We start from the raw sequence: 272934 nt of genomic DNA, 5'->3' as shown, positions 1-272934 counted from the left end.
TCGATCATCTGTGCTGAGATATCAATTAAAATAACTCCTTAGTGGGCAAATCCGTATTTGTGAATACAATTTTCGACACACTCAAAATGTTGTATGTGGATTAATAAAAAATATCAATATTTTTTTTGTTTTTTATACTTCACACAATGATCATAAAAATATATTAAACATAAAATAGTTTTAAACAAAAATTATTAGAAATAAGGATAAAATAAGACTACCATTCTTGAAAAAAAACTGAGTCACAAATTTGTTTTATGTATAAGGGTTTGAAAATGTATGATGAGATGCCTGAATATATGAAAAATGAAAATATTCTGAAAGAATTTAAAAATAAAAGGTTTTTTTTTAGTTTAGGGTAAATATATTTTTATTGATGATGTAAATTAAGTGTAATTAATAGTTTATATAAGCTAACATAAGAAATTTAAGAAATGTTAAAAAAAAAAAAAAATGCTAATTTTATTATACTGGTAGCATGGTTTTCAATTCAATCTCACAATTGTATCAGAAACATGAGTTATGTATTCATCATCCAGTATTATTTTCCAACGGGATGAAGTTACCCATTCATTGGCATTTTCCGCATAGATCATAGGTCGGCAAAGTGTGGCATGGGAGCCGAATTCGGAACTTTGACCTTTTAAGTGTGGACCCATCACAAATATCCGCGGAAAGGTTCTTCGACTCAATTTATTCATTCGAATAATATTCTTGAAGCATGAACCTTGTTAAAGAAAAATATAGAAATCGTATTTTTGATGAGAAACGTGCTAAAAATAATGACATATCAACCTGACTCGATCAAACTTTCAAAGGAGATGCAAAGACGTTATTCGCAATTAGTTGTGTACTTTATGCATACATTATTTTCTAAAGATCAATTAATAAAATCCTTATTAGGTGGGAGATCAAGTTTTATTGAGTGTAATAAAATAATAAATAATACTAATAATAATATAATTGAATTAATACAGGTCTTATTTTAGAAGAATGTGTGGAAAATCGTTGTATGATGGAATTAATAACGAAGACATAAGAACATTTTGAGTGCGTCCAAATACTTGTTCACAAATTTACTAAGTATTTGGACACACTCAAAATGTTGTAAATAAATTATATGGTAAAATTATAAGCTTAAATAATAAAAATGAAAATGGTATTATCTGGCGTTTCTCATGTGTGTGATTATAATCCAGGATTCGGAACTCACATACTTATAAAAGAGTTTCTGCTCAATAAAAAGCTTCTTTTCATCTCAATGTTTCAAAATTGGTTCATTTATATACAGAACTTCCTAGAATTTGAATAGTGTGGTTGTCAATAATGGGTAGAATTGGTGAATGTTACACGTGTGTAAAGTGTTCTATTAAACCAGCCTATGACGATCGTCAGCCCCGTAAATCCCTAGACTTCCATATTCTTCTTCATCTTTGATGAAATCTAAGACCATATAAGACCATAAAGAACTTTTCTTAATCTTTTCTATTATCTCTAGTTCAGCCTTATATTTCTTTCTAATATCTTCATTGCTAATTCCGCATTACAAATATTTTCTACACATTCACCTAAATTTATATCTTTATTAATTATTACGGGTACATTCAATAAAACTTGACTTCATTAAAAACTCCGTTTATATGATGCGGTGCCTTATGCACCATCGGGTGCGGATGAGACGTTTGAAGAAGAATAATGTGCATATTTAACTCTTTTGCTGATAGGTTTGCCGACCACTGGCACACATAGACGGATGGTACTTTAAAGTGCAAAAGTGCTGCATATGAGTAGTTGAGCCCTTAACTAAATATAAGAGCGACGTGAATGTGTGCACAGTTGGCGCGTTGCTTATCTTATTTGAATACTTTCTTCCTCCTTGTGTGCGATGAATGCAAACACGCGCTGTTTGGCTGAGGTCACTGTACGAATTCCAACCAACAATGGGACTGAATGTATCTCAGGTGTATCAGAGATATGATGCAATTGACTAATTTTTAAACACCAAATAGGGTCATTCCCCAGTAACTTCCGTGTAAAACCTTTTTATATTAGGATTATGCATAAGTAACGTCAAATTTTACATAGACTGTGACATATTTTTTTCGCCAACCGTGTTAACTTATATTCTTAATGGCTTCTTTGTGTCATATAAAGGAGGGTTTCTTCTAACTTTTTTTTTAGTTTACCGTTAGTGGTTGAGCTTTACGGAGCCCTTGTGAATTTTTAAAATGTCAGAGAAAAGAGTACACATTCGACGCTCTTACTTTTTGAATTCGATAAAGGCCACAATGTAACTGAGGCGACCAAAAACATACGTAATGTGTACGGCAGTGGTGCTTTCGATGTTCGAAGCAGTCAACGATGGTTAGCTAAATTCAGATCTGGAAATTATCAACAGCTGTATATATATATAGATATATATATATATATACAATATATATATATATATATATATATATATATATATATATATATATATATATATATATATATATATATATATATATATATATATATATATATATATATATATATATAAATATACAATATATATATATATATATATATATATATATATATATATATATATATATATATATATATATATATTTATATATATATATATATATATATATATATATATATATATATATATATATATATATATATATATATATATATATATATATATATATATATATATATATATATATATATATATATATATATATATATATATATATATATATACATATATATATATATATATATATAAACATATATATATACATATATATATATATATATATATATATACATATATATATATATATATATATATATATATATATATATATATATATATATATATATATATATATATGTATATATATATATATATATATATATATATATATATATATATATATATATATATATATATATATATATATATATATATATAGATATATATACGGTGTTTTGTCGGGAAAGGGACGATATCGAGATATTGAATTACATCTGGACTGATGGATCAATGTATTACGGACCTTTTGATTAGTCTACGTGTGAAGGATACCCATTATTTTTACGTTGTAAGGATTTTTCATAGTTCCCTAATGGAATCGCCATTCTCTTCGCAACGATATTGGGTTTCCAATTAGAGTTTCATTGTTGTATCACAAGAAGAAAACACGTCTCAACTTGGAGTGACGTCATTCGGCCACAAAAATGTAATAAGCTTCAGACAAACTACAATTACAGTAAGGATCTTGTAAGATATATATATGTATATATATATATATATATATATATATATATATATATATATATATATATATATATATATATATATATATATATATATATATATATATATATATATATATATATATATATATATATATATATATATATATATATATATATATATATATATATATAGATATATATACGGTGTTTTGTCGGGAAAGGGACGATATCGAGATATTGAATTACATCTGGACTGATGGATCAATGTATTACGGACCTTTTGATTAGTCTACGTGTGAAGGATACCCATTATTTTTACGTTGTAAGGATTTTTCATAGTTCCCTAATGGAATCGCCATTCTCTTCGCAACGATATTGGGTTTCCAATTAGAGTTTCATTGTTGTATCACAAGAAGAAAACACGTCTCAACTTGGAGTGACGTCATTCGGCCATAAAAATGTAATAAGCTTCAGACAAACTACAATTACAGTAAGGATCTTGTTCATGTTTTAATCAAGAAATAAAATAATCGTATTATTTGATACGATTTAAGCATTTACAATGTGGAACGGCATGATGGTTATTTTAAATTAAACACTTATATAAGTAATACTATTTATTTAGTTTTATTACATTACACACGACTAGTTTTAAAAATTTACTGTTGTTTTCATCGATATTACTATCTACAACATTTTTAGTGTGTCCAAATACTTGTTCACAAATCTGGATTATCTCCAATTACAGGAGTCACTTTCATATTATTTTTTAACATCTCATCAAAGATGAAAAAGAATATGGAAGTCTTCCATATTCTTCTTCATCTTTATTGAGATGCTAAAAAATAATATGAAAGTGACTCCTGTAATTGGAGATAATCCAGATTTTGTGAACAAGTATTTGGACACACTCAAAATGTTGTAAATAAATTGTCTGGTCAAATTATAAGCTTAAATAATAAAAATGATAACGGTATTTTCTGGCGTTTCTCATGTGTGTGATTATAATCCAGGATTCGGACCTCACATACTAATATAAGAGTTTCTGCTTAGTAAAAAGCTTCTTTACATCTCACCAATAGATGTCTCTAGTGAAGTTCTAGTGATTCAAGAATAAGGTTTCTAAATTGGTTCATACATATAGAACTTCCAATCATTTGAGTAGTGTGGTTGTCAATAATGGGTAAAATTGGTGAATGTTACACGTGTGTAAAGTGATCACTTAAACCAGCCTATGACGGTCGTCAGCCCCGTAAATGCCCAGACTTCTATATTCTTCTTCATCTTTGATGAGATGTTAAAAAATAATATGATATTACTATCTCTGTTCTCATTACAAAAAGTTGATTTTCGCTCGTTAGTTTTTGTCACCTGCTGATAAAAACCACTTTAGTTTTCGAAACTAGTGGTGTGTAATGAAATAAAACTCAAAAAGTGGTATTTTGGTAGTGTTTAATTTTTAAAATAATGAAATATGCTATTATGATTTTACATACGTATTTAGGATTCTTCATTCAGTACATTACCATCTAAAGAATTACAATTAAAGATCATATTTAAACTACTACATCATTTTATTTTAAAAACTTATAAAATACAATGTCCACTAATAGAGTGTCGTGATTAGCGTGTTTGGTTGCCGTGCTGGAGGTCTCAGGATTGATTTCCAGGGTGATCAAAAAAGTGATTTTTCACTCTAATTATCATGGACTGGTACGTGTAGCAGTGCCTGTTGCACCATTTGGAGCATATAAGTATTAATAAAAAAATATTACAAAACATTGATTTTAATCATTACAACATTTTTTTGAAGTTTAAAATAAAATTTTATATTAAATATGTGTTAACATTAATCAACTCTATATATATGTGTTTTAATGATTAAAGAAAATTCTTGTTTTTTACCACTTGAGTTTTATTATAGACTACATGTTTCAGAAGTTAAACTTCCATCATTCAGGTCTGTATAATAACTGAATATGATATAATTCATCATTGGATGATGGAAGTTTAACTTCTGAAACATGTAGTCTATAATAAAACTCAAGTGGTAAAAAACAAGTGTTTTCTTTAATCATTGTAACACGTCGTACCACAAAGTTAATGCCGAAACAATAAATAAAAGAAATGTGTATTATTTTTTGTGTAGTTAAATATGCAGATGCCTTTCTTTAACAACGCTTATTAATTTGTACCGTAATAAAACATTATTGAGTCGAATGTGTTTTATTTTTAATGCATACGAACATGTGATGTGCGCATTCCCAATTAGATGGAGCAATGAAAACAATCATGTGTTTCGTTATTTTTGGATTACTTCATCAAAACGCATACTCGGTTTTGGGTCGTCATCATTCCTGACTATAGCATCACTAATAAGTGCAATTAATGTACATACATTTCGACGTAATAAAGTCTCACTTTACTGCGTGTGGTATAAGTTCATTTTAAAGCCATACTTGCAGAAATTTAGCGTTAAGTTTTGATATATTTTTCGATTGAAAGATCATCGTAATCGATAGTTAGACAATAATTGAAAGTGAAATTTCAAAAACGCGTCACGTTTACTAGGCACATTTCGTTACATGAGAGAGAAGACAGACATAACGTATAGAGAAGGAGAAAGAGATCTTTACATTCCGACGCCACGGGAATGGAGCAAAAGTGAGCGAACAATAGAATAAGATAGTGTCATCCTTGCGCGCATTGTAGATGTACACATGTCAGACGCTATATATTAACAGTTGAGGCGCAAGTTATATTTAACATTGTGTTTTGTGATATTTTACGTTTTTTCTCTTTTTGTTGAAAATATCGATTTACGTACATGTGACATGTTTCAGTTGGAGAAAAAAGAAGAATAATGCTTTAAATAACGTTAACACTTTCTAATTGTATCGTAATGTATCGTTGTGTTTACTTCTGTAAAGCCCTCTTTCTCATTCATTCTATGTTGTATTTTTCTTCTCTCTCATGTAACGAAATTTGCCTTATAATCGTGAGGCAAAATTGAAATTTCACTATCAATTCTTGTCCAATTATCGACTAACAAATTTCTGCCCGAGAACATCATTAAAAGTTCTTTGAGTTTAATAGTTTTATCAGTATTTGTCTATGAAAGGTGAAAGTCCTCACTGAAACGAGGCATAAAGTCAGAGAGCGCCTTTGGCGTCCAAAAATGTCCCTAGATAAAACTCTCGTATTTATTTATCCTTTGAAATTGTTATGCACCGACGATCTTTTTATTTGCAGTCCTCAATATGAAATCGGGAGAGATCTCGTCTTTCAAGATCCTTCTGAGAAAAACAAGTTGACTATTACATACAATAATAGTAATTATTTGATTCACTCATATTTATTTTTTAACAAAAATGTTAGTAATATTAGTATATTAGCACTCATCGAGATTTTTATATCTACCAGTTTCGAGACGTACCCGTCTCTTCGTCAGGACAATCATTACCACAGCCTGCAAACAATACTACCCTTCACTACCATGGCACTATTTACAAACTTTTTATGACATAAAATAAAATGGAAAATAACTCCTATAATTGGAGATAATCCAGATTTGTGAACAAGTATTTGTACACACTCAAAATGTTGTAAAATAAATTATCTGGTCAAATTATAAACTAAAATAATAAAAAAGAAAATGATATTTTTTGGCGTTTCTCATGCATGTGATTATAATCCAGGATTCGGAACTCACATATTAATATAAGAGTTTTTGCTTTAAAAAAAGCATCATTTCATCTCACCAATAGTTGTCTCTAGTAAAGTTCTAGTGATTCAAGAACAACGTTTCGAAATTGATTCATATATATAGAACTTCCAAGAATTTGAGTAGTGTGGTTGTCAATAATGGATAGAATTGGTGAATGTTACACGTGTGTAAAGTGATCACTTAAACTAGCCTATGACGGTCGTCAGCCCCGTAAATGCCCAGACTTCCATATTCTTCTTCATCTTTGATGAGATATCATAAAATAATATGAAATCAATTTTCTTTTGACAAAAAAAGTATGTGTAAGGTTTTGTTTTATGGGTTCTGGATATTATGGTTCTATATATGTTTCCATAATGTGTGATAATTGTGATTTGTATGCTTTGCTGAGAGGCGCTTTTTGTGATATGTGAGAGTCATGTTTAAATACATATGTAAGGATTGTTTTAGCGTATAGTTCTTTGACCGTTATAAGTCTCGGTGAAAGTCCGTTTCGGAATTTTCAGCATTATATTTACTATTGATTTTTTTATGTAATAAAACATGTCTTTCACTTATTCTGACATTCATCTTATTAGGGTATTGGGGTTGACAAAAATCCAACCAGACAGCCTTCCAACCACCCTTCACAATATTTTGTAGGAACAGGTAGCAAGAAGCACCAAAATCTAATTTCATTTCTCTGTTGTAGCACCCCTAAATAATACAGTTTTTTTTTATTTCAGAAATATATTCATTATTTTATTCACGTGACAGAACAGGTTCACATTGAAGAATTTAATATACTGGACTCTAGAGGTGTCATATTTATTTTTATAAAATGCGATTTTTTTGTTTATTCTCTCAATTATCCGAATTTTTCCAAAAAATTTTCAATTTCCGTCCTTTTTAAATTTTAATAAAATGTACTTTATTTATTTTCTTACATACCTATACACTTAAATGCACACTTTTTACGCGTGTAATTTAAAAGATCCCTTTTCAGTATTTTTTTTTTCATTTTGTTGTTTTATTTTAGGTATTATATATCCATTTTTAATAAACATTTAATGGTAAATTCCATTCTTTCTTAAAATCTGTTGTGACACGTGTTGCGATGCACTATGCATCATTTTCATATTAGTTTGGTTATGATACTGAATGCATTAAAACACGTCAAAATAGATTTTAATAAATATTAGTATTAATTTTTTAAAAATCATCAACTGATTTTGTAGTCACTCTGTTGTAATATCTATCCATTTTAATTAATTTTTACTTGATAATTACCGCTATTTATTTTTAAAAACTATTTTGATTGTGTTCCGTTATTTGAAAATGATGCGGATGCACCGAAACACGTCGGCTGTCAAATTTAAAACACAGTAAGGGACATTTTTTTTTGTAGTACGTTTTTTTTGCATTTATGGACTAAGTACACAAGTCTACTTAGTCCAAAAATGCAAAAAAAAACGTACTACCTAAAAAATTTCCCTTACTGTGTTTTAAATTTGGACAGCCGAAGTGTGACAACAGATTTTAATAAATAGTTGTATTGACTAAATAAAATTTAATTTAAAAAAAATGTAGACTAGCTTACTATATAATGAAATGATAGCTTGTCATTTGAATTAAATTTACGTCCGGAATCGTCTGTATTTACGTTCTCAAATTGTTACAATCGCGTAGAAAACTTTTTCCTACTTTGTTTTATCAGACATGTTTTTATATCTCGGACAGGAAGCACCCAGCAGCTTTCGGTATCCATCAATGTCGAGAGAATAGTTGTCTAGCGGTATTCATTCATCGTACGGGACACGGAAATAGCGTCTATTTGGATGTTTAACCCATCCGCGTAACATTTTTTTTAAATATGTAAACAAATATACTAATTGAATGTTTCCCCGAAATCAAAATATCAATTAAATTTTAGTAATTGATATTTTAATTTAGTAGTAGGACTGTTACTTAAATTTAATTGAATTTTTACTTTCGGGGATATTTTTTATATTTTTCCAATTTATGTTCCTAAAATTTCAGCACAGTAGGTTTTTTTGTGTGTTCTCCATTTTACGCTTGCGCGTATACTTACTGTCTTTGGATGATTCCATTAGTTGTTATTTGGGGTTGCTATGCAATGAATAATAAAAAGAACATTTAGGATTTTTAGGGAGTGTATGGAAGTTTTTGGTGAGAGTATTTTAATGTTTTAGAATTAAAATAAATCCTGATGATGATAAGGCTGTAAAATAAAACTCATTGAAGTGGTTCAAGTGTTTAATTTTAATAAAATACTCAAAATGTTGTTAAAATATTGTTAGTCGCTAAGATACGGCGGCCGGTATGCCGATGGGTTGAGGCGAGACAAATAGCGCCGGCGATCACACGTAAACACAAATTGAACCGGATTAGTTCGGAAATAATCTGACACAGATTCCGTCTCCTGCACCGATGCGGGAGTTACCCCAGCCCAGTGGGCCACTGCTAGCGCTGGCCGGCCGGACTAATTCTCCTCTTCCCGGATCACTTTCTTGGCGATGGACTGAATACGCCCTCGCTGGCCGTAAAATACAACTTTTTTTCAATTTTGAGTCGACGGAGCGAAAACATTGACCGTTTTTCGGGGATCCGATTCTAAATTTACCCGTGCTTGACTCATTTTTGGTCAATTTTATGTACTTTCTTGAATGTTTTTCGCAGGTGCTTTGTGGAAAATTTTATAAACTTTAAAAAATCAAACAACTTTATTTTAATTTCATTAATTGAGTCACAAGGTTTTACTTACTAAATACCATTATTGTACATAATATAATGTAATATTGTATATAATATAAAATAATATAATACAGAAGTAGTATTTACTAAGTAAAACATTAATTAAAAACTTTATTTTAACAACTTTTTACTGGTACCTCAGACCCTCCCCAAAATGTTGTGAATAAAATAATCTGGTCAAATTAAAAGTTGCATAAAGATGAAAAATCACACTTTCAGGCGTCTCCCAGTATGTTGAATAATCCAATCAGGACCTTGCATACGACTAAAAAAATATTTTAACTCAACCATAGATGGCACCAATGAACTTACACATAAAGCTTCATGAGATCAAAAGCGTGCTGATATATGCATGAGTTCCAAAAAATGTGTAGTGTGGTTGTCAAGGGTAGAATGGTGAATCCTACACGTGTATAAAATTACCATTTAAACCAGCCTTTGACGCGTCGTAAGCTCTGCAAATAGCCAGACTTACTACTTTTTTTCTTTTTGTTCTTTGTGGTATAATCTATCCATTTTTATTTATTTAAATTTTACTTAGTAAATACCACTATTTCTTAAAATCTATTATAACACGTATTTCGATGCATTTTGGCGGTGTTTGAAAAAGTTACGGAATGCACCTAAGCACGTGTCACCATGTATTTTAAGAAATAGTGGTATTTTCTAAGTAAATCTTAAATTCACAACATTTTGAGTGTGTCCAAATACTTGTTCACAAATAATAAATTATCTGGTCAAAGTATAAGCTTAAATAAATAAAAATGATATTTTCTGGCGTTTCTCATGTGTGTGATTATAATCCAGGATTCGGACCTCACATAGTAATAAAAGAGTTTTTGCTCTATAAAAAGTCTCTTTTCATCTCACCAATAGATGTCTCTAGTAAAGTTCTAGTGATTTAAGAAAAAAATTTCAAAATTGGTTCACATATCGCGCACTCCTTTCAAGAACGTCATAAATCAAAAAACTTGATTTTTCAGGAGAACGTTTTTATAGTTTAAAAAGAAATCACAATTTATTAAAAATGAACATCAAGCCACTTATTGAACTTTTTACTGTGCAACAGATCTTTTTAGGTAAAACCTGAAGGTTTTTTCTCCATTTGAAAAATATTTAGTATAATTAAAAAAATAATTAAACAATAGCTTTTCATCAAAATGCAAAAACAACATTTTCTGCCCTGTACCGGGTAAATATTAAGTTAAAAATATGCCGCTTTTGCTGTTATATAGTACATTTTCTGGGCATTCCGAAAACACGTACAACTCAAAATTCACGATTTTTGATTTATGACGTTCTTGAAAGGAGTGAGCGATATATAGAACTTCCAAGAATTTGAGTAATGTAGTTGTCAAAAATAGGTACAATTGGTGAATGTATCACGTGTGTAAAGTGATCACTTAAACCAGCCTATGACGGTCGTCAGCCTTGCAAATGCCATGACTTCCATTTTCTTCTTCATCTTTGATGAGATGTCAAAAAATAATAATAAATCTTAAATTGACTATTTGTATTCATGAATATTGGGATGTAACAACAATAAGGTAAGAAAAATAAAATAATTGACCGTTATTTGACCCTGACTGGTGGGCGCTTTGCTCCAGGCTTGCTTTGATGTTAGGGGGCCCTTTCATGGTCCCTAAGTATCGTAAAATTAGCACTAAAAAGTAATTAATATCTCTGCAGCGCGGAACCCACTTAAACAACACTTAAGTAATCACTGTAATCAGCGACAAGCGACATGAACTCTGAAATACGCCAGTCAGCATAACATACGGATCTGTGTACACTTATGTACTCGGGGTGGCAGTGTGACAATGTCTTAATACTTAATAGATTTAGTCATATAATGATACAATGCGGGCGACAAAATAAGATAACTGGTCAATCAATTTGATACGCAATGTAAATCCTCGACGTAACAGGAATTTAAAATTACCTTACGATGCATACAGGACATATCGCTCACTCCTTTCAACAACGTCATATATCAAAAATCGTCAAGTTTCAGTTGTGGTGTTTTAGTAATGCCCAGTAAATGTACTATATCCTAGCAAAAGAGGCATATTTTTAACTTAATATTTACCCGCTACAGGGCAGACAGTGTTGTTTTTGCATTTTGAAGAAAAGATGTTGTTTAATTATTTTTTTGAATATCCTAAATATTTTTCAAATGTAAAAAAAAACATTCAGGTTTTACCTAAAAAGATCTGTTGCATAGAAAAAAGTTCAATAGGTGACTTTATATTTATTTTTAATACATTTTATTATGTTTTTAAACTTTAAAAACAACCTTCTGTGAATAAGTATTTGTACACACTCAAAATGTTATGATTTTCGTTCGTGAATGTTCGTTTTTCACTTTTCAAATGTCACACTTCACCGTAATTACAATGAAGTGATTGTGGTATGATCCTTTATTTCCCCGAGTAATAATCTAAACATGATTTTGAAATTTATAAAAACATTGGTTGTTTATTATGAAGGCCAGTGTTCCTCAACCTTTTTATTGCCGCGGACCAGTCAATTTTCGACCATTTTACCGCGGCCAGCTCAAGGGGGAACTTGATTGTTTAAGTTTAAGATTGTTTTGATTGAATAATTTTAATTAAAGCATGCCTTCAAAATAAAATGCAGTTACAACAAAAAAAATAATAAATTCTAAGTGATTTAACTTTTGAATTCACTACAACGCTAACTGTACTATCGGGCAGACGGAATGGGGGCGGCTGCAGGCGTTTGAGATGTGGTGCTACGGGTTATCTCAGATATGCAATAAATAAATAAATTTCAAGAAGAAGAACTCTAAATGAATGAGGACCATGACCTTGTTTGTTTGCAACAAGACGGTTATATCTATGGATAATAGTAGACAATGACACCTGAAGTGTGAAACATTAAAAGCATTGTTAACTTTGTGGTATGGTAATATAAAGCTCTCATTATCATTCATCGTTCACTTTGTGTAACATCAAGTGAACGATAAATGATAAGGAGAGCGTTGTGTTGTTTATGTCCAGTTTATTCCGTTGTTTTGTTTTGATTGCTGTCACTGCCTCAAAAAAATAGGATGTCGGAAATAGCAATAGGGATTTGATAGTTCTATGGTGGCACTCTCAGGGTATTCCACCATAATTTTAATTTCATTATACCTTAGTCACAAAAAAAAGCGCTGAGAGTGTCAGCAATGAAGACTCTAAGAAGCATATCTGGCTAAAGTCTACGACACAGGAACGCGAGATCGAAGATGTATTTAGTTAGGTGGGAAGGCAACGAAGGAGACAAAGGTATACGCATGTGAGGATAATGGAACCATCCACACTACCCCCTCCCCCGTATTGCACCGCACGGCCAACCACAAGGTAGATTACTCCCTAACAGAAGACCACCAAAGAGATGGTCTCATGGCTGGGAATCGACATCGCAGGAGGCTAATCCCTCTTAAAAACAGCCCACAAGGCCTAAACTAAACAGAATAAGAAGAAGAAGATAAATACTTTAAGAATTGTTGTCTCCGTTGGCATTTGCAATCTCCAGCAGTTGATCTTTTTCTTGCACAGATATGCTAGATTCGCCTGGTTTGTTGGCAAACGAGTCACGGATCCATTTCTCATAAGTTCGTGGGTCTTTTGTGGATAGAAAGCGCTCGTTTTAGCGCTCTTTTAAAATCAAAGACCTACCAGGGCCTAAGGCGACCCGGTACCAGTTGATATGCAATTCCCGTGCTGCCCGACAGTTGGGGACCACTGATGCAGGCGAATCTGACAGTGAATGGCAGCTTATGCTATGTAATTACGGAGTCATTTTCTTCATCAATCCTAACGTACATACCTGTTTGTGCTATATTAAACAGCTGTATTAAATTCCATTTTAAATCGTCTTGTGAGTTCTAAAAAAATATTTAATCCATTACATTTTCCTTATCAAAGAAATTAGAAATTAGTCACGGGAATTCAAACCGGTCAGAAGAAATTGGTGCGCGTCTGTATCGTAATGGTAGTGAGCGTGATTAGTTCACAAAAGTGAGATTCAAGGTTGGAACAATTCCGCCTGTACTGTTATTGCGTTTGAATGATAAATGTTCAAATAGTTAAAAATATAAATATTTGTAGTGAAATTATCATAATTAATAATAACATATGGCAATTTTCAGTTTAAGTCTTATTTGGTAAACACCACTATTTCTTCAAATTCCGCAATTTTAAAACACCGTTTAATGGATTTTAAGAAATTGATTAAATTTTAATAAAAAATGCGTAGTAATTCCCACAAAGCGACTGTCGAATCAATCAATGAATCAATCAATATATGGCAAATTTATGTAGCGCAATTTTAAAGAAATATCGTATAATATCGGCTACTCATGCTTAAAATCGTTGTGTGCAGAAAAGGCACTATAACCTTTTTAAATCGTAATCAAAGATACAGTGTTGAACAAATATGATAAAAATAATAAAATCATTATTTAAAGCTATTGAAGCTTAAACAAAAGCGAGAGCTTAAACTTAAGCGAAAGCCTAAACTTAATCTATAATATTTCGAACAAAACGCAAAAGTCTTAAAAAATCGGAGGGATTATTTATTGTATTTAAGTTTTGTACTAAATTTCTCAGTGTAAAACTGTTGTTAATATAATAAAACAACATTTTTTTATTAAAAGCATCCATTCTTAAACAAATATTGTAAGAATTTTACCCCTTTGATATACGATAGATGTTTCAAAGTCCAAAGTCAGATTTTTAGCACACAATTTTTTTATACCGGACTTATTCTAAACTAAACTTTATATATCAGGAACTAAATCTATTATTTTTTAGTTGATAGTACAAAAAGCTTCGTTTTAAGTTTATAATAATTTTGAATGGTTTCGAAACAAACAGCTTCTTCGTTAATACCAATCGGGAAAAAGCTGTTTGATTCGGAACCGATCTACATTACAATTAAACTAAGGAAAATTGTTGAGTGATTTTATTACGAAGGTATTTTTTTTAACTACAATATAGTTCTAAAGTATCTATTTTTGGACGGAGCCCACGAATGTTGTCATTCTTTCGAAGATCCTGAATAGATATGTTATAGACATATTCATCTACCATAAAAATGCAGTCTTGTTGTACGCCTCTAGAATTCAAATAGTAAATTTTAAAAGTAATAAAATTTGTGGTGATTTGTATGCGGTCATCTTTCGTGGGCCACCTAACTTTTGCTCAACGATCACAGATAAAAATAAAGTATTTGGATGATAGATGCACAGTGGATACGGTCAGAATAATAAATTCGCTGGCAAACAATTACAATCGTTGTTTGTGCCTCGCAGAATATCAACGGTTCTCATCTCTGCATGAAGAATGCGAATCATTTGAATAATTTTATACTTGGGAATAGAAGGACCGACTTTGTAAGAATTGGAGAATATTTATGTAGATTGAAGTGCAACTGCAGTAGACTGCTTCTTCATTCTTTGAGCTTTATTCTCAAGTGGCTAGGTTAATTGGCCGTGAATTACATAAAGGAAAGGTGATATAATGGAATACGGTTGGCGATAAGGGTGAGGGACATAAATGCTTTATGTTAAGGAAATACAGTAGGATGTTAAATGAAAACATCAATAATAAATCACTAGGCATTACGTACTAGTACTACTAATTGGACGAGAAATGGGAGTAAAATTTCAAGGATGAGTCACGATTAGATTAAGAGAGAAAAGACATAATGTAGTGAGAAGGAGAAAAGATATATTTATTCCTACTCCACGGGAGTGAAGCGAGAAAGAGAACGTCGTTTATATACACAACGATACAAAGCGATATTTATCATTTATTTTATGTATTTCATTTATTTATTTATTCAGTTAGCTTATATTACATTAAATACAAATTATTATTAACACTCACATAATTTACATCATATACATATATTTACATTCTTGCAGTACACAAAACACAATATTTTTTTCTGATCCTTTTCATTCTTCATACATTTTTAAACCTCATACATTTTATACATGCTATCACAAACCATGAATTACACAAGTTGAAGCACCAATCAATAATTATCGGTAGGTAATAAGACTATTTCTATTTGTATGTAAGGTTAAAATATGGACTAAATTAATATATTTGAGCCCCGCCTAAAAACTTGATTTTCCATTTTTAATTAATCCTTATTTAATTATTTAATTAATCCGTATTTTTTAAACAATTATTTATATTAATTTGGATCAGTTAAAATTTTGATTAGTTATTGGGGCCTGAATTCGATTACCAAGGGGGCTATAATAGTAACTTTTTACACAACGTGTATATATTTCATATTCCCCAAAGGTCACTCATATTGCAGGCGCCTCGTTAATCTCCATGCGTCATATAAAATAATTGTCTATCAAAATTTGATTAATAAGGTTGTCAATCATGGATAGAAAGAGGGTTATTATATAGTGTGAGGTCTGTAAATACTCATATTCTCATCCATACACACCTATTCGTCTATGTCAAATTATCGATTTTATCTTTATATTTTTCTGATGTGAAATTTAGCGGGCGATTCTATAATCGGTAATTGGACGAGAATCGAGGGTGAAATTTCAAGGACGCGTGACGTTTATTAGGGGTATTTCGCTACACGAGAGAGAAGAAATATATAACGTTGACAGAAGGAATAAGAGACTTTTACATTTAAATGTTTTTTTACCGGTAACTAACTTTGTCTGCGAAAAATAAGAAACCCAATGAGTCAACGACAAAATTAAATTAATGCTTTTTTCTCGTTATCTCGAAAATATGGAATCATTCGATCATTTATTCTGTATCTCTCACTCTAAATCATTTTTAATTTTTTTTTTCACTGTATCACATCTACGGTACTGCATGAGAATTTTTTGTACACATATGTATTTACTTTATTTATTGTTTCGGCATAAACTTTGTAGTAAGACATTTTTTTTAACATCGAATTACTGAAATGTTTTTTTTTAGCAATAGTAAATACATACAATGATTAATGAAAACACTTGTTTTTTACCACTTGAGTTTTATTATAGACTCCATGTTTCAAAAGTTAAACTTCCATCATTCAGGTCTGTATAATAACTAAAATATAAAATATAAAATTGTTATATAAATAAGGAGAGGGGAAAGTAAGGGGAAGGGGTTAGTCAAGGGGTGGAGTTTGAAAACAAAGGAAAAATGTAAAGCAAAGGTGAAGAATTTTGAAACAATATATTATTTAATAAATTGTTATTAAAATTAAGGTTTTCTTGGATTTCTAAATTTTCAAGATAATTCATCATTTGGCCTAATTATGAATTATTATGATAATTCATAATAATTCAAGTGGTAAAAAACAAGTGTTTTCTTTAATCATTGTATGTATTTACTATTGTTAAAAAAAAACATTTCAGTTATTCAATGTTAAAAAAATAGATAAAAATCTCTGATTATTGTAATGAATACCACATTCTGTTTTTTTATATACATTAACAAATATTTGTGATTTTTATATTACTCTTTTTTAATTTCTTTTATTTATATCGTATTCTTGATATTTAAAATGAAATGGATATTCACACCTTTGTACCTTAGTGTGATGTTTAAGTGCTACGTTTATATAATATCGTATCGTATAAGTACCTTACCCAATCCTATATTTACATTTTCAAGAGAAGCGCAAGAACGACGCGAACATTGTTTTTTTCCAGAAATCGTCATTTGCATTCGTAATTTTTGCGATAGTTTAATATTGTAGGGTAAAATAAATAATTAAATTTGTTTTTTCCTACTAACTTCCTTCGTAATTTAGTGAAGCTTTTAATACGATTATAGTTATGTCGAAATGCAAAATAATTTGTTATATATAATTATATCGTGAATATTAAATTTGTTCACTGTGTACTGAAAATCGAGAAGTGGGGAATGACGTGCACTGAAGTGCAATTCGCTAAGTTCAAATAAGTTACACCATCGAGAAAACGATGATTCCTACTTGAGATGCCAAAGTTCGTAAACATTGTCTATAGCGTTTTATTTTATGACAGCTGCAATCAAGGAGCCTGAAAGTGAATGCATTATAAATATATATATATATATATATATATATATATATATATATATATATATATATATATATATATATATATATATATATATATATATATATATATATATATATATATATATATATATATATATATATATATATATATATATATATATATATATATATATATATATATATATATATATATATATATATATATATTTATATATATATATATATATATATATATATATATATATATATATATATATATATATATATATATATATATATATATATATATATTTATATATATATAAATATATATATATATATATATATATATATATATATATACATATATATATTTAAAAATATATGTTTATATTTATTATTTTTTGACATCTCGTCAAAGATGAAGAAGAAAATGGTAGTCTGGGTATTTACGGGGCTGACGACTGTCATGGGCTGGTTTAAGTGATAACGTTACACACGTGTTACATTCACAAATTCTACCCCTTATTCCAGACTTCCATATTATTCTTTATATTCGATGGGATATTATGAAATGTGACGCGTTCTTGAATTTCACTCTCAGTTATCGATTTAGGATCAGCACCCTGAAAAGCTACCCTTCAAACAGCATGTCTGTTTGTTGAAAAAGTTGAGATATTTATTTTGTGAAATATCGGCAATCCAACTTAATTTACAACATTTTGAGTGTGTCCAAATACTTGTTCACAAAATCTGGATTATCCCAAATTACAGGAGTTATTTTCATATTATTTAAATAATATAAAAATAACTCCAGTAGTTGGAGTGATTTTCATCCAGATTTTGTGAACAAGTATTTGGACACTCAAAATGTTGTAAATAAATTATCTGGTCAAATTATAAGCTTTAAAAACATGAAAATGGTATTTTCTGGCGTCTCTCGTGTGTGTGATTATAATCCAGGATTCGGACCTCACATACTAATATAAGAGTTTCTGCTTAGTATAAAGCTTCTTTACATCTCACCAATAGATGTCTCTAGTGAAGTTCTAGTGATTCAAGAACAAGGTTTCTAAATTGGTTCATATATATAGAACTTCCAAGAATTTGAGTAGTGTGGTTGTCAATATTGGGTAGAATTGGTGAATGTTACACGTGTATAAAGTGATCACTTAATGAGTGATAAAAAGCCTAAGACGGTCGTCAGCCCCGTAAATGCCAAGACTTCCATATTCTTCTTCATCTTTGATGAGATGTCAAAAAATAATATCCAACTTAATTTCTTCTAGAGAAATGTTTGTAACTCGGCCTGCGTAAAAGGGATTAATACGTTTGAGATTTCCAGAAACCTTTTAAAACATTGCTTCGTGATGAAAATCCTATACAGAACAATGAACATTCGCCGCCTTAACTAGAATGGAAAATTTTTAATTAATATTGAAAATGAACAGACATCAAAATTAATTAAATTTCATCGTTATATCTTGCAAAGAAAAAATAAATCGTTGTTTTGAAGGACTCTCTCCTCCGTGAAAGCATCAGTCGCTAGAGCCTGATTAGTTTTCCGTTTCACTGAAAACCTATTCAGCAAAATTAATTTAACTATTCTTTTATGAAATGATTTGCGATGCGATGTGGGCGTACGAACAATTATCGACAAATAAATTTGAACGGGTTAACTAATATATATTTTGTTATTTGTAGTGTGAATGCTCCCTACATCCGAGCAGGTATTTTATATATACCTAGTGAGGATAGAGCTTGTGTAATTTTTTTATCCTGTTATTTAAATAGAGTTTTTTTTATTTTTCGTTATTGCTAAGAGAATTCATCATAAACATTTGGAGTGTGTTGCGAAATCTCGGTTACTCCACTTATTTTTTTATTTTTTTTTATTTATTTCAAAACATATTACATACATATGTCACATATACATATAATATTCCCGAGAGTAATTTCTATTTCTCATTTTGGGACATGTGATTAAGATTAACAAGACTGGAACACAAATAATAAATTAACAAAAAAAAAAATTTTTAAATAACCAAAACTAATACTAATACATGGCAAAATATAAAAACAATAAACAGTTAGTTTTAATTTTAATATCTCAACATATGTATGTTAGATGAAGAAGAGTATGGTAGTAAGACTATACAGGACTCCCAACCTGTCATATCTTAGTTTAAGTGGTGCCTGCTAAATAACTGAATAAAAAGCTTGCTCAATTCAAACAAAAGTGTTGCCGAGAATTTAGATAGAAGTGGTCAGGTCAGGAGTGGAAATAATCGGCGGATTTGAATGAGCGGATGCGTAAATGTGGAAGAGGCAAAAATAATTTGCAAAGACATGTTGGCGTAGAATTCTATACTCTCTGACTACCCTTTCGGGAAGCATATTTGTGTATATTTATGGATCAAAAATATTTGTGTATATTTATGTGTCACAATAGATTTTAAGAAATATATCAAGTAAAGTAAAATTAAAATTAAAAATGGATAAATATGTCCGAATTAATCTGTGAAAAAATTAAATGCCAGAAATATTGATTTCCATCTTTATTTGTATGAAAACGATACATGTTTCATCTCAAGCCGAGACACCTGTGACAAAGTTCAGCTTTAAAATGTCTTAATGATTAAAGAAAACACTTCGTTTTTTACCACTTGAGTTTTATTATAGACTACATGTTTCAGAAGTTAAACTTCCATCATTCAGGTCTGTATAATAACTAAAATATAAAATATAAAATTGTTCTATAAATAAGGAGAGGGGAAAGTAAGGGGAATTTGCAAATCATATAATAGATACTAATCACTCATTTCACTCTCATAAATTAAAATAATTACACCTTGTTCCATATAAAGGCCAAATTATGAATTATCTTGAAAATTTAGAAATCCAAAAAAACCTGAATTCTAATGATAATTTATTAAATAATATATTGTTTCAAAATTCTTCACCATTGCTTTCCATTTTTCCTTTGTTTTTAAACTCCGTCCCTTGACTAACCCCTTCCCCTTACTTTCCCCTCTCCTTATTTATAGAACTATTTTATATTTTAGCTATTATATAGACCTGAATGATGGAAGTTTAACTTCTGAAACATGTAGTCTATAATAAAACTCAAGTGGTAAAAAACGAAGTGTTTTCTTTAATCATTGTAACATGTCTTACCACAAAGTTAATGCCGAAACAATAAATTGAAATGTCTTATTAAAAATGTTATTAATGGATACTCCTTGTTAGCGATTATTGGCTTCGCTAAATGAAGTCATTGGTAATCCTTATAACAAGATCCTCTCCAAGAAAGGACGCGAGCAGAATTCTCAAGTGACCCTCTCGAGCTCTGACTGGGGAAATCTGATCTTTACGGAAACAAAAAAAAACGGAAAACGCGAGCGCAATCTGGTCTAGAGGTGAGTTCCGTTGGATATTACACAAGAATCAATAATACTCGAATTAAACTTATCCTAGACAAGAGGTAATAAAGGTCTACTCCGCTGTATCATCTTACTACAGGCGTAATAAGATGACAAGTCAAGTCTTGAAGAAATAAATTTTAAAATTTGACTGGAGGCACGTACTAGCTTCAAACCTCCCACGAATGGATCATTCTCATGATGTGTTATTATCAATACATTAGTATGAAAAATCACAAGACTGTCGGTAACATTCTTATTGAAATCTACAGAGAAGTAAGGGAGATATTAATGTTTGAAAATTAGATATTTTAATTAAACGAAAAATGACACCGCCATACGCCATCAAGTTTTACGTCATCGTGTGTGTTATGGATCGTATCCCTTTATGCATCTCCTTTATAGAGCTGTAATAGTAGTAGTGTGGATTCGTTACTGTAACGTCATTCGTTACCAACTAACGAAAACAACGTTTTTACGAAGGCGAATTTTGCAAAAGAAAATGATTAATGAAAATATTGATTTTACCGGCTGTTTCTCGAGTCTTACACAATCTTTTATATTTCGACATGTTGATTATTAAAAATTAAACCCTATTCTCAACATTTTGATTGCGTCCAAATACTTGTTCACAAATCTGGATTATCTCCAATTTTATGGGTTGTTTTTATATATTTTTTGGCATCCCAACACAGATGGAGAAGAATATGGTCTGGGCATTTACGGGGCTGACGACCGGCATAGGCTATGTTATTATGTTATATGTGCTATTCAAGCATTTTGTTTCGAATTTGACTCAATCATGGGTTGAATTGGTGAATGTTACACGTGTGTAAAGTGATCACTTAAATTGGCCTATGTCGGTCGTAAGCCCCGTAAATGCCCAGACTTCCATTTTCTTCATCATTTATATTGAAATGTAAAAAAATCGATTTTTTATGTATTTGGCATTATCTTTGTCTTTTTTTGCTCTTTTTCCAACTGCATTCGCCTCATAATTTTGTTTTACCATTCTTTACCCACTCATTTTCTACACGCCTCTCTTGATTTTATCGACAATGCTTATCTCAGCTTTGCAATACTTCCTTATTTCACTGTTATGCATCGATTTGCCGCACATTCGTGTGAGGGATATCAATTCGATTGCATTCAGTCTACTTTCGTCCTTTTATTGCCAATTTTATGCTTCATTTCAATACATTATTGGAACCGGGACTCCGTTGTGTACTACCAGTTTAGTTTTCGCTGATAGCTTTTTATTTGCCATAAATGATTTCAATGCAAGCTGTGGCCAGCGTAATGTGATTTACTCAATAATGTACAAACGGATCGGATTCTTTAACAAACATAATCCATATAAACGTCCAAGGTAACGGAGAAATTGATTTATGTTTCCTGCCATCGATAGTTCAAAGCCCTAACTTCTTGTTTTGGTTCGAACCAGTGATTCTCAACTGCGAGCGAAGCCAGGTTTTAGTAAGGAGCCTATAAATCTTTTTTTTTTAATTCTAGTGAATATCTTATTTAAGTTATTGTTTCAACAAAAAGTTGTATTTAAATACGCTCCTTTTAATATCTACTGATACGTATAAATATTTTTATGGCGATTGGTAGCGCCTGTTCTATTGAGCGTTGAACAGCAATACAGGCAAATACTAAAAAATTCTCATGGCGGAGAGTGCTTCTTGATAACTGTTAAAATATTGTATTCCCACTGGGATTGTGAAATGAAACATTAAATATGATTTGTCACCTTATTATTACTTTTTTATTTAACCAGGTTGAGCCAAAGTAACGCGTGACTTGGTACGACCAGGATATTAAAAATGTCTTCCTTCTAAATAGTCTTCCTTCGTTGTTTAATGGTCAGCACGCTTGACTACCGTTTTGGAGGTCCCGAATTCGATTCCCAGGGGGGGGGGGTTAAATAAATATGAGTAATTTTTTCATTATAATATTTATTCAATATTACCCTGAACTGGTAGGTACCTGAAGCTGAGGGCTTATCACCTTTCTGTAATGTGTTAACGATCAAGGTAATACTGCGTTTATATGATGCAGTGCCTTATGCACCATTGGGGTGTGGGGTGTGGATAAGGTTTTGGAGAAGAAGAGAAGATGGGCCAAGAGGGAAGAGAAATTTATTTTTTATAATGTTTAAAGAACGGATACAGCATTTACACAATTGCTTATTATAAATTATAGAAAACGTTCCACATTGACAAGTACAAAAAGCCAATACATATCAGAAAGTAAGAACTCGATTTAAAATATTATTACAATGAAACCAGTAAAATTATCAAAAGTAAAATAAAACTAGTAAAGAGATAATAGTTTGTATTAATAACTTGACAAATTAATATCTCACTGATGTTTAATTCACAAAAATCTCGCTAGGTATCACACTGCATCTGAATGAGCGCATACATATTAAATACGTACAATTTCCAAATTATTTCAACATAGGTGGAAGGTTAACTTAACAAACTTCTTCGAACTGATCACTAACTCATAATAATTTATAAAATGATGACTTAAAAAATAACAGGTTGAGAAACACAGGTTATGCCGTCATAAAAACATCGAACAAAGATGGTTTTTATTTATATTTATGTGCATGCTTCATAATATTATTAATATGCGTTACGTTCAATGGACGTATTGTGGTAAAAAAAGTTTTTATAGAAAAATAGTTTTATTTTTCACGGATATATGAAAACGCGCAAGTTATCAAATGTAACGTTGTGTCTAAATCGGTGAATAACTTTAGGTGTCAATTTGAAGGTGTCTTAACCTGATATGAAATATCTATCATTTCTCTTTATTTGAGAGAAGATGGAAGTCTTAGCATGTGAACCAATTTGGAATGAATCTCACCTATGTTCAATCGGAGTAAGCTAAATAGATGCTTCAACAAGTTGTCAACTGATGGCGCTACAAGCAGCTATATTTACAAATGTATCGAAAATGTACCAATATGTCTAAGGTTCTGAGACTATTGTATATATATACTGGTTAAAGAATTAATGCAGAAAGGATGTTCAATAATAGGCATTATGGTAAGTGTATAAAGTGATCGCTTAAGCCAGCCAAATACTTCCTCAGACTTCCATTTTCTCTCGTGCAAAGAGTAACGATAAATATTTCAAAACAATATAATCCATGATTCGGATCTCACATACCTACGATAGATGTCTCTAAAGCAGTTCTAGTGATTCAAGAACAATGTTTAAAATTGGTTTACGTATATAGAACTTCCAAAAATTTGAGTGGTGTGGTTGTCAATAATGGGTAGAATTGTTGAATGCTACACGTGTGTAAAGTGATCACTTAAATCAGCCTATGACGGTCGTCAGGCCCGTAAATGCCCAGACTATCGTATTCTTCTTCATCTTTGATAAGATGTCAAAAATATATATGAAAATGACTTCTGTAATTGGAGATAATCCAGATTTTGTGAACAAATATTTTGACACACTCAAAATGTTGTGAATTTCATACCAAGTTGAGATACATAAATTGACATCTCATTCGTAGGGTGAATAATCTAGTTTCTGAAATAATAAATAATCATTATTATTTTTATTTATTTAGATCTGTAAACGTGATAATATTCGTAATATTAATAATCACAAAATGTATTTGAGGCATGTTTCGATTAACGATTCGTTCGGTCAGTTCAATTTTAGAGATGGGTAGGATTCAGTCATTCAAAAGATCCGCATCCGTTTATCTGTATCACCGTGATCCGATTATAAAAAGTGTATCAATTGAACGAGACATTTTTTTGGTTATTATGTTATGTGTACCCAGCAGTATGGCAGTAAATTGTTGTGTATGAATGTTCAAACAACGTAACGGTGAGATATTAAAAAAGAAAATATAATTGTAATTTTAATTATTGTATATTTAGCGCCATTTTCGTAAAATACTAAACCAAGGGTGTGATTGAATTGGGGAAAACAAGATTGTGGAAATGATTTAACAAACAAATGCGTTTTTTTCTTAATATCATCTCACTCTCACTGTTTGTAACTACTGGTGAGAAAGCACTCCATGCCATCGGTCCCGCATTATCAAAGACACGCTAGCCAAATTTAGTGCGCTGATAGCGAATTGGTAAAATCACTTTACCAATAGCAGTCACTGTAGCTAATTAAAGTGTGAGACGTCTATCAACCAATTCGTCTAGAATACACAGTTCTTTTAGGTAATCTGAAGCCGTATTATGTACCATTTTATACTTTCGAGAAAGCGTAACCAGTGCAGTTAGTGAAGTAGTGGGATCATTTGACTGAATTTAGAGATTCCAAAAATCGCTCTCGGTGCAGCGTTGAACACTGATTACAATCGAGTCATTTTACTGTTTGAATACAGTTTTTTTTTGGTTTGCAAAATAGTGGAGATTCTAAATGTTTGTGAATGAGATCACTTAAAAAATTGGATCCGTTCTTTCGAATAGTTCATATGAACGGATCATCAAGATCCGTTCATGTACGAACGACCCATCCGCGTCTAGTTAAATCAACCGACGCGTGATGGAGCCGATGCACTGTGATTTTTAAGCGTTCTTTGGTCCTTATCACTTCTTGCGTCAGCGAGGGTGTCATTGAGATCCGAATCTCAGTTTCTCAGTCTACTTGTCTCACTCTATGAGGGATTCTAAGCAGTCGGGGGATGGAATAGCCTTTGATGCGAAATTTGGCTGAAATAAAACTGAAGCCTCCGGCAACACTGTTTGCTGAATGGGTACTGGCGCATGCAAAGACGGAAACCAATTCCCTTCAGCAGGTCGTGCTCAGTGACGAAAAGCTTATTGACTGTATTATTTATTGTCAATGAACTTTTATCCATAGAAATATGTCAAAGAGAAAATAGTTATAAGCATTGGATTTTTATATATATATTTTATATATATACATATATATATATATATATATATATATATATATATATATATATATATATATATATATATATATATATATATATATATATATACATATATATATATATGTATATATATATATATATATATATATATATATATATATATATATATATATATATATATATATATATATATATATATATATATATATATATATACATATATATATATATATATATATATATATATATATATATATATATATCCTTTCAAGAACGTCATAAATCAAAATTCGTCAATTTTCAGTTGGGCATGTTTTCGGAATGCCCAGAAAATTTACTATATCCCAGCAGAAGCGGCATATTTTTAACGTAATATTTACCCGGCACAGTGCAGAAAGTGTTGTATTTGCATTTTGAAGAAAAGGTATTGTTTATCTATTTTTTTAAATAAACTAAATATTTTTTAAATGGAGAAAAAACCTTCAGGTTTTACTTAAAAAGATCTGTTGCGCAGTAAAAAGTTCAGTAAGTGGCTTGATATTTATTTTTAATATATTGTATTATATTTTTAAACTTTAAAAACGTTCTCCTGAAAAATTGAGTTTTTTGATTTATGACGTTCTTGAAAGAAGTGAGCGATATGTATATCACAATATATATAATATGAGAAGATGCATGAATGTGGAAGAGGCGAAAAATATTTACAAAGACAGAGTGGTATGGCGTTCTATTCTCTCTGCCTACCCCTGCTAGTTTTTTTATTCTGTTACTTAATAATTTTATAAGAGAATTTCATAAAATGTGCCCTCGGCACGAAAACTCATTGAAGGCACATTATTGTATTTTTTTATTTGTAATTGCGTAGAGGTATATGTGTATACATATGATGAAATAAATAAATATTTAGAAATAGTGAAAAAGTTAGCGTGTTTAGTTACCGTGCTGGAGGTCACGAGTTCGATCTCCACGGGGGGGGTGAAAATAGCTGTTAGTGATTTTACAGTCTAATATTTATTTAATATTACCCTGAAGCGTTCTTGCCTTCATGTAAGTAACGATCAAGATTACACTGCATCAATACAATGCAGTGTCCTATGCACCATTGGTTGCGGATAAGGGTTAGAATAGGAATATTTATTTAGTTTTACCTTGGACGTAAGAATGATCACATATATAGTTAACGATCAACATAACATTGCATCAATTGGATGCAGTGCCCTATGAACCAATGTGTACGCATCAGGATGAGAAGAAGAAATTTGCATTAACTGCAATATAAATCGTACAGACGACAAAAAATTATCTGCATGTAATTCTGCATAATCTTATATAAAACTAATAATGCGTGCGATGAATATTTTGTGTAATAGTTAGTGCTATGGTAGTTGCTTGCACGCTGTTGTAGTAACTGTCCTGACGAAGAGACGGGTACGTCTCGAAACCGGCAGGATAAAGTATCAGTAAGTGGTTTTGTACTAACATAACCCAGCACTTTGTTAATCAGATAAGTATTTCACAACTATTTTTTTAAAATTTAATATTCAATGAATCCCTTTCATCTTGAACGAGATGATTGCACATTATAGTCCCATAATATATTTAAAATGAAACTGGTTCACATAATGCGTTCGTAAACAAGTTCCCCCATATCTTCCTTTGATCTGTTTGTTCGCTTGAACTGCAAAATATTATTTATAAAGATATTTTGTATGCGGCGGTCAATTTATGCATACGTACGTACCTAAATTAGTTTAATGCAGCGGTCGGCAAACTTTAAGCAAAGAGCCAAAAATGCACATTAAAACGATTAAAGAATTTCTTCGTCTACAATATTTTGAGTGTGTCCAAATACTTGTTCACAAAATCTGGATTATCTCCAATTACAGGAGTTATTTTCATATTATTTTTTGACATCTCATCAAAGATGAAGAAGAATATGGAAGTCTAGGCATTTACGGGGCTGACGACCGTCATAGGCTGGTTTGAGTGATCACTTTACACACGTGTAACATTCATAAATTCTATTCATTTTTGACAACCACACTAGTCAAATTTTTGGAAGTTCTATATATATGAACCAATTTAGAAACCTTGTTCTTGGATCACTAGAACTTTACTAGAGACATCTATTGGTGAGATGTAAAAAAGCTTTTTACTAAGCAGAAACTCTTACATTAGTATGTAAGGTCCGAATCTTTGATTATAATCACACACATGAAAAACGCCAGAAAAAACAATTTTCATTTTTAAAAAATGAAAATGAACAAAATAAACAAGGTTTTTAAATTGGTTCATATATATAGAACTTCCAAGAATTTGAGTAGTGTGGTTGTCAATAATGGGTAGAATTTGTGAATGTTACACATGTGTAAAGTGATCACTTAAACCAGCCTATAACGGTCGTCAGCCCCGTAAATGCCCAGACTTTCATACTCTTCTTCATCTTTGATGAGATGTCAAAAAATAATAACTTCTTCATAGAAAAATGTGTTTCCAATTCTCTTTAAATTCTTATCCGCACTGGTGCATAGGGCACTGTATCGTATAAACGCATCTTATCTTGATCGTTCACACATAAAGGAAAGATGATCAGCCCTCCGCTTCAGGTACAAGACCATAATAGTAATATTGAATAAAAGTTAGAGTGAAAAAATCACTCATATTTATTTCATATCCCCCCTCTGCGAATCGAACACGGGACCTCCAGAACGGTAGCCGAGTGGACAAGATTTCCAATTCTAGTACACCTTTAATAAAAGATTTATTTCACACAAAATAGTGATTTTATTGAATGACAAAAAAAAATGCATCTCGACATAGATGAAAAAATGGAGATCTGGGTTTTTAAAGGTTTTTGTCGTAGGCTGGTTAAGTGATCAATTAACACACGTGCACCGACTATAATTTCTATCCATGATTGACATCCATACTACTCAACTTTTTGGAACTCCTAGATATATTGATCAATCTCGTGACACAGTCAATACATATGACTTCACAATAGCCATCTATGTTGGATTGAGGAAAGTTTTTATTGAGCAGGAACTCTTGTTAAGAGCAGAGACTTAAGCTGAGTATTGTGGTTGCGAATCATGGATATATTTGGTGAATGTTGCACGTGTGCAAAGTGATCACTTGTGACCAGATTATGACAGCTCATTAACCCTGTAAACACCCAGACTTCATCTATGTTGAAATGTAAAAAAATGTAAAAAAAAAAACACCTAAGTGGAATTAATCCACATCTGTGCGCAATTATTTAGACACATTCGAAAAGTTATATATATTTTTTAAAGTCAGATATCCAAAAGAAGATTGCGAATAATGTCCTTGTATATACTGTGAAAGTTTAATCAAGTCCAGTACGTATGTCTTTTACATAATTGAATTTAATTGTTTTTTTTTTTATTATTTACAAAAATACTTAAATTTCATACTATTTCTGTGAGCCTAAGCGGCTCATTATTAGAAATGCGCATAAAATTGTGGTAGAGTGGATTAGAACCGATAACTCTGACTCAAGAATCAGCGATACTATTTTAACCCGGCTTTATTCTGAGATCTCTCATTCTACATCTCCAGATCTCGGATTTCTCCAGATCTCGGAAGACGATTTCTTGTTTGTTTTTAATGATGTTCATACCTCAAAAAGATGTTCGCTTGAATACGTAGAGTAGAAGATTCTCCCGCGGATGTTTGTTTGTGAGCAGCACTTCAAGACAAAGGCTGCACGCGGCTCCGGAGCCATACTTTGCCGACCTGTGGCTTATGGGGATCTAATGTGTTGAACAATGAACGTCGTGCACACATCGCCTGTCACGTCCTACTGCTCTCACAATAAATGTGAATGTGAATCGAAGGATTTTTTTAATGTGCAAGGTCTAGGTCATGCATGCTTCACAGGATGCGGCGCATTAGTGATGCAAAGCGAGCAATGAGTAAAATGCATAAAAAAAGAAAACACAAAAACATTGAAGAAATAAGAAATCTGCTAAAACAACTATTATCCAAATAAAAAGGATACTAAATAGTTCTAGACATGAGTGATTGAATTAAAAAACCGTAACAATTAACACTACTTTAAAATAAGTCGTAATTTAATTTGATTTTTTGATTAACTTAATTTTGATTACCGTTTATGAAATTTAATTATAACGTTAACTACTATTAAAAACCTGTCTTGTTATAATGAAAATTAAATTTCAAAAAGAAAGTTATTCATTTCTGTAATGCATATATATATATATATATATATATATATATATATATATATATATATATATATATATATATATATATATATATATATATATATATATATATATATGTATATATATATATATATATATATATATATATATATATATGTGTAAACTAAATTTAGAAACACTTATATAAATTTAGATCCACTCCCTTAGTAGACTGGTAGGCCCTTCAGTAGACTGATCACCCTCCCCCCATACAGATATCACCAACATTAAATTGACTCCACACCCTAGAAGACTTGCGGCTCTTTCGTTATTTCGTTATTGTCCGGTGCATGTACTTAAATTTACCCCCCTCAATCAGGATGTCAGGATTGTAAAGTAACCCTTACAAAAGCTTGAAGGTTATTATAAGCAAAACAATGTTCCTTCTGGCCCTGAAATTTCCTAAAAGAGACACACATACTCGTATTTTTATAAATATTGATTATATATATATATATATATATATATATATATATATATATATATATATATATATATATATATATATATATATATATATATAAACAAATATATATATATATATATATATATATATATATATATATATATATATATATATATATATATATATATATATATATATATATATATATATGTATATATATATATATATATATATATATATATATATATATATATATATATATATATATATATATATATATATATGAGAGAGAGACATTTGTAGATACACATATTAATTTAAGCAAAGAGAAGAACTCCAAGGATTACCAAATGGATCGATCTTTGATATATTTATCAAATTAGATGCAAAATTTTGTTTAAAAAATAGATTACTGTTTATGAAATTTAATTTAAATGTTATCTTAACTACCATTAAAAACCTGGCTTGAAATATTGAACAAAATTTCAATACAGGGGTTTATTCGTTTCTGTAATGCAGCCACGAAATTTATTACACGCCTACAAAACTGTGAAATAATACCCCGGATTATATGGAGTACCTTAGGTGAGAGCGAGAAAGTACTGAATCGAGAGTGTCACTTGAAGACTAGTACATACTTCCCACTTGATAAAAATCTAATAATTTCACAAGCAATTAAAAAGGGTACATTAAAAACAGTACATCTAAATAAATTCTATGATGTAATTACTAAACATTTCTACGACTTGTCTCGATTTCCTTTGAAACTGGACGCCGCACGGCGTCTGGAGTCGCCCCACTATTGAATTTATTTCGTCCTTTATTTTGAAATAAATTCGCGAGGGAGGTACATATCTAAGGGAGGTACATACCTAGAAACGCCCATACGTAAGAAATTCATCGCAAAATTAGCTGACAAATTGTGCACATTCGAGCACACACTTTAGGCAGTATTAAGGGCACACACTCTAGGCGAGCTAACTTTAATTTAACTAACTAACTAACTAACTAACTAACTAACCATCACGCCGCTTCTCCGCAGGGGTAGGCAGAGAGAATAGGGCGCCACACCACTCTGTCCTTGCAAATATTCTTCGCCTCTTCCACGTTCATGCATCTCCTCAAACATACCCGCCGATTGCTACGACTCCTAACCTGACCACTTTCAAGTATTTGGCATACCTGATCGTGCCATGTTTTTCTCGGTCTTCCTCTGCTTCTTTTCCCACTTTAATTTTTATCCACTTTAATTTAACTTTCTCACTTTAATTAATTTAATTTTTAATTTAATTTTTTTTAAATTTAATTTTCCCACTTTAATTTAACTTTAATTTCTGACACAAATATCAAAACTGGTAATTATTTTTAATAATAATTTATATTTGAAGTTCTTAGGCGTCGATTCGATAAATAATCGATAATTTGACGAGAATCGAAACCAAAAATTTCAAGGACCAAATAATATTGCTTACGGCTATAACGTGCTTCTAGACAGCAGAACAAAATTGCGAAATACCACCTTTTAGAAATTGGTGCTGGCTCATTTTTTTCTTTTCCATTTAACCGGATGGCAACAGCAATGTATGGCTGGGAATAGCTAGAACAATATTTTACATAATACAAATTATTTAAGAAATATTTCAAAACGATATATGATGAATGTTTGAATACTGACATAAGGAAAAAATGCAAGTCTGAAATAGGCATTATCAATGAAATAAATAAAGGTGTGTTGAGATGGTAACAGAAACAGAAAAATACCGAGGAAAACTTGGCATGATTAAGTATGTAAAATATTTGGGCATGGTCAGGTTAGGAGTCAGAATAATCTGCGGGTATGGATGAGGAGATGAAGTGATGTGGAAGAGGTGAAGATTGTATGAAAAGGCAGATTGGTGTGTCGTTCTATTCTCTCTGCCTACTCCTGCGAAGAAGTGGCGTGATTTTTTTTCCCGACTAAGTTTAAGGTGACAAATAATGAAATCATAAAATTCAATTTTTTTTTTCCAACACGACTTATTAAAATTTTTGTATTGTTAACTTTGTTGTATGGTAATGTAACACATTCCTTATCATTCATCATTCACTTCGTGTAATACCATATTTTTAAGTGGTATTACACAATGTGAACGATAAATGATAAGGGGAGTGTTGAAATTTTTGTATTTTTTCGTATTTCTAAATAAATGCAGGGCTGAAGTATGTGAATGAAAGTATGGGCGTCCCAAATGTTGCCTAGAGTTTGCTCCTGCCCTAGGGATGACGTATGTCATACGTCTTCTAGAAGACTGCAAAATGTCGAATTCGTTATCATTAGTCATTCATCGGAAACGTACTTTAAATAACTAATAAATTGCCACTAAACGAAGTGCATCGATTGGTATCCAAATAAAATTTGAACGACATAACATTGATTTCTGTCCAACAAACATGAATAATTTGATCGTTACAAAACCAAGTATCTGACACATTCAATATTTCTTTTTTTTAAACTTCTCTTCTAAGATGAAGAAGAATATTAATGTATGATACCTGCCTACCCCTGCGGGGAAGCGGCGTGGTGGTTATTTAGTCAAATAACTTTGTCGTATGAATGAAGAAATGAGTGAAGATTTAATAGTCAAACAAATTTATTAGGCGAATGTTTGGTAGTAGAGGCAGAAGATGACCGAGGAAAACTTATTACGAAATCAAATATTTTAAATACTTGGGCGTGGTCAAGTCAGGGGGAATGTATGAGAAAATACATGAATGTGGAAGAGGCGCAAATTGTCTGCAAAGGTATATTGGTGTGGTGTTCTATTCTATCTAACTACCCCTAAAGCGAAGTGGCGTGATGGATAGTAAGTTTTTTTAGTAACTTCATATCCTATGTAAAGTCACAAATAAAATCATATAAAAAACATTTTACTTACAGACGACGGCGAATCCAACAAGGTTAGTGTCCCTTATTGTGATAAAAGTTATAGGAAATTTTATTTTCCACGAGTTTTCTTATAAGCAATTATACACTAATGTTGAAAATAAACGAAATAATAAAATTATAATACAATGATAATGTAATAATTTAATTTCACCCGTATATTTCAAATAGACTTTAGAGTAAAACATAGTTTGATTTTTACTCAAAACTTACACATAAGAAAACTTCTTCTAACACTTAATATGAATAGCTACAAGTGTGAAAAATACTTATTTTGTAAATTTTAGCAGGCTCGACAGTAAATTTTTATTAATTTTATAATATAATCTTTTTACGGAAAATATTGAAAAATATTTATGTATTATTTTTAAAAACATTTTTTGCTACTTGTTCAAAATATCCTAGACTCCTGTTTCCTGGCCCATCCTAAGTAAAAAAAATACATTTGTTCCTACCCCTAAGCGAGCGAGATGTTATAAGAAAACAATGAGTTAGAAGAGAGCAAAAATAATTTTACAATTTCTACGTTTAATATACGTTGGTAAAATCCATGATACTCGGGCGAATATAGTTTCTACGTGGTAAACGTAAATGTGAAAATTGCTTGGCGTGAATTGGATCCGCCTCTAATATTGTGTAAGTGTGTGTAAGTGTACGATACGTATTCGATATACGTAAACGAACGTTTACTAGTGTGATGTAAAGTTTTAGCCGTTCAAGCCTTCGTAGAATTTCCCGTGAACGTAAACCAAAGTTGAACTTAGGATATGTTCCAAGCAAGATTCTTCCGTTATAATTACATTTAAGTATGTAATAACAAAATTTAAAGAACAGGGTTAAATAAAGGAAAATAAATATAATTTATATTTGAAGCATTAACTTTGTGATTTTCCATTTTATAATTAAAATTTAACTTTGTTTTAAAATCACTATAAATATTTTATTTTAACTTAATTATCATGTCTGTCGGTTTCGAAGCTAACCGCTTCTTTATCAAGACTGATTAATACTATGACACAATTCAAAATATTTTGGCCATTAGGCAAAAAAACTTGGGTAGATCTCAAGTGGCTTTATTTTTTGTGTTGAATAGCAGTCACAGTCAAAACGGATCAGGGATGTTGGAAACATATTTAAAAACGGACTTTTAAAAAAATCGTTTTATGTGTACTTATTACATTAAATTATTATTAATTGCGTTAAGTAATCTAATTTAAGTCCTCTGTTGCATGTGTGTAATATATTTACACCCTTATTTTTATGAATTTTGTTAAGTAGATAGTGTTTTGGTATTAATCTGTCTTGATACAGAAGCGGTTAGCTTCGAAACCGGTAGACATTCTATGTAATTAAGTTATAATAAAATATTTATTGTGATTTTAAAATAAAGATACATTTTAATTAGAAAATAAATATTCATGAACACATTTCGGTAAGCCTCAACTTAAACTTATTCAAATATTGCACTTTAAAACCTAGTTTAAAAATTTGGTTGAGGATTATTTTTACCAAATCGAGAAAAATATTTCAAAGAAAAAAAGCAACCCATGTATAAAGTCAAGGCCAACTAGATATCACTCTAAAAAAATATATTTACAAATTTTGATTTTCGACACAAGTACTCCTTAGTACCCTAGAAGTGTCCCTTCAAAGGTTCTCACCCTTCGGGTGTCCGATCCCTAGCACCCCTCAATTTTACCTTTTTTTCCACAAAAACGGTTTGAGTTAAATCAACTGTCAAAGGGAAAAACATATCATTAAATACGTTTTGAAATATACTTTGATGTCAATACATACAAAGAACTCTTTTTGAATTTATTTGTATTTTTTGAGATGGTTTGGACATGTGAACCGAATGAGTGAAGAAAGAAAAGTGGGACATATTTATAAGGTGAATGTGGTTGGTAATAGAAAAGAAGGAAGGCCGTGGAAAATTGGCGTAATCAAGTAATTCAAACAATTGTACGTGGGCAGGTCAGGAGTCAGAATAATTGGCGGGTATGTATGAGAAAAGACATTAATATAAGAAGGGTGAAGATTGTTTGCAAATACAGATTGGTTTGGCGTTCTATTCTCTCTGCGTACCCCTGCGGAAAGTTGCGTGATGGTTTTCAAACATCGCGTACTGTTATTTTTTGACATCTCATCAAAGATGAAGAACAATATGGAAGAACAATATGAAAACGATGCGCAATGCGTCGAAACACGTGTTACAATAGATGTTAAGAAATAGTGGTATTTACCAGGTAAAACTTAAATTAAAAATGACAGATATTAGGTACCAAGTGACCGTCGAATCAATTAATGAAAATCTTATATACTTGTGTGTCTTATCAAAGAATACCGCTTTGTAGATTGAATAGTGATCTTTTTTTCTCTTACAGTTTTATTTTAACTTTAAACATAAGAAAATAAAACACAGACAGGGACACATTTATATGGGTGGAGGGAGCGGACTCCAAGGTGGGTACTTAGGGATAAAAATCAAAACTTTTAATTATTCCGAGATTTGACCTAAAATATGCTTGGACTTACAGCTCGTCTTCGATCTATAATTACCTACGGTTTGTGTTTGGACATTTTCAAGGAGAAAAACGATTTTATTAAATCGTACATTTGTCAGGAATTATTAAAAATATTTTAATGAATTATAAAAATCAGCATAGATAAATAAAAGTAACGAATGGTGGAGCATATTCAAAATTAAACTTACTGGCGTTGAAAATTTCGTCAATCGTAACGAAACGGGTTGCGTTTCCATTGATTTTTAGCAAACGGAATACAGAGTGATATTTTATTAGATTTTTATTAATTTTTAACTTGATGGGAGTAAGATAAAGGGTATTTAGTTCGTATTGTATTTTTCTTTACAAAGTCAAAAATTAACATAATTTTTGAAAACGCATGTTAATTAGTCTACTAGTTTACCATATCTATATTTTATAAATTCTTCCAGTTTTTTTTATGTTATTTTCATGAAACCAAATGCATTTATGGGCATTCACGTTGTAAAACTTCGTAATTACTTGTGTTTCCATCAAACCAAATATGCACGCGGAAAGTTGCGTGATGGTTTTCAAACATCGTGTACTGTTATTTTTTGACATGTCATCAAAGATGAAAAACAATATATTTGGTATGCATATTTGGGTATTTACGTTGTATAACTTCGTAATGACTTATGTTTTCGTTAAACCATCTGTATTTTCATTAGGTATATAACTTCGTTATTACTTATTTTTTCATTAAATTAAATGCATATTTAGGTATTAACGTTGTTAAACTTCGTAATTACTTATGTTTTGTTAAACCATCAGCATCTTTAGGCATTTACATTAGGTATATAACTTCGTAATTACTTATTTTTTCATTGAACCAAATGCATATTTGGGTATTAACGGCGTATAACTTCGTAATTACTTATGTTTTCAATAAACCATCTAATCTTTAGGCATTCACATTAGGTATATAACTTCGTAATCACTTATTTTTTTACTAAACCGAGTGCATATTTGGGTATTTATGTTGTAGAAGTTATTATTTTTTGACATCTCATCAAAGACGAAGAAGAATATGGAAGTCTGGGCATTTGCGGGGCTGACGACCGTCATAGGCTGGTTTAAGTGATCACTTTACACACGTGTTACATTCACCAATTCTAAATTCAATTCTATTAGAATTGGTGAATATTACACGTGTGTAAAGTGATCACTTAAACCAGCCTATGACGGTCGTCAGCCCCGTAAATGCCCAGACTTCCATATTCTTCTTCATCTTTGATGAGATGTCAAAAAATAATATGAAAATAACTCCTGTAATTGGAGATAATCCAGATTTTGTGAACAAGTATTTGGACACACTCAAAATGTTGTATAACTTCGTCATTACTTATGTTTTCAATAAACCAACTGCATCTTTAGGCATTTACATTAAATAACTTCGTAATTACTTATGCTTTCGTTCAACTAATTGCATCTTTGGACATTTATTTACATTGTATAACTTCGTAAAAATTATTAAAGGAAACAATTGTTTTTATACCACTTGAGATTATTTATGACTACTAGTTTTGGAAGCTAAGCTTTCATCTTCAGGTCTGAATAATAACTAAAATATAAAATAAAATACTGTTCTATAAATAAGGAGAGGGGTAAGTTAGGGGGAAGGGGGGTTACTCAAGGGGGCGGAGTTTGAAAAAAAGGAAAAATGGAAAGCAAAGGTGAACAATATATTATTTATTAAATTATTATTAGAATTCAGGTTTTTTTGGATATCCTCATTTTCTAAATTATTCACAATTTGGCCTTTATGTGGTACAAGGTGTAATAATTTTAATTTATGAGAGTGGAATGAGTGATTTGTATCTATTATGTGATTTGCAAATTCCTAAAAATAATTATTAACAAGACCCCTACGATGTTCTTTCATTCTAATCATTAAATTTCTCGCGGTTTGGTCTATATACCTTTTATCGCAATCTCCATTACATTAATTAATTTATTTTTTAGTTATTATTCAGACCTGGAGATGGAAGTTTACCTTTCGAAACTAGTAGTCTTAAATAAACTCAAGACGTATAAAAAACAAGTGTTTTCCTAATCATTTTAACATATCTTACCACAAAGCAAATGCCTAAACAATAAATACAATATATTCTGTTATAATTTCATTTTTAATTACGTTAAAAAAAGTTTTTGCTGACCATCAAAATCTTTTAATTCAATAATTATAATAAACAATAGCATATAAATGTGAAATAACAAAAGGTCTAGTTGAAAAAATATATTATTTCTATTAGTTTTCCTATGTAATGCCTCCGTAGTGTAATTGGTCACGACGCTCGGTTACCGTTTGGAGGTCCCGGGTTCGATTCCCAGGGGGGATTCCCGATTTTAAAATAAATTTAAGTGAATTTTTCACTGTAATATTTATTCAATACTACCCTGGAGTGGTACCTGAAGCGGAGGGCTGATCACCTTTCCTTCATGTGTTAACGATCAATATAACACTGCGTTTATATGACGCAGTGCCCTACGCACCATAGGGGTGCGGATAAGGGTTTGAAAAGTTCTCCTATGTTTGTATGGGCTTTCTCGTATTGAACCCCAAATGTAATCTCCCGTCACATTCTCATTGTTACTGCCCTTGTTAAAGTCTTTCAAAGTCCATCGCATATTGGTGACAACATTTTTGTTACTTCTCTTGAGAAGTAATTATTGAACAACAAATACAAAACAAACAATGGTACCCATGGCATGTTTTTTGCTATTCTTTCATTAAATTTCAGCTGCTAAAAAATAAATTGTTTATAACATTATTGAATTTGGAGTAAGGTCCTTAAATTATATTGCTAATACCCAAATTAACCAGCTGCCCGACATATATATAATAAAACCCATTCGGAGATCCAAAATAAATGATCTGAGAAGGTACTTTATGGAAAGATATATATGTAGTGATTAGTCTTATTTCATTATTTTGTTTTTACTTTATGTTTTTCATATTTTCTCATTTGTTATATTTTCTCATTTTTTATATTTTCTCATTTGTTTATTTTAAATATGCTTTCTTACCTTGTGTTTTCTCATTTATTTCTTTTAAATATGCTTCTTGTGCCTATTTATTACACCTGTTTATTGTTTTTATATTTTGCCATGTATTTGTATTAGTTTTGGTTATTTAAAAAAAAACTTTTATCTTACTTTATTATTTGTGTTCCAGTCTTGTTAACCTTAATGCCATGTCCCAAAATGAGAAATAGAAAGTACTCAACGGGAATATTATATGTATATATGACTTATAAGACAATAGGGTTTCATGCTTCAAATAATAGAGGGCACGATCGAGGGAATAAATGCCAGAGAACGCCCACGCCGCGAATACCTAAGCCACTTACACGAAGACATGGGCTGCTCGACGTATGAGGAGCTGAAGAGGACTTCCGAAAATAGGCGAGAGTGGCGAAAGAGATGTCATCTTTTGCTACAGATCAATCCGCAGTATTGAGACCAAAGAGGATGTTTTGAAATAAATAAAAATAAATAAAATAAACAAAAAAATGAAAACACTGAAAAATTGTTATTTGTAACAATATTTTATTGTTGCTGGAGAATGTATGTCCTCATGTCAGGAGAAAAATTATTGACTGGGTTACCATGGCAAACAATTTTGAAACAAATCAACAAACATTCAAGGAGAACTTGTCTATTTTTTTTCTATTTTTTTCATAGAGGATGTGTTCTCTAGATGAAATTATGGTAGAATAGAAATTTGTTAGTGTTAAAATGTATGCTTGTGTCATTGAAAGAAAGATTCCCGAAGGTATGATTTTATAGTATAAAAATAAAACAAAGCGATTGAGATACTTGGAAAATTATTTATTATTTAGTAATCTACATACAATTGTGTCTCTAAGTGCTACAATAGTTTGTGTATTACAGGAAAACAAAGTAGAATGTTAAACTTAGCAGTATACTTGTAGTACTTGCTGCATTATTTATCACACCAGAATTTGCAATATCACATTTACCACACTTATACTCCCTTGCCATTACTTTAAAACCGAATGGAAGTCTACTTTCAGATAACTCAGCCAGAGTTCTCAAATATTTAGTTTTTCTTCTTGTGATCAAAAGGCCCGTACATGGTGAACGCACTTGTCTGGGACTTGTAATTCTTTCCAAACAATTGATCCAACTGTTTGAACATATTAACCAATTCTCGTTTTCGCATAATGCAAGTGTTAGAGCGAATGTAAAGTTGACCAATACATAGTTGACCAAGATATTAAACAGTTTTGAGAGTATTGCTGCGGACAGATCATTTTGAAGTCTTCATATTTTACATCCCTCGTCCAAGGCGTTATACTAGAATCTGAAAAACATAATTGGAATCAATCAGTAATGATAATTAATTATTTGTTTGGTTGGCATTAATAGAATTATATCTATTGGATATAATTCTATTAAACTAATTAAACTGTTGGAGCATTGTGTGTTAGAGAGTATTAACACTAGACACTCCACATTTAGGTCAGCTTCTGAGTCAAGTAGAGGAAAAGTCTGTGAAGCAGTTCGGGGACCAAGCCTTTGCAGGCCATACTGCCTGGAACCATTTTCTTATTATACTGAGGATAATCCAGAATCCCAACTGCTTTCGGTCCTTCCATCCATTAGATATAATAAAAATTGAGATATTTTTTTAAATTCAAAACCCTTTTCCTTTGAGCATTATGCCTCCTTTTTCTGTGGAGTGTAATTTATGAATTACATTTAGATTAAAATTAAGTTAATACATAATATATGGCAAATTAGTCAAATACAAACCATCCTTGAGAGATATTTCGTAAAATATGCACTATATGAATTAGCCGAACACCATAAAAGGTGCATAGGGCATTGTATAGAACAACGAGGTGATACATTGATCGCAAGTCGAAAGATACATTTTGCGCTTCAGGGTTGGAGGCAAATGTGGACTAAGCGGACGGAAAAAAAAACAAACTCATCATTCAAATTGCTAGTTGCTTTAAAAACAAACTTAAAATACAATTTAGTATATATTGAAATAAGCACTACTCGCCTAGTATGTTGATTTTTCAAAACAGAAAAATTTTCAAAGATTTTTCAAGTCAAGAAGTGAATATTTAGCATTTTTCAAAATCTAGGACAATATATTCTTAAAATCATAAGCATTCATATTGGATTCGGTTGTAAAAATGTGTACATATTAAGCGTATTTATGAAATAAAACATTTTTATCTGTTTGTACTTGATTGTTTTCTTGTTTACAATTAAAATTCAACATTATTTATACAGCAGACCGTTTCTGGCAGATGACAAATGACATTTCTCGCCATAGATACATGAGACACATTGACAGACCAGACATAGACGTTGTTCTCAATATTGTTTTAGGTAGGTACTAAGGTAGTACTTACATACGTTATGTATACGTATTATTTTCTGGAAATGTTACATCATGTACACTACACGGAATTTTACCGTCCGGCAGTCCGGTTTGAAAAATAAAAGAGACTACGACAATTTAGCGTGATCGAATTTACGCGCAACGTGTTCACGCACCGATCAAGAGTACCGATCCGAAGAAAGATGAACAAAAGCACAAGCCAATCCGAGCCAATCATCGTTTTAAAACGCTAACTGACGTGCCGGACGATAAAATTCCGTCAAAAAAATCAATCATCGTTTTATCACGCTAACTGAAGTGTTTAAAATTCCGTGTAGTGCACAAACGCCCTAAGGTTTTTTACTTGAAAAAATGAACATGGGACACCTGTAGATATATAGACACATTCTCACAAGTGATATTCAACGTCAGGGGGACTCGACATGTCAATATATGAATATAATCCAAGGTATTCCTTTTAAGGGGTGTTGGGACATCTCATGACTCACCAAAAAATTAAAATACCACCTCAGTAAAAGTGCCTTGGTTTTCGAGATATTTCCACTTTTATGAATTTCCCTAGAATCTACCCCTTAGATCCGTTTTCTGAGTGCCACTTTTTAAAATTTTCATATTTTAGGATTCTAAGTTATGTTTCACAATCAAACACAAAATAGTTTAATTTAGCATAAACATTTTTCACTTTACTAAACTTCTTTACATCGTAATTCCCAATAAATGAAATACATAATTTTACAATAAGCTCATTTTGCATTAAAAAAGCAATATCTTTTTTTCTAAAATAAAATATACTAAATGTTTTACCGTTTTTAAAATGACATTAATTGAACAAACTTTTTAAATAGCTTGCCAGGTTAGCATCTTATATTTTTTTCAGGGTGAAGAGTCAAAGTCACCTAATTTTAAAATCATTGACCGGGAATTAATATTTTTTTCCGCCAAGGCAAGCCAGTATTAGTAATATTTTGAACTGTGATTAACAGGAAAGTTATTCAGTATTATGAAACTCAAAAAACTGATCTAAGGCAACCAATGTTCGGGAAATTCATGAAAGTGGAAATATCTGGAAAACTAAGGCTCTTTGAGTGAGGCTGATTGGCGGACTGAAAGAGCATTTATATCGGCGGATCATGTTCCAAACCTCCGAAAGAGGTGTATCTCAGGATAAAGAGCAACAAACCTTTTTCCAACCCTGTCTCTTTTTACTTCTCAAGAGATGCTTTGTTATACCCTCCACTTGTTTGAAAATTAAGAAATTTTCGATGCTCATGTTTCTTGAATAATTTTCAACCAGTTTTTTTCTTTTCAGGATGGCCTCTGAACATTCCTTATCACACCATGGGGCTGGGGGAGGTTTTACTCAGTTGCTTTTTGTTTTTATAGGAATACATGTGTTAGCTACACCTTTTGTGTTGTTGTTACCTTGTTATTTTGTAGGATCAGCCACCTTGAACGACCACAGACCAACTTATTTATTTATTTGTCGTAACGTAACACGTTACGATTCGAGCATTCGTATAGTTAGTACAGCGAGCCGAGCTTGTTCCGAGTACTTCAACCGATTTTAGATTCTCGCCACAAATGTTACGTTATGACGAAATGCTCCTCTCAGTCCTCACCTTAACGCTTCGATCTACTACAACTGCTATAGGTAAAGTGATCTTACCAGCGCACTAAATTTGGCAATTGTGCCTTTGCTGTTGCGGGTTGATGGCGGGGAATGCTCTTCCTTGCAGTAGTTGGAAACAGTGAGAGTGAGATGATCTTTAGAAAACTAAAAAAGCATTTGTTTGCTAAATCATTTCCACTATCTCCTTTTCCCCAATTCAATCACAGTGAAGCACCTTTCAGGTAGTATTTTACGAAAATCGCGTTGTATAAATTATACACATTTATTATTATTATTACAAATCACTATCCCAATTTGCCGACCTTTCTGATGGCATGAATAGTTGAATGACCAAATCTAAGCTTCAGTGCCAGTTCTTCAACATGGGATAAAATTATGACTAACGAAATATAACTTTAAGTTTTGTACTGCCATTTCTAGGTGGAACTGCATTTTAACAACTTTGTAATTTATTCTATGAAAATAACCAATTGCTGTGATAAAATATTCTTTTACCTTTTTTTCAAACTATTGGTATTATAGTATGAATAATTTTAAAGTAAGAGTAATGGCTTTCTAATAAAAACCCCTTAGGGCCTCTGATGACTCTGTTTTTAACAAAGTAGAACATTGTATTCGACAAATTGTTAACTGAACAAATTAGGCAAATAGGATTTTGGTGGATTATTGGCCATGTCGCCAAAAATTCACCCCTGAAGAGATGTATGTTTAAGTCATTTTGCAAAAACATATATTTTCGTGGAGGCAATGTGGTCACGCTATTAATTCCACATAGTTTCAGCTGCAAGAATGTTGTATTCCGCGACATTTTTGCGTACAACCAATAGCAATTAGTTATTTTTATAGTGTTAAAGTTATATTCAAAATATGTGGGTTGATATTATTTTTCCTCAATCACATCAATTCTGAGGGAAAAGTCTAACTCTGCTTTTTCATGCAGGAACTATTAAATATTCATTTATTAAAACATTAACTGTGATAGGACAAAATAAATTAACAAAAAAATTGAGAAAAAACTTTATTAAATTTATTAAATTTTTAAACATATTTAAATTAAATAAAATGATATGCATAAATTTGGGAAAACAAAACAAAAATAATAAATATTGCTTATTTTACAACATCACAGGACTAGTTAACAGTGATGAACATATCCGTTGTATTACTTTAAGAATTAATTTGCACTTAAGTTTCATAGCTATATTTATCTTTTTTCTTACTCCTAGTGGTGGATTACTAAACTACGAATAAGAACTCAATTAATTTTACATACACGTATCTCCGGTAAACCTTGGCCGTTATCTTTGTGTACTATCGGATAATTATATCTTAAGTACAATTTACACTGCACATATGCTACATCCTATGTACGCCAAGTGCTTACTGTCTCTGAGCCCCTATGTACACTGTATCCACCACTGTTTGTTCCCCTCTCCACCTTTCGAACCCAGAAACCGAGACCTTGCTTTCAGCTAAGCATTATTGTTGCGGATGCACCGGCGTGTGGTCTCTAAAAGGACCTTTTCTTATTTAGTAATATTATGTTATTACATATGTAAAAACCACCTTGCGCTAGTATCCAATAAAGAAACTTGGAGCATCATAACCTTCAGGATTTAGGACCCCCGAGAGCGACAATGTGGAGAAGACACGCCCAGCCCCTATTTACAGTTAGTCAGTGCACGGCACAAATATTATTAGCAATAAAATACTTCAACTCAATTCAAAACCATTTCCCGAAGTTAACGGTAAATCAACTTCACCTTGTGAAGCTAGACGCAAATGAATTTTGATAGTTACACTACCATTACAAAAATTAGGAAATAGAAATGAGAATTGTAAGCAGTATTCTACCCCCCTTAACAAATAATCGATTTTGTTTTCGGGGGTGGCTACCAGCCCAGTTTATAGTACCAATGTACTAACGCAGTCCTGAAAGGAACCATTTATTTCAAAGAAAAAATGCTGAATTAAGTATGTTGGAAGGGAAATCGCCAGCTGTGTTTGCTACGGGAGTTGTTTCCCAAGTGAACACCATAGTTTGCTGCTGTCCTCTTTATTTATATGGTGGCAAACTAAGTGAAGGGAAGCAGCTCTAGAGCCGCTGAAAACATGCGGTTTCCACCCGAAATAATGTATAGAACTTGTGTTTTAAATATCAAAGGGTAAGTAAATAATTAAAATGAAAATTTTTACACAATATTTGTTTTCTAGATACTTAATTTGTAAGATTGAAAAAAAATGGTAATTAAATAATTGTTTCCTAACCCTCTTTATCATTTATCATTCACTCTGTGTAATACCACTTAAAAACACTACTTCATGACTACCGGTTTTGGAATAGCAATTCCATTATCAGGATTGGATCAACTGTATTGCTTCTGAACTGTTTCTTTATTGCTGATAGTCAAGAGCCATTCGATTTTTCTTATGAACTCGCGGACTCCCAACCCGTAACTGCATCTTAGCAGGCCTCAAACTCTTCCTGCTGACCCAGTGTTGTAAAAATCCAAGTGAAGACAATCAGAGTAACCACTGCTGGAATGTCAGATCAGAACAACAGGAGACGGGTTCCATCATTTTTAATACTACATTAAACACGGCATTATAGAATATCACATTGGTAGGCTATAAAAGTTTTTGAGTGCATCACAAATGCAATCTAATCACAGCAATGATTAGACAAATACTGGTTATTTGGAGGGCAAACCAGCCCTGTTCAGCTGGGCCAGTTGGTTGGCTAGGCTTTCTTGCTTCACTCTTCTCGTTAAACCTAAACTGCGCGTGGCTCCGTAAGTTTTCAGGAAATGCTCACTGTCAATCTCTCCGGCTAAAAACTGTTTGGCGATGTTCTCTGCATCCTTATCAGCTTCGGAAGCCAAGGTAAGTAACGACTCCTGATACAAAAATTCACCATAAAACTGAGGACTAGTTTAAGAGTACCCTCGTACTGTTTTAGTTTATGAGCATATATATGGAGAAAACAACATTAAAAATAGAAATTTACTAAAAAATGCTTACCACAATTGCTTTTGGCGTATAAGCTTGAGTGAGTTTTTTATGTTCAAAATATTTTTCTTCAAATTTTTTTTTAAAATGTGATATTTTGTCTCTTTGACTTTTGAGACCTTCTTTCAACTGAATAATTTCATTTTCCTTGCTCAAATTATCTTCTGAAAGTAATAAAATTATGCATGATGTGTTAGAAATAATAATAATAAAAAAAACACCCAGGAACCAAATTTGTCTTTATAAATAGAGAAGACCTGGCTCGGAAGTATGGCAAGCACCTTCATTGCATTTCTGATTCATATCAGAAAGCACTGAAGGTGTTGATCAATTATTGCTTGCTTTTAGAAAGAGCTAGCTCAAATATGTTTGGGAAGCGCTGAATTGAAACAATACGGTTAATGTACATATCCATTCTGTTGAATAAATTCCGGGACAGGGTAATTTATAAGGCCTGTGTAAATGATTTTTCATTTTTTTCCGCTAAGTTAGCACAACCGTACTCTATATTAACAGAAAGTTTGAGTGGGATTTCCATTTAGTTTGTTGACAGCAGACAAAAACATTGATTTTACTCGAGTACATATGTATTGCAATTTTTAATAAGAAGACAGAAATTAAACAAAGAATTTGTCTTAAATTTTGTATTGCCAATGAAATTTCAGGGTACAAAGGCGTTGAAAATGTTGCAGAAAACCTTCAGTGACTGAACTATATCAAGAACAAGAGCATTTGAGTTGTGCAATGCGTTCCAAGAGCCTGTTTTAAGGAAATTTAATAAATTTGGAATGTAATCCGTGCCAGCAAAATGGTGCCCTAAAGAAATCAGCGCTAAGCGGGGTCTATTTTCTACAAATATAAATGACAATGGTATAGCAAAATGACACATATTCTTGCACTAATGTCTGTTATTTTTGTATGCAGTGTTCAATTGTCGCTTTTTAATATACAAAAACTAATGGGTTTCAAATGACAAAACAGTATTGAAGTACATATATAAACTTATTGGAAATGCACACACCTTACACACGACCGAAACGATGTAAACAGGTTGGGATTTGACACATCATATATGCAACCGTATAGATATTAGAAAACCATAGAGTAAAAGGTTACATTTTTCGGTTCCTTCATGAATCACTAACCGCGCTGTTAAAACAGCGTAAATAGGGGTGGCGTTAAGCATGGTATTACTGTGCATATAAACAATACAAACTAACATAATTAATTAGCTAAGATTTTTTGGATATTGAATATAATAAATTAATAAAATGGCTCACTCCTTTCAAGAACGTCATAAATCAAAAACTGTCATTTTTCAGTTGTGCATGTTTTAGGAATGCCCAGTAAATGTAATATATCCCAGCAAAAGCGGCATATTTTTAACTTAATACTTACCCGCTACAGGGCAGAAAATGTTGTTTTTGCATTTTTAAGAAAAAGTACTGTTTAGTTATAATTTAATATTTTTCAACAATGAAATAATTAAAATCTGAAGGAGAAAAAACCTTCAGGTTTTACCTAAAAAGATCTGTTGCGCGGTAAAAAGTTTAATAAGTGGCTCGATATTTATTTTCAATACATGTATTATACTTTTAAACTTTAAAAACGTTATCCTGAAAAATCAAGTTTTCTGATTTTTGATGTTCTTGAAGTGAGAGTATTCTACTTGACATACCCGCTAGTATTTTAATATCCTCCATAAGACTGTTCAAGTTCGTTTCCATTTCGAGAGCGGCAGGTGTAGACTCGATGAATTTGTCCATATAATCAGGGTATTTATATAAAAGTTCAATTTCTTCATTGGACAGGGCATCCAGTCCAGGAACAGTTGAGGAAGTGGATAGTTCTGAAATATAATATCAAATCATGAGACAACTAATAGTTTGATACACATTTAGAGTTGAATGGTAAAACTCACTATTACTGCAGGTCGGAGTGCATTGTGAGGCCGATCCTTCATTATCTGTTTCTGCTGGACAAACTATTTGCGGTAATGAATGTTTGAAGTCTCGGATAATTGCTTGGACTACTCTGCCCAAATCTGAATGCATTGTAAACTGTACAAAAACAGTAGTTCAGTAACATATTACATTACAGAAATAATGGGTTTTCACATGGTGGGTATGGTGTAATACAATGTAAAAAAATATATATAATGGTGTATAGATTGCTTATAAAAATCAATTTAGTAATAAAATTAATGACTATTTTAATTGTTTGCAAATATTTCATTACAGATTTCCTAATTTGCAGGTTTAAAATAAAAATGATGTTACTTATCGCTATGACTATTTCCTTGGTAAGTAATGCAAGCAGTCAAATCACACAGAAATTGTTGAATTTATTCTTGCATTGTGATCACTTGTTATAAAATGGTTTCCAAGTTTATTAGGAAGGTATAAACCTTCAAGGAATGGCTATTGTACCTTGTATTAGCGTTCTTACTGGCAGCAAGTCTGCTGAGTAGTAAGTGTATACGAGAGATGTAGCGTCGTGTTATTTCCAAGAGCGCAGTATAATTACACCAAAGGAAAAATAATATTGTTAAGTACATTTTTAATATTAATTTACATTTTTTGTTACTCAACCCGAGTATCCGAGAAGAAATACCTATAAGTTATTTATGTTTAGAATTGAATACATACATTTATTAGACCAGGAGCTCCGGTGATATCTCTTGTATTACTCTGTATCCAGGGATGAATTACCATAGGATTGACGCGTAATATTGGCTTTTCATTTGGAAAATCTTGGCCCAGTATAACTTCAATACAGATTTTGTTGTTTCCAGAAATAAATTCAATTTCATATTCACAGTTCTCTTTTTTTTCTACAACACTAAAATGAAAAATTTTACGTCAATATTTCATTTAACACGTTATACGCCATGGGTGCTCCCCATTGTGATGGTGACCTTCCTGTGTTGGACCACAGCACATGGGGGGCACCAGTGACCTCAATCAAGAGCTATATTCAGAATGCTTTAACTATGGAACCCATCGTCAAATAAAAAAATTAAATAAACTAAATATATTATATTATAAATATGTAAATTACTTAAGTTTTTTTTGTGAATTTCAAAATTGACTGTCAATAGGATTTTCGTAAAATGTTTTTTGTGTTTTGTTTCATAAAATAGACATAAATACAATAGTTGTATTTGTTTTGATATAATTTTATGGCAAATTATTGAGTTTTTCTTATGTGTTGGGCATGGGGAACCAACATATCCGACATATAAAAATTGAAGAAGATGATTCTGTGTTAACCGCATTGTAGGTGTTTATCAATTTATACAGCGCACGTCTGACAGTTCAGAAAATAAAGTCAAAATAAGGTGTAGAGTGTCAGCCACCGGTGGCTGACAAGGTGCAATTGGTTTACCTTGTATCAGGCACCGGTGACTAACGTGTCAGTCAACGTGTACTTGTGTCAGGCATAATCCATGTGACCCGTATCCACAATGAAATTAAATTAACTGAACAATGAATTGAATATGTGAGGATACAAATTAAAACAGTTAACAGTAATTACTGTAATTATAATAAAGTATGTAGTACAATAAAGCACAAGTACAATAAACCTGTTATTTTACATTAGTTTCTTACAGTTGATAGTAAAATTACATAACAAGTTATGTTTAAGGAGTTAAAACATTACTTTTTCTTTAATTCCTTGTCCCCACTAAAGCCCACTCTACAAGCTCATACAAAAATAAGGCTTCCATTTATATATGTCAATGTAACGATAGAATAAGTATTGACAATGCCAGTCATAATATACTTACCAGTCATTGAAGATTTTCAATGTATCGATTTGGCGCTTCCTATCCCTCGATTCCATTGCAAAACTATTCCAAACCATTGTTTCTAGTAAATGCTCTTTGACGCTGATAACTTATTATATGTATGAAGAATACTTTTTTAAAGAAAATCGTTATTAAAACGTTCAAGCAGGATGATACTAGAATCCGGATATTCACGTAAACATATTACAATGGAGATTTAGTATGTAAAAATTGCTTAACACTTAACACAGCTTTCGGTGAGGTCATATTTGAAGATTATAATTCGCTGACAGAAAGACCGCCAGAACCAAAGACTATATACTAGCCAGAACCAACCACAGACTAAAGAAGAATTCATATTTAACTTACCCAACCTGATCCAGCCCGACTTTTTTTATTACCTAACATCCAAGTGACTGATATTTAACTCAATACGGCTTATTCTTTTTAACTCAATATCGAAATCTATCTCAATACCGCTTTTATACTTAGGTTTCAACTTTATAAGTTTTATAGCGTATACCTTCTCGTGAGTTGATTTATTTACGAGTAGGTATATAAGCTAAAAATAATTTACTTTTTAATAACGTAATATCTTAATTTCATTTATTTATCCAGTTTTCAGGTCCTGCTAGGCAATATAATTTTTTTTAATGTCCTTAATGTCCTCAGGCAATATAATGTTTTAATGTCCTCAGGCAATATGATTTTTTTGACAGTCTTAACTCTGTTCTCCCATTCACATTTGCCAAATGCTCTCTATCAAATATTCATTCGCTCCACATGTCCAAATAACCAGAAAGAGCCCCTTTCCTATTCATTCCAACCATTTTTAATTCTGTCCTGCATTCCTTTACAATATGAATACAATATCCTTTCATTTTGAATTTTGTCAAACATCGATTTTCATTTTACATATTCGTTATTCAAAATTTAAAACAAAAATATGCATTGAATGTTTCAACATCGTAAATGACTAACATTATTGATGTTCACCCTTTTAAAAAAGTTGATAAATTTCTGTTCAAAGTTTACTCTTTAAAGTTTGTTTAAGTTTGTTAATTGTTTTATTTATTTGGTCGCATTTTCATAAAAAATATCTTAAAATTATTTATGGTAACTTGCTTCAGCAAAAATAATCAAATTAATTTTATGAAAACTTATTTAAATTTATACCATTCTGGTCAAATGTTTTTATCCCTTCTTTATTTTATTTTAGGCTCAAAATAAATCTTAACCTTCCCCTCTCGGTAATATGTATTTACTACAAATCGACTTTAAAAATGAGAATATCAATATAAAATATAATAGATACAGGCTCAGAATTTTTGCATTCTTCCGTGATATAATTATGTAAATTATGTTGGAGCGACAGAAATAAATAATTTGTGAAAAAATTAGGAATAAAATCACTAATTCACAAACTTTCGGTGTGTGCGCGTGTGGCGTGCTTTGTAAGTATACGCGCCTTATGTCTTTACCCCGCCAGCCGCCAGTAATTTGCAAATTGTCTGACGTAGCATTCGTGTCACTACGCTAGCTATTGCGGCTACTTGCAATGTTTTTTTTTTTAGGTAATTACCAAAGCTAAAATGTAAAAATTGTTACATTTCAACTTTGACTATGGTCAATAAAAGCAACATTTGGAAATATTCTTATTTTTCCTGTTTTTAAACCACATTATCATATGGTGTACAAAATACATATCACCGGTGCATGCGGAAGTTTTTTAGCACAGTAAGGGAAGGGTTAAGAAATGTATAGATAGGTACCTAAAAAAAAAGTTTTTGGAGCGATCTACTTGGTCTATGGTAATTTTTCATTATTGTTTATTGTCGCTGGTAATTACGTAAGTTCGTGGGAAGTCGGCTGAGAGAATTGCATTTCGAGAATTATAGCCGATAAGCCATAAAAACTTATCCAAAATGAGTGCCTGGAGACAAGCTGGATTAAAGTAAGAGAGTAAAATTATTTTAATTTTAAATAAAATATTTATAGTTGATTCATTATTCTAAAATTATAGATGCACTTTGCATTAGTGATTTTATAAAATTTTCCATGTATTAAAATCAAGGAGGTCGATACTTTTTAATTATAAATTATTTAACTTTTAGTAGATGTTTCCTTAATAAATTTTAGTCGTGAAATTCGAATTCTAGAATTGAGTTCTAACTTATAATAAACTAAACTAAAATGTCTACTTTTGTCACATTCACGGTTTGACATTGTAAAAATTAACCTATTATACAGAGCTATTTTAACATTATTAAATCGGTAAGTAAAAGTTACCGAGACCCAAGTAAAAATTAAACTTTATGTAGGATTATGTAACTACCTTCAATAACAAAATCTTAAGTATTAGTACATTGTCATACATTATAAAAGAAAAATCTTTCTAGTTTTTTCATCAAATCATTATGATAACTGATGTCTTGATAACTTTTCACAAATTAGCCCTTTCATGGTTTAACTCCTATTTTCAGACTGGTAGATATTATTCAAAAACGAAACAAGGAAAACCGGCGTACGCATTGAATAATTGTATTACAGGGTTTACATTTGTTGCAAAATCACGGTAAATTGGTATTTTAAAGTATAGGGTTAAGTAGATAGTACGGGGAGCAGGGCTGTATGCAGTGTTACTCAGTTCTCGTAATAATCTCAGTGTCAGAGTTGGATATCACAGTTGCAGATGACAAGCATTAAATAGTCAAATAAAGAATAGTGTGGTTGTCAATAATGGGTAGAATTGGTGAATGTTACACGTGTGTAAAGTGATCACTCAAACCAGCCTATGACGGTCGTAAGCCCCGTAAATGCCCAGACTTCCATATTCTTCTTCATCTTTGATGAGATGTCAAAAAATAATAGAGAAATTTGCGATGATCTATTGTTGAAAATATTTATTGTTCTTTGGGTTTGTTTTCAGAAGTTAAATGGAACAGCCTCTCCATTCCAAGTCCACAGTCTAGCATTGCACGTCCGTGACAACCTCTTTGTTCACACTACTGTCCTTCGTTCGTGATTTAGAGTAGGCAATAAATAGGCTTAGCATTTTGTATCAAAAGTATTGAGTTTTCCATTTTTTCACAGATGTTACAAGCTGCAGTCGTTGTTACTCTGCCTTGTTCGGTATCCAGTCTGTTCTTGATATTCGGAGCATTGCTGCGGTTTCATGAATCTACATCAATTTCCAGTGTTATATATAATAAAAAAAATAATGCAGTAAAATACTAAATCTAAGATTCTATTGAATATTATAACAAAATTAATAAAACGTGATCTCTTTTATATTTGTCCGTATTTTATGTTTTGCTTAAAAAAAACTTGTATAATTGCATTTATTTGATCTCCATTTGTTTTTTTAATATTGCGAATTCTTCACTGCGAATTTTAATGTAATTTTTCTTTCATTGTGATGCGACATACTCAATAAAAAAAGTTAGATTTTCTTTTTGTTTAGGGTGCTGTTAATCCGTATTTATGATAGTTGATGCTTTGGAAAATATTGAAAATGATGAGACCTGATTCCAGTAACACTGCACATGGGATTTTATATGTAGCTCGGTACTGAAGTTGAAAATTAGACGCTATAATACGTTTCTTTGAGATTCTGTACGTAGTTTTTTTTAAGATAAGGTAATTATTTGTAAATATACAATAACAGGTCTTAAGCTTAATAAATTACAATCACATCCATAGTGTAGTATTGACTAGTTTAACTTCCGTGCATGAAATCCCAGGTTCGATTCCTGAGCAAGTCAACATCAATATAAAATCTTTTTTCGCTCTTGATATTCACGATTTACTATATTTAATTAGTATTTAAAGCATATTAATTTTCAAAATTAATTTTTACAATTTTTGATGGTTAAATTATTACTATTTTATTTTCTTCTGTAAAGTAATCCCAAATAGATTTGACCAAAGATTAAATTGATGATGTTAAAATGGAAATTTGTACACAATCACTTTCAATGGTTGCAACCATTCCCGGCATATTTCTTTATACTGTGGTTTTTTTCTAGCTACATTAACTACTCCACAATCGCTGCCAAGATCCTGCGTCGTTCCCTGAAGGCCGACTTGAAGACGGATGCCGCCCGTCGGGATGATACTCACATCAGATTCACCAAGTGGGAGGCAGGCCAACCTATAAGTAAGTATCCCTTGAATAAATGAGCAATTTGCCTTCAGTTTTATTTGTGATGTCATCTCATTGATTTCGGTTAACTCGGAAACATCATACCTAGGACACCATTTGGAGACAAAATGATTTGATGTTTCAATACTTTTATTAAATCTGAATAAATCTTTATCTCCATGTAAAGTCAATTAAGACTTGTGATATTTTCTTACAAAATAAAATATTTTTGTAGGGTTTTGAAATAATTTTCAATATTGTGCTATGTTTAAAATATACTATCATTGAATACTATTATATCTTTAAAAACGTTAAGGTCTAACTCATGTTGTATGAAAATATATCTTTTCTATTATTTTTATTCTTTTATTTGATACATGTATTATTCTATTTCAGCTCAGTCTAAGTAGAAAAGTTGTAAGTGTGTATAAATGTGAGTATAAGAGTAAAAGCATGTTGAGTATTAACATGTTTTGTCTCAATTTAAAATTGCCTGCCGTGTGTCAGTAATAATAGGCTTTACATTTGAATATGTAGTAATTATATTCAACGTAACATAGTAGGAACTGCCTAAAATTATAAAAAAGATATAATGGCTAAATTAAATCTTGCGCCTCTTGATGTAAATTATAATACTGCTTAAGCTACTGTTTTGACTCATCTGGATATTATTGATGGTCAAACGAATCACCTACCTATTATCTGTTGTTAATTTTACTTATTTATTGTTATAAAGGATACTGTGGCCTTAGCTGACAATATTATTATTCATTTATCCTATTACATTTTCTCTGTGGTGCGGGAGTCCATAAACTGCCTCCTGGCTCTTCTCTCGGCTCCCAGCTCCCCTGCATCCTCCCAAATCAGGCTTGCATCCCGAAAGTCAGACCAGAACTGCCGACAAATTGTCAATAGTGGATGTCGTTCTTTCAACATAAAAAAATCAAATAAACAATGTTTTAACAGTAATCAGGCTTACATTTTGATCGCTAATGCATGGTGTGTTTTGAGCAGATACCAGGGATAGAAAAAACAGTTTTATTAATTTTAAACAAATTGTTTTTGACATGTTTTTTCATTTTTGTTGTTTTAAATCAATATTCCTATACAATTTTGTGTCCCTGTTTTTGAACATTTTTCAAATGAATAAACACTTAGTTTGAATTTTAAATTAACCGGCAGGAGAAGCACAAAAGGGGAATACCGTCATATAGAGCGACCTAATGAAATATTATGTGAAATATTATATGGTGTTTGCGGACAACATTTTCCCTTAAATAAATTTACAGAATTTTTAAATTTTTATATAAAAAACTATTCATGTTCACCATTATTTTTAATTAAAAAAAAATTATTAAGATATGTGCATGGACTATCGGAATAGTCTGATTACTTGGTAGGTAGGTCTTCGGTTCTTCTCCGGCCTAAAGGAAGGGTTAATTCACAACCCCATCAAATACTAAAATATGTGAACTTGTCAGATTAATTACCAAATATTTTATAATCAAAATAAGTTGATTACAATGAAAGCTTGTTTCCTCCCTAAATAATAACAAACCTTGTTTTTTTTTTTGTATTTTGGATCAGAACATGTTTAGAAGCATTATTAACCTGTATTTTTCTTTTCTAGAAAATGCACCTTCCTTGAACTGAACATCAAAGGACTAGAAGAACTACTTCACTGCACAAAAATAAAATAAAAACATACAAGCAATGTAAAATAACCATTATTCTTTCTTTTAAATATAATATATAATAGTCAAATGATGTATTTTATTCCATAATTTTCCTGCTCCACCTTCATTCATTACTTTTACTCCCATAAATATTTAATAAACCGAGTATTCAAGAAGTTTATTTTTGAGAAAAAAAGAAGTTTGCGGATATTGTAAATACCCCTTTGAATATCCTGGCTATCTATATAGCACTATTTTCGTAAAATAAAACCTTAAGGCCAAGTATTCGTTAAATCGCAACATTGTTTTCTCTAAATCCAGGTAACATTTTATGTTTAAATGATTTTTTTTAAGCATGGTTTTTTCATTGAGAAATAAGTTTTTCTCTGAAATAATTATAAAGTTTTGAAAAGAAAAGAGTTATTGAAAGGTAAGGAATTAAAAAATATATGTAAAAATATTTTTCCATATATATTCTTTAAAAAAAATATATCATACCACATTATTTTTAATTTGAGCGTGAGCACATGACCAGCCTTAGGCATGGCTTAACGCATTCCGATTTGAGCGCTTGAGATCTAAGCCTTAAAGTTGCTTTATTGTGATATTTTGAGTGACGTTCTTCTATCTATTGTGGACCTCCAGGAAATTGGACGTGAGACCTCCAGGGTAAAAGTTAAATGCGATAATCCCTGCATGATGGAAATGGATAAATTATATTATATATATCGTGGGTATACTGGCAAAAAACATTAACTTGATAGTATGAAATTTTGTCTTAATGATGCATAGTATAAAGATTTCAACGTTCTATAAACTGGCAAAATTCACTAAGTAGTTTGAAATGTCATATTTATGTGGTTTTACAAATAAATTCAACTTAGCGGGTATTTTATTCAGGCCAAAATAATTAAAGCACAGGGATTTTAAAGTTAAGGTTTTTTGCCAGTATATCCACGATACATGTAGGTAAATCAAATATGTGTAAACGGGGTATAACATTTAATGCAGAAACGGATATAAGCATCAGCAGGGCTGGATCAATACTTTAGTGGTTGACTGATTTGTATCATTTTATTTGCCCAAAGCACCTTTAATAAAATATTAGTAAATGAATAAGGGGTTGGTTTTCTTTCTGGTTTACAGCATCGGGCGTATGAAGACACAGAGAGATGACAAATGATGACAGATCAGCACACATTTATTACCTGTAGAAATTAATATTTTATTAAAATTTTCACAGCTGAGGGAATGTAACTACACATGGGTTATTCGTTAAATTGCATGAGAAAGTTTATTGGTTTCCTTCATAATACCATCTTAGGCAGAAAAAGATTTGAAAATTACTATCTTAGATTTTTAACCTAATAAATAATCATTTATGTTTGAAAATGATGCGGAATGCATCGAAACACGTGTCACAAAAGATGTTAAGGAACAGTTGTATTTACTCCCTCTCTCTGGTCTCAATACTGCAGATTGGTCTGCAGCAACAGATGACATCTCCTTCGCCATCCTCCTCTATTTCCCGAAACCCTCTTCAGCTCCTCATACGTGGAGCAGCGCATGTCTTTGTATAATTCGCTTAGGTATTCGCGGCGTGGGCGTCCTCTGGCGCTTATTCCCTCGATCGTCCCCTCTATTATTTTGTGCAGGAAACCCTCTTGTCTTAGCACGTGGCCGTTCTATTCGACGTATTTCTACTAAGTATAACTCAAAGATTATATACTAGTAGTATAACTTAAATTAAAAACAGATAAGTTCATCAAGTCACTTTACATGGAATCATTTACTGTGACATCTTTGTATTTTACGTTCAACATCAGTAAAAAACATGTTTGAATCTTGTGTATTAATTTCTAAAAGTATGTATAGATGGCAATAATTTGTTTTTTAAAGTAAGAATAAAATTTTCATTGTAGAAAAGTAATACTTCGTTGTTTCCAACACATTTCGACCAATTAATCTCCCCTACATACCTGTAGCACCACATCTCAAACGCCTCCAGCTGCCACCGTTCTTCCTGCTCGATAGTACACGTTTCTCTACCATACAGTAGTACTAGATTAAAACTCAAACTAGAGTTTTAATCTAGGTTTTGTCTTGTTTTTAAACAAGAAAAACGTTAATAAAATCGGGTTAAAATTTTTTAGATTTCTTATTTTATCCGGCTGATTATTTGTGATTTCACAAGTGTTTGTTAATTAATAGCTCCCAACTCATGCTCGAGTATATCGACGTGCCCTACGTAAAGTGGTCTAACTACATTTTTGTCAATTTTGAGATATTCGGTGTATATTATCAACTGACCGTTATCTACAAATGTAAACAAACAAAAAAAATATATTGAATAAATTACGCCTTGTTTTCAGGAGTACAAGACGCTATCTACATTGAATTTTCTAAATGAACTGAACTCCTAAAACGCTAACTAATTAATTTTGACAAAGCATAAAGTTTTAAAACGATTTAATAGGTACTTTATTTTATCGTGTTTTTGAATGAACAATACTAGTTTAGAATTTCAGATAAAACCGTTAATTAATAAAAAAAAATATGTTGAAAAAAATCTTCTAAGCTCTTTCCTGTAAAGTAACAGATTTGCAGATAGAGTACTTTATGTAGGGGCAATCGATATTGTCTTCAGCATGTGGGGTTGGAGTTGGCATGTTGCTGAACATACCAATCTTGGACCTACACACTCTGTGTCCACGTCATTTCTGTTGTACCGGTACCACACGCAGAGACCTTGTGTTCACGGAGCTTTTCCATCCATCTCTGTCTCTAGCCCGCGACTCCCAGTCACCATCAATCCCCGTCAACCTCAATAACCTCGTATATGTGAATGACTTGATGTAACCGTTCTGTTAAATTCTCAAATAAAGTTAAATAAAATTATTACGCAATATTCTTCGGCTTCTTCCGACGGTATTGCCTTTCATGAAGTCGCTTCACGTAGAATAGTCAAGTAGAAAACATGTGTTTTTTCCTACCAGAGGTCTGCGAGGTGAGGGCGCCCCCTTCCCAAGGTCTCCAGCAGTTTGGTCAGCTGTTAGTCCCCTTCAAGAGAGAGACGCATACCCATCCGCCTCAACGAGGTGGCTCACAGTACTTCACAGAATGTATCAACCCTTTGGTTACCAAAATCCGATATATCGGCTTTCAGTACCGAATCTGATGTCATGATTTAAAAAAGTATCAGATACATTTTGGACAGTATATCAGTCTTGTGATATTAAATAAATATACGAGTACAATATGACCTAATAATTTATAAGCGTCTCAACTTGATATGACATATCTAGCATTCCTCTTTTATATAAAAGATGGAAGTGCTTACGACCAGGCATTTGGCTGGCTTAACCGATCACTTTATAGAGCTGTGTAACGTTCACCATTTTCCATTATTGAACATTTATCTTAGATCCTACCGCATACGGGTAAGGTTTTTAATACATTCATGACTTATCGACGATTTTTACGCCATCAGTTTAGCAATTTGTGAAGTATTAAGCTATTACTAAGTTTATTCCTTTTAAATATAGCTGAGCTTCATCCGAATAATTTAACCTATATTTTTAGAAGACATCCTGAAATAACATTTCAATTTCAATCATACATGTTACATATCAAGTTGAGATTCTTATATATGTACAAATATAAATAATAATAATAATTTACAACATTTTGAGTGTGTCCAAATACTTGTTCACAAATCTGGATTATCTTAAATTATATCTCTATTTTTCATATTACTTTTTGACATCTCAACAAAGATAAAGAAGAATATGGAAGTCTGAGAGGTAAAGTGATCACTTAAATGCATGTTTTTTTTTTAATTAAAAAAAATCCCTGACAACAATAACTAAATGTCAAGAAAGTACTCCCAGCGCCATCTAGTTATAAACGGCTGACTTAATTCTAACGCCTAGGTGAGTGATGAATATGCAACAGTGTGAATTATAACAATTCCAGGCGACTAAAGGATGTTTCAACTGATGTGAAATTGTTGTTGCAGAATTGCAACGGTATGCATTTAAGGGAACCAGAACAGCCCCATACCCAGACTTCCATATTCTTCTTCACCTATGTTGAGATATCAAATAATAATAATAATAATAAATATATAAAACCCTTATCCGCACCCAAATGGTGCATAGGGCACTGTCATATAAACGCAGTGTTATCTTGATCGTTTATACATGAAGGAAAGGTGATCAGCCTTCCGCTTCAGGTACCAGTCCATGGTAATTTTGATTAAATATTACAGTGAAAAAATCACTAATATTTTTTTTACCCCCCTTGGGAATCGAACCCGGAACCTCCAGAACGGTAGCCGAGCGTGCTGACCATTACACTACGGAGGCGGACAAAAATAAAATAATAATAATAATAAAATCAATAATAATAATAATAAATGACATCTCATCCGTAAGGTGAATAATCTACTATCCGATATAATATAATAATATTCATATTGTTTTATATTGTATTAAGTGTTGCCAAGTCTCCATTGAACTATACGGGGTGACTACGTAACAATGTTTCAAAGCGGATAGGCTGGTTAGACGGGGAGGTAAAGTTAATAAAGGGGTGGTAATAGGAGGAGGATACACCCTTTTCCCTCTCTTGTACGGCTTCGAGACGATTCTAGACAGGTAAGTATTAAGGCTTGTCGAATTTGATATTTATATTTTAGTACATATTTTCTTGCTATAAATAAAGATAAAATAAAGAGTTTCAGCATTCGTGGAAGTCTGGGTGCTGATATCAATAGGAAGAAGAAAGGCAATCGAGATGGTATAGGCCAGGCATGGGGAACCTGCGGCCTTAAGGCCGCATGCGGCCTTTGACTAATGCCAATTTTTTAAAAATAAAACACAGATTACCGATTTGTAAGTGAAAGCGATTACAAGTTGTATTGAGATATAAATAAAATATTTAATTTAAGGGGGGGTGTCAAAGTTTTCTTTACTGCGGCCTCAAGTTGAATCAGATAAGTGAATGTGGCCTTTTGAAAAAGTAAGGTTCCCCATGCCTGGTATAGGCCATGAGAATGAAATATTTCACACTTTTCACTATCAGTACACTTCTAGAAAGTAAAGTAATGTAAGTTTGTTAGTACAATGAACCTCTATCTATCGTTTTAAAAGGGACCTATTGAAATAAACTATGATTGCGGGAAAAAAATGAATGCGGGGTTAAGAGGTCAATACACAACGAGATATGATCGAGTAAAGATACCGTCCTTCTAATCTGCATCACTATTGGTAGGTTAAAAATCTAAGAAAAATACAGGTAAATAAATGTATTTGTTAAAAAATACAAAGCAGAACAGAACCAAAAAATATAGTAAATAATCTGTGATCGACATATTTTTTTTCTTTTCTGTAAGTCAACAGTATATTTTCGGTTTTGCAAATATATTTTTTTCGGCATCAGTTATTGAATATGCGTAGTAGAAAGTTTTTAATATTTTAAAGAGTGTAGTTGCTTCTTAAAATGAAAGTGCAGGCAGCGGCTCGTCTTCGCCAGTATCGACTTCTTCTGCTGCATACGTCAACCATGCGTCACACAAGCTTTCGATAGTTTACGAATACTGTCGTTGAATGTAAAAAAAAATAGAAAATTGAGAAGAATGTAAAAAATCAGACGAAATATATCAAATATGCAGCGTAATTTAAACGATGGCGATAGGTAACGATCGATGCTATCTATTTTCATGTTAAATGAATTGGGGGTAGAAAAAATAGACGACACATCCGGGAAAATGATTATTCGAGGAACGCTAGATAGAGGTTTCACAGTAAAATAGAAACATACGTTTTATACCTCCTCCCTTAACGAGTACGAGGGCGCGCGGTACCAATGAACCTATCTAGGTCCGGCACTGTTTCGTGTCTAGGGGATGGTCCGCCCACTTCCCCATTTTCATACATCCCCAACCCCCTGCTGTCAACTTAATTTGGGCCGCAACGATTTATTTTCCCGTATGTAGACATCGGAGACAATTTTATTTCTACTGTAAAATAATTATAAAATAACAATATGACCATGATTTTTTTTATTTCAGACACTGGATTATTCACGCTACGGGTGAGATATTATATCGGGGCAGGTCAAATAAATACTTCACTAATTTTTCAACTGGTGGCGTGACAATCAGCCATACTTCTAAACGTATTGAAAACCGTACCTACATGTGGAAGGTTCCGAGACCATATATACAGGTCTCAAATATTAATGCAATATGGATGTTGAATATCGGGCGATATGGTGACTTTACACAAGTGTATAAAGTGATCGCTTAAGCCAGCCAAATGCCAGGCCGTAAGCTTTGGGATACTAAGACTTCCATCTTCTTTAATACAAAAAAGGAACAGTGATGGGATATTTTTTTTTCCAGAACTTGTTCGCCCTTTAGGTACTACCCAACCCCCCCTATAAAAAATAGTTTATCAAAAACATTTATTCATTTTTTTACTCTGCACATAAACAAAACATTCACATAACAACTGAGATTGCTCCAATTATAATAATATAATTATAATGCGGACCAAGTAAACTGAGCGTGCTCCGATACATGATCTCAATCGGAATATTGTGCGACAACAAAGGGTTAATGACCGGTTCGGAGATCTGTAAAACTTTTAGGCACCGGTTCTAGCGAGCCGGTGAGAACCGGCTGATTCCCACCACTGAAGAGGGATGATAGACGTTTCATATCAAGTTCAGACGCCCATAAATTATTTAGTAATTTTGTACTCGTATATTTGTTTTAAACATATCCAGTGATATTAAATCACTGGACTAACATCTAAAACGCAGGACAGATAACTATGCCTTTTCGCAAGTAAAGAAAAAGATAGATGCGATGCAGATTACGATATAATTATGTGAAATAGGCAAATAATTTTTATGCTTATTCCCTGAAATTGGTAAATTATTTTAATGGATATATATGATAACAAGACTTTTGGATATCCTTTTTTGTTTGGAATGCGTAGGAAATTACTGGAATGCATAGGAATTACTGGAAATCTGTACTGAAACATGTTTAATTTAGCAACGTACACAATTTATCGAATTGGGTTAAATGTGAATCGTAATTAATATTATAATGCATTCGTTAAAAATCCATCCAAATTGTTCCTCAAGCAAACATTATATGACCATTTCGCTACGTGCGATTTGAAGTTAACTGCTGCGCCGTATACCGATAATTGTAGTAGGGGAGGCGGCGTCGCGGCGCCGACGCTTTTCGGAACTTTCCGCCAAACGCCGAGAGCGCCGCGCCAGCGTTATCGGTCGAGTCCATTTCAGTATTTTAGAAATGTTGTCTAGTGAGGTGGCTGTACAAAAGCTTTAATATTAATTTTTAATGGAGTATCGATTCAGAAAAGGTATTAATTCATTTAAACGGCTTTTTCATTACATAATAAAATAGTAAAAAAAGTTTAAAAAAAATAATAATTATAAGTTTCGTACAACCTAACTTATTTGCTCATAATATTTATGACAGTGTTTCGCGCAATAATTACGATTTGACAGTGAAATCAAATTGTGTATTTATTAAATAATTTTAAAATCCTGTTGTAAAATTAGACCTGAAATCATTTTAGACGGATAAAATAATTTAATGTGAGAATTCTTAACGGCAGTTAAGCGTGATAAATTCAACTGAAAACAACGTGTTCTGAGAAAAAGTTTTTAAAAGAGTTTCTTTATATTGTGAGAAGTTGTCGGCACACGTAACGGGATAACAAAACAACTTTTTTGTTGGAAACTGCTTGTCACAAGTAAATATATTTTTAGATTTAGTCGGACTACTTACATAATGTGAAATTAGTGAACTTTAATAGTACTTTACTGTGACCGGTGTATTTCCTACCTTACTTAGCGGAATGCTCGGGGTTCCCTGATTGCTCGATGAGGCGAAAACTTACTACGAAAATAGATTGCCATATATTTACGAAAATATATTACCTGCATTTTTCTTTAAGTTTAATTTAGAATCATAGTAATGCGATTTCCGCATATTGGTATGCAATAAATCATAGTAATGCTATTTTCTTGAATATTTCATACGTCGAGTATAATTGGAATAAAATTAGGGTGAAACGGATTAAATTTAGTGATGATGGAATTGATGGAACTCTTCAAATTACTGTGGAAGTACAACTATACTAAATTTTGAGACTTCGACACTAAACACATACGAGTACTTTGCATGTGTTGAAAATAACGAGTTCCCTCAAAGCTATTTTTACTTACAACGTGTTCGAGCTTTGTTTACGATCTTTTAGAGCTTTATAATATTCGCACAAGTTTTGATATTTTCGATTTATACAAAAATGTCATATGGAATCAACTGAGCGGAGCTTTGACATTTTCATGTTCAATTTGATATACATACTAACTTTAGCTAAAAAGTTTTGGGGCATTTTGAAAGTTTAGAACACATTTTGGGGTTTTGTGCTTTTTCTATTCTGGTAAACCGAATGAAGCTTATTGTTTCTATAAGTGGTCAGATTGTAGATATTTTTCTGTGGGATATGCTTGTGGCTTCACTTAAAAGTATCAATATTTTTTTTTTTAAATAAATATGGCTACATTTTATTAGACCAATCAATTCGAATCAAGCCAGTGAGGAAGTTATTTTCCTACTATACATTGAAGTTAAGACTCCCAGATCCTCTTTCGGTCAAATTTTCTCAATTGTAAACGAGCAAGCGAGCCGTTTTGGCGTAGGGCCGTTTTGGCGTAAGGCCGTTTTAGCGCAGGCTGTTTTGACGCAAGGTCCTCTTTGGCGCAGACCGTTTTGGTGCAAAGACCTTTTTGTACATAAATAGCATTTATTAATAGACTTTTCAGAAAAGCGTATGACCTAGAATGATGTATTAGATTTATCATATTATTATTAATGTTATTCGCCTAAAAATTGAAGAATTGTCAATTTGTTGTGTCTTTTATGTCATTATATTATACTTAGTATTTTTGGATAAATTGTAATAAATTACAAATAAACATGTGTGTTTATAATTGTACAGTATTTTAGGGACAGTTGAGGACAGTTTTACAATTTTAGTGCTATTAAGAGATGAAGAGCTACTAGATCTGTAGATGGAGAGGATATAACGCACTATTCTTAAATACCGGATTAGATTTATGTCCTTATTTTTAAACAGCATATTCGTTTCACTTGCCCAAACTATTCAAATATCTCAATATTACTTTCATAATTAATTTTTAAACTTACATACGATTCGTTAATTAAAATAACAATACAGTGTATAAGATAAAAAAATATGAAAATTAATATAAATATATAAATAAAAATGTAAATGTTCGTTTGCTCAAAATCTTAAATGTCCTAAAGTTAATCACCGAACGCTTTGAAATCTTGAGATAACATTGCTCTTTACGCTCTTTTCTTTTACTTGTTTTTAACCAGACTGAGCTATAGCAACCGGGTAAAGCTAGAAAATTATAAAATCACTTTTTTTCTTCATAAATAACATTTATAACTAGTCACAATGAAATCCATCCGGACAATTTAAAAAGTGTTCATTAAAAATATATTCGTTCGTTCATGGTATTACACACATATGTTTAGAAAGGCAAACGGCAATCATAATCAAATAGCATTAAAAAAACAATATCTATATATATTGTCGGGTTTATAAGTGAATGAAAACATGATGAAAATCAAATAATTATTACTTTGTGTAATTACTAAATGTATGTATGGTTTTTATCTTTCCATTAAGGCCTAGTTATCAAAAGCCTTCAACTTGATTTTCATTCAACTCAGGTAACATTTAACGTTTTGAATATTTTGCTTAAAACACCGTTCTTCTATTGAGAAAATAAGCTTTTCTTCGAAATAAATATATGTATGGTTTTGAAAAGAAAAGAGTCTTTGATAAGTCAGATGCTAAAAAATTATTTATTTGAATTTTTAGTACATATTCTAAAAAAAGGGCTCGGTGAGAAGTGTGCCTAGCCAACCGGCGGCTAACTGAATTCTATTTTTGCGATTAAGGCTTTAATATATTATATTTAATATTGAATGAACTGCGAAAAAGATTAATATTTCAGACTCGACTGCAACCAGTATCAAACGATGCAGCGAGACTGATTTTTGATTATCAGAATTCTGTCATATCACTCCACTACTTCACGAACTATACTGGTAACGAAACATTCCCGAAAGGGTTCAGTATAAACTCAGTCTGTTTATGTATAGAGCAATGCATAATACGGCTCCAGAGTATCTAGAGCTCTGCGTTCCAGACGAGTTGGCTAACGTCTCACGCTTCGATCGGCTACAACTCCCTTGGGTAAAGTAATCTTACCGGCTCGTAACTAGTAACAGCGCACTAAAATTGACAAGAGTGCTACTGAGGGGACCAATAGAAACAGTAAAAGAGAGTAGGTCCTAGAAAGGACCTACTCTCTAAGTTTCCTTAGAAAATAATATGTGTTCAGCACCATACACGTGATAGGAGATAAACGTCTTAAAAAATAAAGAAAAATATGCACTTTTTATTTGTAATACATAGATAAAGTATCTCAAAAGAAATCCCATATTACAAAATTTGCACAAAAATATTCTGCTTATTCAGTATTTACATTGTCATTGATTTGTGCTTCAATTGGAAATACTGGTATTTTCTTCTCCGTCTTAGTCCTCATTGCTGAGGGTTGTGACCCTTGTGGAAGCAATGACTCTTCTCGTGCACGTAGCGCTCTAACCACCGAGGTGCCTGCTGTTGTCTTAACTTGATCGGTCCATCGTGTGGGATCTTCCTCTCCCTCTCTTCTCCTCCGGGCTACCGACCACAACCAGTCGTTCAAGGCTATCCTCATTACCACGCGCAACGTGTCTAAAGAACTAAAGAATCCGTCATGTACAGACATTGGCCAGAGTCAAGCAATCCACTTGGATTGGAGGTACACTTACCTCCTAACGAATGGACTCGTTGGTGCGTCTAGCTGTCCATGAAATTCGGAGCATGTGTCTCCAGCACCACATTTCGAAAGTCTCTCCCGTGACGTCAGAATGTGGAGCTTTATTTCTCCTTCTCTCTACGTTATATCTTTCTTCTCTCATGTAACGAGATGTGGCTAATAAACGCGACGCGTCCTTGAAATCTCAATCTCAATACTCGTCCTACTATCGACTATCGAATCGCCGCCTAAGAAGATTTATTTAAAAAACTAAGAACGCACGTTAAATGATTTCCATAATTTGATCACAGCGAAGCGCCCATGAAGTGGTATTTTACGAAAATTGCGCTATATAAATGATCAAAGATTAATACCATTACCCACTCCGTCTGGCGTTATAATTTCCGTTGGAATATCAGGTGTCGTAATTAAACAAACAAAGATCATATTTCAATGGTTGATAATTTGCTGAATTTTGTTCCCATTTTAGATGTGATCGCAGAAAAATAATATTTGCCAAAAAAATTACGTCTAAACATTTATTACAAATACAGGATTAACCGTCACGAAAATCCGTAGAAAAACCTAATGGAATGCCATTTTCTAAAAGTTTTGGTAGAAGAATCAGTAGTTACACGCTTTTTAAAATAATAGAAAAACAATATTATGGTATGTCGAATCTATGTTTTCGCAGTCAATGAGGACTTTGCTTGAACGCAGAGGGATTATAGTACCTTTTCATTATTTTATTGGATGGGGGGTGAACATATTTCCCTCCTTGTTTAGTGTGTTATTGTTTTCAGCAGATATCGTGTATCAGAGAAGGGGGGTTCAGCGGTGGTGACTGGCGATAAAGGCAGCACAATAGTTGCGGATGACCGAAGTACCGCGCTCGAGAGAGGCGAGGCTTCGCCTTCGCTCACATCAGCTCTTTCCATAAACAAAGTAAGTACCTAAACATTTTCGCTCAAGAAAGGCTATATTGAGCTTACGATTTGTGATTATTGGCTAATAAATAAATATGAAAAATCACAAGAATGTCGGTGACATTCTTATTGAAATCTGTAGAGAACTAGATCTAAATCTGGGAGATATTAAGATTTAAACTTTAGATATTTGAATTAAACGAAAAACGTGCGTTCGCATACGTCATCGAACGTTTTATGACGTTATATGGTTTATTGTCTATGGTTTACAGAGCTGTAATAGTAGTAGTGTGGATTATTTGTTTACCACTACATTACCATTTGTGTTATACAAATATGAGTGCTGTGGGGGGGGTGGGAGGGTGGACCATAGACATCAAAAAATAAAGCCGCCAATAATTTAGCAATGACACCAACGCTAAAATAACTGCATCGTTTTTGTGACGTCATTCGTTGCCAACTTACGAAAACAACGTTTTTTGAAGGCGAATTTCCAAAAGAAAATGATGAATGAAAATATTAATTATATCGGCTGTTATAAACACAAAACGAGTCTAATACAATCCTTTATAGGTTGATTATGTTAAATAGAATATTCCTCCCGTCTGACAAAGATCCATTTTATAAAGGTAACGTTTTTGTAAGGAAATACCGTAGCTTCTGTATATGTAAAGCAGCTAGCACACGGGAGTATTACGCCGGCATTTTTAGCTGGGGTTTTCCTTTTTTGGAATTCTGTATTCCATATAAAAATTTCGAACGCGGAATATTTTCCGCTTTGAGAAAAATCGGCGGTGCGCTTAGAAGATTGTTTTTGTATAATATTCTTGCATTCAGAATTTCGGAAAAGGAAAACGCCAGCCGAAAACGCCGGCGTAAAACCTCGCGTGTGCGGGCATGCTAAGTGGCGCCAATACTAAATCTGGACGTCAGCTCATTTTTTACGGAACTGCCACAAAAAATATCACTTCAGAGCGCTGTCATTTATTTGGTAAGGGGGTGAGAAACATAATGACGTAACCAAATTTGAGTGAAGAGGGGAAAAGGTTGTGCCAATTCAAAGGGTTAGGTCGTATTGTATTTTTTTATGACGCAGGTAACATTAAATTACGAAACACCCAAATCTGATTAATAAGTGAGTAAATAAAATATTTTTAATTGAATTGGCTACCATAGCAACGTGTGACGTTTAGGGCTAAATAGCTATTCTTTGGTGCTTATTTGTAAATGTGGAGGTCCTCACCAAAACGTTACATTTCCATTATAAATGATTTTAAGTAATCAGGAATTCTAGCTTGTAAAATCGCACGTTTTGGTGCGATTTCATATTGGTTCAACACAGGATCGGTAACGTTTTGTCGCAACTTTAATTAAGACTTCAATAGAATACAGTAAACAGAACAGATTTGCATTGAAAGCATTTACTACTACTACTACTACCATCACGCCGTTTCCCCGCAGGGGTAGGCAGAGAGGATGGAACGCCACACTCTTCTGTCCTGACATACACTCCTCGCCTCCTTCATATCCATACATCTAGTCATACATGCCCTCCGATTACGCAGACTTTTGACACCTCCAGATTTTAGGTTCTGATTGATCTGATCGTGCCAAGTCTTTTTCGGTCGTCCTCGTTCTGTTTTCCCTCTCACATTCGCCACATATATTTTCTTAGTCATTCTCTCGTTATCCATTCGCTCCACATGTCCATACCACCGTAAAGAACTCTTCTTAATCTTTTTAATTATTCCTCGTTCAGCCTTAAATGGCTTTCTTATATCTTCGTTTTTAATTCTGTCATACAATGATTTTCCACATCCGTGTAAAGGATTTTTATGTGCTATATTGGAAATGTAACCTTTTGGTGAGGACCTCTACAAATGTTTCATTAGGTTTGATTTATTGCTCCCAGTTGACGCGGTACGCAGTTAGTGTGAGGAATAACGTAGGGTAGATAGAAGGTTAAAGGTGATCTCTTGATTCCAGGGCTGTGTCTGGAATGCAGGCACGCGGGAGGTTCAGGGTGACCGCCGCCGAGGCTCCGGAAGGGGCTCCGGCGGCTGCCCATGGGGGGTCCAGCTCTACAGCAGCCAATCGAGGACGTCACCAAACCCTACCGAGTGAGCTTTTTTATATAATTTTTTTTTTTCAACATATTCTTCTTCTTATTATTATTATAGGCCTTGAGGCCTGTTTTTAAGAGGGATTAGCCTCCTGCGACGTCGATTCCCAGCTATCCACCCATCTCTTTGGTGGTGGTCTGCCCTGGAGTCGTCTACCATGGGGTTGGCCGTACAGTACTATGTGGGGGAGTCTGGATGGTTCCATTCTCCTCACATGCGTATACCATTGTCTCCTTCGTTGCCTTCCCCACCTAACGACATCTTCGATCTCGCATATTTCCCTGATCCTGGCATTTTTGATTCAATCTCGAAGACTCTTGCCTGTTATGCTTCTTAGAGTCTTCATTTCTGATACTCTAAGTGCGTTTTTTGTGGCAGCGGTGTCTGCTCTACTTTCGATTCCATACGTCATGGTGGGTCGGACACAAGTTTTGTAGATCTTGATTTTGCTGCCGATCTTTATTTCAGGGTTTTTCCAAATGGCATTTTTCACGCATCCTGAGATGGCTGCAGCTTTGTTCACGTAAACATATTTCATACATAAAATCGCATTTATTATATTCCCGATGAGTAATTTCCACTACTCATTTTGGGACATGGCCAACAAGACTGCTTAATGCTTCATACTTTACTTCTATACATTAGGGTTGAAGTCAGGACTTCATTGTGCATAAAAACATAATAATATATTTTGCAATGCCACCCAAATGTTTATAAAATTATTAATGTATTTAAACATATTTTATGCATAAGTCAAATATATTATATTGCCGATGAGTAATTTTTATTACTCATTTTGGGACATGGGATTAAGGTTAACAAGACTGAAAACAGTTAATAATGTTACAAATAAGAACACAGGGCAAAACGTAAAATAGAAAGCAATAAAAGGTAAAGTAAATAGGCATGTAAAAAATATATAAGGTAAGTGACATTTTTAAAGGAAACAAAAAAGAAAATACAACTAAAGACTAACACAAATATCTTTCCGTATTAAGGTATTGTTTCAGTTCATTCATTTTGAATCTCTAACTGAGCTCTATTTTATGTCAGGCAGCTGGTTAATTTACATGTAGGCAATATATTGTATTGTATTTTTTTTATGTATTCATTAAATTGAAACTTTAAAATTTTCTAGATTCATACGCCATCTCACCATGTATGCCGAGAGCGCGATTTGCAGTTATCCCTGAGGATACGGCTTTGGGAGATGGGGCATCTAATCAACAAAACGATGCCAATTCCTGGGATTTTGGAGATGAGCCGACGGTAAGTCGTCAGCTTTACTTCTTCTTAAGCTTTCTGTCCTCCACTGCTGGATATATGTGTATAGGCCTCTTGCGCATCCTTCCATTTGTTTCGGTTTGTTGCTGCTTGCAGCCAATTTCTACCCCCCACAGCTGCTATGTCATCAGACCGTCTTATTTGAGGTCTTCCGACCTGTCTTTTAATCTCCCAAGGTTTCCATCTCAATTATTTTAGGGGTCTAGTCAGCCCGATCAGCTATACAACCTGTTATTATTTAGATTGGATGGATACTTTATTCTTTACTGGCCGTACCCGACCACGCTTTGTCATGAGTCAGTCCTATTAAATGCACAATAAAGGAAATATAAAACACACATCTCTAATATATTTCATTTCGCAATGCGACCGAAAACATTTCATAAATGACAGCAGTGTTAAGAAGCACATTCTCAAGCAACATTTAGTATTACGTATCTTGCCGTAACGGCTAACAGATGGGGTTGCCATTGAGATTTAAAAAAAATATATATAAAAACTCGCTCTCGCTTAGTCGGCACTCGGCTGCGCGTTGGAAAGGACGTGGAATCTATGACTCGTACTTCGTGGAGTTTTCGCGTACTTCGATTTCCATACAAAAATGAACTTGTGTCTTTTGGTACCCCGCTTCGGATCACGTGTAATTATTGAATGATCAGCATAGGAAAGGTTTAGCATATTGCATACTTGTATCTCGTATCTAAATAAGTTGGTAGATGTCTCCTGTGCGCATGGCACGCCCAGGAGATATCTACCAACTTATTTTTAATGAAGTCACAATATCGTTCATGTCCAATGCTATTGTCAAAATCAGAATAAAAATGATTTTCAGTTGTTCAAATAGCATTTATAAGATATTATTTACTAGACGTATATACGTATATTTAAAAAATGTCATACGCACATTATTTCGAATGCCAACAAGCGACACGATAACTCAACACAAAATAGTTTGTTGATATTTACTAGCGTTTCGTGAGATGATTGAAACTTTCTAAAAATTTTCATCAATATTTTTAGTTATTAATTTCGTTTTAAATTTGCTGATTATAAAAGGGGTAAATATACTGGATAAAGAACCAAATATGCTCTGGATAAAGAACCCTAGGATTTTATGTTAATCACGAACGAATAAGTTGAAATAGAAAAAACGCCACTTAGCGAAATGTTTTTTGGGCGTAATCGAAATAGGAATAATTATGTCACTGATAAGACAGTCACTGTGTAGTAAAAAAATACGGTGTTTGAAAATTATGCGGAATGCATCGAAATACATCGCTCACTCCTTTCAACAACGTCATATATCAAAAATCTTCAATTTTCAGTTGTGTATGTTTTCGAAATGCACAGAAAATGTACTATATCCCAGCAAAAGCGGCATATTTTAAACTTAATATTTACCCGCTACAGGGCAGAAAGTGATGGTTTTGCATTTTGAAGAAAAGGTATTGTTTTATTTTTTTAAATATATTAATATTTTACAAATTGAGGAAAAAAATCAGGTTATAACTAAAAACATCTGTTGCACAGTAAAAAGTTCAATAAGTGGCTTCATATTTATTATAAAAACATTTGATTAAATTTTTAAACCTCAAAAACGATCTACTAAATTTTTTTTAAAAAAATATGACGTTGTTGAAAGGAGTGAGCGACGTGTCACAATAGATTTAAAGAAATAGTGGTATTTACTAAGTAAAACTTAAATAAAAGGGAACATTATATGGTTGTTCGAAAAATATCAGTTATTTATCGAAAACACATTTGATTCATCCAAACCCATTCATCGTTGTTGATAATTGATGTGGCCCCATTTTCATTAAACAGTAAGTACCTCAAGACTGCTTTGATAAAATTGTAAAATAAAAATTTAATTTCAAATATAGGAAAAAGTATTTCTAAAAGAAGATTTTTCAAACGATTGCGTCAAGAAAATATTATTTCTAAAGATCCTTTCATATCACAGTTTATAATTTCCGTAATTTAATTAATGTTTAAAAAATGAAATTCGATTAATAATAATGGGGTGACTGGCATGGATTTGTGTTTTGAAATGGTGATATCTGAAAATTATAAACCCGTGACGGGGGGAAGAGGAATAATTTTAACCCTTTAGTTAGCAGGACGTTTGGGGTATATGCCAAAAATTTCAACTGCGATTTTTGTATCGGGTTGTGGTCCCGTGGTTAGTGTCGAAGACTCTAGAGTCAGAATTTCTCGGTTCGAACCCACTCTAGCACAATTTGATACATATTTTTAATAACGAGCCGCTTAGGCTTACAGAAATAGCATGAATTAGAAGTATTTTTTTGTAAATAATAAAAACACAAATATTTACGTTTCATTTAAAAAAAAGTGTTCGATAATATATAAACACTGTGCCATTGTTGAAACACATCTGTTTTCAAATTTCATCTTCTGCGTGATGAAAATGTCTTTCAGAGTGTAGGTAACTAAATGTAGGCAACCTTATAAAAATCGATTAACTAGTAATTTGATGCTCGCTTTGTGTCCACTTCCTTTTTACGCCGTGCGCACTGAAGATCAAACAACTCGCCGACATGAGGTATTGAAAGGAATAAAGTAGGGGTGCGAGTAATTTAAACATAAAATTTAGTTATGCAACATTTGTGTTATCCCTGTATCAATTTATTTAGCAATAATATAATTCGTTAATCGTCCTGCTGCGCTGAGAGCCGGTTATCGCTTCACGCCTGGTTTTTTAAAAGAGCATACATACGTATATTGAATTTTTTTTAAACATATTATGTTTAAAAAAAATTCATTCCCTTACACACTGTCTAGAATGTATCTGATGACATCAAATCCAACAGATCCGGTACATCTCGCCAGAATGCCGAAAGCCGATATATCGGATTTTGGTAGCCGAAGGGTTAATGACCGAGAGTGCGGATTTGTCAATCACAATGCCGCGCCGCAGTGGATAGGGGGAACATCGTGCGCTCCCAATTGAAAAGTTTTTATTAAGAGTGGCGATTCTTATGTGAGTGCTCTCTAACGATTTTGTTTACGTTGCGATATTCTGGTATTCCGGTTGGTAGTTAACCCCTAAAAGCTTGTATATCTTAGCATGATCAAGTACTCAAATACTTGAATGTTGTCAGGTCAGAAGTCCGAATAATCAGCGGGTATGTATGAGGAGCCGAATAAATGTTATGCGCAAGTACCTCTAACGATTTTGTTTACGTTGCCATATTCTAGTATTCCGCTTGGTAGTTAACCCCTAAAATAAGGGTGGCCAACCCGCGGCCCGCGGCGCAAATCACACATTTTTTCCTTTAGTGTACACAAAACCACCAAAAAAACACTCCATCGTGCGTAGTTCGTATCATATCCCATATATGGGAGTATTTCGCTATCCTGACAATTTCAAGACCCATAATACCGTCAAGTAGTAAAGACGTTGGACTAGAGAAGAGAAGAGTAACTGACGAACTGAGAAGTTTTTAAGACTGATGGACAATAAACTATTTTTCGTAGTATTCAAAACAAAGCCAACATGCCTGATATGTAATGATTCTGTTTCTATCTAGAAAAACTATATCATTAAACAGCATTACAAAAAGCAATATATATATATATATATATATATATATATATATATATATATATATATATATATATATATATATATATATATATATATATATATATATATATATATATATATATATATATATATATATATATATATATGTGTGTGTATTTATACTTTTTTTTCGCTTTTTTGTTTTACGGCCCGGTAGGATATCTCATTTCTAAAATCTGGCCCGGGTTCTGAAAACGCTTCAGGTACCAGGGTTATATTTATTAAATATTATACTGAAAAATCACCAATATTTATTTTAACCCTCTCGTGTTGGACGACACGCTCAGCAGTTAAAAATCATCTCTTTACAACCTAAAATTACCTCATTAATTTATTGAACTTAACTTATAAGAAAGTGATTCAATAATCATTTATTGAACGATAATTAAATTTCAACGATGCGTCACGTTTAAGGCACATTTCGTTATACGAGAGAAAAGAAATATATAATATAAAGTAGAAAGAAAGATTAAGAGGCCACGGGAGTTGAGCAAAAAAGAGGAACGTAGGTACATAAGGATACAAACCGATAGAATGAGAATATGTCTATGATATATACACATTCTCATTCTATAATATATATGAGAAGCTAAGCTACCACGCGTTATGTAAGTTGTCTTTATCAGTGTGGCCTAATAAACCTAACGAATCAACAACAAATTCCAGAAAAGACATTCTCGTTATCTCGAAAATATCGAGTCACGGACATATATTTCATATTTTAGTTATTACAAACCATTAACATCAGCATTAACAATCGAAGCACAGATCAATGACAGTGTTAATATTTAAAAAAAGAAAAATTCATAAAGATTTTTTTGAGATGCTCTTTTTCTCTCTCTTTCTCTCTCTGACTCACATTAAATCTCGCTTATTTTTAATTTTTTAGATTTTTTTTTCTATGACGTATACCTAGGGTGCTGCACGCGATTTTTTGTCATTGTTATTTTATTTCAATATCAAAAAATATAATTCGGTATAAAGAGATCATTATCCCGGGAAGACGCCCATGTTTATTATCTCGGGCCGCTCGAGAAATGTTCCCCATTGATTTGGCTGGCCGTGAATAAATTAAGGCGACGGCAGTGATCACTCAGCGAATGTTTTTGCCCACTTTTTTTTTTACTAAAGAATTACATTAAGTTATACTAACTATAGTTATAGTAATGACGCAGTAAATCTTGGTCACAACTGTCGTCAAGAAAAGGCGATTCAGTTGGCTAGGCCATGTAGTTCGCATGCCTCGCGAGAGCCGCCATCAAGCTTGCCTCAGGTTCGCGCTGCCCAGGACGTCCACTGGTGACAATTCGTCGTCAGTTTTCGCCTGAACTTTGGGACACGGACCTTACTTGGGAGTATGCAAGGGAGCTGACGGCCGACTGAAAAGCCTGGACAGTTTGTGGACTCCAAACGCTTCGGTTAAATAAATCAAATATAGTTACTTTAAACATCGACTAAACCCACTCATACTTAGAGTAAGCTTTGAAACTTTTGGAAACTCAAAAAAAACGATCCTAAGTATGAACATGATAAGCAGTGTTAGATAGGCCGTAGCTAGATTTAAGGGTCATTTAGACTTTTTTTTAAATAGCGGTCTCTTGCGGTCATTTGAGGAACAACTCTCGCGCACTTCTTTCAACAACGCCATATATCAAAAATCGTCAATTTTCATTGGTGCATGTTTTCTGAATGCCCAGAAAATGTACTATATCCCAGCAAAAGCGAAATATTTTTAACCTAGTATTTACCCGCTACAGGGTAGAAAGTGTTGTTTTTGTATTTTGAAGAAAAGGTATTGTTTAATTATTTTTTTAAAAATACTAAATATTTTTCAAATGAAGAAAAAACATTCAGATTTTAGGTACCTAAAAAGATCTGTTGCATAGTAAAAAGTTCAATAAGTGGCATGATATGTATTTTTAAATATATTATTATATGTACTTATGTTTAAACTTAAAAAACGAACTCCTGAAAAATCAAGTTTTTTTGATATTTGACGTTGTTGAAAAGAGTGAGTGAAATTTGCGGCTGTTAACCGAAAGGTTGGTGGTAGAACTGTTTTATGTAGGTACTTTTTGTAAGTACTTAATAAAATGTATAGGTAGGTACCTAGTTATTTTATTACATACATACATTACACATTCTTAACGTTTCTTCTCATGAATTTTACTAATTTTTTGATTTTAATAACATTAGTTTATACTGTTCTCATGTTCGCAATAATTTTTTAATGCCTTAAAAAACAAACAAAAAATCATTGAGTAATGATGTCGATAATAGTAACACTAGAAAAAATAGAATTAACGTAAGCGAATAGTCATATTTCAAAATGGTTTAACATATAACAAGGTGCCAGAAAATATGAAGAAGAAAGGAACTTGGATGTATAATATTAATACAAATAAATTTTGTCTATCGTAAAAGTATTTTATATTAATGTAGATAAATGTCATAGTAAATAACTGAATTTAAAAAAAATGTTTCGTCAGAAGGGTATATAGGAGTATGCTTATAAAAAGATTTGTATATACTATATATATATATATATATATATATATATATATATATATATATATATATATATATATATATATATATATATATATATATATTTATATATATATATATAAATATATATATATATATATATATATATATATATATATATATATATATATATATATATATATATATATATATATATATATATATATATATATATATATATATATATATATATATATATATATATATATATATATATATATATATATATATATATATATATATATATATATATATATATATATATATATATATATATATATATATATATATATACATGTACAACAATCTTTTTAGAAACGAGTTATCAAAAGAGAACCACATAACCACGTGACTTCGAAGTAAGTACCTCCTATGCTTAGCTCGATCTGGTTAGGAAAAGAATGCATTTTAAAATTTAATCAAGTGACAGTCACCGGGTCTAGATTAGTTAGTCTGTGGTCAAGAGTACCCGTTGTGAGTGAAAAGTCAAAAGTTTTTATCCGAATAGTTTGTGCAGTGGTTTTCAAAAATATTTTATGATAAAACTACGATTTTAATATTTCCAATAGTGATCCGGTGACTTTTCTATATTCAAATAAGCAAGTTTGTTCTAGTTCTATGTTCGTATTTGAGTGAGGAGAAACGTTAAAGGTGTCTTAAGAGCAAATTTAATACATATTTTAGTTCTGTTAAATATTTTATACCACTTTATAAACACGTGCGATCGGTTTCCGAAATAATAGTATAAGTTTCACCTGGTTTCGAGTTATAAGTAATAAAAAATATGCATAAATGTCAGCGCCAAATGTCAGTATGCACATTTCGTAGTAAAATGGTATTTTTAGACTAGCGTGTAGTACAATAGTTACCGCGTTATTCTGTTTTAATGACATATGAACAATATCTTCCTAAACAAAATATAAACATCCTTTCTCATATAATCCATCATTATACTTTTGATAAATGATCAGATTGGTATTCAATCTTGGATTGTAAGTACTTTGCAAGTTTGTCCACTTAAACTTGTATGTGAGTTTACAAATGAAAATATAAAATAATATCAAAAATAATTTTGCTACTTTTCTTCCATGTCACACGAGTAGTATTTAAATTCCACATATAATATAATGAATTACTTAAGTTTTGAGAACATTGCAATGGTCATATCGCAGAAAATGCAATATATCAAATCATTAAAAGAGTTTTTTTGTTGTTGATATTAAACGGTGAGAATGTTCTCAGCTGTAATGTAAATTTGTATTATAATTACTCTTTAATATTTTGCAAGTTGACAGAAATACTCATACCACCTTTTGACATCCCAGATACTTAGATTCTAAGTGTTGCGGTACATCTCTTTGTGGTTGTTTTTGTATGTGATATGTTCGGCAAATAGAGAACATTGTCCTTTTTTCAATGAATTGTGCCGTTTGCTAGCTATATTAGTTTTGCATTTCATTTGATATTGATATATAAGTCTTCTTCTTCTCCGTCTTAATCCTCATTGCTGAGGGCTGTGACCCTTGCAGAAGCAATGACTCTTCTCCAGTTATCCCTTGACTGCGCTGCGCGTAGCGCTCCAACCACTGAGGTGCCTGCTGCTGCCTTAATTTGATCGGTCCATCGTGTGGGGGATCTTCCTCTCCCTCTCTTTCCCTCCAGGCTACCGATCACAACTAGTCGTTCCAGGCTATCCTCGTTGCCACGCGCAACGTGTCCAAAGAACTGGAGAATCCGTCGGGTACAGATATTGGCCAGAGTCAAGCCATCCAGGCGTAGTTCCTGGCGAATATAAGTACTATGTAGCAAATGTATTTTTCTATATCCTAAATCAATGAATGAGTTTCATTCATTTTATTTATAAAAGAAAATAACATTTTATGACTGCCTGAATGGCAGAAATGCAAAACAACAGTTGTTGGGCGGTATTATGTAGGATTGTTATATAATTTTGTATTATAATAGCATTTAAATATTATCTGAAAGCATTTTTGTTATCTTTTCATTTTCTTTTAGTGCATTGTTTTTGTCTCTGTATTGGGTTCCACGACAATAGGTTAACTTCAGTCTGTTTATTATTTTCATTTAAAAAATATATTGACAAATTTGTTTTTTGATTCCACCTAAAGTTTATGCGTTACGGTTTCGTTGTGTTATTTTTACAAAATCCTTCCACCTACAAGTTACAAATATTTCTCTTCTCCGTCTTAATTCTCATTGCTGAGGGCTGTGACCCTTGCAGAAGCAATGACTCTTCTCCAGTTATCCCTTGACTGCGCTGCACATAGCGCTCCATATTTACAAACTTACTTATTAAAGAATAGGCATTGTGAGTTAAACCGCAGTTTCATATCTTAATCTTCTCGTTGTCCCTCACGTGTACTAATAAAATACTGTCTTGAACCTCTATCACTCTGACAGCTTATCTTCTTCTTATACCCTTTGTCCTCTACTGCCGGATAATAGGCCTCTTCTTCCCATTTCCTCCGGTCAGTTGCTGCTTGGAGCCAGTTTCTAACCTCCACAGCGATTATGTCATCGGACTATCTCTTCTGGGGTCTTCCAGCACTTCTTTTGTTCTCCCATTATCTTCATGGTAAAATTCTTAGGGTTTATCTTGTGGGGTCCTGTCTGGCAATATAGCCTGCCCATTGCCATTTGATATTGCCCATTGCCATGTTTATACTAAGTACAAACTAAGTTTATATGAAAACTAAAATATAAACCTGTCAATGACAATGTAAGGCCTGTATTTCCCAAATTTTTACATATCCTTTTGCAAAAAACTTCTCTCATATAAATCTCCATTAAACATATTGATGTTATTTTGAGAATAATGCTAAAAAGCTTTACGGACAAATATGTAAATTTTTTGGATCCTATCATTATGTCAAATGAACAAATTAGAATTAAATGACTATGAATTGACATCATTATATTGTTCTATGTTGAGCTTTTTTTGAAGTCTCCTTCCAAATATGTGTCTTATTATTTTATGGTGATTGATTTGCACATGAGTATACTAAGGTATATGCTCTTACTACATTTCAATTATAAGATCGTGGGAACCGATCCCTGATATTTTTTTAGAATTTTGTTCTATGTAATGAATGTACATGGAGGTTTGCCGAGGTTTTTAAAAATTTGATTTATAAACCAGTCCAGGATAATATTATACAACAGCCATATCACATTTTAAACTGACTCCATTGTGAACAGGTCGCCCACTGTATTTATATGATAACAAGTAACATGGCTTTACAAAGTTTAATTCTGCGATATAGTGTTTATGTACACAATGTTATTTCAACTTCTCGGTCGATGTAGTCATCGGGCCGACAGAGACTGGACTGAATCGAAACAATTGTTTGAACATCATGTAAGTCAGCCGATAAGGTCAAATAACACCGGCTACTACCGGTTTATTCTCACCTGAGATAGCAGAAAAGTTGTATAAGACGTCGCTTTTCCAACATACGAACTTGGGAGAATATCAAATCCCAACTGCGCTGTTGTTTTAAGATATTTGTCATACTTAATAATAGAAGATTTTCCTAGCAAGTTTGGACAAATTAACCATAATTACCCTCCTGTATCAATGTCGAAACTTGATCTAAACCAAACTGACTTCTAATCTTCACTGTTCCTAATTTCTCTGTTTATTTTAATTTTTCTCGTGAAAAAAATGTTTGAGTGCTAGCCGATGAAGATGTAAGCTAATATTCTTGATAAAATTTTCATTTGGGCTCGAATTACAATAAATCGATAATGCATTAACTTCAAACCCACATCCGCACCTCAATAGTGGATATGGCACTGCATCATATAAACACAGTGTTATCTTGATCTCTATGACATGAAGGAAAGGTGATCAGCCCTCCGCTGCAGGTACCAGTCTCGGATAAAATTGAATAGATATTAGAGTGAAAAAATCACTTCATTTATTTGATCCCCCCCCAAGTATTGATGCTGGGACCTCCAGTATGGTAGCTGAACGTGCTGACCATTACACTACGGTGGCAGACATTATTATTTTTTACTAATTGATAAAAAAGTTATCTTTATTTTTAATGACGTTAACTTCCTTAACCTTAGATTATGGAACAGATTATGGACATCCAATATGCGGGGAGCGCCGTGGCAACACATGTGAAGAATGTAGTGATAACTAGCATGCATCTTATTTTTTTACCGATATTTTATGTTTGTATTTTATAAAAATTCCTCAAAAATCGTGTTGCACTAATTTTTAAATGTTTTTAGTTAATGTTTTTGGTAAAATGTAAGTTTTTCTCATCGTTGTACGTTTTACAATCCTCCTGTATTAAGGCACATTGAAACAAGTCCCGTGGTCGAATTGACATGTCGTGACGGGTCACGTTCAAAATGCCAAAGTTGAAAAGTACAATATCATTAATTGAATTTAAAGTCGCTTTCTGGTAATATCTATCCATATTTAATTTAAGTTTTAATTGATTAATACCACTATTCCTCCAAATCTATATTGACACGTGTTTCGATTCATTTCGCATCATTTTCAAACACCGTATGTGAAGCTAATTCAAAATTTTATAGTTGGGTCCTTGGGACGTTGAAGGTTGAAAAGGGGGTACTTATAGGCTATTTCTTATTTTTTAAATTTTATTTCTGTTCAGTGGGAAAAAAGACAATATGGGGGAGACTTTAATCATTGTCATATTGTTAATTACGGGTTTATTATTATTTATGTTTTTATAAATTTATATTGTTTAAATGTTGCAGTTTATGACTTTTCGTTATAATTATTTTAATGATTTCTACGTTATTGTTGTAAAATTTGTGATCATTATCTATTAAATGGTTAGCAATTTCTAAAAAAAAAATTCTCTTAAAAATTCCAACTCAATAATTAACAGTGTTGAAAAATTATGTGAAATGCATCTAAACATGAATGTAAGAAATAGTGGTATTTACTAAGTAAAACCTAAAGTTGGCGCTTAAAAACATATTTTAGATATTATCGGCGGTAGATTTCTCGTAGCTTAGGAGTTAAATTTATTTAAAAATCATAATTTCTATATTTAGTTTTTGCATGGTTTCTAAAACCTCGGTATGATTATTTTAGCCCCTCTCCCGCCGATTATTCCACAAGAACGTAATTTATTACTTGACAACAATAAGCAAGCACACTTGAAAATGCTTCGTTAAAACGAGAACAAAGGGTTCGGACATGAGGACACGGTCGCGTATTCGCAAACCATCGTGCGGCGTACGCATCGCAATTTGAGTACATTTATAGAGATAAGGCTAATAGGTAACTGATACTTTTTTTCGGCTTATATTTCGTTCCACTTCACGTTTTTTATGTGAAATTGTGAAATATTTTAGGGGCTGCAAATACGCAGTCAAATTTGTGCACTGATAAGAGTGAATGCTGGGAACAGAGTGAATGGTGCACTAAAATCAGTTTTTGCAAATAATAATCTATCAGCGGAAGCTAAACTGGCAGTACACAATGGAGTTCTGGTTCCAACCCTTATGTATGGAAGCGAAGCATGGAGTTGGCAAAAGAAGGATAAAAGCAGACTGAATGCAGTCGAAATGCGATCCCTCAGACGAATGTGTGGCAAAACGATGTTTGATAGATGTTCGAATGATGAAATAAGGAAAGAATGTAAGGCTGAGACAAGCATTATCGATAAAAATTAAGAAAGGTGTGTTGAGATGGTTTGGACATGTGGAGCGTATGAGTGAAGAAAGAACGGTTAAACAAATTTATGGGGCGAATGTAGTTGGAAAAAGAAGCAGAGGACGACCGAGGAAAACTTGGCACAATCAGGTATGTCAAATACTTGAAAGCGGCCGGGTCAGGAGTCGTAATAATCGTCGGGTATGTATGAGGAGATGCATGAATGTAGAAGAGGCAAAGAATGTTTGCAAAGACAGAGTGGTGTGGCGTTCTATTCTCTCTGCCTACCCCTTCGTGGAAGCGGCGTGATGGTTAGTTAGTTAGTTATAAGCATGATTAGCTTTAAATTAACGAATAAATAATCGAATTTAGCAACGGATCCTTTTAAAGAAGTCGTTATTTAATTCGGGTTTTAAATTCGATCGATTATTACTAGGTGCGTTAGACACATCCATATGTCAGACAAAATACCTCGGCGTTTCAATCCTTAAGTAACTCGTGATTTTTTTTTTAAAATCCTAACAAAGTAAAAAATAAAATATATTTTAGTTAAGTTACCCGTGTATTTTTAAAAGCTAATCTGTAAGGAAAGAATTTTTAAAACGAAATAGCGGGGCGAGTGTAGTTGAAAATAAGAGCAGATGAATACCGAGGAAAAATCAAAGTCAAATACTTGAGCGTGGTCAGGTCAGGACAATAATAATGTCGTCATAATAATAAGTGGGTATGTATGAGGAGATGCTTGAATGTGGAAGAGGCCAAGATTATTTGCAGAGACAGAGTGGTGTGGCGTTCTATTCTCTTAGCTACCCCTGCGGGGAAGCGGCGTGAAGATTAGTGAATCGAGGAATCTAAATTGATTAAAAAAAACTAATTGATACGGAACCTGAAATCTAGGCCACTGCGAAACCGCTTTCGCTGGAATGTAGTATTAGCACAGTTTATTCGTGGAACCGGCGGGTTATGGTTTCCGAATACGCGACCCGTTTCATTTGAAAACAGCTCGTGTTTGTACTTCAAACATCAAAAGGATCAAGAGAGAAAATATTTTACGAAAATTTGTCCTTTATTTTTTTCGTTGAACGTGTTTATTTTTATTTTCTTGAGCACGATTATAATTAACTTTTTTTATGAGAATGAGTTTTTACAGCTTGGTTTCAAATAAGTATACAATTATACCATATATATACATATATATTGCCGGCTTAATCCGTAACGTTTTTTTACTCCATCCAGGCTATGGGCGTTTGTGCACTACACGGAATTTTACCGTCCGGCAGTCCGGTTTTGAAAAATGAAAGCGACTACGACAGTTTAGCGTGATCGAATTTACGCGTAACGTGTTCACGCACGGATCAAGAGCACCGATCCGAAAAAAGATGGACAAAATCTCAAGCCAATCATCCATTTTATGTGCTAACTAACTTTCCGGACGGTAAAATCCCGTGTTATTCCGTGTAATGCACAAACGCCCTAAGAGCCCTTGTGCACTACACGGAATTTTACTGTCTGGCAGTCCGGTTAGCATAGTAAAACGGATGATTGGCTTGTTCTTTTGTCCGTCTTCCTTCGGATCGATGCACTCAATCGGTGTGCGATCATGGTGCGCATGAACTCGATCACGTTAAACTATCGTAGTCGCTTTTATTTGAAAAAAAACGGACTGCCAGACAGTGAAATTCCGTGTAGTGCACAAGCGCCCTAATTGTTCAGGAAACAGTAAAAACATTTTTATGTAATCGTAAAACGGCATTTAAACTCTGTGTGATAAGGCACTTCTCGTTCACACACATAAAAATGGTGGGTTTATAAATATTATAATTCTAGCGATGTAACGCGCCTTAAAAAGAAACAGCTTAATTTGGCACCTAAACTAAAAAGAAACACTTTAATTTGGCACCTAAACTAAAAAGAAACAGCTTAATTTGGCACCTAAACTAAAAACGTCATTTGGTCAGAAGAGTCACGTGCACCCTCTTGTATTCTTCGCGAATATTTAATAATCCAGCATTTGCTACATGAAATACTAAAAATATTGCTGAATTCAAGTTATAAAAAAAAGCCTATTTAATTTGGGTTCCGAGAACTGCATTGAGATCACCCCACCAAAGTAGACTAGTTTTAATGCTTTGAATCATTTAAATAATAAATCAATTTAATAATATAGTTGAGACTATATCGCTCACTCCTTTCAAGAACGTCATAAATCAAAAAACTTGATTTTTCAGGAGAACGTTTTTAACGTTTCAAAATATAACACAATGTATTGAAAATAAATATCAAGCCACTTATTGAACTTTTTACTGTGCAACAGATCTTTTTCAGTAAAACCTGAAGGTTTTTTTCTGCATTTAAAAAATATTTAGTATATTTAAAAAAATAATTAAACAATACCTTTTCTTCAAAATGCAAAAACAGCACATTCTGCCCTGTAGCGGGTAATTATTAAGTTGAAAATATGCCGCTTTTGCTGGGATATAGTACATTTTTAGGGCATTCCGAAAACATGCACAAATGAAAATTGATGATTTTTGATTTATGACGTTCTTGAAAGGAATGAGCGATATGTATAATAATATAGTCATACGGGCTGTGCCCAGTGAGGTTTCTATAAAGTATAAAAATGCCATGTAAAATATAAAATTAATCAATAAATTATATGTTAGAACGTATAATACATAAATAGAGTACAGTGATGCCTCGCATAACGTACCTAATTCGTTCCAGGAGAAAATTTGTTATGCGAAAAGTTTGTCATGTGAAACGCGTTTTCCCATAACAATACACGTTTAAAAAAACGTTCTGTAGCTTAAACTATTGTACTGTAACTTTTATTTTTTAGTCTTAAACTTGGGGTTTTTCAGTTATTATCTCTTATTGGTGTTCTTCAATATGTAGATTCAAGATGTGTGTTCAAGTGTATTGGCTGCGTGCGATCTTAGAGCGTTCGAGCGGCAATAGAAGTACGATACAGTCCGTTGCATGAAGCGAGGTTCGTTGTGTGAGTCGGATAATGTACGAGCAGAAAGTTTGCTGTGCGCAGTGTTCGTTATGCGAGGCATCACAGTATTTAAAAAATCGATGAATACGCTTTATGGTTAAATTGATATGGTTTTATTCTCTTCTGTCCAGCAATCTGAGGACATTACGGATTGGGACATGTTAAAAATGATCATTTCAAGTTTAATATCATCCAAACTGAAAATTGATTTAAAATCATGTTTTCCCGAAATGGCAGCAGACCTTGTCCTTGTTTGAAGCAAATCGAGTATTCCTTACTCTTCATTTTTTCTGAATATGCTCCGGTTTTATAAGCTGTGTAATCTAATTATATATCCCCGCTCGTCTTGATTAGAAATTCTTCAACGCTAAACACACTTCTTGATCACGCCCAGATAACCGGTGTGAATTATCTTATCTCAATCGGCCGCTTTCGGATTGAAAAAACATCTCATCAAGTTTTCGTTTAATCGATTTCACTACAAAATTTTGAGTGCAGGTTCGAAAAGTACATTTATATTAGCAGACAGAAATAAGTGTTTTTTTTTCATTATAATATTTATTCAATATTACCCTGGACCTGCTACCTGAAGCGTAGGGCTGATCACATTTCCTTCATGTGTTAACGATCAAGATAACACTACGTTTATATGATGCAGTGCCCTATGCACCATCGGGTGCGGATAAGGGTTAGAAGAAGAATATATAATATATATATATATATATATATATATATATATATATATATATATATATATATATATATATATATATATATATATATATATATATATATATATATATATATATATATATATATATATATATATATATATATATATATATATATATATATATATATATATATATATATATATATATATATATATATATATATATATATATATATATATATATATATATATATATATATATATATATATATATATATATATATATATATATATATATATATATATATATATATATATATATATATATATATATATATATATATATATATATATATATATATATATATATATATATATATATATATATATATATATATATATATATATATATATATATATATATATATATATATATATATATATATATATATATATATGTATACAACGATATACTAATATGTCATATGTTCGTTGATTAGGATTATGTCCGATAGAAGTACTACATCTACATATATGAGGTGCGATGCATAGTGGTATACCTACTTTCCGTTTTGAAGATGGTGTCGTTGACGTCAGCGTTTTCCGAATATTATTGCAAAATACTTCCATGACATTGCATTTTTTCATGGGTGGGTTTAGTTATTTTATTTGATTACTATATCCTCAACGTTTACTCATCTTATTAGTACTTCAAATCTTTATTATTAGAATATTATAATCTTCTGCGTGGGCGGTGACACGCTATTAGGACGTTGCAATACGAACTTTACGCTTATTATCCGTACCGGCTCATTTTATCACGATTTTTACAAACAATGTACATTCTTGTACTTTCAGAAACAAGCTCATATGGTTTTTAGAAGATGAAGGATATCTCCAAGATTTACGCGATTTATGTGTAACATACATCATGTCACAGTTCGAACATGGCACTATTGTTTGGTGTCGGGTTTTATAAGTGTCGGGTTGTGGTCCCGTGGTTAGTGTCGCGGACTCTTTAAGTCAGAGTTTCTCGGTTCGAACCCACTGTACCACAATTTGGTACCTATTTCTAATAAAGAGCCGCTTAGGCTCACAGAAATAGTACGAAATTGAAATATTTGTGTAAATAATTTAAAAAAAAAACACGAATATTTCTCTTTAAAAAAAAAACTTTTACGGAACAGTTTCAATAGTTGAACATTTACGTTATGTTCAATTTTTGTTTTAATTGTTCATTAAAACAAGGGAAATATTTACGTTATCAGAAGATAGATGAAAACCGTCGATTCAAAGCGCACGTACTCGTATGTAGTTAGCTGTCGATTCTGTTCTAAAAGACCTTGAGATGGTATAGTATTTTACGGCGCTCTGTAAATTATCGACTTCATTGTGAAATTACGAGCAAATTATTTTTTAAATGCCTGGCAAAATAATCTGTAACGTTTCGATTTCTGATTATTTTAATCTAAGATCTATCTATATATTTCTCATTAACATTGAAATCAGATTCTCACTTTGAACTGGTCGTGGTAGCGTAAAGTATTCGCTCGGGTACTCGTTACTAAACTTGTGCTTATTGATAATTTTTAAAACGAGCGTAGATATGTAAATTTCAAGATAAAATAGTAAACACGGATATGGTTACATAACGCTGTCAAAAAGAATGCTTATCTAAAAAGTATGCGATATTTTAATAACAAACACACCTAATTTCGCAACGGTATCCACTTCATAGTAAATTTATGGCGCACCTTACTCTTACATCCACACAAGTACGTAGCTTATTAATTATTGGATACAAAAGTGCGAGTCGGAATGTGTCATTTTATCCCCATTTACCGTAATGCGATTGTGAAACTGGTGCCTAGTGCATTAGATCATTTTAATTAACTCATTTTTTATGTACATTAGTATTACGATAAAATACCATCCTCGAAACGATCCGGGCATTAGAGCAGTCGATTCATTTACTCGTAAATGTTTCCTTCCGCCAGTATTGACATATGTACGAGACACCATGTGACACTATTTGTTCTGTGAATACGGAAATCCAAGCAACTCGCGGTGTGGAACAGAATACGAGGAAGTTGCATAAATGAATCGCGCGCAGCACGAAGAGGAGAATGGCTCGTTCCAAGAGAAGTGCTCGACGCTGGCGTTCAGCCCTCGCAGGCTGTCGGAGTGCCTGGAGGAGGACGAGGATGCGGAGCAGAAGGAGAGCGTGCCGGTGACGCTGAAGGGCAAGTTCCTGGTGACGCCGGCGCGCGTGGCGCCGCTGCCGCCCCGGCTGCACGTGGACTCGCGCTTCTTCGACGACACGCTCGTCGAGATGCGCTCCAAGCCTCCTAGCCTGACCAAGCTGGCCAAGGACACTCTCGACGAGGCCGAACGGATTTGGGTGAAGCGGGAGGACGCCGGCACTACCGAGGTAAGAACACTCTTCAGCTCAGCGTTGGCATTCTCCTGCGTATCCACAATCGTATGTATCTACAGTCTTCTTCTTCTTCTTGGTCTAAGAGGCATTAGTCATCTACCTCGGGGTTGGCCGTGCAGTGCGATGTGGGAGAGTCTGGATGGTTCCACTATCCTCACTCCTAATTGTCTTCCCTACCTAACGACGTCTTGGATCTCGCATATTTCTCTTATCCTGGTGTTCCTTATTCTATCTTTTAGACTCTTGCCCAATATGCTCTTTGGAGTCTTCATTTTTGACACTGTTAGCGCGTTTTTTGTTACTTGTTACTACGGCACTACATAGTTGTATCTACTGTACTATCGTAAATTACGTATCTATCACGTTTACAAATTTAACGTGATTAAAATCAAATTCCCGCGTGACGCTACCACTATCCACTAGTCGACAATTTGCATTATTTTAAATAACACTAGTAAATTTTCACCGGTGATCGCGGCAAATTTCCGGCTGACGCAAGTAATTGAAAGGTGTGAATTAGTAATGAATTAGTAGTGTATTTTCGTCTGCCTTACCGAAACCTCATCGACAAATGTTTTCAATAGTAAAACAGTATTTTCCGAAACACACCATTGTATTGTATATTTCCAAATGTAAATTTGGGTTTCCCTTGTGTTTAAAAAACTATTATGCAGATCAATTAGTTATTCTAAAGCTTGTGCTGTTTATTATAAGCAAAAATAATATATTTTGTTCGTATAATGTTTTAACGTGTATACAAATAACGAAGTTTCTTTTATTTTTCCGAGGTTGCACAAAAACATAGATTTTGTAGTACTCTTTTTGATTATTTATTTTTAAAATACTTAGTAGATATGGTAGACCCTAAAAATCAGTGCTTGATTTTAACATTTAAAATATACATAGATTTTTGCTCTTAAGTTTATTTCATGTCGCCATGATTAGTACCTAAAGCGCAGGACTAATGAATAAATGGTCGAATACAAAAACAATACGTCTATACGATTCAGTGCTCTAGGTATTGTTGGGTACTGATAAGGGTTAGAAGAAAGAACGTACAATGTACATTGTTATATTAACTGTATTTACTGTATATTAACTGTATTAACTGTCTATTTACTGTAAAGGTAAAATGGCAATTGAAATGGACTGTCTGGGGGGAAAATGATAGATATAAAATACAGAGATAGGCGCATAATTCACACACTGTATAGGCAAGAAGCTGCTATAGTTCGATGTGACAAAAAGCAAAGAGAAGCAAGAATAAGACAAGGTGTAAGGCAAGGATGCATTTTGTCGCCAGTGCTTTTTAACGCATATATACAGTGCGCAACGGACAGACTAAGAGAGCGAATGAATCACAGAAAAGGTCTGAGAATCCAGGGACAAAAAGTAGATATGATTAGGTTTACAGACGATGTTGCTTTGATTGCCGATAGCGAAGAGGAACTCCAAGAAGCCCTATCAACCACGGAGGAGATCCTCATGAGCGAATTTGGCATGAAAATAAATAAAGAAAAAAACGAAGTAATGGTCGTAGGCCGGACCGAACAGCGAGCGAGAGTGTCCATGTCTGAAGTACTCCTAAAAAATGTGAAAGAGTTTGTCTACCTCGGAAGCAGGATCTCTTGGGATAGCCGGTCAAAAGGCGAGATTTACAGTCGCATACACCAAGCAAGTCTTGCGTTTAGTAGTAAATCAGTGATATTCCAATTAAATAACATAGATCTGAAACTACGCAAACTTCTTGTCAAAACGTATGTATGGAGTGTGCTACTGTATAGCTGCGAGACATGGTGCCTATCTGAGAGATAAGAATAGGCTGAATGCGTTCGAGATGTGAACCTATAGAAGAATGCTCGGGATATCCTGGAGAGACCACATCTCCAACGACGAGGTACTCCGATTAATCAAACAAAGGAAGCACCTACTCGCGACTATCTCCAAGAGACGCGCCGAATGGATCGGTCACGTGTTAAAACAAGAGTGTTTCCTGCACATAATAATGGAGGGGACGATCGAGGGGATAAACGCCAGAGGACGCCCACGCCGCGAATACCTAAGCCACTTTTACGAAGACATGGGCTGCTCGACGTATGACGAGTTGAAGAGGGTTTCGGAAAATAGACGAGAATGGCGAAGGAGATTTCATCTGTTGCTGCAGGCCAATCCGCAGGATTGAGACCAGAGAGAGAGACACGAATAGTTGAATCTTAAAATACGTGGGTGTAAATTTAACCATTACTTCTTTGTAGATTTTTATTGAATCCTATGTAAGAATGATTGATTCAATAAAGATATAAGTGAACATTTTTTGTCCCATGTTTCATTTTATCAATATTAAGAATATACTAAGAACTAAAATAGACGTATTCTTTTTTACTCTAGTAGGTACGTCGGTTGAGCTCGACATAACGTTTATAGTGTCATTTAAAATAAACATATTTCAGCGCAAACAAGTCGATCAAGGTCGTGAGACTCATCGCGAGTCGTGAACTATATAGACAGCTCTTGTACATGATTTGTGGAGAAGTCTGGTAGATCAGCGAGCTGTAGTAAAACACCGTGGATCTTCCCATATTTTTAGCAGCGGCTAGTTGGCTGTGTTGGGACGCCTACAAAAGCATACGAAAATCTGCCAGTCGGGGAATAAAACCAGCCATTACCGGTATAATTGCGTCAGCGGTTAACAGGAAATAGGGGATTAGAGAGTCGTCTCCCACTCTTTCTGCTTTAAAGTCTTTATTAAGGACCGCATCTCAAATTGAAGGGGATCTCAATACTATCATTAAAGAGTATCATTCCAGCCATTTGGCAGGGCTATATGATACACTTGGCGTGAAGGTCCAGTAACCATCCCACTGGATATAAAGACTCATAGGGATTCTCGAGGGACCTACATGCTACCATCGACACTTGTATACGTTCTAAGAGAATAGACTATAAGCTAGACGAGAAATACGTTTGTTTCAACGCCATGTCAGCAATCAGATTGTATTAAAGAAATCTTCTATCCAGAGATACACAAAACTGTTTACATTAAAATATTTACTCCGAAACTTGACTCGAAAGTCTTTAAAAAATCTGCTAAAACGGTTAGGAAAGTGTCTGAATATCGATGGGGAGAGGCTTCAGCACATGAGTTTCGCAGATTATTATTATTTTCCTTGTTGATTTAGAACGATTGAAGAGTTGAAAGTAGATTCAGCAAACTAATTGGACTAACGATGAATTTAATTACCACCATTGGTGTCAATAGTAGACTGCAACTTGTAGTTAAGGTTGACCATTATACGCACATTATATACGCACATCTGGGTCACAAAATTTCCGCCGACAGGGACAATTACACCAGTGAAGTAGAATTAATGTCGCGTGGGTGGCGTTAGGAAAATTGCACTCCACATTTCAAAGCTCCATTCCGATCCATAATGACTGGAGTGTGCGTTCAATGTGCACTTCTCGTCATAGCATTCGAAGCGGAGTCAATTACCCTGGCCAACCATTCATAGATATTGAATAAAGAATATTTCAAATACTTGAAAGCGGTCAGGTCAGGAGTCGGAACCACCGCCGAGTGTGTATGGGGGGATGTATAAATGTGGCCAAGGCGAAGATCGTGTGCAAAGATAGATTGGTGTAGCGTTCTATTCTTCTGCCAACCCCTGCGGGGAAGTGGCGTGATGGTTAGTTAGTTTAATCATATTAAGATTTTGTATAAATGTGTCATCAGACACGAATAACCTTTTTGGGTAGGAGTTTCTATTAAAAAAAAAGTTCTTCGACTTTGTCGAGATATTGCTCTTTGAAAAATCATGATTGCTACCTTTTTTATTCTTCTTCTTCTTTATGAGCCCTCTATCCTCCGCTGCTGGATATAGGCCTCTTTCGTATCTTTCCATTTCCTCTGGTCGGTTGCTGCTTGCAGCCAGTTTCTACCCCCCAGAGCAACTATGTCGTCGGACCATCTCTTTTGGGGTCTTCTGACGCCTATTTTGTTCTCCCAACGACTCCATCTTAAAAAAATTCAGGTCCATCTTTGGAGTACCTAATACCAGCGTGTACAAACATTTGGATAAAAGTACTCGAAATATTGTTTCGCGCATATAATTCTTGTATGTAATTAATGTTATGAAAACGCGATAAGATAAATGCCTTTAAATGCCTTTTGAATAAAGTGCAATAATTCACGGTCACAAGGACTATGATGAAAGATTCGTACAGCATCATGCAGATACTAGTTAGAGCGATGACTCGGAGATGTGCTACAGTTACTCCTTATTATTGGAGGTCTTGAACGGGAGCAAACCGGCTGACGAATATCGAGTTGCTTTTGTGAATTACAATATTATGCTCTTTTTTGCACCACTCGACTTATTGACAGGATCACGTCATTGCTTTGTATTTATTTAACTGTAAAAATAACGTTTTTAGGTTTAAGGACGTATTTTTTTATATTCATATATGTACATACATATATGAAACATATGCACGTCATAAACAATTTTGTTTTATATACTTTTATAAGAAAGTACGCAGTCATGAAGTGTGTTTTTTTATTTATTTAAAAAAAAAGTGGAATTACACAATCTGAACGATGAATGATAATGAGTGTTATATTACCATACCACAAAGTTAACAATGCTTTTGATAAACAAAATTATAAATAAGTATTAATATATAATGTGCCCTCGATACGGGAAAACTCAGTGAGGGCACATTATTGTTATTATGTATATTTATGATGAAATATAAATAAATTTTAAAATTCGATTTTTTCTGTCCAAATATCTGATTGTGTATTTTTTATTTACATATTTAACGTTTTCATATCAAGCTATCAATATTATGCCGATGTCACTATATAGGGAACTCGCAAGCTGATCCAATTTCAATAACAACAACACGTATCTCCACGCGCATTTTTTTTAGAATGCATATTGAAAAAATATTTTTCATAATATTTGAAACTCCTTACCTTTCAATTACTCTTTTCTTTTCGAAGCCATATATTTATTTCGAAGAAAAACTTAAGAAAAGCTTGTATAATCATATATTTGTATGTACATGTATCTCGTAAAGACTTGAAGGTGGAGCACCCTATGGGCGCTTGTCCACTACCCGGAATTACACGGAATTTTACCGACCGGCACGTTAGTTAGCGTTTTAAAACGATGATTGGCTTCGATTAGCTTGTGCTTTTGTCCATATTTCTTCGGATCGGAGCTCTTGATCGGTGCGTGAACACGTTGCGCGTAAATTCGATCTCGCTAAACTGTCGTAGTCGTTTTTATTTTTCACAACCGGACTGCCGGACGGTGAAATCCCGTGTAGTGGACAAACGCCTTACCGATGTGATTTTTTTTCAGATCGATTAGGTGCGTCCTTCTAAGTCAATGCACGTATGGGTAGCCTATTATTTTATTAAATATATCGTATTTAAACGTATTCCTTGCTATTTCGACAGGTTGGCTATGGCTGTTTCGGTAGTTTAAATCACCGTGGTTCTGATGTATTAGTGCCATCTCTGAAAGCTTCTACCACATTCCCAGGTCCGGTATAGAAACTCTTGGTTTCCATACAGACCCATCAATTAAAAAAAATGATAAAAAAACTAATTTCAAAGATAAAAAAAAATTAAATTGGAATAAACTGTTGTTTTATTATATTAAAAGCAAAATTTAGGGTGTTTCCAAATACTTGTTCACAAATCTGAATTATCTCCAATTATAGGAGTTTTTCATTTTATTTTTTCACATCTCACCAATAGATGTCTCTAGTGAAGTTCTAGTGATTCAAGAACAACTTTTCGAAATTGGTTCATATATTTAGAACTTTGAGTAGTGTGGCTGTCGATAATGGGTAAAATTGGTAAATATTGCACGTATGTAAAGTGATCACTTGAACCAGCCCATGGCGGTCGTCAGCTCCGTAAATGCCCAAACTTCCATATTCTTCTTCATCTTTGATGAGATGTCAAAAATAATATTAAACGCAGTTACACCACGAAATGTCAGTACAAAACTAAAATCTAACAGCGTAATTTAGTTTTGTTTTTAATCTAGCAGCGTAATTTTGTTTTGTTTTTAATCTTTACTGATCCGTTTGATTTTGAATTTGTTTTACATAGATGTAACCTACGCGATAAACCATCCCCTGACTACCGATCACTAGTTGCTAGGAAATTGGTTTACGTCTTTGAGTTTTTATGGCTCTTTTATGTTTCTTCTAGTACCTTCAAGTGTCGCTTAAATTCACGGAGTATATTTGTGTATTGACTGGCCGTATAAGAAAACTCTCTCACTTCGATATTCGTAAAAAGTGGATAAAAAGACTCTTTTTCATTATTACTTTAACTTATTTGGAAATTTTACAGAATAGTTACATAAATCGAGTCATTCACATAAAATGACTTACACAAATTACCTGTACTATTCCAGTTATAAAATTCCCTATTTTTGTAATTTTAACTTATTTGGAAATTTTACAGAATAGTTACATAAAGCAAGTCATTCACATAAAATGAGATACACAAAGTACTTGTACTATTCCATTTACAAAATTCCGTATTTTTCTAAATTTTTACTTATTTGGAAATTTTACAGAATAGTTGCATAAAGCAAGTCATTCAAATAAGATGAAAAATACAATACTTCTACTATTCCAGTTACAAATTTCCACAATTGTAAATTTGATAAATTACCTGAAACCGGGGCGGGTGAGAGGAAAAAGAAAAAAAGGAAAGATCAAAGCTCAAGTCAAAGACACATTGTATGAAACTAGACATACACCACGATAAAAATGTCGAGTTACAATGTAGGCGATCTCATTACTGATAATGACGAGTAGAACATCAAAATCCCCATATTCATCGTTAACTAATTTAGATGAACGATAAATATAGGAACTATGTTTAGTTTTTGTTCTACTTGCGGGAAGGGCTAAGGTGTCAGTTGTCCTGAAACTAACCACATTTTTCTCAATCCGAAATGAGGAAAAGGGCGGAAAATATTTAATAAATGCGCGACAATCGTCGTACGTGTACCTACAGGGGGTAATGCTAGTAACTATATTTAAAATAATACCTCCTTGCGCACAAGACGCGCAACAGATTCGCGTTTCATACGAACATCTGATAGCAATTTACTGTCTCTCAAGATGCGTAGCTATCGAACGGCTAAATAAAATGTGCGTCTGTATGTAATTTAATGGATGAGCGCAGCAGCGCAAATGCGCGACAGATAGACGCGCTAATGACGCGCGATAGTCGCTTGTCATGTTGATTATTATAAAAGAGTTAACATTTGTATAATTCCATTTATTGAGAATTATTTCATTACACACGACTAGTTTCGAAATCTTAATTTGATTTCATCGACATATGATTACTATTGATGTTTGAGTAATCAGTCGATGAAAACAACTGTAGTTTTCGAAACCAGTCGTGTGAAATAAAATAAAAGTGGTATTATACAAGTGTTTAATTTTGTTTAAATAATCAAAATGTCATTCCAAAAAGTTAATGCCGAATCAATAAATAATACGCTTGTCATGTGTTTGGTATCTAAAATATCCCAAATAATGCTTGGTCCAGTGACGTTATGTAGGTAAACACAAAGGCGAAAGTAATGGTCGTTTCTATTCAAATATATATTTCCAAAATCTTCGCATTCCGCGTTTGCAAAAGGCAAATCATTGAATGAAAAAAGTCTCGATATTCGCGGTTTTGTTGTTCACGAGCTAACATAGAATGTAACTCCCGCCAATACAGAAGGACGACTGTCTACAGTTCAATCCACGAATGAAATCTGTTTTAATATAACTCTTTCTTCGTTATATTTTTTTAAAAAAAGTTATCCTCGGTATCAAATGAAGGAGTAAAGTTATGAATGAATTCTTAATTGCATCGTAGTATCTCACTAATTGGTAGTATAAATACCGAGTATAGCAATCAATCAGATCATTAACCAACGAATAGTTGTCGTCGAAATGCAAGCGAGATGCGTCACACCGCCAAGTTCAACAAACTCGAGTAATTTGCCTTAATCAAAATCCCCATCGAGTAAGGAAAATGTCATTTAACTATCCACGAAGATATGTCACAAGTTTGCGGGAAATGTACTGCTTCATTTTTAACTTTTCAAAAGTTGTTCAGTGAATTCGAGAAAGGCAGAAAGAGCATAGAATACGACGGCCGACAGGGTCGGAAAATCGATAACAAAACGAAGGTGAAAAGGATAGCTGAGACCACTGGCACCGTTGTTATTATTTTACGACCGCCTGCATTTTCGGAAATCAGTGAAGGATGGGTAAAAACCTGTGAATAATTTTTAAACCTTTGTTGTAAATTTTCTAAAACAAATATTTGCAAAATTGTTGTTGATAAAGAATGCTAGATTCTTCACTTTGCTTTAAAGTAATCAGAAGTCTATATAGTGGCACATAGAAGCCGAAGCAGTTCGAGGTGATACGTTCTGCTGTGAAGGTAATAGCTACACTTTTCTGGGATTCTTAGAAAATTTAACTGATAGACTACAAGGAAATGGGTATTAATATCACCAGAGAATACAGTAGAACTTCTCAAAACGCGAATATTTTGTTACTTGTTTTATGAAACATCCATCATGTGAAACATTTCTTCCCATATAAATCAATGTGAAATACTGCAATATAATGCGTTCCATGCCGAAAAAAGACTCTATTATATTAATTTTAAGCGTTTATTAAAATAATACTACATACTTACTTATAAATTGATAAGGAGCATAACATCCTGGAAAGCCATGTCGATTTGCAAAAAAACAGTAAAAAGTCGAAATAACTACTTTATTATTTATAAATTTAAACTAACTAACCATCACGCCGCTTCCCCGCAGGGGTAGGCAGAGAGAATAGAACGCCACACCACTCTATCCTTGCAAACATTCTTCGCCTCTTCCAAACGTGGAGATGCATGAACGCATGCATCTCCTCATACATACCCGCTGATTGTTTCGACTCCTAACCTGACCACTTTCAAGTATTTGGCATTCTTGATCGTGCCAAGTTTTTCTCGGTCTTCCTCTGCTCCTTTTTCCAATAACATTCGCCTCATGAATTTGTTTTACCGTTCATTCCTCACTCATTCGTTCTACATGTCCAAACCATGTCAACACACTTTTCTTAATTTTATCGATAATGCTTGTCTCAGCTTTGCATTCCTTCCTTATTCCTTATTTCTCATAAATTTATGATACATACTTAGTTATTTTTTTACTTGAAAGCTGTGTAGAGACATTTGTTTTTGCCTACGCTTCAATTTTTTTTGAAAATGTGCATTATCATTGAATAAACTTGTAGAATGCATATCAACCTCTTCTCAATGTGCGATTCAACAGTTTTCCCTGCTTTCAACATTTATTCTACTAAGCCACGATATTGTTGCTGTGCTACTTCTCCTTCACTAACAAACTCTCTTCCATAACTTCTGCGAAACACAATGCAACTTCATAAACTCTTCGGTGGTCAGCTCTTGACTGTGCTCTTCCACAAGTTCATCGCCTCTAAATCCACCTTTCTACGTCACTCGTTCTCCGGAATTTCGGCTGTTGAGAGAGCATTTTTTCACGATCTATTTAGCTCATTATTCGAATTACTCGTTATAAGAGGTTTCACTCGCCATTCTACATCATTTAGGGAGGTGCTCAAAGGGAAAAGGCGTGGGGAATCAGCTAGAGGGATATACTGCTCCTATACGACAATGCACCGGTGCACACAGCTCAAGTACGAAGGGTGCAGTTCAGTTGAATGTGGTTTCGTGGAAATCAATCACCAACTGCGTTTACAACATTTTGTGTCCAAATACTTGTTCACAAAATCTGGATTATCTCCAATTACAGGAGTTATTTTCATATTATTTTTGACATCTCATCTCATGTGTGTGATTATAATCCAGGGTTTGGACCTCACATACTAATATAAGAGTTTCTGCTTAGTAAAAAGCTTCTTTACATCTCACCAATAGATGTCTCTAGTGAAGTTCTAGTGATTCAAGAACAAGGTTTCTAAATTGGTTCATATATATAGAACTTCCAAGAATTTGAGTGATGTGGTTGTCAATAATGAGTAGAATTGGTGAATGTTACACGTGTGTAAAGTGATCACTTAAACCAGCCTATGACGGTCGTCAGCCCCGTAAATGCCCAGACTTCCATATTCTTCTTCATCTTTGATAAGATGTCAAAAATAATATACCAACTGCGTTGTCTAGAACTGACATCGAGTATTTTTTCTTCTTGGTGTAGGTCTTGTTGCCTGTTTTTAAGAGGGATTAGCCTCCTGCTATGTTGATTGCCAGCTGTCAATCCATCTCTTTGGTGGTCTGCCTGGGAGTTGTCGGTGCAGTGGGATTTGGAGGAGTCTGGATGGTTCCATTCTCCTCACATGCACATACACATTGTCTTCTTCGTTGTCTTCCCCGTCTAACGACATCTTTGATTCCGCATATTATATCTCGTAGACTCTTGCCAGATATGCTCCTTGGATTCTTCATTTCTGACACTTTTACCGCGTTTTTTGTTACTGCGGTGTCCGCTCTGCATTCAGTCCCATATGCCATGTATTTTTTCTGTTAATTTGAGAGATATTTTTTTCGTGGGATACGTTTTACCAACGAAGACTCATTAAAGGCGGCGATTAATTATAATTAAAATGCGATACCATTTTGCCGCCAAAATAATTATTTTGGCGGCAAACTGGTATCGTATTTTGTTGAGGGCTTAAACAAATGAACAAAATAAGTCTAAACGAAGTAAAAAAATATATTTTTAATACTGATAAATACTTGTATTTTTATTATATACACGAATATTTTAGCTTTATAATATTTTTGTGGCATTACTGGTGATTAAAAATATAAATAAAGTAGGCCGTAATCTGGAAAAAATTGACTAGAATATGCGTTTCATTGATTATGAAAACAATTTACATACGGTCCTAGGTTATATCGTGGGGTAGTTACAATAATTAATTTACTTCGAAAATTACGTTTTCGATTTGGTCTTTAAAAACGGTCTGTATATTTGTTAAATTATGCATTGAATTGATCGATATTTTTTGTTTAATCTTGATTTTTGTTCATTTCTCTCAATCCTTATTTATTTATTTCAGTCTTTTTTTCCGTGTAGGATTTTTAACAGTGCAGTTATATTTAAAAAATAAATAAGTATCTTGTACTCTTGGATTATTTTTGATACATATACAGGGTGGCACAACATTAATTACTATTAATATATCAGAAGATGTTATAATTTTTGCAAATGACGTCGTACGTCAAGAATATTGACGTTTGTGAACTAGACAGCTGCAGTATAGGGTGGCGCATAATTAACCATTAAATTTTGTTTTTAAATATTTTTTAATGAAAAAATGATATTGAGTAAAGAAAATATTTGTTTGGACCTTAAATTTTTTTTCTGGAAAGAGAAAAAGATGATCCGTCAAGTGGCTGCCGCCAGTGTTGATGCACATTTGTTCCCTTTTTATATGTATACTGCAGCTGTCTAGTTCATAAATGTCGAATATAATTGACGTACGACACCATTTCCAAAAATTATAACATTCAGATAGGGTGATAATTTTTATGCCACCTGTATAATGTATTTTGTATCACCTCATAACCAGTTTCTAGAGTTTGTAAGATTTTAGATGGAGTATAAATATATTGATAAAATTACGATTCGTGCACCATTGTTTCGCTGCCATAGGGCGTTTGTGCACTACCCGGAATTTTACCGTCCGACAGTCCGGTTTTTTTTAAATAAAAGCGACTAAGACAGTTTAGCGTGCTCAAATTTATGCGCACGCACCGATCACGCACCGATCAAGCGCACCGATCCGAAGAAAGACGTCCAAAAGCACAAGCCAATCATCCGTTTTATCATACTAAGTGGACTGCCGGACAGTAAAATTCCGTGTAGTGCACAAGGGCCCACATCGCGTCTAGTTTTTTGCGGTTTGGAACATCTTTCACGACATCATATGCCTGAAACATATATCATACTTGTGTACAATGAAAAACGTTAGATATTTTATTACAGACATTGTTTACAATAAGTTTCATAACAAACCAGTTTTCTATTGTTTCATAGAAACGACGGGGGGTTTATGGTTTTAAGACATTACATTTATTTTTTTTATATTTTTATGTTCATGTATCATCATTTCGTGAGAAAAGTAGTATTCTCATTTATTCAATCAATTTTTTTTTGATTTATCTTGATTTTAAAATCATACCGACTATCTTTGATAGTGATAGTATTCTCATTTATTCAATCGAACAGGTGCCGTTGCGTTGTTGGGTAGCCGCTCGACTGCGAAACTGGCGTCACGGGTTCGATTCCCGCCAATTGCAAAATGAATTCAAGAAAGATTTATTTTCAATTGGTCTGAGTGTGTGTAATGTATTTTTCACATTTACCTTCCCTATCCTTACTATCCTACCTGAAGACTAGCATCTAAAATAGACGCTTTGCGGGTTATTCCTTTAAAGAAAAAAGAAAATAAAGTAAATGATTTTTTTATTTATCTAGATCATCGCCGCTATTCTTTGATTTTTATAGATTCTCATTTATTTAATCAAACAAATTTTTGATTTCTCTAGATTTTAAAATCATTGCGGCTTTTCTTTGATAGTGAAAAGAAAGGAATAAGTGATATTCAGTCATTCTTCAGTTAAAGGGGTAGTACCTTTCGTTGGCTATTGCAGGCGTGTGGGGATGATTTCTATTCAGTTATAGAAGTATTTTTTCTAAGCGCGTGATGCGTTAATTTTTTTTGATTAATCCGAATGGTAAACTTTTCTAGAGCTTTCTCTGAAATGTGGTGGTAATAAGACTACATCTGTCTAGTTTTGAAATATACTAAGGGTCATAGGTTTTTTTCATAATTGGCAAGCCTTACAATGTTGGCAATATTTTTTATTCGATTTCTATCCGGCCGTGTATTTTTTACTTTTGTTTTCATTTATAAACATGTGTTAGAAAAACTGCTACTTAAAAATCTGTGTCTGAATAAAGACGTTTCAAGTCACTGTTACCAATTGGTATCTAGCAGGTGATTGTGATTTTTTGGGGTTAAAAATAAAGTTTTTTTTTACTGTTTTACGTTTGCCAAAAAGTTTTTTTTCTCAATTTATAATCCTTTCGTGATCATATGTCCTTGTATTATCACAACACAAAAATTAGTTTTATGTAAAAAGTTTTTTTTCGTCAATTTATAATCCTTTCGTGATCATCATCTGTGCTTTTTGTTATCTCAATATAAAAATTAGTTTTATGTAAAAAGTTTTTTTTCGTCAATTTATAATCCTTTCGTGATCATCATCTGTGCTTGTTGTTTTCTCAATATAAAAATTAGTTTTATGTAAAAAGTTTTTTTTCGTCAATTTATAATCCTTTCGTGATCATCATCTGTGCTTGTTGTTTTCTCAATATAAAAAATAGTTTAATGTTTTTTGTCAATTTTAACCCTTTTGTGGTCATCTGTGCTTCATTGTATTATGTCACTAATGTAAAAAGTTATGTACATAATTTTAATCCTCAATTTAAACTGCGTATTTCTGAAATGGTAATATTGTTTCTAAGTTTCCTCTCTGCATTTACCTTAGAGAAGAGTAAATAACAAAAGTTAATAAAACACACCTGTTGGCTGTACATTTCTTCACATTGCTGCTCGATGTTTTTGCAACTAAAATATTGGCGAGATTTTCTTTTGATTCCTATTGATGAAAGAGTAGTAAGTTCAGTGTTCGATTAATTTTTTGAATGAATATTTCCAAATTCTGGACTTCGTGTAAAAATATATTTTTTTATTAGTGTATTTTTTATTATTTGACGTTTCTTCAAGAATTCAATATCAATCAAAAATTGATTCCTTAGTCTTAAGATTTTTTGTCGTGATAATATAAACTATTATTTGCATTTTTATCACTTTAAAACTAATAACATTATTGATTCACTTATACTGCTTTTTTTGTTGTTGCAATGATTAAAGATATATTTTGTTTTGTTTTTTAGGATCATTGAATTTGCCATTTTTTCCAAATAAATGACTAATTTTCGTATTAAAATATTATTTTAATTCATGGATATAAGCAATTGGGTTATTTTCACTACATTTTTCATTTTTTTAAACTTTATTTCTATTTTAATTTATTGCAGGAAGTATCTAATTTCGGGGCAGAAAATTCAACACCTTCGAGCCATGGAAAGGAAAAGTCATCCCCCAAGGACAAAGAAAAGTCGTCTAAAAAAGATAAAGCCGTCAAACAAAAATCTGCAGGTGAATACAATTTTTTGCCATAGTATTTTTAAAAATAGTTTTGTTGAAAAAAAAGACGTTCAGGCTGCTGATTAGGGAAATGTAGAGTTATTGGAAATACGGGGTGATTAGGAATAGTTCAATAAATCATGTTTCCCATATATCGCTACCATGCATTTAGCACACCGCGAAATATTCAGTGTGAGCTCATTATTCAAAAGGGCTAGGCTAGCTACGCACACTATCAACGGTAAGTTCATTTAAATTTTTATTATTATTTCTTTGTAATATCTGTGTTTCACATATATTACAAGGAAACAAGATTTAATTAAAAGTCTGTTTATGTACATTTATTTTTCCATCTATCCAAATTCGATGTTTATTTTAAACTTTTACCGTTTTGTTTTATTTGTTAAGTTAGCGCCATCTTGTTTTTCTTAACGATTTGACAGGGGTAATTGAGAACATTCTCAATTACCCCGAGTTAACTTATCTTGTTGAAATGTTTAACTTATCTAATTATTCATTGTACTTAATTAACGTTTCAGATGTCGCAGAAGCGTATAAAATAGACCACAACGCAGCACAGTCAAGAAAATTATTAAATCTTTGTCTAACCATTGATGAGCCAAGAAAAGGTTGGGATACAAGATTTACTAGGGGTCAAGAAAATCTATTACAAAAATACGTATTGGAAAGCCATAAGTCTATTTATGTGTTAACACCAACTTCTTTGAGAAAACATCCATACATGTTTGATGAGTAACTTAAAAATTAAGTTTGTATAGCTGACAAAGACCGCTTCTGTCAATAATAATTACTGCACATTAATATCAACAACAACAATAGTAGCAAGTCGTTTTTTCTGTGGTAATCATATAGAGTTTGGTGCCAAAGAAAGTTCGGAATTACCATTTCAACTCCAAGAAATCTGCTGCCAAATTGCATACTTGTAGAAACCTATGGCTACAATGCTCCATGGGAAAAGACTTGCTGATATTGATTCAGTCGGTTCAAAAAAGGCAATTTTGACTTGAGCGGCCAGAAACGAGAAAATCTGCAAAAAAAGTTTAAGGACACTGAATTGCAAGCTCTCTTGGATGACAACAACACCCAACAACAAGGATCGCTCGTCGTGCAACTGAGAGTTTCTTGCCCGGCCATTTCCAAGCCCCTGCATGGCATGGGAAAGATTCAAAAGATTGGAAAATGGGTGCCTTACTAATTGGATGAAAGGCAGCAGGAACGACGTCGCAATACCTGCGAAATGCTGCTTGCACGAAAAAAAGAAAAATGTTTTATTAATTGGATTGTTACTGGCGACAAAAAATGGACATTTTCCAAGAATCTCAGGAGCACGAAATAGTGGGTTGACCCCGGTTAACCAGTGACATCGCCCGCCAGACCGGATTGCTTAGGAAAAAAAAACAATGCTGTGTGGGATTTGGTAGGTATCGTCTACTACGAACTCCTAAAACCGGGAGAAACTGTCAACGCACAACGCTACTGTCAACAACTGATCAAACTCAACCGAGTTCTGTATGACACAAGGTCCGATAACCGGCAAAAACACAAGCATCAACTTTTTCTCCACGACAACAATCCATCGCACACTTCAACTTTCGTTTGCAACTACTTGGAGGCACTCAACTCCACCCACTTTAATCACCCTACCCCACCCACTTTATTCACCAGAAGCCATGCGTTTGCTGAACAGCACTTAAATTCATACGAAAGCATCCGAAAGAGGCTTGCCGACTGGTTCGCATCGAAAACCGAGGATTTTTATTGACAAGGTATCCATAACTTGTCCGTAAGATGGGGAAATGTGTAGCTAGCAAGTAATACTTCAAATAAACCATTTTTTAAAATTTTATTCCAGCATTTTTGTGTTTTTCTTAGTAAAAATAGCAATTCTGAGGTAACAGACCTGGTATGTATATGTAATTTTGACAAGACTTGCTCTTAGTTGCCAGTTTATGTAAATTTAAAACAAAATAGTGCCCAGAGGGATAAAACAAGTTCGTGAAGCTACAAGTGGTGAATGTGGGGTTACAGCAACAGTTGTTTGTTCATTTATTGCCAATGGATTTTATGTGCCACCCCATATCCATTTACAAAACGACCATAAAATGAAGAAGAAAGGTTTAAGAAACTTCGAATGTTTTCTTGAAGAAGAAAATAAAGCTTTATACATATTTTTATATTTTCTGCAAGCAGGTATTAGAAAGTCGTCAAAACGGGCTTGGATAATGTGTTTAAATTTTTTTAAACTGGGAGCAACTGGTGATAGTACTAGCAAGTATAATATAGTACTACAAGGATGCGCTTTGCGTTTTTTACCAAATCATTTTGTTGCAAAGATATATTTCTGATTTTACTTGTTTTTAATACCCTATATCGTTTCAATTTACACTACATCTCGATCTCAATTATTCTAGTAGGTATGTACATATTAAGTAAATAGGAACGGCGAGGAATATTTTTTTTTGGTAAAGTATTTGTCTTTTGAAATAGAAATTACAATTTCGGTACATAATTTGGATGGAAATTTTAAATAAACATCAAAAAAAATAAAAATTTGTTTATTTTTCTTTTATGTTCCTCAGGTATTCCCAACAACCCTACTTTCCATTATATTAGGTTTTTTGGAACATCGATAAATTACACAGCTGGAATATTACACATATTTCAATATTACACTTATATAGAGGCGAACCTATATAGTAATAAACATATTTTGTAAAATGTTAATTTTTGTAAAAATTGGACTTCTTAAGTATTGGGTAGCTAACATATCGCTCACTCCTTTCAAGAACATCATAAATCCAAAATCGTCAATTTTCAGTTGTACATGTTTTCGGAATGCCCAGAAAATGTACTATATCCCAGCAAAAGAGGCATATTTTTAACTTAATATTTACCCGCTACAGGTCAAAAAGTGTTGTTTTTACATTTTGAAGAAAAGGTATTGTTTAACTATATTTTTTTTTTAATATACTATTTAATATAATATTTTCCAAATGGAGAAAAAACCTTCAGGCTTTACCTAAAAAGATCCGTTGAACAGTAAAAAGTTTAATAAATGACTTGTTATTTATTTTTAATACATTGTATTTTATTTTTAAACTTTAAAAACGTTCTCCTGAAATATCAAGTTTTTTGATTTATGACGTTCTTGAAAGGAGTGAGCGATATGTAAAGTACATAGAGTCAGAATAGTGAAATGGCCACATGAACAAATATTTGACACGGTAACTCTGTTTTATATTAAAATAATCCAATATTGTCAACGTAAGTTCTGCCATTTCTTGCTAAATCGTCTGAATAAAAAATTCCATTTGTCTGTGTAATTCACAAAATCAGTACCATGCTCGGCTACAACAGAAAACAGATGGTGATGCACCTACTACCTCAAATATGTAGTTTATCTAGTACAGATTAAGCTATCAATTGTTAACACTCCTTCCGTGTGTTAATAGTGGTTTTGACCACATCAACGACGATTGAATATTGTTTCTAACAGACTATTACTGTCCCTGCCTCCGTAGCGTAATAGTCAGCACGCTCTGTTACCATTCTGGAAGTCCTGGGTTCGATTCCCAGTAGGGGGGGGTTCAAATAAATATAAGTGATTTTTTCACTCTAATATTTGTTCAATATTACCCTGGATTGGTACCTGAAGCGGAGGCTGATCACCTTTCCTTAATGTTTTAATGATTGAGATAACTCTGTGTTCATATGATGCAGTGCCCTATGCACCATTGAGGTGTGGATAAGGGTTTGAAGAAGAGCTCATACAATCTTCAGTTTTGCTATTCATGAATTTATTTAAGAGCATCAAGCATCATCATCTGTGAAGTAATTTTTGTAAGATATGATAAATTTCTCGACAGAAATATCTGTTTATTTTAAGTGAGTATGAAAGTCTGGATGTTCACGTGGCTTATGACCTGGCTTAAATGTTCACTTTGTTGTTTAACAGTTCACTTAATGTATTAATTAACCAAACTTACAGATAATCTTCCCAGTGATTGTGGAGAGTGAATTGTTTAATTTTATGTTGAGAATATAATTTTGTTAATAATAATGCTTAGAATTAATTTTTTTGTCAAAAGACATGCTTTTTTGAAACAGATGCTATGTTATACGTTCTTGGATGCAATTTAAACTACATTTAGTACCACGATCTTGTATATTTTTAAAAATAATAATGATTTGGTTTGAATTTTCAGAACGGGAACTTAGGGAAAGAGACAGAGAGAGATCGAGTTGCGGCTCCAGATCCACCGGCGGCTCTCGCAGCAGTTCCCGAGAAAGAAGAGGATCGGAAGAAGAACAGCCCTATTACCAACAAACTATCCATGGTATTTTTTTCATTAAAAATTATTTACTATTTATTGCATAGTCATCATTTTATTAAGTTGTATATAAATTTATTTATTTTTAATAAAAATATACTTAGTAATAGAAAAAAAAAAGTGCCTAACAATATAAGATCATTAGAGTGGACCTCTCATAACCAGCATAATTCGTTCCAGAATATTACTTGTGAACCCTTAGAGTGCGAACCGTTGATAGATCAACTCTCTATCAATGCGTATAAAGTGCGGAGCGTCGGGATACCGACTGTTGCGCAAATTAATTTAGGTATCGACCTATACGGACGTGTCTTAGCGCGCGCATGTTTAACGTTTTTAATAAGTTAATAACATTATAAATAACAACATCTTGAGTGTGTCCAAATACTTGTTCACAAAATCTGGATTATCTCCAATTACAGGAGTTATCTTCATATTATTTTTGACATCTCATCAAAGATGAAGAAAAATATGGAAGTCTGGGCATTTAAGAACAAGGTTTCTAAATTGGTTCATATTTATAGAGCTTCCAAGAATTTAAGTAGTGTTGTTGTCAATAATGGGTAGAGAATTGGTGAATGTTACACGCGTGTAAAGTGATCACTTAAACCAGCCTATGACGGTCGTCAGCCCCGTAAATGCCCAGACTTCCATATTCTTCTCCATCTTTGATGAGATGTCAAAAATAAAATTTATAAATAACCATTTAAAATTATTTTGCTGTAAATTTAACATTGATTTTTTATTTTTTTAAGTAAAAGTTTTTTATTTCTACCGACAAAATGTCTAATTCGTCAAGTAGTGATGATTAAAAGCAATTAGCAATTTATGCAAAATATGTGAAAATAAGCTCACCACTATAAGGGTTAAGCGAACATTTTTTGTTTAGACTGGCGCGGAAATCCCGGCTCACAAGAGAATGTCGTGAAAAAGGGCCCTTTCTTTGTAAATCGTTATTGCAAATATCGTTCATTAAGAGAGCAACTTTTTCACATCTTTTCTTTGCTTGCTATGCGAATAACGCGTTATGAGAGGTTCCACTGAACATGGCACTTGTCATTCAAAAAATAACTTTGTTATATTAACACATCTTGGACGGGTATTTTTACGCCTGTGGACTGCTGGCGACGGGATTCGATAATTATATACGTATATAGCTTAGACCTTAACAAAGAGATTGGTACATGATATTCATAGCATTTATAACATTCAAGGCAGGCGCTGTGGCGTAGTTGGGTAGACGCCCGACTACGAAACTGGCGTCGCGGGTTCGATTTCCGCCAATTGCAAAACGAATTCAAGAAAGATATATATATATATATATATATATATATATATATATATATATATATATATATATATTTATATATATATATGTATATATATATACATACAGATATATATATATATATATATATATATATATATATATATATATATATATATATATATATATATATATATATATATATATATATATATATATATATATAACTCACTAAGCAATTCCTGTTTGTCTGATTTCGAAATGAGGCCAGCACAGAAGGTAAAAATACACTTTACGTCTTTAAGCATCAATCGACTGAACGGGTAAAACCCGTCCTAAGTGTGTTAACAGTCTAAAGCAACTATTTTTTTGTTTTAGCACTAAATTTTTCATTGTTTGTTTTTAATTTAACGTTTTTCTATTTTTTATTAAAAGGAAATTTTGGTATCTCTTGAATATAACTGCAATATAAATTGAATATGAAACATTTTTTTATTTAAAGGAATAATAACTTAAGTGTTTATTCCTTCAAAGGATTTTTTTGTGTTTGTACATGTGAAGAGCATTGTTTATTTTCTTCATATTGTTATGATTTAATTTTTACAAGGCTTCATTTCTTGCCCAGGATAGCATGTTGAGAAATTGATTGTTCGTATAAGAATTTAATAATATAAATTACAATGTATTGTTGAAATGAATTTTCCAAATTAGCATGTATTACTAATGCTTATGGTCAGATTCTCAACTAACTACTCTGGGATCTTGTGTGTCTGTTGTCTTATGCAGTTCATAAATGGAGTGAAAATAAATGTGCACACCGTGAATTTGCATTTTATTACCTTGTTTGTAAGGTTTTATTTACATATTCAAATTAGTGCAGCAATCATTCAGGTGAATGTTTGCGTTCAGTGCCAGATAACAGATGAGAATATATCGCTCACTCCTTTCAACAACGTCAAATATCAAAAATTATTAATTTTCAATTGTGCATGTTTTTGGAATGCCCAGAAAATGTACTATATCCCAGCAAAAGCGGCATATTTTTAACTTAATATATACCAACTACAGGGCAGAAAGTGGTGTTTTTGCATTTTGAAGAAAAGGTTATGTTGAATTTTCTTTTTTTAGTTTTACTAAATATTTTTCAAATGGAGAAAAAAACATTCAGGTTTTACCTAAAAAGATCTGTTGCACAGTTAAAAGTTCAATAAGTGGCTTGATATTTATATATTTATATATTTAATAATGTTCTTAAACTTTAAAAAACAAGTTTTTTGATATATGATGTTGTTGAAAGGAGTGAGCGATATGTGATTGTTGACTTGTATGTATTAGCAGTAATGTTACATAAGTTTATTATGAGTATGGCTACATAACCCCAAAAGTTTTAGCCATCACTGCACTCTTTTACTTACCTATGGATATATAGCCCGGAAGGTATAAGCCATCACTGCTATTCTCTTTTACCTACCTATCGGTATATAACACCGAAGTTTTTAGCCATCACTGCTATTCTCTTTTACCTACCTATGGGTATATAACCCAGAAGTTCTTAGCCATCACTGCTATTCTCTTTTACCTACCTATGGGTATATAACCCAGAAGTTCTTAGCCATCACTGCTTTTCTCTTTTACTTACCTATGGATGTATATCCCGAAAGGTATAAGCCATCACTGCTATTCTCTTTTATCTACCTATGGGTGTAAAACCCCAAAGGTCTTAACCATCATTGCTATTCTCTTTTACCTACCTATGGGTATATAACCCCAAAGGTCTTAACCATAATTGCTATTCTCTTTTACCTACCTATGGGTATATAACCCCGAAGGTCTTAGCCGTCACTGCTATTCTCTTTTACATACCTACTGGTGTATAACCCCGAAGGTCTTAGTCATCACTGCTGTTCTCTTTTACCTATCTATTATTTCTTTTCCTCATAACAGAAATATCCTTCACCCTGGACTTCTTCATTCTGGTTATCTGTATACCCTCTACTATATTTCATTCCCAAATTTAAGAATCTGGAGGGCAAAGACTCTTGGCTTTCCCTTCATGTAATTAATGATCAAGTTGAAAACGCATTATCTGATGTGTTACCCTGTTAAATAAAAATCTATCAGAGAAAGCTAAACTGGCAGTACACAACGGAGTCCTGGTTTCGACCCTAATGTATGGAAGTGAAACATGGAGTTGGCAAAAGAAGGATAAAAGTAGACTGAATGCAGTCAAAATGTGATCTCTCAGAAGAATGTGCGACAAAACAATATATGAAAGATGTTCAAATAGTGAAATAAGGAAGAAATGCAAAGCTGAGATAAGCATTATCGATAAAATTAAGAAAGGTGTGTTGAGATGGTTTGAACATGTAGAACGAATGAGTGAGGAAAGAATGGTAAAACAAATTTATGAGGCAACTGTAATTGGAAAAAGGAGCAGAGGAAGACCGAGAAAAACTTGGCATGATCAAGTATGCCAAATACTTGAAAGTGGTCAGGTTAGGAGTCAAAACAATCGGCGAGTATGTATGAGGAGATGCATGAATGTGGAAGAGATATTGATTACACTCTTATAATTACCAGAAATATTACCCAAATTGCATTTATTTCTACAGGTACATCTGGAATCAGTCGACGACCTGCATTATTTGGGGCCTTCCGGCCTAAAATCAAATCTGAAACTAAGGAGAAAGATCCAAAGTCTCCCGATGTCAAGAAGCAGTTGACTATCATGCAACAAGTCAAAGCGGCTGTGCAGGTACATTATGTTTCATCTTGTAATTTTCTATACTCAATTTACCGAATGTACCGTAATGGGCTACTATTCAATATTTTCAATAGCCATTATTTTTTCATGACTAGTAATGAATTGGCAACGTATTTTTGACATCTTCTACAAAAGAAAATAAATGATTGAAGTTTTGTACTGGCATTTCTTGGTGAAACTGCATTTTAATGAATAAAATAACAACTATGTATGTAGTTTTTTTCACTTTCATTTTATTTAACCAGCTACCGTGTTTTGTCATAACTGACATCATTAGACTGGGTCTGATTTGTCCATTCTGATGATGTCGATAACGATGAAACCCTGTTGCTGGTCAAAAAAAATTAATGTGGAAAAAACTACATTATTGTTATTTTACTCTATGAAAAGAAATGAATTTCAACAAGCGACTTACAAGACTTGCGGAGCTTTCAAAATCAGTTGAAATGACATATAAAACAGCAGAATACAATCACAGTTCCGGGTTCGGGAATAGAAATGAGTTTGTAAATGTTGTAATATTCATGTACGTAAATGCTCCTTTCTTCTACAAGTCTAGCTTACTGGTAAAGTATAAATAATAGTACGGCACTGCATTTGATTTCAGATCTATTTGTGTACGTAACTATTCTGTCTCCTATGCAAATATTGATAGTTCAAAGTATAAATTATAGTTTTGATAAGATGTGTTATCAAATATCTCAAACATTAAATAGATCACCAAGCCTTCAGATCTGATCTTTGCAGATCATGATATGTTTATCTTTTTATTATGCTTGCTGTTTATTTTTATATCCATTAAAATATAATATTTCTTACTAAAAATTCTAAAAAATTATTATAAACTCTATTTGGAGTATTAATTTAATAATTATGTATTGTTTTAATACTCCATGATAAACTTGGTATTATTAGCTGAAAATTTAAGCATTTTTTAGAAATTTAAACGTATTTAAAGATTTTCATAGATGCGAAGAGAAGTCATATATTTTTATAAACCGCCCTACACATACGAGCGTACATGATATGTTTATTTTTTCCGCACCATTGCGCTAACCATGTGCCAAAAATATTTAATGCGAGACAGAGAGAGGGAATATGCTAACGAAAAAGCACATCAGTTCCGTCCTAAAAGCACCTATTATGGTAAAAAAAATCAGGTTTGAATCCAACAAACATTACATTCTTAATTCTGTAAAAAAAATAATAATTCTAGATTCAGAAAGTAACCCGATAGTAGGGTGGTTAAATAAGACATCATTTTAGTACTTTTAAAACCTTAGTTCTTATGATTAATTTTGCTCATACTTTTTGACAGTTTTAGATTGATGATTAAATAATGCCAATAATCACTAATATAATATATCAAACCTGCCCCTTGTTTTCCTGAGACTCTCCCAGCTAAGGGTGCTTTTTGATAATCACTTTACAAAATGTATGATTTTGCATTTTGCAGGAAAGTTCTTCATTTTTTAAAATAAAAAATGCGCTTATTTGAGAGAAAAAAATAAAAATCGAATAAGCCAAAGTATTTTCCATCATTAGCCACTACTTTTTCCCATTTTTCTGGCAATAGATAAATCCCGCGTCAAACAAACGTCTTTTGAGGCAATCCAGGCATCAACCCAATTTTTGACATCTGCACATGAATTGAAGTGTCGCTCTTCTAAAGGATGGGTAATGGTTTGACCAAGTGGTAGTCTAATGGTGCCATGTCTGGTGAATAAGGCAGGTGCGATTAGAATCTCCCAACCCACATTCTGTATGTAGTTTTACCGTGGTCGGGATATGAGTTTGGGAATTATTTGTCTTGAAAAAATATCTTGCTGTGCCTGTTGTCCAATTCTAGTCATTTTTCAGCCAGTGCGTGCTTTAATCATAATAATTGTCAGCGGTAGATTTCCCCGAGACCATTTCACTTGGTTTGAGGCGTTCATAATGCACCAAACCCCTCTGATCCCATCGTGTGCAGAGCATTTAGCATGAATATTACAATTAGGGGTTTCTATTGCGTCAATGGGACGGGTGTGCCTCGTCTAGTACGGTATTTCATGGGAATAGGGTTATCGTAATTTATTATTTTTTGACATCTCATCAAAAATGAAGAAGAATATGGAAGTCTGGGCATTAACAGGGCTGACGACCGTCATAGGCTGGTTTAAGTGATCACTTTACACACGTGTAACATTCACCAATTCTACCCATTATTGACAACCACAACACTCAAATTCTTGGAAATTCTTTATATATATATATACATATATATATATTTAAATATATATATATATATATATATATATATATATATATATATATATATATATGTATATATATATATATATATATATATATATATATATATATATATATATATATATATATATATATATATATATATATATATATATATATATATATATATATATATATATATATATATATATATATATATATATATATATATATATATATATATATATATATATATATATATATATATATATATATATATATATATATATATATATATATATATATATATATATATATATATATATATATATATATATATATATATATATATATATATATATATATATATATATATATATATATATATATGTATATATATATATATATATATGTATATATATTTATTTTAAACAGAAATTAAAACATCCCGCACAATCAATTGCCTCGCATACAACAACACTTTTCTTTATCGGTATAGTTGTTTAGTAACCTCGTATGGACATTGTGAGTAAACTAAATTATTAAAAACTTATTATGATAACCTCTAAAACATGAACACACACATAAGTCAACTTTACAAGTTTAACAAGTTATCACCCAGTACTTTGTCTGAACTCATAAATAACTGTATAAATTGTAGAGTACACAATTAGATATTCGTCATTTATTTATTATATATAATTTTTTTTTAAATTTCATCTTGTTTCAATAGCTATCCTTTGTTCTATAGTTATCCGTAGTGTAGTGGTCAGCGAGTTTGGCTACTGCGCTGGGGTCCCGGGTTTGATTCCCAGGGAGATCAACGTAAATACAAGTGATTTTGTACTCTAATATAATTTAATATAATTTAATTTTACCCTGGACTGGTATCTGAAGCGCTGGGCCGATTACTTTTCCTTCATGTATTTTACTATCAAGATAACACTGTTTATATATGATGCAGTACGAGTGTTGTACAATAACTACGTAATTGTTAAATTATGTACAAAGAAGCAAACATGAACCAATTCTCGGATAGATATTTATGTTTCATATCGCTCACTCCTTTCAAGAACGTCATAAATCAAAAAACTTGGTTTTTCAGGAGAACGTTTTTAAATTTTAAAAGTACAATACAATGTATTAAAAATAAATATCAAGCCACTTTTTGAATTTTTTACTGTGCTACAGATCTTTTTAGGTATAACCTTAAGGTTTTTTCTCCATTTGAAAAATATTAAGTTTATTTAAAAAAAAAAAATTAATCCACCTTCTCCTCAAAATGCAAAAACAACACTTTCTGCCCTGTAGCGGGTAAATATTAAGTTAAAAATATGCCCCTTTTGCTGGGATATAGTACATTTTTGGGGCATTCCGAAAACATGCACAACTGAAAATTTACGATTTTTGAAAGGAGTGAGCGATATATCAACCTAACACCAGTCACAATGAAAGAGATCTGCATTCAGAATATTCGGTTTAAGGGATGAAATTTAATAAAGGGAGATCATCGCAATGTCATATTGAGTGAAATAACATGATTATCTGTTGGCATTCTTTGTGAGTTATAAATATTATGCAAATGAAAAAAAAATGTGTATCACTAGTTTTCTGTGATATTTCCATGCTTGATTACGCATCCACAAAAACATTGGATGCACAGCACCATACGCTTACCATTGGCATTACCATTACAATAAAATATAGATTTTTTTTATCCTTCATTTCCTTGTTTTGACATTTTTTGAGGCATTACCATATATAGGTATATAATGTTCTTGTGGGAAGACCCTAGAATTTTTTAACAGGAAAATATTGTACAACGATAACAGTTGCACCTTTAATATCCAAAAGTAATTCATCAATTGCTTTGAAATTTTGGCAACATTATATTCGAATTACAGACGTTTTTATGCTAGATTTTTTTTACTGTAATGGCAGTGCCATCTTTTGAAACGAATCAGTGACACACATCCAATACTAAACATTGTTCATAGAATTTCAGTATTTTTATTGCTTCACAAGCATTAAACTTATTAGAAATATATGTTTTTTTTCCATTTAACCAAACTGAGCCACAGTAATGCATAGGTTAGTACACCTAACGTATAAAATCATTTAAAATAAAACCAAAATATGTATGACGGGTCTTTTCATGTTTCATTCACCATTAAAAAAAAATATATATACTTATATGAGGTTTTTTCTGGTTATTAAAATATTGATTCCGGAGATCATTTTTTCCTTCTACCCTTTTTATATCATGGACCGCGAGTGTTCATCTTGAAAATATATTAATTTTGATTTGGACACCCTATGAAACATCAGTATAAAATTAATAACATACAGATAAAAATAACATGAGATAAGTAGTAATTTCTCCTCTATAAGAGCACTGGCACTAGTGTTTGCAATATACATTACATGGTATAATCGCTGAAGGTACATAATAAAAAACGAATTGAAACTCTGTGCTAAAATATCATTCTATTATCAAGTATCGTCTTGCATGCTGCTTTGATTTGTGTGCTCAAGAAAGTCGGGTTGTGTAGTCAGTGTCACGAATTTTGAACTTAAGCTAGATTTAAGCCCACTTACCGTTGCTTGATATCTGTTTCTAATCACAAGGTCAGGATTACAAAAATATTCTGTAAAATAAATGTTTATACATACACACACACACACATATATATATATATATATATATATATATATATATATATATATATATATATATATATATATATATATATATATATGTATATTGTGTGTGTTATTTTAATAGTACATATAATCTTGAATACTTGTGATTGAATAATACATACAAAGTATTAAAAATTGAGTTAAATGAATATTTAACACATTTCGGACGGGTGTTTTTTATGCCTGTGGACCGCTGGCGACGGGATTTAATAATTATGTACAAATAGTTAAGACCTCAACAGAGACATTGGACAATATATTTATATAAAAAACATTAAGTATGTGATTCCTTCTTTTCTGACTTTGAAATGAAGCCAGCGCACAAGGTAAAAATACTCTTCCTGTCCTTTAGCATCAATCGACCAAACGGCTAGAGATACCTTTCCCGTCCGAAGTGTGTTAATACTTCAAATCAAAGGTCTGTTTTCAATTAACCGTTTTTTAGAGATTTTTTTTCGCAAGGCTTTTTGAAAAAATGGTTCATTTTAAATCTACTGGGCATTGTAAGGGCAAATAAAATAGTTTTTATTTCACAAAAAATTGTTTTTGTTGTTTTTTTTGCGAATATTATAGACGAATCACAACTTTAGAAAAACGTATGCTGCGAAACAATCTTCCAGCTCGACCGCCAAAATACAATGCTTCATCGTCGGTTTATCGACGGCTGCACTTTTGGCAAAGTTTACCAGAGTTTATATTGATTCTCAGCATAATACTTAAAATTTATATTATTTTAATATTTTTTCAAGGGTCCATATTAACTTTTTCCCTAATATTTATGTTAGGGAAATCTATATAATTGTATTTTAATTTACTTTTCATGTTTTGTTTTTAGAATATGGGTTCTGGTCGATCCAGTACAGCAACCAAAGACGGATCTGCACATCCACACGCTGGAAGTGATGTTAAGGTGATTATTTTATGTTACACTCACAAAATGTACAATGAAAACAAAAACAAAAAAATAAGTAGCCGTTGAGTAAATTTGTTATTTAAAGTTAGTTATTTATAGATGCGAAAGTTTGTCCAAATATTTTAATGTATTTATCATTCATACACTTGTGTATGAATGATAAATACAGGAGTGTAGCTACGGGAGTATATTTACCACATAATTTGTCACAATGAGACAAGTTAAATTAAATATTACATTTTCATTAGCTTTTTAATAGTAATATCTATTTTATTTATCTATTCATAAATTTGAGTTTAATAACGATGAAAATTAAATAAACTTTCTACTGTGGTGGCCTTATGACGTAGTTGGGTAGACACTCAACTGCAAAACTGGCATCGCTGGTTCGATTTCCGCCAAGTGCAATTATTAAATGCTCTGGGTGTTTGTGATGTATTTTTCACATTTACCTTCCCTATCCTTACTATCCTATCTGCAGATATGTCTCTAAAAGAATAGGCTTTGCGGATTATTCCTTTAAAAAACTGACATTTCATTGGTTTGTACGATGTCTGCAGACATTTGTTTCAATCTAATCCCGTTCCTCGGAATTTATATCAGATTTTCGTCAATTTAAACGACCCTTACGTTACTGAAACTCCTCGGTTGGATAGCAAAAATCATTACTGATTCTAAGAACATTATTTTTCAGTACTACCATACTGTGACAGCGGCTAGTTCAAACCGTAGGCCAAGTACGATGACAAAAGTGATGGATATATTCCGCAGCAAGCCGGCTGGACCTACAACTATAACCACGGAACCAGATAAACGACGCCAGGTTAGTAGTAAATTTAAAAAATGTATTATATTCTCAACCAATAATAAGGTCATACGTATAGTTAGATGTACAAAAAGAGACAGATGACTAGACTCAAACCCCCATATACACCATAATCGACTGTCAACCAACAAAGCATGTCAGAGAATGTCTGTTCCACAGCATTCCTAATGTATATATAAGAGTCTTATTAAAAATCTATGTGATAAGTACGGCAAATATTCTGCAGACGATTTCTCAATAGATTTTAGTATTCCGTTGTAATTTTCATGTGGAAAAAATAAAAATATAAATAAGCGCAGGATCATGTTATGCTACGTACAGACAGGGTAGGTTATCTACTGTCAAGTATTCTGAGAATGGTTTTTTCAATGCAGCCAAACTTGGTTATTACGATTATGGCAATAGTGAGATCTCAAATATAACGGGGAAACATTTGTTGGCATTTTAGTCTGTGATTTTCTCCTTACATTAATTCACGTTTATAATAATCAAACCAATCAAACCCCTATCCGCACCCCGACTTCTTCAAAAAGGCGGACTTCTTAGGTATACTGAGCAAAAACATCTTCGTAAAATTCTCAATACCCTTAATAATTATTTTTTGACATCTCATCAAAGATGAAGAAAAATATGGAAGACTGGGCATTTACGGGGCTGACGACCGTCATCGGCTGGTTTAAGTGATCACTTTACACACGTGTAACATTCACCAATTCTACCCATTATTGACAACCGCACTACTCAAATTCTTGGAAGTTCTTTATACATGAACCAATTTAGAAACCTTGTTCTTGAATCACTAGAACTTCACTAGAGACATCTATTGGTGAGATGTAAAGAAGCTTTTTACTAAGCAGAAACTCTTATATTAGTATGTGAGGTCCGAATCCTGGATTATAATCACACACATGAGAAACGCCAGAAAATACCATTTTCATTTTTATTATTTAAGCTTATAATTTGACCAGATAATTTATTTACAACATTTTGAGTGTGTCCAAATACTTGTTCACAAAATCTGGATTATCTCCAATTACAGGAGTTATTTTCATATTACGGTCGTCAGCCCCGACTTCCATATTCTTCTTCATCTTTGATGAGATGTCAAAAAATAATATGAAAATAACTCCTGTAATTGGAGATAATCCAGATTTTGTGAACAAGTATTTGGACACACTCAAAATGTTACCCTTAATAATAAAATCCAATCAGACATTTAACTAGATTGATGCGGCTGAGATCGGATTACGTGTATGACAATAGATAAGATATTAAGTACTTCATTAACAAAAGAAAATAACATAAAATATTGAACTACACAAAAATTTAAAATGGGATTTGCAAAATGAAAATACTACAATAATCTGAAAAAAATTACATCTTAAAAACATACTTAATAAATACAAAAGAATTAGTTATAGAATTTGATCTTCAGATCTAACTTGGGAGGGTGCAAATGATTTAGTAGCCAACAGAATAATTTTTATTTAATTTTTAATTACCTAACGTGCAAGTGATTCTGAAATCTAGCTACGGCATATGCAACACCGCTTATCATGACCCTACTCAGGCTTCAACTTTTTAGGTTTCATAGCCTATGCCTCCTCGTGAGTGGATTTTCTCTTTATGTTTAAAGTTACTGTAATTTCATGTAATTCGTGAGTGAAAATTCTAGGCAAAAACACTCACATCCAACAGAAGAGTCTGGAAGCAAACCATATAAATAGTTATAAAATAAACAAGTAACATGATTACATAAAAACCATTAATTTATTTTAAAAAAAAACTGTTATTTTTTCGAACAATAAAATAACACCAATTGGTAGATAACTACGTAAACCAAGTTTGAAGATTTTGGGTTTGAACCTTTGAAAGTACAGACTTGAACCTTTTTGGTTTGCATCTACACTAAAATAAAAAGAACAATTATTTACGTAGGTTTGTTCCATATCCCCTGGAAACTAAAAAATGAACTAACTAACTTACCATCACGCCGCTCCTCCGCAGGGGTAGGCATAGAGAATAGAACGCCACACCGCTCTGTTTTTGCAAACATTCTTCGCCTCTTCCATATTCATACATCTTCTCATATATACACGCCGATCATTCCGACTCCTGACCTGACAGCTTTCAAGTATTTGAAATACTCGATCATGCCAAGTTTTCTTCGGTCTTCCTCTGCTTCTATTGCCAACCACATTCGCCGCGTAACTTAAGCTTAAGCTTTTATTAAAAAATACAAAATAGTGAAAAATTATTAAATGCGGTTTTATGAAGAATTGACAAATTATATTATCATTATGTAATATATATCCGTCGCTCCTTTTACATAGGCTTCAGGCATGCCGTTTCTTTAACGAAAATGCCTTATAATATTTAACCTTCATTTTATCTTAAACATTTTTCCATTCGACGAGGCGTATGTCATTTTTTTGCTTAAGGCCTTATTCGCAATAATATAATTCAGCAAGCGTCCGGTAGCACTAAGCTAACTCCATTTTTGCAGTCGGACGCCAGGAAATTGTATTTTTCTATCATCCCTATAATCTGCCCGCTGCGAGCTTCTCTCAAACAATTTTTATTTTTTACCAATGATATTAATTACCAGTCGTGTAAAATTACATTTCAAAATTCACCGGTCGTTCGAAGTAGTAAAATTCATTTTCCCATACAAGCTAATTATTTTGAAGATCGTTTCTCTAGGGCGCTTCACGTTTATTAGGCATATTTCGTTACATGAGAGACATAATCAATTCGGTAATCGATTATTGGACGAAAATGAAAATATAGTGTAAAAAGAGATCTTCATATTCTGACGCCACGGAATACAACGATACAATTCGATATAATAAAATGTACACGTCAGACGCTATATATGAACACTTGAGTTACCACGCGTTGTGCAAGTAATATGTATCATTGTGTTTTAACAAACCCAACGAATTAACACAAAAATCCGGAACATAGATGCATTTTTTTCCTCGTTATCTCGAAAATATCGAATCACGAACATGTATGGTAGATTGTATTTTAGTTATCACAAACCATTAATATCAGTATCAACGATTGAAGCACCAATCAATGACAGTGTAAATATTGAATAAACAGAAGATATTTATGCAAATTTTGGTTTCTTGCGTTTCTTTTGAGATGCTCTCCCTGTGCCTCTCACAATGAATCTCTCTCATTCTTTATTTTTTAAGAAGTTTCACTGCGCATTTTATTTTAATTTTTTCATACGTCATAGTTTTGTATCTATTTCGCTGTGCATTATGCGACCTTTTTTTCATCGAGTAACCGGTAATTCGTAAAATAGGTTCGAAATAACGATGGCTATCGATCGTGATGAAAAAAACGCAAAACAGTATATTGGATACATATGTACGTAGGAGACGGAAAATCTGCGGCGAGTGCGAAGGAGATGGCGCATAGATACGTTCGCGAATTCTCGAATTTCTGACGATCTTAGAGCGCTTGTACACTACACGGAATTTTACTGTCCGGCAGTCCGGTTAGCATGATAAAACGGATGATTGGCTTGGATTGGCTTGTGCTTTTGGCCGTCTTCGGGTCGGTGCGTGATCACGGTGCGCGCAATTCAATCACGCCAAACTGTCGTAGTCACTTTTATTTAAAAAAAAATGGACCTGCCGGACGGTATAATTCCCCGTAGTGCACAAGCGCTCTTAGAACGTTTGTGCACTATACGGAATTTTACCGTCCGGCACTTCAGTTAGCATGATAAACGGATAATTGGCTCGGATCGGCTTGTGCTTTTGTCATTCTTTCTTCGGATCTGTACGCTCGATCGGTGAGTGAAATTCGATTACGCTAAACTGTCGTAGTCACTTAAATAAAAAAATAAAAATAAAAAAAACGTACTCCCGGACGGTAAATTTCCGTGTAGTGCACAAGCGGTCTTACGGTGCGGTGAGTGTCTAAGTAGGAGGACCCCGGAAATTATTTTATTATTTTTCGACATCTAAAAAAATTACACTATTCAATAGTGTAATTTTTCAACAAGCAGCAAAAAAAAAAGAATTCCAATATATATTATTTACATAAGTCATATAATATTCCCGATAACTAACTTCTATTTTTTATTTTATGTGAATAGTGTGGTAAAATTGGTGAATGTTGCACGTGTGTGAAGTGACCACTTAACCAGCCTGTGACAGGTCATACGCCCTGTAAATACCCAGGCTTCCATATTCTTCTTCATCTATGTTGAGGTGTCAAAATGTCAACAAAAAATTTTTTTACAGTATCAACACGTTTCGACCACACGAATGTGGGGTTTAGTGGGGAAAATTATTTCCTTTTTTGAAAATTGCGACTTTTGTCGTGAAGAATTTGATTTTTGAAGTGATACTTCTTTGGCGGCGCTTCGATAATCGATATCGAGAGTGAAATTTCAAGGACGCGTCACTTTTTAGGCGCATTTCGTTTCGAGTAATTCAATTTTTTCTCGTTGTATCGAAAATATCGAATTACGGAAATATTTCTTATATTTGAGTTATGCCAAATCAGTAATACCAATTGAATATCTTTTAAGAGAGATGCTCTTTTTCTCTGCCTCCCACACTGAATATCTCTTATTCTTTCTTTTAGAAGAAGTTTCACTATAAGTTCAGTGCATTTTTTTAGTATTAGGTACTAAAAATATTTATTTTTCGATGAATACTCATTTAAAGTTTTCGAAATTTGTCGAATTTGTCTTTTGTTTTGGCACATTATTTTCACATCTTTCCAGTAGCTTTAAAATACTACAGTAAAAAGATGACGTATTTTTTTGCAAGTTCGCAATTTGCTCATAAATGTTTACCGTCCAGTTGTCATCTGATTTTTTATTGAGATTTTTTTTATCGACTCCAGTTAGTTTAAATATATGTACGCACAATGTCTCGGGTTATTTTATTTTTTTAAATATATGTGCCCTCTGCGCAGTCAAACTCAGTGGGGACATATATCCGTAATCTGTAATTTGTAATTAAGTGATAGTAAAAAATTAAATTAAATACATGCCTAAAGAGCCGTAATACAAATAGTAAAAAAATGTATGTATCTATGAAATAAACAAATAAAAAAATAAAAAAATGTATTCGCCGCGATGACCACGATAAGAACGGCAAATCTCAAATCGCCAGAAGACCTTTGACGTTGCTGCGTGGGCAGACAATAATATTATGTATCTTATTCGGGTCTGTACCCACTGATCGCCAATGATGCTCGGGCCGCCTCGAGTCATTCTCGTGCCTTCGCAATTAACGTCGAATTTTCAGTGATTGCGTAATACCGATGTATGTACATACTTACCTGGTCGCGAGCAGGCTCCGAACTCTGATAAGAATAGTCTTTCTAGCTCGGCGCCGGTATGCGCGCGTGTACATTACGTGCCCGCTTATCGATACACCTGCCGGTCTCATCGTCTCCCGAATTTACGCGAACACGTACTACGAAATGTGAAGCGGACTGGATGTAATGGACAGCCGCTGAGATAATGGTCAAATGCCGCGGCCGAAATGTCGCCGCGGGCAGTTCCGTCCGACTGGAAGCCGGCAAGTTGTGCGGAAATTCCTTCCTGCATTGTATCACGATCCCTTCAAAATAAAACGCCTTCCTGAAACGAGTGTTGTTATTGTTCTTTTAAGTTAATTTTCCTCAACCAGAGTGTAGTTCTTTTTATTTATAATCATAATATCTGAATAAGTATTGGACCTTGAGTTGATAGTGCCACGCGCCGGTGCCGATACGTTCTTAAGGGCAGTATATTTTGAGCGTAGCGGCGTTTGTATAGCCCGAATCCTTCTTTGTCTTCGGTCATTTCCGCAATATCAGTTTCTGGTTGGTTGGGAACTTTAAGATGGCTGCCTATTTCCGGTGGATCAAGGGCGGAAAGAAGGAAGACGAGCCTTTTGGGGGGATACCCAAACCGAGAAGTAGGTCTCTGGATGCTCGCTCTCTCGAATTGAGTGGAGTTAGATCTCTTCTGCAACAAGTAAATATATATTTAACTAGTTATCAGTTTACGCGACTTTATTTGCTTCATAGCTACAGTTTCCTAGATGAATATTCAGCCTAACGTATTGCTGTACCAAAAGTCGTTTAGTGCTTTAAACTATCCAGGAATATTTCCACACAATTGTAGACACCTAATAAAAGCCTTTTATACATTTACGGGTTTTTTGAGAGGATATTTCTTTCCCTTGGTTATTTTTAGCTATACCCTTGTGTTAACACAAACTACGTTTATTGTATTACAGCACAGTATAAATGAAATAAAATAAAAACATAAGATTTTTATAAATAAAAATATTATGGTATTACCCAAATTGAGGATAATATGGTCTTAAGCTAATTGCAAGCTCGTATATATATAAATAATATAAAGATTTACTAATTCTTTTTTTTTAAATTGCTATTTTAGATACTATCAATTTGATTCATTTAAACATAAGGATTTTTAGCACATTTTACATCGAAATTCCAACATTTGTTGAATAAACTACCTAAAATAGCACTGTTTTCTTGCATCAAGCGGGAACATACCTCATGACTAACGTGACCATTTATTTTTGTCATCTACCAATGTTTACATAATAGTATGTATATTTAAGAAAACACACATTTTTTCATAGTTTTATGTATTGATAAAAAGAAAAGGAATGTTGATAAAGAAAATAAAAGGAATAAATAATAAAAATATGAAAAAAATATTTTGTTTTATACGGGATAGGCTGTCTAAAAACGGGACGGTCCCGTTCAAAACGGGACGTATGGTCACATTACTCATGACATACTTTAATCAGTCGTATTTTCTTCTCGATTAGGTAAAATAAATCCATTGCAAAGCTTACAGAAATCGTCTAAATGATTTAGGTATTCATATTATATTCATATAGTATCAAAGATGAAGAAGAAATACTGTCTGAAGAAGTCTGGGCATTTACAGGGCTGACGACCGTCATAGGCTGGTTTAAGTGATCACTTTACACACGTGTAACATTCACCAATTCTACCCGTTATTGACAACCATACTACTCAAATTCTTGGAAGTTATTTATATATATGAACCAATTTAGAAACCTTGTTCTAGAATCACTAAAACTTCACTATGGACATCTATTGGTGAGATGAAAAGAAGCGTTTTTAAGAAGCTTTTTTTACGGTCGTCAGCCCCGTAAATGCCCAGACTTACAAATTACTTCTTCATTTTTGATGAGATGTCAAAATGTTTTATTAAAAATGGCCATACAAATAAAAATATAATTGGAGATAATCCAGATTTGTGAACAAGTATTTGGAAACACTCAAAATGTTGATTTGGGTATTATTTTGATAGAACGAAACAAGATTTGAAATAAAAATTTTCGTGTCGTACCTGGTCGAAACTGGATACATTTCTTCAGCACAACAATACCAGACAGTGTTCACAAGATTGACATAAAAATAAAATGCGATATGGCATTGCCATCTAATAATGACAAGGCGAAATAACAGGTCTAACACGGTAGCGCGGCGTATTCTCTAATGCACGGGTGGCCAACCCGCGGCCCGCGGGCCGCAGCCGTGTTTGTAGAATATATTTTTAAACCAGTGATATATTTGTGATACGCATCAACAAAATTTATGCCCTAAAGTATTCTATGAGCCAAGTCATGCATGTTGTTATATAAACAGTGAACAATATCCGTTCGCACGCTCTTCAGCATTGCCAATTAACGCGATCTCAAAACATCACGAAAACCAGTTAAGATGTGCAACTTCAACTATTGAAATAGATTTAAAAAAATTAATTAAGCAAAGAGAAACTCAAATCTCAAACTGAGTGGTCATTTATAAATTGGTTTTTATTAAAATAAAAATGTTAATATTGTTTGTTTTATGTGTCCTAATTAATAATTTTGATTGTTATTTTTTTGTTCATTGTATGTTTTCTACTTTCTACTGGTGGTAGAAATGTTTTCTCTCTTCATAATTACCATGATTTTACTTTCTAATTACCTCCGTATTCAAATTATTTATAATATGCACTTACAAAAAAACTAAATTCTTCTGTATGCGGCCCTTGGGAAAACTTTAAGTCATCGATGCGGCCCGGGATGCTATTTGGGTTGGCCAGGCCTGCTCTAATGCGACCTGACCCCCCCACTTTACCTTAGATACTAAATCTTTGAGAATAGATGCCGGCGAAGCATTTTAAGCGTGCTATGGTTTGACTTCGTGTGGAACGAGGAAATACGGCGCAGGAACTCGGCTGTCCAAATTTAAAACACAGTAAGGGACATTTTTTGTAGTAGTTTTTTTTGCATTTTTGGACTAAGTAGAGTCTACTTACTCCATAAATGCAAAAAAAACCTACTACACAAAAAATGTCCCTTACTGTGTTTTAAATTTGGACAGCCGAACTCATGATCACAACCGTCGCTAAGAAAAAAATATTTAGTTGGCTAGGCCCGTATTTCGCATGCCTCATTCAAGCGTGCCTCTTCAAAGCATCAGGTTTTTGTCTGAACTTCGGGACGCGGACCTGATTTGAGAAGATGCAAGGGAGCAGTCAGAGCAGTCAGAGCCTGGATGCAGTTTTTGAACTCAATATGCTCCACATAGACAGCGGATATGGATGAATGATTATTATTTTACGAGTATGTACAGTATTATGCTATACAAACCAACTTTATTTTAATAGTTTATACCAACTCACCAAAAGCCGATTCTTTGATTAAGATGATTGTAGATTGTGTATAGTATAAAAGTACGTGTTTTGTTAATACTTTTTAAATTAATTTGATTATTTACCGCAAAACACGTAGAAATCGCCAAGAAACGATTCCACACCACAGTGTGATATTAGAACAGACAACGTTGGAAACAGTCGTCTATATATTTGAATAAATTCAAATATACATACAGTCGACAAAAGAATTACACTAACATTCGTCAAATTATCACGTTTGAATAATAATAAAAAAACTTAGTTATTCGTGCGTTGAAAAATACGATAAACTACATGTATAATGCATAAATTATGTTATTTTCCCGCTCTGTGGGCATACCGCTTCGAATGAATACGTATAGGATGTACATGACAATAACGTAATGCCTAGAAAAACCTGCTCATCATCTGTGAATGGATCGCGAATTTTAGTTTTTACACATATTCACTATGGCTGACCACTTGAACACGTCACGTGTCAGGTAGGTCCATCGATGGGTATTTCTGATCTGTCGAGGTATGCGCTATCGACTATTCTCGCTGGTCTTTTGCGGCGCCACGGCTTGACTTTCTGCTTTGGTGATTAATTATGTCCTCGAATCCGGGTTGTAATTAGGAAAGTTGTGTGTTTCGGTTGTTGTTTGTAAACCAGCCCCTTAAGTGACAGTTCCGTCAGGCTTGAAGAGTGTCATTTGATGTGATGTGTAGTGTACTTTGTATCAATTCCCTCTGGTAACAAATCACGCGAATATCCTGATCACCCCGGTAGGAGAGCTTTCCGGCCTTTATTTGCTATGCAAAGACAGGACTGTGAGTAAAACTTTCTGATATTGTGTATCTACTTGTGCTAATCCCAGGGTCTGATATGGATAATCTTTGTCGCGACAACACAGTAATTAGGCTGTATTCTTTGCCAATCTTTATTGATTTATCGATGTAACTTTTCCGATACGTGGATTATCATAATCTGTAAACATTTGTGTTATTATTATTTAAAACGCAATACGCCGTTGAAGCAACTTGTTTGACGACATAGCGGGTTTTGGAATGCTAAATAAATTACTCGGAGTTGTTTGAAGAACAAAGCCTGTCTAAGTAGGAATTTGCTGAAATGATCACGACTGTTTATTTTGCTTAAATTAACCACTGATTCAAATACTTTAAGATAGGTACTTTGAAGTTTTTTTTGTCATATCACCAGTCCGTATCTCGGATTTTTATGAAAATGTTCTTTGGATTTATCAGGATTTTTCTATAGATTCTATAGATTGATACAAGTCAAAAAATATAGGTTTTCTAAGAAAATTACGATAATTTTTGACGAATAATATTTTTATCTATTTGTATTGTAAATTATATAAAATATTTATTTTTTACGGCTGATTACGATTGAAGAGCTGTAACTTCCAAACTATTCTAGGTCCTAGTATGTATCAAACATACTACATACCATGAACCGATGTTGAGCTGTTTGCGTACACAGAGGTCCGAAAATTCAGTTTCGTATATGGATATAATGAACCTTTTTTTACTCAATTACGTGCAATTAGCACTGTAAACTTTACTACCGTCTATTTAAAAATCTATGGCATAAATGCCTTTTGATATTGAATAGCAGTGTTAAGGAAAAAAAAGGTGTATACAAATTTCTCATTTCCTATTTTCGGCTCGTTGGATTGGAACACTAACACCGTCCAACAATGATTTTGTAACTGAAATTTTGATGACTGATTTGGACTAAGTTAATCGTTCTTATTCAAAGTCCATTTAGTGACAAGCTTGTATCACGTCAAGTTTTGATTTTACACTCACATTATTGTTTAAATGGACCCCATACGTTGAAACCGTAATAGTAGTTGGTATCTAGACATGTTTTAGTCTAAGGTCTAAGGGATTCAAAAAAAATATTGATAATTATGAAGTAACAGTGGAAATATATTAGCTTATTAATATTGAATACGATAGCATAATATGTTTATATATCGCTCACTCCTTTCAAGAACGTCATAAATCAAAATCGTCAATTTTCAGTTGTGCATGTTTTCGGAATACCCAGAAAATGTACTATATCCCGGCAAAAGAGGCATATTTTTAATTAAATGTTTACCCGCTACGCTAAACAATAAGAAAATGTATTGTTTAGTTATTTAAAAAAAAAATTACATACATATTTTTCAAATGGAGAAAAAAACCTTCAGGTTTTACCTAAAAAGATCTGTTGCACAGTAGAAAGTTCAATAAGTGACATATTTATTTTTAATACATTGTGTTATATTTTTAAACTTTAAATACGATCTCCTGAAAAATCAAGTTTTTTGATTTATGACGTTCTTGAATGGAGTGAGCGATATATATATTTATACATAAATAATAACATAAACTTTAGTCAATATCAGAATTAAAAATATCCATAACTAAAAAAATCTGACATGCTACAGTTTTATGCTTTCGTTATTGAATTCAGCTATGCAAAGTGCATAAATATTAGCTATTTTCATGCCAGTTACAAAATTAAAGTTGTAAATTGTTGGCCAGTGTAATTTGCCGTATTGGATATCAGATATGACGCTATCACGTAACTTATTAGGAGAATATTTAAAAAAATATATGTCTAAAATTATTTACCTTTCCGAATTATTGCTCTTCTTTATTGCTATTAATGCTCTTCTTTTCATTACACGAACGTTTTTTTTGGAAGGTTATAATTTACAATTATTGTATTAGAATTTAAATATATATATATATATATATATATATATATATATATATATATATATATATATATATATATATATATATATATATATATATATATATATATATATATATATATATATATATATATATATATATATATATATTTACGATTTTTCATTAGAAAAAGGTGAAAATACAGAAAATTATAATAGTTGTGAAGGCGTTAGTGTTCCATTTAATAACGCGGTAACGAAATGTGTACAAGTAGTTAAAGCCCAATATACGATAAATCGCAACTTATTTTTTTTTAATCCAGGTGACATTTGACGTAATTTTTTTTGTTGTTGCTTAAAATACAATTTTTGTAGTGAAAAAACAAGTTTTTATTCGAAATAAATATGTTGATACATAAGTTAAAATATTTTTTCAATACGTATTCTAAAAAAATAACAAAAATAGGTACATAAAAAATAATTGCTAGCGAAGATATGTCCGGCTCCTAGCGGTGCCGTTCGCGTTCTGAATATGATCGTTTGAGATGGTTTGAGATCTCAGCTTTATTGATTTCAATGAAAGGAAAACAATAAAAAAAAAATTAAATGTGTTATGGAAACCAATTCTTTTGTATTCATTAAATATTGCGATATGGTGAATTGAACTGGTTCAAATTACTCGACGAGAAATTTTACCATCATTGCCAAACTAAGACTTACTAACTAACTAATTATTACTTTTAAAAATAATATTTAAAAAAATGTTTATAAAGTTTGAAGTTTATAATAAAAATACCGTGGCGATAGGAGAAATACGAAATGTCTTTGTGTGTAAAATACCGGTATTTTATTTTTTTCTGTGTGCCAACTAGTCGGCCAAATCGGCAAAGTAGTCGATTAGTAAATTAGTCTTATCCAAAGGTCGGCACAGTATGGCTCGGGAGCGAATGCGGCTCTTTGACCTTTTGACTGCGGCTCCGGTACAAATATCCGCTTCTCGACTCCAGTATTGATGCGAACAATCTTTTCGCAGCATGAACAAACTAAGAAATCGTCTTATTGACGAGAACCTGGAAACGCACTAAAAATAACGACATACAAACCCGACTTGATCAATCTTTTAAAGGAGAGGCAAGGACATTATTATTTGTTGACATCTCATCAAAGGTAAAGGTTCGGAGGGTGGACCATAGACATCAACAAGTAGAGCCGCAATGACACCAACATTAAAATAATTCGTTTCTGTGACGTAATTTATTTCCAACTTACGAAAATAACGTTTTTTCGAAGGCGAATCTTCCAAAAGATAATGACGAATGAAAATATTAATTATATCGGCTGTTTTAAACACTTCACGAGTCTAATACAATCTTTTATAGGTTGAGTATGTTAAATTAGATATTCCTCCCGTCTGACAAAGAGCCATTATTGAATGTGTCTAATACCAAATGTAGATTGCGCCATACGCGTGGTGCAGATGCTCTCAAGTAAATAGTGAGGCAATAAATCTTACAAGACGATTAATTCCGTCTTATGTAATATTATTAGACATCCGTAGTTGCAAGTTAATAATAGGAAATGAGTAGTGAAAGTAAACATTATCCGCCTGTTAACATTACTTACTGCGTATTGAGAACTAAATACAGCTAGTGACTACAGAGCACAGAGACAATCGCGTTTTTGCCATAATTTTCTCTGAGAACATTAATCTGTGATGATCTTATGATGTAATTACACAATATGTAGTTATGTTCGATGCGTACTGCGGCAAAGCATTACCCATGCACCCTGTGGCTTTATAGCAGTAGCTATAAAGCCACATAGAAGACATGGAAGATAAACTGATAGCATAAACAAGCAATCCAAGTATTTATTATTTCAATCATTGATTCGGCAGTCACTTTGTGGTAAAATCTATCCATTTTTACGTTAAGTTTTACCTAGTAAATACCACTATTTCTTTAAATCTATCGTGACACATGTTTCAATGCATTCCGCATCATTTTCAAACACCGTATGTTTACGGTAAGTACGTATGTCATACGGTACTTGAAAATTATGCGGAATGCATAGAAATACGTGTCACAATAGATTTTAAGAAATAGTGGTATAATATTTACTAAGTACAATTTAAATTAAAATAATATAAGTTAGTATATCGTGATTGAAAAAAGCGGAAGATTAAATATAACGAGCAACACATTGATGCACCTGAGTAAATTATACAATATATTTTGTGCCTACCCGGGACTTAAGCACCTTCGGAGCGTGTTTTCTCAATTTTGAATCACATTTGGTCGGATGACCGCGGCAGCATGCTAGAGTTTACTGTACGAGAGTTACTATACTGTAAATTAATTTTTGGCATTACATGTAGCGACTTTTATGAAAAAAACACAGAATATTAAAAACAATTCACTCCAGCGAAAAGTGCACTTGGCACAATAACTAATTTCTTTACTTTAAATAAACAACTTTTGTCAATACCCAGTTCGTAAATCTTTTTCTGCAATAGAAACACCTCACAAATTCAGTGTTTTAAAATAAATGCTTGGCTTTGTTTTTATATGTTCCGCGGAACATAGTTTGGAAAACCCTGACCTACACATATACCCATACATACATACATATACGATGTTCTAAACATTTAAACACTGACTTGCTTAACCGCTTACTTAAATTTGGATTTTTCAAAGTTCAAAAAAATCTTTTTGTACCAATTATTGTAAAATTATGGTATTGAGTTAATTATTCTTAATGCTGATAGTTCATGGAGAAACTCCGCTTTCAAATAATGTTTTATAATTCATCGATATAAATGTCAAATCTTGGGTCTTACGTCAACAATAATTTGAAATGATATATTTCTTTAGCCGTGAAAGCTTATGCTAGATGACATGGTTCGTTATCAAATTAACAAATGTAAAAATCTAAGTTGTTTAAGTAGCGTTTTTAAAATTCAACTGAAATAACAAACCGAAACATTTGTGTTACTATTTATTCGTTCATTCACATTATTACCATAACACCAATTTTGTGTAAATATTACCGGTCACGATATTTACTTGAAAATATTTTAAGCAGGTGCGGTGCATCTATGCACCAACAGGTGAATTTTAATTTAAAAGAATGGACTTCCTTTACCTCCTGTTCCGCCGCCCCTTTATTGTAGGTACACGCGCTGCAGGTATACCGCATTTTTAACGAAGATATTCAACCTACATTTTATTTTACACGTGTTTTATGTGATACTCATGGATATTTATTTTTTCAGAGAGCAATCACACAACACCAACAACAGATGGCAGCCAGTAAGTGATTTTTATTTTATTTATTAAACATATTTATTTTATGTCCTTTGATTTCTCCTACACACTGGCGAATGTTGTATTATCCATTCTTTGGTATCATCTTGAATTTTTCCCGTTAGCTATTCGTTTTTCGTCGATCTGACGCTCACCAAAAAGGAGCGAATCAGAGTGTCTGTATAGTATGTCATGCCGTCGGGTGTTTTCATAATTAAATTAATCACGGCAACAGGTTGGAAATTCTTACTGTATTCATAGTTGTCAAGTTGCAATTCTGATATGCATTCGTGAATTCATTCGTGTGTTTGTACCAGCCATAATATTCATCATAATAATACCGTTTTCCGTCGTGTATACAAGGATTAAAATTAGGATTGGTTACATATTAGTATATGATTACGTATATTTGTCCCGGTGTGCTGGTACCTACGTAAAGTAAAACAACGTCATATAAAACAACGTGCGTTTTTTTTTAAGAATAGAGAAATATTTGTGTTTTTATTATTTACACAAATATTTTTATTTCATACTATTTCTGTGAGCCTAAGCGGCTCATTATTATAAATAGGTATCAAATTGTGGTAGAGTGGATTTGAACCAAAAAAACTCTGACTTAAGAGTCCGCGACACTAACCACGGGACCACAACCCGACATAATATCACGATATGTATATTATTTATTGATTCGGCATTAACTTTGTGGAATGACATGATTATTTTAATTAAATTAAACACTTGAATAATCCACTGAATTGAGTTTTATTTTTATTTACGACTAATTTCGAAAACGACAATTGTTTTCATCTTCTGGTACAAATCAAAACTTACTAAGTTTTAATTATTAAGTTTTAATTTGCACCAGAAGATGAAAACAATTGTCGTTTTCGAAACTAGTCGTAAATAAAAATAAAACTCAATTCAAGTGTTTAATTTAATTAAAATAATCACGATATGTAGTTGGTTTTTGTTTTCGCTTGTTAATCTGAGTGTACGTTCGTATTCGTTACAGCATTTTTAACTTTGTGTTAAATGTCTAATTCGATAAAGGTTTTGGGGCAATGTTTCTGTACCTTCGACTTTGGATAGAATAGAATATATTACTTGGTGGATATGGCTAAATTTACGTCTATACCGCATTCATACTTATGTTGTATTAATTTCATAATTACTTTTCAATCGAGTACTCTTGTAAGTGACTAACAACTAAAATATTAATTTGAGTATCGTACATAAAGGTACAACAATATTTTACTGAAATTTTATTTCACATATCGCTCACTCCTTTCAAGAACGTCATAAATCAAAATTCGTCAATTTTCAGTTGTGCATGTTTTCGGAATGCCCAGAAAATGTACTATATCCCAGCAAAAGCAGCATATTTTTAACTTAATGTTTACCCGCTACAGGGCAGCAAGTGTTGTTTTTGCATTTTGAAGAAAATGTATTATTTAATTTTTTTAAATATAATAAATATTTTTCAAATGGAGAATAAACCTTCAGGTTTTACCTTATAAGATCTGTTGCACAGTAAAAAGTTCAATAAGTGGCTTGATATTTATTTTTAATACATTGTATTATATTATTTTTTGACATCTCATCAAAGATGAAGAAGAATATGGAAGTCTGGGCATTTACGGGGCTGACGACCGTCATCGGCTGGTTAAAGTGATCACTTTACACACGTGTAACATTCACCAATTCTACCCATTATTGACAACCACCCTACTCAAATTCTTAGAAGTTCTATATATATGTATATATGAACCAATTTAGAAACCTTGTTCTTGAATCACTTCACTAGAGACATCTATTGGTGAGATGTAAAGAAGCTTTTTATCAAGCAGAAACTCTTATATTAGTATGTGAGGTCCGAATCCTGGATTATAATCACACACATGAGAAACGCCAGAAAATACCATTTTTATTTTTATTATGTAAGCTTATAATTTGACCAGATAATTTATTTACAACATTTTGAAATATGAAAATAACTCCTGTAATTGGAGATAATCCAGATTTTGTGAACAAGCATTTGGACACACTCGAAATGTTGTACATTGTATTATATTTTTAAACTTTAAAAACGTTCTCCCGAAAAATCAAGTATTTTGATTTACGACGTTCTTGAAAGGAGTGAGCGATATCTTAAGCAGTAAAACTTGGGTCTGTTTTAATGCGGATCTTTTTTATGCGATTTTGAAGTTATGCGATTTTCGAATGTAATGGGTTCCCTTATTTTTGTATGTAGTTCAAGTCTTTTTAATGCGAATTCGCATAAAAAATCTAAAATTTAGACTAGTGCAGGTTACAACCGTTAAATTGTGTCACTGGCACATAGTAAAGCTCAAATCTTACATCGTATTAAAGAGATGCTTTATTGGAAAAAAAAAGAAAAAGCACTTGTAATTTGGATTGAAGATTTATCTGAAAAACGATTTCCCATATGTGGATATTTGATTAAGGAAAAAGTTCTTCTATTTTTATTTTTATGATTGAAAAAGCGATATTTGGTACATTCTATCATCTTGATTTGAAGTTATGCGGTTTTTAATAATAATGGAACCTATCCCCCAGTTTTGTATGTACTTAAGTCGTTTTTATGCGACTCCCCGTGGAACGTATGTATCGCGTAAAAAGAGACACAAGCGTAGATGTTTACATTCATTCATATCTTGGCTAGTATTTTCCATATAAAAGTTTATATTTTAACTAAATGTAGTTAAGATAGCTAACGTTACTTTTATGCGGTGAAATTTAAACTAACTAACTAACTAACCATCAAGCCGCTTCCCCGCAGGGGTAGGCAGAGAGAATCGAACGCCACGCCACTCTGTCTTTGCAAACATTCTTCGCCTCTTCTACATTCATGGATCTCCTCATACATACCCGACGATTATTACGACTCTTGACCCGGCCACTTTCAAGTATTTGACATACCTGATTGTGCCAAGTTTTCCTCTGCTGCTTTTTCCACCTACATACATTCGCCTCATAAATTTATTTAACCGTTCTTTCCTCACTCATGCGTTCCACATGTCCAAACCATTTCAACACGCCTTTCTTAATTTCATCGATAATGCTTATCTCACCTAAATATAAATAAATAAAGATAAATTTAACCTGTTTCAAAATAATAAAAAAATCGTTAGAAACGAAAGTCCAAAAGTAATGTTACAGTTATTTACGTTGCATAGTTAAATCAGTAACTTCAGTATAGAATCCTTGTCTATGCCCTGTGTTTTATTTTTGTAAAAAAATGGAATACCGAAATTAAAAGTAAAGTAGACCAAAGATGTAAGTTATTGATTATAACTATCAATATAAAAAAAAATCTATTTCCTATAAGTTTGGTAGTATGGGTTTTTAATGCTCAGTTTTTTAGATGAAAATTGGCTAGCTATTTAATAATCATAAACGAATTCGCTTGGATTCAAGGTGGCGACCAGCTAAATTAGTCATTAGTAAAACTATACCAACGCATCCGGGTGTAAATCGTGCGCGTCTGTGTTAGAAAACTAGGATTGCTTGAAGCAGGGGGATATTCGGAATAGGCTATTCTCACTCGAAAGAATATCGAATTGGATATTCTGAATAGGCTATTTTCTCTCGAAATAATATCGAATTAGATATTCGGAATAGGCTATTTTCACTCCAAAGGATATCAAATTGGATATTCGGAATAGGCTATTTTCATTCGAAAGAATTTAGAATTAGATATTCGGAATAAGCTATTATCACACGGAAAATATCGAATTTAACATAATCTATATTTAAAGGATATATTGAGACTTTTTCTTGTTTATAAAAGCCCAAATAGTTAATAAATTATTTTATTTGATCGGTTAATTAGCAATCTTTCTCATATTTTTTTTGATAAAATTAAGAAAGGTGTGTTGAGATGGTTTGGACATGTGGAACGTATGAGTGAGGAAAAACGGTAAGGTTTAATTACGAGTTTTAGGTGGTTGTTTAAAATAATTAATAGAATACCGAATATATCCGATTATAGCGAGCATATATCGCTCACTCCTTTCAAGAACGTCATAAATCAAAAATCGACAATTTTCAGTTGTGGATGTTTTCAGAATGCCTAGAAAATGTACTATATCTCAGCAAAAAAAGCATATTTTTAACTTAATATTTACCCGCTACAGGGCAGAAAGTGTTGTTTTTGCATTTTGAAGAAAATGTATTGTTTCATTATTTTTTAAAAATATATTAAATATTATTCAAATGGAGAAAAAACCTTCAGGTTTTACCTAAAAAGATGTGTTGCACAGTAAAAAGTTCAATAAGTGGCTTGACATTTATTTTTAATATATTGTGTTATATTTTTAAACTTTAAAAACGCTCTCCTGAAAAATCAAGTTTTTTTATTTATGACGTTCTTGAAAGGAGTGAGCGATATAGCAAGTGTATCTATGTGTGTACAAATCTAAACTTGTATTCCGAAACACACATTAGTTCGTAATCAGGCCATATTTACACGTCTAGAGAAAAAAATCCAAGGTTGTTATTGCAGGAACCTAACAAATACGAGTATGTAATAAAGAATGGTATTTTGTCACGTTCGTAATAAAATGACGATTGCTGCTGATTCGTATATTGACAGTAAATAATAATTTAAAAAAATGTTTGTATACAGTATTGTATGATAACACGTTTCATATCACGAGTCTGTCATTATAATCGTCGAATTACTAAGTACAGATATAAATGAAAGGAAAGAAGTTTGACACTCGCTTCTCGGAATGGTATTTAGTAGATCTCCACACGTTATGGTGCGTGTTCCAGACTGTTGATTGAAAGCCAATAGTCTTGACGACAAAGGACTCAATTCTATCGTACCATTACCCGCATTCAGAACGCCACGAAAAAAAAATAATTGACATCTAACTATGGAACATACCTACATATTAATTTTAGAGAAGAAAAGTAACAAAACGAAATATGAACACAGTAAGACCTCGATATAACGGACCTCTATTTAACGAATTTCGGGTATAACGGTCAAAAAACTGGTTAGAAATAAAATAAAAACGTCCTGTTGATATAATACACGATTAAATTCAAGTGTCGCCGCATGTAAACAAATAATCACAAATTATGTAAAATCTAAAAAAGACGTAAAAATCTCGGTGTGTGGTTATATACTAATTTTATTAACATTTTTGTAAAAAAACAAATAAGTAAAAATGACTAACCACAAAGTAAATGCTTTAAATATTAATAATATTGAGAATAATACAAATTATGTCTCAAAACTTCAAACAAAACTTGATTCTTTTTTCAAAGCAGGATTACCGAAAGCAAGTGCGTCGATATCAAATAGCAACGTCTTTTCACGACGAGTGTCCCAAGACAATAAATACAATTTTATTCGTATTAAGTATTGTATAAACAGTGCTCATATTTTCAACAAAAAAAGTTAAAAAATGAAAAAAGAATGTTATTATATAAATAACTTTCAAGTTCAACGGACACTCCCCCCCTCCCTAATTAGTCCTTTATATCGAGGTTTTACTGCAACGTCTTGTCACGACGAGTGTCCCAAGACAATAAATACAATTTTATTCGTATTAAGTATTGTATAAACAGTGCTCATATTTTCAACAAAAAAAGTTAAAAAATGAAAAAAGAATGTTATTATATAAACAACTTTCAAGTTCAACGGACACTCCCCCCCTCCCTATTTAGTCCTTTATATCGAGGTTTTACTGCAACGTCTTGTCACGACGAGTGTCCCAAGACAATAAATACAATTTTATTCGTATTAAGTATTGTATAAACAGTGCTCATATTTTCAACAAAAAAAGTTAAAAAATGAAAAAAGAATGTTATTATATAAATAACTTTCAAGTTCAACGGACACTCCCCCCCTCCCTAATTAGTCCTTTATATCGAGGTTTTACTGCACTTGTTTTTTTTTCAGTTGAAGCGATGATGAATTTATTGGTTGTAATTTATTATTTGAATTATTATATATTTTTCATTAACAGTTTGTTGGTTAGTTACTTAAAAATTTCACGACAAAATCGCACGCTAACATCTATGCAGCCCACTTGTAGTGTTTATCGATAAAACAATATTTACATTTATCGTTTTGCTAAATACATATTCTCTGTATAACTTCTCGTATTCATTATTCTTTACGTACAAAGGTCGTGGCCTGAATATTACTCCAATAAAGTCGTCGCACTTGTCATTCTCGAATCGGTCTACTGTTAGTACTTAGTAAATAATAAATATTAAATATGCTGAAAAAACGACTTCATAACCAATATCCTATTTATTTTTATGATAAAAAGCTGTTAGCTTGGATTCTTTTTCTTCAGTTTTTCGCAATTATTTAGAGTATCCTGTATCGAGAAAAACTTGGCGCGATCAAGTATTCCAAATACTTGAAAGTGGTCAGGTTAGGAGTCGAAACAATCGGCGGGTATGTATAAGGAGATGCATGAACGTGGAAGAGGCGAAGAATGTTTTCAAGGACATAGTGGTGTGGCGTTCTTTCTCTCTGTCCACCCCTGCGGGGAAACGGCGTGATGGTTAGTTGGTTAGTTAGTTATCCTGTGACCAATTAGGTCTAATGATTTTTTTAATGAATTTTTGAATGCCAGGTTTGAATACATCTTGACGGGTGGACACTGTTATGGGTCATATTATTCTTAAGCACTTTTTAATTGATTTATATTATCCACTGACACTTCGTGATGGAATTGCATTTTTAATTTATTATTTACAAATTTATAAAGCCTCTCACCAGTCTGATGATGTCGGTAACGACGAAACCCGGTCGCTGGTCAAATAAAAAAAGTGGAAAAGCTAAAAATATTGGTTTTAATCTAATAATAAATCAAATATTCTTAAGCATTCTGTCCTCCACTGCTGGATATAGGGCTCTTCCGTGCGCTCCCATTTTTTTCGGTCTGTTGCTGTTTGCAACCAGTTTCTACCCCCCACAGCAGCCACATCAGTCGCCATTTTTTGAGGTCTTCCGACGCGTCTTTTATTCTCCCAAGGTCTCTATCTCAAAATTTTAGGGGTCCATCTTGTGGGGTCCTGTCTTGCAACATGTCCCGCCCATTGCCACTTGAGTCTTGCCACGCGATCCATAAATATGTGCTATAGGGTTATCATCATAAATAAATATGTAATAATAAATTTGGATTTTAAATACAACAGAGTGTGTCCAAATACATACCTACTAATATAAGAGTTTCTGCTTGATAAAAAGCTTCTTTACATCTCACCAATAGATGTCTCTAGTGAACTTTACATACTAATATAAGAGTTTCTGGTTAATAAAAAACTTCTTTACATCTCATCAATAAATGTCTGTAGTGAAGTTCTTGTGATTCAAAAACAAGGTTTCTAAATTGGTTAATATATATAGAACTTCCAAAAATTTGAGGGGTGTGGTTGTCAATAATGGGTAGAATTGGTGAATGTTACACGTGTTAAAGTGATCACTTAAACCAGCCTATGACGGTCGTCAGCCCCAAAAATGCCCAGACTTCCAAATTCTTCTTCATCTGATTTTTCATATTATTCAATTGATTTTATATATTATTATAATTTATATAGCCCCATTTTCGTGAAATAATGTACGTTACGTTTGGAAATGATTGTGCTGTTACTTGCGCTGGGAAATTCAACGATCATATTGTTAATTACTATATAAAAAAAATGTTGATTTGTATAGAGGTCTTTCACAAAAATCAAAACTTTTGATAAAAATGCTATTCGTTTGAATTATAAGTCATTTTTTATTGGTCTGGGTGATGGTGATGTATTTTCCACACCAAGTTTCCCTATCCTTACTGCCTGCACTCAACGCTCTTAAGCAGAGGCTTTTCGGATTATTCCTTTAAAGCAAAAGAAAAAGTGTTCCTGCTATTTTGTGGACCCAGATAGCATATTTTCCATGGCTTGTATGTGAATGAAAATTCTGGATTAAGGAAGCAAAAAAAGTTGGCATATCCATACAGAAACTTTTTGATTTAAAAAAAAATATTTTAAATCGAACTCCCATCATATATGTGATGAAATCAAAAGTTCTCTGTGTATAAATTATGACTTGTATTGAATTATTGAATCCGGCACTATTGTTTTCTCAGCCGGGAATCGAACCAAATTTAAGTATAAAAAAAAGTTCGTTACTTGTTTCATAGATGTCTCTCTCGCCTTACATAAACAATGTTTATGAATAGTCAATAATATCAATCGTTTCACATGGCGCTGCTTGTGTAGGTATGTGACTACATGCCATTTAATGTATGTACAAGTGAGATGGCAATTTGGTCCTCGGATGCGGGCGTGCAAAGGGCAAAGCGGTTAAAGAATAAAGAGATACGTGTTTGGTCATTTTTCGACTACACATATCGCTCACTCCTTTCAAGAGCGTCATACAAAAAACTTGATTTTTCAGGAGTACGTTTTTAAAGTGTAAAAATATAATACAATGTATTAAAAATAAATATCAAGACACTTATGGAACTTTTTACTGTGACACAGATCTTTTTAGGTAAAACCTAAAGGTTTTTTCTCCATTTTAAAAATATTTTGTATATTTCAAAAAAATAATTAAACAATACCTTTTCTTCAAAATGCAAAAATAACACTTTCTGCCCTGTAGCGGGTAAATATTGAGTTAAAAATATGCCGCTTTTGCTGGGATATAGTACATTTTATGGGCATTCCGAAAGCACGAACAACTGAAAATTGTCGATTTTTTATTTATGACGTTCTTGAAAGGAGTGAGCGATATATATATTGTAAAAGCATTAATATTTTTTATGTATGTGTCGGACAAACAGCTCGACGTACCTACCGACCGAGAAATACAAAGAACCCACAAAAAATAACCGCACAGATGTTACAATGTAAGGGCACCCCTAGCGCGGACATTGGTAGGGCTTACACACTTCGTCAGGACTCAGTTTATTGACAAATATTATTAACCTCTGCAGTAGTAAGATATTAAGGGGATACAACGAAAATACAGAATTCATTTACCGGCCGACCACCAGAGAGGTCACACGTCTCTTCACGCCCGTTTTTTTTAAATAATGATATATTTTTTTAAATATTAATGTCCGCCTCCGTAGTGTAATGGTCAGCACGCTCGGCTATCGTGTTAGAGGTCCCGGATTCGATTCCCAAGGGGGGGGGGGGGTCGAATAAATAAAAGTGATTTTTTTCACTCTAACATTTTAGATTATAGGTGCAGTGCAGTGCAGTATGTAGTGTAGTGCAGTGCAATATAACAGTGATAGTGAAGTGTGAAATACTTAACTTCGCGTAGTGCTTTTCCCCTTAGATTTCGCGTAGGGTTTTTAATTTGCCACTTTCCCTACAAAGTTTTCTTTTCTCAATACAGTGATAATGATAGTAACTTCAATTTTCTAAATGGAGTCGATGCGCTTAGCGCAGTTACTCCAAAGTGTAAACTCATGTCCCATCAGGAACAATTAAATGTAAATTCGGTGAAAAAAAACCACTAACATTTATTCATTATGAACCGTACCTGAAACAGGCTAAAAGGCTAATCTTTCTTGAGGCCCATCGTCTTGGCCATGCTCCAGCCCAAGAAGACCGAGAAGACCGAGAAGGTCGAGAAGGTGCAATAAGACTCAGACCCCTTTAGACTCAGCGGATTGACGACGTTTTTATTTAATATATATATATTTTTATCATTATCATTTCCATATATCCGTTATGTACAAGCGCCCTTGTGGTAGTATTTTACGAAAATGGCGCTATATAAATCATCCAAAATTATTATTGTTATTAACGATCAAGATAACACTGCGTTTATATGATGCAGCACCCTATGCACCATGGGTTGCGGATAAGAGTTTGAAGAATAATATATTGTACTTAAGTATATGGATTTTTTATTATTTATTTTTAACTCCTTGCCTTTCAATAACTCACAAAACTCAGAAAAACTTGTCTTTTCTATATGAAAACGGTATTTTATGAAGGACCAGCAAATAAAAATATATTTGCACATTTCCGTTGAAGGTTGAAAATTTCAAATGCTTACTGCCTACCACCTACTGGATATTGAACGTTTTATTTGTATACATTTAAAAATGCATCCACACCACATACGTACGCGAGACGCGAGACGAATGTGTAAAAGAGGCAGCTCGGCTGTCCAAACTCAAAACACAGTAAGGGACATTTTTTTTAATACGTTTTTTTTGCATTTTTGGACTAAGTAAATGCTACTTAGTCCAAAAATGCTAAAAAAAAACCTACTACACAAAAAATGTCCCTTACTGTGTTTTGAGTTTGGACAGCCGAGCTGGCCCGCCGCTCCCCCCGACGAGCGCGTCCCCACCGCCCCGCTCTAGCACCCTACTTAGTTATAAGAACTAGTGTAGTTTATGTATTCATTTTAAATCAAACACAGATTTTTTGGGTCTACTTAGTTGTATTTTATTAACAAAAACACATAAAAAAATAACATTGTGACAATTTTTTCGCCTAACTAACTAACTAACCATCACGCGAGAATAGAACGCCACACCACTCTGACTTTGCAAACATTCTTCGCCTCTTCTACATACATGCATCTCCTCATACATACCCGACGATTATTACGACCCGGCCGCTTTCAAGTATTTGACATACCTGATTGTGCCAGGTTTTCCTCGGTCTTCCTCTGCTTCTTTTTCCAATTACATTCGCCTCATAAATTTGTTTCACCGTTCTTTCCTTCGCCTAGTTATGGCCTTTTCAAACGTCTCGTTTATTAATATTTTTTTTGTGTATTTGTTAATAAAATACAACTTAGTAGACTCAAAAAATCTGTGTTTGATTTAAAATTAATGCATAAATTAAAATGGAGTTCTACAAATTAAACGCCAAATCAATAAATAACTAGTGTAGTGATATGTTAAGGCCTAGCATTCGTTAAGTCGCAACATAATTTTCACTAAATCCAGGTATTATTTTACGTAACCGATTTTTTTAATTTATATTGTTAAAAATACAAAAAATATACAATATACATTTTTTACAAAAATCGGGCTTTAAGAGACGTGTGATCTCTCCGGTGGGTCGGCCGCTGTTTGAATTCTGTGTTTGCGAATATCCCCTTAAGGCCTTACTCACCTTGCCTTCGTGTAAGTAACAATCAAGATAGTGAATGCGTGAATACAACCTAGTGCCCTATGCACCATTGGGTGCTGATTACCAAACATATTGTTTAGTAATTTTAAAAAACCTAACCTAACCTACCATTACCCGGCCAGCTTTGGTTAGACCTAGGTATACGTGGGTAAACTGCAAATTCAAATTCAAATTTATTTTGGTCAGTTTCTGAACATTGGGTTATGCTGAGTTGACCCGGATAAACCTAGGTTTACTTCGTATTCTAGCGTTAACCGTAACATGTAACAAATCGCTTACTCTTTTCAACGTCATATATCAAAAAACTTGATTTTTCAGGAGATCGTTTTTAAAGTTTAAAAATAGAATAAAATGTATTAAAAATAAACGTCAAGCCACTTATTGAACTTTTTACTATGCAACAGATCTTTTTAGGTAAAACCTGAAGGGTTTTTCTCCATTTGAAAAATATTTAGTATATTTAAAAAAATAAACCTTTTCTTTAAAATGCAAAAACAACACTTTCTCCCCTGTAGGGGGTAAATATTAAGTTAATAATATGCTGCTTTAGCTGGGATATAGTACATTTTCTGAGCATTCCGAAAACATGCACAACTGAAAATTGACGATTTTTGATAAATGACGTTGTTGAAAGGAGTGAGCGATATGTTTAAAATAAAGTATTTAACAAAAAGAAACACATGAAAGCTCAAGTACTAAACCATCAAAATGTGTTTTTCCCGCCTATATTTGAATAAAAAAGCGTAGGTACTCGTATATTTATGTAATTTAGTATAAGTAATTATACTTTTCCAATTTTATTTGCATACTATTATGAATAGTCGTTGCGAGTGTCATAGCCGAGATTATTATTGTAAACTAATCTCGTAAACATAATTTGTCTAGTGTCTATTAAAGTTGTTCGACTTCTCCGTGAAATGTTGCATTGGCTTCGGCACTCATTTTTGACACTGGCGTTGACAGTAGATAATATGTACATCGAATGATGCCGGCCAACGACGAAGCGGGAATTGACGCGAAGTTTGGCGCGAAGTTCCGCCGTTACCGAGTCGCACGCTAGCGTCTGTGCCCGTATCGCCCCTAGCTCCCGAACGCTTCCGATTCCTGTTCGCGCCCACTCGGCTCCGCACACTTTCGTTCGGTACAGGCTGTGCCGGAAAAGGACGAACAGCAATGATCACTCTCAGTCGCCGGTAGTAGCTTGCCCGTTCGTCACGCGTCCCTCGTTGCCGCCGCTGGCTCTACACGCTGTTTTTGTATCGTCCCTTGTCATTCCTAACACGTGTTCTTGTTTACTATCAATGCATTATTTATTCTGAATCAATGCAAACTTTGAAGTGAATGTATTCACGCAGGACGTGCGGTTTTAATGACAAATCAAAATTGTTGTGCGATTAAAAAAATACTGTGTTTTTTATCATTCCGGAAACTATGTGAGAAGTGAGTGTTGTAGATGGTGTTGTGAATTTTAATTGGTTAAACTTTATTCTAATATTTGTGAAGAAATCGTTGGTTTAAAGCTTAAACTCATCATATACGGAATTATCTGCGTTATATCGATGATTATTCTGTTATTTGCCTAATTCGTTCGTTTCGTTTAATATATTATTATTTTAAGGCAATTTTTATCTAATAATTCACTGCTTACATAAGTTACCTTCATTTGATTACAATCTAGAAGGTTTCAATTACAAATCTATATTTTCAAACAATTTTAGAAAGACATCGACGTTTTTAGTATCTACTCTATTATGATGTTATAACTTCACAGGAGAAAGTGAAACTGCTCATATAACAAACATGCTTAGTAAGGTACAAATGTTTCCGGCCGTATATAGGGTAAGAAAGGTGTTTCTGTTAACATTTTGACATAATTGTGTTGCTTAATCTATTACAATACATCGACAAAAAATCTAAATCAATCTAAATAAAAAAAACACCTCGGGACGGTGATATTTAAAACATTGAAAGTTTAGTTTCTCACGTCAATCTCTTCTTCTCCATGAGGAAATAGTCAGTCATAAATTTCTTTGTTTGTATCGTGTATTTATTAAGGTAACTTCTCTTGAAAATATGATCTGTGAAAACTTTCGCATAAGAGACGATAAATGAAATGTGATCAAATGGTACTCAAAAAATAACTTCCCAGAAGTTAAATGTAACATCTAACTGAAGTAATAACGCATTTAATCGAGATTTAATTTGTCCTAGATTCACATTAAATTAACAAAAAGGAATCTGCCTTATCATTCTTTTATTTATAAATATGCACTGTGAAAGGCGGGTGACGAAGCTTCTTTCCGCAGTACAAAAGGTTGAGCGTTATTAGTATGTATATACACAGCAGGGGCGTGCATTCCATTTAGGCAGAAAAGCAGTGCCTATCGTAACTTACCCGCGCGACATATGAATACGCAACCACTACCTACCCTACCTTTCTAAGTAGTACCTAGCTTACCTTACTACCTGCCTCTACTGCCTACGAAATTTATTTAAGTTGGTACAAATTTATTTTATGACAAGTAAAAATTTGTGCCTCGCACTTTACGTAAAAGTATCTTCTCTGGCACAGGAATATCCACTTGGTCAGCCCATTCTAGACAAACACTGCGATTGAATGGGGAATATGTGCTTGCTAGTGCTATGGCGTCAATCATTTCTGCAAATCGCGCAATGTTAGTGCTAGCACGGATTTCCAAAAATTTGAGTGGTGTGGTTGTCAATCATGGTTAGAACGGTGAATGTTGCGCGTGTATAAAGTGACACTTAACCAGTCTATAAATACTTAGACTTCAATATTCTTCTCATCTATGTTGAGATGCTAAAATTATAAGGAGTTCATACGCGACAGTTGCGGTAGTCTCGAATAAAAGCTATTTACTGCATTGCCATTACACGAACTTATACTAAATGTATATCGCCAGATTCTCTTTAAGCAGTGGTCGGCAAACCTTTTAAGAGCCAAATATGTACATTGCAAAAATTAGAGCCAAATATATTTCCAATTCTTTCTATTTACTTACTTCAGCCTTCTTCGTGTATACAGTATTGAACAAAGGCCTCCATCTTGGACTCCCACAGTTCTCTGTTGGACGCGAGTATTTTCCAGTGCAGGCCCGCCACTGTCCTAATGTCATCGGACCATCTTGTCTGTGGCCTACCCACGCTTTTGCGTGTAGTTCTAGGCCTCCAGTCAAGCACCAGAATTGCAAAAAAATGCAATTCTAATACACCTTTATTATAATTTAAGGCCATTATCAAATTACGGGAACGCTCAATATAACTTGGTTTCATACTAAAAAATGATTTTATTCATTAATAAAAACAAATGCTATGAAAGTAATGTATCCATAAGAATCATATTTATTGCGAATAATGTCCTTGCATCTCCTTTGAAAGTTTGATCACGTCAGGTTTGTAAGTCGTTATTTTTAGGTTCTCGTTAATAAGGCGATTTCTCAGTTTGCTTTGAATAAGGCTCATGCTTCTAAAATATTCGCATGAATACGTAGAGTCGAAAAGCCTTCCCGCGGATATTTGTGTTGAATCCCGCACCTAAAAGGTCAAAAGCCGCATCCGGCTCCGGAGCCACACTTTGCCGACCTATGCCTGAAAGGAAAACTCATCTCGAAAATACTAAATTTATTCACAAAGATCGAAACGATAAACCAGATATAAATGAATTTGCCCCAAGCTGTCGTTGACGTATTCCTTTTGTCATTTAGACTAAAGATGTTCAAAGGAATCAAAAGTAACAAAAATAATTTTGCAATGCATTTTATGTGGGATCTGACCGGAGCATTTCGTCGTAACGTTACGTCGTTTGCGGCGACCATACGACTTCGGATGGAGCACTCGGCTCGCTGTACTGACTATACGAATGCTCGCATCGTAACGTGTTACGTTACGACGAAATGACTTCGACCAGATTTTACCTTTAGGTAAAACGTTAGTATCAATTTTTTTGCTGTTATCAATCCTCAGAAATAACAATTATTATTGTCAATCCCAGAAATAGCTTTGGCTCATGCACTATATTTCACAGCCGTAGATAACTACTAGCCTTATTGTCTCGCTTCAAGTAGTTTGCTTTTTTTCTTATTTTTCTTCTTCTTTAGCCTTCTGTCCTCCACTGCTGGATAAGGCCTCTTTCGTATCCATACATTTATTCTGTCTGTTGCTGCTTGCAGCCAATTTCTTCCCCCCACAGGGGCTATGTCGTCGGACCATCTTTTTTGAGGTCTTCCGACGCCTCTTTTATTCTTTCAAGGTCTCCATCTCAAAATTTTAGGGGTCCACCTGGTGGGGTCCTGTCTTGCAACATATCCCGTCCATTGCCACTTGAGTCTTGCTTCTTTTAGGAGGCTGTATTTTAAATGGTGTTTATGTTTGTTCCCGTCTATGTGAACTTACTCTCTCCTTCATATTATTTATTTATTTAAACTTCATGTACAGAAAATAAATAAGTACATTGGCGGGCTTATTAAGTACGGTAGTCACCGACCACGTAACATACTTCGTTTTATTCGCATTTATTTGCAATCCGTAGATTCGGCTTGCCTTTTTAACGTGGCTTCGTAATTTACTATACTCTTATTTGACCGACTCCTAATGACTGTGTAATTTGCATACGCGCACTATGATGTATTATAGCAATGCAACATCTCAGATCCATTCAACGTGCCACAGGCTTCACTAACAGGTTTACAAAGATGGATAGTGCATCATCTTGTCTTACTCCTGATTCTGTTTGTATCCTGTCTGTAGCCAATCTGGATATTCACAGCTGCTTCAGATTACGTTATTTTAATTGTCTTACTATTTTTGTTGGAATAACTAAAATTTGTAGTTCGTTTAGAACAAACCCCTGTTACACTGTAAAATTCTTGTGTGACTCTTTGAGGCACACAATTTAAGTGTTGCAAATAAATTTTATTTGTTTAAAATCTCATCATATGCCGACATCGAATGTGTGTATGGGATGCTTATCAGTGAATGTAGTAAGCTGCTAGGATAGGTGGACGATAATATAAACCTGTGTGTTTCAAGTGTTTATTTTTATTTTGATGTGGTAATAGAAATATCCCAAGACGCATATTTTGGTATAAAAAAGCTTGGATCTCTTCAATTCCACCATGCTCGAAAGAGTAACTTAACCCTTTTAATTTTTTTTAAAGTAGAAAAGATAATAATTTACGAAAGGGTCTTTAATCTTTCTTTCACAACTCTTCACCTGAATCATCCACACCTGAAGTCGCGCACAAGACAATTTCATTTTTGTTCATGTGTTGTGTTTTTTTTATGCTACTGATCTTGTTCAGGATATTAACTTAAATAAATAGCGATTCAAACAGTATAAATCTAAATATCCAAGGCATATTACCTCTTAACAATGATTTAGAAAACTCACTTTTAAAATTTTTATTTCCTCCCCTGTAAAATTTTCCGCAGTTAGGATAGTTTCGAACCTTCCGATACCGCTTTTGAGGGGTACTTCCTGATAAGTGCGGCCGGCGCTGTGCTAGGCCTCTGTCGCCAATGTAAGGAAGGACCGTGGTATGCCAATGCGAATCAAATATATTATTTTTTACATAATTGACTAGAAGTCTTGAGGAAATTGTTGGTTATTTATCCTCAGTACTACTTGTCCGCTTCCGTGGAGTAATGGTTATCGTGTTTGCCTACCATGCTGGAGTTCCCTGGTTTGAATCCCAGGGGGGGAGTGAAAATAAAAATGAGTAATTTTGACTAACTAACCATCACTCCGCTTCCCGCCGCAGAGGGAGGCAGATAGAATAGAACGCCACACCACTCTGTCTTTGCAAACATTTTTGCCTCTTCCTCGTTCATACATCTCCTCATACATACCCGCCGATTATCAAGTGATTTTACACTCTAATATTTATTTGATATAACCCTGGACTGGTGCCTGAAGCGCAGGAGTAATCACCGTGCCTTTGAGTAAATAAAGATTAAGATAACACTGCGGCGGTGCATAGGGCGTACGATACAGTACCCTATGCACCGCCGGGTGCGGATATGGGTTAGAAGACAACTCGGGCATGTATCGTTAGGGCATTTGTGCACTACACGGAATTTAACCGCCCGGCACGTCAGTTAGCGTTTAAAATCGATGATTGGCTTGTGTCCGTTTTTCTTCGGATCGGCGCTCTTGATCGGTCCGTGAACACGTTGCGCGTTAATTCGATCACGCTAAACTGTCGTGGCCGCTTTCGTTTTTCAAAACTGGACTGCCGGTCGGTAAAATTCCGGGTAGTGCATAAACGCCCTTAGCATATAAAACGGATGATTGGCTTGTGCTTTTGTCCATCTTTCTTCGGATCGAAGCTCTTAAACGGTGCGTGAACACGTTGCGCGTAAATTCGATCACACTTAACTGTCGTAGTCGCTTTTATTTTTCAAAACCGGACTGCCGGACGGTAAAATTCCGTGTAGTGCACAAGCGGCTTTAGGTTGCTAAACCGGCCGGCGTTCTTTGAAGGCCGAGATGTTTACAGAAGCAAGGATTAGTTCTAAATTGGGTCGTGAACGCGAGAGGGTAGAGTTGGGCACGTACGCCGGCGGGCGGACTGCGCACGCGCCGCCTCCCGCCCCCGCGCCGCCTCCCGCCCCCGCGCTCGCATCCCTCCGCCCCTCGCGACGCCAGACGCCGGATCAACGCCGCGAACATCTCCGCCGCATCCGGCACACTAGCCGGAAACAAAGGAGCTGGATCCTGCGACTTGTGGCGTAATTGCTTTCCCGCGGTTACATCTGACCTGTAAACAGAGTTACGGATCCGAGTCGATGCTCTACTTTTTCTCACTTTTTATCCATGACAGTTTGTATCGGACTTTTCTCAGGGGACTCTTCACTACACTTCAGCGTTAGGTTCCCTTCCGTTTGTGTGTGTACAACGCCGAGTGCCTTATATATTTTTTTCATTTCACAATATGATATACATAATTTGTAAACAGTCATAAATCCGAGTCTATGTTCTACTTTTTCTCACTTTTTATCCATGACAGTTTATATCGGACTTTTCTCAAGGGACTCTTCACTACAATTCAGCGGGAGGTTGCTTTCCGATAACAAGTGTACAAAACTCGAGTGCCATAGTCTTTTTTGCATTTAACAATATAATATAATTACAAGGCGATTTAACAATATAATGTTATTGCGGAAAAAGGAAAAAGAAGCAGAGGAAGACCGAGAAAAACTTGGCACGATCAGGTATGCCAAATATTTGAAAGCGGTCAGGTTAGGAGTTGAAATAATCGGCGGGTATGTATGGGGAGATGCATGAACGTGGAGTGTTTGCAAGGACAGAGTTGTGTTGCGTTCTAATCTCTCTGCCTATCCCTGCGGGGAAGCGGCGTGATGGTTATTTTGTTATATAATTACAATTACACAAATTATATCGTGGGTATACTGGTAAAACGTATAACTCTAAAATCGCTGTTCGAATAATCCCTGTTATTTAAAGCTTTTAACCTAAATAAAATACTCGCTATTACACTTAAAGTTGAATTTACTTTTGAACCGCATAAATATGACAATTTGAACTACTTAGTGTATTTTGACAGTTTATAGAACGATGAAAGCCTTATAGTGCTGCATCGTTAAGTCAAAATTGCATATTTTCGAGTTAATATATTTTGTCAGTACACCCACGATATAATATTAATACAAAAAAATATCCCACAAAGGCATGGCCTGTGTGTGAGTATACATTTTATATTATTTTTTGACATTTCATCAATGATGCTTACAGATGTTTTCATCTTCTGGTAAAAGTTAAAACTAACGAACAAAAATATATTTATGTGTATATTTAGGTTAATAAATATAGGGAAGGCGTGAGGGGTTAATTTTTATGTATTTCTAAATTTTCTAAATTATTCATGACTTAACCTTAAAAAATTAAATTCAAATAAAACGTTAATTAATAATATACTGTTTCAAAGTAGGTACGTCACCATTATTATCAATGTTTCCTTTTACAAAAAATCTTGTTCCTTAATTATATTTTTCCCTTCCCTATATTTATTAACCTATAAATACTCCTAAATATATTTTTTGTTGGTTAGTTTTAATTTTTACCAGAAGATGAAAACATCTGTAAGTTTTCGAAACTAGTATATATAAATAAAACTCATTAAAGTGGAATATTCAAGTGTTTAATAAAAAAAAACAACATGTCATTCCACAAAGTTAATGCCGAATCCATAAATAATATATCTGTTAATAGATGTAAATAAACAATACATAACACAAGCAAAATTGTATCTATTGTCTTCGGACACTTGTCGTGAAGTGTTGTTGCTGTTTGATATCGACGCGTTTGTTTGCGGTAATCCCGCTTGGCAAAAGGAACTAATGTGAAGATTATATTGACTGAGGGTCCTTATGTAGCTATACAATTCTAGGTACTTAAGTAATAATTGGTGTTATGGGGTATAACATGTACAGTTATAATTAGGGGAGAAACCAACAGTTAAGGGGAGAAACCAACAGTTAAGGGGAGGGGCATTTGTTAAACAGGTAATGGGGAATGTAGGTAGGTACACACTTCTTTTCATTTTCGGGGAAATTTATAATAAGAAAGAATATTGACATAGCATTTCAAAACGATTAATGTCATTATACAACAGCTTTAGACAAAAGACCTTTATCAGAATGTTGGATTATTGGCTAATAAATTAATATGAAAAATCACAAGACTATCGTTAACGTTATTATTAAAATCTGTAGGGAACTAAGGGAGATATTAAAGTTTAAACTTTAGATATTTGAATTAAACGAAAAACGTGCGTTCGCATACGTCATCAAAATTCCGTCATCGAACGTTTTATGACGTTATATGGTTTATTGTCTATGGTTTATAGAGCTGTAATAGTAGTAGTGTGGATTGTTTGTTTGCCACTACATTACCATTTGTGTTATACAAATATGAGTGCTGGGGGGGGGGGGGGTGGACCATAGACATCAACAAATAGAGCCGCCAATAATTTATCAATGACACCAACATTAAAATAACCTCATCGTTTCTGTGACGTCATTCATTGCCAACTAACAAAAATAACGTTTTTTATGAGGCGAATTTTCCAAAAGAAAATGATGAACGAAAATATTTATTATATCGGCTGTTATAAACACAAAACGAGTCTAATACAATCCTTTATAGGTTGAGTATGTTAAATAAGATATACCTCCCCTCTGACAATGATCCATTTGACTCTCTTTATTCTAACTACGCCAACGTCGCTGCAATACTGAATGTACTATCAAATGCTACTGAACTATCTTATAGTATTACATTATGAGTTTTTCTTCTATACCAACAATATCATCATTTATGTTTACTTCATACCTGTACATTAACGATAAAAGGATCACATTCTTGAGTTTTGTAAATATAATGTTGAAAAAATATGTAAGTAGGTACATATCGCCCACTCCTTTCAACAACGTCTTATATAAACTTGATTTTTCAGGAGATCGTTTTTAAAGTTTAAGAATATAATGAAATGTTTTAAAAACAAATATGAAGCCACTTATTGAACTTTTAACTGTGCAACAGATCATTTAAAACCAAGATTTTTTCTCCATTTAAAAATAATTAGTATATTTATAATAATAATTAAACAATACCTTTTCTACAAAATGTAACAACAACACTTTCTGCTCTGAAGCGGGTAAATATTAAGTTAAAAATATGCCACTTTTGCTGGGATAAAGTACATTTTCTGGGCATTCCGAAAACATGCACAAGTGAAAATTGACGATTTTTTTATGACGTTGTTGAAAGGAGTGAGCGATATAAGGTAGTTATTGAACGTATTCACGGCGTGATCCACGCAACAGTTTAGTTAAAAATCATTTTACATAAACATAAGAAAGCTTACACATTTTTTTAAAATTTACTTTATTATTTGTAGCTTGCTTACAAGATAAATTTACAAAGTAGAGCAGTCCAGTTCAGTAGAAATTGATGTTGAACAAAGTTATGGGTTTTCAAAAATTCGCGAATATTTGTATTATGTCATACGCATTGGACGTGTTAAATAAATATTACAGTGAAAAACCACTAACATTTATTTTGACACCCTTCTGGGAATCGAACTTGATGTCTCCAGCGCGGTAGGTAAACGCTATTACCATTGCACTATGATGCGGGCATCGTCGGGTATTAGGTATGTTATAGTCGTTTTATACGATCGAATTACTTATAATTTATTATACTGCTTTACACATTTTAATTCCTTTGTGTTAAATGTATTTAGTAAATAGTTTAATATCTATTTTGAAACCCCTATACGCACCCGTATTTTGTCCGCCTCCGTAGTGTAATGGTCAGCACGCTCGGCTACCGTGCGTTTATACTGCGTTTATATGATGCAGTGCCCTATGCGCCATTGGGGTGTGGATAAGAGTTTGAATTATATGATGCAGTGCCCTATGCACCCTCAAGTGCAGATGAGAGTTTGGAGTAGAATAATCCGCACACGAAGGTGTTTAGGGTACCGCGTTGGATCGCCGGTATCAATTTGATCGTCATTAAACGAAGTACGGTGATCATTCCCTTGCTCTAGTTTGTCGGGAGTTAAATCGGGATTATAGGAGTGGAATGTAATTGGTGGGATGCAGATGATGCGAGCGAAGAGACTCGCCGTGAAGTACATTAGGTCCTTTGATGTAGGAATTGGAACAGGATAATGACATTGCATACCCGTAGGCACTTGTTTGAGCTTGTGAGATCTAGATAAGCCTCTTGAGGTTTTAATACGAGCATCTATGGTATATTATATAATATTAAAGTCTTTTGTGTCTTATTCCCTGCATTTTCTCGACATAATATTTCGCAACATGGGAAAGAGTAGAAATACTGAATATTATTTTTCGAGATCTGAATATAGATGTAGAAGAATATGGAAGTCTGGGCATTTACGCGGCTTAAGACCGTCATAGGCTAGTTTAAGTGATCACTTACACACGTGTAACATTAACCAATTTTACCACACTTTTCAAATTCTTGGAAGTTTTATATATGGTATATATATATATATATATATATATATATACACACACATACATATATATATATATATATATATATAAATATATATATATATATATATATATATATATATATATATATATATATATATATATATATATATATATATATATATACACTTGCTAAATGTACAATCTCTGGATATCTTGTTTTTTATGTCTTGCCCACTACTAGAAAGGACTTTTATCTATTGACAACAATCCTTCGTTTACTTATCGATCCAATTCTAGAGCGATGGGGCTTTTAAGATCGTCGCGCTCCGGTGGCTGGGTAGAAGCAAGTTCTTCCAAGCAATTCCAAAATGATGCATGAACATCTTGTGATTGTTTCAATTGGTTAAGGTTAGAATAGATTCTCTTTCTTCACTGCTGCTGGCACTCTCTATAATGTCGCTTCTTTAAATGGATTCTAAAAATATGATCTTACCTATCAAACTGCATTTCTCTGGATGTTTTAACATCTCTTTCTGAATTTGGGGGCCAGTAAAGTAGTCTAAAGCTTTATAAAATTGATTAACTTTGTTTTCACCACTTTTTTATTAATACAATTCAACATACCGGTTTCGACACTACTTTGTCATCATCAGGGTTTATTTTAAATCATAAACATTAAAATACTCTCACCAAAAACTTCCACACACTTCATAAAAATCCTAAATGTATTTATGAAGTGTGTGGTAGTTTTTGGTGAGAGTATTTTAATAGTTTTGATTTATAATAAACCCTGATGATTACAAAGTATTGTCGAAACCGGTAGGTTGAATTGTATTAATGAAAATAGTGGTGAATACAAAGTTAATTAATTTTATAAAGTTTATAAAATGTGCCACAAAGTATGTGCGGAAAACATTCATCAAATAGTCAAAAGCATTTGATTGATTGAACCGAGTTATTCGACCGACTACTCGGTTTGGCAAACATCAAACCGATTAATACTCGCACTCGGTAACTCGGTTAAACTTGTACTCGGCGCATCTCTAATTGCAACGTTCCCTTGAGGACGTTTAATTCCAAGTGTATTTACGAGAGTGATCGAAGTGTCGGACTTGGACCCATTGAATGCTCACTGTTACTGTTCCTTTGTAGTATGCCATACCGAGGTACAATCTGGTTGAAAGAAGGTTTAAAGTCTGTCCCTTAGACTCTGTTTCTTCTATTATTGGGTTCTTGTTACTGTATTGAATGCCTCTTGTGTACTTTTTTCCTCAAATTTATCAATTAGTGACCTCGAATTCGTTTATTTAAAACGATAAGACGTTAATATTGCTGGTGGTTTCTAAATTTGCTACTATTATCACGCCGTTTCTCCGCAGGGGTAGGCAGAGAGGATGGAACGCCACACTCTCTTGTCCTGACATACACTCCTACCTTCGATTAAAGCCATACATTCCCCCCGATTATCCAGACTTTTGACACTATCATATTTAAGGTTCTGATTTATATGATCTTGCCAAATCTTTTTCGGCCGTCCTCTTTCTGTTCCCCCTCTCACATTCGCCACATATATTTTCTTAGTCATTCTCTCGTTATCCATTCGCTTAGCATGTCCATACCACCTTAATGAACTCCTCTTTATCTTTTCAATTATTCCTTGTTCAGCCTTACATTCCTTTCTTATACATGGTATGTATCATTTCTGTCATACAATGATTTTTCCAGGGGGCGCATTATAACAATGTTCAGTCTGCTTTCATCCTTCCTTTGCCAGCTCCATGTTCCGCTTCCATACATCAGCTAAATTAAAAAAATATGCAATTATATTTTGTTTATTACTTCGCAATTGTCATATGTAGTCGGTACGTCAACCTTAGCTGTACATATACATATTGAAGTTTTTTTATCGATTTGAGATATATTAATTAATTTAACCAAATCGGACCGAATTGGTGTTAATTGATCCCAGTGGGGGTGTAATAACCAATTTATTGGGCAAATCAAAATACGTATTGTTTTTGGACTTTCTGTATCTAGAAGGAAATACAGTAAACTCCCCTATAACGTGAAATAGGTGCCGTGTTATCAGAGGGAATGTTATAAGTGGTTTATTTTTAAAATTGTATTTTTACATGTTCACCAGCGGTAAAGCCTGAAATAAATCATTTAAAATTATAATTAGAATACAATTTAAAAATGTAAACGAATTCATAACATTACCTTTCATAACGCGGTACCATATCAACGTTATAGGGGGGGTTACTGTATAACGATGCTAAAATACACATGATACAACTGTTATTTACATTTCTTACAAGAAAAATTCAGCTTTATCTGGTTATTTTCATTTCAGATTCATTTAATTTTTTTATATTCTTAGTGTTCTTAATAAAGCTATTTACAGAGAAATGAGCTAATTTTGACTTTTCAAACAATCATAAATGTTGATAAAAATTGTGATAAAACAGCGAACGTGAAAAGTGACTTACAAGATTCTTCATGTATATTTGAATTATACTGAGGAAGTTTCGAAATGTGGACAGCCATGGAAATTAACTTACCACATCAGCTGTCCACTTAACAAAACTTTGAGGTCAATGATTTTCCTTTGAAGGTTCATATAGAACTTTTTATGTAATTAAGTAGTTAATTATTTTTTTTGATATCTCATCAAAGACGAAGAAGTATATGGAAGTCTGGGCATTTATGACCTCCATATTCTTCTTTACCTTTGATGAGATGTCAAAAAAAACTTCTATGATTAGAGATAATCCAGAAGTATTTCGACACACTCAAAATGTTGTAATCGAAAGATGCTACAACTTTTGAAAATGGCGTCGTAAGTCAATCTTATTTGACATTTGTGAACTAGACACCTGCAGTATACAAACAGATTGATAAAACGGGCACAGTTGTGTATCGACACTGGCGTCATCCCTTTTCCACTTAACAGAAAAAAATTGTAAAGATCCTAATGTAATAAAATACCTAGGTACCTACCTATACATTTTATTACGTACTTACAAATAGTACCTACATAAAACAGTTCTACCACCAGATGTCGCATGCGTCGCGCTGAATAAAACAAAAGACATCAGATAGAAAAAATATAATATTCTGAACTGTCAGTATCAGATAGATAGATAGAAAAATATTATAAAGATAAATTAAGAATAAACTTTAAATATAAACTTGAATTACAAAGCAACACATTGTTTATTTTATTATTATACACCCACTTTACATATTATTTACACCCAATTTACGAAGGAAAATATTACCACGTTATATATATATATATATATATATATATATATATATATATATATATATATATATATATATATATATATATATATATATATATATATATATATATTTATTTTGTAAAAAAAGGTACAACAAAATTGGATAATTAATTTTGAGCCACCCCAAATGTCAAATATGACTGACGTATGAAGCCATTTGCAAAAATGATGACATCTTACATCCACCGATAGGGTGATTGATTTTGTGCCACCCTGTAGTTGTGTCGTACCCACGTCTTCTGGACACGAATTAAAACCGTTTGTTGATCCGATAATCCGTTTTGCTATAATTAAATAAAAATAATAGCTATGTCCTGGTTCGATTGGGGAGACTAAGACACGGAGACAACATTTTGAGTGTGTCCAAGTACTTGTTCATAAATTATAATCATTATTACATTATAAATTATTCACTGGATTATAATCATGTATGTGATTATAATCTAGGATTCGGACCTCACATACAAGTGAAAGAGTTTCTGCTCAACAAAACTACTTTTTCCAGTTACATTCCCCTCATAAATTTGTTTTACGGTTCTTTCCTCACCCATTCGTTCTATATGTCCAAACCATCCGAACAAACATTTCTTAATTGTATCGATAATGCTTATCTCAGATTTGCATTCCTTCCTTATTTCACTATTCGAACATCTATCATACATCGTTTTGTCGCACATTCTTCTGAGAGATCGCATTTCGACTGCATTCAGTCTACTTTCATCCTTCTTTTGCCAAGTCCATGTTTCACTTCCATACATTAGGGTCGAAACCAGGACTCCGTCGTGTACTGTCAGTTTAGTTTTAATCATCCAATATTATTTTTATTAAATCAAAACAATAATGTCACATTATTTTTTTACATCTCATCAAAGATGAAGAAGAATATGGAAGTCTGGGCATTTACGGGGCTGACGACCGTTATAGGCTGGTTTAAGTGATCACTTTACACACGTGTAACATTCACCAATTCTACCCATTATTGACAACCACACTACTCAAATTCTTGGAAGTTTTATATATACGAACCAATAATAAATAATATGTAAGTAACTCCTGTAATTGAAGATAATCCAGATTTTGTGAACAAGTATTTGGACACACTCAAAATGTTGTAAATAATGTCACATATTAAAGCAGTAATTAACTTTACATTTTCATTAATATTCTTCTGTTATCTCATAAGTAATTGTGAAATGATTTTTTTGCAAGTTGTCGTCTCTCTTGGATAGATCACGTTTTACATTCTCCTCAGTAATTTGTGTTTTTATGGTATTATTAAGTGATTAGGCTCGTTCTTGACTTTCCACAACAACTTATATTATAAATGCAGCATCTGATATTATATAATACCCCGAAGTACAAGAGACTGTGAATAATTGGAAGATGTACCTTAGTCTTTCAATACGCTTTACTTAATCGTATTGTTTACGTTTTACATCTTAACTTTTCCTCTGTAACTTAGCTCACTTAAATGTACGTTTATCTAAATTAACAAATTGAATCATTTATACGTAATTCAATGTAAAACAAACCGGTTACACTCGCGGCTCGACGTATCCCGCAATGATGTTGAATAACAAGCTCAGCATTCACTTTCAGGCAATTTATATCACAATGATTAGTTCACAGTATACGTGAGTAGATAATACATCTCAGGTGTACATCGTGTCTTTTTCTACCACATGTCACGTATCCATCTCTTCAATTTCGTTCTCAAACATGTTTGTTTATTTATTTTCCTCCCTCCACTGCCGATGAGTTTGGCTACGTTCTCCTTATCGTAAATTACTCGACCAAGAGGTTTATCCAGTGCGAAGCCAGCCTAACGTAACATAAATTTATTAATTTTTTTAAGTGAATAATCGTTTATTTTAAATGTTGGTTGACCCTGTCGGTTATCGAACTCGTAACCTCGTGGTAAACTTGAGAGTGGATTAAACTGTTTAAAATAAAACTAATTTGTTTTTAACCACTTTTTATTGGTACTTTTCCCCAACCGGTTCCGACAAGAACCTTGTCATCATAAGGGTTAAACATGTACTGTACATGTTTAAATCTGATTATGACAAGGTGCTTTTCGGAACCGGTTGGAGAAAAGTACCTTTAAAAAGTGGTTAAAAACAAAGTAGTTTTTTCTTGAATGTTTACCGCAGATAACTTTATGGCACATTTTATAATATCTTTATAAAATTGATTTACTTTGTTTTCACCACTTTTTTTTATTTATACAATTCAACCTACCGGTTTCGACAATACCTTGTCATCATCAGGGTTTATTTTAAAACAAAAACATTAAAAACATTAAAATACCCTCACCAAAAACTTCCACAAGCTCCATAAACATTTAGGATTTTTATGGAGTGTGTGAAAGTTTTTGGTGAGAGTATTTTAATGTTTTTGATTTAAAATAAACCCTGATAATGACAAGGTATTGTCGAAACCGGTAGGTTAAATTGTATGAATAAAAAAAGTGGTGAAAAAAACTTTAATTAATTTTATAAATATACAAAGTAGTTTTATTTCATAAAGTTTACAAAATGTGCCACAAACTATCTGCGAAAAACATTCAAGAAAAAATACGAGTGGACTGTTTACGGCGAGGTCAGCTGCACCAGAATAATGTTGGAACCATTTCATATTTTTACGATTGTACGTTATCATTATTGGTGCAATACTAAAATTACATACGCAAGGAAGATATTAATTGGTATTACGGAAACGATGACAATAGGGACGCCTTACATTGGCCATTACGTATTGCAATTGACCGAGTTATCATTTATTTAGTATGGACTTTGATATTATTTACCTTATTGTCTTAAGATGCGTTTTAGGTACGTCATTATTTTCCCTATCTATCTGTTGTCTGTCTACTGCATCAATATGTATTTGATTTATTTGTCGTCCGATACGATATGGTGCGAGAGTTAGTGACGTGATATTGTGTTCAATTCTCAAACTCGCTGTTATCGTGCGAGAGTTAGTAACGTGCTAATGTGAACGATTCTCGAGCGCATTGTTCCAGCCCGAGAGTTAGTAACGTGCAAATGTCTTCATTCTCAAACTCGCTGTTATCGTGCGAGAGTTAGTAACGTGCTAACGTGAACGATTCTCGAGCGCATTGTTCCAGCCTGAGAGTTAGTAACGTGCAAATGTCTTCAATTCTCAAACTCACTGTTATCGTGCGAGAGTTAGTAACGTGCTAATGTGAACGATTCTCGAGCGAATTGTTTTAGTCCGAGAGTTAGTAACGTGCTAATGTGTTCAATTCTCAAATTCGCTGTAATCGTGCGAGAGTTAGTAACGTGCTAATGTGAACGATTCTCGAGCGCATTGTTCTAGTCCGAGAGTTAGTAACGTGCTAATGTGTTCAATTCTCAAGCTCACTGTTATCGTGCGAGAGTTAGTAACGTGCTAATGTGAACGATTCTCGAGCGAATTGTTCCAGTCCGAGAGTTAGTAACGTGCTAATGTGTTCAATTCTCAAGCTCACTGTTATCGTGCGAGAGTTAGTAACGTGCTAATGTGAACGATTCTCGAGCGAATTGTTCCTGTCCGAGAGTTAGTAACGTGTTAATGTGTTCAATTCTCAAGCTCACTGTTATCGTGCGAGAGTTAGTAACGTGCTGATGTGAACGATTCTCGAGCGAATTGTTCCAGTCCGAGAGTTAGTAACGTGCTAATGTGTTCAATTCTTGAACACATCGTTCATGATCTATTTCCATCCTTAATCACCCTTAGCATTAAACCATTTATCGTATCTGTTCAGTTCAGTTGTAGTCGTCCTCCGTCGGCCCATTTAAACAATTGTCGACGGCAAGCTTCATTTGTTATTCAAGTCATCATTATCCCTTACGTTAATATGTCAATATGTTTTCCATGCAGGATCTCTAGGATAGAGATGTAACTCCGTACAAGGTGTGAATTATAGTGGATTACACTCTCACAAGGTTAGGTCGTACATGTAGCAGTATAGGGAAATGCGATAACGCCGCGTGAAACCCTTACACCCTTACTGTCGATTTTACATTATAGCCTTTTTTCCAAGTAGCGATTTTTAGTCATTTGTACAACGGTTTTTCACCGTTAGTGGTAATATCGTTTTGCTCTAGTGAAAATTTCAAACGCAATCTGATACCCACAAGAACAATCGTTCAGAAAAGAAGACGCGACATTCATTTTATTTATGGTTAATTTTATTTATTGATTCAGCATTAACTTTGTTGATTGAAATTTATTTATTTATTCACACAAAACGCCAAGAGGGCTTTTACAAGTAAAAATTCAAGTTACACAAATACAAAAAAATATAGAGTTGTTACAAATATAAGATAAAAACATTCAGATACATAAAATAACAAGAAAGTATAATCTACATTACAAAAATTACATGAATAGTCTAGCTGACAGAAAACTATGTTGATTATTTAAAAAAAAACACAAAAATAATACCACTGATGGAGTAAAAAATAAAGAAATTAAACTCAATCACAGGGTATTATATTATGGTATACAAGACTTAAATTTAAAAAAAAATTATTTTTTTTTCGTTGCGTTAAGTATCAATCGTGTATCACTTTTTAGCACAGATCCAATAGTATTCGTTAATAATATTCACGCGCGTAGTTTTCTCATTTCGTTTCATGAAGTCGCGTCTTGTATAAATTACTAATTATTGTAAAATTTATTTCAATATCTTCGTAATGCGGCCAAAACACAGCTGCCGGAGATGGCGTACGTTGAATTTTTAATTAGGAACTACTCTTTGGAATATCAGATAAATGCTTCAACATACCTACGTATAAATTGTACGTTACTCAAGTATGATTTTGAATGCATTCCTACAAACACATCTGCGATCGTGGTGAAAAGGAACCACAACGTAATCACAAGAAATAGTGATTAGATTATTAGGTAATACTACGTACGCACATGTTGGAGCAGCCGTGGATGCGGAAGAAGCGTAGTCCGCATGTGCTTTGTGTCCACCCTCGAGAGGAAGCGGCGTTATGCTTAATCAAATTAAGTTAAAACAACGTTCGTGGTTGTCTTGGTTATCTCTGGTTGTGCGACCGTTAACCCCTACAGTCCACAGTGAGGTAAACGTCCTGTATAGTTTTGTTGCGCTGTAACCTCTCAGCGATAGGTTATCGTTACCTCCTTACCGGACAATTAAGCTTTCTTTGATAATATTTCCCTGCAGCGCAGGAGTGATCATGTAACGATCAAGCTAACACTCCGGCAAAACGCAGCCGTATAAGAGAATAGGAGCAATGCAGGCATTCTATAGGCGGCATTTGGTCTTCACCGAGTATAAATCCGATCTACGGACAGCCTTCATACGTAACTGTTAAATGCGGACCCTGCGAGTCCTAAACGCACTCCCAGTTCCTTTTGAAGGCTGCCATTTTAAGTTAAGTACCCTCCCAAGTACTTAAAACTCTCGACCCTTTCGATGAGCTGGTTACTCAACGTCGATGGTTGCCGGGCATCTAGGCATGAGCTGTTACACAACATATGGGTTTTTGCAACATTTATTGTAAGCCCCATGTGCGTAGAATATACATTCGCCCTATCGATGTTGATTGAAGACCCTCGACGGAGTTATCGATTATAACAGCATCATCTGCGTACTATAGATTGCAGAGTTTCCGGGAGGGGGAGATGATTATATCCCGGTCAGATGGTAATGACTTTTGAAGAATAAAATCCATGAGGATGATAAAGATGAAAGGCGCGAGGACGCAGTCTTGCGCCGTTCCTCTATCATTACATAGATACAATTATAAAAATGTTGGTACAATGGCAGCTTCAACAGTATTTTTTTTTAAATTTTAGTTAAAACTGTAATTCAGAATTGGCTGTCCGGTACGCATCTGAACAATTTGAATAATCTGAACCAATATCAAGAACACTTAATTTGATACAACTCATAAAGCAGAGACTAGTTATATTTACCGTCCGCAAACAGTACAGATGCTGATATGTTACTGATAACATATAACTTTGGCATAATTATGTTATGATCTCGGTTTGTGTGCATCAAGTGACCGAAAGAAACATTTCGTATTACTATTAGTAAGAGTGAGCGCGCCGCGCGCTACAAAACAATTATTCGCTGCGAGTGTATCTCGTGTCCGCGTTACACAATTGACGATGCAGTTCGGCAAATGTTTACCAGCGATAGTGTAATTGCGATAAAAGTGTCACGAATCGTTTTTCCTCGCTCGGCACCATGTTGGGTCACGGGGACGGAGATCGGAAGCGGGGGCTGCGGCGGTTCTCGGTGCTGGCGCGCACGGACAGCGTGGACTCGAACCTCGCGGAGGACATCCAGGAGCACCACACGTACTCCAAGTGCGACAAGTACGGCGAGATCAGCAACCCGCGGCTGGCGGACCGGTTCGACAGCGCGGGGTTCGCCCGCGAGCTGCTGAAGCAGAACAGCGAGGGTGCGCAGGTGCATACGCCGGAGCGGCCGCAGAAGAACCACGCGCACCACCACAACTCCCTTCAGCAGCTCATCCGCCACTTCGGGCAGAGGGTGGGCGCGTGGCGCCGCAACAGCGGCGGCGGCGGCGACCGGGACGCCTCCAACACCAAGGGGTTCCGCTCCCGCTCGCGCTCGCTGGGCGCCCCCGCCGTCGGCGCCGCCGCTGCCGCCCCGGTCGCTCGCGCTCCCGTCGCCCGCGCCTCCGTCTCCCGCGCCATCGCCTCTTGCGTCCCCGGAGCCCGCGCCTTCACCGCCCGCACCTTGGCTGCTTGCGTCCCCACCTCCCGAAGCGCCCGCACCGGCGCCGCCCCCGACGCTTACGGCCCCGCTTCTTGCGCCCCCGATGCTAGGGCCCCCGACGCTAGGGCCCCCGACGCTAGGGCCCCCGACGCAAGCGCCCCCGAGGCTAGCGACCCCGCCGCCGCTTCCGGGCCCGAAGTGGAATACCACCGACCTTTTGGCGATTGCGATGAGACCTATCGTATTTTCGAATCAATAATGGAGCAAGGTAAATTAGTTTCCTACCATTATTTGTCTCATCTCTGATTCGTACCAATTGGTGCACGATTCGTCTCCTTTTCTTCCGGTCACTGCCGAGACTTCTCTTACGTCCTGGCGATATTCCCAAAGTGAAAATGAGATTACCACTAGTTCCTCGTTAGTGACACTCATGGTTGCATAGGCTCTTTAACCGGTGTCAAGAGGACAATTATACTCCCGTCAAATGCAGAAGATCGCTCTCTACAAGGGAAACAGTTCTGGGGCAGAATGTGGAAACTACAGAGCGATGAGTCGTTGATTGCCGTTGGTAAAGTGTATGGAAGAATCCTTATCGAAATGGCAAGAACCATAACAAAGGACAAAGGATGTTCAAGTGGATTTATGAATGGGAGATGATGTACGGTTAAAATTTTTGCTTTGCATATTATAACAGAAAAGTTTTTGGGCAAAAACCAAAAGTTTTTCTGCGCATTTGTGGATTCGTATGACCGAGTTGATAGAACGAAACTATGGAAGGTATTATCTGAGTATGTAGTAATTGTATGTAATAAGGCATTGCAGCCTTGTACGAGGATAGCACTGCATGCATTAGGATATTTGGTTCATTTTCTTCCTGGTTTAACATCACTAAATGTGTTAAACAGGGATATGTAATGTCGCCGTGACTGTCGTACCTATACATGGATAATTGCATGAAAGAACTGAAAGGTTTACATGTTCAACAATAAATACAATTGGCTTCGTGAAACCTCGCTATATGAATAATGTTGGTAAAAACTAATATTAAAGACATTTAAAGCATAATTCTGGATGTTGAGTTGAGACAGGCATTATGGCGTTGTTGGGTAGTTTCTCTACTGCGTAACTGGCATCGCGGGTTCGCGGCAATCGCAAAATAAATTCAAGGGTTATGTTCAATAGTTCTGAGTATTTGTGATGTATTTTTCACATTAACCTTCACCATAATTATTATCCTACCTGCAGATAAGCCCCTAAAACTAAAGGATTTGCTTTTTTCCTTTAAAAAAAATTAAAAATTAATTTTTATACAAAACTGTAATAAGGATTTTTTATCTGTCCTACATAGGCGATATTTAAAGTTTGTTTATTACTAGTATTATTTTTTAAATATCGATTGTATTATGTACACGTGTAAAATTTATTCTTCTTTTTTTTCATTTACTGGTTTATTTTTCGTTTTTAAAATAGAAATATTGCGCTCGAAGTAAAAATTTGAGAGTTTCATAGCTCCATAAGAAATGTAATTTTAAAAAAGGTTGTATTTTTATTGTCTCTTTTTATTTTTGTTTTCGTGTTTCACTTCTCGAAACAAAAACGGTTCACTAAATATAACCTTCAAAAAACCTTTGAGAAATTCTTTAAAATTGTATGTTTTCTCCGATATTGTAATGATTCCTTATAAAATGTATTTTTGAAATTCGTGAGCATGAAAACATGTTACATATTATATGTTATTGTATACATAATACAGTGGAAGTCGGTTATAACGTAAGTTTGCGGCCGTTATATCACCACCAAGTTATTTTATTGAGTAAAAAATATTTCTAAATTTTTATTTAATATGTTTTTATAAAATATAAAAAAAAGTCAAAACACAACCACTTACAACAATTAGTAATCTCTTGCTGTTTTTTTAAAAGGATCTTTTTTGAGAATGGAATTTTTCAGGGAAAATTAACCGCTTGATTTTTATGAGTCAAAAGTTGGATCAAGAGTATAAAAAAATAACGAGCGACCATCTTCGATACTTAATTGAATTAGTATTAGTTTATTTATTTCGGTCAAATTTATTTTGGTTTGGGGCCCACCAAAATAATACTTTACAAGGACTTTTTAATTCACTTTGCAGTGCTTAAGGAAAAAAGTCCCGCGGTATATCCGAACGCGTTATAATTGGCTTCTACTGTACTCTTATAAGTAAATGTCGTATGTTCCAAAAATAATACACACAAAACACAATGAAATTATTTTTAAGCATGATATGATGGGTGTTCTGAAACATGCACCTATATCCTTGAATATATTTTGGTACCCAATATTTTGGGTATATCCAAATCCTTGTTCTTTCTCCACTAAGCAATTATTTTTACATTTTGACATCTTAACATAGATGAAGAAGAATATGGAAGTCTGGAAGTTCAAAGGGCTTATTTCATAGGCTGGTGAAGTGATAACTTTATACCCGCGTAGCATTCACTATTTTACCCCTGATGGACAAACACATTACTCAATTTGTTAAAACACATACCTTTGTCATAAATCACATATCGTTTCATGTTTGAGTTCGCAGTAGAATCTATGGTGTATTTGAGAAAACTGTTTTTTTTAGCAGAGACGCTTTTATTCAAACTTTTTTTTCATACTAGGACGCCTGAAAATAAGATTTTTAATTTTATGCAGCTGAGGCGAGGACCGTATATCAGGACAGAAGAGTGTGGCGTTCCATCCTTTCTGCCTACCCCTGCGGGGAAACGCCGTGATGGTAGTAGTAGTAGTAATAGTAGTATAATTTAACCAATTATTTTATTCACGAAAAAAACATCAATTCCAATTGTCCAAATCCTTACTCACAAATCTGAATATCTCCAACGTAGGAGCCATTTTTACATTTTTTCATCTCAGCATAGATGAAGAAGAACAAAAAAGTCTGTGTATTTATAGGGTAACTAAAAAAGGGTAAATATTTGTTATCTGAAAACCTTACAACAATGTTGATCTATAAAACTTTAAATGTTCTACGAACAGTATTTGATTCTAGGTCTCGTTTATGATCGGTCGGACGCTCAATTCTTTATCCACGGAATAAAAACTAATTATCTTACCAATTTTAACATGTGCTACCACGAACCGACCACGAAAATAGGATAACCACGTTTTCCTAGAAAATATTTCTAATTTATTTTTATTTTGCAATTAAGAAAACCTTTAAAAATATTTGTCTCAATTAATTTATTTAAGGAAATATAATTTTTTCCCCAAACTTCAGAAATTCCAGAAACGTACATTTATGTGTAAATTAAAAACATAAAAATAAAACACGTTAACAAGTGCGCGCTCGATAAAAATGTCAAAAACACCTTAACCAGCGCTTACTAAAAATAAAACGCTTTCTAAAAATAAATCATCTTTAACATGTTTGAGCTTGATAAAAATGCTTAAAATATATTAAACGTGAGGCTAATTTTTTTTAGCTTTTTGACTCTGAGGTTGTGAATTGAATGAAATTATTGGAGGCCGCTCATTTTCACTTAAATCACATTTTTTTGGCATTTTATTTAAAATAATTAAGGCTTAAATGGAAAGTAAAAAAAAATCGCACTTATTCACTGATTTAATAACTGGAGAGCAACGTTTCAAATATAAAACTGACTAAACTAAACTAAATTTATTAATTTAAAAAAAAATTACATGAAGAATTCCAAGAATCACTGTATTTAAAGACATTATGTTGACCAATTATGTTGGGGTTCCTGGTACACATGGCTAGGGCTGTATATTTATAGAAATGGTTTCGTAATTTAAGGTACTATTTTTTTAAAAGTATATCCGCGTGAAAATTTTACTCGTTACTAAGGGTTATTTACAGGTTATTTAAGGGTTTTTTTCTGTCCGCCTCCGTAGTGTAATGGTCAGCACGCTCGGCTACCGTTTTTTGCTTTTCCACTTTTTTATTTGACCAGCGACCGGGTTTCGTCGTTACCGACATCGTTACCGACCAGTCTGATGATGTCGGTAACGACGAAACCCGGTCGCTGGTCAAATAAAAAAGTGGAAAAGCTAAAAATATTGGTTTTAATCTAATAATAAATTACATAGAGAGCCAACTGTTTGAAATTGTACGTATAGTACGATTTCAAACAGATTTGTTATAATTTTAGACCCTTATTATAATTTTAGACCTTTGTTAAATTACGTATACACTGAATAAAACTTGATTCCACAATTAATAGGGATTTAATTCATCTTTTAAAAGTAAGATGTCCTTGTGTCTGCTTTGAAAGTTTGATCAAGTCAGGTTTTATATTTAGCTCTATTATTTTATGTCCGCCTCCGTAGTGTAATGGTCAGCACGCTCGGCTACCGTACTGGAGGTCCTGGGTTCGATTCCCAGGGGGGGTCAAATAAATATAAGTGATTTTTTCACTCTTATATTTATTCAATACTACCTTGGACTGGTACCGGAAGCGGAGGGCTGATCACCTTTCCTTCATGTGTAAACGATCAAGATGACACTGCGTTTATATGACGCAGTGCCCTATGCACCATTGGGGTGCGGATAAGGGTTTTATTATTTTATTTTTATTATATTATATTTAGCTCTGCGCTTCTAGGTTCTCATCAAAAAGAAGATTTCTTAGTTTTAATAAGTTTCATGCTTCAAAAAGATTGTTCGCACGAATACGTAGAGTGGGAGAGCCTTCCCGCAGATGTTTGTGCCAGAGCCACACTTTGCCGACCTATGCTCTAGGGCAGAGTTCCCCAAACTTTTTTGTGTCGTAGACCCCTTGCCATGTTTTTCCGTGTTGGGTAGACCCCCTACTTACCTGATATGGATTTCCTGTAAATTTCTAACTGTAGTGAAGTTTAGTGTTAAAAACTTAAAGTAAAAACACATGTTAATTTATACGTGTATTAATTGAATTTAAATTAAAACTACTCAAAATAAAATTTTGTATGTGTTATGTAAAATATTCGTAACATAAAATAATCATAAAATAAACTTTAAATAAAATAACATAAGCAATAAGTCAATATTTTTAGTTAATAGGTCAATTTTTCTTCGCTGACGTAGACCCCTTTCAGGTTGTCATAGACCCCTAGGGGTCGATATAGACCACTTTGGGAATCACTGCTCTAGGGGATAAATTGAGAAAATAGACTAATTGTTCGAAATCAGTTGATCCTAAAAAAGGGATGGGTTGATGGGTGTGTTTAAACTTTCTTGCGTCGATTTGTTCAGTGTCGCACAGACTACTATATACAGACGTTCGACTTCTCCAAAAACCCAGGGCCGAGACGTGACGTGTATTTTCGTGCACAGTAAGGGTGCGCATTAGTATTTTTTTCTCAATTGGTCCGCTGGAGGGATGAACAACATCATACGAAAAAAAAGATAGTTGCCCTTACATAGGTACAGTAAAACCTCGGTATAAAAAGCTCTATTAAATTCGGATATAACGCGCCCTTGAGGTAGTTATTTTTTTTTACGAAAATGGCGCTATATAAATCATCCAAGATTATTATTTATTATTATTAACGGACAAAAATCCGGTAACATCTAAAAAAATTTCAAACGTCCTTTTAAATTATCATAAATGCTTAAATTCAAGTGTCGTCACATGTAAACAAGTTTTAGCGGCCATGATAATCTCAAATTACGTTTCTAAGCTTCAAAAGTGCAAACAAAACTTGATTCCTTTTATTCAAAGCAGGATGACCGAAAGCAAGCGCGTCGATATCAAACAACAACGTCACTTCACGAGTGTCTGAAGACAATAAAAAGATTTTTCTTGTGTTTTGTATTGTTTATTTATATCTAAATATATTGTTTTCAAAAATAAGTTTTTTAAAAAATATTTATTTTAAACTTATTTTTATATAACGGACTTGCGGCTTTCCCCCTTCCCGTTTTACTGTACTTCTATAAAGAAGATAGCATTACTACAAAGTCAAATAACTAATAAAATATCCGGCGCGAATGCAAGTGCGAAAGGAAATGTGGGCGCTCATTTCTTGTGACATAACAAACGTCTCCAAGATTCGATATTCGACTGGTTTAACATAAAAATGTGTAGTTTTATTGTTTTCCTGAGTTGGTGCATCAATTGCAAGAAGAAAAAAAACATTCGGTACTATGCATACAGTTACAGGAAGAAGCAATTTAGTTGGGATAGAGAGAAGGTTATTAAAATTTATCTTATCAAAATGACGGGTTAGTATTTTAACTCGCTTAAATATGATGGCGAGATAATAGGTTTTGTGGTTTTCTTTTTCTTCTTCTGCTTGGTGTAGGCCTTGTGGCCTGTTTCCAAGAGGGTTAGCCGCCTCCTGCGGTGTCGATTCCCAGCTGTCAATCCATCTCTTTGTTGGTCTTCCCTGGAGTCACGTCCCAAAGATGTTGAGATGTTAGTATATAAATAACTCCTAAGTTCAAAAAACAGATTTGTGACAAGGATTATGGAAATGTTGGTATCCAAAACTGATTTTCACCTTTTTTCTTTTCAGGTACACAAAAAATGATTTAAAAAATTAATTTTATGTATTTGCCCGTCAATTGATCGCCAAGGATCTCGATATATGTTTTATTTCAGCTATGAAATCGATTATTGAAAGTATGAACAAATCATTCAAATTATATACTGATCTCTCTGTGAGAGCGATTCTCTGAAGGTTTTCTCCTCTCTTGTTTCTTGCGTTTTTGTATTAGCCATTGAAACTCCACCTTTATCTTCGCTTCAAATTACTTAAAATTACTATATATATATATATATATATATATATATATATATATATATATATATATATATATATATATATATATATATATATATATATATATATATATATATATATATATATATATATATATATATATATATATATATATATATATATATATATATATATATATATATATATATATATATATATATATATATATATATATATATATATATATATATATATATATATATATATTTATATTTGTATATATATATATATATATATATATATATATATATATATATATATATATATATATATTTATATTTGTATATATATATATATATATATATATATATATATATATATATATATATATATATATATATATATATATATATATATATATATATATATATATATATATATATATATATATATATATATATATATATATATATATATATATATATATATATATATATATATATATATATATATATATATATATATATATATATATATATATATATATATATATATACTCATATAAGTCATCAGAAATATTTACAGTATGATACGAGTAGACACAATTGTGTTGAAAAAATGTAATATTTCTGTTATTGGCCCGTACGAGCTGGATTCATTAGTCATACTTCTGATAACACACCTATTTACGTATTCTTGTCCAGCGCACGGCGTCCGGCTTTGTAACTTTACTTTGTTTTTTGTACTTATAATATGTAGTTGATGCCGAAGATATGTGCGAGTCTACGAAAATATATTAATTTTAAGGCCCAATACTCTATAAATCGCCAATATACTATAAGTCCTCAGCCCCATTAGGAAACTACCCGCACTACCAGGCCAACATCCCGCACTCTGTACCCTTCCTTAAACCCAAAGTCCTATTGAGGAATATCAAGCAACCTAAGCTACGAAAGCGACTCTACCAAGTATTTTCTAAACTTCAACCTGATGGTTGAATTTTTCGGGTGAAAATCCTGCAAGAGTTTTCTCAGAATCCGATGTACGAATACCGTTCCCTTAATTATTTCGAAGAAAAACTTATTTTTTCAATACAAAAAAAATGTGTTTTAAGAAAAAATCATTTACGCAAAATTTTACCTGGGCTTAGAGAAAATTAACTTGCGACTGATCGAATACTGGGCCTTATGCTGGACATGTTATACCAGAATGTGAACAAAACACTAATTTACATATATTTGAAATTCCAATATTATTTTTAAAGTGACAATGCTACAACACTCGCAGATCAACATGATAATCGATTTCTTAAGAATAAAATGGATGTTCGCGTCATTCAAACTCTATCCCGCCACTTTTTTGTTGGTTATCAGGTGACATAATCGCGTCATGCCATTCATTGGCTAACGTAAATAGAACGCTCTCATTCTTATTATAAAATGGACGTAATTTTTTTCAAAAAACGAAGCGAGTGTTTTTGCCTAGAATTTTCACTCATGAATTACATGAAATTATAGTAACTTTAAACGTAAAGAGTAAATCCACTCACAAGTAGGCATAGGCTATGAAACTTATAAAGTTGAAGCCTGAGTAGGGACATGATAAACGGTGTTGCATAAGCCGTAGCTAGATTTCAGAGTCACTTGAACGTTAGGTAATTAAAAAAAGTCATAAATCGAATATGTACACATATTTGAAAAATTTATGACCCATCATATTAGCGAATCCTTAGATTTTTATTTATATATGAAGAAAAATATAAATAAAGTATGAAAAATCAGTTACATGTAATAAAAACCTACCAGCAAAAGCTAAACTGGCAGTACACAACGGAGTTCTAGTTCCAACCCTAATTAAGTTGGCAAAATAAGGATGACAGTAGACCGAATGCAGTCGAAATGCGATCCCCAGACGGATGTTTGATAGATATTTGAATTGTGATATAAAAAAAGAATGCAAGGCTGCAATAAGCATTATCGATAAAATTCAGAAAGGTGTGTTGAGATAATTTCTACATGTGGAACTTATAAGTGAGGAAAGAACGGTAAAACAAATTTATGAGGCGAATGTAGCACGATCAGGTATGTCAAATACTTGAAAGCGCCTGCCTGGGTCAGGGGTCGAAATAATATAATTACATCATTATCTGATAATTAATTATTAATCATAGTTTTATAAAATACACATCGAATCAGTCAAACTTGTACTCTAGGCTTGTGATTATTTTTATTTATTTATTTGTTCTTCAATGCTCTTACCATAATAATACAATTTGTTTTTATTTATTGTTTCGGCATTAACTTAAGTTTCGGCATAAACAAGTGTTTTCTTTAATTATTGATACAATTTGTTATTAAAATAAATAACTTGGTACTCTCAATAAATACATATCGCTCACTCCTTTCAACAACGTCATATGTAAAAAAAAGATTTTTCAGGAGATCGTTTTTAAAGTTGAAAAATATAATACAATGTATTAAAAATAAACATCAAACCACTTATTGAACTTTTTACCTACTGTGCAACAGATCTTTTAAGGTAAAATGTTTTTTCTCCATTCGAAAAATATTGTGCATATTAAAAAAAAAAACAATACCTTTTCTTAAAAATTCAAAAACTACACTTTCCGCCCTGTAGCGGGTAAATATTAAATTTAAAATACGCCGCTTTTGCTGGGATATAGTAAATTTTCTGGGCATTCCGAAAGCACGCACAACTGAAAATTGACGATTTTTGATATATGACGTTGTTGAAAGGAGTGAGCGATATGTCAAAACGATGCATCCCATGTATAGTGTATGGAAGATATTTAATTTTGACGGTAACCAGTTGATATTTTAATATTTCCACGTTATAACACGATTACATAATATTCCTAACAGACAATGTACGTATTTTGCGTTAATATTATATTATTTTAAATTATTACCGCGGAGAAGTATCTGCAGATAATGTTTTTTTTGTTCGGCTAACTAAAACAGTAAATCTGCATCAATCTGAATAATAATTATTACTTATGTGTATTCAATACTTTCTCAGTACTCAAGACCTGATTATTTTATTCAAATATGTAATTCAATCACAATATGTATTACTTAAAAGGTTTTCTAACACTCTCCTTATGAATTAATCATTAATTATCTTATTTATTAATTGTTTTCTTGTTTTGTAGGGTAATTTATTTAACGTTTTCGGGTTGATAGAATCAACGTAAAAAGCGGTAAATACATTGACAATAATGCTTTATTTTTTAAACGTTGAGTGGTTGGTACCTGAAGCGTAATATTGAGTCATACACATTTGCTATGATGCCCATAAGGGCCGAGTATATACCGCTGAGTATAAAAGACTTTCGTCAATTGGTTTGAATATCAATTTCTATACACTAAGGACATGTGTTTTTACGCCTGCGGACCGCTGGCGACGGGATTTGATAATTATGTACATGTAGTTAAGACCTTAACAAAGAGATCATTAGGTACATAATATAAATAATTACTTCTTTTCTGACTTTGAAATGAGGCCGGCGGATAAGGTTAATATACCCTTCCCGCCCATAAGCATCGATCGACCGATCGGGTAAAAATACCTTTCCCGTCTTTAGTGTGATATTAATGTTACCGGTTAAAAGTTAATATTCGCCTTTATTTGACATCTCAATGTTATTTAGTTTACAACATTTTGAGTGTGTCCAAATACTTGTTCACAAAATCTGGATTATCTCCAATTACAGGAGTTATTTTCATATTATTTTTTGACATCCCATCAGAGATGAAGAAGAATATGGATGTCTGGGCATAAATATTAATAAAATAATATTTTTAAAAAATATATAAAAAATATATAAATATATATTATTAGTTGCCGAAATAGGAAACAATATGGTCGATTTTTCCATCATGGCTCGTAAATCGTGGTCGTTTCTTCTTCTCGTTCTTCTCAGGGAGTACACTTTCCATTCCTCGTCGCAGCACACCATTCTTCAATGTTTCCTTTTCTATTATTTATTGATTCGTCATTAACTTTGTGGAACGAAATGTAGATTATTTTTTTAAAATTAAACTCTTGAATATACCATGTATATATTTATTTCATATATTTATATTTCCTTTTCTGTCTGAGCGGCATGACGACGGAATGAATTTACTCTTCATGTGATAAATGCATTATCCCTGATATCTTTCAAGAAACGCCTGAGCCATTAATGTCTCTAAATAAATAGTCTGTTGTTTTTTTTATTGCGAAAATTCATGTTGCATCTCTTACAATGTCAATGTTTTGGTTTGGGGACATGACTAAAGAGTAAGCTATGACAGTGTGTTATAAGGACTTAATGGGAATGTGTGCTATAACAATAGTCTTAAGTATAAATATAGCTTCAACATTTTCACCATAGTATGGGCACTAAAGCGGTAAATACGAGCTAGCCGTCAACGTAAGATATAAGATGAACAAGGTTTGATTTATTGTTTCGACGTTCACTTTGTAGTAAGACATGATTAAAACACTCTTCTTATCATTCATTGCTCACTTTGTGTAATACAAAGAAGTACACAAAGTGAACACCGAATGATAAGTAGAGTGTCTTTATAAAATTAATTAACTTTGTTTTCACCACTTTTTTTCATTAATACAATTCAACCTACCGGTTTCAACAATACATTGTCATCATCAGGGTTTATTTTATATAAAAAACATTAAAATACTCTCACCGAAAACTTCCACACACTTCATAAATATATTTAGGATTTTTATGAAGTGTGTGGAAGTTTTTGGTGAGAGTATTTTAATGTTTTTAATGTTTTTGATTTAAAATAAACCCTAATGATGACAATGTATTGTTGAAATCGTTAGGTTGAATTGTATTAATAAAAAAGTGGTGAAAATAAAGTTAGTCAATAAAGATATTATAAAATGTGCCACAAAGTAGCTGCGGAAAACATTAAAGAAATAATGATAGTGTTTTACTACCATACCACAAATTTATCAATGCTTTTAATATACAAAATAGACATGATTAAATTATAATTAAAACACTTGTTTTTTTACCACTCAGTAGTAAAACAACTTCTTCTGTTCGTGTCATGTCAGGTCCCCGTGACGTCGACTATCACTTGAGAGTAATTGTCCTTGCCCTGGGTAGCGCTTCGACGGTCCTGATCCCCGTCCAATCTTGTATATATCGGAGCCAGGAGATCTGCCTTCTGCCCACACCTCGTCGACCCTCTGTTTTACCTTTCATGATTAGGTGCAATAGCTCGTACTTCTCTCCTCTTAGCACACACCCCACATAGGACACCTTCCGGACCTTGATATCAGTCAGCGAGTGTCTCCCTGCTTTAGAGCGCATTTGCGTTTGCTGATCATAGCACATGCCCCACAAAACCAGTGTTTTATTTATACTTTACCACTCAAGTGGTAAAAAACTAGTGTTTGATTTATAATTTCATAAGATTTTACTTTTTTTTAGATGGGAATTGCATTTATTATTTTTACCTTGCTTATTATGTACAAGGTTTATAGATCATTAAGTGGGTTTTTGTTTCTTCTGACTAAATAAATATGTTTTTTCTTTAATGTTTTTCGCAGATACTTTGTGGCACATTTTAAAAATTTATAAAATTAAACAACCTTGTTTTAACCACTTTTTTATTTTATTATTAGTACACTTTAACCAACCGGTTTTGAAAAGAACCTTGTCATCATCAGGGTTTATCTATATATATATATATATATATATATATATATATATATATATATATATATATATATATATATATATATATATATATACATATATATATATATATTAAATATATATATATAAAAGAACCTTGTCATCATCAGGGTTTATCAATTCTAAAACATTAAAATACTCGTAGTTGATTACATTCCCTTACCAATAATCCAAAAATATGTTTTTATTTAAATCTGTGTTGGGAACAGGAGGGATAGTCTAGTGAGGGCCAATCAGGAACTTCTCAGCATTTGCTTGTTGCTGGGAGGAAACCACGTTGCACTCCTCAGGAGAAGGCGGACCGTAGATTGTCATCGGCAGACCTTCCGTTACATTAGATAGAGATTTCGGCATTTTGTGTCCTAGCTTGGTTTATGTTGCCGATGTCCTTCACTGAGATTTGACGTTATTGCGTTCGAGGACCTTCGATGTGATTGCCAACAGGCTAAAGAAGAAAGCACGCAATCTCTATATCTGAGTTACATATTGAAGTGTATTATTTTTCTGCAGGTGCGAAACTCCGTCGGCAACCCGTTGGCGATGGGCAGCGCGGAGGTGCGCGGCATCGCGGTGCCAACCCATTCATAGACCCCCATCGTGCCGCCATGCTCTTCCGGGACGCCCGAGGGGTGAGAATTTTTATATATAACTATAAATATATAAATCAATAAATATATATATATATATATATATATATATATATATATATATATATATATATATATATATATATATATATATATATATATATATATATATATATATATATATATATATATATATATATATATATATATACCGTCATCTATACCCGATGGTGCATAGGGCATTGCATCATATAAACGCAGTGTTTTTTGCTTAACTTTAATTTTTGTTGCATTTCACAATATATTACAAATAAATTCATACAATTTCATACAAAAAAATATCCCTCAAATGCAAAGCCCGTGTGGGGGTATAAATTTTATTATTGGTTATAATAAAGGGCGCTGGAAAGAAAACAACAGATGTCAGAATTATAAATAGATTAAAAGTGCTGATAAAAACTACAAATTTTTGATTTTAACAGAAAACAAAAAATAAAAAAGATTAATTAAAAAAAGAATAAAGATAAGTATGTACTTAATGAGTTATACGTTTCAAAGAATATAAAAAAAAGAAAGCTTCTTAGATCTGTTTCTTTAATAAATAAATTAACAATTTTTTTTAATTAAAAATGTTATGTTGATGGTTAACACATGAAAGAAAGGTGTTCAGCCCTCCGCTTCAGGTACCTACCAGTCCAAGTTAATATTGAATAAATATTAGAGTGAAAAAATCGCTTGTATTTATTTCACCCCCCCTTCCTTGGGAATCGAACCCGAAACCTCCAGTACGGAAGCCGAGCGTGCTGACCATTAAACTACTAAGACGGATTTATAAATATTGTTATCTGGCGATTACGATACGCGAGACATCTGTTTATTGTTTTTCAAATCACTGTTGACTTTAAGGCATGGGTGGCCATCAATTTAAATAGCCGGGCCAGATTTTAGAAATGTTATTTCCTACCGGGCCGTAAAACAAAAAATATTTTATTATTTAAAACAAACACGATATATATTTATAATATAAACATATTTACTAGTTACTTTATTGGGTACTTTTCAAACTTATTTGCATGTTTAGCCTCGTAATGCCGTTTAATGTTATACTTTTTCAAGGTAGAAACAGAACCATTGCATATCAGGCATGTTGGCTTTGTTTTGAGTTCCACGAAAAAATATTTTATAGTCCTGTCTTATCTATCTATATCTGTCTTTAAAACCTCTCAGTTATTCTGTTACTCTTCTCTTCTTTAGTCCAACGTATTTACTACTTGACGCCATTATGGGTCTTGAAATTGTCAGCATAGTGAAATACTCCCATATGTGGGATATGATACGAACTACGCACGATAGAATGTTCATTTGGTGGTTTGGTGTGCACTAAAGGAAAAAATGTGTGATTTGCTCCGCGGGCCGCAAGAAGACACCCGGCGGGCCGCGGGTTGGCCACCCTTGGTTTAGACCCTTTGGAAAATTGAGTTTTTGAGAAAATTGCATTATGAGTGGCCGTATTTACATTTATAGACGGATATTAAGTGCTTGTTCTCACTGGAAATATGAAGAACAATTCATACGATCTAAAAATAAGATAGGTACGCTTACCTGTATTATCTAACCTTCGGAGGGCAATATAAAGTACTCTTTGTGTGATTAACTAACTCCTCTAGATAATGTTGTTTAGAGCTCCCAAGTTTCTGCTTGTTTTATTCTTAAATATCAATAATAGTTTTAATATCAAAGAATAGCCCAAAGCTAGATTTTATTTAAGCTCAGGTAACATTTAAAGTAATTGCACTATTTGCTCAAAACACCGTTTTTGTATTGATTTTGTTTTTTTTTGTTGTTTTTATTAAAATAAATAAGTATATGGTTTTCAAAAGAAAGAGCGATATAAAGGTAAGGATTAAAAAAATGATGAAAAATATTCGCCAAATTCTAATATACAGCTACGGACACAAAAACCATCGCATTCGCTAAAAATTAGAAAATTGGCTAAAATGAATTAAACTTTTTGTAAAAGTCGTTCTTTTTCAATTAATTAAGATTATATGTTTGATGAATATTCTTTACTTTGCGTTACTGGTCTATATTTTAATGTTATTAATATATAGACGAGTAACGCAAATAGATTTTATTTTCATGAACACGGTAAATTACAGTTTTGTTGAAAAACATATACATAGTAATAATACCGAAAAATATTCCATTTCTGATGTGGTATCTTCCTACTTTATGATTGTATGTTTTTAAGTACTTATTTGGCATTGTAAATTCATCATTTTTTCAAGTAAACTTCGAGAGTTGATAATTGAACGAGAATGGAGAGTTAGATTTCAAGGACGCGTCACTTTTACTAGGCACATTTCGTTACGCGAGAGAGAAGAAAGATATAATGTAGAGAGAAGGATAAAGAGAGCTATGCATTTTGACTTTACTTTTATTTTATTATTTGTATCACGTGTAAGGTGCTACACGCGCATTTTAAAAAAAAAATTAACGATTGTGATGAAGTCATTTACAAACCATACAATTACGCAATTGTCTGTTTAACTTAAACATACAAGTTTTTTTAAAGCTCCTGTAATTATTATTTGAGTTTTAGTGTATTTTCTTGTATACATTATATACACGTTTATTTATACACAATAAATCGCCCACTCCTTTCAAGAACGTCATAAATCAAAAAACTTGATTTTTCAGGAGAACGTTTTTAAAGTTTTAAAATATAATACAATGTATTAAAAATAAATATCAAGCCACTTATTGAACTTTTTACTGTGCAACAGATCTTTTTAGGTAAAACCTGAAGGTTTTTTCTCCATTTGAAAAATATTTAGTAGGGTAGACTGGGTACGGTTGAAACAATTTTGCTTATAATGTCCATAGTATTGCTCTTGACAAGTCAAGCGATGATGAAGATGCATTAAATACAAGAGCGTGTTTCTGTCTACTAATGGGAAGTATTATTTCAGTACCCGGTGTGTTATTTTTAGTGGCAGATCAAATTTAAAAAATATATCCGATTTGTTTCAACCGTCCCCATACCAGGGGCAGTTGAAACAGTGATTGGGGTCAGTTGAAACACACGCAAATAAATCAATATTTAATATTGTAAGACGTTTTATTCATTATTTATTTTTGTTTTATAAATAATTATGGCACCGCATGACAATATTAATCAGTCTACAGATATGTAATGAACAAAAACAACTAAAAACAATGGCATTAAAAAAAAAACAAATCGAACGAAAATAATCTGTGAATAAACTAAAAGGAAACACTTCTTTCATTTTGTTTAGTCATAAATCAAGCGGAAATCTAGCTTTGGGATCATTCCGAGTCGCAATTGTGGCAAATATAGCTAAGACCACCTTCTGTGCAGTCTTCGTGAGCCCACAGTTTACAAGTGGTGCACTGTACCCACTTTTCACTGGATCTGTTCTCTGAATACAGTGACAGACAAACAAGACAATAGCACTCGTCCTCTTCTAATGATGATTCCTGTTGCGTATTATGATTATTTTTTCCTTTAACGATCCTTTTACTTTTTCCTCCATCCAATATTTTCTTGACTTACTTAGATTTCATCCCTTTCAACCTTATTTCATGTTCCTTTCTTATCTCTTCTTTCTCTGATTTTTTTAGTAGCAAGTATTTTACAAGCTCCTGCTCCTGCTTTTTATTAAAAACTCGGTTGTGGGGTTTATATCCCATTTTCTTCTTCACCAGATGCATCTCGCTTTCGTATATATCTAATGAGCAAACAGTGGTTTAATCCATGCTTCTCCGCCGCTTTTCGCAGTGAATCTCGTGCTTTAACCTCCTCATAAGCGTATGTATACCTCGACAAGTCAACCTCCCCTCTCGAAGTCTTTCTTGCGCGTACTCTCGGCATCTAGAAAACAGGAAAACTGAAAAAATATGTTGTTTCAACCGTACCCACAAAAAATATTTCAACCGTCCCCAATCCCTCCTTTAGGTGGAAAACAGAAAATAGTAATGTTAACAATAATGGCACATTAAAACTAATCACTATATCGTGTTCTACAAGCTTCATTTTAAACACGAAATCATATTCAATAATATCGTTTCAATAGAAACCGTAATAAAAGGAAAATTCTCAGAACAAAAATACTTACTTTTGATTATCAAAATACAATAGGACCTCTTACAAGCAACTGCACCGTGCGGCGAGCGATGCAACACTGATATTAGTGTTTGAACTTGTTGTCCGCTTCTTTCGTCCCTTAGACCCTTCACCCTACCGCATCCGGTTCGCAAGATATTTGGTCTGTTTCAACCGTCCTTTGTTTCAACCGTACCCAGTCTACCCTATATTTCAAAAAATAGTTAAACAATACCTTTTCTTCAAAATACAAAAACAACACTTTCTGCCCTGTAGCGGGTAAATGTTAAGTTAAAAATATGCCGCTTTTGCTGGGATATAGTACATTTTCTGGGCATTCCGAAAGTATGCATAACTTAAAATTGTCGATTTTTGATTTATGACGTTCTTGAAAGGAGTGAGCGAAATGTCCACTCGATAGAGCGATATAAATGATACAATACATCAAAGCGCACAATTGATATTTTGCCTAATTTAAAACATTTCACTATCTAGCACTCGTAATTTATTACATATTAAGGTCAATAGATAAAGAAGCATTAAATTATTTTCTCGCAGAGTAGCGATTCTGTTGATTTTACAATTTTTGTTGGGCATGTAAATTTATTTCGAATAAATATAATATTTCTAAAATAAAAAAAAGACCGTGTTATAACCGCTGATATCCGGAGCACATGTAAGACGGAAGATATCGTGAGGTGGGGACGACAACGAAGGCGATACTGGAATGAGTATGTAAACAGAATGTCAGAAGACAGACTTCCACGTATCGCCCTTCAAGGAAACCCTGAAGGACGTAGATCCCCAGGCAGACCTCCAAAAAGGTGGAGAGATAGCCGGCAGTCAACATATCAAGAGCGACAGACATATACAGATCCTGAGGATCTATAAAAAGAAGAAGAAGAAAAATACTTTTTAATTGCCAGAAGTTATTAAAAGCTTTTGTAAAAAATCTGACAAAAAGTAGTATTTGAAGCGCCCTTGAGGTAGTATTTTACGAATATAGTGCTTTATATGTTAAATAAAATTGTACTATATAAATCATCCAAGATTATTGCTACTATTATTACAGTTACTTCTAAAATAGTTAAAGTTTTTGATTTTCTTATATATTCCTATTTTATTTCTATATCGTATGTTTACGAATGTTTAGTAACAACGTCACTCGTAGGTAGTTTAGTAATCTAGGGTTAAGTTAGTCCGGAAGACGTGAGACACTTTACGGATCTGTTCGGCAGTATGAAATTATAAAATAATATTTATTATTGTAGATATTGTTTTCTTTAATCACAATAATTATTAACTTCACTGGACATTAGGCAATAACCGATGGAATTTTAAGACTACCATCAATCATATTGATTTATTTCGTAACTTTGCGTTATGAGGATTAGTAGTAATTACTATATTATTTAAAAAAACATTATTATTATTTTGCTAATCGGTAATTGTAATGGATTATCGATATCTTGTTTTGGTTCCATACTACTTAATGAGGCAAATCTGTTTACATCCAACATTTCCTCGGCCCAAGTGATGATTATCCTCCTCTGATTAGACTCCATGTGATGATTATTGATGAGTCCTGTAAATACGTTACTTCTCGTAAATGGATTTCTCTTGTGGAAGATTCCTGGGAGTGTGTAATTATAAAATTAAACAAATCGTTCCTGCTGCTGTATTTCGTCACTCTCCATTTCTGATACGCGTGGCGACCACGCGCCTTGGCGTTATTTAAAATTAATTTGTTGTTTTCTTTTAAATTAAAATCAATTGAATAGCGATGTTCGATGATAAGCAGCGTTCTATCGATCGATAATTAATCTTTGTAAAGATAAAGAATAAATCGTATTAAAAATATATGCTTATATATATAACTTCTTACACTCGAGATGACGTTCGCTAGTACTCGCTAAGTGGCTTATCGTCAGTATACTGAGTTACAAATTGTATCGTAAGTTATTAGTCGCAGGCCCGCCATGACGCCCGAAAGCATGGCGCACGAGCTGAGCGCGGGGCTCGCGCAGCTCTGGGCCGCTCCTAAAGTCCACTCGAACCGCTTCCGCAAAGAGTCCAAGTCGTCGCGCAAGAACTCCAACGTCTCGTCCAAGAGTTCGGATGCCGCACCGAGAGAGCCCCGGCGCAAGTTCTCCTCTCCTACGAGGCGCGTACTGAAGAACGATCCTCCGCCGCGGAAATTCTCAACGCCCGCTTACTACGGCTCCTCCGCGGCCCGCGGCTACAACGCGAGTGCTTCGGAAGAAACAGTGTCCGAGCAACCGGCGGCGCTAGTTGAAATCAGGGAGAGTCTCGACCGAGAGGAGTTGGTCGACAGATTGGCAGTTCCGGGTCGCAAGTTCGCTCCGCTGAAACGCCGCACAGGAGCGGCTGCTCCCGAGTTCGTGGCGCCGGAATACCGGGTAGCGCGCCCCTTCCCCGGCGATGCCGGCGGTTGGATGTCCAGGTTCGCTATAGATCTCAGAAGAGGAATCGTCAGAAAAGTATCCTGGGTATGCATCTATTTGTGACATTCATATTTAGTTAGACGGTGAAGGAATAATCGGCGTACGATTATGAGTGATTTCAACAATTGAGCTTCCGGACTGTTGATTCCTTACACGTTGATCCCCGGAAATGGAACCTCTAAAGTATCATCAATTATTTATACATTAGCATCAGGGTGGGTTATAAATTAAACATAAACCATAAACTACCTTATAATTTACTTTGAAATTGTAATTATCTTCTCAAGTTCTGTTATAATTATTTACTTGCGAGAAAATCAAAATACAAATATTACTCGTACAACAAAATAAGTTCTGATAACATATTACAACAAAAAATAGCAGATTAGTTACGATAATAATAATAGTCACATGGAAACTAATTCACAGGTACATAAAAAATAATCTAGGTTACTGTCAATGCACTTTAAGTTTATGTAGAAATGAAATTTATGTTTTTAATTACTTTAGATACTTACTTCAGATTACAAGATAACGTGTAATAATATTTTAGACGTATCTTAGCCTAAAAATATTTTTCCGCTGAATTCTTAATGCTTATTACGGATTTCTGACGGTGACATCTATTCTAATATCTAATAGCTTTCCTGAATTCAGTTGGGAATTATTTTACTTAGGTTTTCTAAACGTGTTTAAAGTCTCGTCTTTCATCATTTAACGGAATCTGTTCTCAACAATGGTAATTAAATCGACATGGAAGTTGAGTCTACTTTTTACTTTATATTGACAATAAAGACAAAATGATCATTGATAAAATCATATTATTTTTTGACATCTCATCAAAGATGAAGAAGAATATGGAAGTCTGGGCATTTACGGGGCTGACGACCGTCATAGGCTGGTTTAAGTGATCACTTTACACACGTGTAACATTCACCAATTCTACCCATTAATTGAGATTACATCTCACCAATATACATCTTTGATGAGATGTCAAAAAATAATATGAAAATAACTCCTGTAATTGGAGATAATCCAGATTTTGTGAACAAGTATTTGGACACACTCAAAATGTTGTACATAGTTATGTATTGTAGAGTTTAGGTGTTGCCAGTATCGTCTGGTTTGTATCCTACCGAGAATTTTATTGTCCCATCCGTAAACGTGTTTTCAATTGCTGCGGACAATTGGACGAGCCCGGGTAGGCGCGCGAGACAATAGATTCATCCACGCGAGAGCACACACATGGCTAATTAGAGGAATGGGGGGTTCCAATTCAGCTGCTTTATAATAATTCCACGGCTTATGGGGTATTTGAATTCAGCTTAATGAACGTTTGTTCCGTGTTTTTCTACAATTATTGATTGGGAAATCCGTGAATATTCATTGCAATTTCGTAATAATATTTATTATTGAATTTGATGCTTACGATGACAATAAGACTCTTCATAAGTGATTTTTTCACTCTAATATTTATTGAATATTACCCTGGACTGGTACCTGAAGCGAAGGGCTGATCACCTTTTCTTCGTGTGATTGCGATCAAGATAACACTGAGTTTATATGATGAAGTGCCTTATGCACCATTGGGGTGCGGATAAGGGTAAGAGAGATAGACTCTTAAAAAAAATATTTAAAGAAAATAAATAAGTACACTGGCGGGCTTATTGCTAAAAAGCAAAATCTTCCAACCATCCAAAAACAGACTAGTAATATTTACCAAAACGTTTGATACCATGTATAGCTGTTTGCAATCGGAGGGTAGATAGTACTTGAACATTAAAAAAAACATAAATTACACATTGATGACAATAAGGAAGGCAAAGGAAAAAAGGAGTTTAGAGAAAGAGGTAGAGGGAAAAACTAAGGGAGGAGGTTTGATGGTCAGTTAGGATTCTTATGATTAATAGTAATGTCTCAGATGTTACTTAAAAGTTATTAGAGAAGGTTCATTTGTTTACGCGGAGAGGTAATTCATTCCATAGTCTGGCCGCTTGGACGGAGAAGGAATTACTGAAGAATGATGTGTTACTTTCCATTCCTAGCCATAACTTATGGATAGGAATGGAAAGTCTTCTTTCTTGGGAAGAACGAATTTATTATTTCGTCCTTTTACTGTTTCAAAATCCGTTTAAGTTCGTTTACTGTTTTTACTGATTTATCTGTTTTAACTTTTTCTTGTTTTAATTTCTCAATTCACTGTTGTAATTTATGTTCATTTTACTGTAAAATCCAGATAACGCTATATCAATCCAAAATAATGCAAATTTATATGCAATATGAGAGACACGTTACATCGTTTCGTAAAATCTAAAGAAATAAAAATGTAAGTAGTCGTAGTAAGTATTAAGTTTGTTAAAAATCTTTAATTTCCTAAAGTAATTTATCGATTCCTTCGAAATTTCGATATAACGTTGCATTTGAATAGGTGCGTGTTTTTATATACACATGTGACGTGTTTTTTTTTATACGTAAAACTTGCGTTTATAAAGACATATTTTTATTGCAATGGCAGCCATTTTTTTAAGGCAACAGCAAACACAGACAGCCTCTGACACTTAGCATTTTCAATGTTTTCGATTGTTTCACAAGCGTTGTGAAATTAAACATATTGGAAATTCTATTCTAAATTAAACATTTTTAAAAGTTTGGTTTCTAATTTCTTTCTTTTTTATTCAACCTGACTGAGCCACAGCAACGTATGATCGCGTAGAGGAGTGTAATGTAAAATGAAAAAATTAGGTGGATAAATGTCACCCATCATAAATCATTTGAATTTGTTGTATTATATAATATATTTATGAGTACAATATTTTTCAAATTATTTTGATGATATAAACATGACAAACAAGTCAATTTAAATGTATAAATGATTCCTAATAACAAATTGAGCCTAGATTAAATTGTCGCCTACTTGTCAAAGCGTCCCCTGAAATCTATGTCAATCTAATCTTATCTGTTCCGCGTTTTCCGTTTCGTTAAGTCTTCGTCCCATTTCCAACGAAATAGAGATTTAATGGCCGCAGCCCGTCGAGATGCAGGGCTACAGGCGATCTCCCTGCCACGCAACAAGGCTTCAGTATTCGAGCGAAACTTGAATTGCATCGTCCCTATACTCTTTCAAAGAGAAAAATGATTGAAACAACAATTTTAAAATACCCAAAACAGTACCAACAAAATTACATGTACTTAGGAATAAAAAAATAGCCTCCCTTTAGAAATTAAAAATATAAAAGACACTAACACTACAAACATATACAGACTAAACAATAGAAAACTGAACATAATATCTACCTCGTACCGCATAAATATATATGTTCCCCTGTAATATATATATATATATATATATATATATATATATATATATATATATATATATATATATATATATATATATATATATATATATATATATATATATATATATACAGTGGGTGGCCAAATTATTAGGGACACTTGTCCTTTTTGTAATTTTCAAGTTTAAATGAATTTCATGATCAAATAAATGTGTTCTAATTAAAAAATATTATTTATTTTGGTTGCTGGTATCATAATTATTGTTTTTAAGACGTAGCAATGCTTCAAAATATCAAAGAAGTAATTTTTTTTCTCATTTTAGTGTTAATTAGTGAAAAATGGTGTTGGTGTGAGCTCTGTTAATATTTTTTTAAACCATTTTCCTGTATGTTTTTTGAGTCCAAGACTATAAAAAATTATGTATTGCTTAATAATTTATTAGTTTTGCTAATTAAATAAGTTAATTTCAATTAATTTTTAATTAAAATTCAATTTAGTTTGAATTGAACCTTAATATTCTAAATTTAAGTATGGGCAAGTCTTAAGACATATCTCCAAGAAAATGTAGGGAAGTACCAACCTAACTACTTCATTCCACATATTTCTAAAGAGAGATAGCAGCACTCACAGGTATTTCGAAGTCAGGAGTCAACCGGATAAAAAGAAAAATTCATAAAAACCCACCTCTAGAAGCAGCCCGCGTCTGAAAAAGTGGCAGAAAAACGATCACCACTCCGCGTGGTCACCGTAAAATCATGGACATCTATTTCCAAAATCGTAAAACGTGTGTTAATTGTCCACTACGTTGATAAGCGATGTAGGAATCAACGCCTCCAAAATGACAGTTTGGAGACGGTTAGTCGAAGTAAATCTAATTGGTCGACGTCCAACCAAAAAACTACGCCTGACTGAGGCCATGAAGAAAAAACGACTCTTATGGGCCAGAGCACTCCGGAATATGACTGTTTCGGATTGGAATCGAGTATTTATGACTTACATTTGTTTAATAAAATAAGAAGATAATAAAAAATACACAATTTTGCAATCATGGTAATACTTTATAGGTCTGCTTCTAAGAAGAGTCAACATTTAAAATTTTGGTGGGAAAAACTTAATTCGTCCGACGGGGCCCAGGAGAAAAATTCCACCTGGACTGCCTGGTAAAGAGGGCTAAAAACACCCTGTTAGCATAATGTTGTGGTCCATGATCTCATTTTAGGGTATGGGACGCTTCCATATCATGGAAGGGACCATGAGGCAAGACCAGTACCAGCGAGTACTGAAAAGTCGGCTCCAGCCGAGGCTAAGGAATGGTTCCCTGGTGATGAAGAGTATGTGTTTATGCATGAATTGGTACCATGTCATAAAACCAGGAGTGTTACCGCATTCCTGGCTGAAAAAAACGTCTGATGAGTATGTGTTTTGCCTTGCCCGGGCAATGTGCTGGATATGAACCCCATTGAAAACATTTGGAGGCTAACGAAACGGGAAATTGCTAAAAAAGTCATCACCACCAAGCGGCTACTGATAGAAACCCTTATCAGAGTATGGCATGGTAACCCTAATCTTCGGCACAATATAAAAATCTGCATAGAAAGCATGCCCCGACGTTTGGAAGTTGTAATCGCAGCAAAGGGTGTTATTACTAAATATTACGGTTTTTTCTGAAATTTTTGAATAATCGCTTTTTATGATAAAAATTAATTACTTTTATTAAATGTTTGATAACATTGTTTCTAAATTCTAAATAAAGCACCCCAATCAATAAAAAAATAATTAAAAAACCTAATTGTTTGCTCATTAAATTCATTTGAACATGAAAATTACAGAAAATTCGAAGTGTCCCTAATAATTTGGCCACCCACTGTATATATATATATTTTTATAATGTATAATATGATACTATAAACAATAACAAAAAAAGAAGAAAAAGACCCTCTCCAAGCACAAGAGTTCAGTCTCTTTTTGGAGAGGCTAAACGCAACTAAAATTATAAGATTGTATTAGGAAGAAATGTATAGAAATTGTATAATAAATGTTATTATATTAAATAAAAAATAAAAAATTCAATGTACAGAATAACTGTGCAAGCGTCTTCTAGAAAATCATAAATTTTAAGTTAGTATAATACAGAAGTATTTGCCAATTAATATAATCTCAGGTGTTTGTACTGATTGTGAGCAAAAAAACAGTTTCTCCTGCTAATGCTGTACGAGTCTATTTTATTTCATATACAATATGTTTTCTAATATGTGACATTGCAGATAAAATCAAATTATTTATCTTTTGTTGATTCACGTTGTAAATACCAGAGTATCTACTTTGTTTGTAAGAAGCCAAAGAATGTTTGTGTAGAGCGTTTGAACTGAACCCTACTGTCTTTTTTTTATCTCATTTTCCATATTACTTTTTTTTTTATGCAACACTGCAGAAAATATATAATTATTTCGCTCTCCATAACTTGTGTTGTATTAGCAGGTATATTTACCCGGAGTCAATGAATGTTAGTTTAAAGCAGTTAAAATGCTCTTTTCTGTTATAATTTATATGTAATTAACTTATCTCTTGTACAAACGCTTAATTTACTTTGTACGAGTATATATGGACATAAAATATGGTAGAGTAGAGCGACTGAACTGCACTGCTTTAGTTTTTTTTTATTTTCCAAACAATATGTCTGTATGTGGATTGGTTTGCAGTAATAAATGACTTAAATAATGCTTCGCCATTCCGGTCTATCATGCGCCACCCTATTCAGCTTCTCATACGTTGAACAGCCCATATCCTCGGACAACTCGCTCGGATATTCGCGGCGTGGGCGTCCTCTGGCGTTGGTTCCCTCTTTTACCAGGTGTAGAAAACCTTCCTGTCGCAACACGTGACCAAAAATCTATATGGCGCGTTTTTCTTTCGTCCATCTTTCTTCGATTCTTCGTAGTACGTCGTCATTCGAGATATGGTCCCTCTCGAGGATATCCCTAGCATTCATCTATAGGTCCACATCTTGAACGCATTCAGCCTATCCTTATCTCTTTCAGATAAGCACCATGTCTCCATACATGTGTTTTGACACGAAGTTTACGTAATTTCAGATCTGTTTTTACAAACATTATTTTAAAATATTTTAATAGTATTTTGAATTTGTCTGAGTCTTCGTTAAAAAATCTACTTAGGAGTCATTTATGTCAAGATTTTTTTATTGATGTGATTTTAAAATTAATAGTGGTATTTACTAAGTAAAACCTTAAATTATAAATGGATAGATTTGACCACAAAGTGACTACCGAATCAATTAATGAAATTCTATATTCTTCGTTAGATATCAATATTTAAATAACTCAAATAAGCGGACAAAACCCAAATTTGTGGACAAAGATTTGGACTCACTCAAAATATTGTGAATTCCATGCTTCACATGTTTATGCATTTGAGTTAGTACCAGGACATTGTTTTAATTTAGATATAACCTTAAACTTTTCATAAAAACAAAAATTGAACCATGGTTCAATTTATGCATTCAATGCGCATGTATTGACTCAAATTTTTACGGCCATGGAGCATTTCGAGAATACCTCTTCCGTTTTAAAATAAGACTTAACTCTACTTGTGAATGTGATGAGACGTCACATCATCACAAGATGTCCGTAACTTAGTGTGGGTATGTCCAATTTTTCAGTTGACAATTGGACGATCTATCAGATTTAGTGGTGTCTTATTTAGAAAATATCGGACGAGACAATAATACAAATAAATCAGCTGTGTGACAGATCGTGATTGATATAAGAAATTTAATTCATTGTGTCTATTGTATCTTTTGTATTGTGTTAGGGATCAAGTTTATTAATTTATTGTGAACCATATACATCCAATATCATTTTTGAGACAAATAAAATGGTATGAATCCTTGTACATGATAGGCAAGGAAAATTTTCTGAAGCAAATAATAAATATTTAAAAAAAAAACCCTACAACGTGTACGAAAACTTTAGAACGTGTAGTAATATAAATATTGGTAATGGTAATTATTTTTCTCTCGGTGTCTGTGGGTTAGAAAATGTTACAGTCGAAGGGTGACCTATTTTCCAGCCCTCGTATTCAATTTATTTTTTTCAATGAGCCCTTTTTATTTTACATTATCAGGCGACTACCAGCTTGAATATTGTATGGGGGTATTAATTTGTATTCATAACTTCGTCTTTCAGTATATGCATACCTACTCGAATCTTCTTACTAAAAGATGTTTGCGTTATAGAAAGATTTATTTTGTCAGACACAGGGCTGTATTCTATTTTTTTTAATTTCTTAAAAAAAAAGAAAACGAAGCATGTTTTGTGAACGGTTCTATTTTTGACTAACTTACTAACCATCACGCCGTTTCCCCGCAGGGGTAGGCAGAGAGAATACAACGCCACACCACTTTGCAAACTTTCTTCGCCTCTTCCATATTCATACATCTTCTCACACATACCTGTCGATTATTTCGACTTCTGACCGGACCCCTTTCAAGTATTTTACATACCTGATCATATCAAGTTTTTCTCGCTCTTCCTATGCCCCTTTTTCCAACTACATTCGCTTCATGAATTTGTTTCACCGTTCTTTTCTCACTCATTCGATCCACATCTTCTCAACACACCTTTCTTAATTCTACCTATAATGCTTATCTCAGCCTTGCATTCTTTTCTTATTTCAAGATTCGAACATCAATCATACATCGTTTTGTCGCACGTTTGTCTGAGCGAACGCATTAAGTCTACTTTCATCCTTCTTTTGCCAACTCCATGCTTCAGTTCAATATATCAGAATTGCAACCAGGACTCCATTGTGTATAATGCCAGCTTAGCTTTCGGTGATTATACTAAGAAGAATCCGATTTGGAAGATCTGGCTTCAATATATTTCATTAATGAAAAAAAAATTGATTTAAAAAAAGAAATATTTTCTTTATTTATTATTTACAAAAATACTTCAATTTAAAACTATTTATGTGAGCCTAAGCGGCTCATTATAAGAAATGGGTATCAAATGTAGGCAGAGCGGGTTCGAACTGAGAAACTCCGACTCAAGACTCTTTCATTAATGTTTAAATAATGTGTAAATTGTAGTAAGTGATATGATGGACTGTCGGCGACCCATTTCAGGCAGAGTGCATTACGCTGTCCTCTAAAGTGATTAGGAATTCCCTGAAGTGGTTGCAAAATATCCGTATGTTAATTATTATCGAGGGAAGGGAGCAGTACCTTCGACAAACCGCAGAGCAATTAAATAATGTCGTATATCGGTATAAGGGCCCAGTATTCGCACAACTTAATTTTTCTCTAATTCCAGGTAACATTTTACTTGATTGATGTTTTTTAAAACACCGTTTTTGCATTGATAAAATATGTTTTTCTTCGAAATAATTATTAGATTTTGAAAATAAAAGATATTGAAAGGTTAGAAGTGAAAAAATGTTATAAAAATATTGTTTCCATCAACATATTTCCTAAAAAAAACTCGAATTCCATTATTTTTTTTAATTGCGCGCTAGGCACGACCGACCTCTTGCGTCGTCGTCCGCGTTCTGAAATTGAATTTTTAGAATCCCCCTTTATACGTTGTCAGTAGAACTTGGGTTTTATTTATTTATTTAAGGTTCATGTACTGAAAATATATAAGTACATTGACGGGTTTATTACTAAAAAGCTATATCTTCCAACCAACCAAAAACAGACTGGTGATATCGGTCAAAACGTTTGATACCTTATATAGCTGTTTGCAATCTGAGATTAGATAGTACTTGAACATAAAAAAAACATTAATTACGATTGATGATAATAAGGAAGGCAATGGAAAAAGGAATTTAGGGATGAAGGTACAAAGAAAAACTTAGGGTTGAGGCTTTTATTACTATCTTTTTTATTCTATCTTTATTAATATCTATCTTTATTAATACATTATTCCATAGGATTTCCGCCCGATTCCGCGTTCAAATTGAGGACGTGTAGGATCTGATAGTTCAGAAATTCCGCATAAGTGGATCTGTGTCACTTAAGCGATCATTAAGACCGTTTCAATTGAACGAGGGTCTCTCGTCAGAAAAGTCGTACCGGCGAGGGGGAAGAATTCAAAGACAAGATCGGCATCCCACAAAAAGGGTCGTTGGAAAATTTGGTTATCGTGAAACTACTTCTACGTTTAAGGCCTTCGTTAAAAAAAGACTACCCTCGGCGGGGGTAGAAGTAAGTACCATATCCCTCGTTTGGTCAAAAGAACTTATATTATTATGCAAAAAGTGTAAAACCTGCTTCCACTATTTATAAAGTCATTTTATAACGAGACTAAATATAAAAGAGCTATTCATAAATGGACAATAGAAGTGGGTAGATCTGAAAAAATATTCTCAATATTATTAATATTTAAAGCATTTAATTTGTATATTATTTCGAGAAATAAAAATACTTTGTGTTTTGATCCACTCACATTTTTAGTAACCAACTAGTTTCGGCAACAAGCTCTTGCCCTCTTCAGGGTTTAATTTAAGACTTGAATAAAACCCTGAAGAGGGCAACAGGTTGTTGCTGAAACTAGTTGGCTAATAAAAATGTGAGTGGATCATAAGACAAAGTATTTTTATTTCTCAAAATAATATATCAATATGATCCACAAAATTAATGCTTTCAATATTCAAATCATTTAATTTGTGGTTAGTCATTTTTACTTTATATGTTTTTTTACAATAATGGTAGTATATTAGTATATTACCATCAAACAAGTGTTTTTTCATATGATTTTATAAATAAGTATTGTGAAATGCGTTCTCGGCACGGGAAAACCCAGTTAGGGCAAATTGTTGTGAATTGTAATTTGAAATTATGTGTATGAAGAAAAATAAATGAAAATATATATGAACGGATCTTCAAGAACCGGTCGTTCGCAATCGAGCCGTGTTTCATTTGAATTATTTTTAGAGATCTGTACTATTTACCGTATTAATTTATCGATGCAGTATTTATTTTTATCTAATAGGTTTATTTTAGACTTAACGACTTTTTATATAAAGCGATGATATTTGTTTACATTTCTTTAATTTATTGATTGCAAGAGAAATATTAATTTCCCTAACGTACCTAGGTACTTGTGTAGGTGTGGACTTATAACGAACGTGTCATGTAATAAATAATGAAGGAAATCGTAGTTTAATGTATTATTACAATCCAAGCAATTCACTGACAGTGAAGAGAAATATGTGGTAAGATTTGTGTTACCATAATATTCGATGAACACTTGCTTTACTACCCAAGCAATTCACTGACAGTGAAGAGAAATATGTGGTAAGATTTGTGTTACCATAATATTCGATGAACACTTGCTTTACTACCCAAGCAATTCACTGACAGTGAAGAGAAATATGTGGTAAGATTTGTGTTACCATAATATTCGATGAACACTTGCTACATATGTTATTCTTGCAGAAAGAACTTTGGCGTGAGAGAAATTTGATGTACGTTCTATTATTTCTGAGTAATTGGAATATCGAATAGACAGGCTGCATTATGATGGAATGTTAAATATGAGAATATCGGGCAATATTGCGGTTCGTATTTTTTATTACCACTGTGTAACTTATGTGTTTATTTGTTTCAGCTCCCTGTGGTTGATCCGTTCCTCGACAAAGTGAGCGTGACCGATCTAGGTAAGGATGATAATTTATTTATGTTACAAGTTGTGAATAATGACATTACTAACTTATGTTACGGTTATATCGCACGTTGTTTATATCTCATTACTGATGCACGATTCAAACATTCATCTGAAATAAAGACCAGATGGAAAACAGTGACACGAGTTTGTAAAGAAACTTTTATCCATTTCGCCAGTAAATTACAAATTAGGTACGACGAAGAGTTAAAATAGGATAATACGATAAAAGATAACGTTAATTAATTGATACGTCCCTTCCATTTATACTAGTTATACCCGTTCAGTGTTTTAAGGAGTGCCTAAATACCTTGTATATCCTGTCAAAAAAGTTAATGTGTGGAAAGTTAAGCTTTGCCACCATAACTCCAAGAAATCTGCTGCCGAATCGCATGGGATGCGTCTGGAGACCTACGCAGACAATGCCCATAGTAAAAGTCTGGTTATCTCGGTTCAGCGGAGGCAATTTCGAATTGAGCAATCAGAAACGAGAAAATCGGCAAAAAGTTAGAGCAATCAGAAACGAGAAAATCGGCAAAAAGTTAGAGTTAGGACACCGAATTGCGACGAATTGGACGAAAGTCAGCAGGATGACGTCGCAACACCTGCGAAATGCTGCTCGCACTAAATAAATCAATTTTGGAATCGAATTTTTACTGACGACGAAAAGTGGATATTTTTCAAGAATCCCAGGCGCATGAAATCGTTGTTTGACCCCGGCGAACCAGCGTCATCGTCCACCAGACCGGATCGCTTCGGAAAAAAAATAATGCTGTGTGTTTGGTTGGATCAGAAGGGTATCGTCTACTACGAGCTGCTAAAACCGCGAGAATCTGTCAACGCTCAACGCTTCCATCAGCAACTGATCAATCTCACGCATGTCAAGATGTCCGACTACCAGCAAATACACGAGCAGCTATTTTTTTCTCCACGACAACGCACCGTCGAATACATTAACTTGGAGGTTCTACCCACCCGCCTTATTCACTAGACTTGGCTCCTTTCAACTCTACTTGTTTTCGTCGGTAAGCCATGCGCTTGCTGAGCAGCACATTGTTTCGTATGAAGACTTCCGAAAATGGCTTGACCTTGAATCAAGGAATATGGGTACAATTTGCAGATAGCGGGGGTCAAAACATCGAATAAACAATTGTTTCCATTTTCATGAAGTATTTTCGTGTTTTTCTTAGCCAATTTTCCAGATTACAGACCGTCCTGAAACGGAGTAAGGGCTTCTCGAAAGTCTTCGTCCGGTTAACTTAAAGAAAGGGACAATACCAAAACACGGCTTAGTTATTACGGCTGCAGCACTAGAAGCACGAATCGCTATTGATCTAATAATAAAATAAAAATAAATAAAAAACTAAATGTAGAATGTTTTTTTGTATATTTTTCATGGGCCATTGAATGAGTGGTCGCGTGTCGCGTAGTCGTGTGTCAGTTGTCGTCGTCCCTTCTGCCCTGGAGCGGCTTTCCTCGTTCGCTACAGGCGCGACATCTCGGGACGTGTCGAGGCGGGTCGGTCGGGAGCGCCCTCCCCGGCGCAGTAAAAATAGCGGAGCGCGGGCTATATCGGTCCGGCCGGGCAGGCGGCCAGTTGGGCCAGCGTGGCGGGCCCGCCGCACCTCGTGTACTACTCGGACCGCACCGCCGGGGGGCCGCAGCCCGAGCTCGACGTGCACCCCATCGACCGCATCAAGGAGTTCGAGGAGGTCAGCGGCGCCTGGAAGCTCTGGCTGGCCGAGCTGCTCGGCAAAGGTGACACGACACACCTCCCGGACGCGATCGCATTAGCGCGCCCTCGTCTCCTGACATTTGTTGACATTCATCATTAACGCCTCGCATATCCTCCCGCTTTTGTGACCAAACAGTTCAGGGGTCGATGCCGGCCTAGTACTCGAATTGTTCGCATCTGCAATGCACTTGCGTTCACTTGATTATTCAAAAATGCATTTTTTCATTTTACTAAAATAATTACATATAATATCGTCAAATGCGCGTCGTGTCAGTATTAATGTTGATCAAAATAGAAATATTATCTTTTGTAGTTTTATAAATTTGTATTTGGTGTTGTTTGAGATTTTTTTGTAAAGTAAATTATTAACTTTCTTACCCATCGTTGTTAAGTGCGATCAGTTCATAATGTTGGGTCATATTCTATGGCAGTGCTTTATTTTTCCTAAATATACATCTTGTGAAGATGTTTCGATGTGACCTTCCCTTTGAAACGTACCATGTGTCGGTCACAGCCGGTGTTAATATTTTCAACAACAAGAATGACCTCTAAATCTGTGGAATCGTCATTTTAATAATAACTTGATGTGATTTTTATATTTGAAACTGACGTTACTTTCAATATATTGTACAAAGTAGAATTAATGGATATTTTTGTATAAATAAATAATATTAAAACGGGTTAGGTATTATTAAAATGCTACGTAGAATGTAATGGGTCATATAAAAAGTCTGTGCAGTTTTTCGGTACACCTTCGAACAAAAATTTTCTTCATTGAAAATCTAATTTAATCAAGTATGTATTAACCACTTTTATTTTTGACCTTTTGCCATTTTTTTGGTAGCTTCATAATTCTATCGGAATAGAACTTCTGTGGTTTATCATCGAAAAACTTGGCCAAATGATTTTCAGCGGCTCTTCGGTCGACCAATTTTTTACCATCAAGAGATTTTTACAGAGACCGAAACAAATAATATACAGACAGTGCAAGATCCGGACTATATGGTGGATGCATCAAAACGTTCCAACCAAGTACCATCAATTAGTTCAGAGTCATCAGAGATGTGTGAGGCCGGGCATATTGTCATGATGGAACACAACTCCCATTCTGTTGGCCAATTCTGGTCGTTCTTTCTGAATTGCTTCATTCAAACGGTCAAGTTGTGCACAGTACAGGACTGCATTTATGGTTTCGTTAGGTTACAACAACTCCTAATGGACAATTCCCTTCCAATCCCACCAAACACTCAACATAACATTGTTTGCCGATAATCCAGGCTTTGAACGAATTCGTTTTAAAATGCCATAACTAGGCGAAAAAATTGTCACAATATTAATTTTTGTATGTGTTTTTGTTTTTAAAATACAGCTTAGTAGACTCAAAAAATCTTTGTTTAATTTAAACATTAATACTATACATAAATTGAAATGGAGTTCTACAAATTTAACGCTAAATCAATGAATAAAAAGACAGTACTAGTGATTACTCGCATAAACGTCGTAAGATTTGTCATAAAATCTTACATATCACACCTTTATGCCATTCGAATACATCTGTAACTAGGGCACTGCACAGATTATGTTGATCGTAAATTACGCAAGGGTGATCAAAGATCAGTCTAGATCTAGACTCCGGGGAAACATAATATTAATTGCAATAATGTAAAACCACTTATTCGCTTAAACATTTTAGAATTATTTTGTAGATCTACATATAAATTTGTCCTTAATAAAAATAATTTAAAGCCGATTTAAGATTCTGTAGTCATTATTTTGATGTGCGGTTATAGTGACATTTAAAAAAATCTTATTTGTCGTGAATTAAAAGCAATAACCACCTCCCATACTCGATCTTTATAAAAACGACAATTGATTAATTTACAGTAGTAAGAAATATTGTAAATATTATGCGTTTGTATATTTAATTTTGTATATTTGCCTCTTTGATTTCTAATTTTGATTGGCGCGTAATATTTTCAATATTTTTCTCTACTGCAATTTTTTTCAACTACTGTTATTTTTTCCCAAATATATATTGGTTTAATACCACCCTCCATACTGGGTCTTAATAAAAACGACAATTGATAAATTTACTTTAAATATTATATTGCCTTTTTGATTTCTAATTTTGATTGGCGCGTAATATTTACATTATTTTTAACTGTAGTAATTTTTTTCAATGACTAATATTTCCCCAAATATATCGGTTTTATATTTTCAGGAAATAGTTAGATATCACATGTAGGAGTCGACTAACACAAATCGCCACAATGTTTGTAGCTTTTTGCAATCAGTGTCTTGATTACGCTTCGCGCGATTATCATTGTGCAACGGTAATAAGAAGTTCCACATGATTTTGGCACTCAATACCTTATTTTATCTAGATGCATTTCACAACGTGTGCTATGACATTTCGCTCACTCCTTTCAACAACGTCATAAATAAAAAATCGATAATTTTAATTTGTGCATGTTTTCGGAATGCCGTGAAAATGTACTATATCCCAGTAAAAGCGGCATATTTCTTACTTAATATTTACCCGCTACAGGGCAGAAAGTGTTGTTATTGCATTTTGAAGAAAAGGTATTGTTCAAATTTTTTTTAAATATACTAAATATATTTCAAATGGAGTAAAACATTCAGGTTTTACCTAAAAAGATCTGTTGCACAGTAAAAAGTTCAATAGGTGTCTTGATATTTACTTTTCATACTTTTCATACATATTTTTAAACATTCAAACCGATCTGCTGAAAATTCAAGTTTTTTGACATATGACGTTGTTGAAAGGAGTGAGCGATTTGCATTCAATAATTATTACAATTATAAACATACCGAATCGTGAATGTGTGGGATTAATTTTATATTCACGAACAAAAATATTTATTAAATTATTTTTTGACAACTCAACATAGATGAAGAAGAATATGGTAGTCTGGGCATTTACGGGGCTTACGGTCGTGATAAGCTGGTTTAAGTGATCACTTTACACACGTGTATATTCACCAATTCTGCCCATGATGCACAACCACGCTACTCAAATTCTCTGAACTTATAAATATATTGTTTGAATTCGAAACATAGTGCTTGAATTCAGTAGAATTTCAGTAGAGACGTCTATGGTGAGATGCAAGAAGCTTTTTAATTATTACTAAGCAGAAACACTTTCATTTGTATGTGAGGGCAGAATGCTGGATTATATTCACATTCTCGAGAAACGCTAGAAATATCCTTTTAATGATGTATGATGCAGTGCCCTATGCACCATTGGGGTGCGGATGAGAGTTTGAGGTAGATACGTAACGGGTTCTATTTCCACATTATTCGATACTATAAAAAGCATCATTTACCTGTGAAAAAAATGTGAATTGGAATCGTTCGACATTCGTCGCCGGTAATTATTTTTAATTTGCAAAATCCCCATTGAGACTATTAAGTCGTAATAAAGTATAATATCGTATGTAAGCTATTCCTATACATTATTGTAAACATAAGTTTTAACGCAGGAAGTTCAGTGATTTAGAGCGTCTTTATACTCGTAGCTTCTCGGACCATCCATTCAAATATCGCTCACTCCTTTCAAGAACGTCATAAATCAATAAACTTGATTTTTCAGGAGAACGTTTTTAACGTTTAAAAATATAACACAATGCGTTAAAAATGAACATCAGGCCAATTATTGAACTTTTTACTGTGCAACATATCATTTTAGGTAAAACCTGAAGGTTTTTTTTCCATTTGAAAAATATTTGGTATATTTAAAAAAAATAAACAATGCCTTTTCTTCAAAACGCAAAAATAACATTTTCTGCCCTGTAGCGGGTAAATATTAAGTAAAAATATGCATCTTTTGCTGGGATATAGTACATTTTCTGGGCATTCCAAAAACATGCACAACTGAAAATGGACAATTTTTGATTTATGACGTTCTTGAAAGGAGTAAGCGATATTTATACCATTTATTATACTTGTGTTTATTGTACATTGTATGCTGTGGGTATTATAAGCTCAACCAAATCCTTGATTGTAAATAGTCAAGTTGTCACAAAAATACGATTAAACGATATTATTTTTATATACGAGTATAATTTGACTTATTAAGAACATTTAATAAAAATAAAAATAAAATATTCATGATGACAATTTTTATATTATTTATTGATTCGGCATCAACTTTGTGGAGTGACATGTTGATTATTAAAAAAATTAAACACTTGTATAACACCACTTAATGAGTTTTATTTCATTACACACGACTAGTTTCGAAAGTGAGTCTAGTTTTGTCCGCCTCCGTAGTGTGATGGTCAGCACGCTCGGCTGCCGCACTGGAGGTCCCGGGTTAGATTCCCGAGAGGGGGTCAACTAAATATTAGTGATTTTTACACTCTAATATTTATTCAATATTACCCTGGACTGGTAACTGGAGCGGAGGGCTGATCACCTTTCCGTCATGTGTTTACGATCAAGAAAACACTGTATTTATGTGATGCAGTGCCCTATGCACCATTGGTGTGCGGATAAGGGTTTGAAGAAGTTTCGAATGTAACAGAAGTAAAAGTAATGTTTTACTTTTCACCTGCAGATGAAAACATCCGTAGTTTTCGTAAGTAGTCGTGTGTAATGAAATAAAACTCAGTAAGTGGTAAGTATTATACAAATGTTGAATTTAAAAAAAAAATAACCATTTTGGACTTTGGAATACTAATTAAAATATTTGTCTCGAATGTTATACATTTTCTTTCTTTAACACGGATAGAACAAAGTTAAAAGGGTGTAAGACCACACGTATCGAGTATTTCACATACTAGTTTAGAACTCATTTTATACTCAAGTGTTACAGCGCACCGCTATTTTGGTTTCCCGAGACGATTTTTTTGGTTGGGTTCGCTCAAATATGATCATGGACATGTTACAAACACACACACAAACATTAACGGCGCGTGTCTTTCGTTTGAGTGTCCAATTTTATTGACTGATGATCGATTCCGCGAAATGGTCCCAAAGCGGTGACGCGACGGGTAGGTGTCACGCCGTATGCCACCGGCTACACATCTGGCTTCTGGCGACGCTTCTCTCGCATCCTTCAACCCAGTGGTTCTCAAACTTATTTCGTCTAACGCTCACTTTGAAAATCAATTCTTTTTCAGCGCCCCTAATTTTTTAAAATTTATTTTACCGCATCTCAAAAACAACAATGACATTCATTACTTAGTAGATGAAATTACTATTCAGCCGCAGCCCCCCTAAACCACATCAACACCCCCCATTTTTTTCTGGGCCCCTTACCGCCCCTCTCTAGGCCTTAAGCGTCCGTAAGAGGGCGTTATCGCCCACTTTGAGAAATACTGATTAAATACCCTTTAAGTGACAGAAGTTCGGAAACTATGTATTAAAAATATATATATAGATATATATATATATATATATATATATATATATATATATATATATATATATATATATATATATATATATATATATATATATATATATACATATACATATATATATATATATATATATATATATATATATATATATATATATATATATATATATATATATATATATATATATATATATATATATTTATATATATATATATTATTCGATTTGTCTGTTTCATTTGGTAAATAAGTTCTGCCGACATCCCAGAGGTGGCAGCGTAAATATCATAAAGGTAATTGTTTCCCAGATACACATATGTGACTCCGTATAGGTATGCTGGGAAACTATTCTCCCAGTACCACTTAAAGGGTTTAAGGTACAGTAAGACATGCCAGTAATAAAGTATGCTTAAGACGATGTTCTCTATGTTCTCTTATGTTCTCTAGCTGTATGTATTTGCCCGAGTTCAGTATGCTCGTTTACATACATTGATACTAGCATGCTCATTAGCGAACCTGTTGAGACGCTCTCAGAGCACGCCTCTCTCACCCGTACTGCTGGTAGCACCTTTTTCGCCCATCCAGCCTCAGACATACGTGCCACATGGGCAGCTCAGTTCCACTTTTGTTCCGCGATTCTTTGAGCCACATCTGTTACCTCGGTCTTTTCCCGTATCCAAACATTCGTTTTTCGGTCCACACACACATACGAGTACCACTAAGTAGAAACTGCTCTTTTCTTAGATGGGAATTGGATTTATTATTTACCTTGCTTATTTTTTACAAGGTTTTAAGTGGAATTTTATTTCTTCTAACTTAAAAAAGATGTTTTATTTTAATCTATGTTGAGAACAGGAGGAATGGGCCAATCGGGAACTTGTCAGCGTTTGGTCGTTCCTAGGAGAAAACCACGTTGCACTCCTCAGGAAAAGCCGGACTGTTGACTGTCGTCAGCAGACCCACAGTTCCACTAGAGGGTTTGGCGTTTTGTATCCTAGCTTGCTTTATGGTATCAATCTCCTTCACTACTCTTTTCATGTCTGATACCAACTCTCGTGACAGTTTATTATGAACTATTACGGATCCGATGTCGGGTATAGCAATTGCTCTAAAGTGGCATGCTTTTGTGTTAATAATCAGCATGTGTATCTAGACCTTTACACTTCATGGTTCCGCAAAGAGAAGAGGCAACACGTCTCGCGAAGACAGGATATTACGAGAGTTTCCAGTTTGACGTTTTCTCGCCTAGGCACGCGCCGGTATGGAGGATGAAATTAAAATTCTGAACATATAACACAGTCCGTAAACTAAGCAGACATGACGGTATTTGATTATTATTAGCATAAGAAAAATGACAAAATCATAGTGAACATTATTATCAACGAACTGACAAAGCTATTATGACTATTTCTGTTTTATAACTGCAAATAATGAATGTTTGGGTTAATCTTAAATATTAGTATTGAGGGTCTTGCTACGCGGTATTTTCATAGAAAAATATTATTTATTTTGCATTAAAATCTTCACTCATGAATGATATTAATTAAAAAATAGATTTCTTTAAAATAAATTTCATATGTTCTACTCATATTGTCTGCCTCTATAGTACAGTGGTTAACGATTTAATAACTGTGCTTGATTTGAGGTCCCGGATTTGATTCTCAGGCGAGTCAACATAAATACCGATTTTGATGGTATAATATTATAAATACTCAATTTTAAAGAGTTCGTGGTTTTATAAAAACTGTAATAATAAAAACTGACTACTTTGCGATGTCCCTTAAAATACGTGTTCGACGTATCGTCCTCACCAAATCTGTCTGTCTCAAACGAACCAAAATATATATCATTGAAAACGAATCATTATAATATTCCATATGTTTGATTATTCCTTTCTATTGTGAACATATATTCTGAGACATACGAGTGCTGGGGACTCGCAATCGATGCCGACGCTCCAACCCTTGTAAAGCCTATTAGAGGTTTACATTCGTCCTTGATGCCCTCTAGCCATTTTTCTTCACACGATTCCTTCTTAAGTAGCTTCTTATATACCGAGTAAGCAGCGAGGCAATGTAAACAATAGAATTTACGATTTGGAAATCGTAAAGAACTTGGAAGTAAAAATATTAAAGCGTTTATTTGAAAAAAAACTCCAATAAAATAATATATAAATTGAATACAACTTTGTTTTAAAATCACTTTTAATATTTTATTATAACTTAATTATGATGTCTACCGGTTTCAAAGCTAACCGCTACTTTTTCAAGACTGATTAACTGATTAATACTAGTATTAATCAGTCTATATAAAAAAGCAGTTAGCTTTGAAACCGGTATACATTATAATTAAGTTGTAATAAAATATTTATTGTGATTTTAAAACATATTTATATTTAAATTATGAAATGGAAAAGCACTAAATTCTTGCTTCACATAAATTACATAAAATAATATATCTTAGCTCGTTAAGCCCTGTTCTTTATAGGATTCTTTGATAACTGGCATAACAGTGTTGTTTTTTGTTTTTGTTTGGAGTTTTCCTATTGATGCCGATTTTAACAGGATTTGTGAATATTATACGAAACACATAATACGATATATTATATGTAAGAAAACAAGGAGTGAAGAATAATATATGGCGAAAGAGAAAATTTCAACACGAGCACAAAACATGAAAAATATAAAATATAATAACTCTTATGTTTTCTATTCTTTCGATCCATAAAACATTGTTATCGAAACAAGCAAAAAATATGACCTAAAAAAACCTTTTTTATTTTAAATTTCGCTCGGTAAATACCACTAATTCTTACACTATTTATTACAATGTATTGTGACCGGTGTTTCGATCCATTCCGCATCATCTCGAACACCGCAATGATGCAGAATGCATTGAAACACGTGTCACAATAGATTTTAAGAAATAGTGACATTTACCAAGTTAAATTTAAATGAAAAATAGATACATATTAACTACAAATTCAATCAATCATTAAAACTTATTTGTCTTATTTGTAAGTTTTTGTTCCGATGTCACTTATCCTATAAAGAATTGATCCGATGGCTTTTACAATCAAACATTTTTTAGGTAACTACAGGAGTGCTTATTGAATAATCGCTAATTGAGTTGGCTGCATCTCTTTGAATGGAGTAGACTTTAGTCGCTTTTGACTCTTATTTTTTGCATGTTTTTTTGTTGCTGGAACATATACCTTTATATATCTACCCTGCTCATTACAAAGAAGATAACTAACATTTAAAAATAAGTTTTTACTATTTGATTCTGTTGAGTTTTTATATACGATGGTTAAGATTTTTTATCTGTTGTATACTTTGATACATTATGGAGAAGTCATGTGTATTTTTTTTGTAAAAATAACAATTATTATCGTTATAAAGATGGAGATATTGAAATATGATAAAAGTTTTTAAAAAAATACTCGTATTATAGTATTGTAAAATGATTACATACTCCCGTGAAATAATTGGTGACCTTACTACTACTGTCACGATATTTCTCTGCAGGGGTAGGCAGAAAAGATGGAACGCCATACTCGTCTGTACTGACATACTTACACTCCTTGTTTTCTCTACATCCATGCATGTGATCATACATGCTCTCCGATTCGTAGACATTCGAAATGACCAGTTTTTTAGGTTCTGGTTGATTTTGTCGTGTCAAGTCTCTTTTGGCCATCTTCGTTCTGTTCCCTCATTCACATTTGTCAAATATATATATACTTATACTCTCTTAGTCATTCTCTCGCCGTCCATTTGCCGCACATGTCCAAATCACCTCTAAGAACCTTGACTTTATTGAGGCGATAAACTCGACAACCCAAACTATTACGACGAGCTCCAAAGGCGTTGACATTAGTCGAATAGTTAAAGGAAACTGCTTTTACCTCGTAGGATGTTAATGCGATAAAATTTAAATGTACAATTCTGTTAAGGAAAACAGATTGATCTTGATATTCCGAATTATATTATGAAATACACATCCACCTTCGTAGTTTAGTGGTTAGCGCGTTTTAAATATCAAATTCCCGGCATGGTCATCATTCATATGAGGGGATGTTTATATTGCATAATTTTTTAATTATCCTGGACTGCCTCCTGAAGTGATTTATTGTTCGTATCGCAATTCTGTATCGAGTGTACACGAATGATTCCTCTTTTTTAATATCTATTGCTAATCTTGCTACGTGTATTTGTTATATCGGGCAGCACTTTTATTTGACGGGTGAAGCAGTAAGCTTTGATTTAGTCTATAGCGTTTCAAAACATCAACAAGTATTTCTTTTACCCAGTTGAAAAGGTGATTTTTTCCAACGAAACATCGTTTGCGGGAAGTTTTATTGCATTATTTTTCGCATGAAAAAGTGCCGCGGTAACGTATCGTTTGCTTGCAGAAATTAACGGTTTCGACGATCACAAAATACCGATTTTGGACACAGAACAGGAAAACAACCAAAAAATTTAAATTGCGGAACTGGAAACAGTACTAGATGAAGACTCATCCCAGACACGATTGGCTGTTGCATTGAACGTAAATCGACGTTAAATTTCGGAACGTTTACAGTATATGGGGATGACGCAGAAACAAACACATTGCGTGCCACTTGCATTAAAGGAAAGAGATATCGCACAATTAGAAAAACCTTCTGCGATATGTTGTTTGAAAGACAATAAAATATAGGATATTTTGGATCGGATTGTTGGTGGTGATGAAATATGGATATATTACGAGAATCTCCAAAATGCAAAAATTTTGGCTACCAATTCAGACTACCATTTCCTCTGATTCACGCAATCCTTTCTGAAACAAGGTGCACTTCTTTCGGGATTATCGAGATTTGGCTCAATAATTGGATCGCCTCTAAAAAACCAAACTATTACAGAGAAGAAATCCGTAAAATGCTTGAAAGACAGGCGACGGGTGTAGCTTCAAATCGAGCATACTTTGAATAAATTGAAGGACAGGGAAGAAAATGAATCCGATCAGTACCAGTAAAAAAACTCGTTTTATTTCCGTAATTCATTTATTTTTGCCGGTAAAAACTTGGTACGATCAATTATGTCAAAAATTGAAAGCGGTCAGGTCAGGAGCCCGAATAATCGGCGGGTATGTATGAGGAGATGCACGAATGTGTAAGAGGCGAAGAATTTTTTAAGGACAAATTGGTGCGGCGTTCTATTCTCTCTGCCTACTGAAGCGGCGCGGTGGTTAGTTTGTTAGAATATGTACTATGATTTAACAACATTTTTTTTTTTCAGAACAAGATGAAAGTCAAATATTTGTCAAGTTTTTCAAATTCCACAAATGTTACGACTTGATCCCCACATCCGCTAAGCTGGTTGTATTTGATACTCAACTCTTGGTGAAGAAAGCCTTCTTCGCCTTGGTGTACAATGGTAATTATATATTTTTATTTATTTATTTATGAGTGCAAACCTGCATAATACAGTTGACTTTTAATTCAATTACCTTGTTTCTTGGCTTCTCTTGTTTACGTTTTCCCGCTTTTTACAACAAAAAATCTAATTTATATTTTATCACGAAACAATTCCCACAATTTGCGTCATTAAATTTTTTAATTACCCCGATTTTGCGCATAAGTAATTTTGTCAACGTAAATATTTATACCTGTATTTCATACAAACAATTTTTGACTCGCATACTTAGAAGCATGCCGTATTTTACGGTGTTTATTACACGTATTACAATAGATTTTAAGAAATATTGGCATTTACCAAGTAAAACTTAAATAAAAAATAAGTTTTTTAAAATTCCGCGGTAGGGAGAAAATCTCGAGTGTTATAATTATCTATTAATTATTATATTACGTGAAGATAATTATCGAACAAAGAAATTTAATAAAAACTGTTGCTTTATGTATTAATTTTAAATCAAACACAGATTTTTTGAGTCTACTAAGTTGTATTTTATAAACAAAAACACATAAAAAATTATATTGTGACAATTGTTTCGCCTTGTTAGGGCATTATCAAACGAAAAGACATTCGTTTGATAATGCCCTAACAAGGCGAAACAATTGTCACAATATAATTTTTTATGTGTTTTTGTTTATAAAATACAACTTAGTAGACTCAAAAAAAAAAAAAATCTGTGTTTGATTTAAAATTAATACATATATTAAAATGGAGTTCTACAAATTAAACGCCAAGTCAATAAATAAAAACTGTTGCATTAAAAATAGCTCAATGTCTTGTATTTGACCTTAAATAAATATGGAATGTTTTTTTTATATTCCAACATACGGTATTTTATATACCATCAAAAACTGATGTATTCAATTAATTTTAATAACCTTAGTTTTACATTTTTTTACATGGGGAAGTCCCTATCAATTAAAACCCATATCTTTATAAATTATTGAAATTTGTATGAATTTTTTTTTAATATCTGTTGATTTATTTGTAGGGGTCCGAGCTGCTCCCTTGTGGGATTCCGAGAGTCAGCAGTTTGTAGGAATGTTGACCATTACCGATTTCATCAAGATTCTGCAGATGTATTACAAGAGTCCAAATGTCACAATGGAGGAACTCGAAGAACACAAGTTGGAAACATGGAGAAGTGAGAATGAAATTCACGTATTTCTCGGAGAATTGTTTATATATCGCTCACTCCTTTCAAGAACGTCATAAATCAAAAATCGTCAATTTTCAGTTGTGCATGTTTTCGGAATGCTTATAAAATGTACTATATCCCAGCAAAAGCGGCATATTTTAAACTTAATATTTACCCGCTACAAGGCAGAAAGTGTTGTTTTTGCATTGTGAAGGAAAGGTATTGTTTGATTATTTGTTGAAATATACTCAATATTTTTCAAATGGAGAAAAAACCTTCAGGTTTTGCCTAAAAAGATCTGTTGCACAGTAAAAAATTCAATAAGTGGCTTGATATTTATTTTAAATACATTTCATTATATTTTTAAACTTTAAAAACGTTCTCCTGAAAAATCAAGTTTTTTGATTTATGACGTTCTTGAAAGGAGTGAGCGATATGCGGCTGACCTCCTCAATATGAGTTGTGCATTCCAATCCTCCTTCTTAATATCTTGCTCTTTAAATCACTTGGCATCTCAATACTAGCGTCACTTGCCGCTACATACAAATTATTAGGTTTTGTGTTAATTTACATGAATGAAATCCGACATCACTGTCGGACTAGTACCAGTACTATACAAAATACATTTTCCAGCCAGCCTAATTACGATATTGGTGTTTATTTATGTTGATTTATATCACTTGAAAACTCTGATTCACAATTGGTGAGATATAAGTACTATTCCAGAACTAGCTCCAGCTCTTTGAATGCTAGGCAACAGTCAAAATATTATATCAATATTAAAATAACCCTGATTATTAAAATCAATATATATATATATATATATATATATATATATATATATATATATATATATATATATATATATATATATATATATATATTTATATATATATATTTATATATATATATATAAATATATTTATATATATATATATATATATATATATATATATATATATATATATATTTATATATATATATATAAATATATTATATATATATATATATATATATATATATATATATATATATATATATATATATATATATATATATATATATATATATATATATATATATATATATATATATATATATATATATATATATATATATATATATTAGTAATAAAACCATGATTTTCAAAAATTACAATAAAAAAATGAAGTCACTTTTAATAATCACGTGACACTATGAGACCTTTATATGATGATGAATATCTAAGTTTTGGGAACATTAATTGTTTAAACATAAAATCTGTGTGTTGTAAAAACGTGTACTGAAAATAGGATGTCATGCAGAAAAAATGTTGCGAGAAAAATTATTATTTTGAAAAAACAGTTTTATTCACATAATTGGTAGGCCAATAAAACATAAATACTTAAAAGCAGTATAAACTCCAACCTTTTGTCACCGCCTGAAATCTTTCAAAAGAATCATAAAATTAGGTGGTACCCAGTTCAAATTCTTCCCTTCCTGTTTTGAATGGATGGGATGGCAATATGCGCAATGTGCAATGACGCATGTTTAGACTTTTGCCTTTTATATGCAAGAAATACGTTTGTTATTATTTCAAATCGTTTGTAAGAGACTTAAATAGATATTTTTTTGAAACATAATATTTGTTCCTGACCAGAGCCGGAGTGCCACTCCGCTCAAAAAAAAAGAGCTAGAGCATCGCTTCGGTACGCTCTGGCTTGACTACACTACTGCCCACTAATATATATTTTTGTGCATTCCAGAAGTCCTGAAGAAAAGCATTATCCCGCTGGTCTCCATTACTCCAAATTCTTCTCTATACTTAGCTATAAATATGCTTATCACAAACTGCATCCATCGTTTACCTGTCATTGATCCGACTACAGGAAATGTTCTGTACATTCTTACCCATAAGCGTATTCTAAGATTTCTCTTTTTATATGTAAGTATAACTGAGTAATAATCCGAGTTACTACTCCGATCATAATTGTCATAAATTAACCAATAACATGTTTATTTATCTATTCAATTCATTTTATGGTATTCTGAAAAATAAAATGGAATTATTTTGTGCATTTTGATGGGATCCTAAAAAGTGTGAAAAGCAGGATGTCTTGGGATGGCCGGTCAAAAGGCGAGATTGACAGTCGCATACACCAGGCAAGACTTGCGTTTAACACAAAATCAATAATCTTTCAATAAAATAACATAGATCTTCTTGTAAAAACGTATGTATGGAGTGTGTTACTGTATGGCTGCGAGACATGGTACTTATCTAAAAGTGATAAGAGAAGGCTGAATGCGTTCGAGATGTGGACCTTTAGAAGAATGCTAGGGAATCCTGGAGAGACCACATCTTAAACGACGAGATACTACAAAAAATCGCAGAAAGAAGGCTATAGCGCGACTACCTCGAAAATATATGTCATATAGATCGGTTACTTGTTGAGACAGAAGGGTTTCCTGCACCTGATAATAGAGGGAACAAACTACAGGACACCCACACTGCCAATATCTTTGTGACTTATACGAGGACAATGGGCTGTTTGACGTTTGAGGAGCTGAAGAGGGTTTCGTAAAATAGGTCAAAGTGGCGAAGGAGGTGTAATTTTTTGCTGCAGATCAGTCCACAGGATTGAAACAAATGAAGAAATATGGGGTCTATAATTTTTTTTGAGATATTCCCTGATAGTTATTTTATCTAATCATAATTGCGAGTTGGAAAAGCTTTGCTCCAGCATAACACTGTATAACACTCGGAACACAATATAATTTATTTTAAATTAAAATTTTACTTGAGGAATACCACTTTCTTAAAATCTATCAATGAAACAATATAATTTGTCTAAAATTATTAGTAAATACTCGTATGAAGTCTCATTAGCAATAATCCCATTCTTGCGATATTTGGCTTTGTGTAGAATCTTTATAGTATCCTTCATGTATAACATTTCATAATTTTTTGAGAAAGCTGTCGTAACTAGAATTTACTTTTTAGATTAAAGATCTACCAAAGCCTGGTTACATGAGCCATAAACTACGTGATTTGAATATTGGAACTCTGGAAAATATTGAAACTGCCAATGAACAAACCTCCATCATCGATGCTCTCAAAAAGTTTGTTACTCGCCGTGTGTCTGCCTTGCCACTGGTTGATGCTGATGGAAAACTTATAGATATTTATGCCAAATTTGATGTTATAGTAAGTATTTACACCAATTGTTGGATATTATGTATTACTCATGGAATTATCAAATTCATTACGTTTTCATTTCCATTTCTGTGTAGTTAAAAGTACTATACATAGTTGCTCATAGAATGCTCTTCCACCAGTGGTTAGAAATAGAGACAGGTAGTGCGATGATTTTAGAAAAAAACTAAAAACATATTTGGTTTCAAAATCATTTCCACCATCTTCTTTTCCCCAATTCATTCACAGTGAAGCGCCCTTGAGGTAGTATTTTACAAAAATGGCGCTATAAAAATTATCCAAATATATTTTTATTTATTGTAGTAACCTCATAATAGAGGTAATATTATCTCATATAAGTATTTTAAGTATTTTCATTTATGTAATCTAGGATCTTTATTTCCCTTGAAGAATATTAATGGTTCATTACTATATTAACCAAGTTCTTCTTTCAACCCTTATCAGCACCCGATGGGACATGACTACTGCATCATATCAATGCAGTGTTACTTTCATTGTTAATAGCGTAAATGCAAGTTGATCAGCTCTGCACTTTTTGTACCAGTACATATTTAAAAAATCTTTTAGTGAAAATCAACCATATTTAGTTTTACGGATTAGTCAGAATTCAGATTTTAACATCAGAATGTATATGTAAATCCATATAAAAACCGCCCAAAATCAGAAACATATTTTGAAAATATGGATTTTTATTGTGTGGTATTTGCTTAAAAATGAAAAAAGTTCAATAAAGACTGTGGTATTACATACAATCAGGGCTTTTTAAAACAAAAATTATTGCGGAACTCATTTCAAAAAGTAAATTCAAAAAGCATTTAAATATTCATTACAATACCATATTTTATCATTTTGATGAATTATATAAATAAAGATTATAATTATGTAAGCGCAAACATTGTTTCGTTTAATTGATTTTGGAAATAAAAAAATTCCATGAAAAAAGGTGCCGTAACGCTGTTCCACCGCGTTACATGGAAAAAAATCCCTGTACACAATTATGTTTTTTTCGTAATATTTTACAATCCACGATGGTATAATTTATCCGCTTAAATTTTACAGAATCTTGCAGCCGAAAAAACTTACAATGATTTAGATGTCACACTGAAGCAAGCCAATTCTCATAGAAATGAGTGGTTTGAAGGTGTGCAGAAGTGCACATTGGATGAGACTTTGTATGAAATAATGGAGAAAATCGTCCGCGCTGAGGTATGTAATACTTTCGTAAATAGTTTGAAATAAAAATGCCCCGGACGGGGATCCGTACAGAAGTTATGGATTTTACTTCTTAGTGTAGATACTTAAATATTACTTTTGACCTTTGACTAATGTTGCTAATGACTTTTATTTTATTACTTCCAATGGAATTTTGGAACCGTCTATGAATCTGACAAAAAGTTATGAGTTTATGAGTTTTTTGTTGCGAATATTAGTTTTTTTAAGGAATAGAAGCACAATTAAAATTATCTGCACTGCGAAGTTAAAACTGTAACTTTGTATGGAAATCCGGCTTTGATAATATAATAATGCACAGGTAAGTATGGATATAAATTATCACTGAAAATCTACTAATGTTGAATGAAGGTAGTACGTTTGATTTGGATTTCTTGACTCATGGGTCCTCATCACTAGTAATTAACTAGAGAATATTTTTGACTAGATGAGGATGAGGACCAGCCTAATGTCTTTTTCATGTAGAGTTTTTATTATTGGGCCAAATATTAGCAGAATTTGTGAATTAGATATTAGCCGGGTAAAGCCGATTCTTTGGTGCATTTCTATCTAAAATAAAAACTGGCTTTTGAAATATTTATAAATTTAAAAAAAAAAGTTAATTATATGATAATTATTATTAATTGCTAATATTTTCATATGCATACTTGCGCAAATTTTTACTTACTAGTATTTTTTTTAATCAGTTTACCCCGAGTGAATAAAATGAATGTGAAATAAAATGTCAATTAATTTTTTTAAGGATATAGAGATGAATAAATGTGTTTCAGGTTCACAGGCTCGTTGTTGTGGATGATCAAGATAAGGTTATAGGGATCATATCATTATCAGATCTGCTGCAGTACGTAGTTCTCCGACCGCAAGGTGAGGGGAAGCAGTCACTGCGAGCTCCTCCCGAGACTCTGGATGAGGCAGAAGAGGCCTCCCTTCCACAGTCGGGTGCTGGCGAGCCACCCGGCGCTGTCGAGCCACCCGGCGCTGGCGAGCCGCCCGCTGCTGGCGAGCCACCCGCTGCTGACGAGCCACCCGGCGCTAGCGAGCTACCCGATGCTGGCGAGCCACCCGGCTCTGGAGAGCCACTAGGCGCTGATGAACAATCCAAACTGATCCTAGAGGAAGCTGCAGAGGAACCCCTCGATTCCCTTTAAATTGGCTTTAATCTTCGCAACGAATATACGGCTTGTGTGCAATGTTGGTGATATGTCCAAAGTTATGTCGTTAATTATCTTCGGTTTGGTACATTCATTTTAGGTTTAACTGTAGGATCTAAAAACAAAATACAGTATATATTTTATTATTCACTGACATTGAGAACATCTTGGCATGTTGAAGTATTTAAAGATTTCCATAATAGTAGCGTAACTTTTTAATGTGGCCCACCCTGTTCACGGGGAGATATAAGTGAATTTTATAAATGTGACTATGAAAATTTAAAAAAAATTATAGTGTTCGGGTATATGTTACGCTAAATTATTGAACTGTAAAAATTAATTTAAATTATTGAACTGTAAAAATCATTGTGAAGTCATTGCCTCACTGCCTTAACTGAAGCTGTTGCATAATACGTAATGATCAAAAACAGTTAAATTGTTATATTAGCTTTTAATTCATAATTTTACATGTCGACTCTTCTTATGGATACTTGTGTAAGCCACGTAATGCAATTTTATCAGAGGATTTTAACACATTTCATCCGGTACATTTGTATTGACATAAATATTCAGTTTTGCATCCATGAAAATATGCAATTAAGTGCAATTTTTTTGCTACTTGGAACTAAAATATAATGAAATAAATAAGCTCTAAATTGTAAATTTGTGGGTTACCATAGTACGAGTATATGGGTTACAAAAATAAGAGAGATCGATTCAAACTCATTTTTATTATGACTATCTCGCTTTTTCTATTTGCCTAATATTTTTCCATGATGAATGGTATAATCGTGATACTTAAAATGATATTGTTATTGCTGTTTACAAACATTGAAACTAAGGCATTTTCTTTTACAGTGAAACGTATTTATATAAAATAAAACTATGTATGTATTTTTTTTTTTAATACGTAATATCTTATGGATATGTTTATACCAATAGCGTGCACTAAAGTGCAGGTAAAAGCGACATAAATTAATTGTGTATAATTCTGTATAAATTTATCGTTCTATTTAAATATGTCTTATTTTGTGTTCATAAAAAAATAAGCTTAATCAATGTGAGATTTTAGAAAAAATGTACTAGTGAAGATTTCTGACAATATCAATTTTACGTAACATAAGCGATACAATAGTCGTAAAATGTATTGATTGCTCTGTTAGTGTGGCGTGTGTCAAATCCAAAGCTTCTTGTTTTTCTTTTGCGAAGATTCATTTAAATCGTTTTGCGACTGTCTCCAATAAGCATTTTTGTACCAACAAGTGTTTTTGAAACTGATCAATATACCTCAGTAATTTTGTATGCCTGCAGGGCAAATGAATGCGGCTGATGCTACTGCTCCCGGAATGGTAACTGCGACCCTCGCAATAATGAGGTTGTCTATATTATCAAGGACATTGGCAGCTCCGAGGAAGTTAATGACTTTGTCACAATACCCTCGGCTTGTCCATTTCAAAAATGCCTCATGCTAAGCAGCTGACGGTGACCTGGACCAGCTGATGAATTCCTGAATTTTCCGAGAAATTTCAAGAAGGCGAATTTGATATCATAAAGAGTTGTGATAATTCCAAGTATGGCGTAATTATTTGATCGAATTTTGCAAACTGTTAAAATGGACTGGACTCATAATCAAGCAACCGCAGGAAAGCTTTCTTGATTTACGGTTTAGAAGAGATTTTTAATAAACTTCGAAATAAAACAAGTACATAATATATAAATTATATATGCAGAATTGTCAGTTTATCAGAGGATCTGATGTTGCGAAATACAACTGCAGATGATAATTTATATGTATTTTCATTCAGAGATGGCCCTTCTATATCCATAAACTACATACTCGTGGATTATTTGAGATGCTGTTTGATTCAAAAGTTTTATTAAGCAGCAATCATTTTCATAATAACAGCCGAGAAGAAAATTACACCATTGAACATATATTTAGGTATTGAAAATATAATAATCATACATATTTTTCAATATATAAAACTAATTTTTTTATTATTTGTAAATAATTATCATCAAAATGAAAATTTAAATAAAAAGTTGTCAAAAATGAAGATACAATAAATAAATTGGTGATGTCTAATTATCTTACATAAAATATTTTAGTCACAATAACCAAACAGATTACAGTAATTTAACAAAAAGATTTCAATCTTCAATGTGGACTGTGTAGTGAGCGGCCTTGTCTTTAAAAAATTGTTTCCATGCATAATGTTGCATGTTATTGGTATATACATAAAACATATTTATGAAAATATTTTTCATTACATGTTGTAATAAAAATTTAATAAATGAAAGAAAAAAAAACATTTTATAAATTAAACAATAGAATAAAAAAATTGAATATTTACGATGTGTATAAAGTTTATTAGATAATGCAATACAAGAAACAAAACCAATATATCCCCATTTTATAAATTTGTCATAAGGAATGCCAATTTCAAAAATTGATATTCCATTTCAGTAGTTTTGATAGAAAGTGATAAAAAAATTGTGATACTTTAAGTTGTGCCCAAATAATGGGACATGGCAAAGACAAAGAAGAATAATTTAAGCTTAAATTTGCCATTTTTTTTAGAAACCATTCATCTCATATTCTGCATTAGTTTGATTGCACTTTTAAAAAAGAGTTTCCGAGTTATCAGCTCAGCGGTGGAACAATCATCCATTAGAATATTATAAGGTAGACTGTTATTATGTATGGAATTATCAATTTTTGTTTTGGAAATTTGGCAGTTATCAATTACTGTTAGTTACTGAAATGTTCATACAGAATTTACTAAATATTTCAATTTTATTTTTGAAGAAAGGTTTGATAAAAGCCAAAAGCATAATATGGTTAAACACGGTATCTCCTTTTTGTACAAATTATTCCCATATTTGTTCAACTTGTGAATAAAATATTTAAAAATGAACTCAGTATTTGTGCGATTGTGTGTATTTATGAACACTTATTAGTTTTGTATTTATGTATCAGAAGTTCGTTGTGATAGAAATTAATATTTTCCTTAAATGTCAAATGATGATGAGGCTACTGTTTCCAGAGTAAATTCCAGATTTATTCTGCATGAATTTTTTTTTAACGATGATAAACTTAATGAGATTAAATATTAAAAATAAACATCTTTGGTATTTTTTTTCCAAATTGCTACTGGTTATGTTTAGTAAAGTTCTCCCAGAAAGCAATTTTCTCAAATATCAAAATTTAATAATATAATCATAAGTGCCATTGGGAAAATGTTCACTTTGAAAATGAAATATTGAGAAAATGTAATTGTACATTTTGTGTTGTGTCCTCTGTTTTGAATGTGCGATATTCAAATTTCAAGCGTATTATTATAAATAATTAATACATGATTTGAGAACAATGATGTGTAATTTGCAATGTGCTATTGTCATGTATCCATAGAGATTTTCAATATTAAATACACATGAATCATAGATTTATCTGCATCTGTTCAGTATTTCGTGACTGGAAATTAAGCTAATGCTAGTGTGTATGTCAATTTAATGCTTGCAGCGAGTGTAGTGATTTTAGCATTTTTAATTAGCAATATATCTTAACATATAAGATAATTTAAAATATTCATTTATTATAACACTATCGTAACCAACTCTAAAATTAAACTTTATAATACCACTTTTATTTTACCTAACAGTTACACATTGCCGTTAGATTAATAGTTCATTTGACATTATGTAATAACTTGTTAAAAAAGACAATTTTAAATGATATGTGAGAAGTTAACATAAAGACAATGTTGAGTAAATATATTCATATGAAAGGTTGGAGTTTTTCTATAAGCTTAACGTAACCAAATGTTATAAACTGAACTAACTGAGAGTTCTATCATGTTTGTTATATCATTGGATGTTAGCACTTGCCATATTGAACAAAACTAGTTAAATGTTACGGAACATAGCTGTCAACTTATATATGTAGACATGAAAAATTCATTAAATTTAATCTTATTCAATACAGTACATTAAAATAAATAAAATAATATAAATTTTATGGTAAAATTAACCGGGAAGTGAACACGTAGTGAATTTTTGAGCATTAGTGCTATGCTGTGCTTGATTCCTAAATTATTATAATTTCAAGTACTCGCATTCAGGTTTTAATTATTTTATTTTATACTATGTACTGAAGTTTCGGCACAATTTAACTGCAGTAATCACCTACCTTATAGATAAAGTGTTTTCATTTATTTTTTCCAGTTTTTTACTGTAGTTATTCACACCACAAAATAGGTTTCTGATTACACATTAAAAAAATTCACTACAGCGAATTTTAAGGAAGATGTTGAATGAAGAAAAACTAAAGTTTTATCATAATTTACCTATTTTATATTACATACAATATGTAAAGTTTTGATATGGGAAGGGAGATAAAATTAGTTTGTTTTTGTGTGAAACACCTGTTAACTTCATTTCTCAAATTGTGTTCTTTTCTTTGAAACATGTGTATAGATAGAAAATATAGTCTCAAGTTTTAGTTATGTGGGGATAATTTATTAAATCTTTGATGAAAAATATTGTAAACCGTTGCCTTATGATATATGTTAGTTTTAGGACAGTTTGCTAGAAATAATAATTATTAGAGCACATAATATATCGAGTAAAGGATTTATGCTTACTTGAGGATATTTGTAGAGAGTATTTTGTATCGTCTTAATCTTTTATTATTCAAAATGAAAAAAAAATTGTAACAACTATGTATTGCCATTGTCTTATATGATAAAATAAACAAATTCTACAATAACCGTGTCTTTTGTTATGTTTCATTTTACCTTCGTTACCATAATCAGCACTTCAATACTTCATCTTTCTCATCTTTCGATAATAATTAATAATTTTTAAATTAAGCTTATGATATATGTAGTTATCAAATTCCGATGAAATAAATTAGTACAAACATATTTTGTTTTTGTTAAATGTCTTTCAGTCCGTATTTTGTTGAAAAAGTAACAAATAATGTATTTTTATTTTTCTGTTTTTTATATCAAAATGTGCTGAATAATTTTCCTGGAGCAGTTTAAGAGTAGGCATATTTAAAACACCGCAAACCGAGCAAGTGCTGCGGAGAGGAAAGCACACAGTAGGTTTTGTTTGTTTCTTTGTCACTTTTCATTGGAATATGTAACCTTAAATCTAACTTTCCCATGTGCGGGTGGAATATAACAAAACGAAAAGGAAGTAATGTATGAATAAATTTGTAGATATATTTGTATGATCCCAAGCAAGGCTCGGATACTAGTAATGTAATATTCAATTACTAGAATAGTAGGAAGTCAGCATTGCCATTTCTCAATGCATTTTACAAGTACACGATACACATTCCAGGATGAGGTTGCCATCTCGATGTAATGTATAAAAATTATCTATTTTCACAATACGTAGCTTTGCTTTTACTATACAAAAAAGAAATAAATTGTTATCTAGAATAAAGTATGGATGATGGAAAAAAGGAATATATTATATTACATAGTGTAATATGATATATTGTTCATATATTTGTTAGTCTTAGAAAAAAACCAATGAGACAGTTATGTATGTAATTCTTTTCCCTTATACTTGTTTCATGTTGTTTTAATGTTATTAAAAATAATAAAAGTATTTTGCCAAATAAAACCCTTTTTTCTTATTTATTATTTCCTATTCTTTTCTTTCAACTCCACTATTTCAAAGAATTTATCTCGTGCAACATTTATATATGAAAGTTAACTGTCCCATCAATGCCACACCACTATGTATTAGCAGAAACATTCTTGTCTCTTTCACATTCATTATCTCTTTACATGTGTCATTTATTTGGACTCCTTACCCTTCATTTCAACATATTGTCACACATTCATCCGAGTTAGTGCATTACGGCTGCGTATAGTCTACATTCATATATTTTACCAAGTTCATACTCCAATTCAATGCATCATAGTTTAGGTTCTATTGTAATATGTTTCCAATTTACAAAAATGGTGTATTTCGAAAGGCGAATTTTGGAAAAGGAAATCATAAATTGAAGTTTTTGTACGCATTTCAACACAGATGATAGTCTATTGAGAAGGAAGTATGGGTATTTACAAGGGTTAATGCCCGTCACTGGTTGGTTTAAGTAATGCCCCACGAGTTTCAACAGGTGGTGTAGTTTTGGAGAAATTGAAAGAGTAAAGAGTAGGTAGATAAAATAGAAATGTAAAAATAGGCCATGTGGTATTCGATTGCACGTTACAAGCAATTTTCTTTTGTGCAGTTAAAATGTGCACAATATTGTGCCCTCATTGCGGGACATCACAATGAGGGCACAATATTGTAATTTGTCATTATGTGTATGATAAAATAAAAACAAATAAAATGGCCGATCTGTAAAATTGTCTTTGGAAGCAAAATATCAAAATTGACTGTTAATGCTTAAGAAATTTTGAATTTAGACCTAGGCCGTTTTTTCGTGATTATGTATGTGATCGATTAATTTGGTGTCGATTGCGTACTTTCCTAAAAACTTTATTTTAAAACACAAAAAAATGGCATCTTGCAAGTCAGAGAGCGACGAAATATAGCTCTTCGGTGATTTGTAATCGATGCACGAAACGAGTCCATTTCTCCGAACTTGCATGCTTTTGTAGCTGAAATATGGTTGATTTTTTAGGTTATACCAATGTAAGCATTTAATAACAATATTAATTTGTATTGTGGATTGACATGAACAAAATCAATGTAATAAAATTACAAAACAAGAAAAGATTGTAAATAACATAACAATAAAATAGCGTAAATTGTAGGGATGTGAGAAAATCAGCTGGCTGTCAATCGTGACACTGTGTTCCAGTGTTGCCACATGTCCAACCCCATTTATGCTCCATAAGCAGTTTTATGATGAGGTTGGAGCTCGTTATCAGTCTCTCTCGAAAACCTACCACTCTATCCCTTATGAACTCATGTATAACAGGCTTTTGTCTCTTTCCATCGGGTAAACTGTAAACAGATTTTTGCTTTGTTTGGTTGACAACCCTGAACAACTAATGTACAGTGATGCCTCACATAAGGTAGGTACTTGATTCGTTCCATGAATAAGTTTGTTTTGCGAAAATTTCGTTATACCAAACGCGTTTTCCTATAACTATACATTTAAAAATCGTTCTATCGCATAAAATATGCTACTGTAACATAAAAAAGACACTAACGTTTTCATTATATTTTTTTTGTCAAACTCAGATTTAGAAGAGTCTACCGAGGTTAGCTTCTTGAAAAACTTTTCCAAAGTTGTCTGTTTGATCCCTCTTCTTCAACACCTGCCGGAAATAACGCGCAAGGGTGCATTGTAGAGATTTTTTATCCTGTTGGCCTCAGTTGAGTTTAGATAGTGAGTGTTGGTAAACTTTGAACCTCTCCCCATTTGACCAAGATTTCCTTGGTGGAAGCAGTTGAGATTGGCTGATTCTATTGTCAGATGAAGCTTTCCTATGAGCTTCATCATATTGTTGGAGTAGATGTGGTTGGAGCTCTTCAGTTGTCAGCTCTTCTTGGTGTTCTTTAATAAGCTCCTCCGCATCCTCTTCCTCCATCTCCAATTTAACTTCCTGGCCACCGTGATGATGTCCTTCACCATTTCCGTGTTCGACATTGTATGATATGAGAATGATAACAAAGATTATGATATGAGAATGAGTGTCGGCAGAGGAAGGGGAAAATGGAGCAGCCATATTATTGCACCTTTTCCCTGGTCTTCGTGAGTTGGAGCTTGACCAAGGTGTAGGGCAGGATGCCTCCCTAAGCGATGGTCACGCCGGAGAGCAGCTTGTAGTAGCAGCTTTTTTACGGACTGTTCGTTCCAAGGTCAGACTTTTAAATAAAATAGACACATAGGTACATAGATAAACTCCCATATAACGTTGAGATAAGTACTGCATTATTGGAGGGAGCATTGTAGGGGGTTAATGGTTTTAAATTGTATGCAAATTTTTAATGACTCAATTCAATTATTTCTGCTATGTTAAATGTAAAAATCCAATTAAAAATATTAATTGCTTATAATGTTTCCTGCGATAACGCGGTACCTATCTGAACGTTACAGGGGGGTTTACTTATACTAGGTACCTTTCATTTGTATTTCTGCTGGTTATTATTAACATTTTACTTTTGTTCACAGGTTTTCCGTTATTTATAACATTAGACCTTATCGTGTTGCAGTCTTGCTTTTAATAAGTGATATGTTTTAATAACGACCTTACACCCATTGTATCTATAAGTAGCTTACTAGTGAAATGAAAGACTCGCAGTTTCTTTGTTTAGTTCATCATTTACATACATAAAACATTACTTTATTGTTTCTAGACAGTTGCTTCTTAATTCACCGTGCGTTATATTTCATGTTCACATATCATTCTCGTTTATCATTGAAAAACAAACTCCATTTACTTTGTATTATATATATATATATATATATATATATATATATATATATATATATATATATATATATATATATATATATGCAATAAATACACATGTAAGATTTTCCTTAAAACTTGACACCCTACTTCGTCCATTGTATGTGTTTTTATTTTACGCCATTTTTTTATGCAATGTATTATTACTTTTATTATTCATCTCTCGGAACGAAACCCCAGCGTAAAACGAGGTTTAACTCTGAAATAAAAAAAAGTGGCGCCCTTACGGACTCCAAGACGCATCCCCCTTCATCCATGAGACGTCCCCCTATCGGGTGGCTCGCCTCCCCGATAAGCTGGTATTACACAAAACAACAAACGAAAATATTTTACCTTGGACATTGAGCTGTGTGAGTATTCTGAGCATTTATTGCCAGATGTCGATACGCAGTATAAATAGTATACCAAGTTTCTTCAAGCAATAATTAACACTAGACTTAAAACACAGTAAGGGACATTTTTTTAGTACTTTTTTTAGCACTTTTGGAATAAGTAGAAACTACTTACTCCAAAAATGCAAAAAAAAACTTATTATAAAAAACGAATAACAAAAAATGTTCCTTACTGTGTTTTGAGTTTTGACAGCCGATGTATATATATATATATATATATATATATATATATATATATATATATATATATATATATATATATATATATATATATATATATATATATATGTATATATATATATATATATATATATATATATATATATATATATATATATATATATATATATATATATATATATGTATACACAAACACACACACACACACACACACACACACACACACACACACACACACACACACTTCTTCGTCTTCCTTCTTACAGATCAGATGATCTGTTTGTTGTGTTATGGTCTGCCAGCAGTCACGCCATCGCTTCGGAGGTCTCCCAGGTGGTCTTATTCTGTTTGGGTTCTCTTGAAGAGCAATTCGGGCCTGTAGGGCATTCAAGAATCGACTTTGCTGTCTTCCCCATCTGACTACATCCGTACTACCGTTTTCCGAATTTCTTCTTATCTTAATGTGTTCCTGGTCTCTATCTCGTATGTGACGAACGGTACACATGTCTTGGATATTTTTGCTTTGCTCTTAATTTCGTGAGTTTATTCTTTCAGTTTTTTTTCTCTTAGGCCCCCGATATTGACCTGTTTTAGAGTCTGATCATAGAAGCTGCTAGTGCTACTGATTATACCAACATAAATAAGCTTTTAGATTTCTAAAATGTTCAATCGGGACACCGGAATGACCCCAGCGTACAGTACAGTAAAATTAATGACAAAGTAATTATCCTTAACAATCATTCACAGTCAATTATTTTTAAGATTTTGTTGTCATCTAGAATCAAAATTTATTTTTACTGAGACGTGAAGTCATCATCAGACTGGTGTTGGACTGGCGATGTCGGTTACGACGAAACCCGGTTGCTGCCCAAATAAAATTCATGTGGAAATAAACTACAGATTTGTTATTTTATTCTATACAATTTTAATTTTGCTTTTGACATTCATACAATGTTCTTCCGGAAGATGTCCTTCATTTCAGAGAAAGCGTTTCAAGGAAGTAAAAGGTAAGATTATTATTTATTATTCGGAAAATGTGCCCTAAATCTCGTATTTTGATTCAGAAAAGAATCCCTTACATCCTTTGTATGTCCAATCACCGTTAGTACCAGTATTCAATGTCATCTCTGTACACACATTTGTATGTACACATTACCAGTACGTAGGTACCTCGATAGGAAGGAATAATTATAATGGTCTGAATAAGTAGCTATAATGATTATGTTCATTATTTCAGAATACGTTTGTCAAGAAGGAGAATGAATGAACGGGTGAACGAATGAAGGCTAGAACATCATCGGACATAATTGAATGTTTGATTTGAATGAAAACATAAATCATGTATCTAGATTCATTATTCTTCAAACTGGATTATAATTCCATTCATTAAGTATCATCCATCACAATTTGTTTTTTTTTTTTTTTGCATTATGCTATTCGGACAGGTTAGTAGAGACAACTAACGAGTGTGTATTAATTCTCGTTTTTTTTCTGTGTAATTTTACAATATACTGTTTGTTTTGTCGCAGTAATTCTCAAAGTGGGCGATATCGACCCTCTGACCTTTAGAGCCTTAGAACCTAAAGGGGCAGAATAGGGTAGTTAAGGGGATATTCGCAAACACAGAACTCATTCCTCCGTAGACCATCAGAGAGGTCATATTATCGCTCACTCCTTTCAAGAACGTCATAAATCAAAATACTTGATTTTTCAGGAGAACGTTTTTAAAGTTTAAGAAAATAATACAATGTATTAAAAAAAATACCGACCCACTTATTGAACTTTTTACTGTGCAACAGATCATTTTAGGTGAAATCTGAAGTTTTTTTCTCCATTTGAAAAATATTTAGTTTTTAGAAAAAAATAATTAAACAATGCCTTTTCTTCAAAATGCAAAAACAACACTTTCTGCCCTGTAGCGGTTAAATATTAAGTTAAAAATATGCCGCTTTTGCTAGGATATAGTACATTTTCTGGGCATTCCGAAAACATGCACAACTGAATATTTACAATTTTTGATTTATGACGTTCTTGAAAGGAGTGAGCGATATGTCTGTTCACTCCCGATTTTTGAAGAAATGTATATTTCCCAAACAGCCCAAGAATGTATATTGGATATATTTTTAATATACTAGTATGTATATGGAAAAAATATTTTTTTATACATTTTGCTTACTCCTCACCTTTCAATAAATCTTTTCTTTTCAAAAAAATATAATTGTTTCGAAGAAAACCTTATTTTTTCCACACAAAACCTGTGTTTTAAGAAAAAATTGATAACGTAAAATATAACCTGGATTTAGAGAAAATTAAGTTGCGACTTAACGAATACTGGGCCTTAAGGCCCAGATATCAAGCGTTCAAATCAGAATGCGCAGAGCCACGCTCAGGGGTCGAGGTGTTCTTACGCTCGATTTTTGAAAATAATTTTAAATTGGATATTTTGTTTTTGTTTTTTAGAATATATAAAGAAAAAAATGTATAACATATAAGTAATTTTTTTTATATATTTTATTATTTTTTGATTTTTAAAACCATTTAATTATTTCGGTAAAAACTTATTTTTTCAAAGCATAAACAGTGTTTTAAGAGAAAAATCAATTACATAAAATGCTATCTGGATTTAGAGGAAATTAAGTTGCGATTTAATGAATACTGGGCCTTAAGAGTCAACCAACTGGGCAAAACGATATAACTCTAAATACGATGTAAAGATGCAACAGGTTCAATTTCCACCAATTACAAAATAAATTGAAATGTTTATTTATAGTTGGCCTGTGCGTTGAAATGGATATTTCATATTTTTTCCAAATTTATTTGCTTAATGGATAGTCTCCTAAATATGTGTTTTCCGGGGTTGTATATGTATGTAAATATCTCATACATCATATTTCTCACTCCTTTCAACAACGTCGTATTTTGAATGCCCAGAAAATGTACTGCATCCCAGCAAAAGTGGCATATTTTTAACTTAATATTTACCCGCTACAGGGCAGAATGTGTTGTTTTTTGCATTTTGAAGAAAAGGAATTGTTTTATCATGTTTTTGAATATACTAAATATTTTTCAAATGCAGAAAAAGCATTCAGGTTTTACATAAAAAGATCTGTTGCACAGTGAAGCGTTCAATAAGTGGCTTGATGTTTATTTTTAATACATTGTATTATATTTTTAAACTTTAAAAACAATCTCCTGAAAAATCATGTGCGATATGTATTTGTAAAATGACGCAACAAGTTGTATCACGTGCGTTTTAGCCATCATTGAATCTACTTATTTCAATTGTAATTAACAGTACATCATATAAACATCTTCTAAGTACCTTCTACGAATTCACAGAGGAAAAATGATTGAGATAAGACATGCTGATATCGCATATTTAAAAAAAAAAGATAAAAAACTTTGAACGCGATAATAAAAAAATATTCTTAGATCCTACTACTACTACTACTACTACTACCATCACGCCGTTTCCCCGCAGGGGTAGGCAGAGAGGATGGAATGCCACACTCTTCTGTCCTGACATACATTCCTCGCCTCCTTCACATCCATACATCTAGTCATACATGCCCTCCGATTATGCAGACAGGTGAATATTGGACTTATAAGAATAATACAACAGCATTGAAAATCGTGAAATACTTACCTTAGAGGTGTCTTGATTAAACATAAAAAATGGAAATATAAACTATAAGAATAATGATTTTTTTGTGAAGACATGCATTTGTTATTTGTTTTTCTGTCTTAGTGACATCTCACACTCTCAATCTTACGCTGTAAAATTTATTAACCTGAAAATAATTTCAACAAATTATAAATAAAAAAAAAAAACACCATTTTATTTAAGTTCCTTGAGTAAATCAATGACTCCTTGCACGGTGGCCAAGTGCACTGCCTTCCACACTTCAGAGAAGCATTTCGATTTTAATAGTTATTAGAAATGACATCACATCAGAGGTGCCAAAAAATGCCTGATTTGTATATTTTCAATGATGACCATAACAACTCCATTTATGGAGACAATAATAAACGGCCCATAAAATTTAATTATGTACTTATATTAATTACATTTTACAAAATAATAGCAAGTATGAGACGAACACGTGTTTTCTAACCCTTTCGTTGGCAGTACGTACGATTCTCCATCTCAGGTATGTTATTACATGTTATGTTATTTGTCATTACAAAAACATGAGAGAAATAAGTATTATTCTTCATTTTGAGTACTTAGAAGTTGTGAGTATTATCCCCTCATGTATCTGAGAATAATTTTTAATTTGAAGTACCTTTGGGATGGTAATGTACCTTTTCTCCCCACACAAAGGTACTTAAAATTAATAATTATTCTCAGGTACTTATATATTATTCTCAAGTACGCGAGATGGGGAATAATATTCACAACTCAAAATAAATAATAATACTTATTGCTCTCGTGTTTTTGAGATGACATTACATATTTTCAAAAAAATCCATTTGATTGTTTTTGGTATGAATAAAGACGCCGGTTGACCCCTAAAATCTACTCAAAATATGTATGTTCACGTACATACTTCATGTATGTATATATATATATATATATATATATATATATATATATATATATATATATATATATATATATATATATATATATATATATATATATATATATATATATATATATATATATATATAAATTTATATATTTGTATACACAGGTGTAATTTATTTATATTATTTATTGATTCGGCACTAACTTTGTGGAATGACGTTTTTTTTTAATTAAACGCTTTTATACTACTGCTTAGTGAATTTTACTTTTACCCGTATGACCGATGAAAACATCTGTGGTTTTCGAAACTAGTCGTGTGTAATGAAATAAAACTCATTAATTGGTATTTTATTGAACAAGTGTTTAATTAAAAAAATATATTATACATAATAAAATTCACAAAGTTCTTAATTTGTTTTTTTTTTATTATTTATCATTACTCAACATTAAACTGTAATGTAATATGGAATATACATACACTATAGCTCCATAAGCTAAAATGTATTTTCTAAATACCGTTTCTTGTTCGACTGACGCCTCAAATTTGAACACTAATTGAAATGTTTAGTTTTGCACAGGTTTCTCTAAAAGTATGTTCGGGATTTTTAAGGACCCATAAAATATCGATGTATTACAATCATAGAGGTCAAACGAAAGCCATTATTAATACAAAAACAATATTTCTCGTTAATTAAAGACACCTCCTTGTTTCACTGAGTTAAATCATAAGGTTAAGGTCGTAAAATAATTTTAAAAAAACTTTTCCAATTAACGTTCTCGGGATTTTACATGTCATATATTTTTTTTTTAAATTCGGTATTTCGTATTTGGTAGAAATATTTATTTTGGTAAAAGGTTCCAAAATCCAATCACTAGAACTGAAAATAAGGATTCGATAAGTAATTATTTTACTACTATTTTATTTCAATTTTTAATTATAAATTCCCCTTTTCTCATAAACTGAAAATAGATTTTCATTCTAAATATATTTAACACGTAGTAATTAATTAACATATCGAAATAATTTGACGAAAAAATGTTCACTCCTCCCAAACAAACTGGTTATATTTTTTTTGTAAATCAAAGATAATAAAGAATTAGGATTTTACATCTATTTTATTTCAGGAATGGCGTCTTTATGAACTAACCTCAAGTTTAAAGTAGAAACGAAAAGTCTCTACTACATCAAAGTCTGGTAATTACATATAAATATATCAACTCAGTATCTTATCGCTTAATATAAAAAAATGCAAATTATGGCTATTTGTTCTTATTTTGTTAAGGGATAGTTTAAATGAATAACCATTTATATCAGATTATTTTTCAGGCATATGTGGAGGTGTCCCAAAGGCAATGAATAATTCTGAAACTGGTCATATAAAAAATGAGACCTCTATGAAACTAACGTGTTTTAAAAAAAAATCATATTCTGACAGTTTTTTGTGTGCTAATGCTACAAATTAAAATATTTAATAATCCTGTTATTTTCGATTCAATTATTAGGTATTATTTTAAAAGGTTATTGCCAGGTTAACTACTAATTTCTCTATTACGTAAATTCATGGTTATTAGGATACCTGTATACAATTCGGATTATGTTTCTAACCATCAATTATGTTTGTCAACTCCCATAAGCAAAATACTGCGCTAGCAAGTGTATTTATACTAAATACATACCTCTGTTTATTGTGACATTGGAAGTTCACTGATTTGGTGATTTGTAATTTGTGACAATAATTTCTAACGGAAGCAGAAATCACCTACTAGGCCATGGTCTTGGCAAACTGTGTGCTTTAGAAGAGGTGATCGAATATTCTAGATTACCGGAAGGACGAATGTTGTCCCCAACGAGGAACATCTAATTATCTTTGTTTTATAAACTCACCTCACGTTGCGAGCTAGCGATTAAATAACGACGCAGACAGAATAATAAAAGATATTTCATGTGTTTAGATAATCATATTATCTACAAAAGAGGATGTTTAATAATTCCGATTGTTTATTTAAATCATTGCTGTTTACAAATGAAAATCTATCACTGAAATAACACCAAATGTTATAAAAATACATCATGGAGATAATAATATTATGTATGTTTGTATTATCACAATTAAAAATAATATTTTTTTAGTATGTTAAATCCTATGTTTACGGTGAGATAAAAACTATGCGAAGCAACGAACAGGCGCGTAAAAATACGTATTTTTCCACTTTTTGGTAGTATCTATCCATATTTAATTAAAGTTTTATTGGGTAAATATCATTCTGTCTTATAATTTATTGCGATACGTGTTTCGATTCATTCCAAATTATTGAAAAGATTTTAAGAAATAGTGGTATTTACCAAGTAAAACATAAATTATAAATGAAATACGTACGTTATTATGTAAAATTACCGGAAACACAAATGCATGTATATACTTTTTAAAAACAGGCCACAAGGCTTATACCAAGAAGAAGAAGAAGTACTTGCTTTATTTCACTAAGCTGATTATCGTTTAGCTTTGTCAATGTATATTTACAACAATCACTTAAGCTTAGTAAGTTTTTAATTTATTATAAAGTCCACAAAATAAATACAAAATAAGTATGGTGCCTACATACAAAAACTAACAATATTTTTTTTCCCTTCCCATTTACTCCACTGCTTCATATATTACATGTTACACTGTAAGCACATCGCTCACTCCTTTCAAGAACGTCATAAATCAAAATACTTAATTTTTCAGGAGAACGTTTTTAAAGTTTAAAAATATAATGCAATGTATTAAAAATAAATATCAAGCTACTTATTGAACGTTTTACTGTGCAACAGATCTTTTTAGGTAAAACCTGAAGGTTTTTTCTCCATTTGAAAAATATTTATTACATTCAAAAAAAAAATTAAACAATACATTTTCTTCAAAATGCAAAAACAACACTTTCTGCCCTGTAGCGTGCAAATATTAAGTTAAAAATATGCTGCTTTTTCTGGGATAAAGTATATTTTCTGGGCATTCCGAAAATATGCACAACTGAAAATTGACGAATTTTGATTTATGACGTTCTTGAAAGGAGTGAGCGACATGTCTTTATTTTTTGTTTCTATTGTACAAGACCCATACCACAGAAACACATCAAATAAAATCACATGCCTCTTTTGGTGAAAAGAACTTTTATTATTATACAATAAAGTTTTACCCACTGCTTTAGTAATATAAAAGTCATTACAAGTAGAAACTAACAAATTGAGACATTTTAATAATATTCATTTTTTTTTCATTTATTTATTTTTCAAAACATATTGCATACATTAGTCATATATATATATATAAAATATTCCCGATGAGTAATTTCTATTTCTCATTTTGGGACAAAGGATTAAGGTTAACAAGACTGGAACACAAATAATAAAGTTACAAAAAAGATTTAAAAAAAACCAATAGGTACTAATACATAGCAAAATATGAAAACAGGTATAATAAATAGGCATAAGAAGCATATTTAAAAGAAATAAATGAGAAAAACATAAGGTAGGAAGCATATTTAAAATAAACAAATGAGAAAATAAAAAAAAATTAGAAAATATAAGAAAAGAGAAAATATTAAAAAAATCATAAGGTAAATTCAAAATAAAAAAATATGACTAAACACCACGTATATATCTTTCCATAAAGTATTTACATACGCTGTTGACAAAAATTATATGAGGGTGTGAGGTTTTATTAAACATTTATTATATTACTTTTATCATAAGTTTAATTTAAAAAAAGGGTGAATAAATATAGTTGTGACGCAAAATGAAATAAATCAAGATTTCGATATTATTTTCCACTCTGAATGCAAAATAAAACTTGGTACATTTATCCCTTAAAGTGGAAAATAATAATAATCATAAGTGGATAATAGAAGTGGGCAGATCTGTAGTAGATTGCATCATTTGAAAATGACGATTTTATTGCATTTTTTTAACAAAATAGTTTTAAAAAAAAAATTGTATATTGCGGGAAAACTTGGTCTTCATTACTTTAATTTATTATTAAGAATTATGTATATTCTCTGATTAGAGAAGTTTCGAAGTCATTAGAAGAGACCCGCATCCAGCAGCGGAGAGACGGTCGATATAGAAGAATAAGAAATGTGGATATAATTTTTTATTTTAAATTGCGCAAAAATCTGTGTTGAAAAGTCGAATGGTGAGCATATTGTCCTCTCAGGGTCTTTAAAAACTACGCTTCTCTGCATTGTATGAATGTTTCTCCTGGAATCGACATCACACACACACACACACACACACGCGCACACACACACACACACACACACACACACACACACATTCGTTGATTTGCTAGATCTACACTAAATATGTTGTACTAATCTTCATGTTTCTGTTAACTATAATTGGCTTGTGTAATGTATATCTTTGAATTGTTTTGATTTACATATATCGCTGTGGTTAACCCATATAAAAAAATAAAATAAAAAATATAAATAAAGATTTTGTTCTTATAAAAAGTGGATATTTAGAAAGCTTCATTGTATGAAACTGGTAACATTGTTTGAATGCATTTTCGAGCTTTAACCTGTTGAATAATACGCAGTGTTACATCAGTGGACGGTTGCAGCGATTTGTTGTAAAAAAAACCTTACGAACATCTCGCGTCCAAAGTTAGCTCGGAGTTTGGTCGATTTGCAAACCTGTTTGGATTCACTTTATCAGTGCTTCGGTTCCTTCCAGGGCAGTGACGTGCCAGGGTACTCTGAGGCAGGTTACTATAAATAAGTTTATTACTCTTTGACCACTAAATATTTTATTAGTTTTATAAAACCATCAATAAAATGTCAGACTTTACTATTTGATTTATATACTCGTATATGTATATATATATATATATATATGTATATAGACATATATATATATATATATATATATATATATATATATATATATATATATATATATATATATATATATATATATTGTATATATATATATATATATATACAGTATCTACTCAATGAATTAGGGCCACCCATTATTTTTTTGAATACTCTGAAATCTTTTGGATTATTATATTTATTTTACATAAATACTTTAAGTTTTCTATTGACATCTAATGTCATGTGTATTACCTTCAATAATATGTAAAATATACCTGGATTTTTTAAGCCTTTACAAAATTTCAAACCCTTTTTCTGAGAAAGGTCCCTAATTAGCACAGGTAGACTGAGAGTTGAAAGTTCAAAAAATAGTCCTATCTCATTTATTAGTGAAGTTTCTTGAGTTCTGGTTGTTGTTTTGTTCAGAGAGGTTATATAGTTATCGTGTCTTGTGAAAAAAACTTAATTTTTAATTTTAGTTCATAAAGTATAAATTTTTTTTGCAAACACAAGTGTTTTTTTTGAAAAGGCAAAATGGGAAAAAGTAAAGACATTTCTGAGGAAAAAAAGTCTAGTGTTATAGTGATACTGAAATTAGGAATACTATCTAATAGAGAAATTTCAAAACAAGAAAACGTTTCTCGTCAAACAGTGGACAGAATTTCAAAATCAATAAAAAATCAGTCACCCGCCACCAGCAATCGGCGAAAGAACTGTCGTAGGATTAGAAAAACAACACCGAGGACTGATCGAAAAATCGTTCAAAGTGCCTTAGAAAACCGTAGTGCATCAGCAAAAACATTAAAAATAAAATTGGAAGAAGAGGGTTTAAATATATCGGTATCAACACTGAGGCGACGTCTTTGCGAAGTAAATCTGAAATGCAGGCGCCCTGTAAAAGTACCAAAATTGACACCACGAATGAAAGCGGATCGATTAAAATGGGCCAGGCTACATCGAAATTACTCGGTGGATGATTGGAAAAAGGTATTTATTTAAATTTAATTTTCAACATATCATTTTAGTAAATAAACTTATATATTTGAATTAAACTTAAATTTTCATTATTTTTCAGGTCATCTTTAGTGATGAGTGCCGGTTAGAAGCCGTGACAGAGAGCCGTCGATTCGTCAGGAGAACACCAATGGAACGTTACAATGAGGCATGTGTGGTAAAAGTTATCAAACACCCCCCTGCAACAATGATATGGTCATGTATTATTAACAATTTACCTGGGCCGTTGTTTTTCGTGGAAGGAACAATGAACCAAAATTCCCATAAGCAGGTCCTCGAACGAATTTTATTGCCCTTCTACCATACACTCGACCCAACAGAAGGTCCATACACCTTCATGCAGGATGGGGCACCTTGCCACCGGGCTAAATCAATAATAAAATTTTTGTCTAACAAAAATCTGCCTTTGCTCCCCTGACCTGGAAATTCTCCGGACCTTAATCCTATGGAAAACGTATGGAGCATGTTAAAAAATAAGGTATACTCATTTCCAAATCCGACAGAAGACTGTCTAAAAAAAAATATTCAAAAAATTTGGTCAGAAGACGAAGAAATAAAAAACATGATAAAACAGTGCATTTTAAGTATGCCAAAAAGAATTGAGGCAGTTATTTCTGCCAAAGGTGGAAATACTAAATACTAACTATATTTATATGAAAATATATGCATTATTTAAGCGTAATAAAGTGTTCATGTGTAAATAAAATTCAATGTTGTTTAATTCAAGGTTTTCTCTGAGTTATTCCTGATTGAATTGAGAAATTGCGCGAAATTCTGGGTGGCCCTAATTCATTGAGTAGATACTGTATATATATATATAAATATATATATATATATATATATATATATATATATATATATATATATATATATATATATATATATATATATATATAATAATGGACTTTTCTCGAAAGACATCTAGAGGAAGACCAAAGAATTCTTGGATGCTACAGAAAGTTAACAAAATACGAAGGCATGACCTTGGCGACGTGGTTAATGATATAAAGACCTACAACCTGAGTACGAGGAGGATCAGCCTACAAAGACGATAAGTTGGGATGGAGCCAAGAATAGAAGAAGAAGAAAAAAGTTTCCTGAAACGTTTCAACTGACATTCTATGGTTAAATTGCTTTTTATATAATAAAACACCAACTACATTACAACATTTTGAGTGTGTCCAAATACTTGTTCACAAAATCTGGATTATCTCCAATTACAGGAGTTATTTTCATATTATTTTGTAACATCTCATCAAAGATGAAGAAGAATATGGAAGTCTGGGCATTTACGGGGCTGACGACCATCATAGGCTGGTTTAAGTGATCGCTTTACACACGTGTAACATTCACCAATTCTACCCATTATTGACAACCCATTATTTCAAAATTTATTTTACTTTATTGCTTAATAAAGGTTCTTTACATCTCACCGATAGATGTCTCTAGTGAAGTTCTAGAGATTCAAGAACAAGGTTTCTAAATTGGTTCATATGTATAGAACTTTTAAGAATTTGAGTAGTGTGGTTGTCAATAATGGGTAGAATTGGTGAATGTTACACGTGTGTAAAGTGATCACTTAAACCAGCCTATGACGGTCGTCAGCCCCGTAAATGCCCAGACTTCCATATTCTTCTTCATCTTTGATGAGATGTTACAAAATAATACCAACTACATTGTTTTTCCCACTATTGTTTTATTTGGATAGAGACTGAATTTCATTGCCCGATTATTGGGAGACTAGACAAATTATTAGGTCATATACAAAAGACAGGGGTTGTAAACCCTGATTTTAACAAATAAAAAAATACGAATTTAAGTTGTGAATTGTAATAATAATTGCACATGAAGTATGATAATAATTAAAAGCAGAATTTAATTATAGAAATGGATTTTTTTAATGAATTTTAATAATGTTCGAATGTATCAAGAGCGAAAGGAGACTCGATGGTTGATATCTCCTTAACCGCACTGTACTTATGAAGGATCCTAATAGTCTGATGATGTCTGTAACGACGAAACCCGATCACTTGGCCAGTACAATAAAAATTGGAATAGCTTAACAGTTGCAGTTTTACGATACATTCAAGTGATTTTTTTGTATTTTTTTTTGTTATTTTGTTTCTACAAGTTAATGTCTTTGATTGTTGTTTTAAGTAAATCGTAGATTATGTTTTTATTTTAAGTTTTACTTGGTAAATACCACTATTTCTTAAAATCTAATGTGACACGTGTTTCGATGCATTCCGCATCATTTTCAAACAGATATTTGGTACTTTTGTAATCCATCTTTCTATCTTTATATTTTGGAACTGAGTCTAAGATCTATGGTACTTAGTAGTGTAATGTTCAAATACATAAACCATATAGTTTAATGCTATATGGCTTACGTTTATTTGGTTACAGAGTGGTATAATATATGTTTATTTAGTTACAGAGTGGTATGGTATATATTTATTTAAACATATACCATACCACTCTGTCTTTGCAAACATTCTTCGTCTCTTCCAAATTCATACATTTCCTCATATATGTCCGCCGATTATTCGATTCCAGACCCGGTCGCTTTCAAGTATTTGACATACTTGATCATGGCAAGATTTCCTCGGTCTTCCTCTGCTTCTTATTCCAACTATGTTCGCCTCATAAATTATTTTTACCGTTCTTTCCTCACTCATACATTCCACATGTCCAAACCATCTCAACACACCTTTCTTAGTAATTTTTTTTAACTTATTAAAGAGATCAAGCATGGTCAAGAGTAGACATCGTTTTGGTTTTGTAAAAAATGTCATTGATTTACAGAAATTTTTCCGAACTTGCCCTAAATATCACAACGCAGAATTTTTTTCAATGTACGCCGATGAAGTATGTACCATATTAGCGAGTTCGTGTTTAGTACAATATTTTCGGACAAAAGAGGTCCATATACCATATACATGCAATATATTACTATGTATACGGATCCTTTAATGTATTTTTATATATTATACTTACATATGCATTAGTTATATTATTCAAGCGGGAATGCAACAGTACATAATGTGAAAATATTAATCCGAATGTTTTATATTGATTTCCATTTTTACTGTATATTTACAAAGTAAGGCTGTATAATTTTAAACAAAATTTGTTCAAATTTTAGACAGTAATTCCACGACTAAAAAATCAGATTTTTTAAGAAAAACATTATATAAAGGTTTTAATCATAAGGCACAATCCTCAAAAAAATATTTTTAACATGAATCTTTTTATAGTTCAGATATACATACATCAAAATTTCAATTCAAAACCGTTTTGAGGTAAGACTCGGTGACTTGTATATAAAAATAGGAATAAGACAGAATAAGAATCGACTCTGACTATTTATCTATAAATTCTATATGAACTCGTACTTATGAAAACATTGAGTGAAAGAGGTGTTATAAGGATGAAAGATGTGTAATTAGTTTAATTGATTCGGCATTCACTTTGTGGTAAAATAAGTTTGACTTAGTAAATACCACTATTTGTTATTATCTATTATAACACGTGTTTCGATGTAATCCGCATTATTTTCATTCGGTGTTTAAAAATAATGCGGAATGCATCAAAACACGTGTCATAATTAATAAAAAATAGTGGTATTTCTCTCTGTAACCATTATCCGCACCCAATGGTGCTTAGGGCACTGTATAGTATTGACGCAGTGTTATCTGGATCGTTACTTATATGAAAGCAAGGTGATCACTCCTGCGCTTCAGGGACCAGTCCAATGTAATATTTCGGCTCAACACAGGCCATGCCTAAATAGCCGTAATACATAAAGTAATTGTATCTATGAAATAAGTATGTATCTATGAATAAAAAAATATATTTAAAAAAAATAATGGTAATAAAAAGTACTACAGTGTAGAATTACTTATATTTACTTCCCCCTCCTGGGAATCGAACCCGGGATCTCCAGCACGGTAGCTGAACACGCGACCCATTACACTATAGTGGCAGACAGATAGTGGCTCTTACCAAGTACCAACTTGAATGAAAAGAATTTCATGAGTAATAATTTTCTCCAGTTTACAATTTACCCACGTTAGTACTATTGGAGTACGTGTATGCAACGCAGAGTGCCCTATCTGTTACTACTATTTTACTTTTCCAATCTAGTATTCGTTATTACAGTCATGTCTTTCACCCTGAACTCCTTTGCTGTCATCGTCTGTATCCCAACAAATATATTATACTAGATACAAAAATCTAGAAATCGAAGTGATTCCAGTTTCCTTTTATGCCTGTATTATATGGTATTAACATTTCGTGGATCTGATGCGATGTTCTACAAAAAGCAGTCAAAGAATAACCGAGAGTTAACAATTTTTTAGAAATGTAATAAAAAAATCGATCTTACATATTTTTCTTCTTCTTCTTCTTAGTGTAGACCTTGTAGTCTGTTTTTACGAGGGATTAGCCTCCTGCGATGTCGATTCCCAGTTATCGATCCATCTCTTTGGTGGTCTGCCCGGGAGTCGTCTACCATGGAGTTCCATTCTCCTCACATATATGCATACCCTTGTCTCCTTCGTTGCCTTCCCCACCTAACTACATCTTCGATCTCGCATATTTCCCTGATCCTGGCGTTTCTTATTCTATCTCGAAGACTCTTGCCTTCTTAGAGTCTTCATTTCCGATATCCTAAGCGCATTACATATTAAAGAACCTTTTAAATGCTTTATATTGAAACAAGCCAAATGACTTTCCATCTATTACATTTTAGAGTCAAAAGCGCTATAAGTTATGGTCAGTCGTAAATTGTCACACTTATAAATGATGATTTAAAATAATTAAAATAATTTGTAACTCTATTTATTTGGATATTTTAAGACTTGCACAGAACGTTTACAGTATGAATTTACTTTGATTTTTGTGTAAGTTTAACCGTCGTCTGTGCATGAACGCAAAGGCGAAAAAACATTTAAAAAAATCGATACGTCGTTTTAAGTCTTTTTTCAATGGCTGGAAACTTTTGGTCGTGAAAAATGTAATGGTTTATCTTCAAATGATAAGTTAGATGCAATTAAATACATAAATTAATTAATTTTATAATTAATAATTAGTAATTATTTACATCACGCCTTTTATATTTGATTATTTAATTTCAGTAAATTAAATCTCTTTTTTAAAAGTTTCTTATAAATTTTATTAAATGATTCCTCAGCCATTTTGTGGTGATATCTATCAATTTTAAAATTGAATTTTATGTGATAAATTCCACTATTTTTAAAACTTATTGTCATATCTGTGGATTAAAACGGAAAAGTCAAAACAGATTTTAAGAAATAGTGATATTTATCAAGTAAAACTTAAATTGAAAACTCACTCACCAGTCTGATGATGTCAGTAACGACGAAACCCGGTCGCTGGTCAAATAAAAAAAGTGGAAAAGCTAAAAATATTGGTTTTAATCTAATAATAAATTAAAAATGCAATTCCATCACGAAGTGTCAGTGGATAATATAAATCTATTGAAAACTCATGTTTTTTTCTAATGTACATTTAATAAACAACATATATAGTACATACGTTTAATATAATATTTTGACTAACTTACAAACCATCACGCCGCTTCCCCGCAGGTGTACTACCACTCTGTCTATGCAAAAATTCTTCGCCTCTTCCACGTTCATGCATCTCCTCTTCATATTTTATGATTATAAATAATTATTTAAAAATATTTTCTTATTACCCATTGGTTACTTTTTTTAAAACCACCCTTTAATTTTGACTTCAACAATAATTATAAATATTACAAATAATATTTTCATAGATTTTTTTGGTATAAATTCCTTCAAAAAACATTATCATAAAATTGAGTTAAATAAAAGGGTTTCCCGTGTATTTTCATTTCGAGTTGTTAACAGTAGCAAGTTAGTGGTATTCACTGAATGATACTGTAGCTCTTTTCATCAACAGGTGGAAATACTGTCGGGGACCTGTTGATGCGAATTTCGATGTCGTGTTTACATCAATGAACTCTTGGTCTTATACAAGTGTTTCGTTTTATTTTTAAATATGATATATTACAAGAAAACATTATTAAACCTAACTTATTCGTAATGCCTTAAGATTTTCTATATTTTTATTACACATGTTTGTGAATTATTAATTCAATTTCACATAATTAGGATTTTTTATGGTTTGATGAAAAAATTTCTCCCTGCAAGATTGCTGGGGTTAGTCATAGCGTAAATATGATGAATTTCGTGGTTGTTGCGAAGTAGCGCCTAATTACGGTACAGGGTGTGGGTTCAGTTTAGTAGTTTGCCGGTGTTGAGAAGTTCGGAAAAGCGTCGAGGAAAGCCAATGGAAGGCAATAAAAGCGTGGTCTCGCCAGCACGGCGGTTAGTTCAGTTCCACGCGAGCTGTTGTGTTGAGCACATCGCTCCGAGCAGTTGCTAATTACAATTGCTTGCTCTGTAGTGCCGCTTGCGAATATTTCCCTGCAAAGCTGTGAACTAGCCACACGCTTCGGGCCGACTGGACTTACCCCTGTCAGGGAAGAGCAACGAGCTGTCGCACACTTTCCAGAAATAAAGTAAGTTTTTACATTTTTTCTCCCATGACGTATTAGGTACTTTTATATTCACGCATAATGGCTTTGGGTATTTTCAGCGATTTTTTTTACAAACGCGATTCTGATTTTATAAATGTACGATTAATTTTGCAACTTTGCATATTTTTTCATTAAATTCTGTCGCGTGTTATTGGAATGTTTTTCCTACAATTTGTAATAAACAATCGACAGGGTATTTATTTACTTTGTTATAAGTATACAATAAACATGCTAAGTATTATTAAAAAAATATATACATAAATTTAATACTGTATCGGATTTTTTAATATTATGAGGAAATACGTTTTTTTTGTTATACGTACGTACTTAGAAAAATGAGATTAATTACATAACTCTCATTGGCACGACTATCCGCGGTTTTATTGGCCGATAGTGCGCTCGATCGAAACAAAAACGCGCTCGTTTTTTCAACTCGCAACAGAGAAAATAGCATTGTCGTTGGTAAATTGGCAAACAGCCGATGGTTGGTGTCGAGCCACGAAGAGAACGGTCCACCATTGTGCAGCATCGCGCCGGGGGAGGGGATGCCGGTTCGCACTGGCCGACACCAGACCAAACCAGAATCCCTCCGCATTCGGCACTCCGGCGTCTCTTCAGCACCTCTCAGCCACGGCTCTCGCGCTAACCACTTCATCAGCCACGAATTCCTCTTCCGCTTTTTACTGTTGCCCGCTCGGTCGTAAAAACAATCGCCCGGCATATATTATAACGAGTGTTTACTTTTGTCACTTGATCTCAGAGACGTGCTCATTTTTTGACTCTCCAACTTGTTGCCTGAATAATCATAAATATCAAAATCAAACACTTCTTTTTAGGGTCTTATTTTGTAGAAGTTTTATAGATCATTTAGTGGATCTTTGTTACTTCTAACTTAGAAAAAATTTGTTTTGTTTTAAACTGTGTTGAGAACAGGAGGGATAATCTATTGTGAGCCAATCAGGGACCTCTCAACATTTGCTCATTGCTGGTAAAACCACGTAAAATTCCTGATTTTTAGGGTTTACTAAGTTGTATTTTAAATTTATTAAAAAAAAACATAAAATAAAATTCGTCGTTACAATTATTTAGGGCATTACCAAAATACTTTCACACTAAAATCACTATTTAATTTTAATATTCAAGATATAAATTATGGAGTTCTACAAACTAATACATATCCTGAACAAAGCGTACATTTGATAAAATTTGTCAATTTTCAGTAAGGAACAAAACCATTAGAACCATTTTCCACTCTTTTGATTTAAACTTTAATTATATTCCTAATATAAATGTTTCTAATATCTGCATATTATGCACGCTGTGGCTTGAAATTAACAATATCATAAATAATACACAGCGAGTACAGTGCTCGGTGAATTGTTTCGATCAATATGTTGTCGATGAATGGAATCAGTGCAATGGTTCTTAAGACTGTCGTTGATCTCTTATATGATGGTTTTTTTCACACATGATGCAATTTATTACCTCGAATAATGAATAAGATAAAAACTGTTTTAAATATAAATAATACCAAAATTCTTTAAACAATTATCCATAAATTTTACATATTTTTAATATAAACGTTAATTTTTTAATAAGTTAATTTGTTTTAAACACTACATTTTTAGTGATAAAATAGAAATTTTCAATAAAATTTAATTGTACAATATTTTTGGTGTAAATGTATTTTTTTACGTTGCATTTTCGTATCTGAATTCCATTAAATATGTATAAAACGTAACCCGAAATATGAGTTTATAAAAATGAATTATTCACGTCCTTATTTTTTATGAAGATTATGAAGATTTAATAAGTCTTTATAAAAAAGTTGTATAATTCCTTTAATATCTTAACGATTTCTCATCATTTGGTTCTCTCATAATTTAAACAATTTTTTTCCTTAAAAACCTCAACGTAAAAGTTAATTTAAGTTTTTTAAAAGTAACGTAGACTCCGTAGAATAGAGGTGTGAATTTTTTTCCCCGTGTTTGAGGGTAGGGTTTGATTTTCAACCAGCCCATCGACAAAATAAAAGAATCAATGAAACGTAATTAAACCCTAATGGTTTTTTAAAGTATTTTTCTTTGCCTTATGTGACATCAACAGTTTACATTTGATAGCGACGACCACCTGTAGCATCAAGCTCGTCCCTTTATTGAATTGAAAAGGAAACTACCCAAATTTGTTAATATAATTTTTAATTATTATCATTTTTTTATTTTTATATTTTACCCTGTTTTAGTTTTGCTTAATTTTTAAAAATCTTTTTAAAAAAAAAACTTTCTTATTTGTATTTTAGTCTTGTTAAAATAAATCCCATGTCTCAAAATGAGAAATGGAAATTACTCATCGGGAATATTATATATATGACTAATGTATGAAATGTGTTTTGAAATATATTTTTATTAAATGTATCAGAATGAAGATCAATAAAGAAAATAATAACAAAATGGGTTTGAATTTGGGAGTTAAAATTTTTACTACAGAATATCAAAATCACTGATAAATTTCATGCTAAGACGTGGCTCTATGTATCGCTACAAATCTTAAAATCGTAGAAATAATTTTTATTCAAAACGGTACTTCAATGAATTATTTTAAACACCGATGGCATGGGTACATAATTATTTTGAAAATAGTTTTATTTACCGACTTACTTTTAAAATATTATGACAACTAATTTTGAATTGCAAAGGCGAAATAAAGTAAATACTTCTTTTATAGTCCGATTATCAGGAATAGATACTTATTTCCTTTTTTGACGTATGCCAAGTAGCAACTGACAATATATTGACTATTACCGACATGAGCGGCTGTATCAACAGTTTTACTCAGAAGGTAGGTGAGCACTGAGCATCTGATAATGATTCCTTTAGCGCAGTGGTTCTGAACATTTTTGGAGTCAGGAAGCACTTTTGATCAAAAGGAGTGTCGGGTTGTGGTCCCGTGGTTAGTGTCGCGCGCTCTTGAGTCAGAGCTTCTCGGTTCGAACCCACTCTGCCACAATTTGATACATATTTCTAATAATGAGCCGCTTAGGGTCACAGAAATAGTATGAAATTGAAGTATTTTTGTGAATAATAAGAACACAAATATTTCTCTTATTTTAAAAATAAAATAAATTAAATTCGCGGTACACCAAAACCAATGATCTGAAAAACAAACAAAGACAACTTTTAATTTATTATTAGATTAAAACCAATATTTTTAGCTTTTCCACTTTTTTTATTTGACCAGCGACCGGGTTTCGTCGTTACTGACATCATCAGACTGGTCAAACCAGTCTGATGATGTCGGTAACGACGAAACCCGGTCGCTGGTCAAATAAAAAAAAGTGGAAAAGCTAAAAATATTGGTTTTAATCTAATAATAAATTAAAAATGCAATTCCATCACGAAGTGTCAGTGGATAATATAAATCTATTAAAGATAACTTTTATTTAAAATAAAACTGATTATTTTATTACATACCAGTTAAAAAATACATAAATAAAACTTTTTGTGTCGAAAATGATTTAATGTCGGTTTTTACAAATTTCAGTGATATTAGGTCTAATATTTGATATAGCTACTCTCATTTCTTGATCCAAATTACTGAGCCAAGGTTCACAAGTCAAGGATCACAATTCCTACCATTGAAGGAGCATCGTATGTTCAAATTTCTACATATAACTCCAATGATATTTTCAATTGTTCTAAGTGTAATGATAAAGAAAGATATCTTGACCGCTGTTCAACTTCACTTCGCAAGGGTGCTGCCATCTAGACATTATATTTGCAACTCAATTTGCACAGTAAATGAGCCAACATGAAATTTTGGTTTTCATGATTTCGCGGAGCACTTGCAACTACTCGCGGAGCACCGTTTAAGAACCACTGCTCTAGCGTGTACATAAAATGACAAGTGTCAGCTCCCAACCACTACTAATTGTACATTTTGACATCTCAACATGAAGAGGAATACAAAAAGGCTGGATATTTTCAGGGCTGTTTGACCTGTCATGGGCTGGTTAAGAAATCTCTTTATACACCTGCAACACTTATCATTCTACCCAAGATTAATAACCACATTACTAAAAAAATGCAGTGACAACCAGTCTATTGTCAATCTTGAGTAGACTGGTGAATGTAAACGGGTATAAAGTTAACACTAAAGCAGGCTATGACAGGCTATAAGCCATGTAAATACCAAGATTTCATATTCTTCTTCATCTATGTTGAGACGTCAGAATGTAAAAATACCTCCTAGATGGAAAAACCCAGGTTTGTGGACAAGGATTTGGACGTATCCAAAATGTTGTGACTAGTAATTTTACTCACTCTATAGCTGCATTATCAGAACTGATCAAATGTACGAATGTAAATCAAATATATGACCTACATACATTACAACATTTCGTTTCCGGTATAATTCGATTTCGATCATTTTTTACACACATTCGGAGCAATAAATGCGAGTTTATAAATGCCTTTTGAAATTTGACTTAATGATGAAAAATCCAAAAAAATACAGTTTATCAAGCAAATTACGGAGAAAAGTAGAAATTTGGAATAAAATTATATTTCACGAACTTTCAGCATGCTTTCTTTCGTTCAAGAAACGTCAGATTTGAAAATGGTTTTGATAAAACCACAAATAATAATAATTTCGCTCATTTTGATTTTTAAGTAGCATAAAATTAAAATATATGGTTTATATCACAAAAATATCAATTTGCGCGATATATATGCTAAAAATTAAAAAAAAATGAAGACACGATGATATATATATAATATATTAAAGATGAGTAACAGGGTTACGTTTATTTACTCTCACACACACACAACATACATGTATATGTATATTCTGTATTCCGGATCAATAATCAAATTTATGTTTTTTCTTAGTAATAATTTACAACAACAATAAACGGCTTCTTTATCATTGTCATATAGAAGTAAAAGAAAACCTTTAAAAACCTAAAAATTATTTTCATTGTTCTCAAACAATGAAAAACACATATTAAAAATAAAATACAACATTTGTATAATACCACTTATTGAGTTTTACTGTTAAGTTACATTTCATTTTTCGAAAATAGTCGTACGTAATGAAATAAAACTCTTTTTGTGGTATTATACAAGAGTTTTAATTAAATAAAAATAATCAACATGTCATTCCACAAATTTAATTCCGAATCAATAAATAATATAAAAAACACATGAATTGAAAATCAGTGCAATATAATACGTTCAAATGTCATCAATTAGATGAGAACACAACAAACTTACTGAAACAAGTAAAAGCCTTTAAGGATCAACATATCTTCATCTAGTTTGAGATGTCAACTTGTAAAATTGCCAGACATGAGCGGGGTTAAACGGATGGAGCTCAAATATGTTATTCATGCGCGTACGTCCAGTGCAGTGCCAGTGGTGCGACGCTATGATATTATATTTTATGTATCTGATTTCTGTTTCTAATAATACGAACACAATTAACTATAAGATTTTTGCGCCGCTAACGATGGGACACTAAGCAGTTAGCAGAATGTTTAATGGAAGTGATAAGGACTTTTGTTTTCAATGACAATTACAAAATACACTCAACGTTTCCAATCACGTCCCAAACTGGACACCAAAAACGTATTTATAATTATACTCTTCCAAATATAACGATTGGGCCTCAGCTCAAATCTATTGTTATTTAGGGTTATTGCAAATACACTGTATTACGTATAGATTACAATCATTTTTAAATTAATTTGAATTTAAGTAGGTATCGTTTAAGCTTTAAATACTCACGCGTAGTCGAACCTATCACATCCTACTAACCGACATATCGTCTATATTTTTACTATAACCGAGAGAGTTTATAGAGAACTTAAGGCTCAGTATTAAAAAAATCGCAACTTAATTATCTTTAAGTCTAAGTACAACTGGCCGTATTTTTTTTTCTCTCTAAAACACCATTTTTGTATTGAAAACATAAGTTTTTCGACGAAATAAATACTTCATCTTCTTCTGCTTGGGGTAGGCCTTGTGGCATGTTTTTAAGAGGGTAATATGTACATGGTTTTTAAATTGAGAGACAATATGTATTTAATATGTATTTCATGATTTTTTATGTATTCCATATTGATAATCATCTATACGGTGCATAATCTAGTGTCTGTAAAAAATAACATCAATATCTTTATCTTTTTTGGTCCATAGTGCTCATTTTACATCTATTTACGATGACATAATTTCACTTATAAGTACGATTATACCTTGATTTCATCGATAAATGTAAATAGCATTCAAATATCGTAAAAGTATATTTTTATTTAAATTAGTTATACATTTATTAAAGTGTAAGTTTTTTTATAAATTATCGCACCAAATTCAACGGTAACGTCTGTTGTAAAATCACACGGAAACAATTTTACATCGTTAGTTTCAAATTAAACCACACGTTCAGAAATAAAGTAATATTTATATGGAATTTTTATTTTTATTCTCAAGTCACATGTTTAAAATAAAATAAAGAAATATTTTATGGTATAAGACTCAAAATACTCTTGTTTCTCTGTAAATTAAAGAAACGACACTAAAATTTATCATGTCCTTTTAAAAACTGACGTTACTTCGCCATCTTGGTTTTTCTCTGTCATATTGCTTTATAGGCGGAATACTTTTAAATTGAAAAAAAAAGTTTATTTCATGGCATTATCTAAGAATTGAAACAAACGTACATTTATCCGTACACTAATACATAATACAACAGAAAGGTAAAATGGCGTTATCATCTTTATTGACGACTTGTGTGAAATTTTCGCCCGGCTTATAAAATCCGATTTACTATAATTGATTTTAACATGATCATAATAATTAAATAAACATTTATTAACGAAATAATAACACACTTTCAGCCTTATCACAAAGTCACCTTTCACATCCATACAACAATGAAATCCGCGAATTCGAATTTTATTTTCTCAGAAGTCGAGGTCTGATATTAGCATTGAACTTTGTAAAAAATTTAATCGTTTCTTAAAACGAGAATAAATTAAATTTGTGAATAACCTGAAACGATTTCGAAAGAGTTTTTAGATCAATAAAGGTGAATTATAGTTTTTGAAGTGAAATTTCTCAGGTCGCGATCAATAATTGGACAAGAATGGAGAGTGAAATTTCAAGGGTGCGTCACGTTTATTTGACACATTTCGTTACATGACAGAAGAAATAAGAAGAAAGAGAGCTGTATGGCTCTTCATGTATAATGAATATTCCGACGCTACCGGCAGTGAAATAAAGTAGTGGACAGTATAGGAGTAGAGTATACACAACGCGATACAAAGCGATATAATAAGTGTCTTGCATGCGCGCGTTATATATGTACATATCAGATGCTATATATGAACAGTGAGGTACCACGCGAAATGTAAGCAATATTTGTCATTGTGTTTTGTGATTTAAATCATAAATAACAAGTCCACAACTAAAAACGGAACTACAATCATGCATTTTTTTTCTCTTTATCACTAAAATATCGAAAAATGTACATATATCTCATATTGGGTTACAAGAAACCTGTATTATCCGTATTTCCAATTGAAACACTATTGTAAACATTCAATAAAAATAATATTTTGTATTGTTGAATTTCTTTTGAGATGCTCTCTCTCTATCATTAAATTCCTCTTATTATTTATTTTTAAGAAGTTTTACTTCTATCATGTTTCGGTGCTGCGCGCGGATTTTTGAATGTATTTATATTCTACCCTAAAGAAACTTATTTTTCTTCTCATTTTAACCTTAATAGCACTCAATGGCACACAAGGCTCTACAACGTATCGAAATATTATTATTTATATTATTTATTATTATTATTTTTATTTTGGTGGTTAATTAGATGACGGGTTGACTTTTGACCTGTTTTTCAGTTGCACTTTGGGGCAGTGGCTTAATGGTTATTTTGTTAGTTTTTAAAATAATTTTTATTTAAAAAGATTCATATTTATTTGCGTCATTTTGTGATAATCCGGTATTCGACTGACAATATCAAAAACACTTTTTCCTTAAACAACATAATTATTCTTATTTATATTTTCAATATTCGCAGTATAACTTTATGGTCAGTCTTTTTTTTTACAAAAATGTTAATAATGTCAGTATATTATCACTCACCAAGGTTTTATTTTATGATTTCGAGATAAACTCGTCTCCTCGCTAGGATAATCATTATACCAGCATCCCAACAACACTTCACGTCACCATCATAGCACTATTTACAACTTCATATTTGTAATTCATGACTTTCTAGTGATGCGTTTGCCCACAGAACGCAGCAGGATGAAATTGGATATAAGAACAATTATTATTGTATTATTTTTTGACATCTCATCAAAGATGAAGAAGAATTTGTGAGTCTGGGCATTTACGGGGCTGACGATCGTCATAGGTTGGTTTAAGTGATCACTTTACACATTCATCAATTCTACCCATTATCGACAGCCACACCACTCAAATTCTTAACTCAAGTTCCAAAAATATAAACCAATTCTGAAACACTATTCTTGAATCACTTGAATTTCACTAGAGGTTCATCTATTGGTGAGATGAAAATAAGCCCCTTACTGAGCAGAAACTCCTTTATTAGTATGTGTAAATGAACGATTATTATTTTTTCTTAATATTTTTTTATTTAATTTTGCTTCTCTGCGGTTTTCCATTTTACCAACCATTCTTTCACATAAATGCATACATTTATTAATCTTAGAGAAGGAACTAATTAATAAGATAGAAGCTGCGAGATACACATAGGACTTGCAAAACCGTCGAAATAATACTGACGTAGATAATTACTTTAAATTACTTTAAGAAAATAATTTAGTCCAGTTCTCTTAGTGATAATATGGATAGTAAAGGTAAAATACGGCGATGTGTTTAATGGATACAGAGTTTGAATAATGAAGACAGGTTATTCTATTTCTCTGCCTATGGTAAGTTTGTTATTAAAAACAACATGTTAACCCTTCTGTAAATAACATTTTTTTAATCTTTATTTAATAGACATCATATATGATTTCAATTTGATAAAGTAACGGGTCCTACAGTTTTAAAAGCGCTACAGATTTGAATTCAAATGGTCTTTGGAGTCTTTGGAGTCTTTGGAGAAATTGACCAAACCAAAATTATCTTTTCGTTTGGTCAATTTCTCCTCTTTGAAATCCTGATACAGTACAACAATCGTCTTCTATAAGACATCTCGATGTCTTAAGGCGTAAGTAGGCAAAGTGTGGCTCAGGGACAAATTTCTGCGAGAAGGCTCTTCGACTCTACATTTACGAATAATCTTATTGAAGCATGAACCTTATTAAAAGTAAAGTAAGAAATATTGGCAAGAACCTAGAAACGTGCTAAAAATAACGACATATAAACCTGATTTGATCAAACTTTCAAAGGACATTATTCTCAATAAGTAGTGTCCTTATGGATGCCATCGATTTGAAAGATTCCAGTTCAAAACCATGTTTCAGTTCGAAAACATTAAGAAATACAATATACAATGATTTTATATCTACAAAATTCTATCAAGCAAAAATGTGTTTGTTAAATGTATTGAATTTACTTAATTATAATTAAGATAATGTGTTTATGCTTAATAGTCAAGATATCAATTTCCATCCTTGAACATTGTGAGAAAAACATGCATTGTTATCCGCAAAACAATGTTTTTTCCAACAAACAAAATACGTCAATAAGCGGGCTAAGTTGACAGGAGTTCCACAACAGCAGTGGTCTGGGGCCTATCCTGAACAAAAGGCTAAATAAATCCCAGGACTATAAAGGCCATTATCCTTTATGAAACAAAATATCTCTCATTTTCCACGTATGAAAAGAACTTATATTATCGGTAGAAAAGATAAATCCAACAATCTTCGGTATATTTATCTTATAATTACTAAAATTTGACTAAAAAAAATTATTCACGTTTTGTTTTCAATTAAAATAATCCCATATGTGTAATACTAGTATGTGTGTACTTGCTGTGTTGTGCTCATGGCGTTTTTTATTATTAATTTATATTGTTATTATTTATATTATATTTGTTTTCATGAAGTATAAATTGAGGATATTCCATAGAATCTAATATCTAATACATACAATAAAAATATAAAATATTTATAGGTTTTAACATAGATGAGAAAGAATATAGAATTCTTGGTGTATTCAGGGCTCATGATCTTCATAGGCTGGTTAAATGATCACTTAACACACGTGCAACATTCACCAATTCTACCCATTTTTGACAATCACATTGCTAAAATTTTTGGAACTCCTCGATTAATCTCCATTAATGGTACATACGAGTTCACAACCTGAACTCTATATTGGATTCAGGAAAGCTAAAATATATCAATAAATATGTATTTATATATAAATATATATATATATATATATATATATATATATATATATATATATATATATATATATATATATATATATATATATATATATATATATATATATATATATATATATATATATATATATATATATATATATATATATATATATATATATATATATATATATATATATATATATATACATATATACATATATGTATATATGTATGTATATATATATATATATATATATATATATATATATATATATATATATATATATATACATATATATATATATATATATATATATTTCATTTCATGGAAGATTACATTTGTCATAAAAATAAACCTGATTTTTATCACATTAAAAACGTTTAAATTTATTTGTTTATTTGGGATACAAGGTCTGTCATAAACAAAATTTTATTATAACGACCTAAATAAATTGAAAACAGTAATTAAATTATGATGAAGAAATAAAAGAAACACAAAAACAAAATACATTACGAAATTTTTATTCAACTAAATAATTTCAATAAAAAATTTTAAGTTAAAAAATTATACGTTACCTCAAAGTGCCTATAATTTTTTTTCTTAAGAAGCGAGATATTTGTTAATGGACACGAACATGTTTGCAGTTCAAATTTCGGTACATGTTACATTATGTTTGTTGTTTGAATAAGTCGACCAATCGGTAGTCACGTGAAACTCGTATTCCAGCGTTAAGGGAAACATTGTTTACGTTGGCAATTTGCGAGATAAGAACTACTGGTATTGGTCGGCTGATCCTAAAGCTATATTCAGGGCGTCGCCGTCAGTTTCCAAACAAAACTGCCGAAAACATCCCACTTTTAAAAGAACACAAGTTCTCCTTCATAAAATTCACCTATTACTGATAAAATACAAGCGAACTCGTTTATATATGAAGTCTGTTATGAGATCGGCAGCGCTAGAAGCCGGTCAACGCCTCAAAAATATATTGCCGGTCAAAAAAATATTGAAAAAAAAAACATTATTTTTTAGTTCCTTACCTTTCAATAACTCTTTTATTTTCAAAACCAGAAACTAATTTAGGAAAAAAACTTATTTATTCAGTACAAAAACGGTGTTTTAAGAATTAAATTCTATTTCGTGAAATGTTACCTAGGTCGGAAGAAAATTGATTTGCAATTTATCGTATATTGGGTCTTAAGAACATCGTGTTCAAAATGTTTTATGCAGAAAAATAAACGCACTTTAGACCAACAACAAAAATATTGTAGTAATTACAACAACCATTTTTTTGACATTTTTGTATGATTATAATATACAATAGTATTTTATTAAAATATTTTGTAAAATACTTAACTTATTTAACGTTTTTACAATAATACTATAAGTTAGTAAGCTATTTAAGTATTTACAACATTTTGCGTGTATCCAAACACTTGTTCACAAATCTGGGTTTTTGCACTTAGGAGTTATTTTACAGTTTATGACATCTGAACATAGATGAAAAATAATATGAAGGTCTGGGTGTTTACAAGGCTTTCGACCAAATCAATATATAAATTTTGTTGCGTACTTATTGCAAATTTCTCGTTTGCAATATGTAAATATGCTTGACAGTTTGACATAAAAAACCGTATATTCATAAAATCCGGCAAAAACAAAAATTCCAAGAGCAAAAGTAACGATTGAAGATTTTACGTCAATCCAGGATTATACTCGTACTAAATACGAAATAATGGGTGTGATAATTTTTTATTAAAATGATAAAATTGATGTATTCACACGTTGCCGAAATAAATTAAACAATTTGAAAAAAGCGTTTCTTTGCTGACCTGTGAATTCACTTATGAAATATCTGCCTTGCTACTGTTGTACTTTACATATAATATGTGCGACTTTTTATTGAAAATATGTGCGATCTTTGCCAGAAATGGACTTCTCTCTGCTGAAATCAACAGTTCGTTTGCTGATTTTTTATATTGCTGAAAATTTGATGCGACTTAGTCCTTTTTCGCTGAAGTTGAGAGCATCTGAGCCCAAAACTAAGTATCGCTTTAACGGTCGCAGGGCTCGAAGTGGAGCTTTGGCAAGTTTCGATACGCCGGGACGCTTGAAGACGTCGGAGGAGCGACGCGCACCTGGCGCTAGCGTATGATATACAGATTCCTCGTCAATGCATCACCGTCATTTACAAGAAACGTATGTATTAACACATTTTGTATTCTTGTTATAGTAAAAAGTTTCTTTATAATATTACTTGAATGTTTTTAAAACTTATTTCCGATCGTAAACGTTTAAGAAACATGTTATGTCAAGACATTTTTTAAACTTTATAAAATGAAACAAAATTTTGCACATTTATTTTTTATACATTTCTCCAACTGGTTTTGACAAGAACCTTTTTAATTCAGAGATGGAAATGAAAATTTCCATCCCTGAAGATGACAAGGTTTTTGTCGCAACCGGTTGGAGGTAAGTACAAAAAATCAAGGTGGTTAAAAATAAAACTAAAATTTTGCTTTTAACCACTTTATGCACTAATTTTTTATGCTTTTCACCAACCGGTTTCTACAAAAACCTTATTAATTTAGAGAAGGAAATTTAAATTTTCATCTCGGAAGATTATAAGACTCTTGTTGTAAACGGCTCGGCTGGAGAAAAGTACCAAAAACAAAAATAAATAAATAAAACCCTTACCGCACCCCAATGGTGCATAGGGCACTGCTTCATATAAACGCAGTGTTATCTCGATCGATTACACATGAAGCAAAGGTGATCAGCCCTCCGCTTCAGGTACCAGTCCAGTGTAATATTGAATAAATATTAGAGTGAAAAAATCACTTATATTTATTAAACCCCCCTGGGAATCGAACCCGGGACCTCCAGAACGGTAGGCGAGCATGCTGACCATTACACTACGGAGGCGGACTCACCAAAAACGGACGTTACCAAAAACAAAGATGGTCAAAAATTAAGTTAAAGCTTTCTTTTATAAAGTTTTATAAAATGTGCCACACAGTATCTACGAAAAACCTTCGACATTTTTTAAAAATACTTTTATGAAAGTAAATATGGAATTATTAAGTTTGTGAGTATTTTTGATCCTATTGTTGGAAATAACAATAAAAAATAATAGATATAAATTATATCAGTCACAAACATAAACAATAAATGATGTGTGTTAGTCCCTCTCCAAGCACAAGTGCTTAGTCTCTTTATTGGAGAGAACAGCGTTACTAATTTTAACATTGTCAAAAGTAGAAATGTCTAAAATATTTATGAATTTATAAAAAATAATTTTATTAAATAAATAAATAAAAAATAGTTAAAACACGTAACTGAGAATTATTGAATAATTCGGTAATGCATTGCTGCAGCATTATGATATTGGAGCATTTAAATTATTTATGATGTTGACCCAGCTGGTGAACGAGCCAGGGGCCTTGCGCGTACCTGCACAGTACGCGTCCCGTACACTACGTAGTCCGTCCTCTAAATTAATCGTTGCACACATTCAAACTGCTCGATAGGTTTAAGAATGATCGATAAAACATAAATATGAAGGTATTTGGCAATACTTTTGAAATGCACTTTCTAAATTTACGGCGCCGGTGTAGAAGATTAAAAGAACCGTTGATCTAACTCGGTGGTTCTCAAACTCTTTTGGCCCACGGGCCCCTTTTCAGAGAAAAACTATATTTATGCATAATGGAAAAATTACAAATTCAACTAAGATGTCTTCAATGGTAAATGGTGACGTAAACATAAAATTTTGTTGAAGAATGTCAGCTTACAAACAGCAAATAACAATTATTGGGATTTTTTCTACTTTTAAAAATCTCACATAAGCTGAAAATAAAGCTTGGTTTCCTGGTATTGTTTACTCTAGCTGTATAGAGAATTCAAATGTTTTTAAGTAGCCACATAAAGAGTTTTATCGTCACTGAGCCATTTCGACTATTATTCTTCGTACAGTATTATTACTCAATGGAATTATTTTTATAATATCAAAAGCTTACGTACACCTGCTAGAATAAGTTCTACATCAATAGTGTGTGGCTTTCCAAACTTTGCAATTATTAAAGATAAATAAGAATGAATTACATTTTTCAATAATACTTTATTAAACCCGACCCCCTAACATTGTTCAGGAACTTCCAATTTTTAGAATTTTTTTATCTTTATTTATTTTTTTGCATTTCACAACATAATATAGTATAATGCAAATATATTTTATGTTTATAAATCCAAAAAAGATCACACAAAGGCATGGCCTGTGTGTGAGTATATATTTTATTTCAGGTTATAATAAAGAGTACTAGAAAAAAAACAACTACATATGGAAAATATAAATAGATTAAAGTGCTTATATAAACTACAAATACAATATTTGATTTTAACAGAACACGAAAAATTAAAACAATGTAAAGGAAAAAAGATACCAATAAGTATGTACTGTATAAGTTATAAGTTTAAAAGGAGAAGGTACTTAGATCTGTTTTTCTTAATAAAAAAATTATAATTTATAATTTCAACGAAATTTTATATCGAAACAAATTTAACTTTTCGGGGTTCCCCTTAATTAATACTTGGGACTCCTAGGGAGATCCGTCAGGACCACTTTGAGAACCACTGGTCTAACTCGACCCGAACTTTTTGCGCTCCGTCCCACTTCACAGCACCTTGTAACGAGTCAACAGAAATACGTACGCGACGAAAGTAAAACATTTTCAGGTGTATATTTCCGCAAGTGAACTCTACCGGCCAATTTCCCTTTTGGAGCAACAAGTGGGCCGCGTGCGCTGTTCCCTCTGCGGGCCATTTTCTCTCATTCGTATGTCGGGTTGGGTACGACATTGACACGCTCGAGACGTGACCGAAAGGCGAGAGTCGTGTAGCGAACGCAGTCAACGGAATCTTTCAGATCGGCTTGCATAAATCATTGGCGCCATTTGGCAAATGTGTGCGTGCCAAAAATGGACAAAATAAACCATGGGACTTAAAAACTAAATACCTCATTTTAATTAAAAATGTTTATGAAAAAAATAAATAGTATAGTAAAGAATAGTAAAGTTAACCAAGCCTATGACGGTCGTAAACCCTGTAAATACCCAGACTTTTATATTCTTCATTAGTATTAATATAAATATATTATAAATATTTTAAAAAATCTGATTTTTATTGACCGTCCTAACGAATTTTGCTGGCCAAATAAACAAATTCCGTTATTTGTATGATATTTTTATCACCAATAGTCAGACGGATAAACCAAGTTATAATAACATTAAATAAGATTTAGCATTAAATAAGAAATTTAAACTCTAGTCCTAGCATGCAGAACAGGGACGGCTGGTGGCGTTTAAGATGTGGTGCTGGTGGTGATTCATTGGTAACATGTAGGGAACGACGTATTAAGCAGGGCTGGGGAGTCTAGATGCTTACTAAATAAAGTAGCACAACAGCGAACCAAATAGATAGGCCACAATATAAGACACCCAGATCTGCTTCTTACGATTGCGGAAGGCTGTGCGAAGCCACAAACTACAGAGGACGACCCGCTTAACCTACATGGACCAAATTATCTTCGACATGCAGGAAGAGCGGAGGATAAAAATGGGTGGAGACTGACCATGAAAAAAGGAAACCAATCATCATACAGATTGTAACCCACGATGAATAAATAATTTCGGGGACAAAATGCTAGTCTAAAATAGCGATATAAGTCACAGATATGCAATTCTCATGGAATGTTATACAATCGCGGTGCATATATTATATGCACATGCATTATTCATTTCCAGTTTGTGAAACATTATGATTATCCACATAGTTTGAAAAATCACGCAATCCAAGTTTTAATATCATTTTATTATTACTATGATTAAATAACTGCAACCGTGAACACTTGCATACGAATACATCGATATGTTACATCACGTTAAATCAGTGCACATTAACAAAATAACATTATAAATGTCGGGCTGTGGTCCCGCGGCTAGTGTCGCGGACTTTGAATCAGAGTTTCTGGGTTCGAATCCACTCTGGATGCTCTTTTTGAATAACGGGCCGCTTAGGCTTACAAAATTAATATGCAATCGAAATATTTATGTATACAGCTATAGTAAGATCAGACATATTATATTAATAAATTTTTTTGACATCTCAATAAAGATGAAGAAAAAGATTGAAGTCTGGGTATTTACAGGGTTTGCTCTGGTTAAATGATCACTTTATACACGTGCAAAATTTACAATTCTAACTTTGATTGACAACCACATTTAAAAAAAAAATGATCCATAACAAAATTTTCTTTTAACGCAGGTAAAACTTAACGGATCTTCACACTTTTTTTGTATTGAAACAATAAGTTTTCTTCGAAATGATTTATTGGTTTTGAAAAAAAATCATCGTTAGTTATAAAAAAAAGATATTTTTATTCAATACATATTCTAAAAATAATCTGATTCGAGTATACTTTTAAAAAATGTGCACAGAAACACGTCCGGATCGCTTATTGAAAAATGCGAGTAACCCCTTAACAATCCTATTTAAATAAGCAAAAAGCCCTGTAAATACCCCACATTTTTCTTCATCTATGTTGAGATGTCAAAAAAAGTAAATATAAGCGGAGAAATCTAGATTTCTCAATAAGAATTTGGATACACTCAAAATGTCTTGGATAAATATTTATCATTAAGAACAATCTTTTCATCGATTGTGTATACTAATTAATTTGGGTTTAGAGTTCAAAACAATACGGCTGTCCAAACTCGAAACACAGTAAGGGACATTTTTTGAAGTACGTTTTTTTAGCATTTTTGGACTAAGTAGATTCTACTTAATCCAAAAATGCAAAAAAAAGTACAACAAAAAATGTCCCTTACTGTGTTTTAAGTTTGGGCAGCCGAATAGTGCAAAGAGTATTTTAAATATTGATCAGTGCGGATGTAGTTGCGATGCGGGGGGATACAATGTCATCCCGGGCAGTTTCATCACGGGTATGCTAGGCATGGTCCAGTATCCGCGGCCTCAGCCGATCATCGAACCCCAGACCTCGGCCCCGCGCGGAGGCCAAAGGAATCTAACGATACTCATCACTACCTGGCTGGTATATCATTATCTACATACAACATTCGAATTTGCGATCGTAAACACGCAGCGCTCGGTCGAGCCAAGACCTCCTTAATCGAGGAAGAAGGATATTTTGAGTTGCCCACTTCGCGAGTCTCGAATCTCGGTTTAATTAAGACATCAACAATGGCGTGCAAAGACAATTAATTAGAGTAGGTACTACTTACTACAGTAGACAGTAGAGGTAGGTAGTAAGGTAAGCTGGTACTACTTAGTAAGTGGAGTAAGTATTGGTTGCGTTTTTATATGTCGCGCGGGTAAGTTGGGATAGGCACTGCTTTTCTGCCTATATGAAAGGCAAGCTCCTAGTATACTGATGGGCCATCTAGACACTCGATAAAATACTTACGTAATAACGAATCAGTAAAGAAAACTTTCTGTAATGGATTATTTCTTATTATTTTTATAAAATTTATTCACGGCACTTGACCAAAGATGTCCCTATATGGAAAGAATTATCCATTTGATTGAAATATTAATAAAAATCAGTTAAAATTCAAAATTTTACATCCCAGGTGTAATGTTTCACTGAGTTTCAAGTTTTCTTGTCAATTCATCACATTTCGCTCAATCCTTTCAACAACGTCATTTATCAAAAAACATGATATTTCAGGAGATCGTTTTTAAAGTTTAAAATATAATCGAATGTGTTAAAAATAAATATCAAGCCACTTATTGAACTTTTTACTGTGCAACAGATCTTTTTAGGTAAAACATGAATTTTTTTTTTATTTGAAAAATATTTGGGATATTAAAAAAAATAATAAGTAGTACATTTTCTTCTAAATGCAAAAACAACACTTTCTGCCCTGTAGCGGGAAAATATCAAGTTAAAAATATGCCGCTTTTGCTGGGATATAGTACATTTTCTGGGCATTCCGAAAACATACGCAACTGAAAATTTACGATTTTGGATATATGACGTTGTTGAAAGGAGTGAGCGATTTCTGATCTAGACAATCGATTAAATACGTGCGTAATAGTTTTGCGTTACCATATTTACTCGTAAAACAGCAATAGTTATAATAAAGATTATTTCTATGTTTGGTCTCGTTTTATCAGGTGCTAAATATTAGCGCTTCATTGATTGATAAACCATGTCACCTCCCCTCTGGGCGGGGCAACTTTTGGGGATATATTTAATTAGTACATTTTTATAAAAAAAATGATATGCGGATGGGTTAAAAAGTCATAATTCTGATTTACTTTGCGTAGTAAATAACAATACATCCAAGGCATACATTTCGGCTGTAAAAATTTATTTCCTTTGAATAAAAAAAATCTGCATTTTGACATCTCAACATATATGAAAAAGAATTGGATGTCTGGGTGTTTACAGGGCTTATGACCTGTAATTATGACTCCTAAGTGGAGAAATCCAGATTTCTGACTGACTATTTGGACACACTCAAAATGTTCTCAAAATGTTTTGAATTGATGAATACCACTTCTCATTTCTCCAAATCTCTAATAATGTTCGGCTGTTCAATTGATGACTGTTACTCTATGTATGTGCGTATACAGGCGATTCTCAATAGGACCTTTTTTAATGCAGTTGATAATTAAATATATAGTTGAAAATACTCCCCAGTCTAGCTTTTTTTAAATTTTCCTTTCGAACACATTTTCATCAACTATCAAATTCAGAACGCAAATAGCCGCGCCAGAGGTCGAACATGAATAATATATATTGGAATTATCTTTTTTTTAAAAAATATTTATGGCAAAAATATTTTTTATATTTTACTAAACTTTTTGCCTTTCAATAACTCTTTTATTTTCAAAGCCTTATATGTACTTTACAACTTATTTATCATTACAAAAACGGTTTTAAGGCGAAAATTCAATTACGTCAAATCAATGTTACCAGGGTTTTTAGAAAATTATGTTGAGATTTATCGTATTTTGAACCTTAACCAATTAAGTCGCTTGTATTTAAAATATGAATTTAACCGTTTGGTCCTATGACTGATGGTATTCAGTTGCGCATAATAAAGAACCGAATGATTTTTAATTTAAATTTTATTTAGTAAATACCACTATTTTTAAAATCTACTGTGACACATGTTTCGATGCATTCGCATAATTTTCAAACACCGTATGTGAAGCTAATTCTAAATTTTAGAGTTGGGTCGTTGGAACGATGAAGGTTGAAGAGGGGCTAGGAACTGTTTCTTGTTTTTATTATTTTTTTTCATATTTATTTTCTTTTCAGTGGGAACATTGACAATAGGGAGGAGGCTTTAGTCATTATTATATAGTTAATTATGGGTTTATAAGTAAAACTTGTATTAAAATGGATAGATTTTAGCACAAAGTGACTGCCGAATGAATTACTGAAAACAAAATGATTATTTCGCAGGAATGTAATAGCCCACATATGTAGATGGGATGAAGAATATGCGTGTAGCTCATCGACCAATAGTGTCAATTCGGACAGGTTTTATGAGATACAAACGTCAGTCCGAGATTTGGCGAATGTTGGCCCGTTATCTCCTCGGCCAGAGGCTGCCGGAGATGCCCGTAACCCGAGGCGGGCTGTCGGCCTTCACCTCAATACATCTTGCCGCGAACCATCGCTCACTGCAAATGTTTCCGCAGAGAGAAAGCTGAACTCGCGAAAATCTACTCGCGACTCCATCACTCATCGGCATTTAAATACATTACAATAAATTATGCTCAACAATGGATAAACATTGCGTAAACGCAAATCCTTCATGTTTTAAATGTGAAAATTCATATTTTTAAATATTTTTTTACGTAATACGATTGAGTTTTCATATGAAAGCGAAGAGAAGTGCGTACAATTGTTTCTACACGTTTTTTTGCTTACTTAGAATTTCGCAAACTTCCCCACGAATAATGAAATTACTATTTTCAGTTATTGTATAGTAATTTTGTTCAAAGCGTTTCTTTGGATTGTGACGTCTTGTGTCATAGCTTCTTTTTACATACATTTCAGATCCTTAGCGTCCACCATTGGGGCCCTCTTCGTATTTGAACAAGAGGCTTTTCAGGGAGTCTTTTTTATAAATTCACATACTCAAGGGATCATTTTAAAATCCGATGATAACGTTTTGTTGATCGTCTGTTATTTATGATAATTTTCATATTATTTTTTGACATCTCATCAAAGATGAAGAAGAATATGGAAGTCTGGGCATTTACGGGGCTTACGACCGTCATAGGCTGGTTTGAGTGATCACTTTACACACGTGTAACATTCACCAATTCTACCCATTATTGACAACCACACTACTCAAATTCTTGGAAGGTCTATATATATGAATCTGTTCATGAATATGTTCATGAATCACTAAAACTTCACTAGAGACATCTATTGGTGAGATGTAAAGAAGCTTTTTATTAAGCAGAAACTCTTATATTAGTATGTGAGATCCGAATCCCGGATTATAATCACACACATGAGAAACGCCAGAAAATACCATTTTCATTTTTATTATTAAGCTTATAAAGTTAGAGTTATTGAAAGGAAAATAGTTTTAAACAAAAATGTAATATATATTTTTTGTATATATATATTCTAAAACAACCAAAAAAATCGGTTGTGAACAGATATGCGACCTCTCTTCTGGTATCCCGCGGAATGGTCTGTGCTAGTGAATATCCCCTTATTTATTTCGACACCTCTGAGAGTCGAATCCGGGGCTTCCATCTTGGTAGTTAAACACGCTAGCCACCAATACGGAGGCGGATAAATAAAAATATTTTTTGACGTAACTAAACTAATAATGTCCGCCTCCGTAGTGTAATGGTCAGCACGCTCGGCTACCGTTCTGGAGGTTCCGGGTTCGATTCCCAAGGGGGATAAAATAAATATTAGTATTTTTTTTACTGTAATATTTATTCAATATTACCCTGGAAGCGGAGGGCTGATCACCTTTCCTTCATGTGTAAACGATCAAGATAACACTGCGTTTATATGACGCAGTGCCCTATGCACCATTGGGTGCGGATAATGGTTTTATTTTTAAACTAATGTTTAGATTTCCACCGGTCATAGTAATATTTCAAAATATTAATAAACATGCATATTATAAAATATTTCAAATGTGATAATGTACTCAGTTATCCATATAAGTTGGACTTAATTGTTGGTTTCACTGCACTGAATATTATATTGAACATAATAAAAATTTGAGGCGATTGCAATGGCGCTATTTCGTTACCTCCCGTCCAGCGAGTCAAGGTCGCAAACTGAAATAGTACTTTTTAATAATGTCTAATAAAAAATCCATGGCGCTGTTATTATAAATTGCATGAGGGTGTGCGATTTTTAAGTAAATCGATTGTATTATTTTTATCATTAGGTTAATATGTTTCCAATTTTGATGTAACTTTTACTCAATAGATACTACTTTTTATTAAAATCTATTATGACACGTGTTTTGATGCATTCCGTATCATTTTCAAACAAATTGATGCGAAATGCCTCGAAACTCGTATCACAATTTATTTTAAGGAAAAGTGATATTTTCCTAGTAAAACATAAATTAACAATGAAATGCGTGCATTATTATATAATAGCCGTAGTATAATTGCTGGAAAAACAAATACAATCGTAATTGCTTTATTTTACTAAGCTTATACATGTAGGTAAATTTCTTTTACTTTTCATTTTTGTGAACATAATAAGAACTATATTTGAGTATCAATTAAAAAAAGTATTAATACAATTAATCAAAATAAATTATCTAAATAAATAAAAATGTAAATGTAAGTTGGCTAAAAATGTTAAATCTTCTAGAGTTGCTATGCACAGAGTATGGGAAGGCGGGGCTAGTTGTTACGGGGGCAAGTTGTTACATTCCAAATAACTCCCCAACCACTAGGTTCTGTGGCGTACGTGTCGCACAGCATGTCTAGGTAGCATGTCCGCAGAGCTCGACGGAATCAGGGGGATTCGACTCGTAAACGTCAGACTGTTCAAAAAATGACGAGATAACACGGGAACGAAAAACACGAGATACCAACAAGTTTTTCAAATATTTCAAATAAATAAAGACAAACTATAGTTTATATAAAATAGAAATCCGTAGGTGCCTACCTATTGCAGCATCGATAATAATGATGTTTTTGATTTATTGTATTGCTGGTAATTATTCTTTTTTCTTCTTACTGTTGGTTGAAGTTTTTCTTTATTGACACAACGCCCCCTTGAACTTCTGCAGTGCCCCCCAAATGCTAAAAATTTAAAAACGCCTCGCCAGCTTCCAAAACGCCCACAAAGGGGCGCTGGCTAAATGTTAATTGTGAAATATCTTCTTTGTAAATTAATATTATAATCATGAAAGTATGTAATACAACAAATTTCAATATAAATAACATTTAACCAGAAAAATGAATGATAAAAATTTCGGCGGGTGGAAGTCACGCCCAGCCGGAAGCTAAGTACCTCCAGCGGTCCACGTCACTTCCAGCCTTGGGTGAATATCACCTCCAGCCCTAAAAACGGAGGGTGTCGGAGATTTTTATATAAATTAGTTAGTCTGTGGACGGAACGTCCCTCTTGCCGGTCGTGCGTAATTCAAATAAAACCGATTATAGTGTATTTCGTATCTGAAAGTAATTTTCGTTGCTGATTTTGAAGTTTGATTGTTTTCCAACTTTGAGAGGTAAGTTGATTCAAAGTAAATTAGTAAAATTCTACATGTCTATGCTTACATTCAGATGATATTTCGAAAAAACACTTTCCGTGTTAATGTTATAACAATTTGTTTTTATTTTGGGTCAGAAGGGCTAGTTGTTACAACAATTTGGGGGCAAGTTTTTACTGTAATAACGAGCCCCACAACTTCTCCCTTTTACTTCAAATAGCATATTTATATAAAAATATTAAAGCATTTATTACTATAGTTTGTATTTATATAACAATGGTACGGACATATAAAAAACAAAAGAGGTGAAATTTCAGAGGAGACCTACAAAAGAGCAGCTTAAGAAGTAACAGAAAAAAATCTCATTCGAAGAGCTGCCAAAGTAAATTTTATGACGTTACATAAAACGTCAAGAGAATGGTCCAACCACAGCTAACTTGATTACATCAGTTACAACAAATATTTTTTGTCAGGAAAAGGAGCTTACAGCATACATAAGTAAATGTAGCAAAATATTGCATGGCCTATCAACTACTGATGCAAAGAAGTTTGCATTTGAATATGCTTTTAAAAATCAAATTCCGGATACCAATAATTGGAATGATAACAATACAGCAACAAAAGATCGGTTGAAAATAAATTAAAAAAAAATCATTTCGAAAAAAACAGTCAAAGAAACCGAAGAAGAAGCAAGTATTGGATTCTTCTTTCGACTCAAAACACGAAGAATGCCTGTGTTTGGTATGCATGGAGAGTTTTGATTGCTCTAAACCTGGACAGGAATGGATCCAGTGCACCACATGCAATAAATGGGCTCATATTTCCTGCATTCGTGGCGATCAAGTTAATTTTACATGCCCAAATTGCGATTCGGACAGAAATTTAAGCGATTAAATATTCAATAACTTAATTTTACATGTTATTATATAAATTCTACATATTATTGATAACAATTGCATATGTGTTTAATGTTTGTTTTAGTTCGTAACAACATGCCCCCACCTTGTAACAACTTGCCCTCGTGTGGGGCAAGTTGTTACAGTTTTTAGAATTTTTTAAATATGCTATAATTATTTTTGTGGACTTTGTTGGAACATATTTGAATTGTTTTAATAAATTTTAATGTGTGAACATTAAGACATAATCAATATTATGTGTCTCAAAACAAACAGTTACCAGATATTTAGTTTTTTTTAACAACTAACCCCCACTTCCCCTATATAGAAATTTTCACATTATGTTGAATTCCAATACGTGTGTTTTTACATACCGACCTCTTGCGTAGTCGTCCCCGTTCTTTGAATGTTGACAATTCGCCCTTAAAATAAAATAAAATTGGCCGTATGTCGTATGTACGTATATAAATATGCGCATGGCCAATAGAACCTAGGAGAGTTATACACAATTAAACATTAACAATATGTAATTTAGTAATTGCGAGTATTATTTAATACTTCTAAATGAGATTACCCTAATTATTTCTATGGACAGTATTGTGAGAACACCTTATCTGTTTTCCCATGATTATTTACGTTTCAGCCGAGTGTAGATCCTAATGATGATTTTCATGATGAGTTTCATAGTAATATAATTATTATGAAGTTGTTGTTTTCAATTTTAATGCCAAATACGTCTGCTGTTCCGTAGTAATTCGAGTAATTGAGCGAAAAAAAGATAGACCGGCTCATTCGGATATTCGAGGCTGATTTCGTTCCGAAGGTTATAATTAAAGGGAGAAATCGAATTTGGCGACTACTGGATTTTGCAGCTTTTAAAATAGAAATTGAAAAAGAAATTTGTAATTTTTTTAAATACAAAATTAATTGCCGAAACTGAATTATATTGAGCGCAAAGACGAATCGTTCTACAAAAAGGGCATTGCAAAGTAAGCAGTTGGAGTGAATGTTGCTCTTTTGAAGGAGAGTATGTTGAATTTGTAAAATTAAATAAAATAAAAACAGTATGTTGAATTTGTTAATAACTATACTATAAAATTTCTTAAAAAATAAAGAATAAGATAGTTTTAATATGAATGAGAAAGAGAAAGAGAAAGAGAGAGAGAGAGAGAGAGAGAGAGAGAGAGAGAATGAGATGCAATAAAATTTCATGTATTGCAGATACGTATTTTGTTGTTGATGCGTTAGGTTTGTTAAAACACAATGATAAATATTACCCACACAATTTGTGGTATCTCATGTTCATATATAGCGCCTACAAAGCGTGTACATCTACAACGTATCTCATTCTTTCGCTTATCGCTGTATCGTTGTGTATTTGTGCGTTGAAATGTACATGTATAGCTCTCTTTCTCTCTTTCTCAACGTTGTACCTTTCTTCTTTCTCATGTAACGAAATGTGCTGAGTAAACATGAGGCACCCTTGAATTTTCACTATTAATTATCGTCCAATTATCGATTGTATCGAATCGCCGTTTTCACTTATACATTTTTTTAAAATCAGACCTGAGACTTGTTGAGTGATGTGAAATTGATCAATCTAAAATCATAAGTGGAATGTGATAAATACCAAGGTAGGGAATGTCGTGACGTCTAGTCGTGAGTGGATGTAAGAAGTCCTATCATAGTTTTCTCGGATTGCAGACGTAAAATGAGACTGAATTGAAAAAAAATTAGCTCCAATTTATGAAATATTGGAGAAAATTGGAATTAAAAATAATTGACTTATTTCATTGCCTTTTTTAGTTTTTTTTTAATTTATCATTATTTATTCGGCTGCGGCTTAGTATGAACATTCAAATTCAACGTTAACATTGTAAGTAGCCGGACTCAAACCATATATTTTTCTTCATGTTGAGATGTCAAAAATGTAATAAATAACTCTTAAGTAAAGATAATCCAGATTTGGAAACAGGTATTTGGACACACTCAAAATGTTGTATGTTATAAACGTTAAAAAAAACTGTGTTATTTGTGTGGCACAGTTTAAAAAATGTGACAACCCTGATCTAGAATTAACGTAACAAGTTAAATATGTCACAATTTCCATGTTTCTCCATTTAAAAAAAAGTAATATAAAATGTGTGCATTAAAGATATTTATCAAATTAAATGTTACATTTACATGTCTGTTAACAAAACCGCAATATGTTTTCAACCGCAACAGTTTTTGCTCGAAATGAATCTTTGACAGAAAAATCGGCTTATTTAAGGTTGTGGATCACCGCACTGTGTTAGTCATTCATACGTACATAAAGGTGAATAATTAATTGTTGTTTGACTACCAGACTAACGTCGGAAGAATCCACCAACTGTCTGTAATGTATTCAATTATCGACATTGATCTTTATCACGGTGAGGCTAGGATTTAAACTTGACTATTTATCAAACGTTTTTTATTCCATTTTTTCCCCTTATCAGCATTATTATATTATTATAAAATATTAGCGTAACTTTATTAAGTCACATGTTTTCATTTGAGGATTTATTTATATAAACATATGCATATATAAAAATATTTATATATATATATATATATATATATATATATATATATATATATATATATATATATATATATATATATATATATATATATATATATATATATATATATATATTATATATATATATATATATATATATATATATATATACATATATTTAAGTATATATATTTGTAAATATAAATATTTTCTATATGTATATTAATGTGTGTGTGTGTGTGTTTATGTTCAAAACCAGCACGGTATCGATACAAGTCGTTTCACCTCGGATACTGAAATGATGAAACGCGCGGAACTGACAATTTTTCAAGAGCTTACCTTATTTTTTGTTAGAGACGACTGAAAACGAATGCGTTATGTATTTTCACAAACTTCTAACGAATAAGTCAGGGGATGTTCACAAGCAACTTTGTAATTCAAGTCGAAGTCATCTTGGCGAATAAAAATGAACAGATACGACCCCAAACAAACGTACAAAAACGAATACATCGGGAATGTAGGTATAGTAATAAAAAATGAAAATATAATTTTTCCGATTTTAAAACAAATTGCTTCGCGAATATGATATTAAATGTTATGTGCATTTTTTAAATATTCTTTTGTTAACATCCATTTACCTGAAATGTCAAAACTAGAACTAATAAACTAATAAATATTGAATGAATTTGTGTCATTATATTGTACTAAATCGATCCAAAAAAGACATTCTCTCACTACGACCCTAGTTTTTCATATTATATAAAACCAAAATTAAACGGCACAGTTTCATCCAGTTCGAATTCTTATTTGGACTATCATTTTATTATAATATTTACTATTTATTCAAACACATGTGGCATTCCACAAGTGCTCAATTTTATTACTCCCATTAAGCATACATTTTCTACATGAGAATTGAACTGAGGAGTGCTTTGCACTCGCTAAATTTGAATAATTACACACTTATAAATATTTAGTCAGTAACCATGTAACTATCAAAACAAATACTTGAATTTAGGTAAGGAGATTTTATTCTTCCTCATCCGTTTCGTAAGAATTTTCCTAATACCGCTTTTACACAAAAGACAGAATGTGCATTTGATAACGTTTATATTTCGATAGCATATGAACACCGTATGGTCATTGAGCCTGAAATTATGCAGTGCATTGGATTACATGTTTCAGATAATTATTCAAAGGTGTCGCGCTTTTGTCTTATCCGAGAGAGGATTTTGGTTCGAGGCTAAATTATCTTAACAGTGAGAGTTGGTTAAATTTTAAAGTCTTTAAAGCAGCTGACCTTGCACAAACCCTCCTCTTTTCTCGTACGGTTTGGGACAGGCAATGGTAGAGCAAGAATCTAAGACTCTAAGAAGCAAATCTGGCAAGAGTCTACGAGACAGAATAAGGAACACCAGGATAAGGGAAATATGCGAGATCCAAGATGTCAATAAGTGGGGAAGGCAACGAGGGAGACAATGGTATTTGCATGTGAGGAGAAAAGAACCATCCAGACTCTCTCACATTGCACTGCACGGCCAATCCCAAAGTATACGTTTCCTGGACAGACCACCAAATAGATGGATTGATAGCTGGGAATCGACATCGCAGAAGGCTAATCCCTCTTAAAAAACAGACCACAAGACCTACACCAAGTACCAGAAGAAGAAGACTCAAAGGTGCGTATCTACTACAAGTAGAGTGTTACAAGTGAATATGTTCGCGCGCTCCGAGTGTGCAACGGTTCTGCAACGATCCATTCCGATCGCGTCCGACAGCGAACAGCGATGACATAGAACGCCAGTTTTAGAAGCACTGTTTACTTACGTAGAAAATTTTTAAGCATAAGACAGCATTAGCATGGATTGTAGGTTCCAACATACAGGACCAACCTGCTGATAGTTAAAAGAGCTACCACTATGCTGAACAATCACTGAACTGATCTTTTTCATTATTTTTTATTAAAAAAAGTCTAACACTTGTAAAATATCAATAAATGTGTTTTAATTCATTACACATGAAAAGTTTCGAAACCTACAAATACTTTCATCTACATGTGAGTAGTTAAACATATTACTCACCTGTAGATGCAACATCTGTAGTTTTCAAAACAAGTCGTGTGTTGTGAAATAAACTCATCAAGTGGTATAAGTGTTCAATTGAAAAAATGTGTGTGTATTTATCATTCCACAAAGTTAATGCCTAATCAAAAAATAATTTATAATTCTGAAGGGGTTTGATAAAGCATTAATTTTTGTATTTTGACAAAAATTTCCTGCCTGTTGAAAATTTTATCATACACATTTATTACAATGATTAAACAAAACACTTGTTTTTTACCACTTGAGTTTTATTATATACTACATGTTTCAGAAGTTAAACTTCCATCATTCAGGTCTGTATAATAAATAATATAATAGTTATTATACAGACCTGAATGATGAAAGCTGAACTTCTGAAACATGTAGTCTATAATAAAACTCAAGTGGTAAAAAACAAGTGTTTTCTTTAATCATTGTAACATGTCTTACCACAAAGTTAATGCCGAAACAATAAATGAAATACACATTTATTACTATTTTATTTATGCCATTTTATATGTACTTTTAATACATATTTTTTTATTCATTATATCTAAATACTCGTACAACGATCACATGACCACAATATGATCAAAATAATTTAACGCTGATAATGTAATGCGCGTGTTATTGATTTAAACGTAAAATTCAAATGGCACTCAAAACATGTGGAAAAATTATAGTTAATCTATAATACAAAATTATTTATTTATCGTACTTGAAAATTAAATTATCTGGTGTAGAAATTATTGAATGATTATTCTATTACGGAAATATTTATTGGAATACATCCAATAGCACAGGTTTTGGGTTATTTGTTTAACTATATTATGCAGTGAAACCAAATAACAATGAATACTGCAGAAAATCAACAAAAAAAATCACTCTAAAAAGTCACAAAAAGTATTAATATACATAAAATTGATCCTTAAAAAAACTATTTTCAATTTGGTGTTGTCTGGCGCAGTAATTTTTTTTTGGAATGTTCAAATATTTAACCTTTCCGGGAGTATAGACGTTAATGAACGTCGAAGTCTGTCAGCTAGTATGGTGTAACTCGTATAGCAATGAAATCTATGGATATTTGTTTATAATTTTGTCATAAAATAAAACCTAGAGATGGTGACTTTTATTTAATTTTTCATTATTTTTATCTTCATGTTACAAATATTTCGTGATTTTTTTAAATGTAAACTCACCCCCATAGAAAGTCGGCCATTAATTTGGAACCCTTATTACTCTTACAATATGAAATTGATTATTAACGAAATTAATGAAATTAACGCTGGAACCCTTATTACTCTTACAATATAAAATTGATTATTAACGAAATTAATGAAATTAACACTGGAACTCTTATTACTCTTACAATATGAAATTGATTATTAACGAAATTAATGAAATTAACGCTGGAACCCTTATTACTCTTACAATATGAAATTGATTTACATAGTATGAAATAGATACAATATTTATTTTCGAGTAGGTATAACCATATGAAATATCTTATTCTTATGTAAATTTGCATGTAGCAATTTCTTTATTGTAAATCGTCCACAAAGCCGTTACTTACTATATGTAGCCGCTAATAAAAAAAAACGCCAATTGATGAATACCTCACAGTTGAAAAAGATACAATATTGATACATTATTAATTCCTCAGCAAATATTGTACAGAGCTCAGCGACTGGCTTTTTCTACAGAATGAATGACTACTGAAGTCATTGTCGGGTAAAGTGTAAAGTGTATTCGTAAAAAGCAACCAATATTGTTTAGTAATCTGACGGCTGTATTTGCTTTAGATACAGCTCTGTCAACACAGCGGCGTGGTCCTACATTTTTCTCACTCTCCTGACATTTTCTTGGCCGGCAATAAATATATATATATATATATATATATATATATATATATATATATATATATATATATATATATATATATATATATATATATATATATATATATATATATATATATATATATATATATATATATATATATATATATATATATATATATATATATATATATATATATATATATATATATATATATATATATATATATATATATATATATATATATATATATATATATATATATATATATATATATTCATTCCATGCCTTGAATGAACTTATTTATTGAATTACTTTCTATCACTAATTATGACTTATTGCCAGCGTGATCTTTACATATTTGTTTGTTTTTGTTCGCATTTATATTTATGTACTCGTAATTATATTATATTTTGCAATATAATATAATTACGAGTACAACATTATTATTTTATAAATAATAATACAAAAAAGATCCCACAAATGCATGCCCTATGTTGGGGTATACATTTTATTATAAGTTATTTTATTTATTGTTTCGGCATTAACTTTGTGGTAAGACATGTTACAATGATTAAAGAAAACACTTGTTTTTTACCACTTGAGTTTTATTATAGACTACATGTTTCAGAAGTTAAACTTCCATCATTCAGGTCTGTATAATAATGAGTTATTATACTGACCTGAATGATGGAAGTTTAACTTCTGAAACATGTAGTCTATAATAAAACTAAAGTGGTAAAAAACAAGTGTTTTCTTTAATCATTATTATAAGTTGTAATAAAGGGTATTGGAATGAATAAAAATACAATAGATATCAAAAATATGAATAAATTTAAAGCGCTAATATAAAAAACAAATATTTGAAATTAACAAAACAAAAAACAAAAAAAAATTAATGTATGTGTTTAAAAAAATGTTATGTTGTTGTCAATTATGGGTAGAATGTAACACTGTATAATGTTATCGCTTAAACGATTCTACGAGGGTTTATAAGCCCTGTAAATTTCCAGACTTCTTTTTTCTTCTTCGTCTATGTTGAGATGTGAAAATGTAAAAATAACTCCCAAGTGGAGAAACCCAGATGGGATTTGGACACACCAAAAATGTATTTGCGTTAATAACAACGGAGAGAAAAACCTAGATGTTCAAAATTGTAACTTCCCATCTCGCTTACGTATGTAGATGTTCGTCTTACAATATTCCAAG

General features: G+C 32.8%; 4 protein-coding genes and 3 long non-coding RNA genes across 18 annotated transcripts in view; 4 read left to right on the top strand and 3 right to left on the bottom strand.

The window, feature by feature from the left end:
- Window positions 1–40014: 40014 nt before the first annotated feature.
- On the bottom strand, window positions 40015–41652 carry LOC148301106 (uncharacterized). The gene is made up of 2 exons (XR_015838840.1): window positions 41240–41652; window positions 40015–40531 (listed from the first exon to the last, which is right to left on the bottom strand). It is a non-coding gene; the product is annotated as an uncharacterized LOC148301106 (long non-coding RNA).
- A 4130-nt stretch (window positions 41653–45782) lies between these two features.
- Vsp37A (Vacuolar protein sorting 37A) lies at window positions 45783–50360 on the bottom strand. Its single transcript, XM_088273816.1, has 6 exons — window positions 50017–50360; window positions 48875–49067; window positions 48148–48286; window positions 47905–48075; window positions 46239–46390; window positions 45783–46114 (listed from the first exon to the last, which is right to left on the bottom strand). The coding sequence occupies exons 1-6, from the start codon at window positions 50091–50093 to the stop codon at window positions 45911–45913; spliced, it is 936 nt and encodes a 311-aa protein (XP_088129942.1). The 5' UTR covers window positions 50094–50360; the 3' UTR covers window positions 45783–45910.
- Window positions 50361–51840: 1480 nt separating this feature from the next.
- Window positions 51841–55924, top strand: LOC148301104 (protein stunted-like). 2 transcript variants are annotated; one of them, XM_088273814.1, is made up of 4 exons: window positions 51841–51970; window positions 54045–54175; window positions 54557–54593; window positions 55791–55924. In XM_088273814.1, exons 1-3 carry the CDS (start codon window positions 51942–51944, stop codon window positions 54568–54570), a joined length of 174 nt encoding a protein of 57 aa, XP_088129940.1. In that variant the 5' UTR covers window positions 51841–51941; the 3' UTR covers window positions 54571–54593; window positions 55791–55924. The 2 variants fall into 2 exon arrangements, with proteins under 2 accessions (XP_088129940.1, XP_088129939.1); XM_088273813.1 differs by lacking the exon at window positions 54557–54593 and having other exon boundaries at window positions 51844–51970.
- A 7210-nt stretch (window positions 55925–63134) lies between these two features.
- LOC148301102 (uncharacterized) lies at window positions 63135–217266 on the top strand. 10 transcript variants are annotated; one of them, XM_088273821.1, is made up of 18 exons: window positions 63135–63239; window positions 67596–67734; window positions 69702–69835; window positions 70977–71107; window positions 103254–103374; window positions 107589–107720; window positions 111594–111736; window positions 117516–117590; window positions 118288–118416; window positions 133100–133136; window positions 178294–178412; window positions 195884–195932; window positions 208336–208473; window positions 209504–209656; window positions 211396–211574; window positions 212631–212834; window positions 213903–214049; window positions 214844–215855. In XM_088273821.1, exons 3-18 carry the CDS (start codon window positions 69715–69717, stop codon window positions 215219–215221), a joined length of 2256 nt encoding a protein of 751 aa, XP_088129947.1. In that variant the 5' UTR covers window positions 63135–63239; window positions 67596–67734; window positions 69702–69714; the 3' UTR covers window positions 215222–215855. The 10 variants fall into 10 exon arrangements, with proteins under 10 accessions (XP_088129947.1, XP_088129948.1, XP_088129944.1 ...); XM_088273822.1 differs by lacking the exons at window positions 63135–63239; window positions 67596–67734 and adding an exon at window positions 68731–68850; XM_088273818.1 differs by lacking the exons at window positions 63135–63239; window positions 67596–67734; window positions 69702–69835; window positions 70977–71107 and adding exons at window positions 77705–77927; window positions 88616–89049.
- Window positions 123114–125877, bottom strand: LOC148301103 (uncharacterized). The gene is made up of 2 exons (XR_015838841.1): window positions 125801–125877; window positions 123114–124408 (listed from the first exon to the last, which is right to left on the bottom strand). It is a non-coding gene; the product is annotated as an uncharacterized LOC148301103 (long non-coding RNA).
- A 16496-nt stretch (window positions 217267–233762) lies between the features above and the next one.
- Window positions 233763–234902, top strand: LOC148301101 (uncharacterized). Its single transcript, XR_015838839.1, has 2 exons — window positions 233763–234627; window positions 234716–234902. It is a non-coding gene; the product is annotated as an uncharacterized LOC148301101 (long non-coding RNA).
- A 6132-nt stretch (window positions 234903–241034) lies between these two features.
- LOC148301100 (UNC93-like protein) overlaps window positions 241035–272934 on the top strand; it is a 102472-nt gene continuing 70572 nt past the window's right edge. The window contains exons 1-2 of one of the 2 annotated variants that reach the window (XM_088273812.1): window positions 241035–241225; window positions 253683–253814. The gene's annotated coding sequence lies outside the window, so the exon portion shown is untranslated. The remainder of the gene's footprint in view (window positions 241226–253682; window positions 253815–272934) is intronic. The other variant, XM_088273811.1, reaches the window with a different exon arrangement.

This window comes from Brachycentrus maculatus, unplaced genomic scaffold (genome assembly GCF_059751285.1).
Source record: "Brachycentrus maculatus isolate JH-2025_06_01 unplaced genomic scaffold, ASM5975128v1 h1tg000608l, whole genome shotgun sequence".
Taxonomy (NCBI): Eukaryota; Metazoa; Arthropoda; class Insecta; order Trichoptera; family Brachycentridae; genus Brachycentrus; species Brachycentrus maculatus.
The sequence above is the reverse complement of the archived record's forward strand: the minus strand, read 5'-3'. Positions and strand labels throughout refer to the sequence as shown.

What these genes read in the sequence shown, in the direction of transcription:
- Vsp37A (XM_088273816.1), bottom strand. Translation starts at nt 50,093, where the DNA reads ATGGTTTGGAATAGTTTTGCAATGGAATCGAGGGATAGGAAGCGCCAA. An exon ending in TTGAAAATCTTCAATGACTG is followed by an intron (nt 49,068 to 50,016) that starts GTAAGTATATTA and finishes TTTTCATTTTAG; the next exon opens with TGTTGTAGAAAAAAAAGAGA. An exon ending in GAGCTCCTGGTCTAATAAAT is followed by an intron (nt 48,287 to 48,874) that starts GTATGTATTCAA and finishes GTTTTTGTACAG; the next exon opens with TTTACAATGCATTCAGATTT.
- LOC148301104 (XM_088273813.1), top strand. Translation starts at nt 51,942, where the DNA reads ATGAGTGCCTGGAGACAAGCTGGATTAAA. An exon ending in TGGAGACAAGCTGGATTAAA is followed by an intron (nt 51,971 to 54,044) that starts GTAAGAGAGTAA and finishes GTTTTTTTCTAG; the next exon opens with CTACATTAACTACTCCACAA. An exon ending in GGAGGCAGGCCAACCTATAA is followed by an intron (nt 54,176 to 55,790) that starts GTAAGTATCCCT and finishes TTTCTTTTCTAG; the next exon opens with AAAATGCACCTTCCTTGAAC.
- LOC148301102 (XM_088273818.1), top strand. Translation starts at nt 88,717, where the DNA reads ATGAATCGCGCGCAGCACGAAGAGGAGAATGGCTCGTTCCAAGAGAAG. An exon ending in CAAGTTGGAAACATGGAGAA is followed by an intron (nt 209,657 to 211,395) that starts GTGAGAATGAAA and finishes TGTGCATTCCAG; the next exon opens with AAGTCCTGAAGAAAAGCATT. An exon ending in AGAAAATCGTCCGCGCTGAG is followed by an intron (nt 214,050 to 214,843) that starts GTATGTAATACT and finishes AATGTGTTTCAG; the next exon opens with GTTCACAGGCTCGTTGTTGT.